General features: G+C 34.6%; 2 protein-coding genes and 1 long non-coding RNA gene across 3 annotated transcripts; 1 reads left to right on the forward strand and 2 right to left on the reverse strand.

Annotated features, from left to right (window-relative positions):
* Positions 1 to 7,600: 7,600 nt before the first annotated feature.
* Positions 7,601 to 38,093, reverse strand: Adck5 (aarF domain containing kinase 5). The gene is given in 14 exon segments (XM_076469429.1): positions 7,601 to 7,932; positions 9,824 to 9,991; positions 10,785 to 10,818; positions 10,821 to 10,961; positions 13,532 to 13,702; positions 17,273 to 17,354; positions 20,063 to 20,146; positions 21,417 to 21,548; positions 22,632 to 22,745; positions 23,018 to 23,158; positions 25,408 to 25,608; positions 34,517 to 34,580; positions 36,392 to 36,686; positions 37,963 to 38,093. Coding segments are annotated over 14 exon segments (1,821 nt in total). The 5' UTR covers positions 38,054 to 38,093; the 3' UTR covers positions 7,601 to 7,829.
* Positions 38,094 to 54,044: 15,951 nt separating this feature from the next.
* Positions 54,045 to 168,581, reverse strand: LOC143233303 (FH1/FH2 domain-containing protein 3-like). The gene is given in 25 exon segments (XM_076469430.1): positions 54,045 to 54,163; positions 55,899 to 56,063; positions 60,202 to 60,334; positions 61,366 to 61,499; positions 61,502 to 61,557; positions 61,777 to 61,851; positions 62,871 to 62,986; positions 66,002 to 66,163; positions 70,959 to 71,078; positions 72,512 to 72,697; positions 73,487 to 73,642; positions 75,531 to 76,687; positions 77,159 to 77,275; positions 82,130 to 82,206; positions 82,549 to 82,707; positions 85,341 to 85,408; positions 86,879 to 87,022; positions 88,397 to 88,491; positions 88,924 to 89,035; positions 91,584 to 91,678; positions 92,917 to 93,022; positions 96,630 to 96,697; positions 109,272 to 109,330; positions 146,114 to 146,235; positions 168,383 to 168,581. Coding segments are annotated over 25 exon segments (3,918 nt in total). The 5' UTR covers positions 168,551 to 168,581; the 3' UTR covers positions 54,045 to 54,095.
* Positions 168,582 to 201,434: 32,853 nt separating this feature from the next.
* Positions 201,435 to 242,890, forward strand: LOC143235088 (uncharacterized). The gene is made up of 3 exons (XR_013018915.1): positions 201,435 to 201,637; positions 241,804 to 241,926; positions 242,173 to 242,890. It is a non-coding gene; the product is annotated as an uncharacterized LOC143235088 (long non-coding RNA).
* Positions 242,891 to 288,358: the final 45,468 nt, after the last annotated feature.

The following is a 288,358-nucleotide window of genomic DNA, read 5'->3' on the forward strand; positions in this document are numbered from 1 at the left end:
AGCTGCCTTCCTTCTAAACTTACACTGCTAAATTACGGACGGCTAGCACAGATAGTCCTCGAGAAGCTTTGCGCGACGGGGATTCGAACCCGCGACTCTCGGATTATGAGTCCAACGCTTTAACCCACCTGGCCATGCCGGGCCTGATATTAATTAATTTGTTCCAGCGAAGAAAGATTCCTTTTAACTTCTTTTTCGTGTCAGTCAACATAACCCTTCGCCTGTAAGGTTGTTTCAATTTACTGTGAAATTCACAAAATAAGTTTTGTTAAACATTTCATTTTTAACTTTGTTGTTCTTGAAACGTGTAAAATATCACAATTATAAACATAAACAACCATTTATTTTATCTGATTTAATGGTTACTTCTATCATTTCTTGGATCCTTCTTATCAATAATGTTTTTGTTTTCCTGTTTTATCAGCAGTGCCCGGAAAAGGAAAACTTGCGTTATCTTTGTTTGCTTTCAGGTGGAAATGAAAGATATTGAATATTAACTTAAACGAAACTTACAAAAATAACGCAATGTAACTGACCTACCGAAATATAAAACATATCGTTCTGTTGAAAAGAAAGAGCAAAGAAATGTTCACAAAGATACAAAATTGGCCTTAATGAACATAATGTCATATCTAACTTCTTACATTAACGTGATAGTTTCTTTTCATGATTTATGCTTGACTGAAACTGGGTGTAACTCTATTCCAAATACATGATTGTTCTGTGAAAAATAATAAGAGATTAATATCTGTATAACCAAAGTGTTCAAACGTCGTAGAAACTTAGGACTGTTATCTGAGTTACTAGAACTGAATTCATTACCGATTAAAATATACAAATGCAGTACTGTGTCTGTGTGGATGCATGTGCGGTTCTACCTATTAAAGTGAATGTTACTTCCATATTAAATGTTTTACGAACTGTCTATATGAATGTATGTGTGGTACTACCAATTAAAGACGAATTGTCCTAATGATATCACTCTATTAATTGTTTCACAAACTGTATTTGTGGTACTATCTATTAAAGATGAGTTATACTAATGATATTACTCCATTAATTGTTTCACAAACTGTATTTGTGGTACTATCTATTAAAGATGAGTTATACTAATGATATTACTCCATTAATTGTTTCACAAACTGAATGTGTGGTACTATCTATTAAAGATGAGTTATACTAATGATGTTATTCCATTAATTGTGGGCCTGGCATGGCCAAGCGCGTAAGGCGTGCGACTCGTAATCCGAGGGTCGCGGGTTTGTGCCCGCGTCGCGCTAAACATGCTCGCCCTCCTAGCCGTGGGAGCGTATAATGTGACGGTCAATCCCACTATTCGTTGGTAAAAGAGTAGCCCAAGAGTTGGCGGTGGGTGGTGAAGACTAGCTGCCTTCCCTCTAGTCTTACACTGCTAAATTAGGGACGGCTAGCACAGATATCCGTCGAGTAGCTTTGTGCGAAATTCCAAAAAACAAACCATTAATTGTTTCACAAACTGTATATGTGGCACTATCTATTAAAGATGAGTTATACTAATGATATTACTCCATTAATAGTTTCACAAACTGTATGCGTGGTACTATCTATTAAAGATGAGTTATACTAATGATATTACTCCATTAATATATTTACAAACTGTGTGTGGTACTACCTATTAAAGAGGAGTTATACTAATGATATTACTCCATTAATTGTTTCACGAACTACATGTATGACACTACCCATTAAAGTTGAGTTACCCTAATAATAGTGTCTCATTAAATGTTTCACGAACTACATGTATGACACTACCCATTAAAGTTGAGTTACCCTAATAATAGTGTCTCATTAAATGTTTCATGAACTGTGTCTGTATGTATGTATTTGTTGTACTACCCATTAAAGGTGAGTTACCCAAATTATATTTCCCCACTAAATGAATGACTTAACGTTTCAAATCCACTAAACCAATTAAAAAACATAAACTGATCATTATAATCTACCACTTATAAAATTACGCATTACATCAATTTTCTTTTGTTATACCAATACAATTCTGCAAGTAATTCTGAGTTTAAAGTACTCTTTTAATTTCCAAAGATCCTTGCAAATCTTATGTATGTATTTGTTGTGGCCGTTTTTGTGTTTTTCTATATAAAAACCCACTTGAACATGAATTTTATTTGAATTTCGAGCAGAGTTACTCGAAAATTATTGTCACCAACCGTCCATACTTTAGCAGTGATTAGACGCAACCAACCGCCAAAATCTTGGGCTGCTCTTTTACCAACGAATAGTGGGAATGACAATCATATTATAACGCTCTCGAAGCTGAAACGGGGAGCATGTTCGATTGTTTGTTTGTTTTTAAATTTCGCACAAAGCTACTCGAGGGCTATCTATGCTAGCCGTCCCTAATTTAGCAGTATAAGACTAGAGGGAAGGCAACTAGTCATCACCACTCAACGCCAACTCTCGAGCTACTCTTTTACCAACGAATATTGGGATTGACCGTCACATTATAACGCCTCCACGGCTGAAAGGGCGAGCATGTTTGGCGCGACGGGGATGCGAACCCGCGACCCTCAGATTACAAGTCGCACGCCTTAACACGCTTGGCCATGCCAGGCCAGCATGTTCGATGAAGAGATTCGAACCCAAGACCCTCAGGGCGAGTCAAACGCTGTAATCACCAGAATTCTCAAACACGCGGCAATAAGGAGCATACCTATCTCCGTTATTGTCCCTCTATAATGAAAATAATTATTAAGAAAAACAATTCCTTTATCATACATTGTACATATCAATGCTTTAAATAACGATTTTAAAATTACTACATACCATTTTTACCTCAGACAAAACCTTATATTTAATAATTTAATTGAAAATTTATATATATTGAAATAAATTACAATATATCTGCCACATTAAATTACCTTACTTTCCATACTAAACGCTACAAGGTTTAAATATTTTATTTGTAGTGTAAAATAAGTCAATTCTAATACCTGTTTCCCAATGTACAAGATTTAAAATAGCCAATCTACAGATAATTGAGATTTGTTGTCTCGTGATGTAATTGGTACATTATAAGACTTCAATACCAGTAGAAATCGGTTATTTCTTCCCTATCACAAATACAGCTTAAAAGAAAATATGTCTTCCTCTTATCCATCTAGCTGCTTTACAAGTTATGTTATTCACTCGTGCTGTAAGGCTTCTATTTTTTCGTTGCACAACACGTCAATTTCATAGAATTGATATATTTATTACATTAGTTTAGCCTTTTTCTGCTGATAGAAACGGGAATAAATAATTTATGCATTGTTTCTTAACCCATTATTTTAGCTTTTGTTTAGTATGAAAGGTATTTAGATATTAACGATAAATCGTTGAAGTGAAGGTTTCCCTAATTGCTGCAGTGGCTTGTGGACAGTTCTACATGCCTGCAAGAATAAATTTGGGTTTCGATAACCCATTCTGTAGCTCCATGCTTAAAAACAAACAAAACCACCGACTGGCGTTTGTAAGAAACACAATAATTTATCAAGAATAATTCTTTCCTGCCAGACTTTAGATACAAAAACAATAACAAACTACTGTTTCCATACGTATTTGGTCGTGATTTATGCCGTTTTCTTACTCCAATGGCTTAGCGGTAACCTTGCGGGCTTAGAACGCTAAACATTTCGATTCGGTCTCTGCAGCTTTACATCAAGTGATGAATGAACAGATTTTCTCTGTTATTAACAAGATTTGTTAAAGCTGTATGGCAATGCGACTTCAATCACCAGTACTTATTTATGAGATTATTTTCGAAGTTATCTACTACAGCCTAAATTTAAAGTTGTTAGAACGGGTAGTGTATCATACAGAAGGGGATAAACATTTACACTTGTTACAAATCTTAGCAAAATCATATGTAATTTGGTGATTCGTGAGGTTTGCTTCAAACGGATTAGAGCGTACGTGGCGCCACCCAGAGGACCAGTTGTAAGTCCTCACGCTTATGACGCAAAAAAAAAAACGTTTCGATACTCGTGGTTTGGTTTGTTTGAAGTTACACGCACAGAGCTAACTGCTCACCACGGTTATCGAAACCCGGTTTATATTGTTGTAAGTCAGCAGAAATACTGCTCCGAGGGTGATAATTAGGGATCATATGTAAATTACAAGGCTGACGGTCAACTCTCATTATTCAGTAAGACAATAATAACCCTTGAAATGGCTGTGGGTAATTTTGGCTAGCTGCCTTTACTCTATTCTATCAGTTGAAACCTGAGGACAACCAGCAAAGACAACCCTTTTGTAGCCTTGGACGAATGTGTGGAAATAATGAAAGAAACATTTTAATCTTGTAACATCATACTTTGTATCAATGTTTTAACGAGTTCACCTTCAGTCTCACTGCTCATGAGTAAAGTGTAGCAATTTGTAATAAATAAATAAAGGTCCATACTTGTGGATGCTGCAATTTTAAAAATATGAATGTGGATGGAAAATGCAGTTGAAGCCTCAAACAGTAAATTGTGTTGTTGTCTACAGCCAGAGTTGGTGGTGGTGATGTTGACCAGTCTGGACTCTTATGTATCAGCAGTAAATCTGCAGGTTTACATTATGAAAAATCAGGTTTCGATATCCTTTGTGAGCAGAACCAGACAGTAAACCTTTTTATCTTTGGTTGTGTTTAACAACAAACAAATCTTCAACCATGTCTTGGAGATGAGTAGCCTGTGTAGCATTAAACTCAGGCTTTCTTTTTTAGCCCTACTATATTAATAATTTTATCATATTTAAAAATATATTTATATACAAACAGGTAGCAAAACATGTTGTTAGTATGTTTGACTGTTTCATGCCTTGTTTTCCACTAGAACTTTTGAAAATCTTTCACAAGGAGGAAAATATATTAACCTTGGAACTGGTGTTTTCTTTCTCATTATCTCCAGAAACCTTGAAGGCTTCCAGAGGTTAGAATTAGGGGTTTGATATCTGAACCAGATATACAAACATATAAGGTATATCGAATTATTCTTTTAAGTCACTTATTCCCAAAATATTTATTACATGAACACTTCCAAACATTCTGTGAACTTATGCATTAAATTGAAGATTAATGTGAAATATATTAATCACACTACAACTGCCACATTCAGGATTTTCACCAAATACCAGGTCTCACCACAGAGACTGGGATATAACAGAAATGATAGTAGTTCAGGTGCTATTTATGTCACCAGATTCAACAACTGTAATGGTGTAATGGTTAAGTGAAGTGTAAATTTATTATCTGTTTCATAAGTTATTTACAAATCTATGATATAAACATCCTCAGGTGTTTATATCTATGAAATGCATCTTAAGTGGAATTAACTTTTGTTTGACAACTATATAATTAAATTGCATAAAAGGCTTAGAATTACTTTTACATGCTTAAGTTCATCCTAAAGCGTTACTCTTTGTAGCTTGAGCAGTCTAAATTTTTGTTTATTTTTGTTTTGTTTTTTTAAATTTTGAGCAAAGCTACACGAGGACTACCTGCACTAGACGTCCCCAGTTACGCAGTGTGAGACCAGAGGGAAAGCAGCTAGTCATCACCACCAACTCTTCAGATAATATTTTACTAATGAATAGTGGGATTGACCATCACATTATAATGGCTCAAAGGGTGAGCATGTCTGGTGTGACAGGGATTTGAACCCGTAGCCCTCGGATTACAAGTCGAGTGCCTTAATCACCTTGCCATGCTGGGCCACAAACAGTCTAGGAAGTTCTGTTGTACCTATTGTTCAATGAAATAATTATTGTTAAGCACAAAGCTGCACAACAGGCTCTCTCCATGTTGTGCCCAGCAGGAAGGGGTTATAGAAACCCAATTTTTATCGGCCTATGCCTCCAGACTTATGACTGAGTTATTTGGGAGAGAGGGAGGGGGACATAACACCTAGCATTTGAAATTATTCTTTTACACCAGTTAATTTAAAAACAACAACTGTAGTCAGTGATAATGCTGGCAAACAGTATGTCAGTGTTTTATTCTTGGTGTTTTTATAATTCTGTTAGAACTCAGTACTATAACTCTGCTGGAAATTATACATCAAAAGTTCTAACCCCTCCTTCATCAAACCATTAATAGGGGTGGTACATAAGAGGTTTGAGAAGGTTTAGCCTTCACATATAAAAATAGTTTATCTCTAACTACTTGAGGGTTTTGTTTGTTTGTTTGTTTAGAATTAAGCACAATGCTACACAATGGGCTAGATGTCCTCTGCCAACCACGGGTATCAAAACCCCCTTTCTAGAGATGTGAGGTTGCAGACATACCATTGTGCCACTGGGGTATCCTACTCAAAGCAGATCCTCTCAAACACCCTTCATGGACAAAGAAACATCTTCTCCAAATGAAATGTTCCTAACAGAGCATTATTCTCAACCAACCCAAAAGTGTTATATACAGCATATGTGATTAAACAAACCACCCAAACTATAGACTCACACACACACTGCCCACAATCAGGAAGATAACCTTTCTTTAAAAAATATGTGTTGAAATGCAAAAATTAATTAATAAAAGGAGAAAATTCTATATTGAGATACATCATAATAAATGCACAAAACATTATAACATATCTCCTTTTGCAAGATTTCAATAATTTAGGTAGTAAAGAATGATATCAGCTCCAGTATTTTTCATTAATATTAATTAGAGAAAAAACAAAAAAGCATACTTTACCAAATAACCAATTGGTCTATTTTTTTTAGTTCACAGAACGTATTATTCATTTCATCTGATAAAAAATTTTTTCTAAGCCACAACTTAGATATTCAAACATATTTCTAAGTTTCAAAACTAAGATATAAAACTTACAAAATGTTTACAGGATATTTTTCAAAATAACAATGCCATCTGTAAAGTTCTTTCTATCGCAACTCTAATGACCCATCACCACATTCACATTTATTTTTTTCAACTTCAAATCATACGTTTACTACTGGTGAACAACAAGATCTATCTCAGAGGTCAAGTTGTAAACTATTGAAATGTGTCTATTCATAATTCTTAAAAGATACAGTTCTTGATTCATAATATGGAGTACTCAAGTGTCAATCACTTTGGTATACAAGTCTTCCCTACTACAAATAAATGTCCATTAATAGTTTCAGTTCTGTACAAACATAGACAATTATTGATAACACGATTAAGATACAAACTAGATTACTATTAAAATGTATCTATAGATATAATACTTAAAAGATACAGTTCTTAATTCATAATATGGAGTAGTCAAGTGTCAATCACTTTGGTATACAAGATTTCCCTATTACAAATAAATGTCCATTAATAGTTTCAGTTCTGTACAAACATAGACAACTATTGGTAACATGATTAAGATACAAACTAGATTACATTAATGATAACAAAAATCCGTTTCAAGTGAAGTGATGTACATATCTTCAACTCCCTTCCTGGACTAATATCCATCAAACATGTTCAGTCTGTTAAGAATGTCCAAATAAACTAGGGGAAGAGATCACCTTTAGCCACAACCTTCAGAACTATCCTTACAGTCTGTTACATTTCTGAATGCATAATTCATTAATCTTCAGACATTTGAAAACATTTTTTTTACAAAATTATATTTTTTGTCAGTTTATTAGCTGGAAAACTTGCATACTTCCAAAATTCTTTAATTCATGTGGAGTTAAAACTCCAGAAGTCCAGAGCCAATAGCTAAAAATTCTAATTTTTTAAATTTCACATAAAAAACATTTTGTTAAATAATAACATTATGGTCTTTATGTACAAATAAACCTTTGATTAAACTAAGGAAGAAAAAGATGGTCCACAATCATGTCATCATGTTTATCACTTCAGTAAGATCTGGTGCTCGTCCAATGAAGACCAGAAGCTGAAGATAGGACGTAAGAATCCATATTCTCAGTTTTTCTAGACTAAAGTAAAATAAAATTATTAACTGATCATTAAACTCAAAGAGGCAAAAATTCAAGATAAATGAGTATGTCCTAATTCATTTTAACTCCAGTAATTCTTTTGGGAAAAAAAAAGATATCCACAAGCCTTAACTTTCAGTTAATATATCTAGTTGTAGTTATTTAATATATCTAGTTGTAGTTATTTCACTAACAAGCAATGTAATAACTGTGACACTAATCAACCAATATACACTGAACATGCAATGAAGTTTTCGTTAAAATTAAAATCACAAAATTTTCAGCTAAACTTTCTTATACTGTTAAATTGGTAAACATTTTCTTATAACTTGTTAAGATTGAGTGTATTGCAACATATCTGTATGTAAATATTAGTGATTGCCAGTATTGTTGCAAACTAAAATTGATAACCTCACCTAACATTTATAAATTGATGCACATAGAGTGATAGTATATATTGTTGGTTTACTGCAGTTGGCATACTATAAACCTCGGAAGCTATAACTGTGATTAATGCTTCTTAATCTAAAAACTACAGATATCAGACCAGGAACATTTATAGATTTCAAACATTACAAAATTTTGAACTTCAGGAGAATACCGTAGGACATTAATATTTCTATGAAAATATTAGTTTGGTTATCATGAACTATTGGTGAAATATTCAGTTCTAGACCAGATACAAGACTCAATATTGTTTGCAAGTTTATGAAACTTTTGTATATAAATCATAATTTGTAATACACATTTTATAAATTGTATTATTGTTTCTATATTAATATATTTGTGTTAAGAAAGAAAAGAGTGTGTATTAATCTTGTTGGAAAATATCATAAATATGATAGCTCTTTACATTTAATTAACTTCCTAATTAAAATTAAATTCAGTTTCAGGCAATTTGAAATTGTAATATGTAACATAATAAATAGGAGGCTTGCCCAAGATAAATTATAATATGTAATACTGTAAACTGTAAAATAGTAATATTTTAAAATAATAATTCAAATCAATAGCATATTAATACAGTTTTCAATACTTTTACAAACATTGTTGATGTTGAAAAGTCTGACCTTTGTTTTTTTTAAAAACAGTCTAAATAAGAAACATCAAGGCATCTTAGTGAAACTTCCCTCACCAAAAAAATGAAAGAAAAAACTACACTCTACAGATTCACATGTATATTTTATGAATTAGTGTAAAAATGTAAAAATATCCTTTCTTCTAATAAAAGTTATCTTAAGTAAACAGTCCTTCAAATCTAAAAACCCAAAGTTGAAAAATATTTACAGCTAATCAAAAGAGAATACATCATATACTTGAGTGCTCTTTGAACAGAATGTCATAACAGCAAATTAAATTACATATAAAGGTCCAAGACATTTCACAACATGAGGTGTTGTGCTATGGAGGTCACAGATACCTCCCAAAAATCAAATATGCTTGAATAACAACAGAAAATAATGATTGGAATACTATTTTAAAACATGTCAGATATCCGATTTATTACATGGAGTAGTTTACTAGTTTCTATATAAATATCTAAAGATGTTTTATTTAATGTTTTAACACTCTTACGAAAAGTGGGGCCTAATAGGCCCCAGAGCAACTTGAAAGGTTATTAATATTAGGCTAATAATTTTGTATTTAAATAAAATTGCCTTTTAAATCCATTAATGAATGGATTAACGAGATTCCCACTGTCCCTATCTACTATCTAGTGAAACCACAGCCAGGGGAACGGGCTTGGAGAAATCAGGACTAGAAACGTCTTTTCGTAGGAGTGTTAACATGCACTATGTGAGTAGTAATCATCCAACAACACATGTCCACAACATGGTCAGAAATAATTTATCATTACATTAATCCCATACTTTAATAAAACTAAACGAACCTTAATTGCAAATCAAAATATAACTGATACTGCCATCCTCGAATTTTTTCCAGCAAACCTGCTCCTTCTCGTACAAAAGCCCCACGTGTTGCTCGACGAGCCATAAGGGTGTAACGATCAATCGGATTACCATGGCACTTGTTTATGGACCTTACAGTGTTAATGTTTCTAAAAAAATCATAAAAATGAGAAATAAGACAAAATGATGAGAAATACAATTATTGGTAGTGTAGTGTACTTATCACCTATATCCAGAATATTCTTAATACAAAAGCAAATTTACAGAAAAGAAAATATATCAACAATTGAAGTTTTTAATGTTTTAAGTTTTTTTAACACTTTAGTGTAAGTAATCCTCAACAAAATAAGTAAATTAAGTTGACTTCAAATGAATGAACCAAAATATTTTATAAAAACCTCAAACATACAGTCAATAAACTTAGATATGTTTCTACACATGATTCAAAACATAAATTGCTTACAACCATTTAAAATGCACAAAAAAAAATTATTACATCAAAAACTAGAGAAAAAAATAAAATATCTGAAAAGTGACACAAGTCCATTTTTTTGTCAGCTTACATTTATAAAAGCTCTCTCAGTTTTTAAATGAAAAAAAAACTTTTATAAGTAAGTATATACAGAAGGAATATGGAAACATTTGACTACAACATGAAGCGAAAGAATCACAAAACATATATTCATGTTTTTAAGTGATATAAATTCAGTTTATGGAGTGTTTCTTGTCTGGAATACACTGAATTTAAATGTCTGAATTTTTCCCAGAAATTTTTAACTTTAAATGCATATAATGAAAGGAGTGCTTTCTACTTTACTTTTTAAGCCTAACCAATTCAGGTTTACATTGTATAATATGGGCATACAGAAGTCTATTATTGGTCAATGTATACAAGAAAGTTTTGTCAGTCACATTTTAATTCTGTTCATATTTCAGTCCTACCTGAATACTAAAAGCATGGGGAATGGTAGACTTGAATAGTTGCCATAATATTATCAAAATGCTCCTGGGCCATCTGTTTCATGTAGTTAATATCACTGGCTGTTAACTTATTCGGGATTCTTAAGCTGTGTCGCTGGAGAGGTCTTTGCATCAAGATTTCACAAAACAGGTAGTAATCTATAGGAAAATTGTGTGTATACATAGACAACTTTCAAAACTTGTACTATTAAATGCACTTGCATTTTTATATAACAGAGCAAAAAAACTGCTTTTTTGCCAATACCTAGCTCTGTGTTAACAATTAATTAAATGGGTTGCTATACTCAAAACATTAGTTATCAGATTTCACATTGCCAACCATTGTTTTTATTTGTGTATCTAAAACTTTACAGAAATTGTAGAAAAGAACCTGACCTAAAGAAACTTTTTTATTTCAACTCAATTTAAATACTTTATTCTCATAAGTGTTCACTTAAATTGAAAAAACTGTTACAAGTTAAAACAAAAGGATAATGGATAAGAGTTAATGCAGTTTTGATAAGAATAATCTTAACGGTACTACTGAAGAAAAGGATTTCAGTGTTCTAGTTGATCAGTCTCTTAAGTTATCCAAACAACGTGCTGTTGCTAGTGGAAGAGAACATGGGATTTTGGGTTGTATCTATAGAAATATTAAATACAAAGTCTAAAATCACTACTAGGCCACACTTGAAGTACAATGTTCACTCTTGGGATCATTACCTTAAAAAGGATACTGAATTATTGGAGAAGGTTCAGAGAAAAGTAAAAACGATTATACCAGGATGGAAAGGTTGTTTCAAAAGGACAGATTAAGATATCTCAAATTTTCTTCTTAGATACGGTTTAAAATTAGTAAAGGTACTGACATTTTCTGTCTTTTTTTTTCTTGCTATATGGTGAGAATAATTAAGCAGGGTAAGAGTCATCTTCATCTAAGACAGTTTTAGTTTACTAGTAAGATGGTTGGTCTTTCACACAGGTTGCCTTCAAATGTGGTAAAGGCAGTTAGTTAATTTAAGAGAAGGCTTAAATAAATATTTGAATGACATGGACAGCCTTTTTTTCCTTCTTTTTCTTAAGTTTAGTTTATAGGATGAAGAAGTCCTTTGCTGATCTTGAATTTTTGGTTATATTAAAGTATTGATTATCTGATTTATTTAACCTGAATCTTTGTGCAAGTTTTCCTAATAGTGAGAAAAGTAAATTAATTTAAAAAAATAAAATAAATGATTTGCAGTATCTTTCTTGCATATAAATAGGTAGAAAATAATAAAATTATTTGATTTCCAGAATAGCTATTGAAATTAATCATTAAAGCTTACGATTCAAATATTTTTACTGAGACAATGCTGTTACATCATATGAATGAGCTGAATGGAACAAGAAAACCATATCATATTTTATTAAAGTTTATCCACTGTAAAATATTTATGTTACTGATACTCTATGTATGCTATAAAATAGCATAGTAAAATTAAAGTAGAACATTAAAAAAAATAACTTCTATTAATAATACAACTTACTGAGATTTTGTTTTGTAGAATGGTTTTAGAAACATGCAAATAAAGTACAATTTTAACCAGTAGAGTTAATTCAGATTTTAGCTTGTTATTTTATTAGCATGTTATGTACTGGACTTTCTGTCAAAAATACACAAATACAATATAATAGCATGTTATATATTTTACTTTTAACTAGATTACTTAAAGGTTAATAACCCATAATTTTTTTTTACATCAATTAGCAACTGTACCTCTATGTTTACAGGGTTATGAACTAGATTGTATTTAAATCTATCATCACTCACTTTATATAATAGTTATTAAAGTATAACATTACTTCACACATTACAACAGCATTATTATAAAACCTGTGAAATATCAATCATTTATTCAATACATTTTATTTTATCAAAAACTGTTTTTCAAACATTATCAATATTCCTTTCAAAAAGTCTAATAATTAAAAAGCTTAAAAAAATGATTCACTCTTTTTTCCCTAAAAATTTCAAGACCAACCAATATAGAAATTTTCTTAGTCATTATAGATAAAGAAACCACACCTATAAAATAAGGCCCACTCAAAGACAGACAAGCTCAATTTATGCAGTTTTCCCATTCAATTTATGTTTTCTAATAATGAAAAACTCTGATACAATATTTTTATTTTCTTACTTTGACAGATTTTTGTTTCTAGTAGTGTTAACTTATTTCAGTAATAAAACTCCAGTTTACAGCTTCACTTCTGAATATGTATTTTCAACGTTACTAAATTGGTCAGTAGCCTACCATGCAACACTGTAAAAAACATATCTACAGTAACTCTTCATTGGACTGAAAGATAAAAAAAATGTGGTATTTTTATTAGTTTTAATAGAAACAGATAAAGTGTTATCTAACAACTCACTTGTTGCAAGTTTACAAGCAACATGTCTCACTAAAATTCAGTTTTTCTTGGGGTACTTTTCTTTTGTCAGACCAAAAGGTGGTAACTGACTGTCATACTTATCAAAAATAAAGGTATCTATTTTGTTGCAAATACGACAAAATACAAAACCCAGTCTACAATACAGTCTCATAAACAAATACACCAAAATTGTTGATAACTACTATTATTACACAGCATTTATAAGTATTATTATACAGTTTTTTCAATAAAAAAATAATTTTAAACATGGAAATAAATAAATATTTGACATTTTAAAATGTTATTAACACAAATATTACCTTTCACCCCTAGCTCTTCACAACAGCTTTTCATTTCATCATGATTGTTCAGAACAATAGCTTTCCACAGTTTACACAAAGAAATACGATTTTTTTCTGACAAGTATTCGTACAATCCATGATCTAACAGCACGATTTGAGCTTTCCCATCTTTCCCTTTCCTGATAAATACTGAAAAACAAATCTCTATCAAATGTGTATTACTTCAAGGATTACATTTTTTTAATAATTCTAAAGTTAATTGAATACTGTTTTATCACTCAAAGCTTCATCTGTATACATCACCTTAAGCAGCTGTATTTATCTTGAGATATTAAACTTAAGTAAACAAAACATGAATTATTAGTTACTTAGTTGTACTATAGCTATATATTACAATAATTACTAAGCCTTTCAATGCACATATACGTTATAACCTTTACATCCACAGTCAGGCCAAAATAGTACCTGGCACATTACTAAGCCTTTCATGTATCTTATAACCTTTATACCCAATGCCACATGAAAAGAGCACCTGGAATATTTTTCTATGCCATAAATCATTACAAAACTACCAAAGCATATTTGTATTCCATTCAGTGATTGAAACAAATTAATGCAATCCAACTGAGTCAAACTGTCAAGCCAAAATGCAAGGTTAAGGGAACTTTAACTTACTGAAGTCCCATCTTTATAACAACAAAAATACTCAGTGAATTAAACTACATAAACTGTTACAAAACACACTTACACATACAAAATACATTAGCAATGAAATGTTTCCAATTACCATACATCATTAATACCAGTTAAATAATTAGAAATTAATTAATGTTTATTCCTTCCAAACATCATTACTTTGTACATAGAACTAAGTGAAACTAAATGAAAACAACACTGCCTGGTCTACTGCACTGTTTAGGCTGCTTATGTCTATCATACAAATGGCATTTGATCAGTATAGCTATATTACTATAATGCATAACATTTTTGTACTAAAAAGTAACACCAAGGTTTAACCCTGCTAGGTTAAAAACCTTTATGAAAGATACACCAAGAGACTTCTAAATAAATGAATTTGTACTGTGTATTACAAATAATGTAAGCATAAATCACCATCCTGAAAAATTCAATGATTTTTCCAGACTCAGTATGAACAACATACATCATAAATATTCTATGCCATGATAACTAACAGTTAATGAGAATCTCATGATGATACACCAACAATGAGGTAGAAAAATACCTATATAATTTACCAACTCCTTAAAAACTCCAACACTAAATTACATTTCACAGAAAATATAAACAAAAAATATTAATATAAATATTATTTTATTAAAATTAATAACCTTCAAACACATTTAATTGTAAAAAAACAAAACGACTACAACAATGCTAGCCCAGAGTTTGAGTTTCATTTTTGACTCTTTTAATATAACCGTTTCATTTGTTGATTTTTTTCACAGCAGAATGGTGATATTAAATTCTCAAATTCATCATGCATGATCCTGTTGTTTAGTTTCAAAAGAAGTTATTAAACAACCACTCAGAAAATTTGTTTCTATTTTCTGTTGAACCCCATTGGTACACTGCTGTTTTGTTTTACGTTTCAAAGATTCTATAATCATAGTCTTATCATTCCAAGGCATCTTTGGATGTACGTACATTAGAGTTGCAGTTATTAATTTATTTCTTAAATAGATTACCGTTATTGCATAGCTTTTGAACATTTTGATGACTGTATAAGTATTTTTGCAGCTAAGAAATCTTGAGAAAAAATAATAATTTGCATACATATTATTCTACTAACAATAGCATCATGAATAAGATGGTTTATTTGCCAATTAATACATAGTTTCTTTGCTGGTTTAGTCAATTATTGGAAATATTTTAAGAACTTGAGATCTGTGTTTTTACACAAAATCTGTTTGTATATAAAATATGAATTAACTTACAATTTAATAAAATAAAAGTTTGTTTTTGAATTTCACACAAAGCTGCATGAGGGCAAACTGCATTAGCCGTCCTTAATTTAGCATTATAAGATTAAAGGGAAGGCATTACCACCCACTGCCAACTCTTGGACTACTCTTTTATCATTGAATAGTAGGATTGACCATCACATTATAACACTCCCACAGATAAAAGGGTTGGCATGTTTGGTGTAATTGGAATTCAAACCTGTGACCCTCAGATTACTAGTCAAGCACCCTAACCACCTCCCCATGCTAGGCCCCAATACATTTGAATCGTGGGTTTGAAATTACACTGAAAATATTAAATATAAAATCCTGTTTACCAAGTAAAAATTGAAGGTGTAGGGTGGTCTCCATAACAACAAACATTTTTTAAGAACTAGAATAAAGAGAATCTTATAAATTAAACAAACAACAGGTGAAATGTTAAAGATAGTTTTTAGTTCTACTGATCCATTATTAAAGTATTATATTCATAATGCACAAAGGGATCTATTTTGCACATCAAATTAGTAACCTAAGGACAAGTATTAGAGAGAAAAGACAAAAACTTATTTCAAGTTTGTATACTACTTTGTTGATCTGTACATAAGGCAGTAACAAGTAAAATCAAATACCTGGCATTAAAATGAAACAATGTTTATTTCATTACAAACACAACTTTGATTGAGCCTTCCTCACATCAACCATGAAGTGCCTGTCTTGAGATCACACTGTAGTTTATATACACTTGTAGAGGGTACAGCTTAGACACTTTAATAAGGTATTTTCATCATTAGAAAATAAACAAACTACACACTTTATTTGGAACTTATATGCCCAAATAAATAATTAATATTTCTAAAATTCTCATTAAATCACAATAATACATCAATTTAAATGTATAACTATCAATGATTAAACAAGAACAGAAGGAAATTAAATAGGATATTATGTTGCTATTAGTCAAGCAATATAACTCTACCCTAGTCTTAGAATTCTACTTAATCTATTTTAAAATAATTCTTACTTTGTTTATTAACTCTAACATTAGAAGCCAAATTAATCAAGGATACCAACAGCTGTATATGTAACAAGATGTAAAAGGTATTTTCAACGTGACATTTTATATATATATATATTGTACCCTATAATCACAAAGTACTAATGATACTAGTTTGATTATAAAGATGGTGTGTTTTGAATTTAGTACAAAACTACATGAGGGATACTTGCACAAGGCATCACTAATTTTGAAGTGATAAGACTAGAGGGAAGACAGCTAGCCAAAACTACACATTGTTAAATCTTTGATCACTCTTTACCAACAAATAGCAGGACTGACCATGACATCATAATACCCTTACAGCTGAAAGGGGGAGCATATTCAAGGATGGGATTTAAACCCATACCTCTCAGATTGCAGGTGAAGCATCCTAAAAGACAAGTTCTGATGATGATTTACACAAATTAGTTTCATGGACACTTTTTTTTTGTTATTTTTTACAAATTTCATTTATTTGGAACCAATAAGGGTAGAAAATACCCAAGTTTTGTGGTCAGTGACCTTTGCCACAAACACTGAAATGTTGTCAACCCCTGGACTCCAAACAGACACAACCCATGGAAGATTCAATCTTCTTCCAATTCAGAACAAACGTGTGTGCTCTTCATCAAAACTGTCATCATATATAATCTTACTTTTGTAGTCTCTTCCAAGGGTTATACAACTGATTACAATAACCTATGAGAGAAAGCATAGTAAGAGGGAAAAAAAAACAAAGGGAAACTTTAAAAATCTCACCATTTCCTGGATGAGGATCTGCATGCACAAATCCAGTCGAAAAAATCTGTTCAGCAAATGTTAGAACCAGCTTTTCATCTACCTGTAATGTGAAAAGAAGTATAATTTTATCTGTTTTTCCTAATGAATCTAAATACATACACTGAAGAAAAAATACAAAATATTATTTCTATTTACACAACTCAGTGTTATTACTCCCATTAACTGTAATTTACAGATCAACAGAGTCTATACACTCTTAATTCCTTAATGAATAATGGCATGTTTCTTAGCACTGGTATGATTGTGTTGGCTTTTGTAAGAAATGTTACTTTCCAAATGAAGTTTTCACGTAACAGCAAACTTGAGGTATAGTTTATTATCACTGTTCTTGTGCTGTAGAAAATAATTCCCTGATTAATCCTTTGACTACATACTACACTGATGTATCATAGATCATGTTTTTTATAGTAATTTGTTACACTGATGTATGTAGTAGATCCAATAAATAAAGGAACATAACTGAATCATGCACATTGTGAATACAAGTGATACTTAACAAATCAATAAAATACAAAAATACTATTCTTGGCCATTTCTACCACATGAGTAAATAAACACAGTTACAATTTACCAAAAACAAGTTGCATTCATGTGAAATATGATCTGTTTTGAAACTGATGATATCACTGATATAAAAATAAATTATTCTGGGAAACAAGGTGAAGTTCCAAAGTCAAATTTAAGGGAAGATAACATAAGTGACATGATGTTGAGTGAAGAAAACTAGTGAAACCAAAACAGTTATTAGACCAAGGAAACAAGAACAATTTCGATTTTTTAGGATTGATGTCAAGAGGTCCAGTGCACAGCTAATACCATTCACATTGGTAGTCCAGGTTCTCAACTTTGACCTATTACATCTTAAACCAAACATGTTGAACAGTTAGCTGAACAACACTGAGAAGACAGTCTAGAAAAGTAGACAATACAAACCATCAACTGAAGATTATTGGTCTTCAGGACCCTTTTTATGCTACTCCAGTATTTAAAGAAATTATTTTCCTGGTGCATGTTACTTTCCAAGTGTCTGCATATGGATAACATCAACTAACTTAACATCAATGATGTTGCTGTCAACAAAAGGTAAAACTATTAATTGACCCATCTGTTTTAGAACTTGTAAGAAGTATGCACACTGTCCCAGAATATTTTCATTCACAAATCACTTGTGAAATGGAAAGTTGTATTACTTTAAAACAAGGTATCTTACTAAAGCATGCTAAATATCAAGTTCTTCATGTTATGTGGAAACAATAAATATGGATACAGATTCGAGATGTACACTGCTAACAAAATCATGAACCATCCATTGATAATGTTTTATTTATTACAGACAGTAGCTGTCTACATCATTTCTCTGCTTCTGAACAAATACATTGACAAATAATAACGACAGCTTTTTTCATGCACTTGAATAAACATGACACCCCAAAGTGTGGAACCATTCATACAATCAGGAGAAGATTTATTGAGTGAAGTTGAATAAAAAATATTAGAGTAAACATATCTGTATCTGTATGCTAACTATAATCTATAATGAAAACATAAAAACAGTCATCAGAACAATTAAGTGGAGAGGCCTAAGAACTGATATATTAGTAGCAATCGGTAACTTCAACTATTACAATTGTGTCTATTTTACTGGTTAGCATTTACATCCAATACCATGTTTCAAGAATAAGCAAGCAATGGCATATGATTTCAGTAATTACTAGATTCACTTAACAAAGCTAAACAATTTCATTTCATAGAAGCAGAAAATGGAGACAATGAGGATTTCCTGAAATTTTAAAATGATATTGTAGAATTATTAAATAAAGTAATGGATGCATGTGAAAAACTTGACAAAACTGACAGAGGGAAACATTTTATGGCAACACTAACTAATAAAGAGTATATAAACTAAAGCCACACAGGAAATGGATCTATTTCACAAAGGAAAACAAAAAAAAGGTACATACTACTGCTTAAGGTGCCTGTCCAAGCTAGGACCTTGTTATATTTCCTGTTTCAAACTTTACCACTGCAAGTTCAGATACTGGCAATAAGTCTGAATTTGTTACCCGTTCAATAAAAAATTAGTAACATATAGAAAGAAAAGCTATATTTCTTTGTGAAATATATGCTAAACTAAACATAGTACTTAATTGTAAAAACTAAGCTAAAATATTTGTTGACAAATGCACTTGTAGTCAAACTGTTAAAGTTTCTCTCATGATATTACTTATATCAGTAGTTATGTTCAATGAAGTGTCAACTATTACCCATTGTTTTAATACTGGACAATTAAAATCTTCTACAGAACTATAATAATTCATGACCAAAATTCTCCAAACATGTTCTGAACGTCAGAGTTACACATTTCACCAAAATGTAAATGCTAATACCTTAGCTACTTAAACCCAAGAAAACATTCCCAGTTCCTGGCCTGAAAATTTTGATTTACCCATTGAATGGTGACACCAAATGTTCAACAAGATGTTTCATGTGGGTACCCATGATGCTGAAGTGAAAATTGAAATGTTATAAAGTACAGTAATAATTATTAAGAAATCATGAAAATAATTACATGTTTGAAGAGTTAGTACAGCAATAAAATCTACCACAACCTAAAGTATTCTACAAAAAAAAATCAATACTGGCATGTTAATCAAACTATTACATAACACTCAATCAAGAACTGAGAAAGAACAGTCTAGCAAACCTCTTGATAAAATACGACAACACAAGCAAATAGCCAATACTTACATCTTTCAAACTTAAACCCATTTTGTGAATACCTTGAATGTCACTAACTTTAACACCATGGATGAATTCTATAGTGATGACCCTCTGAAACAAGGAAACTGAATGAATATAACATTTTTTTTAAGTTTTCAGTGTTAACTAAAGTACGAAATATAAATTTATGTTTTCAGTGTTAACTAAAGGATGAAAACCATTTTCAATGAGGATGACAAACAGCTTCCATATATGCTTTGGATTATGCCATTTTTAAGGGTGATGTTCAAAGACTCAAAAAAAGCACAAGCCCAAACATCAGGTAGAATAATAAAAAACAAAGACAAGATTTATCTGATGTTGTCTAATTTTCAGAGAAATATGAAAATAACATATGTCTAAAAAGAGTTCAATTCTTTATTACACCTACAAACAGTTTAAATGTAAAATATTTAAACCTTTTGGAAAACAGAAAATATCTGACACAAAATCTACCTGTAAAAACAAGTTTATACCTCTTAGTCAATTAGTATTTATTCAATATTTTAACTTAATGTTTTTCATATTTTTTAATCTTTGTTTCAACCTATGTTAAGCCATTTGACTTGCATTGTATCACTTCTTTGTTTAAACCATAAACTTAAAAAAAAATTAAAGTTTCCAGTATAAAAACACATTTAGAAACCTATATTTAATCATTTTCATGTTACAACTATTATATTTATTAATGTATATTAAAAATATTTCAAAATCTCTTAAAGCTAATACACACTGAATCAAATCATTAAACCGTAAACTTTAATCAAATTTTATTCTCAAATATTTACACAAAACTTAATTTTATTTTAAATGGTGTTTTTACAGTGAGAAACTCAATGAAACCAGTTAATGTGTTAACAATCCTTCAAGAACAGAAACAAGGATGTAAAAAACAGCAAAAATATATTTAAAAAACTGTAATGTTACATATTATAAAGTGATACAAGTATGAGGTGTCACAAATTTAGGAACATAACTCATTATTTAGTTATGTATTATAAAGTAATGATATGTCCCATATTTATTAATACAGGTTGTGATAATTAATTTAAATGACTGACCACTAAGAATATACCAAGTGAAATGGACCTAAAACCACAGATAAGTAAAAATAGAAAAATTTGAAACTTCCTCTTATAAATACACTAACTACTTTTTTGTTACATAACTTTCACATTATAGACAAAAATGTACATTATTTAAGTGTTAACAAAAACCCATAACTTAAACACTGATGATCATATCTTTAGTATAAAATATTTTAAAATCTTGAGCTAAGTACATAAAATAAAATTATTACAAAATCATAGTCACCTAAAACAAATGTATCAATTCAGCTTACCTTGCTACATTTATCCCACAAAACTCTGGGAACATATACAAATGAGAGATGATGTAGTTCAGCAGAACACCGTTTCATGTTATGCCCTTCATGGATGAAGTCTAATTCTTTTACAAGACTTTTCTTCAAGTACTAAAAAATTCATTAAATACAATATTAATGAGAAGTGTGTGATGCGTAGGCACGTCGCAAACTATGACAACAAGAAGTGTATAATACATAAATATGATACAAGCTATGAAAACAAGGATTGTACAATAAATACAAAATACAAACTATGACAAAATGGAGCATGTTTGTGTGTTATATATGTTAAAAACTATAATAACAATACATAAATATACTATGAAATGTTATTATCAATAAGCAAGTAAGACACAAACATACTACAGACTTACAACAATTAGCATGTAATAAATACACTTCACAATATAATTTACGACTACAATGGTTGAAGTTTCTTTCATATGAACATACAAAAATCATGGATAATTTCAGAATCTGTTTCTTGGAACCATGTTTACCTCTGTGAAAACATTCACTACTCTAGAGAAATGACCTTCTGTATACAATGAATATATTGTACATTTTAAAAGTTCACAGTGGACACTGTGAGGTAAATATAAAGAACTACTTTAATGGTGTACTATCAATTTCTTTTCTCAGGTTTAGTAACAATATTATTACTCTTAAATAAAGTCTGAGAACCTAAGTATATAATAGTTTTATTTTTTCAAAACAGTAAACTATAAACATTCATCAGATGTTTATTAAAACATTACTCTTCAGGAACAGGAACTGTATATACATGGACAACTTTATTGTAAAAATACTTTTTTAAGTGATTAAAATAGAGGTTTCAGCCCATAGGAGCAGGTCATCTTCAAACAATGTTGAACAATTATGAATTCAAAGATAAAGTTACTTTAGTTTTCTAATTATTATTAAATCACATATTACCTTAAGGTGCTCTGCTTCTATGGGCTTAAATTTCAGTTTTTGTTGCTTAAAAAAAGACATTTTTGTAGTAATGTTGTTCACCAAACAAAGTTAAATCACATAATTTGTACTTTTTCTTAATTACAAAAATGTTGTCAATAATCACATAATGCCAATTGAAATATTTTTTGGGAGTTTAATTTACATATAAAACAGCCTAAATGAATATAAAGACCTCTTGCTGTCCTTTAAGGTATATTATTAAAAAATACTCACATCCATAACCCATGTGAAATTAAAACTGGGATGCATGAGCCCAATAATTGCCAACAGAAACTCAATAGTTCTACAGTCTCCAGAGAATCTCTGTTGCAGGTCTATGTATTGAACCTATGGCACAATAAAATATTTTTATTTCATATTTTTAACACATGTAAATTTAATTCTATGTTAATCAGCAGATATTCATATAATCATACCTTATCTTAATACTTTTACACAGAGAAGAATGTACTGTACAAACATCTATCTATATAGACACACATATGCGAGATAGTGTGATATTTGCATATTCCTGATACAAGTGAACCAAATAATGCATTGTATCCTTTATTATTATTTTTTAATTTCATACATCAAAGCAATGAGTATTAAAAGCATACCTTCACTGCAACTTCGTCCCCTTCATATGTTACTGCTTTGTGAACTTGAGCTAAACTAGCAGCTGCCACTGGCTGTCTATCAAATTCAAGAAACATATTTTCAGGAAGCATCCCAAAATCTTCTAGAAATAGTTGATCAAGCTGTAATATCAAAACACTCAGTGTGACCTGTTATAAAACTAAAAACAGGCTCAAAATGAACAAAAGCACTAAAATGCTGCACAGGTCTCAAGATTAACAATCTCCTTACAAATTTACTTTGTAATGTGTAAAGTTATAAATGAATTCAACCTTTTCCTATAGACACATCTGCACCACAGTGTAGCTTAGTGTACATTTTAATGCAAGTTTTTTTTTTTTTTTTTTTTTTTACATTTGCAAGGTTTCTAGAAGGATTTAAGAATTATTAACGTCTCTACTATAATTTGCACTATTAATATGATTTATTTTGCAACTTTCAGTATTTTTAATGGTTTTTATTGTGATATGTTTCCATTGTGATCTTCAGAATTGATTTACTTCTAACTTGCTGGTTTTCATCAGTAATACGAGTTATACTGTTACCTACACTGCCAACAATATTTTTATTATACATTTTTAACAGTTAAGCACCTAATGGAAAATTAAGCATTATAAACAATATTTTATGAGAATGCTACCATTATTTAAATATCTTGTATGCTTAATACCTGATAGTCTTTTTGCATGAAAGTTAGGTTAACACAAACACTCTTCTTACCCTAAAAACCCATAATAGTAAGAATTCAATTGCAATTTCATAAATCTCAATAACTAGTCCATTATTGTTTGATAATTAATTTCAAAACAAATTCTGAAGTTTAATAACAATACTTAACAAAGTATGTTTCACTCCAAAAACAGTAGAACATACAAAACCAAGGATGTTAAACAAAAATATAAAGAAAAGTGACATTTTGTACAAAACCTACAGTATTTGAAATTTCTGCAACCCACAAATCAAATTTGGCTCTTACAGTATTGTCATTACTTGTTCTTTTATTCACACAACTGCAACTTTAGCAGTAAACTTTATATCTGTATTTGGAGAAAAGTTTAACAGTTCTTTTTTTTTTTATATATCTTAAGAAGTCATTATTAAACATTACTATCTGCTCAGTTAAAAAATATTTCACAAGAATTAAAAACCTTTCAATAATCTTGAAAAGAAAATATATAAACATAAAAATATTCCTAAATCCAACCTTTCATTGTGATGGCTTTACTGAGAATAAGGTTAAGTTACTATTAAGATACACATTAACAGAGTTGAAAAATTTCAGGCTAAATTCACAAATATCCTTATTTAATATCTTAATTTCTAACATAAAATTATAAAACAGTGCTATTCACTATTTATCTTGAACTTGCAAAATGGAAAGTGTTTCATGTATAATTTAAGTATTTTTTGTAAATTATACATGACGGAAACTTTTTCAGTTTTGAAAATTTTACAAATACACCTGTTAATGAAAACATTTTCCATTTTTCTCTGTTTTGAAAAGTTTGGAATATTATGAGGATATATTATTCACAACAAATTGAACTCGTACAAAATGTGCAGTGCTAACAAACATTAACAGAGTTTTCACATAAAAATGGTCACTGATTCCTTCTCACAAAGGTTTGTTTTAAATATTTACATTCCTATATTGTGTCAGTACAAATACTGAGGAATAGACTGTTCAAGACATTTACGTAAAAACCTTGCATTTCAAGCATTCTTCTGAGATTACTGATCATTATTCAAGGTGTGAAACACAAAAAAAATGCAGTATTCCAACAAATCTCTGAAACTGTTGAATCAGCCTGCATTTTGGACCATGTATCACTCGCTATAACAACTGTACATACATTTGTAGCAACCAAAATCAATTATAAGGCCTTTAATAAAAAGCTCTTTCATAAATATATATCTTTTGATATGTTAACTCTCAGCAAAAATATTTTAATTAGTTTTACTTTACAGTTCTTCTCTAAACATTTTATTTAATTTAATCAAGAAAATATCTTTTATAATTAATTTATTACAATTAATATATTTATAATCAATTTTAAACTATTTCTACAACACTTCCAACATTTGTAAAATATTATATCACATACATTCATTTCTCCTATCCTCAAAAACTTTTAATATTTTATTTTGAATTAATGAATATTAAGTTAAAAATTATAAAGAAATTTATTTATTTTACAGTACAAAGATAAGGAAGTCACTTCCAATAACAGATAGGAAATATTGCATGTAATATAATTTATTAACCTGCAACTTTAAAATATGGTTCATTTTGTTCATTATATAATTATACATGAAAATGTGCATTATTTTTTCACACACATCTCAGAACTGTTCAACCACTGAAACTTACCTCATTCTTTCTCCGTGTCAAAGCTTTGTCATGAAGAACAGAGAGGGTATCTATGTATTCTTGAGGCAAAATATGATTCATGGCAACCAGACCCTGACCTAACTTCACATACAAACCTCCATTCTTCACACAACCTTGTAATATATTCTCTGCTGCTCTCTGATGGCAAGACTTTATAATTTTCTCATATTCTTCAGAGTTCTAGTGAAAAATATCAAATTCTAATCTGTCAATTTAACTTAAATACTTTTTTGAGTTCTAAAACATCAGCAAAAGGAATGTTTTTCACCTGACAATGTCATTGACTTGAAACAAATAAAAATTGGTATTTGTTTTTCCAATAAAAGATTGATTTGTTCACTTTAAATGAGGGGTACCCAATTCAGAACTGCTTGCTCTGACAATAACAATTTATATAATTAAAAACATAAACACAAAAGCACACATTCTACTAAAACATTCTCATAACTTTTTGATTGTTGATTTAAAAACTAACAATAACTAAATTTATTAACAATACAATTCAAAAGCATCTCAGAACTGCTAAATAAACAAAAGGTTGCTTAAAATGTTAACTTTTAAAATTATATTTTTTTATTTACAGATTTAGAATTTCTTAGGTTTTATCATGCCACAAGGGCAATTGATAAAAATAAAACTAACTGTTCTTGTACATACACAACATTTGCATAATCCCTAAATAATAGCACAGGCACACAGTGTAGTATGTTAATAGCAGACTAAAATTAAACTAAATTATAATTGAATTGTTATACATACATCACATGTTAATTCTTGCCTGTGCTATAATGTAGATATGATGGCAAATGCCATTCTAACTGTAATATTTATTGTGCATCTATTATTGGCTGGTGATTCCTGTTTTGTCCTATTTTTAAGCTTTTCACACCCAGTCTACCATCTGGTTCCTTTGGACCCAATTTCAAGTTTATTGTATTGCTATTGTTCTGTATTTAATATTAAAATAATTGTGTTTCTTGATCTTTATTACTTAAAAGAGGCATTTTGATAGCCTAATTCTTAAAATACTGACAAATACATACACTTGATAAAGAAACAGTTCTGCACTTTACAATTTTGGTCCACTGGACCCAAAGGCTTATGGCAGGTATTAAACATATTTATAAGTCAACAATAAACTTCAAAATGCATATATGTATACATACATAACACACACAAAACTTTGTTCTAAGAAACAATTTAATATCAGAAAGCTATTACAAAACCTTTGAATATGCTGCTTCATATATAAATTAATCTATGTAAAAATTTATTCAGTACCAAACCAGTTACTGGTTTTATATCAGTATGTTATACGTAACACTTGCAACCAAAGTTGCATCAGCTTTCCAATGGCAAGTATAAAAGCAAATGAATGCTACACTGTTGCTCATAGCACTTGTAACCTGCATTGTGTTCACTTGTGGTCATTCTAAATTCTGAAAGCTTTGCCAGAATAAATCTATAACAACGAGCCAAGTGGCCACTGTTAAGAAATAAAATCCGAGGTTTCCTAGAAGAAGACAAATCAACTTTTGAAAACAGGGAAGTGAAAATGACAGTGAATCAGATGATGTGAAATAAATCACATCAGTGGTTGGTTGGTTGATTTAGTGTTTTATGGAACAAAGCAGCTAGGCTATCTGTACCAAACATCCAGTAAAAAGTTAAAAGTAAATTTAGTAAAATTCATAAAAAGAAATTAAGGTAAGACAAAATAAAGTTTAAAAAACATTAATAGCATTAAAACATACTAAGTGTTAATGTTTAATTAAACATTAAATGTTTACATTTAGTTTACAGAGGTAAGAGAAAAACTACAGTAATACAAGTTGTAAAGAACTTTCTGTAGCATAACTGTAATTATCATAACTCGCCAGGAAGACCAACAGGTAAGTACAGAAACCACCATCAGTCACCTGAAGTTGGCCTTTCCAGTCCTGGTTCTGAGTTATTTGACATTATGGCCAATTTAACAAAGGAAAGTAATAAAAGTTTTAAAAGACTTGTAGTAAAATTATAATAATAACTTACCAGGATGACTAACGAGTAGTTCAAATGGATAGCTTAAACAGAAGCGTTAGTCACCTGAAGTTGGCCTTTCAAGTCCTGGTTTTGAGTTATTTATGGTTACAGCTAGTTACTAATTTCAAATTGAACTAGATGAACTGTGATTTCTAAAAGGGAGCCACATTAAAAAAGTGTAAATGTACAAATTAAAAACTAAAAACATTACCAAGGTGGATATTGTCACCATCACCAATAACACTGTCTAACATTACAGACAAACTTGGGACAGAACATGTTTAAAATGGTGCCTTCATTGAAAGTCGTAACGATGACAAGAAAGCAAAATGTGGGTTATTGTGACCCAAGTGTTACACAAACTACACACTGGTGCATTAGTTCCAGATAAAAGAAAATGATGAGTTAAAAAACTATGACCAATGCGTAGTCTAGTTACAACAACTTCCTCTTTCCTATCCTTATGGAAGCAAGACAACCAAAGTCCAATATAGGGTTTTATTTGGAAAAGCTTGTTTTCGCATTGCTCACTCCAAGTCGACTGCCAGCTGGCACGAAGCCGAGCCTTGAATACAGGACCATAAGTCCATGTATGGAACAGGCACAGCAGTGATAGTGCCAGAGCAGATAGACTTAGCTGCAGTGTCAGCAAGCCCATTCTTGCAAATACCAATGTGGCCCTGTTCCAGAAAAACTGTACAGAAGTAGATGTTAGAGAAATAGGCCAGTCGGTTTTGAATATCGGCAAGAACAGGGTGTGAACCAACATAAACCAATTCCAGGGCCAGTATAGAACTGAGTCAGTATAAATAGTACAGTTTGAGTACTGCTTACCTTTTATGTGATTCACGGCAAAAGAAATGGCATACAATTCAGCAGTAAACACAGAAGCTGTAGAGGGGATTCTGCATGCAACCACTGAACCACAACAAACCATGGCAGAGCCCACAGAGTCACCTGATTTCAAACCATCTGTACAAATAGGAATGGAAGGATGGTTTGAAAGATGTGCATGGAAATAAGTGGAAGAACCAGTATTAAAAAGAGAAAGATTGTGATCAGAGAGCATATGCTCTACAGAGCAACTCCTCCCCTATCAATATCAGCACTTCCCCAGAGGAGATGATGTCCATTAAAGTCCCCCAGGAATAAAAAGGGAGACGACAACTGTTCAATAAAAACATCAAGATCTGATTGATCATTTGTCTCTCCAGGCAATAGGTAGAGAAAATAAACAGTGATGGTACATCCCAAGGAAACAGGGATGGCTACGACCTCCATGGGTGCATTGAGTGGCAAAGACAGGGTGGGTACATGCTGATCAACCAACAGTGCCATCCCTCCATGTGCTCATCCAACACACAGCCTGTCATTTCTGTACAAAGAAAACTGCCAAAAGGTGACTGTATCGGTAGGTTTCAGAAATGTTTCCTGTAAAGAAAGACATACAGGATGGTAGGAAGCAATCAGTGTTTTGATAACATCCAGATTAGAATGTAAACCTCGACAGTTCCATTGTATCAAGGTGGCCATTTTTATTTACGTGTAGGCAAATTGGGTGGAGAACCCTTCTGCTTATGACCACGTCTTTTTACCTTACTGTCCTTATTTGAGGGAGGTCTACTGACACCCATGGATCCTGCCCTGGGTTAATTGGGCAGGTATTTGCTGTTGGAAGGAGATTCCAATAACTGAGGATGTGAATGAATGATTGTTTTGCATCTTGGGGTGGGAGAAGAAGATGAAGAAGATGTATCCAAGGAAATGCTTGTACCTGGAACCAAAGGATGTGAATCTTGGGGTTTGTTGGAATGTATGTTAGGGACAGAGATAGGTGTACCTGGAACCAAAAAATGTGGATCTTGGGGTTTGTTGGAATGTATGTTAGGAACAGAGATAAGTGTACCTGGAACCAAAAAATGTGGATCTTGGGGTTTGTTGGAATGTATGTTAGGGACAGAGATAGGTGTTGAAGTTGATTCATCAACTTTTTTAACCATGCAAGTCAAAAGACTTTTCATTTGTTTGGAGAATGATTTTTTTGGAGGCACAGAGAGATCTGTCTGCATTCCCAACTCTAGTTGTGGAGCAAAGTGGAGCAGAATGCATCAAAGATGAGGTGGTGGACAGCAATTTTTGAGCCTCAGGATAAGTAATATTATGAATCATTTTCAAATACTGCACCTCTTTTTCTTCCAACCATTTAGAGCAAGAACAAAAGTAGGACGGGTGAGAGCCATTGCAACTGATGCAATGATGGTCTGTTTCACGCTTGTTGGCATCATGGTCCTTGCCACTGCAACAAGTACACATCAAGGAACCACGACATGACATCTTCGAGTGATTGAACCGCTGACACTGGAAACATCGGAGAGGGTTTGGAATGCATGGTCATACTCTGCAACTAAGATAACCTGCCTCGATAGTGGCAGGTGGACGTGGCGACATAAATGTGAGAATGATGACATTGGTCGGCACCATAATTCCATCTTTGCGAGTGGAGATACGCCTCACTGCAGAAACTCCTTGTGTGGAGAAACCAGCAAGAATCTCTGACTTGGGGATATGTTCTTCAAATTCCTCTCAACAATAACTCCTTGTGATGAATTCAAAGTAGCATGAGGTGTAACCTCAATAGGTATATGCCCAATTGCCTTTGAAGGATGCTTTTTGACTGACTTTAGAGAGCCAGTAAGTTCCTCTAGTCCCTTTTGAATAAGCAAAAGGAGACATTTGCCCTAAAGGTTTGACTGAAAGAGAATGTAATAAGAAAATGAGGTACAGGTGAAGATTGCTGCTCAGAATCAAGACTTGGTTGTTTGCCTATTGACTGTTTTTTTCACCATTAGTTTTTATTTGGGGGATTCATAATAATAAAAATGTTTTGGCACCCATTGACCCCATCCACCATGGAGCTCTATGAGGAGACACACTACAATGCCAAACAAGGACACTGTAGCAATACCAGGGTTTTGTGAGAACTATACCCAAACACCAGCATCAGATACAATGTCCCACCTACAGGAATTCAAGGCCAAAGTGGTGTGTGTTAAGGTTAGACCCCTCAACCACAAGGCCCTCTCCTCCCCTTCACAGGTCACCACACACGGCAAACACGTAGATGGATGTTTAGATCCCAAAAGAGGTAAGCTGAAAGAACAGGACTTTCTCTGGGACATCTCTTCACCACATAGAGGAATCCACACTGTGGGGGGAAGCACACTGAATACTATTATGTAATTAGTGTTTCAGTAATATAATGATAACTACAACTATGGGTACACGTGGGCTAGAAAATTTTATATATCATAAAACAAGCTGCCAGTGGTTTTACTGAAACTTCTCATCTCAAAAGTAAACGTTGTAGACTTACTCATATCTAATACAAATATACCTGACAACACCCATCTGGTTGGATCTTGAAATATAGTATTTATCAACTAAAAATATATAGAAAAAGTAATATGTTGACTTACCCTAGTAGAAGGCAAACAAAAATGTAGAAACACCACAGAAGGAAGATGGTATCTGCCTTAGGAGAACACAGCCGAGTGGTACAGATAATGTACTTGGGGTTGTTCACATTCTAGTCTGAATGGTCTCTTCCAATAGCCAGCAAAGATGAACAGCTAAAGACACAGTTAAAGGATGAAAAGAGTACAAAGAAAAATTGTGCACTTCCCACAGGCAAGTCAAAATATGCCAGCCATACGAGTTGATGAACCCTACATGCGAGTGCATTATACAGACATACCATGTGACATAGATGGAATCCTTGGAACAAATAAATGGGAATGATAAATATGTAAGGAGGTAGAACAATCCACACAACATCTCAGGGAATGAACTGGACAAGAAGTAAATCCAGAATCAAACAGGAGTGTAGGTGAGAAATGGAAGGTGAGAAAAGAGAAGGTCAAATCACCTGCCAAGACACTATCTAGGAAAGAAATGCTCAATCAGGATAGAAGATATCATAAGAGGAATGGTAAAGGATGTGAGAAACACCAATGGCAGAAATATCAGAATCATGATCACAAGCAAGGAAGAGGAGGAAGTGAAAAAGATGGTACAAGGAACAAAAAGCAATGGATTCAAATGGAGTACTGGGCAGAGAATGAAAAACAAAGGTGAGATCCAATACAGCAAAACAAAAATGGGTGTGGAGGACAGACAAAAGAATGAAAAAGGAGGGAAATGACAGGGAAGGATAAAGTTTTCTGGAAGCGGGGGAATTGGAAGGTTTTCGACAGAGTAGTCCTATAACTAGAAGCAGTTGATACAAACCAACCATGATCAAACAACCATGCAAAATGCTAGGAAAGATAAGGTATCAATGGACAAAAGGGGCAAAAGCAAAGGGTCCAAAATGTCTGAAGGTAAACTACTGTATCTGGTACACACACAAGGAGAAAAGTTAAATGAAGTTTGAATGGAAAAATGCTTCACAAGGGGTCCCTAAGTTGAGGCAAGGGACTAGACAAATGCTTCACATGAAGATGGAGTTTGATGACATCAGAATGAACTATGTCTAATTGCAGTTGTCAAAGGAAAGATTATGACAGAGGTGAGGTCAGGAGATGTTGCTATAGAAAGGGTTAAGGCCAGACCAGAGGAAACCACATTTGAGCAGGCAAATATAGAGCAAAGAGCAGAATATCACAAGGTCTGTTCCAGATAAGGGAAAAGACTCTAGGGAGGAGTTTGATCAGAGGGCAGACATATAAGTAAAGACTCCTCCAATTCTGGCTGAATGCATCTACTCCCAGAGCTGAAGGGTGCAGAACCAGAGACCAAAAGTAAGGAATTTTGGCATTCCACTGAGTGACAAACATATATATGCAGTTTTTCCAGTGAAGAACACACCCAACAACATAACCGGAATCACCTTGTGGTGATAATCAGATTGTGTTGAGATAAGCAATCAACCACCAGGAAAGTGACATGCTAAGATTGCCATAGAGGTTGAGAGATCAGTAAAGAAGATCCAGAGTCTGAAAACATAGAGATCTAGATTTGTTTTTTCCTTATTTGGCAATATGGTTGAAGACAACAGAATACTTGGAATGGAAAATAACCACCCACACTCTCAGGAGCAGAGGGAAATGCTACAGAGCCTGACAAGCTGCTCAAAATTCCAGAATGTCAAAAATGGACAATAGCCTCCTTGATGGTACCACTAACCAGAAATATCTTAAGAATCAGAAAAGCCTTCCCATCCAACTCATGAAGGAAGCATTGGTAAACAAATGAGACTCCAGATAAGGTGGAGGAATGGATATGCCTACCATGGACAATTATCTGTTAAGCCACCAAGCAAGGTTAGCCCTGATCTCAAGTGGAAAGGTAATAAGATAACCCAAGAGATCATAAAAGAAACTCCACTAGTCAAAAGGCTTAAACTGAAAAGAACATATGTGAGCCAGACTCAAGGGAATGAGAGCTTCCAATAAATCCCACATACCCAAGAGAAAGAGAATCCTTCATGCAGTGAGAAAAGGAGAAAGTAGGGCCATTGAGACTGACCATTCCACATCTCAGAGCCAAAGTGGAGAAGGCTGAGTCAGATGAAGATGGGAATTAACTAAAATCCCCAACAGAATAAGATACAGAATTCTCCAACTGGAACAGAATCCCTCACCCATTTAGCATCCTAAAGAAGTAAGCAGGAGTCCGTCATCAATGAAAAGGAGAGTCTGAAGACCGCTGAATGAAAATGATGAGCAAATGAGCATGCTAAAAAAAACACAACATGGAATCAAAGAAGGACCGAATGAAAAACATAACCCTTGCAGATGAACCAAATAATGATATGACACTAAAGTAGTTGTAATATGAAGACAGTCATCAATCATGATGATTTGATCATCCAGAGTCCTGGGGAAGGACTCCATGATCAAGTGAAGTGGTTCCAGATAAAAGTTCAACCAGGACAGGTCAGCAATAGGTCTCTAATATCATGCCTTTTGAAGAATAGCAATTAGATGGGAGTAAAATCCCAATGGAGTGTTTATCAACAGTTCAACAGCCCCTTTGTGCAGTAGGTCCTGAACAGACCAAGTCAGATGACTGGAAGAGATACAATCCCATGGAGAAAGGAAGATCTGGGAAGTGGACAGAGGATAGGGACAAATGTAAAGACAAAACCTTCAGATAGAACTCATAGAACCAATGGAACTATCATGAAGTATAGCTAAAAAGACACACTAAACATACTTTGAGAACGAACTCATTACTAACAGAACCTAGAAATCTGTAGAGTTTACAAAGTACACAAATATAACAAATTTGCCAAACTATGATATATGACAAAACAATAAGCAACACTTAAACTATAAAATCACTTAAAGTACTTATAAGATAAAAAGACACAAATATTGAACTTAAGTCCACTTAAAAGCCAATAAAGCAAAAGACATGAAAGTAAAACCTATCCTGAATAACGACAATTTTTTACTCAAATCTAATCCTAAATTAGATGCCACTAATAGTGAAGAAGAAGGAACTTATAACAAAAACAGTAAAAGGAAGTATAATTAATGAACCAACACACCCACAAACTTCTCAGAATTTATAATTACCCTAACAGTAACTATCATGCAAAAACCGTATACGTACCAAAAATTAAACAAACACAAAGCAATAAACTGAGATAAATTTGTGACCAAGCCAAATCAAAATTTTGTAGACACATGGAAAAGGAGTTAAAACATGTTCACATTTGAATACCAATCAAGAAAGTGAGGATTGTTCAAGAATAGTAGGGGGAGCTAGATGCACCAGCATAGATGGAAAAGTACAATTGGTGGAAAATACTCACATGATCAGCACGTTATCAAATAGTGCAAAAAGAATGAAATTATTTTAACAGTTCTCAGAGAGCAGATCATGATTGAGATAGCTTTAGATGAGAGGAGATAGTATTGTTTAGGGAAAAATTAATGTAGCACTAAACTATCCATGGTACTTATAGAATCTGCCTATTAAATATATAACTGTCTCATTTGAAAAAACACATCACTTAGAAGCAGACTCTGCTAAAAATTCCATATGATGAACAAACCTCCTCAAGTCCATAAAGATTCCACCAATAGTCCAGTGATATTTTCAGCCCAATATGTAGTGACCTAAAATGAAAAAAACATCAGTAAATTACAAAACGTGACCATCAAAATCACAAAGATGGAAGCACAAAAATAGGAAAAAATATGTAATAAGCTAATGAATAAACATATTACAATTCATAAAAATGCTCTACAAGATGATTATAAAAAAATTAGAGAATCAGTTGAGATATTTCCACGAAAATAATCAAAATTTGAGCTATTAATTTCACACGAAGTAGAATGTTTACCTTAAGCAAATATTCTAAGTAACATATTTTGCCCACATTATACGAGTGCAGTAATTAAAACAAGGTACACCACAGAAACATTTCAAGAATTACTAAGTAAAATAACACAAAAAACACATGCCTATTAAATTTCTCTACTAATGTTCTAGCTACTAACAGTCTTTTATATATATGTGGACTGTCAGCTACATACATATTAAAAGTTACATTATATAAAATTCCTTAACTAGATAATTTAAAGTACAGCATTACATTAAAACAGAAAGCTAAAATGGTAAAAACATCACAGTAAATTAGTATGTCCTTGTGATAAGTTTCACAATCCCTTATCTATTGACACATTTAAATTTCTTAAGCATTAAAATTTTCAAATTAATTACCTGAAAAAGAGTGAAACATTTGATGTGAATTATACTGTTTCAAGTAAACAAGTATGCAAATACATACAAAGAAAAGGACTTATTTACATATAATAAAACAATTTAACATTATTATCAGTCTTAAAACAAACTTCCAAGAAAATCATGACTTGTTTTACCTTCCATTTTCTCAAGTACATTCAGCAATTAAGTGTTTTAGGTTTTGTAACAGATCCACATAATAAATTAATAGGAATTATTCCTAATTCATTTTTAATAAATTATTAGTCTTACCAAATTAAACTAAAATGTATAATCTCCAAAACAAACAAGACATTTAAAGAAAGTGTGAACAGTAAACCTGCCCATAAGTAGTTAATTATTTTTAGACCTGTAACACTGATGACACCCCTGATTATATTTCACATAAGATTAAATACAAAAGCACAAAGATTGTTTTAAGTGTAACAATAATATTATTATATGAACCACTTCCTCTAAGTTTCTCTCACTATCATGTAAGTTGACACAAAATATTACATATGTAACTATATTGCTCCACAAGCATAAGTACATTACCAAAATTTATAACCACCATGTATGAAATGGAAGATAGTTTCAATTGTTTTAAGATTAAAACAGTTAAACCAATAAGTATGTGTACATTGTGTGCGTGCGTATGTGTGTGTCTGTACTCAAATTAGTGAAGAAAAAAAACTTGTTGAAAAGTGGACTAAAACTTAATCTCGAGTGTTCATAATGACATGCAATTGTTTTTTAGATTAGTTACTTATAAGTTAAACTAGCTTACATTACACTGCAATTTATTTCAGTTCTGTAACTAATTTTATTGAAAACTTCCTTGATTCATATGCTTTGTATTATAATTTGATTTCAGTATATTTTTATTATTACACCACTGTGTGTATATTGGTTTAGTATAAATGCATCTTAATTCACAAGCAAAATGTTAAATTTTATTTATGAAATTTTGAGAAGTGAACCTCACAACAACAAAAAATATAATATAGCTACAAAATATAAAATAATAATGAGACATTCTGGTGTAGATATTGTTATCTCAATATTGTCAGTGGTTAAAACAAATGTATCACTAAAGGCAAATGGAAAATAAAAACATGTCATATATAATACTGGCTGAAATCATACTAAACATCCAATGATAAAGATATTTTACTGCATTGTACATGCTTGAAAGGCTTACCTTAAGAACCTTCCAGCTCCTTCAAAAGTAATTCTAATGGTTTGTTTTTGTTTGGAGTCGAGAGATAGGTAACAAGTAGGAGCTCCAATAACAATGGTACCACCAGTGATACGCTTGAAAAACTTCCACAATACCGTTCTCCTGTTTTTAGCTATTGTTTCTATGTTGTTAAGGTTGCTATTGCTTAAATTATTCATCCATCTTTGTGATCCACTGAACTTAATAATTTTAGAATGATAACTCATTCCATCTAAAAATATCCTTCGTAGACACACGTAAGTCATTCTTACATTTGCTGTAACAAAAGTAAAAATGTAACTATTAAAAATTATTTAAACAAATATAATTTCCATTATAACATATATCACTATATGGTACATTTCTAAGATAAATAATAAAAAAGCAAAAAAACTGACTGTGCATTAAATGTGCAAATATTCTTGCAAATTTTAAATAAGTATGTTATCAAAAGCAATTCAATTTCTCTTTATAATCTTATCTTTCTTGCTGATTATCAAATCCAACTCAAACAATCAGATTTCTCTAGACATTTTAGAGTGACATACTGTGATAAAAATGGGAAACTAAGAATAATAATAGAATACCATTTTAAAATACTAAGCCAGTTTGCAAAGGTATGTTATATAAGCACCTATTCAAAATCTTTCTTTTCCACACTGCTTCCATATAAAGGTTTCTTTCTCATTCCTGAATGTTTGGTGACAATATTTTTAATTTCTATCCTACCTATTGTTTAGTTAAAACACATTGTGTAGACTTGTTCCAAAAATAAGTTTGAAAATTGTGTTGTAATACTTGCTCCAAAAGGTTAATGGTTCAACCCCCATTCAATCACACATGCTGTTACTCTCTTAAGTCTTCTTCTCTCGAACTTCACAAACACCAGTGAGAAGACTGCAATAGAGTTGCACATTTCTTAATTGAGTCTACAGCTTCTTACTACTGCATCATATTTTAACATATCTAATCAAGTTCTCCTGGCATGTATTAGAACAAGTAAAAAAAACAAAAATTTAGTGTTAACTGTACCACAACTGTTATTAGATGTCAAGTTAAAGCCATGCAGAAACTGCATACTTTACTAAATTTAATAATAAAACTTAGCATACTGAAATAGGTAGCCTAAGTGAGTGCAAATGGTGTATCATATACCCAAATATCAAACATTTTTCAATCGCATGCAGCCGAGTATAAAATATATTAGAAAATAAGAGACACAATTCATATGATTGATGTAAATCTGCATCATATCAAGAACAGTATTTAAGAAAGTTCATAACAGGAAGTATGAATGTTTTAGAATAATTTAATGAAAGGATAGTAATGACAAATGAAAGAGATTAAATCTGTTAAGGACTGGATATGTTACTCACTTTATTATATTTTCGATGTCCCTGAAAGTTGGTTAATGTTACTTCTTTTCAAGTGAGGCAATAAAAATCATATTCATACCAGCAGTGGCAAGTTTTTGAAAATTTGATAAAAGATGTTTTGCAAAGTCATTTAACAAAGTTTAAAATTAAATAAACTATGGGTAAATCTTGCCTTACTAATCTTTTGACATTCTTTGAAAAGGTTGCTCCTCACATAGATAAGGGTATGGGCATTTGGATTTGGTGTACGTAGATTTTCAGACAGCATTTGGCAAGATGCCACATCAGAAGACTTGTGTAAAAGTTCACTGTGGTTGTGAGGGATAAGTTAGTAAATTATATACAAGAAAACACAAGATCATTACATACAGAGTTATGTCAAAATGAATTAATGTTATGAGTGGTGCACCTCAGGGTTCACTTTGATTTACATAATTGATATATATGAGGGAGTCATCAATAAGTAACATTAATCTGCTGGGTGTTGCTGACTGTGAAGAGGATACTGCTGCATTACAGAAGGATTTATATCATTCAATTAGTTGGATGAACAAATGGTAGATGGGATTTAATTATAATAAATGCAAGGTATTGCATGCGAGATATCACAGTTTGAATTAGGGGTATAATTTTAATGTGAATAATCTTAACAATGTCATAGGAGAAAATGATCTTTGTGTTCTGATTCATAAGACATCCAAATAGTACACTGTTGCTAATAGCATAGAAAATAGGACTTTAAACAGGGGTGAAATTCGCAAAACAAATGTAGAGGTACTCAGCTGGGTGATGTGGACTTGATTTTGAAACAGAAAACCAAATATCTACAAGCAAACATAAAAACCACAAAGCAGCTCAAATATGTCCTGGTACTAGTACTGCCTTAAAAAATAGGTACCGGCAAAATTTCACCAGTTTAAGGTTGTATCAACAGAACCACTGAAAACAAATCTAGTGGGCTTATAATTTAATTGTACAGGCAATATCTGGTGAGCTGTAGTCAACCTTGGGTTGCTTGCCTTAGAAAGGACATTGAATTAGTAGGAAAGGATCCAGACAAAGACTACTGGGATGATACCTGGGACAGAAATGTTGTTTCTTATACAAAGATAGGTTAAAATCCCTGAAAGTGTTTTTTTTTTTTTTGATGAGATGATGGTTGGAATGGACTTGATTGAGGTCTTTAAGACTGTTAAGAGAACTGATAGTGTTGATGTATCTGTTTTTTCTTTTTGCGTTTAATGATGAGAATAGAAGAACTTAGGGAGACAAATATAAATTTTAGCAAGGTATGAGTTAACTTCCACTTAAAAAAAAGCTTTATTTTTCTAAGAAGATGAGTTTCCTTTGAAATGGTTGCCTTTAGATATGATATATAATTTAATCTAAGAAAAACTAAGGGAATGCTTAATAATTAACCCTTATCATTCAAAGATAAGGGTATTTTCATTTTAGTTTAGTATCTGAATGGGACAGCTTAGATGGAACAACAGGCATCTTGCTGTCTTTAAATTACATGTACTAGTTGGAGTACCCATACCATGGATGGAAGTTGTGTAAATTCGTGATTAATGAAAGGCTGTCTTAGAACATGAAAAGTTGTTTCCTTTATAATTTTTTAAAAAACCTAAAATGCCCATAAAAACAGCAAAACACAAAATGTGGAACTGTAAATCTGCACGTATCTCCTCGTGGACTAAACAAACCTCCATGTTAAAACTTGAAGATCAATCAACAAGGGTAAAGTTGTGGTACAAATCTCTGCATGAAAACCTCATTAAAAAAACAACATAAAATCCTAAATTGAAAATTTGTGTATTTTCCCATGGACTTATTAAACCTCCATACCAATTTTGGTGAAGATCCATCCACACTCTAAGTATTTACATGGGCATACAACAGATAGTACTATAACATTTATAAAGATGGCACGAGTGCATTAGAACTGCGTGCGTTGTATATTCATAATGTCACATCTGCACCCTAAAAATGGAGAAAAATAAAGTTCTCTGCAACAGGAAACAGAAATGAAATAGGAAAATCATGACCCCCAAATGCAAATCTATCAGTTCATCCCATAAGTAATGTTGTTTTTTGGGATACAAGTTTAATTGCAAATTTCTTGGCTAAATGAAGTTATTCTCAAAGACTTAAGTTATATGGGATGATCTGATAGCATTAAGCGTAAGCCAGTTTGTTTATTTACTAGTTTTTGTTTTACTTATTTTTAGAAGCCCCAATTATCATGGAGGTAACAGAGGAGCACATAAGGCATATTATGTTTTATGAGTTTAGAAAATGGAAAAGTGCTACCGAGTATTCAAATGGTGTATAGCAATGACATTTTGAATGTAAAGAAGTGTCAAAGATAGTTCGATACGTTTAGAACTGGTGACTGCTGTTTGACAGATGCATCTTACACTGGGCACTCTGTTGAGTTTGATAATGACCTGCTTCTAGCAACACTTTAGAAGGACTGTTCTGCAACTGTTGAAGAATTAGCCCAGCAACTCAATTCATCTCCTTCTACTGTCCATTGCAACAATTTAGTATAGTTTAAAAGTTAGTAAAATAAGTACAAGTTGTCAGCTGATAATCTGAGAGAACAGGTAGACATCTGCACACCTCTTCACTCTCATGAACTTCAAATTTTATTTTTAAACTGTCTAGTGACTGGAGATGAGAAATGTGTACTCTATCAAAATGTTAAGTGCTGCCAACCATGAGTTAGTGCAGGAAAACAAGCTACACCATAGCCAAAAGCAAACCTGCACCCTAGGAAGGTTTTGCTTAGTGTTTGGTGGAACAAAAGTGGAACAATACACTTCGAGTTGTTACAACCAAACCAGACAATCACTACTGAGAGATACTATCAGCAAATGAATCGACTGAAAACTGCAATAAAAAAAAAACAACAAAAAACGCCTGCTTTCATGAATCTGAAAGTTGTTGTTTTCCACCATGACAATGAATGTCCTCATGCCACTAGAATCACTTCCAGAAAAATTGAAGAGCTTAGCTGGGAAAAACTTCCCAATCTCCATCATTCTCCTGATTTTGCTCCTTCAGATTACCAACCTTTCAGAAGCTTGCAGCATCATCTAAATGATAAAGAATTTACTTCTATGTATGAGCTAAAAAATAGCCTTTGTACTTTTTTGTCTCAAAACCACTAGATTTTTATGACCATGTTATTGAAAATATTTTTAGACATTGGTAGACTGTTATTGAAAGTGATGAAAAATATATAACTGATTGAAGTTATTATTTAAGTTCTCTTTTCTCCCTTTAAATCTGTGTTACAAATGACATTACTCATGGGATGATCCCATACATGCACACAGGATAAATATTTTGTGAAGTTGGGACTGTACATTGCATAATAAAGTTTTTTTTGGTATCATATAAGTAAAAGTTCTATTATAGTATATATGCAATTGAAAGGCATGCAACTTGATTGAAAACAAGTCTCCATATGGTAAAATGATCTTACATATGCAGTGAAGATCCTGAAAGAATAAACTCACATAAGAAAATGTATAATACACATGTAGTGAGAGAGAGAGAGTGAGAATATATAGTTCCTATTTTCTATTCCTACATCATAAACCAAGTGTAGTCCTTCATTATAATAAAAAGAATGTCAACATTTATTAATTTACAATTTTTATACTCTCAAAAATTTCTAATGTGCAATATTCAATTCATTTAGTTTTTGGTAATGTTGGATGTATATTAGTAGATGGCAATATGGTGTCGAAATTTTTTTTTAAAGTCTGGCAATAAAAAAAACACTTAACACAGTAACTATTCACTGCTGCATTAAAGTTTCTGCTAACAAAATTTAGATTAGTACATCATATTTAGTATCATAGACAATCTAACTCCAAAAGAATACAAGAATGAATAGCTTGGAGAAAACATGATGATGAAATGACTGTCTTTCAATTTTGTGCAAAGCTATGAGAGCTATCTGCACTTGCTGTCCCTAATTTAACAGTGGAAGACCAGAAGAAAGACAACTAGTCATCACTACTCACTGTCAACTATTGGACTACACTTCCATCAACAAATAGTGAGATGTGAGATTGACCATAACATTATAACATCCCCATGGCTAAAAGGGCAAACATGTTTGATACAAAAGGGGAAGAAGTGATGAAATGAAACAATTTTATTTCTTGCTAGAAGAGGTCAAAGTTTACTGTTCATATAACTGTATTTCCTGTGTGTAATAACATCTGCTTGGGAAGTTGACTTCAGCAGTTGTAGTGTACAGCAGTTACAAGCATACAAGATTTTTAAAAATCTTTTTTTTTTCTTTGTTTGAGTTCTGTGAAAGTTTGGAAATTTAAAAGCAATTGCATATACAGAAATAGTTATTCTCTCCTGATGTGGCAAAAAGTGCAGACTTTAACTTGAAGTCCTGAAGTTTCATCTTTCAAACACACATGCAAGTAACTATACCTTCACTTTCGTTACTGGTGCCACTCAGTACATTGCCATGTCAGGTGTTATTCTTACGATATCTGGGTAATTAACTACTGTATGTTGGCATACATACAGGTGGTAAAGTTGTACTAGTAGTGGTATATAAAACCTATGCATTCATAATGTATAGTATACATTCAATGTATAGTTAGACTGTTCAATGTAGATTTCACCAATAATTATCTTATTCTGACATCTGCTTCTTGTACAAACTGAAAGAGTTCAGATATATTTCTGTATCTCAAAGTTTCTGATGATCCAGATAAAGATGGAGATATATTATTAATACACTTTTAGTACTTTTAGAGGACATTCTTCTTCAATGTTGAGGGAGTCGAGACTTACTGTAGTCAGAATTGTACAGGAGTTTAAGATGAATATAAATTATTTATACTTAAGGAGAATGTAGGTTTAAGTTTTTAATTTTCCCTAAGATAGATGTGCTAGGACAGCTGTGAAAGGCTAAAAGGTCTCTTGTTGTCTATAGGTTAAGTCACAACGATGACATATTAAGCAATTTCCCGATCATTATAAACCTCCCATGATATTAAGCTGGGTTCAGTTTGCAAATTAACCCATTTGCCTGTAAAATCTCCTGTTAAAGCAAGTATCTATATCAAATATCACACACTCTACTTTTCTGGCAACTTTAGTAATATCACTTTTCTTAAATGTTTAACTCATGGCTAGTGAGCATGTTTTTCCTGCAAGTCTTCTAGGAAGAAAATAAAGATTTATCAAATCCCTAAAAAGCTATCAGTGAAAGAGCTAAGTATTATCCTTGGGTTTCTTAACAGAGAAAGTTTAGTTATGAGAAAGAACATGTGTGTGTGTGTGTGTGTGTGTGTGTGTGTGTGTGTGTGTGTGTGTGTAATTCTGGTCAACCTTTTTACATCTTAAGTTTGGGTCATATTACAGAAGAGATACTGACATGAAAAAGCACCACTAATAATGCTCTGAGTAAGAAAACCATTTATGGTAAGTAACAGAAGAAAAAACAACAACTTTGTTACACTGATATCATGAACATAAAATTCTTTTGTTGTTTCTAGCACTTGAAGAAATATGTTGTACAGCTTTGTATTATTATTTGCACCATATCACAAAATATCAATATACAAGAACCGAAAGAAGAAATAGAAAAATTGTATGCATCTCAGGACTTAAGGAATTTAAACTATGAAAAGATGCTTGAATGTAATTTCACTTGGGTGTTGGAAAACTGTAGTTGCTTTCATCAACTGAAATATATACAATTATTAGGACTACAAACACACTTCAAAATGGCTGGATAGCAGCATGGTGTGATAAAAGTTGAAGTGAACAGACATGTGTAATATACCTAATGTATGACTTTTGTAATAAACTGATCTTACTTCTATTAAACAAGTACAAATTTACTTAAAATTCTGACACCCTTGATGTGAATGTGTGGCACATCCTTTCACTTTGTCAGCAAATTATGTATTTCATAACACTACATCTTTAAAAAAAATGTTTAGTTAACAGTTCTTTAATAGATTAAACACACACAGTTATCTGATGTTATTACGACTACAGTTATCAAAAATTGCATACTTTACTCCCGTTACATTTTATTATAGTTAATTTTATGAACTTCTGTATCAATAATTTGTTGACACACTAAGGGATGTGTACTACATTTGCACAGAGATTCACATCAAAACTTCTGTTAGACTACGGTTTCTCAATATTTTTGATATTAGAAAACACCTCACTGCCTCCCAAAGTTTTTGTAAATTGCTAAAAGGGAAGAACAACAAAAATTATTACAATTCTCATACTAAGATTCTTCAGTTTTTGTTAGGTTGATTTTTATGAAAATCCCAAAGTGGTTATGGCTGACCAGTACAGGCTTGTTGGTTGCAAAAAATTGTAGTAAATCACATCAGTTCTATAAACTTAGATGTTAACTTATTCTTAAACTACTGCTTTTGAATTTGAATTGTAAAACTTGTGAATTATTTTACTCAACAATGTAGTAGTTGCCGTTAGATTTACTGAAACTTTTCATGATAAATTTTGCAGTTATGAAAAAAAAATTTATCCCCAATGATTTGGTTGTAAGAATCAATTTAGATACAGAATGTTAACAAGTAATGTAATATATGTATATTTATTATTCAAAAGCCTTTACAGGTTAACATACAATTAATGTCATAAAACCAACTCATATTAAGAACAAAAAATAAAAATGACTTCAATAAAAAAATGAATTTTGCCAAAATTTATCAGTGCCAGTTGTTTTACACATTTTTTTCTCAGATGTACTATTACAAGTTAAAGAAAGTTTGCAATATTTTCACATGACCACAGTTAAAGTAAAGCAGTGTTTACTTTAAGAAACAACAGCTTTTAACATTTCTTGTGCAACATATAGCAATAAAACTACAATATTTTACTGGTGCAATGTTAAATATTTAAAACTGAGAAGGCAGTGGTAACCAACACACTTAACATAACAAAATTATATTTTCTTATGGATATTTTTTAACATAAAGCCTAAAAATAAGCCACTAAAGTAAGTTATGCAGAACTGAATTTATACAACCCATTTTTTCAGTTTCAGCTAGCTAAATTAGTCTATACTACAGTTAAACTGACATACACCTAATAAAAAAAAAATTCTGATGGAATGCATAAAGATTTGGTCAGCTAACACAGAAAATATATTTCACTGTTCTAATATAATACCGTATTATAAGCCCATGACAATACTTCAGTGTTATGAGCACTTGCAGAATAATAGTAACAGAAATATAGATTAATTCCTATCAACTGTCGTCTGACCTATTAGTATTACTTCACGTGCGATGACGAGAAACCCACTTGAAAGTAAAAATGTATTCTCAAGTCGGCTGGTATTGATATTAAAACTTCACTTAAAATAAAGTACAGAACAACGTTTCGACCTTTTAAGTCCCCGAAGGTGGTCCAAGAAGTTCGAAACATTGTTCTGTACTTTAATTTTGATTAAAGTTTTAATACCGATACCAGCCGTCTTCGGGATACAGTATTATTTCATATTGCAATACTAAATGTATATCATAATAGCAAAATACGTCCAACTGTTGCAGTATACACAATACTGTATAAATGAAAGCAAGATCAGCGAGTAACGCATCAACCAGCATTACTTACGAAATATAACCTTACTTATGACGTGTAACTTACATTTATAACAGCACAAGTTAAAATAAGTACCTCAATACTGCCTGTTATCCGTATTTTTTTGGTTTTCCTACCTTTTGGTTTAATATTTATGACAGAAGACAGTGTTGCTTTTCTTTTAATTAGCAATATAGTTCTAAAACAACATTATTTTATATAAACGAAATAACTGGTCGCATGGGAGAGAATTAGTCTTATAATAATAAAATTGCAGAACAAAAAAAAAAATCTTCAACCAAACGTTGTTGAATATTTTAACATCTTAAACTTGCTTGAATCACCTGATACGAAGTACAACATTTATATACGTAAAAGCACTATACTCTCTTATTACTTGTTGAAAATCAGTTGTAGTTGCTAACCGAAACATCTGTAACGCAACAGAAACTGCCGGTAACAGATGTCATGTGACTTGGTCAGAGAGCTAAATATAGGCGATCAATAGCTCAAGGTACTTCACTAAAATTAAGTAATTAATTAAACTAAACTAATGCAAGCTCTAGCAACTGAAACTGATAGAAAAACCTGACTGACACTTTACTTATTAAATTCTCATTCGTTATTGACTGTTCTTTTGCTTACTGAATGACTCACCTATATTTATAACTGATTATTGTTGTTTACATATTTTCCAAGCCTCTAATTTTTTTTGCTTCTTCTATTTCTATTTGGAATGTTGGTCTCTTATACCAACGAGGTTCAAGGTCACGCAAACCTCTTCCTTTTCTTGGTTTTCACGACATCAGTTTAAAATATTCAAGATTCTTATAAATATAGCCAATCTTAGCTTTATTCGCCCTCTCTCTAAATGTCATTGTGAGAATTCCAACGATTGTTTCTAGACAACGTAATAGTAATTTAGAAGCTGAATATTAAGTAACTTATCGTTTGTTGCTTGGTTTAATTCAACATTTGTCGCTTAAAAGGTGTCTTAATTGTCTGCTGTTTCAACTCCACTCAGAGTAAGTTTCATAATTCCCAAGGCAGCATTGACAAAAAGAACTTTCGTCTGATTTTCTTCCACGACTTCGAACTTAGACGAAAAATTACTGAAACAACGCGGAACATCAACTAGGCATGAAGCCATGGATCTGTCACTGATCTTACAGTTCAGTTTTGGTTCCAAAGGTTTCTTGAAGACCACGAAGGCCGTGGAAGGAAGCCATCCTTACATGAAAAAAATATTAAGGGAAGCAGTTGAGACAGACCCTCGCACAGCATGTGCGTGAGCTTGCAGAAAAGCTAGGCACAAGCATATCAAGTATTGTTAACCACCTGAGTGCGACTGGAAAGATGAGAAAGTTGGATAAGTGGGTTCTGCATGAGCTGACTGAAGATTGACAAAATCGGCGTTATGAGACCTGCTCTACGCTGCTGTTGCGAAACCGAAATAATACACTTCTTGAACAGATAGTGACATGCGATGAAAAGTGGATTCTGTACGACAATCGGAAACGATCTGCAAGATGACTTGATTACAAAACAGCCCCAAGGCATTTCCTAAAGCCAAAGTTTTACCAAAGAAAGGTCATGGTGACTGTATGGTGGACTGTGGCCAGCATCATTCATTACAACTTTTTTGAATCCAGGGTAAACAATCACATCGAAAAAATACTGTCAAGAATTGGCCGAAATGTATCGAACGTTGCGCGTGAAACAAACAGCTCTGGTCAATTGAATGGACCCTATTCTTCTTCATGACAATTCTCGTCCTCACATGTCAAGGATGACGCTCCAAAAATTAAACGAATTGGGAATCGAGGTTCAGCCTCATCCATCTTATCCCAAAGACTTTTCCCCTACAGATTTTCATTTTTTTCAAGCACTTTGACAACTTTTTGAACAATAAACACTTTCAAAACCAGGCAGCTGCAGAAGAAGCTTTCAGGGAGTTTATTGACCACAGAAACTCTGATTTATACAGCAGGCATAAACAGCATCGTTACACGTTGACAAAAGTGTGTTGAAGCAAATGGTGTTTACTTTGATTAAGGTACGTTTTACAACACTGGTTTATACTTTTCCGAACTTTGCAGTTCAAAAACGATATTTATTTCTGGATAACGCAATGCTCAAAAATATATATTATAACAATATCAACAGTTCTTGAAGACTGTTAGTTATACATATATATATATATAGCTATGTTCCTTAGGAATTTTGTTTAGTCATAAAATTTCTGTTTATAGAAGAATTAAAGATATTAACGTAACAAAGTACTTTTGGGACAACAATGGATCTATTGAAACATTTGTGCTGTCCTATCCTCTAAACTTAGCTAAGACTGGTGAATAAATTAATCTAAAAAAATCTCAAGTACAAACTGCATAATGAAAAGTGTAAATGCCAACTGAATACTGTATGTGAAAAGTAGTTGTTATTTTGTATTAAGCGCAAAAAGACATCTGTGTTCTGCCTATCACGAGTATATAAACCCGGTTTCAAATGGTACAAGTGCCCTTGGGAGTAGCGCATGGAAAGTAATATGATATCATTTACTTTTCTGTATTATTCTATTGCCAAGTGTTTTAAAAATACGTTTTTTTCTTCTTTTTTCTTGCAGCCACCGACGTTTGCATTTTTAGTAAAACATTTGTTTCTCTTTGTACTGACCATGTTTTACCATGTTGTGGAGAAGAGGATTCCTCTTCTCATTGTTAACGATGGGCACTGAAGGGAAAACTGAATAACAGCATCTTATGCTCTTGTATGTAAATATGACTAAATGGTAAAAAACAGACTTTATCAGACCAACTTTGTGTTGTTTGTGTTTTAATTTCGCACAAAGCTACTCAAGGGTTATCTGCGCTAGCCGTCCCTAATTTAGCAGTGTAAGACTAGAGGGAAGGCAGCTAGTCATCACCACCTATCGCCAACTCTTTTACCAACGAATAGTGGGATTGACCGTAACATTATAACGCCCCCACGGCTGAAAGGGCGAGCATGTTTGGTGTGACCGGGATTCGAACCCCCCAACCCTCATATTACGAGTAAACTTTGTTTTAAAGTCCTGTTAAAGTTGATTCCACAGAGATAAGACATCTGTCAAGCAGAATAGTATCATTGATACTGGTTAACAATATTGTTTATCAATAACTCAACATTTAAGACTTCTATTAATAAAAAAAACAGCTGTATGTGTGGAGAGCGAGAGGTATAAAATAACACAGAATTTAGGAACAACAGGGGACATATTGGTCTACCTCAGCTGTTCCATCCCTGAACTAAAGTAAATTTAAACTTTTAGATATTTAAAAAAAAAAAAAACTTACAGCCAGTTTCCCCTTATTATTCATATGGTTTTTAATTTTTCCTTTAAACTCGCTTAAATTTACTATTTCTACATCCAATTTATCAGATTCCCTCTAACTCTTTTCTTGTTTTTCAAGAGAAAACATCTTTAGAAATCTTAAGAGTGGCATATGAACGTTAGTGCAAACAGAGCAACACATTGATGGCCCTCAAAAGTAATACAGAAAAAAACTTATGAATATTTTTGCCTGCAGTTGATCAATATGAACGGGAACCATAAGAAATTTGCATATAGTAGTTTGAAATGTTAAATACGCCTCTTGATTTTAATATTTCCTTATATGACTGCCCATACATACACCATTCTAGTAACTCTTTCAAGCAATTCAATGTTCTTCCTGACGTGAAGACCATAAAGCTGAACACAATACTCCAAACGTGGTCTAACTAGTAACTTATACAGTTAAATTATAATCTCTTTAGAATTGTATTCAATATTTCTGCAGATACAACCTAAAATCGTGTTTGTCCTACCACAATCAATAACACACTGCTTGGATGACTTAAGAAATTGATCAACCATGACATTGTTAAGTGTATTCTCATACAAATTATACTTGTAATTTAAATTATGATAACCCATATGCATTATCTTGCATTCATTATAATTAAAATTCAACTGCTAAATGAACTAAATCTTTTTTTAAAGTATCAGCATCATTTTCATTACTAGAATCACCCAAAACCTTAATATCATACACAAATTTAAGTAATTTATTGACCGTGGTGAAGTAATTCGAGATACATTTTATTGACCATTCCTTAATCTATGTCACTGATGTAAATCAAAAAATGTGGAAGATAAGTTAAGTGAATTGTATAGAAGAGTGGCTGGATAACAGAAAGAAGAGAGTTGTTATAAATAAAGTTCAATCAAACTGGATTGAAACATGTAGATGTCCTAAGACTGAGCCCTCAGGTAGCAAACTTGTGACATTAAGCCAGTTTGATTGAACACCCATTTATAACAACCCTCTTCTTTCTTCCATCCAGCCACTCTTTTATACAATTCACTAACTTATCTTCCACACTTATAGAGATATAAGCCTTTTATCTGTTACCTTGTCAAATGCTTTCTGAAAATTGAGATGCATCAAACCTTTTTATACAACCAGTAGCTTTTCCAAAGAAGGGCAAGAGATTTGTAACCTCCTACAAAACCCTTGAGGAGATATTACCTGGCCCAGGAGCCTTGTTAATTTTTAAGCTTCCCATTTTTTTCTTAACAAGCTCAGATTTAATGCAATTATCTTGTTTCCATGTATCAACTATTTAAACCTTCATTAGTAAAAGTGGACAAAAATGTCCAATTTAATAATCCAGGTATTTTTATAATAATCAAATACAAGCCTTCCTCTATCATCTTTTAAAGGTCCTTCCCCATCCTAATGTTTTGTTTACCCTTAATATACTTAAAGAAGTGCTTACTGTTAATTTTTACATTTGTAGCCAACTGTCTTTCATACATCCTTTTTGATGTCTTAATTTCCCATTCGACTGACTTGTTAAATTAATTTGAGCTTGTTCACTGAGGTGGTGATTTAATTATAGTTTTGTGCTTTTGGGGAAGTAGCATATAAATCTTTTTGTGTTTCCTAGCAGAAAATGTATTGGCTTAGCTTTATGTAGGATATTACCCATTCGCATACTGTCAGGATATTGATAGTATATCTATAAGGGTAATGGTTCAGCTAGCAACAAGTTTGATTAAATTATTTTAAAGGGCACTTCCTAGTCCTTAACCAAACATGTAATACCAGAGTTGCATTGACTGAATGATTTATCAATGTATTCTCAAAATGGCTAGTATGGGTATGAAAGCTTAAATTAAAATAAAATACAGAACAATGTTTCAACCTTCTTAGGTCATCTTCAGGTTAACTACCAGGTTTTACTTCAAGTGGGTTTCTCATCATCATGGATTTATCAATATTATGCTGAGATATCATAAGTCAAAGGTGCAGAGTCTGTGAAGTAGCTTATGTTGTTGATAGGTACATCACTGGTGCCTTGCTAGTATGTTAACTCTTTAACTCAGATGCCAGATCACTTGCTGCAGTACAAATGGTTCTGTGTTTAAATCTATGCACATGAAAGATGACAAATTGAAAATTACAACAACTGTATTGATGTCCAAGGCCCAAACACATTTCAGGAAAGGTTTATTTGCAAAATATGACTTTCAGAGTAGCTATTTGATTCAGTCAGACCTCACTTCTGACCATTTGTGTTATAAGGATAGTCATGGATTGTAACTAGCAATATAATATCACAGAAACACATTAATTGTATTCAAAGTGAATAAATACTGCATCTAAAGCACACTCTAATTCAATACTTGTCTTGTTTAAATTGTTGTACAGTTTACTGGAATAGTTCATTTAAAGTTTTGCAACTTGTTCTACATTTCCTATTCTTGTAAATGTTAAGGCAAAACACTAATTTTAAATCTACACCAACTGCATCGTAAATTTGTATTAAACTGATTAATTTGACTGTATAACTCCACCCCAATCAGTAGTTCTAATAAGGTTTATTTTACAAAGACTCAAAATCTCCTATTCACAAAGAGGAATGTATTACATTTTATAGAAATCAAATGTTAATTAGAAGTAAGAGAAACACAAACATTTCAGCAAAAAAGGCTTTATATTTCATACAACTCATGAACCAGTGAGATTCAAGTTAACTGTGAGAAAACAAAAGATAAAGTACATTATTCACAAAATGAGAAAGTCCTACAGCATGAGAAAGGACTCCACACATACATTAAGAACACTGCTATAGTTATAACAACTGGCACTCATGTAAACACAATACGATGCTTAAAGCAGCATAGTTTAGGCTCCAGATTTTAAACTACCAGACATAACATGTTTGCAAGAGGCAAAAACAAAACATCTTGTAATTTTTGACATATTTTAATTCATGATTTTACCTAAAAAGGAGACTTTATATGAATTAAGTCAAATTACTTATACAGCATGTCCCAGCTAAATGGTACTAGTGTATAAGTAAAATGGGCCTTTAACCTATTTACCTTAATTCAGAAGTCCTTTTATAAATAAATATCATACACCAATCTTCTTGCATACTTCCACTGTTAAGCTATACTTCTTTTTTTACACAGTAACTGAGGTGTAAACAACCCCTTGACGTCATATGCAATCTAACATTTTGACAAGATACAATGTATACATTCACCTGTGTCTTTTGTTTTTGGATTAATATCCACCTATTCATTCATTTACTTTAAGAATTGTTGAGCATTTTGTTTATGTGTCTATAGAATCCACTCATTTATGCTGAAAGTAGCTACTCTAAGTCATTAATATTACATTAAAAATAAAAGGATACAATGAAAAGAAAAAAAAACATTTTTTTCACTTCATCAACATATGTATATTTTATATTACAAACATGTTTTACTAAAAAAAAAAAGACATTTTAGACAAGAAATTAACCATAAGCTGTACATTACATAAAATACATTATTATGGCATCAATAATTAGGAGGCTTCAACATTCATTGAAAATCCATTTTATTAAAACTAGAGAGAAAAATGATTTAATGTAGTAATTTTAAAAGATTTCAATCTTTTATTGTTGAAATATTCAATTATTTTGTACAAACCACTGACACAATAAGAACTTTCCGATCTGAAACCAACCTAAATATTTGACTAAATTCTAAGGTAATGTTTACTAGCTGTTAAATGTATAAAACAAACAACAAATGTACAGTGACTGGGAAAAAAAACTGCAGGTGTATAGCTTTATTTAATAAAACCTGACAGGTTTTAAAAAAACAAACAGATAGACAGTGGGGGTTGATAAAAACAGAATACAGAACAAACTGTTAGTTTATGCTAATTTATTTGTGTTAATCCATATTTCAACAGTACAATAACATTAGGTATTATAAAGCCAAAAATGTTTGAGTTAAACTACATCCACAGTCCTGGTACTTTCACAGTATTCTGACACAGTGTGTCTCAAACTGTGTACTGCAGAAGAACCTCAGGTATGTTGTGGAATTTTTGGAATTAAGTAATTTTTTTTAAGTAAATTTATTATCAATTCAATAAATTTTTGAAACTTAGAATTCTATTTATATTCTAGTTGATTCACAGCATAACAAGTAATTTCTACCTGTCTTAGAGAGTGCCACTGGGCCTGCCATAGGACTTGCATGTGCTGTAAAACTGCATTCTCAAGATGGCTGGTATGGGTATTAAAACTTTAATTAAAATAAATTAGAAAACAATGCTGTCAAAGTGAGTGTACTGCAAAACGTTTGGGGCATTAAAAGCATACCAGGAGCTGAAAACTTTTGGAAAGCACTGTTCTAATGATTCAAATAAGGTAAAAACATTCATATTTTAGCCCTAATAATGTCAGTAAAATAGGTCAATATTTGCAGTTGTTGTTGAAGGGTAGAAATTAAGAAAAATTCTAGCTGTTTAAGGTAATTCAAACCTCTTACATAACATATAGTCTCCTAGAACAGCATGTTACGTTATGTCAATTTTATGGCCATGATCAATTGTTTCATTTTTGTTGTTCAAGTACAGAGCTTCACATCTGCACAGTTTCCACTACATGGCTTAAACACCAATATTCAGCATTACAAACCCTAAGGTTTCGGCTGAACCACTGATAATAGGAGCAAAAAAAAGCTTGTAGCTTAAAAGTTTTAAAGGTGTGCCATACACCAAAATAGAGAATGAGTTGTTTTTCCCAAATTAAATCAACATATTATACAGGTTTCTTGACTATGTTAAAGTGACATAACTTGGAGCACTAAATATAAACATTTCAAATATGTTAAGTATAATTTACTTTAAAGTTAAGACCACATAACAAGTTTTGGAAGCTTTCATGCCACACTATTTAATCAAATAATTTCAAATATCTCTTCAAATTACAGTATTTATCTAAAACAAAAGTTATGACAGGAGTCACAATATACCACGTTATCACTTCCAAAAAGAAATTCAAACGTTTTCACATGTGACAATCACAGACTTTTTAAACATGTTAAAATGAGTGACAATTTTTAACATTCAGAACCAGCTGAAGAAGTTTTCATCATATAAAGCAATAACAACACATCAATTCGACTTTCCTTTGAACAAAGCATAGCATATTACAGAAAACTCTTAAATATCAAGTTTATCCGAGTGAAGGTCACTTAATGGTGACTTTACATCAATCTGCAACCAAATAAATGTACAGCTTAGATTTTTTTTAAATCTTCTTCATTTTGGTAGCAGATTCATCTTTAACAAGGGTGCATTTTTTTGTCTATATCTTTATGTAGCAACTAACATTCTTCTATCTTCCTCTGACAGTTCGAGTCCACCCTTCAACGTTCTTCTCACTGTGGTTAAAACAGACTAATATTAAGATGAGCTATTTGAAGGTTAAATGATTTAATGGTTATGATGTAAAAATACATCAAGTTAATTTCAGCATCTATTATTCTCTGTATTTATGATAAAGCTGCTTTACTAAATGTGTTTGATATCTTAAAACAAACAATGAGGGTTAAAATAAATGAAATAAATACTACCCACATTACTCTTTGTGTCAAGGTAAAAATAAATGGGACAAAACAACATCCTAACATATGTGACCAAAATCAAGATCAGATTTTAAAAAGAATCATGCTTTCATATAGAAAATACTGAAGTAAACATATTAAGAAAAATGTAGAAAAAGAATGTGCAGTTGACATGATTTTTAACACAATTTTTAGGGTTTTTTTAACACTTCACCAGCTTTTGGCACTTAACCCTATGTGCATAGATGAGAGTCAGAGCATTGAACAAGGTATTACATATTTTTTGTCAGCGTAATCAGCTATAAATTTCACTCTACAGGGCTTATTTAATGATGGTTCACAGTAGTGCAAAAACTGTAGATATAAACATTTCAGAGGTTTTAGAGGTTATACAGACTGTAAAACAAATAAAAGTAGTTATATTATTCACACATCAATCATCTTTCACCAATGGTGTCAGTATACAGAAGTAGCTTGAGGACAAATACTTTATGTAACACACGAGTGTTTGTTTATAGCAGTCTTGTACATTTTACTAAAAGCTTACCATACTTTATATAGATCAATACACTTAATAAATTTGGAAATATAATCAACATTCCTTCTCCATTACAAAGTTGGTCCAATGGACAGACCCTATACACATTCATTTAAATTGTACAAGAAAAGCTTGGGCATTGTCTTCTGACACACAGTTAATGATGCTTAATTATGGGCGATTGGTATTTTAGTGACTTAATTAGGTTGTCAATATTCAGGAATCACACGTTCTGTTCTGGAGAACTTACAACTGTCTGACTTCAAGTAGCATCAGGGCTTATCAGTTATGAATGGGAAGAGTATTCTTACAAGTGAAATGATTTGAAGGTATAACTTTATTGTTCATACACAAAATGTTATAGTTTCATGATGAAAGATTAGTCTTTGGATTATACTTAAACAATACACACGAGACAAGTAACTTTAAAATTATTTCAGTGTTAATGCTTTATACCTCAACATTGTTTGACTAAAGAATCCGTATGTTTATTGTTAAGCACAAAGCTATGCAAAGGGCTATCTGTGCTCTACTCACTACAAGTATTGAAACCTTGTTTCTAACATGGTAAGTCCACAGACATGCTGCTGTGCCACTGGGGGACAGGCTAAAGAAACAAGCCAACTTACTAAAACAAAAATCGGTTATAGCAATATCAATATACATGCTTTCTTTCAGATAACAGAAGTCAGCCACATTTTCACAAACTAAATCTTACTGTGATAAATATAACGAAACTACATAAGAGTTGTATATACAATAAAAAGCAATGGTACACAGTAAGACTGTTAAAAAAAAAACATGTCTAATGTATGTCGGTTTACAAAAATCTAACATGGCAAAATACCAACAATTTTACTATAACTGCTGTAAAACATTTTTCAAGAAGACAGATGGTACGTGAACAAAAACTGAATAAGTGAGACACAACCAGATTGCTCCTATCAATTACAAACTATATTAGATTTTGTTCATGTGAAGTTTTATATGCCCAAAATATGGCTAGACACTTACAGGACTTTCTGTCCCCATATCTTGCCTTCTTCCTAGCACGAGGTTCATTACGAGTTGACTGAGAAGTTGCAGTTTTGACCAGACTTTCAATAATCTCATCATTGGTGTCTGTCAGATTTTCATCACATGAAGGAGTACTATATCGCCCCAAACTTCCACCTGTTCCTATATACAGAGAGATTCATAATTTTAAAAGGTATTAAAGCAAAATATTGGCAATTCACTATTCTTCATCATGTATTAATAATTTCTATGCTTGTTAAAAATAATACCTTGAAAATATACCAGTTACATACTCAAAGAGAACAAACTACCATGTTGGAGTTTCAAAATAAGTTTTGAAATAGTCTTAATCAATAAGAAGCACATGTGTTGAATATTAATGCAGAGATCCCTGTAAATAACAACTAAATTAAACTAGAAATAAAACATTTATTTCCAAATAAAGTTTGGTTTGTTTTGAATTTCACACAAAGCTACACGAGGGCTACCTGCCCCTAATTTAGCAGTGTAAGACTAGAGGGAAGGGGGCTACCTGTCCCTAATTTAGCAGTGTAAGACTAGAGGGAAGGGGGCTACCTGTCCCTAATTTAGCAGTGTAAGACTAGAGGGAAGGGGGCTACCTGTCCCTAATTTAGCAGTGTAAGACTAGAGGGAAGGGGGCTACCTGTCCCTAATTTAGCAGTGTAAGACTAGAGGGAAGGGGGCTACCTGTCCCTAATTTAGCAGTGTAAGACTAGAGGGAAGGGGGCTACGTGCCCCTAATTTAGCAGTGTAAGACTAGGGGCTACGTGCCCCTAATTTAGCAGTGGAAGAGGGGGTCCCTAATTTAGCAGTGTAAGACTAGAGGAAAGGGCTACCTGTCCCTAATTTAGCAGTGTAAGACTAGAGGGAAGGGGGCTACCTGTCCCTAATTTAGCAGTGTAAGACTAGAGGGAAGGGGGCTACCTGTCCCTAATTTAGCAGTGTAAGACTAGAGGGAAGGGGACTACCTGTCCCTAATTTAGCAGTGTAAGACTAGAGGGAAGGGGACTACCTGTCCCTAATTTAGCAGTGTAAGACTAGAGGGAAGGGGACTACCTGTCCCTAATTTAGCAGTGTAAGACTAGAGGGAAGGGGACTACCTGTCCCTAATTTAGCAGTGTAAGACTAGAGGGAAGGGGCTACCTGTCCCTAATTTAGCAGTGTAAGACTAGAGGGAAGGGGCTACCTGTCCCTAATTTAGCAGTGTAAGACTAGAGGGGGGACTACCTGTCCCTAATTTAGCAGTGTAAGACTAGAGGGAAGGGGACTACCTGTCCCTAATTTAGCAGTGTAAGACTAGAGGAAGGGGACTACCTGTCCCTAATTTAGCAGTGTAAGACTAGAGGGAAGGGGACTACCTGTCCCTAATTTAGCAGTGTAAGACTAGAGGGAAGGGGACTACCTGTCCCTAATTTAGCAGTGTAAGACTAGAGGGAAGGTAGCTAGTCGTCATCAAATGTCGCCAACTATTGAACTAATCTTTTACCAATGAAGAGTGGATTGACCATCACATTATAATGCCCCATGGCTGAAAGACGAGCATGTTTGGTGTGACTGGGATCTGAACCTGCAACCCTTGGATTACGAGTTGAGCACCTTAATCACCTGGCCATGCTGGGCCCCAAACTGAGTTAAAAAACATTCAAATATCTATCTTCACTCTTGTATATATTAGGCTGAAAAAATTGGAAGAGACTTTTTTATATAAAACATCATTATAAGAATTTCTCATGTGCAGTAGTTAAGCTTTTAGAAACATAACTAATGTTCATTTATACTAATGTGGACAAGCAATATTAAGTTTTCAATAAAAAATATCATTTAGTTAATAATAATGAAATATTTGTTTTATACAGAAGTTGAATTAACTACATACAAATATACTTATCATTAAGGAGATAAAAAAAAGACAGTAGAAAAAAAATTAAAATTCTCAAACTTATAGAAAATGTGTCAATAAATGTACATATGACGTAAATAAAACTTGTATAAATTAAATGTTTTTTTTTCAACAACATCTTTACTGTAAAATAAGTGTTATTAAAAATATGTTTGTTTTTATTATAGCAAAGCCACATCAAGCTATCTGCTGTATCAATCGATGGGAACTGAGCCCCTGGTTTTAGCATATAAATCCAAAGATTTACTCTCTCCCCATTGGGTATTATAAGAAAGAAAAAAAAAGGCTATATAATCCACTGTAGGAGCCAGGCTTTCTTTAGTGTCCAATTTTGTGTCACCAGTTTTCTGGGACAAATGTGTTTGAGTACATACCACACATAAACATATAATAATTTCTAAATGATAGATGATGGACAGAGTTTTCCAAACTATATATATGTTGAGTTTGGTTTACCAGAAAAATGAAATACAAAGAAATAAACAATGGTGGGGTGTTAAAAGTAGCATAAAACTGGCTTCAAACCAACAACATAAGTTTGATTCAAGCTGTTATTCTGATTAATTAATAAACATTTATATTCTGAAAATATGTTATTAGCTGATTGTCCCATTAGTTTTCACATGTAAGAATATCCAAGATAACAAGATGCCATAATCATACATTCTTTTCTACAGTTGTTTATTTTGAAGACAGTAATTACAAATTTTTGAGAAAATAAAATATTTGTATCTAAAATAAATCCAGAAAGTATATAATTTGATTATGCCTGAAATATAGGGTAATAAGAGATATTTTTGGTATATTTATTTGGAAAGTGCAATTAAGTATTTTTTTTAAGCACGTGATCCCCTTTATACATATATCTAGGGTAGACACTCAGGTTATATTTTTATACACAATAGCTAACACATTTGTTGTTATCAGTAATTGAAAGGGTAAGAGTAAATTGTATTATCAAATAAAAATCAATCCATACAAAATTGCATGAACTCCTTCATATGTTTTTATTTACTTCAGAAGGGAATGTATTAAGTGCATAACGGTTTTCCTGCCACGTTTAGTTTCCACAATGTGCAGATGATTAGGGTTGGGTGGACTCAAAATGTATTATTCACAAGTTAACTTATTTTCCTGCAAGAAAAGTCCTTGGAAGTGGGATTCCATAACAGGTGTCTCTTTAACAGTATAGCTAACATTCAAATGGTGCAAGTGGTAGTAGTTTTATATTTAAATGACTGATAAATTATAAAGCTAAATCCATGAGCAATAATTATGGATCTACTTATAAAAACAGATAACACTTTGTAACAACATTTTTACTTTTTCTTGTTCCTGGTCAGAAAGTGTTTTTTCCCAATTGCTTATGCCTAAAATAAATGGAAAAGACCTATTTTTCTCTTCAAACTTTGCTTTTGTGACCTGGGAGTGTATAACGAAAACATGATGGAAGATTATATTGGAGGCTGATGCATGAAAATGATTTACATTACAGTAGCAAATATCAAAAAACTACTCACTTCTAAACATTTTTGTATAACTTTAGTATAAATACATGTAAATCTTGATTCATATGTTGTTTTATTCAGACCTTATGTAAATGAAAATGCACAAATTTGCCCATTTTTACATAAGAGAAAATAGGTTAATTTCTAAGTTTCATTATCCAGGTCACAAAAGCAAAGTTAGAAGGGAATAATGTCCATTTTCTGTACTTTTACAACATAAGCAATTAAGAAATAACACATACTATCCAGGAACAAAATTTGTGTTACATAGTGTAATTGGGGACATAGTGAGATGCATGTAAAGCAGTTCACAGAATTAATAAAGGAAATGACCAGTTTAATTCAACTTATTATATATGTTTTGTACTTTTTAGGTATAATGACACATTGTACTAAAAGCTATTGTTTATGATATGTGAAAGCAGTCTAATATAAAATAACTATTCTTATTAGCCTGCTGTAACTGTATTCACTGAAGAAAGGTAAAGGAGATTACATTAATTTCTACACCTTTGTAAAATATAGGGGTGGTATGCATTTCAATGATGGGTTTCACATTTATATTTCTAGAATAAATGGTAAACAAAGGTGGCAGCTGAAATATTATTACAAAAAAAAAAGTTAGTAGAAGGGGAAAAAAACCTTCTTATTATGTTTGCTCTTTGCCTTTTTATTCTAGGTTTAATATAATCTGGTAAAGTAGAACAAGTGAAAACCAGCAGTCATCTTCATCAAGTTGGAAAAATATGACAGATCGTAGATTGAATTTTAACACGTGTTTTTCACTAGTTACATTTTCAAAAACTGTATAAACCATACTTGTAACAGACATTTTAGAAAGCCTGGCCCCCTAAGTGGAAAACAGTGTTACCAGGATGGCCTTTTAGTCTCCATCTAGCTTCAGGTATAGTTCCCTTTTTCTGGTCTTCATTGTTTCTTCCATCTCCAAGCAACTGACGAAGTTCCTGGTCAGCCTGCTGCTCCTTTGTTTTAAACTTTTCCAACTATAAAGCAATCAATACTTGTTTTAACTGTGTATGATTATACTGAAAAAAATAATCTTTGTTTAAGTTATTGAAAGGAAAAATAATGACAACTAAACCAATATTATCAGAGCTCACATCAGTAGCATTTTAAAAGTATATCCTAATCAGTCAAGATTTTAAAAATATTCTTGTATTAGTAAATGAGTTAATCTAAAACTGTAAAAGATAATATATGTGCCAGCATCCACCTAAGTTTGACACATGGCTCATTATAAAAACATGGTACAGTTGTAATGTTTGATGACACACAATGGTACACAGATCATTACTAACACAGAAAATAAAGGTGTAATATGAGGGTTATTTTTCTTACATTTTATCATAAACACAAAAGTACTTAAAAACCCTAAAGATTACTCTGTTCAGCTCTATTTTTTTTTCTCTTCCTCAAATCTACAATTACTTCCCCCACAAGTCTGTAAGACAAGCACTTTTTGCTCATCAACTGCTACTCATCCAAAGTAAGATGTACGATCATAACTGTATACATTTTGTGTGTACTAATTTGTCCTTTGATTGGTACACTCATAACAAGCACAAATATACCTCTAAAATTTCATTTTAAAAGAGGAATGAAATCAATATAAATTTTGTTTGAGTGATAGTTACAGTACAAACATCTGTAAAAGAAAGTGTGATGATACATTTATGTCATACAGAGGAATAACCTCAGAGCCCAAAATGTTTTAAGTAGAAACAAGTTGCAAAATGGCAAACGTAACCTGCCTAACAGACATGAATTAAGCCACAATAGTTTAGACACCAAGATATAAAAGCATGTTTACTTTGTTACAATAAACCAATCACATATAAATGTGATATATTTGCTAATGTTTCCTTGAACAACTTAAGTGTATACATTGGTTTTTACTGCTAACTACAAATGAAAACCAATTACCCAGACATAATAAAACATGTCCAGTAATTTAATAAACACATACACACCGTATTATATACATACAACATAAACAAATAATAGTAATACTAACATCCATTATCATCTTGCCTCGAGTCTTGTTTCTCTCTCTATGACTGACTTTCTTTTCAATCTGCTGTAAGACTCTTTCTCTTGTTGTTCTGTACTCTAAAGCAAATTCACTGATAATTTTACAAAATTCTGGATTTTAGTATCCTGGATGACATGTGTAGAGCACCCAAGATATACCATCAAGCGATGAAACCTGAAACATCCAGATCACTGTTCATTTCTGTACATATGCATTTTCTACTTAAGAAAAATAAAGAATTTCATTTTTGCACATCGAATGTATTGTAAAAGAACTCTGAAGCATTATGTTAATAAAAATTTTTGATTTTCAGAAACTGATAAGGTTATCTAATGTTATTACAGCTGTAACTATAAACAATCTTGAAAATTAAAATGTCAACAGAATGATTACCTATTCACAACCCTTCTCTGAATAGTACCAAGAACTGTAATTCTCTCTGCACAGTCGGTCAGAAACTCTGACATTCTAAAAATGAAAACAAAATGTTTACATGACATCCTAGCTGAAATGTGTGTTATATTGTTTAGGAACATGAGAGAAAAGAAAATGGAAAGCACAATATTCGATTTCTTTTACCAAGAGTTTTCAAAGGTTCAACTCGTTAGAGTTGTCTGAATAACTTCTTTAAAAGTTACATCAGTAAATTACTTGACCACATTTTAAACCTAAGGTCTCAGACTTAAACTTGAGACTGTTAGCTTGAAAACATTTTTACACTTTTGTGAATTATAATTCAAAAGTCTCTGTCATTTACAGTCAAACTGTCCCATGTACTACAATGCACATGATACAACTACCCTTGCATAAAGAGAAACAACAAAAAACTAGTTAAACTAGGGTACAGGCAGAGTGGGAATGGTAAACTTTATTAAAGTAGGAAAGGCTATCAGAAAAATTGTAATTCACAAAACAGTTAACATACACAGATTATCAGACTTAATTTATTAATCTAGAGGGTCATTCAGTACACAGGACTGTTCACATTTGGCTCTCAAATAATACAAAAATGTGTCAGTATGTCTATTGCCATAAATGGACACAAATTATTTTTAGCAGAACAATGAAGAATGATATTCTACATAAATAATACTACCAAGTTTCATCATAATCTGATTATTTTTTACTGAATTATAGACCAAAAATAGGATGCAAAATCAGTCTCCATATTAACAAATAGGGATTCTGGATTTTTATGATACTGCTGTGACCTTGACCCTACAAAAGCACATCACTTTTTAATCTAGACCAAATTTATTCTGACTTTCATCCAAGATTTTGTTAACAAATTATCTATTACATTACATTACAGTTTCATAACATAATTAATTACATGTTTTATGAAATAGTGTAATTTATTACTCATCCTGAAATTATAATTAATCATTTATCTCATAGAAAAGTTGCCACAGCCATGTTATTTACTGTCCACAGTTTATCGAATAACATAGTAATTTATTTCTATCTGAAATGAAAAACAAAATTACTTGTCTCTCATAGGTGTTGAACCATCGTGTTTGGTAATAGCTTTTAAATATTCCCATGATGCCTTGCCTTCAGTTTCCAATTTTGTAAGATTTCTTGCAACATCACTGTAGTCCACCTGTAGGAATATAAAACCAGTGTTTGTTTAAAAAAAATCAACAAAAAAAATGTCTTGCATTTTTTACATAACTATTTAGGATACATACACATAAGATCTTCTGTAAATCAAGGATTTGTTACTGATCTGACATCACACATTTCGTTACAGCAGACATGTCTGGAGCTTTATAAAACTAAAGAAGCATTTCAACTTTTAACTTCCTTAAATCAACATAACAAACATGGGAGTGGAGTGGAAAGGTTCTTATCATTACAGATTTTCCTTAAACCTAAAGCTCATATCAAATTCTGCCAAACCAGATATATAAATACACACATGTGCATATATATGTCTGGTTTGTATGGTTAAGACAAAAACATACTGGACTATAGTTAAAATCAGGCTCGTATACAGATGAACAAACCATCAGAAGCTGACTGCAACAACTCTCACTCAAAAGTAATTCTGATAAGTGTTTCTTACCTGTAGGTATTCTGATGTTTGTAGAAACAATATCATTTATTTTTGGGTAAATAAATTAGTTATAATGTTCATTACATAATAATAAAGGATGAATTCTTCATAAGACATAACACTCATAAGAATTATGCCATTTACTTTTCAGTAAATAAGTTACCTGTAATATCCATTATCTAATAATATTAAAATGGCAATTTTTTCACAGAATCTAAAATGCATAAAAATTACTTTATTATATATATATATATAAACACAAAAATGTGTGCCTGTCTGTTTGTCCATTATCTAACTACTCCTAGGGCACTGGGCCAATATCAACAAAACCTTGTAGAATGATAGTTTTGAAAAAGAAGCATGTTATTGGGGGTTCACAACCTCCACCCCATTATTGATGTTAGTGAGCATTTATCATCTTTAACGTAAGTTAACGTTAACTAAATTCATAGATGGCACAACATTCCCACACCAAACACACGCATAGTGTGGTGGAAGGCACACAAATGTCTTATATATATCAAAGAGTGAACTGACACCTCCTATGGAAGAACGGTATGAACAAAAATGGCCTCCGCTGTACATAATACATAAATTCAGATGAAATTTATAATACGACAACCACCATAACACTGACATGAAGAGCCATTTCTTGAGCTCTACCCACTGTTTTTGATCCATGACCTTTGAATTTCATTTTGTAGGACACTTCTGCAGCCAGTGACCATTAAATACTTAAGGTTATGGAATGACATTAGGAAATGGGTAACAGAAAGTACCCTTACCACCACCACAATGCTAGCTACTACCTTTTTATGTAAGGTCAGTTGATTAATAATTTTACCTACAGATCAAACAGGATTCAGATTTATGAATCAAATGGAATTTACTTATTTCCTAATTTAATTTATATCAGCCAGCTGTATACAGACATATATTAACAAGTAACCACCACTGAACTCTTATTGTAAAATTTTATATGTACATATATTAATAAACAATAATCACTGGACCCTTACTGTAATATTTGATAGAGAGCTCTATTAACAAGCAATAATCACTGGACCCTTAATGTCATATCTTATACAGGCCTATATTAATAAACAATCATCACAGGCTCCTAACTGTCATATCTGATACAGACCTATATTAATAAACAATCATCATTGAACCGTTACTGTCATATCTGATAGACCTCTATTAACAAGCAATCATCACATGCCCCTTACTGTCATATCTGATAGAGACCTCTATTAACAATCAATCATCAAAGGACCCTTACTGTTATATTTGATACAGAACTATATTAACAAATAATCATCATTAGCTCCTTACTGTCATATCTGATCATGAATCCACACTATATTTCGTATTTCTACAGTTTAGGAAATGAAATAAAAGGAGAAAACTGAAACAGAGCTTCAAAAGAAAAATGTAGTAATAGGTGCTGTCTTTTATCACAATTTTTTATACTAAATAAAAAACAATTTAGTCAAAATTTAACGAAGGTATGTTGACTATATTTTTTTATTCTTTTAAAGTTTCACTCGATCAAACAAATCTTGGATTATTTAAACCCTGACATTAAAAAAATAAATTGCCTTTTTCTGATATCCAAATCAGCAGATTAGATAACCATTTCACAACATCAGTTTATAGTAAACAAAACACATACAGGCTTACATTAAATGTAACTTGTAACTCAGACTTCCTAACAGAGTATATCTGTTATAATTACTTTTCTTTTCATACTGAAGTCACCACCTTACAAAATATTAATACACAATGGTCATTTCCTTTTATGGTAATTTTATTCAAGCCCTGACATGTAAGTTCCTTTCTCACAGATCTTAATCCCCAAATAAACCATACACCATTGACAAATAGCCATTAAGATTATTTTGAGTAAGCAAAGTTTCATAGTGAATTCACAAATTTCAAGAACAGTTAAAATTTTTTATCCACAAGTTGATCTGCAAATGATATTTAAATAGCCATTAAGATCTAACTACCTATTATGTATCCTAATGTGTTTCAAGATTGTACATAAATATAAGTGTCATGGTTGCAGTGTCACTTACATCTGCAAAACTATACACCAGTTACACCTGCAAATATATGGAAGTAATAAGAACTGGTAACAAATTACCAAATTCACCAGACTCCACAATTCACAAACATACTGTAAACACCAACCACCATATATCAATTACAAATTTCAAAGTCATCTCACCTGGATAATCAAATATTGAACTTTTAATTAAAGAAAGTTTATCTGTTATAAATGAACTCCCAGTGTAAAATAATAACAAACCTTCACTGCAACTGAGTCTATTCTGTTCATTATTGTATCTTTTGTGTATTTGGATGTCTTTTAATTTGTTTCATCCTTTTATTCTGTATTTTAATTATTGTTTTTACAAAATATTTAAACTTTATAAATATTTGTAACTAATAACCTACCATGTTTAACATAGTTTACCGATTTTTTTTTATGTTGTTCATCAATAAAGTTCAACCTCCATTTAAGGAACCTGCTATTAGAATTAAAACAGTTACCTTAGATGCTCTGGAAACAGAACCCATTTCAGAGTGGAGATCAGTTGACTTAGGGTACTTCTCCATAACCATATGACACAGGTGGTGTAGCAGAGACTGCTTGTGTACTGTATCTTTGACTTCTGGAACCTTCGCTAAATATTCTATTTGAAATCCTTTGACCTAGGTTAAAAAAATAATTTAACTAAATTTTGTTACTCTGTCTTAGTACAAAACATCTTGAATATTGTTTATTTAAAATACAAATATGTTTAATAATATTATTTTAACTTGTGAAGAGAGAAATAAACCAAAATGAACAGAAAAAGCATTGCAAAAGTTATAATTTTCCTGTAGTGCAAATGTTTTTCTGCCAGGTAATTACGGCTTCTCACAAGATTAGTTATACTCATCCAGTGCTGTCCTCTATATGCAAACTTTATCTTTAAACATGCTACAAACCTTCTGCTCCTCCCATCAGAATTAAGCGATTCCAAGATGTCTCTCATGCAAATCATCACGTATCACTTCTCCACCGATAGAAGCATGGCATATTCATGTGATGCACATGACTCCCTCTATATGCTTCTACCTGATTGTCACTTTGAAGTTTGGCAGAAGATGTCAGCACCGAAGGAGAATGGGATAAGAGGAAAATACCTGTCAGAAATACATTTTCAGTTGGGGAAAACTGGATTTTCTGATACAGTACTTCACAAGATTAGCTAGAATCCTAGATTGATTGGGTGGAGGGAACAGTGGGATGGAATGACAGAATTACAAGATGGTCAGATCTGAAGATCTAATGATGGGAACTGCACCACTGTTGACCAGATATATATTCTTTGCCAATCTGTGAAGTGTATAGTAGATAAGGGTGGAAAAAGAGAGATGCATATCCAAGCAGCAGGGAAATGTAACAGGATAGTGATCCTAACCATGTAATCTAATCCCAAATAGCATAAAAGTAGGTAAATCAATGGATGTGCCCTTAGGTGTAGAGTGGCTAGGTAAGTAACTACATCCAAAATGCATGACACTGGGAATTGACATCCAAGCAGGTATAGGATAAGAATTATACTGGCTTCAACTCTAGTTCAAGATACTGGAGAGAATATGGAGCCACTCCAACCCAGAGCATAACACACATCTTAGCTTTGAAAAGTTGATCTGGGGACTGGATCTCCAGTATTGAAAAGGATGTCTATTAAATGTAAATCAATTTCCCAACAGTGAAATCAGGAAGGAGTATAAATAATGGAGGAAAGTAGACAAGCACAGATATGTGTGAGGACTTATATTGATTGGTTTTACCCTATATCCAAAACCCAGCCACAGGGTACTAATATCCATGTGGGGGTAAGATAAGGATTCCCAAATGAAGAGGTAAACTGCAATTTGATGTCTCACTTCTCAGTGATTGTATGATGCATTGTGGAGGATATCACATCATATATGCCCACAGAACTCCATCATCCTACTTTGCACTGAATGATTATAGACATCTTTGTGTGAAACCCATTCAAGAGGATGCATCCATGATCAACCATCCCAACTGCTTGGAACTGGAAAGGGCAAGGACTCTCAAACTCTACTAAATAAAAGGGGGTGAGAATGGTTTGGAGAGTCCAGTAGAACATTATCACCTGAGACAGTGCAATATAAGGCATGACAGAGATAGACAGTTATCTCCTGCTGCTTTACCCATGCAGACCATGGGCAGTATAGTTTGGAATGGACATTGTGATGTTATTCACATACAAGCAATCTTGTGGGACAACTTATATCAGCAGTGAGTATTTTGAAGACATGAAAGTTAAATCACAAAACAACATGGCTGCACAGTGTGAATTTCTAATTGAAGAATACCTGGTCAGGCACCACTTTTCATAGATTGGGATCTATGTAAAGAATAAAGGAAGCAAGGGCTCCTGAAAAATAGAAAATGTATAAATATAAACTTACCCAGTCAAATTCACACTGAAGCTTGAAAAACAGTAACAGGTGAAAAACAAAAACCCAACAATAAAGAAACTGCAATATGGTGTAAATAATGGGAGATGAATGCATTAGGTGTAGTTCACATGTCTGACTGTAGCAATTCCTCCAATGGCCAATAAAGATGAGACGATGGAAGTGCAACATCCACTGATTTTTGGGCTTTATCCAACCACTAAAGCAGACTGTTCAACAGAGTACGAGGAAGAGTAATGGGAGCTGCTAAGGGATCCTGAGCATTAATCACGAAGAGCTCACAGAAGGGATTGCATATGTGTGCATGACCACAGGGGACCAGTAACCTCATTAAAAACCACATCCCCAAATGACAAAACCTGGCAAGCAGAAAGTGAGCAAGATGAAAAGGCATGGTGTACTAACAATTCCATGGAACAAAGTGCACAGAGTAGGTAGTTGGGCCTAGCTGAAATGAGTGTCAAAAAAAGACATCCAAATGGGCAAAATATTTGATAGGTTGGAATAAAGACTTCTTCAATTTGATTAACCAGCCCACCTGAGCAGTCATGTGAGTGAGCTAATTAGTATGGTTAGACAATTTCAGTTTGGAATCAGCCAGAAGATGACAGTAGTCCATATAACAGTGGAATAGCAACTCCAGAGCATGAAGATGGTGAGCAAACACTCTGACAGCTCAACAGAAAATATAAGGGGTAGAAGCAAGCCCAAAGGGTAGGGTGCAAAACTGGTAAACTACCCCATAATGGATGAATCAAAAATAAGAATGGGACCTTGTGGAGATAGGGATGTGTACATACACATTGGCAAAGTTCATCTTGTTCATTTATAAGCCTGGAGAAATGCCTAATGTAGGGTGAGAAATGACTCCACGGCAAAACAGGACAGATGAGATAATCTAATGAGGCAGGTCAAATTCATGACAGGCCTCTCGTCTCCAGTTTCCTTAGGAACAATAGTCTGGAATTTTTTATAATATAAAAGGTTTGATGACTTGCTGAGATAATATTTCCTGAATTGCCTCCAACAGACACTGGCTGGTCATTGGATCCTGAGGCAATGGAAAGATATAGGTAAAGGAGACACAGGAGGTGGGGGAAAAAGCAGGATCACGATAAAGCTTGAAAAACCCAATGATCCTTAAAGAAAGGTTGCCATCAATGAAGAAAATTGACAAGTCAGCTCTCACCTGCCAGTGACTTGTGTCATTGAAGAAAACAATAAGACAAGGCACCCTGAAGAGGGACAGGTAATGTTTGGGAAACTGTAACAGGTGTCATATGTAGTTCTGATTGAGACAAACAAGCAATAAGATGGGAAAAGTTGGACTGTTGTTGCAGTGGTGCAACTAATGACTAAGGGCTCAGAGATTGTGTCAAATATATAATGCCACAAAAATAAGGCCATACATAAATCCTGAAGATAAAATTATGGTAAATGGATGCGAGTTAAGGTCTCATGACCTAAAAGGTTTCCACAACAAAGAAACCACTTATGTAAAGTCAGAGCTGAAAAAAAAAAGTCAGTGTGGAGGAAACAAGGAAGTGGATATCACTTGAAAACCCCTCAGGATTTCAGTGGAGAGCCTCATACAGAAGATAGATGATAAAAAAATATCATAAAAGAGTTGTGAGGGTGAGGAAAAGGTGGAAAAATTGGGTATGGATCAGACTGATAGGAGATTCAGGGACCACCTTCCAAACAGATAAAATAGAACCTACCAATTGTAGATCAAGTAAAGAACAGTCTGCTCATTGATATGCAAAACCCAAATGATCTAAAGCCATGGAGGAGACAGTGAGGCATGCTAATCCCATCTCTTAATTGTAAGGCAAAGTGGACAGTATGAATACCTGGTGAAGGGGAAAACCAGATAGGAATACAAAAATTGGTCATGTAGTTAGGAAGGCTGCATTAATAAGAAATAGGGGTCAAAGATAAAACATGCCACACATGAGAAGCACATACAAAAAAAATGTAGCAGGCCTAACTGATTACTTAGGAGGGGCATTAGAAGGTATGGCAAAATCAAAAGGAAGGAATAAGCAATCCAAGTCCTCATCAGCCTGAAGAGGCTCAGCACACTCACGAGGATGCGGGGTGAGGTCCAGAGATAGAGGGTGATCTTTGCAATGTTCTCCCTGCAAATAAATGCTAATAAATCTCACACCATGCCGTCCACATCTGGAGAGTCAACCAAAAAACAAAATCGTAAAAATAATGGAACTACAATAAACTTGGATAAATTAAAGTGAAGAAACAGTCTGAATAAACTAGTAAGTAATTTAAATAAAAACTACTTAATGACCATACTAAAGCTGAACATGAAACTTGAAGCAAACAAAGGCATGTCCAAGCATAAGCACTGCCAAATGACTGTTTGTGTGGTAGAGGTGAACAGAGAATGTCACATGTGTCATGCAAGTATGTCACACTCCTACCAGTGGTGAAGTGACCCAAGATGATTTGTATGAGAGACAAGAAAGCTTGTGGCATGCGTAAAGAAAAAGTTTGCATATAGAGGGCAGCATTAGACAAGAATATTTAATCTTGTGAAAGAAGGAAAGAACCATATCAGAAATAACCTGTGTGTATATCTACCATTTAAAAACATAAATAGATATAACTTGTCAATGGTTATAATGGTTTTAATGGTTATAACATACTGTTTATATTATAAAAAATAATAATGTATCACAAATGTTTAATTACAAAGCTTTACAATCAGTTGGTTATAAAAAAAATCAGTCACCAATCCTTATTTAATTAATTTTAGCAAAATAACTTAAAAGTCTTTCATAAAAACACTTTCACTTGATTGATAACTGAAATGTGTTTTCAATCACAGTTCTTAGAAAATTGACAATCCAAACATGAATACTTTCCACTTGTTTCAGGAAACTATTTTCAATACAGAATAAATGCAGTCAGGATACATTCTCTAAACTTTATACACTGTTTTCACTGTTAAATGTAAAAATATAGTGCTAATTAACATCCTTACCTCAACTCCATTGAGAAATTTTCCAATGGAAAGAAGTGTTGATAATACAATCTTAAACGTTTGGTTTGTTTCTATCTCAATCACTGCTTGTTTTAAGTCCATTAGTGGTTCTGCAACTTCCTAGATAAAATAAATTTACTTTATTTAGTGACTTTTATTGATGTGTGATTGTTCTCAGTGGTATGAAAGAACAGTTGTGACTGAAAACAGGTGTACTTTAGTTTGATGTATCATTTGAATCTTTTCTTTTTCAGAGGTTAACTGTTTGAGATTCAATTTCAAATAAACTGTTTTGTGAGTTGTAATACAATTAGTCTAAAGTTATCATAGCAGTAATTCGCTCAAAGGACAATCCATTCTTAATGTGTAAACATTTTTACTTCTAATGTTACAAGTGGACTTGTTGAATAGATGGAAGTAGTACTGGAAATTGAGTATTTAATGGTCTTGACTTTTAGTCCCAAATAATTTTTACCACAAATATTATTGGTTAGACTCCATAAAATCCATTCATTAAAGCTTTACCTTTCTTTTTGGTTCCTTTAGGTTTAAATATACTTTATCATGCTTGTTTTACTTGAAGGAAACACACTTAATACAATCAGTTACAAGAGTGAAAGAATGATTTACAATTAACCTTTCTCACATTTTTAAAACATTTTTTTACCAATGCTAACTTTGTTGTAAGGGTTGTTAGAAACTGAGTAGAAAATGCTACACAGGTTGGGTAGGAAGGGAGACAAAAGGGGAAAAAAAAATGGTTATGCCTAATGGGCCTCAGGATAGAAAAGGTTGCAAACCATTGTTTAAAGAAAGACAAAAATTAATACCTATCAATAATTAAAGTAAATTCAATGTGTTTATTCTAAAGACTGACAATGTCTCTACATAAGTAACTACAGTTTGTGAAACCACAAAATGAACATTTTTTACTTGTACATAGCATATTGTTTTCCATAGTGATAAAACTGGTTATGAATATTTTTATGTATAGTGTTATAATTGATGCTCTTGTCTACATCATCAACAGCATAACTACTTGTTGGTGTTTCTTTTCTACCTAATGAAAATAAAGACAGTTAAGGTTTAACTCTATTTTTTACTTCAGTCCACTATTCCATGTCTGACTGATTTTAAGAGAACAAAATTCCTAACTACTAACTGTAAACTAAACTTAAGTAAAGTCATGAGTCATTTAAAACACTGAAATTAATTAATTATTGTTAATAATCTTCTTAATGTTCTAAAAAAGGGAAACAAACACCATTAATAAGAGTCTGCCTCTTAATAAGATGTAGTTTGAAAATCTTATTGCTTCACTTTAATAGCTCTAACAAATGGAAAATTGTGTTCCTTTTATAAAAGGAAATAATCTACAATACCTAAAAAAACAGCACATATTACAAAAATATGAAACGCTATCTCTTTCATAAACATTTTCACAAATATTTTAGTTTCACTTTTACTGCATGCAGTTTCTGTGAATATCTATGTTTACTGGTTTTTATATTCCACACATAAAAGATAGAGAGAAATAAAACAACATTACTCACCCTTTCTGCAGTTTCATAATCAAGTCTAAAAGCCCACAATCTAAGCCTTGCTTCTAATTCACTGATTGAGGAAAGAGTTAGAAGGAACTGCTCAGCAGTACCTAGTGGCACATCTGTACTATTCATTTGAGCTTCTACAATTTTTTTCTTTTCATCTTCTGTAGGCATCATTGTTGACAGAATTTTCTACAAGTATATAGTAAATGCAGTGAAACTTGTTCAAAACAAAAATACTGACAACACTGAATCACATAAAATAGAAAACATGAACATTTTTCTGTACAAACAAGATAGCTGACTTCATCTGAGTCAGACTTAAATAGGCAGTAGCAACAGAAGATATATTTCAGGGATGTATAACTAAATAGTCTGACTAGTGGATTTGGTGTTTTTATAACTGATTAAAGAGTGTTCCAAGTTTTAGCTTAGAGGAACAAAGAATGAAATGCATGCAAGTGATAATTAACTATCACAATTAAGGTCGTGAATACATTTTACTCTTAATACTTACATCCATGTGTCATAACCAAATAGTAGTTTTAGTTATTCAAAAGGGTTACCTGTTTAGGCAAATAATGATCTGTATAAAATTACTGTTCACCTGCAATATTAATAACTGTATCACTTGATATGTCTATTTATTTTCTCTGTAAAAATTTTACTTTCTTGTGTGTGTTCTCAGATTTATAGTTTCATGTTGTTGACAGATTAAAGTGTATTGATGCTTGAAATAATATTTGGTTTAGCTTTAATATCTTTATCTTCACCAACACTTAGTTTTGGCTTTTAGTAAATGGCAAACCTGTGTGTGTACATACATTAAATTGTAGAAAAATTGTAAAATACAGAACATCTATTATTTTGTTACTATCTGCATGGTATTTAATATTTGTCTAAAATTATTATCTGCCTGTGACATATACACCAACTTTTACCATCAGTGAAACTTTGTCAGAAGTAGATCCAGACTCTTACCTCTATGCCTTCCCTATTCATAATGGTGCTATCCATCTTCAAGATAGCTGTCTTTATTGTCCTTGGTGGTGGTAGCTTAGTCATTCCTATGTTAATTGCATTTGACCTTTTCGGATCTAATACCACAATTTCGTTTTTCTTACCTTCTTGGTTTTTCTGTGTTCAACCAATTATTAATAAGCATAAAGTTTATAAACAAGACTTTTAACAAATTTTAATAATTTACTGTTTAGTCTAATGAGTCTTTTTGAATACCTTACTTCTATCAGAATTTTATAAAAATGTTTACAACACCTAACCTTTTAGTTATCTCAACTTCTTTCTGATAGTGTATGGATGTAACAAAAACCTTTATTATTTATAAAACATTTAAATTACGACATTTCTCAAATGCATGCCAATTTAACAATATCTTGATTAAAAGAAGAAACAAAACTTGGTTAAATAAGCATCTTTTTAGAATAACAACAGATGGCTATTCTTCGTATTTTCTGTATAATTACATCAAAGTTGGTGCTTAACATTTTAAATTCAATATTATTAATAAAATTCTATAGAACCAGCTGAAATATTTTGTTAATCTTAGTGTGATTTTATGAATCATCAGTTAATCATATGTTGTAAAGAACTTGATTTCAATGAGAAAAGACTGTACAAATCTATCCATTTGCTCGAAATCCATAATTTGACTGAAATTTGCCTAAACACAAAATATAAAATCTTCTTTCCTTCCCTTTATTTCACTAAACCTGTAATCTCATCGTTATTTTCAAACCAAATCTGAAACGTAATGGTTAAAATAGGGAAAAACACAGGTTAAAAATAACAAAACACATTACGCTAGCTATATTTGTTTATATATTTGTAGGAATTAATAAATTATCATTAAAAAAATTCATGAATACCTTTTTTAATGTTGTTATTTCTCAAGCTGGTATAATTAATATTACTGCTATGAGAAGACTGATTTGTTTTGTGGAAATTTACACATAAAGGATATTTGTGCAAATCATCCCTGACTTGAAAATGATATGCAGAAGGTAGCTAGTGAACACTTCAATTCTCAGGATACTTTAACTGAATTGTGACAGTTAATCGTTACTCTTATAACACATCCATGGACCCAGTGTGGAGCAAAATGTTGTGACAACAGGACAAACTGTGGACCTTGCATCCATGGTACAGAACACTAACTATTAGGCTACTCACAGCCCAGCAACAGAGCAGGGTTCATTTGTTACAAAATACTTTTTTGATGGTGATTAACAAATATGTATATAACAACGATAACAAATAAAACTGAAATAGTGTTCTGGGTTAGAAAGTTGTTTAGTAGAAATCATTAAAACATCTGCATCCAATATACTTACAATATTCCATCTAAAGTGTTAACAAATTAAAGTTTTTATTTTAGTTTAATGAGTATAATATCTTATATTTCAGCAGTATTAAAGGCTTACCTCCTAAACAGAAGGAATGTAGATCACATTAGAAATAAACCAAGCAGAGCAACAGCAGCAGGTATGGAAGAAAGAGAAAAAAATAAACAATCAGTGGAATTACAGCATTTAAAACATGCAGCATTCACATAAATGTTTTATATTTTAGGTTTTATTGGGTAAAACATTGATTAGAGTAAGTATAATACTTTATTAAAACACTGGGTATTTATAGCTTAGGCAGTAATTAATTAAACCTATTTCAAAACCATGTATTTTTTCGTTTATACCTCTGTAGTCAATTTAAAATTATTGTATTTCTTACAGAGGGTTTAGCTTTTTTAGTTTATTAAAATTAGCTTTATTTTCAATAAAATTATAGAACACAAAGCATATTGCTGAAGGAAAATAAACTTAATTCCTCTACTAGCAAAACAATTTCCTTAAAATAAGAACTCCTGAAACACACTGCAGTTTCAATATACAGTTAATGAATTTACGAGAATTTTAGAATGATACCAAGTCTTAACAACACAATTATAATATCAGAACAACAGTCATTCATTGATATGGTAGTTTTTAAAGCATACAAAACAAATTTTTACCCAATTAACGATCTCTTTTGCTCTGCTTTCAAAAAGATGTTCTAGTTTCTGTACATCTACTGCTGTAGGCTGAATTTCATCCCATATTGTCTTTTTACTTAAAAGTTTATTTGCTAACACAGGATCAGTTTTTACTTCTTTCCAGAAAAGCTTGACGGTTTTTTTATTTTTAGAGATAGTCTTTTGTTGTTCTTGTTTTTGAAGCTGTTGCCTTTGTTGCTGTGCTTGTCTAGACCACTGTGGGGGTGGATGTGCCTGAGAACTATTTTTAGTTTGTAGCACTGAATACTGTGGAGAGCCACTAACAGTTGTAGGTGGTAATGGAGGTGGATGAGAATTAGGTTGTGAAGATGAAACTGTACCGAACAGAGGTGGAGGGGGAGGTACAAAACCACTGCCAGGAGGTGGTGGTGGAGGTCGTTCACCATCTATAGATAAGTTTATGGTACTTTTTAAAATATCAATTTCATCTTCATCTTTCAGATCTGAAAAATCTAGATCATTGATTAAAAGTGGCCTATTGATTGTCTTGACTAATTGATCCCACTGAATTCCACTCTCCGATTTTCGAAGTTCCAGAACTGAAGAACTATTTTTCTGAGGAGTCGTGGAAGTAACTTGACTATCTGAGCGAGTACTAGCAGCAAGGCCTTCTTTTGCCCTGCTAATAATGCCACTCGAATCACCAAGTCTTGAGAAATGTTCAGACACGGGAGATCGAAGATTAGAATCTTGCCTTTCTCTGAATTTTTCTTGCATATCATGCACATTTCCTTCTTTGATTAACTGTGGCATCACGGGTCCTTCCTCTTTCCTCACAAAAGACAGGGGATGAGTAACTTCATTGATAAGAGAGGTAGAAGAAGAGATTTGTTGATTGACTGGTTTATTTTCCTCGTCCTGACTTTTTCCATACATCATTGAAAGCATCCACGACTTTTTATTCGTGTCACTCCTTATGTAAGGTGTAAACCCATGTTTCTCATGAGCAACATCACTGCAGCTGTTTTGTTTTACTGGCTGAAAAGGTGTCTGTGTATTTTCTTGCTTTGGACTTGGTTCTTCTTTAGAGCTAACTTGAGACAGCTGATGATTCTTCAGATTTTCATCCGCTATTTGATTCTCAAAGCGAAACTTTTGACGTTCTACTAAGGAGCCTTAAAAAACACAAAATCAATAATAAATAAATTTTCTTACATATCCACAGTTTCATCTTATGAGCTACATTTCCAGTAACCCTCCACCCCACCCAAAAAAAAAATATCATTAAAACCTGTTCAGAATTATCATAAATGATAATACTGTATGCAAGTCCATTATACTTTCATTAGAAACACTGTCAAAATACATGTAAAATTTAGTTAATACCACTCTTGTCACAAACAACTATTAACATAATCTAGCATAACCACAAACTATCAAGCAAGACTCCTCTGATATGCATAAAATACAAGATTCTGTGTTACGTCATTTGAAGAAAATTGCACATAACCTAATTTCATGGAGTTTTTTTAAGATTTTTTCTCAAAATAACATAACATACATAAATTTTTCAGGTATAGAAGTAGAAATAACACAGGAGTTAACCCTGCTTCTAACAGAGTCTATACTCTCTACTGAAGACGTACTACCTGTTTGTTGATAAACGACTCCTTTGCCATTTTCTTCTTGTTCTTTGATAAGGGTCCGATTGCGGACATCTCTTTCTCTTCGTTTTTTCAGTGCAGGAGTTATTCCATTTATATCTATAAAAGTAATAAAAATTAAAAGCACTAACACATTAAGTTTCCTAATGTTTCATATGTATATTTATGTTTTTGGTTTTTTAAATTTGAAACAAAAATATTTCAAATCAGAGCAACACAAAATATATGTAACTAGCACTGATACTTTGGTAACATTCACAGATAAAAAATGCCCTAAATAGTATTTCATTAGAGAATGTTTATGCCCTGATTCTGAAAATCTTTTTTCAGAGTAAAGCCCTAACATTAGGAACTTTTACCATTACCCACATACAGAAAATCCTCACCCTTCTTACAATTAAAACAAATAGTCCAGTAGTAAAAGCCAGTATGTTGTGTTGTGTAAGTGGAAAGTCTGAATCTGTCTTCCATCAAATTACTTTTTATAGATTTTGCAATAAAACTTTGTACAAAACTTATGAGCATGTCAAATAAAGCTTTATGCATATAAAAAATATTTTATTTGATGAAACTTTGTGTCTAGTCACCCAACAAAAACATCAGATGTTGAAAGAGATATTCAGATTCAGGAAATAAAAATGCAATTGGCAAAATATTATTCCACACAATTTTGGTGGGACAAATGCTGAGGTATCTGTGTCCAGATACCATGTGATTTTGAAATTTAAACTTATACGTTTTATTACTATCTGTATATACGTTTAAATTATGTAAAAGAATAATGCTTTATACTTTAATTAAAAAAGTAAATACTATATTTGTTACATTTTTAAGCTATGATACTATCAGCAAAAGTGATGGAAGCCATCCCAGTAATACAATACATTACACACAATTGTAGTTAACTATATATACAATACTATGTATGGAAATGAATTAATAATCTTTTAATTCAAATCAATCATCAAGTTTAATTTCTGAGAAACACTAAATGTTGCTTTTGTCAGTTATTACATAATTGTTTACAGCTTAGAAAAAGAAGCTGAAAGATTGTAATGATATTATAGTATCTAAAACCCTATCCTGTAACAAACCAATAAAAATTCACTTCTTTCAAAGAATGTAAAACAAAAACTAAAGAAATAAAACTGATAAATATTATAAATATGAAATGAATGAGTAAAAACAACTTTTTCAAAAACTGTTAGTCTATTTAATACTGATGTTTCAGAATCTGCTCCTCATAAGGACTGACAGGATCAAAAGTACAAAAAGAACATTTCCTGAACATCATCAATGATTAGAATTTTCAGAAATATTTTAGTCATTCTTCAATGTGCAAAAATTCTGACTTTTGAACAATGGTATTTTTTGGACATTATTTAGCGGACTAAAAATGTGTCCATCTTCTGGTATTGTTTAATTCTGCTATGTTAACTCTGAGGATTAAAACCCTGGAATTTAGTATTGTAAGCCTATAAACTTACTGCTGTCCCACCAGGGGACCCAGCTTTCTATATTAATTTGTTTTTGAATCCTAAAAACTTCAAATCACTAAAAATACAAAATCCTCTTTCTTCCTATTTGTTGACTGGATATTTATTTTACACAGATTATAAATTGAATTGTATCAGACTTGCATGCTTATTTAAAAAAAAAAAACTACTGAAGAAAATTAATATTGCAAAGTGTTTAATACACTGCATTTTAAAAAGAACTGCAATATTTAATATATATTTATTTTTAGTTTATTAGTAAATCAAGTAGTCCAGCAAAACTAAACTATTTGAAATGTGAATTTATCATTTATAAAAAAAAAAAAACACCCTCTCCTCTTGTGTTCTTTTGGAAGACATAACTCAATTTAAGTCTTGGTATGAATTCAAACATTACATTCAATATAAAGTTTTTCTTTTCTATCTAGTTTTCTAGTTTTAACGAAACACTCAAACATCATTTAGAATTTTTTAAATGCTAACTTCCAACAAGATTAAAACAGTGTTCTAATAAAGTGATTACACTATGTAACATGAATTTTGTTACTGGATAGTATGTATTATTTCTTAATTTCTTATGCTGTAAAAGTACAGAAAATTACCATTATTCCCTTCAAACTTTGCTTTGTAACCTGGATAATGAAATTTAAAAAATTAACCTATTTTCTATGTAAAAATGGGCAAATTTGCACATTTTCATTTACATAAGGTCTGAATAAAACAACATATGAATCAAGGTTTACATGTACTTATACTAAAGTTATACAAAAATGTATACAAGTAAGTAATTTTTCGAAATTTGTGACTGTAATGTAAATCACTTTCATGTATCAGCTCCCAAATATAGTCTCCCATCATGTTTTCATAATATGCTCCTTGGTAGTGGCATTCAAATTCCAGTATACCTTGGTGGAAGTGCTCGCCTTTCTCCTCTCAGTATGCTCCCATGCTCTCCTTGAATTTATCAAGATGAGCTTCAAAGATATGGACTTTCAGGGACATCCTGCAGCCCATTTTGCTGTAGTTCTTCAGAGCCTCAGACAGTTCCACACAATTTTTTGCCTTGTGATTGCCCAAGAGGCCCTGAATCACTGCAACAAAGCTGCCCTTAGCTTCTTGGGGAATTCTGTGCACTCCAGGATCTTCTTTATTTGTGGTCCAATGAAGACACCAACTTTGACCTTTGCCTCATACAGCTTAGGGAAGAAGTCTCGAAGATACTTGAAGGCTGCAGACTCCTCATCAAGAGCTGTGACAAATTGTTTCATAAGACCTAATTTTATGTATAATGGTGGGAACAACACCTTCTGGAGGTCCACTAGTAGCTCACACTTGACATTGTGCCTCCCCACAGAGAGCTAGGTCCATTGTGGCCAGTGCTTCCTGTTGTAGTGCTCTGCAGTGTCTTTGCTGTCCCAAAGGCAAATATAACAGGGAAACTTGGTAAGGCCTCCTTGGATAAGTCTGTGTGTTCACTTAGGCAGCTAGAACTAAACTGTAGTGGTGAGTGGTGAGCCCCCTACATATAACTATGGAAAATTCTCGAAAAATTCTAAAAGGTTCTTGAAAATTCTCATAAGTTCTACAACAGTCTAGAAAGTTCTTGTAAGTTCGAGAAAATTCTCTATCAGCTACTCAGCAGTGAATCTACCTGGAATGTTCTGGAAAATGGGTAAATTTGAAAATTTCATTACCCAGGTCACAAAAGTAAAGTTTAAAGAGAAAAACAGGTCTTTTCCATTTACTTTAGGCATAAGCAATTGGGAAATAACACTTTCTGCCCAGGAACAAGAAAAAAAAAAGTTACATAGTGTTATTCATTGTAAAATAATACATCTACATACTTTGGGTAATATTCTAAATAATTTAAAGTTTTAAAAATATTCTAATTTAGACACACACATATAATAGAAACTCTTCTTTGGTAACATATAAAATAGTATTTAAGATAGTTCCACTTATTTACTGAGCATTTATCACATCTGTACAAAAACTTTAACCCTGTTTAAAAAATATGATTTTTTCGTGCCTTGTCTTATTGTAATGCACTTTTGACCTATCACCAAAATTTCCATAGCAACAGGCTTTTGCTAAGGACAGAGATCAATGATAGACCATACATCAACTTTCCACAGACCCTATACTGAATATGGACGTAGGCTTTCAAAGCCATATTTAATTAAGTCCAATACATCAGAGGACTGGACAGTCTTGTTTCTTCAATCATTGATTTTTGAGGTGTGACTGAAAGTTTACAAATTTCTGGTTTGTGTATCTTCATCAATTTGAAGTCCTTGTTTGTCTAACTGTTGATGAAAACAGAAGATGGCTTTCTTTTAGGGTCAAAGTTTTGTTTTTCCTATAATCTTAGTTTTTACTTTGTGAATCGCAGCTATGCTATGAATTAAGCTTGGATAAAGGTCCACAGAATCTGCTGTCTTAAAATTATCTGTGATTTTTTTCTGCTTTTAGGGAGAATAATGAAGCCTCCATTTTCAAAATGAAGTGTAGTCCTTTTGACTATACATTGCTTAACAATCTCACTCTATGAACATTTATCCTAGAACAGGACTGTTGCATAACTAAAGGCATAGGTCAATCCATGGTAGCAATGCATGTGAATGCACATTAGAACAGGTATGTGTGAGAAATATCTGTTGATGATATTATGCAGAGATGCCAACTATTTCAAATGACTGAGCATAATGATTGTAGACAGAGCCCTTTCACAGTTTTAGTCCTTTTAGATTTGCCAGAAACAAGACAATCTGGTGAACGAGGCCTCTTTTTTTCCAACTTGTGAACAATCACATTGGTGTTTCTATGCTGCTTAGAAAACGAGAAATACCCATCTATGTGAGCGCTGATTGGCTGACAAGCACTGATGACATAACTATTGATTCCCCCACGTACCCAGTATGGAGAAGCACCACACTCAAACTATTGGTAGACGTCAGAGATATAAATATTTTTTATTATTTCAAGCACAAACATAATTATTGCAAGTAGCCATTTGGACTATGTCTTTTATTTATTATCAAAATTTACTTGTATCTAACTAGAAATTTTCTTTTCACCCCTTTCAAGCCCTGGGGGAACAATTTATCACTTTATTGTATAGACCTATACAATACATAATAATTTTGGAGTTGCGACAAGTCGTAATATTTGTCTGTATGAGCGTATAGTCGTAATGTATACACCAAAATCATAATGGTTGGCATCTCTGTATTATGGCTTCCATCTATAGTAACATGCATTCTGTTTTTAAGAAATTTAATTATCCATTTCCTTCAATAGGTCCATTTTATTTTTTGAAATTTATTACTGTTAATAAAAATTACGTTTATAAGTGATAGGATACTTAGATGATATAAATCAGTTAGGTACAAATATTTTTATATTTTACATTGAAGAGATTATTTTGCAAATTGTTTTACTATGCATGTATGTGTACCTGATTCATTTAGCTGCAGTAGTTCCAAGTCTGACGCACACTTATTCACAAACTCCTTGTTCTGGTTTTGCTCTCTACTGGAAACACATTTGAAAAAAAAAAAAAAAGGTGTATGAATACAGTGATTCTTATTTTTCTCAAAACATAAAATGATATACATGCATACAGATACCAAACAAGCAAATGGAATATTTTTTATTGTGAAAATTTTATTCAAATGTTTCATTTCATACGATATGACAAATAATAAAACTAACAAATCATATTTTAATTTTGAACATTACTTCATCAGTTCAAAAACAGCAGGAAATGAAAAAAAAAAAGTTTTTTTTTTATATAAGTATTTGGATATTAAGAACAATGGATACATTTTATTGGATACTAGCAAGCCAAAACAAAAACAGTTATGACAAACGCACTTTTTTTGCCATTGGTTGAATGATTCCTCAGGAGTTTTAGCAAGAGAAGGACTTTGGAGTTTGTACTGAGGAGGAGATAAATGGTTGCCAATAGAATGTCTTCGACTTTTTCTTCGATCATTGTCATCAGGATAAGATTTCCTGCTTCGTGGGACTTGCCTGTGGGGAAAAAAAATTACACACGTATATATATGAAATAAACAGGTAAAAATAATTACTTCTTATAAAAATTGTCTGAGAATTAAAGCAAAAGTGTAGAAATATATTTTTCTTCAAGTCCTGTTCAAATGTTTCAATTCTATCGTAAGCACATACCAAAAAATACTGGGCTGAAAGAAAGCTGAGACTGTACGTGCACCTCTTATTTATAACTAGTTTAGTTTTATGGAAAATATTCTACAGTCAGAAGAGAGAAGTATAAATTTTAAATATTAAATAAATTATTAACAAACAGTATAAAAATATAACACACTCAAGTTTTCATGGTATTGTAACTCAATAAATATAAGTTATATTTGAAAAATATATTCATTAAAAAGAAAATCTGCATAATAATTTTTACTTACATATTTAAAAGTACTAATTAATCTGTTAGTTTTTGATTTCCTAGTGTTGTTTATGATTTATTAAGAGATCACTAAAATACTTCAATCTTTGGGGTATGATATAAAATATTTGAAAATAACTACCTAAATAAAAACACGTTTTTACTAATTTTCATATTCGTAAAACACGTACGGGTAATAAAATTGGAATTATACATAACTAGTAGAATACCCAGTAATGATCAGGTAAAAATGTCTTTAAACGTCCCAAGATGCTTTGATTAAATCTACAGAGTAATTGTAATTTTTTTTTTTTTTGCAAAAAAAAAAAAAAAATCTTTACCTAAGTAAATATTTTGATTAAAATGAATGAACATTTTCAACAAAATAAAACTTTACACAAGCTATGCTAATAAAAACAAAACTGAGCACATTGTTCCTCCTTCTTGTGTATGCTTTGGATGACATTTCAAGTTTCCAAAACAAAAATTCTCTACCTTTATGTATCCTGACTTCTTTTGTGTGATTGAGCATTGTTTGCAGCTTATTTTGACTTTATCATTATTCCATTTAATGAAGAGCTGATTTATTCTCTTCTTGTTGCAACACAAAGTAAATGAAAATCTGTTTTTGTAAGGTCATCTCATGGCTGACTTTTATAAATTCATGAAAGAAGCAAATGATATGGCTGAAGCAAGCCTACTTATTTGAGAAAGTGTGACAGTATGTTCAAGAGAAACCACCAGCCTTTTCAGTTACGTGTACTTAAAGAGTAGACATGTATCTATAGAAGAAAACAAAAACAGGAGCCCAAATGAAGGCTTTACAAAATTGTAAACTCATTTTAACACACGACTGATCACAGGCAGAATGATTGAAAGAAGTCTTTACATAAAAAATAGACATTTTATGACACATTACCATCCCTTTCCAATATGAGACTACCTAGACATCCTTTTTTCCAAACATTGCTATAATGGTCACTTTGGCCTAAATTTGAAATCTCAAAAGAACATCTGCGGTCAAGGCCACACAGCCAACATTACTTTCCACACACAGTTATATTTGTACTCCAACTTTGGAGTTTGTACCTTTTAATTTGTGACCATCTATAAGGAACAAAACTACAGAGAACCACATTCTTGCAGGTAGATAGACAAAAAAAAGTGGACCCTTGAAAATGTTAATTTGTTATATCTTTTATTACACAACAGAAACAAATGTAAAACTATATGTTTCTAGAATGCACTCAATGAGATCTGTTTAAATATGATTTCAAATCTATTTTTCCATAGCTTTTGTAAATAACTGAACTTTTCATGATTTCAGTTACATTTTCTCATAAAAACTGTTGTGCACCTTTCTGTAGTTTCTTATTCCAGTTAGCCTACAAAATGATCAAGCATGTTTGTCTGCAACTGTGAAGTCATTAAAAAGACATCTTAGAAATAAGAGAATTGATGTAATGGAATGGCCAGGTTAATCACCTAATATCAATCTGATTGATAATTTATGGGCTGAGTTAAACCAATTAACAAAAGTGCAAACTAAGCATGGGAGATGAATTTCTTGAAGTACTCAAAGAAGGATGGTAGTCAATCACTGAGGAATATCTGCACAAACTCACTGAAAGCACGACACATTGATTTGAAACACTACTGAAATCCAAAGGAATGCCAACTAAATATTAAATCGTGAAACTGGTTTGTGTTATTTTTAGTTTTACTTTTAGACTTGGTTACTGCAGAGAAACTTGTTTGATCATTTTATAGGTACTTGTAATAAGAAGATCTAAAACACTACAGCAGGTGTACAACAGTTTTTATGATAAAATTTTATTAAGCTCATGAAAATTTCAGGTATTTACAAAAACCACCAGTGTTAAAATTAGGATTTGATATCATATTTAAAAAGATCTCACCAATTGCATTCTAAAAACATATAGGTTTACATATTCTGTTATCTAACAAAAGATATAACAAATTAACAACAATTGCAAGGGGACCACTTTTTTTCTGCCCCTGTATGTGTATATAAATTAAACAAGAAGTAGAATTCAGTCATAAAATATGCAAGCAATGGGACTAAAATATTTGAGTCACATGCAAAGGCATGAACAGAATCAGAACCAAGTAAGTATAATATGATGAAAACAGTAAGTAAAAGAACATTTTCACTGCAGCAGCTCGCTATATCATTTACACCAAACAGAGACGACAATTATACATGCCCTTCATTATTAAATACCTGATCAATCGTTGATCAACAGGCAGTGTTTTACCATTATACTCTCCATCTTCATGTCTCAAGACAGCCTGGAAAAAAACAAATAACAACTTAAATATGTGTGATATGAACTCCCACATATTGAACATTTTATATTCATACTAAGCTGTTATCTGTAATAAACATTCAATTGCTTTTTCGTATTTTGTGAGATAAGGAGCAGTAACTGTTGAAACATTTATGCTACCCTGTACTTTGCAATGTTCAATAATATATCTTAAACTTTTTAGTATAGTACTGCATTAATATTGAAAGATACAATGAAACTTATATTTACAACCTAAATGTTAACCATATTTTTCCCTTTTAAAATATGCGTTCCTTTATTTTTAAGAACCAACTTCTGAATTTTTGTTTTGTGTTATGCAAACAGCATTTGAATTGTTCAATCACAGTATGCTTGATAACAGACAGTACAGGATAATTTTATAAGTATGTTTCACAACAGTACAGGATAATTTTATGAGTATGTCTAACAACAGACAGTACAGGATACTTTTATGAGTATGTCTAACAACAGACAGTACAGGATAATTTTATGAGTATGTCTAACAACAGACAGTACAGGATACTTTTATGAGTATGTCTAACAACAGACAGTACAGGATACTTTTATGAGTATGTCTAACAACAGACAGTACAGGATACTTTTATGAGTATGTCTAACAACAGACAGTACAGGATACTTTTATGAGTATGTCTAACAACAGACAGTACAGGATACTTTTATGAGTATGTTTAACAACAGACAGTACAGGATACTTTTATGAGTATGTTTAACAACAGACAGTACAGGATACTTTTACAGAGTATGTCTATGAGTACAACAGACAGTACAGGATACTTTTATGAGTATAACAACAGACAGTACAGGATACTTTTATGAGTATGTCTAACAACAGACAGTACAGGATACTTTTATGAGTATGTCTAACAACAGACAGTACAGGATACTTTTATGAGTATGTTTAACAACAGACAGTACAGGATACTTTTATGAGTATGTTTAACAACAGACAGTACAGGATAATTTTATAAGAATGCTTGATAACAGACAGTACAGGATACTTTTATAAGAATGTTTAACAACAGACAGTACAGGATAATTTTATAAGAATGCTTGATAACAGACAGTACAGGATAATTTTATAAGTATGCTTGATAACAGACAGTACAGGATAATTCTATAAGTAATTTCCATGTTTATGATAATTATGTCCATGTTCAAGAATATACTTGCATCTTTCTTGTCATTTCACCTTTTGTTATATTACTTTATTCTGGTCATTTATTAAGACAGGTCCAACAGTTTATTAAAATTCTTATAGGTTTCACAGACAAACAACTGTATTCATGAGCAAAAGCTTTTAACACAGAATCAACTCTAAGTTGAGTTTCAACTAGCATTATAATTGCATATAAGCAACACGTTCTACATAATTATACTGGACATTATGCATTACAAGCAAATTTTTATGAAGATCTGAAATATGAGTTACCTCATATATCTGAAACTGTTGCAGCAAGTCTAAGTCTGTACCCTGTTTGGACATGTAATACTGTATCATTTTCTCCATACCTTGTTCTTCCAGTGAATCCACAATGTCATAATACGTGTCTTGGTCTGGAATTCCATTTAAAGTCTGTAAATATAATGCTACATAACATGAATATTTGAACAACTGTCAGTTAAACACACTTTACCTAAAATGTTCCATTATTGTCTAATTAATATTTTATAAAAATAGAAAGAAACTCATAATTAGTAAATATGCAATTTAAAACGGAAAAAACTAAAACGATCAATGACTTTGTCACTCTTTTCAAGTAAAGATATCCAATAAATAACTAAGATTGGAAATTCTAGTAAATCACATGAACACCATATTTACTGTATAGTAGAAATACAAATACAAAGATGTTTTCATTCTTTGACTTCTAACATTAAATACCATTGTAAAAGTATTATTCATACTGACAACACACCCCCTGACTCTCAGTTATTATGCTATGGTGTTGAATAGGTGGCTCTGCTTTAACTCAATATTGTAGTCCAACTGAATTCACAAGAATATGGTTAAAGATGTTTTTAATATTTATCCTTAACATAGTGGAATGAACATCATGAATCAGCCTTTTTTTCTCCAACACTGAGAGGCATAGACAAACAAAATGTGTTTAGAAAGCCAGAAAAGTTTACAAAATGAACATGCCCCATGTTATATATTTAACAACAATGAATATAAAACATCTACTGGACACCAAATGTTTGAGTGTGTGTGTGTTCTCTCATAATAAAGTCATATCAGGCTATCTGCCACGTCCAACAAGGGGAATCAAACCCCTGATCAGGACGTTCTAAATCTATAGACTTACCACTGTCTTAGAGGAGTATGCCCAAATGTTTGAAAATAAGGTAAACAGTAAGAGGTTAATAATACAGATATATGATACAAAAAATAAAACTATATCATCTGTGGAAGTTTTTAGTTTCTCTTGGTAAATTTAACCAGAAAGTTTTTGCATTAGTTGTAACAAATTTGGAAGTGATAGACTAGAGGTGAGACTAGTTAACTTTACTCACCACAAACTCTTGGGCTACTCTTTACCAATGAATAGTGAGACTGACTGCCACATTATAACAATCTAACAACTGAAAATGTGAGCAATGTAGTGACGAACTTCAAACTTGCAACGTGTAACTTGTGAGTCAAACACCCTAGCTATCAGAACACTCTACGAAAAGTGTTGTACTTCATTGAAAATTTAGATACTCAAAGTTAATATGATAGAAACAATTTGGAAATCCAACCAACAGCTCAGTTGAAATTATTTTCTCAATAATGTTTTGTGTTAGATACTGTTTGTTGTTAAAAAGATGAGGCATTATAACATTTATCTGTATATTACTCTTTTTCACTCTATTGTTATATTAGAATATGTATCTGCTGAACTTCAGCATTACTATTTAATGGTTAAACTATTCATTTTCTTTGGAATGAAAACAACTTCCTTACCTTATTAATAAGTGTCACAGCAAAAACTAGAAGCTCCATATCAGCTGACTCTCTCTCATTCAGTAAACTTATTATGTTTGACCAAGCTTTGGTGTCTATATTATATACAAACAAGTTACCCTTTTTACTTTACAGAGTTACAGATAAATATCTATAATTTGAATAACTCATTTTTGGAGAACAAAAGATTAACTGTCTTACACAACAACAGTAAAAACTGTACTTAGTATACTACTGATGTTTACCAAATGCTTAACATACAATATATGTTTAATGAATGTGTAAATACATTTAGAATAGTTGGTAGTAAGAATTTTATGTTTACTGACTTAACAAGCATGTACTGACAAAAATGAAATTGTGATTCTTTTAAAAACCATGTGATACCATTTTATTGTTTATACACACACACAAAAAAAAGACATTACAAGGTGGATAAATCACAAGACATTTTATTAATTTATTTGTACAAGTATGGGCAAATAACATGCTAAACAAAAGCTGTTTCAATAACATTAGTAACTTACTTTTCCCCCTATCCACTGTAGAAACAGCACTTAGGAGGAGTTGACTGTTCAACTCAGTGTACTCAACAAAAACTAACAGTAATTTTAAAGCAGTCTTCACCACGAGACGATACTACAGTCAAGAAAAATTAACTAGAATGTAAAACTTTTAAAATATTAAAAAGATTTAGACTCAATAGCTCACTGATACTTATATGTAATATAACATGCTTTTATTAATATAGAATACACTATTTCTTACACTGCATAGTCAATTAAACACAATAAGACAAGAAACAGTGAAAAAACTGTCCAACTAAACTATACTAGAGGGTGAAAATTATAATTTGGCAGCTTGATTGGGTTTATGTATATCTATTAACCAGATACAACTATAAAAAAATATCCTAATTTTATAAAATGTGTATAATATGTAAGAGAGAAGTTTACTACTACTAGAACTGAAATATATCACCCACGGTAGATCATTCTATTGGAAAAACAAAACAAATTTATTAGCTTTGATTTTTGTTCTGGACGTACAACATAATATTCAGGAATGTACAAGCTTAAGGAAATATTACTTTTATAAAAACAAAACATTAGTTACAAAGAAAAGTAAAAGAGTTGAGAAATAAACAAATTCCAAATGTTAAATATAACATGGTTCATGGTCTATAAATGATTATGAAAATACATGTTTATTGAAAATGAGAATAAAAAACACTCAATATTGCTCCTAATTTTGACAACAACCTATGTGGTCTATAAATGATTATGAAAATACATGTTTATTATAAATGAGAATAAAAAACACTCAATATTGCTCCTAATTTTGACAACAACCTATGTGGTCTATAAATGATTATGAAAATACATGTTTATTATAAATGAGAATAAAAAACACTCAATATTGCTCCTAATTTTGACAACAACCTATGTGGTCTATAAATGATTATGAAAACACGTTTATTGTATATGTGAATGAAAAAAACACTCAGTATTGCTCCTTAATTTTAAGCTTGGTTGTACTTAAGTTTGGTTGTACTTAAGTTTGTTTGTACTACTTATGGAAAACAAGTTTTGCTTGTTCTTAAATACAAAGTTGCACAATGGACTATCTGTGCTGTGCCCACTATGGGTATTGAAACCCAAGATTTAGCTTTATAAGTCCACAGACTTACCAAAGTTGCACAATGGACTATCTGTGCTGTGCCCACTATGGGTATTGAAACCCAAGATTTAGCTTTATAAGTCCACAGACTTACCAAAGTTGCACAATGGACTATCTGTGCTGTGCCCACTATGGGTATTGAAACCCAAGATTTAGCTTTATAAGTCCACAGACTTACCAAAGTTGCACAATGGACTATCTGTGCTGTGCCCACTATGGGTATTGAAACCCAAGATTTAGCTTTATAAGTCCACAGACTTACCAAAGTTGCACAATGGACTATCTGTGCTGTGCCCACTATGGGTATTGAAACCCAAGATTTAGCTTTATAAGTCCACAGACTTACCAAAGTTGCACAATGGACTATCTGTGCTGTGCCCACTATGGGTATTGAAACCCAAGATTTAGCTTTATAAGTCCACAGACTTACCAAAGTTGCACAATGGACTATCTGTGCTGTGCCCACTATGGGTATTGAAACCCAAGATTTAGCTTTATAAGTCCACAGACTTACCAAAGTTGCACAATGGACTATCTGTGCTGTGCCCACTATGGGTATTGAAACCCAAGATTTAGCTTTATAAGTCCACAGACTTACCACAGAGCCACTTGATACATGAATTTTGTCCACTGCTACAGATAGGTAGCTTGTTTGTTTGAGTGCAAAGCAGTGCACCTGGTTATTAATGCTTTGTCCACCACTCAGATTTGAGCCCTGGATTTTAGCACTGCAAATCCATAAACTCACTAGTGACACACCAGAGAACTAGGTAGTTTGAAAGACAGTTTTTACTTAAGATTAATATATGCAGATCAAGCCAAATTAATTGTAAAACTTGTAAATTTTGATACTATATCAAATTTATTAGTTTTATTGTTTAATTTATAAAAATCAAAATTAACTGCTGGTACTGTAGTTTATCAAAATAACGTTTTTATACATTAATAAAAATTTAACTTTTAAGCTTTAATCCATCAAATTATTAAGTTGAAACTGAATACTCTATTTTCATCGGATATTTTAATTTTCAGATGGCAGAGAGTTGTTAACAAATAAAAATACATGTAAAATGCTTATTCTAATTCTTAAATGTTCTGTGAACAAAATGTTCAGTTAATATACTCAATGTAAAAACTCTCCTTTTTTGTTTTAATGTATACACATTCACTGCTAACAAAGCAATGTTTTTATTGAAATTCAAGTGCAAACAATAAAATAAATGTCTAACTTAATTAGGAACTATTTTTTAGTTAGTATCATAATTCTTCTGGAAAACAGAAAGAGATGTGTACAACATCAGTGATAAAGATAGTGCATTACATAAACTGTGCAATGAAATTTTTATCAAATGTAATGATGTAAAACCTGTGAGTTTGCAGATTTACAATATTAAAATCCAGGGTTTGATATTCCTTATGGACAGAAGAGCACAAGTAGCCCATTGTATAATTTTGTACTGAGAAAAAAATAACATTAACATTACATAAAATGCTAAGCTTTTCATACCTTGGAGCTAATAAGTGAATACAGCCATTGAATCGTTTCACTGTGTTCAATAACTCCATTCATGCCATCTACATATAACATCACTTGGCCCAAAGCTGTGGAAAGAGAAGGAAATAACATCTTTTGCCTATTTTATATTTTGTTTAACAGAGGGCTTTACCTACTTCAATAAAAATTTCACTTGACAGAAAACAAGGAAGAAGTTTTGTTTGTTAATACCAGTTAGGTTCACTCAAAATTATACCAAACAAGAGTAAAATGAGGACTTCTTAGGTGTTTCAAGTTTAAACCTTAACCACAATCAAAGAAGGCCAGTTTTCAATCCTGATAGATATTTCTCAGTAAATATTTAGAATAAGCTTTCCTCATCACCTAAATTAATTATTCCTTGCTTGAGCAATATGCTAACATTCTGTCATTAAAGTTAACAAGTAGAGAGAGAACACTGATGAATAGAAATATATGAGCTTATAGTTTTTAATGCATTAACTGCTGTGATGCTTGGCACCCTCTGTGGCAAGTGTTTATAAGAGTTTTAGTACAATATTATTGTGTTTTCAATTTAAACAATGGTAATAATAAATCTAAAAGATGTAGTCTTGACATTTTTGGTTTTATTTATGACACGTGTATCCTCGAAGATAAACCTGTTAACTGACTAGATGGCACTGCATAAAGTTAAAAATTACATTTGAAATTCAACAACAAGAAGGAAACTCGGTCTTTGACTGTATTTATAGCAAAGTGTGCATTTGTCTTTTAAGCATGATTACTAATTCCCAAACAAATACTACCAGATTCTCATATCCTACTCCCCTGGCCTAGAGTGGCACAGATTAAAGCATGCGACTTTCAATCTGAGACAGACTGAAAACCTAATGCTGGACATGCACTTGCCCTTTTGGCTATTAGTAATATTGTAATGTGACAGTCAATCCCAGTACTTGTTGGTAAAGAGTAGCCCACAGATTAGCAACAAGTGCTGCCAGCCATTTGCTTTCCCTGTGGTTGACAGTTTCAAATTAGGAATGATGGCAGATAGCCATACACACAAAACAAAGAATCCCAACACTCAATTATTTCAAATCAATTGTAACTTTGTAATGTTGAAATTCTGAATTTTGTTAAACTTTTTATTGCAATTTGTTAAATCATTTTGCTTTTAAGTTGTTATTGTTAATTATTTCACTTATAGATTATTCCTTTAATAAATTTCTACAGATTTTCAGAAGTGAGTAACTTCTTTAACACTTCAGCTTGAATACTCTCAGATAACCTATACAATATATTCCATACAGATATCTGAAAGATTCATAAAAAATGTTATACGTACCTCTTAGAATATAATTTTGATAATTCTGATCTGCTTCTGATCCAACTTTAATAAGACAAGCCAAACCATCATTCCGTACAAATTCATGCACCAGGTCTTTATCATCCTAAACCAAGTGAAAGAAAAAATAGTAGTATCTAACAAAAAAAAATAATACAATGCCATCTTTTAACACACACACCCCAGGATAACATAATGTACAATAATTACTGATTTTGATAATAATAATTTTGATTAAGTATATCTTAAGAATCTACTGAATGAAACTTAAAATCAAAATATTTTCATCAGAAGGTAAGACATGAAAAATGTGACGTTATTGTTAAATAGGAGGCACTAATGCTTTTCATAACACTAAGATTGCATACTATCTGTGTTGTGTATCAAATTACCAGGTTTTTCAGTTGTGTAATATGGCCCGGCATGGCCAAGCGTGTTAAGGCGTGCAACTCGTAATCTGAGGGTCGCGGGTTCGCATCCCCGTCGCACCAAACATGCTAGCCCTTTCAGCCATGGGGGCGTTATAATGTGATGGTCAATCACACTGTTTGTTGGTAACAGAGTAGTCCCAAGAGTTAGCAGTAGGTGGTGATTACTAGCTGCCTTCCCTCTAGTCTTACACTTCTAAATTAGGGATGGCTAGCACAGATAGCCCTCGAGTAGCTTTGTGCGAAATTCAAAACAAACAAACAGTTGTGTACAAAATGTTTTCTTTCATGATAACTTCAGCAGAGATAATAACAGTATAAAATATCAAGTATTTAGACTTACACAAACATTACAGGAATAAGCTGACTCTGTTTGGGGCACACCACTTAGCATAACCATTGTTTGCTGATTTGATATTCAATCTTAAATGCTTAGGGCTTTTACAGCCTGGTTTGGCCATGAATGCACCAAAAGTGGTATGTGGAAAAGGAGTGTAGTTTGGATCACTTCTATCAGTTTCACTGTTATCAGGTGCGTATCATTTAGACCAGCATTGTGAATGATACAAATTATCAGGTGCGTATCATTTAGACCAGCATTGTGAATGATACAAATTATCAGGTGCGTATCATTTAGACCAGCATTGTGAATGATACAAATTATCAGGTGCGTATCATTTAGACCAGCATTGTGAATGATACAAATTATCAGGTGCGTATCATTTAGACCAGCATTGTGAATGATACAAATTATCAGGTGCGTATCATTTAGACCAGCATTGTGAATGATACAAATTATCAGGTGCGTATCATTTAGACCAGCATTGTGAATGATACAAATTATCAGGTGCGTATCATTTAGACCAGCATTGTGAATGATACAAATTATCAGGTGCGTATCATTTAGACCAGCATTGTGAATGATACAAATTATCAGGTGCGTATCATTTAGACCAGCATTGTGAATGATACAAATTATCAGGTGCATTATCATTTAGACCAGCATTGTGAATGATACAAATTATCAGGTGCGTATCATTTAGACCAGCATTGTGAATGATACAAATTATCAGGTCGCATATCATTTAGACCAGCATTGTGAATGATACAAATTATCAGGTATGTATCATTTAGACCAGCATTGTGAATGATACAAATTATCAGGTGCGTATCATTTAGACCAGCATTGTGAATGATACAAATTATCAGGTGCTTATCATTTAGACCAGCATTGTGAATGATACAAATTATCAGGTGCATTATCATTTAGACCAGCATTGTGAATGATACAAATTATCAGGTGCGTATCATTTAGACCAGCATTGTGAATGATACAAATTATCAGGTGCGTATCATTTAGACCAGCATTGTGAATGATACAAATGACATTATCTTTGGCAGAAGTTTTCATTTTAAAATTATCTTGTTATTTTAGTATCAGCTGATCCTGATATGAAACTTCTTCCTATGGCATATGAAACATTTGGATTTCTTTGGCATGATTGAATCAGTAAAAGTATTTAAGTTTGATTCTTATAAACCACTCAATAAGCAAAGTGACAAATACCATGTAGGTTCCACATCTATAAAGTGTCTAAGTTTCAGCAGATAATGTAATATTAAATGTAAAATCATGTGATTTGTTCTACGTGCACCTAACAATTCTACAGTCTTATAAATAACATTACTGTAGATTTCTTCACTGGTGTCATTTTACAAGTTTTGGGATGCAGTGCAGCAGCTAATAGAATTGCTCTGAGTTTTTCAAGTAAAACTTTCAACTCATAGCTCCATCACATCTTGAACAATGTTAACTCAGGAACTCAAACCCTTTTGAATGTTGTATTTAATCATGCCTGAGGTCTCATAGATTAAATTACTCTAATCCTGCCTAAAATAGTTGCAATATGAGGATAGACTGGTGAAGATCTTGATGAATAATAAAACTTAATCGAGTATACGCACACCCTACCTTTAGTATTGCTGGTGCACAAAAATATAGCTAATTAAAAGGGAAAAAAATACGGTCTCATAAATTTATTTACTGTATTTCTGTCTAAAACAATTTCTAGTGCCACATCTATTGAAGATTCCTTCTTGTGTGTCACAAAAGAAAAAAGTTTTTGGATACAAGTAAAAACAGTTTAATATAAACTGACTGAATTGATAGCTAAACAGATTGTGTATGTCTGATCATTTATAGGAGACTTAGCAGGATCTTTATTTTTCAGGTTACTGGAACCTGATCCTTATGAAATCATTCACCACCCAAGTACCACATAAAAAGAAAAATACAAGACAAAGATATGAAGTTGGAAGTGTAATTTATGACACAGCTAAACTTTATTTTTATGTGTGAAAAGTATACCAGAAAATCCATTTCACAATGTGCACATATGTTTTTGAGCTCATATCCAATGTTGAATTGAACCTCTGGCATTCTTCACTAAAATTTTACTTTTTTAAACAAATACTGAATGACTCCTAGCACAATATCCTGATTCCAAACCAGCAATACTACACATGGAAGTGGAGTAGATTCCACTCTTGGTTTATATTATCTTACTTGGTTTCCTAACCACTGAGATAACCAAATAAAATCACATCCTCAAATAATATTTACATGTAGCCCCTTACATCCATACACCTGTTCCATAATAGTTAAATCAACTTAATAAAATATTACACGTCATCACAAAAATATTCCATCCAGATAGAATTAATGTATAAGTAATTCTGCTAAGATCTTAAATTTCATAACTATAATTAGTATCCTTATTAATAAGTTCCCAATATTTTCATTTCCTCATGAATCTTTTAACACTTGTGTATTCAAGGTCTCTTATTTTGAAACAACTGATGTTTCAGTTCTCCAGAGAAAATAATGCACATTTTTAAATCAAGAACCAATTTCCAATACCCAACCATCTTCAACTCTTTCCATAAAGTTGAAATTTTTCTATATGTATTAAGTAATGGAGACTAAAAATAGAACAGACTAAATAAGGCTTCACCATCCTACACAAGGTTATTACCTTCTTACACATAACTTAAAATTTTATTTAAAATTAAACATTAGACCTTTTAACTTTCAGCACTTTTCATCATATTTAAACACTCGACTGAATATTTCGGGTTTAGTTTTATTGTAAATCAAGCCCACCTCTTTCATCACAATTCTCATCTCTTTTACATTTTACACATGCAATAAAACAAAAAGCTAGCTGCTTCAAATACCTTTTTACAGATTCAGTTTCTGAAATAACTCATAATTAAAAAGCTTACCTGAAAAATTTGTTTTAAAGAAAACAATGCTCTTCTAAGTTCTCGTCCTGAGCTGTTCAGTAGTTTCTCTAAAAGATTGCAGAAATGAATATTAAAACCCAATCTAACTTGTATGAATGAAATGCAATGAAGAACAAGTCCACAACATTTATCTTTGTCTCTCATACAAACAAACATACATACAAAATAAATTTCTGTTTCTTGATTACGAAAGGAAAAATTAGTCTTACTGAAAAGGAAAAGTGATGATTTACACTTGAACTGCAAAATACAAATTACAAGCAGCAGTTGGTCAAATTTCAATTCAATTGGTGTTGAAGAAATATACCATTGCCAAAACAATAAGTAATGTAATTTTGCATTTTTTTTATGTGAGGTCAATCAGAAATTCTGTTGAGTGTTAAATTGCGTAGCGTAATAAAAAATTGGCTAAAATTTAATATTAAAATGGGAATTTTGAGATACGTTGGAGACATTTTAACATTAAATTATGAGGCTTTACTTTGTAAATTTTCCTTTGCCTAGATGTTTTCTTCATTTTTCTGTTTGTATGGCACTTTATAGGCCTGCTGTCTAGGGTGACAATACGCTCAGAGAAAAAAATACCCTCCATTTGAAAACTTCATCACAAAATGCACATATATTTATTATATTAAATATGAAGCTTTGAAGGCTGCAGTAGAATTACACTAGAAATAAACATTCAAAGTAGATTATTTATTATTAGCTTAATTAAAGGTTCATCATGTAACAAATTGGTGAGTTTCAATGGCTAAAATTTTGAATATCCACAAAACAAAAATTCTAAAAACAGAAGGGCATATCAGAGAAATTCTGCTACCACTGATACAGAAGGCTTCTCCAGTACTGTCTGAAACTAGTAACTGAATACAGGTTTAAAATTCAATAAGTTACTCAGTTTTTATCAACAAAATGTGATCACCTTACTTCAGGTCTATATGCACCAGGCAAGCTTTACTTTAGTTTAATTAATCTTCTAGAATTCAGTGGTGCTCAAAACTCGTCGCGGGCCGGATTTGGCTAGCGACGAGTCGCCGAGTGGCCCGCGATGTCCAACGGAAAAGTCAAACAGAAAGTTCGCGGCTGCGCGAAGATTAAGCGTTATAGAAGAATATGCATTAGATTAGATACTGGATGGTTCCATATTTGTGTCGAGCAATAAAGAAAATTAAATAAGTAAATCTCATTAATGCATAGGTATTTAATGATTAGTGCAATGACGTAATATTTCCGTAAGTACGAAATCTCACGCGTTCCAATTGTTCTTCGAGATTTACTTACGAGCCCTATTTTGATATTATTTCGTAACAAAAAATGGCAGCTAATCGTAAAAGAAAAGTTGACGATGAAAACCGTCAGTTTCATGATGATTGGACTGCGCAATTCTTCTGTTTTGTTCAACAACAGAAGAACGTGATTTGTCTGCTGTGTCATTCGACAGTAGCAGTGGCGAAGGTATCCAATATAAAGCGTCATTATGAGTCAAAGCATAAATATTTCCACAACGTTGTCAGTGATGAACGAACAGCTCGAACTGAATCTCTGCAGCGGTCGCTGAATCACCAGCAGAACGTTTTTTCAAAGCAGTCAGCAGATTTAAGTGCAGCATGTGTGGTCAGTTACGATATTTCATTGATGATAGCGAAATCTGGCAGACTGTTCACTGATGGTGATTTTCTCAAGCAATGCATGATTACTGCATCAGAAAAGTTGTGTCCGGAAGCAGTTCGCAAGCTACAGACGTGGCTTTGAATCGTATGACAGTTCAACGAAGAATTTCACACCTCTCAGCAGACGTGACAAGGCAGCTTACAAATAAGGCAGCCAACTTTGTCTACTTCTCTTTGGCAGCAGATGAGCCGACTGATATCAGTTCAATAGCACAGCTACTAGTTTTTGTTCGTGGTGGGTCGTCATCGTTTGATATCACAGAGGAACTAATCAGCATGGGTTCCATGAAGGGTCACACAACTGGGTCTGTTCTATTCAAGGAGACAGTATGACTGTATAGTAATGTTTCATTGGATTTCACGAAACTGGTAAGTGTAACAACTGATGGAGCACCAGCCATGACCAGAGAAAGTAGCGGGCTGGTAGCACTCTTGATGAAGCATCGAGGAAAGCAGAGCAGACAGTTGGTGAAGTTGCACTGTATTATTCACTAACAGAACCTGTGCAGTAAAGAACTTGTTTTTCAGGCACTAATGGTATTAGTGACGAAAACCATTAATTTCATCAAATCACGAGGGCTCAATCACCGTCAGTTTTGAAGTCTCCTTAAAGAAACTGATTCGTACTATGGTGACCTTGCGTATCACTGTGAAGTACGCTAGCTGAGTCGAGGGAAAATGCTCAAAAGATTCTGGAAGTTGATTGATGAGGTGATAGAATTCCTCAGAAACAAGAACAAAGACACAAAAGTGATTTCCATGACTGATCCAGCATGGCAAGCTGATTTGACCTTTCTGGTCGACATGACACAACACTTGAATAATCTGAATTTGAAGTTGCACGGCAAAAATCAGCTTGTCTGTCAGCTTGCAATTCACGTCTCAGCTTTCAGGATAAAGTTGCAATTGTTCCAACAGCGAGTAGCATCAAGCAACTTCGTGCACTTTCCCACTTTTCAGTCATAGCTACAAAGAATCAGGACATTGACACACACGTTTATGTTGGGAAGTTAGATACCTTGATTCAATCCTTCAACTCACGGTTTCATGACTTTGACCAATGCAGATTGTTGACGAAACTTTTTGCTGGTCCATTCCTCTGTGTTAGTGGATGACTTGTCAGCAGAATATCAGCTCGAACTTACCGATCTCCAGGCATCTGATGAACTGCGTGCTATTTACCGAGAAAACAGTTTGCTTGACTTCTACAAAACGTTACCAGATACATTTGCTAATCCGAAAGAGAATGCACTTGTCCACACCAGCATGTTTGGCAGCACATACTGCTGCGAACAGGCTTTCTCGCATATGAAACTGAACAAAAACAACACTCGCAATCAGCTGACTGATGATCATCTGGAAGTAGTCTTGCGTCTTTCAACGTCAAACATCAAGTTGGACATTTCTGAGCTCGTAGATGACATGCAGCACCATCCATCGCACTGACTTTGTGACAGTTGATGTATCATAGCATTTCTTAGAATAATGTGCAAACTCTTTGATGTAATCGTTATTTGCGTGTTCTTAAATGTGATGTCCATCTTGTGAGAAACAACTGTGGGACGATTTTAATCTTCACTTTTTTGTGGCCCCCAACGGTTACAAGAAGTATATTTGTGGCCCCTGACTCAAAAAGTTTGTGCACCACTGTTCTAGATAGTAAGAATGACGAATAATACTCATAAAATGTTTGACATCATCAACTAAGAGAAGTTGCCATAAACTCTACTGTGTATGGCTCACCCAGCTGAGATATGTAGATTTAAATATTAGGCAGTACAAATTAATTTAAGCAGATAGTTGTTTTAATTCATTTCTATCAAGAAATTAAGGAAGGTGAGAGAAAAAAAAACAGTGCTGGATGAATGGAAAGAAACTGTATGTTAGGACAGTTAGTTAGGACAAAAATTATAATAAATTGTTAATCCATTGGTTTCAAGATTGAAAGGAAATGAATCTTGTACCAAAGAATTTTGGAAACAGTGGTAGATATGCTGGAAATGAATTTAATACAAGATTCCTTCTACTTTGATGAATGATCTGCCAGACATGAGCAGGAGCCTTCTGAAAAACCTATAAGATTAGTAAAAAATGAATATTTGTGAAGGGTTTTAAGGAAGAGATGAATGAATGGGCAATCAGTATTTAAGAGAAAGTTTTGATTTAAAAACAGACATCCCATACACTTAACACTCCTATACCTCCACCATCCCAAAATGGGTTGTGTTCACTTAGGCATAGCAGGATTACGAATGATCACAGCAACTGCTTAAAATCACCAAGGTCTTCATTACCAATTATATTTTATGGTTGCTGCTCAACACAACATATAAAAGGTATAAATTCTCGAAACTACGTTTATTTTTTCAACAGTATATTTTTATTGCAGACCATGAACGTATTTATGTGTATATATGATAAAGTTATTTTGTGGTTCTTTCATTTAATATTAATTTTTGTGTTAAAACTGTATGGTAGTGCATGCCTAATAGGTCCTGAAAATTTTCGAAAGTTTACAAAATCTGAGACGTTTTCAGAGGAGGGACAGGGTAAAACTTCCAGTTGTGTTTTCTGATTTAAAGAATAAAGGTGTCCAAATATTAAAAAATAACAAAAGTATTTAATTAATTAAAATTAGCATTTTAATATATTGGATTCGGTTGTTTTTCACGTGTCTCTGTTTATTCATCAAATCTCCTAATCCCCATGATAGAGAGGAAAGTCTGAAGACTTAGAACATTAAAAACTTGGTTTCAATACCTGTTTTTGGCACAGCACATATAACTCATTGCACAGATTTGCGCTTAATAAGGAACAATCCAAAATCAAACATAATAAACCTATAACCTTACAGCCCCCATACGACAATTTGATGCCCATTGATCGATTGCTATTAAGTCTTACATAGAACGACTGATATTAGAATTAAGCCTAACTTAAAACATGACAAATAATGACATCGACGTTACAAAGACACTAGACATCGTTCAGTCTTTCCTTCCATTAATTTTAGTTTGCAAATAACCATATATACGGTAAGCTAAAGTAGTAATTCACTTACATGGTAGCCAAACATCGATAATGTGAAAAACGTACACACACGGGTAGTTTAATATTTCGATTCCTTTGGGCCGGACTTAAAAGGATATATCTGAAAAAGACTCTTGGTGTAATGGACTTGAAGGTAACTGCCCAATCTGCCTTTTGGTTAAAACGGCCACACTCCGTAGCTTTATCTCAGTTGCATGGGCACGACACAGATAGCCCAATGTGTGCTTTTATGTTTAAGTACAAAAAATCTGCGACTTGTTTGAACTTATATTTTTTTTCAACAGATCTGAATCGTAGGTGATACGGGCTTGAAAAAAAGATAGATACAAATTACCTGATTCCTTTCCAAATGTTTTGACTTAGACGTCAAGAAACTTTAATTGTGAATTATAGAAGACTCGCTAACTTAGAAAATATCCTTATTTTTGCATAAAAGCACAAAAAAAAAGCTTACATCATCTATAAATATAGAAGCAACAAACATTTGACGGTGGAGCGTTTAACGGCATCAAGGATTGACGTCAGTGCTGTTTTTAGGGTCTGAAACGTCTGACCCTCAGTATATTCCAAGAACCAAAGGGTTTTGTTTGTTTTGGAAGTTCGCACAAAACTAAACGAGGGCTATCTACGTTAGCCGTCCCTAATTTAGCAGTGTAAGACTAGAGGGAAGGCAGCTAGTCATCACCACCCACCGCCAACTCTTGGACTACTCTTTTACCAACGAAAGTGGGATTGACCGTCAAATTATAACGCTCCCACGGCTGAAAGGGCGAGCATGTTTGGTGCCATGGGGATTCGAACCCGCGACCCTCAGATTACGAGTCGAACGCCTTAACCCACCTGACCATGCTAGGCCCGAACCAAGGGGATAGAGCTGCTGTTGTTTTGAATTAAGCACAAAGCTACACAATGGGCTATCTGTGCTCTGCCCATCACGGGTATCGAAACCCGGTTTTTAGCGTTGTAAGTCCGCAGACATACCGCTGAATCACTGGGGGGGCAGGAATAGAGCTAATATGGTTTATCGTATTAGTTAGTTTTTTCTTGGGTAAATTTAACTGTGAAGAACACGTCGTGCATATGTGATGAAAAGCATCTGTAGTGGTATGTAAGGGTGAGCTATTCTTGAATTTGAGAAATCAAAGTGTCTATAAATAACTATAATTATTATTTTGCGTTACGATAAATCAACTCGCTCAAAAAACCTGATACAAATTTTAATATTATTAACAACGAATATAAAGACAAACGTTTTTGTTGTTGTTTTCAGTGAAAAGCTTCACAATGAACTATCTGCGCTCTGTGCACCAAGGAGAATCGAACCTTGGGAATTATGCCTTGTAACTCTGAAGTCTTACTGCTGACTCACTAGGAGCATCTTCACTGATATATATATATATATATTATAATAGTTAAATATAACTTGATGGTTTTCGCGCCTGAGAGGCACATGAAGCCTGTATTTAATTCTAATTTCGTCCAAGATGAGAATGGCCACACCCGAAATTCTCTCTGGATGGAATGTCAGTTAGTCTATTTTAGCCACCCACCAGGTAACTGCTGCTATCCACCATACAGCTGAGTAGACTTTAGCAACTGAGGTGAAATTCCTTGCCCAATGGCACAACGACACGTCACGAATTAGCAACCTTTCGACTTCTAGTCTGAAGAACTAAACCATTGATCACGCTGCCCTTCTACTTTCATTTGTTGCTAAGCGCAAAGTTACACAATAAGCTATCTATGCTGTGTCAACCACGGGTATCAAAACCTGATTTTTAGCGTTATATGGCTGCAAACTTACTTTTATGCCAGTGGGATGCGCTCCAGTAGTTGAGAATAGTTAAAATGTCTGACATCCCGTTTTCATCTTTATGGCTAATATTCTTTCCGTGTGCAGAAATATTCGGTCAGATTTTAAAGTATGGATGCAGTCAACAAGTTTCAGCAAAAAAATTGATTCAAAATTACCCACAAAAAAAATTAATTAATAAAGTTTAACTGCCATTCGACATAATCTTTGTTTTGCTTGTTTTTGAATTTCGCGCAAAGCAACACGAGGACTATCTGCGCTAGCCGTCCCTAATTTAACAGTGTAAGATTAGAGGGAAGGCTACTACTCATCACCACCCACCGCCAACTCTTGGGCTACTCTTTTACCAACGAATAGTGGGATTGAGCGTCACGTTATAACGCCCCCACGGCTGGAGAAGCGAGCATGTTTGGTGTGACGGGGATTTGAACCCGCGACCCTTGGATTACGAGTCGAGTACCTTAACTACCTGGCTATGCCGTGTCTCTACATAACCTGCGGTGAGTTTTGCAACTGGAAAAGCTCAAGTTTCTTATATACTAACCAGTTCAAAAAATTCCACACAATCAAGAAGTTAACATCACTGCGTCGACTTATGAAGGCATTTTAAATAGAATGCTGCAAAAATGAAGTTTGAAGATTTTCCCCTCCATAGTAAATAAACTGTTAGCTCCCCCCCCTCTAGTACAGCGGTATATCTACGGATTTAAAACGCTAAAATCAGGGGTTCGATTCACCTCGGTGGGTTCAGCAGATAGCCCGATGTGGCTTTGCTATGAGAAAAAACAAACTAAGTTAGGAATTGTTATTTTTGCAAGAAATATATTTCACAAAAACAAAAAACTATTTTCAGATATTTATAGCCATCAATATCGCAGAAGCTTTGACTAGAAGTTTATATAGTGTTAGGTCTTGGTTTCTTTCAGAAGTATATCTTTATATGCGTACATTAGATCATCGTCTCACGTCTCTTACAGAGGGTGATCCGGAACATGTTGCTTCCCCTGGGGAAAAAACAACAAACAAACTTGCCTCTGTATATTTATCCTGCCTGAAGATGTTTTTGTTTTTATTATATTTTATTTTTCTTCACATCTCACTAGATAAAGTTTTGAACATTTTTTTACTTTTCAGTTTCTGTTTTGGAATGTTTTTTTCTTTTTCCTTGAACAAAAATTTGCACTTACTCATCAATTATCTATAACCATTATACTTTACAGTTTAAAATCATGCCTGAAGAGCCTATGTAACCCTCTGTTAGCTAGCCAGCCGTATGGGCTGAAATGAAATCGCATTTGGGGAAGGGGTGTGTGTCTTTTCTTATAATAACAAAGCCACATCAGGCTATCTGCTGAGTCCCACCCTTGATTTTAGCGTTGTAAATCCGTAAACATACAGCTGTACTAGCGAGGGACTTGGGGAAGGGAGATCACTGTCTGACCTCGGGTTATAATGTGAATAGAACCGGAAATATACACAAGTACTTACGATTTGTTTATTTTGTTGTGCTCCCTACCGGTATCGAGCTCTGTTAACATTATCAGCCTGTAAAAATGTATCCCAGAACGGCTGGTATGGGCATTAACACTTGTATTGATAAGCAGAAAACAACGTTTAGGTTAACCTGAAGATGTGATGTCGAGAAATCTCACTTGTAGAAGATTTCTTGTTCACGAAGAAGGTCGAAACGTTGTTCGCTCTTCTATGTAAAATATTTTCTCAACCCAAACGAGCCGTTTTTGCACATATAACCTGAAGATGATTTAGGAAATTGTTCTCCCCTTATCAATAAATGTGTTATTACCTATACAAGCCATTCTGGAATAAATGTGTTATTACCTATACAAGCCATTCTGGAATAAATGTGTTATTACCTATACAAGCCGTTCTGGAATAAATGTGTTATTACCTATACAAGCCGTTCTGGAATAAATGTGTTATTACCTATACAAGCCGTTCTGGAATAAATGTGTTATTACCTATACAAGCCGTTCTGGAATAAATGTGTTATTACCTATACAAGCCGTTCTGGAATAAATGTGTTATTACCTATACAAGCCGTTCTGGAATAAATGTGTTATTACCTATACAAGCCGTTCTGGAATAAATGTGTTATTACCTATACAAGCCGTTCTGGAATAAATGTGTTATTACCTATACAAGCCGTTCTGGAATAAATGTGTTCTGGAATAAATGTGTTATTACCTATACAAGCCGTTCTGGAATAAATGTGTTATTACCTATACAAGCCATTCTGGAATAAATGTGTTATTACCTATACAAGCCATTCTGGAATAAATTCTGGAATAAATGTGTTATTACCTATACAAGCCATTCTGGAATAAATGTGTTATTACCTATACAAGCCGTTCTGGAATAAATGTGTTATTACCTATACAAGCCATTCTGGAATAAATGTGTTATTACCTATACAAGCCATTCTGGAATAAATGTGTTATTACCTATACAAGCCATTCTGGAATAAATGTGTTATTACCTATACAAGCCATTCTGGAATAAATGTGTTATTACCTATACAAGCCATTCTGGAATAAATGTGTTATTACCTATACAAGCCGTTCTGGAATACTCAGTAATCAAAAGATAACGGGTAACAAATTAATTAACAAATTATTAAATGACTGAAGTAATTCTATTTCGCCAATTTAGTTTTTAACTAACTGATTAATTACGTGAATCACCCCCTGAATTACACGCTAACTGGTGTTTTTATAAAATACTTGTTTTCCCTGGCCCGGCATAGCCAGGTGATTAAGGCACTCGACTCGTAATCCGAGGGTTGCGGGTTCGAATCCCCCATAACTCCAAATATGCTCGCCCTTTCAGCCGTTGGGGCGTTATATTGTCATGGTCAATCCCACTATTCGTTGTAAAACAGTAGCCCAAGAGTTGGCGGTGGACGGTGATGACTAGCTGCCTTCCCCCTCGTCTTACACTGCTAAATTAGGGACGGCTAGCGCAGATACCCCTCGTATGGCTTTGCGCGAAATTCAAAACAAATTAAACAAAACTTGTTTTCCCCGTACCCCCGAATAATCGAAACATCACGTGAGGCTAACGCGAAAGATCTTAATGTCTTTTTAGCGCAGATAACCCTCGAGTAGCTCCGAGCGAAATTCAAAAACAATCTTAATATCTTGTCAAAAACAAAAAACGTCTAGTTACCAAACCATTTAAAATTAATACATTAAAAACATTGCCTAAAACACTACAAAAAACAAAACAAACAACTTTATACCACTGCTATCTTATATCAAATTATTGCTTCCACATTGTATTACTATCAGAACACTCATACAAAACCATTTATTCGTTAGAGAAAATAGATTTATTCTCTACATTGAGATTTACTACGTACATATACAACAGGTATAATAAAATGTATTTATAAACTATGGGATTACACGTAATACATTCTAAAAGTTATAATGTATGTTCTCAGTCCTTTTGTTTATAGCATTTTTTTCAAATAACTTACTTACCACAGAAAGATAACTGATGTTAGAGACATGGTTCTAAATATTAACTGTTTTAGAACATTGTTTCACCTCGTATTTTATAAACACTAGCCTTTACATTGACATTAATATGGTTGTGATTGAGTGTGTGTGTGTTTTCTTATAGGAGAACCACATTTAGCTATCTGCTAAGTCCACGGAGGGGAATCGAATCCCTGATTTTAGCGTTGGTTGTGGTTGAAACAAAAACTCAGAATCAATTAATTTTTCACAGTCAGCTAATGTTCGTGTGCGTTCCGTACATTGGGTCTTGTGGTGCATATATGTTTCTCTAAACTTCTAACAGTGAAAAATGTTCTTGATACTGAAAACGTACATAAAACAACTGCACTGATGAATAAATCTTTAGTCTTAAGCACTTAAATCTTTAGCAAGATTTATCTGTAAGCCTCAAAGCAAATAACAACCGCACGACGTGGAAAATACAGAAGAAATATCAGGAAAAAATCACTACATACATTTATACCGAAAACTTGTTTTATATATTACGTTAATTACTAAAATAATTTCTTCATGTTGGGTTCTTTTAGTCACTATGTTTAATAAAATGAAAAACGTAGCAAAATAGAATAAAATAGAACAAGTATTCTTAGAGATTTGTGTTCTTTTTTAACTAATAACACAGGCTGCGAATTTAAAGTTAAAAAAAAAAGTAGTTTTGGTTTTAATAACGCGTTTTTGATGATTAGGCTACGTAAATTTTGAAAATAATATTATTTTTTCTATCGCGAAAGAACTTTTTACAAATCAAATTTACAACGAATCTAACAGAATTTATTTGGGTCATTTACACAACCTTTTGTTGCCACAGCGACGAATAATAATATAAAGAGCATTTAAAAGAAAAAAAAATCAAAGAAATACCATCTAGACATGATACATCATGCGGCCTGTTAAACGTTTATATACTAGCGGTGTGTTTCTTGTGGGTCCTAGAGCGATTTATAACACTCTCACGTCGCGACTGGTTGTCAACATTTTAACATACCAAAATGTGACCCGATTTCAATGAAAATGATCCTTTTATGTAAATGTACATATGACGTTTTGTGAAAAATCTGTACACGACTGAGAAAAGTGGATATCATTTTTTAATTCAGCGGACAGGAATTACTACAGAACAAGTAAAGATTTTAAGACAATAAAAATCATCGAGGGCCTGTGTCATTCTTTCTTCAAAAAGATTAAACATTATTTAGTACCTGAAACTACTTCAATGGTGCCAGGCTTAATATAAAACAAGCACTGGAATACAAGAAATAGTGTTTTTCTAAACTTAAAAAACAAAAGCAGACAAGTTGCCAGTATTTGTTAATTAAAAGTTTAAAAAACAAACAAAACTACGGACATCTTATATCTTCAAAATATCAATTTTATAGAAACCGAAAAAAACCAACAACGACTTGATTCATGTTTCATTAATTTCCTAAACACGCCCGGCATGGCCAGGTGGGTTAAGGCGTTCGTTTCGTAATCCGAGGGTCGCGGGTTCGAATCCCCTTCGCATCAAACATGCTCGCTCTTTCAGTCGCGGGGGCGTTATAATGTTACGGTAAATGGTGATGACTTGTTGCCTTCCTTCTCGTCTTACACTGTTAAATTAGGGACGGCTAGCGCAGATAACCCTCCAGTAGCTTTGCGCGAAATTAAAAACAAACATTAACACGCCTTTAAAAATCTGCATTAAAGCTAACTTACATTAATTGCACGACGTACAACGAATCAGTAATTACGATAACTTTCCATATATCTTAACAGTAAATTTCTAAGTGCATTTAATATACTTAAATATTAATTTCTTCTATGCGTCACATAATGTGTAAAATGTCTAAGAAGTGACTTGTAATTTACTTAGTGTGACTGTGGCAACATACGACAGGTTCTCGTATTCAACACAAAATAACTTTAAACGCGGATGTTTTTTTACGATTTGGTTAAGAAAACAAATTTAAACGCTTCATGATACTCTAGACGCCGGTGATTTTTTAAACCTCTAATAATTTAGTTGAAAATAAAGTTAAATGTGTTGACACTTTAAATGCCTTTATCTTTCAAATATTAAAAATATATATATAAAAGAAGTACCTTTAGCAAGAGGAAATTATCAATAGGTTAGATACATTCATAATGTAATGAATCACTCAAAAATTAATATAACCTTGAGCGCATTCGCTAGATAAACTTTCCTTCTTCAAAGGGACCGGGTATGGGCTAACGTGCTGAATCCGGAAGTTCATTGTTTGAGGTCAGTTGCTGCAGGAATGCTACGCCTCACACTGGGTCTGTGGGTGGGCTGTGAGTGGTGATGAAAACGCACTATTTGATCAGATAAAAGCAGCCCAAGATTTGGCTGAAGATGTCGCTAGATTGATGCCTCATCTTCCGTTCAGTCCATCAGAAATAAACATCTACTCGCAGATAGTCGTTTGTGTAGCACAATGCAAACTTTATGAGACAAAGAAACAAACCTTTTTCTGGTCTAACTTCAGAAAAATAGTTCCTATAAAATAAACATACTTTATAGTAAAGGGTACATGTTTACACTTACCAATTATAGCGTGTACACGAACCGACAGCTGAGTTCTCAGGATGATAGCATTCTTCCGGCTGTAAAAATAATTTAGTATTTATGTGATACACTTTTTAATGAAGTTAAGGAAAGGCTTAAATTGTTAAGTGTACAGTGATTTTTAAGTAGTAAACCTTACTTAAAAACAATTACAATAGTTGCTTAATATTCACAACGTAGCTACATTAATATATTGAATTATGAAATTACTTTTATTTGTAAGTTTTCGACTCTCTTACTGGATCCTTCATCAGGCAGCAATGCACTGAGCGAAACAAAATTATAACATCCCCAAGCCTGAAAGGACGAGCATGTTTGGTTTGACGGGGATTCAAACCCACGTCCTTCGGATTACGAATTGAGTGCCTCAACCACCTGGCCCAAAGATTCGTTAAAAACACTCATAACAAAATACAACTATATTCACATTACACAAAAACGCATATGTCAAACTATAATTTTATTGTTAATCTTTAATAAGACGAAAGGCGGAAGACTTTCGAAACGTCGTCCTCTACACCTGTGTCTACACAACTGGCCATCCATTATACAAAGTTTCATCAAAATAAAAACGATTTTCTAGATTTACAGATTTACGTTTGTTTTTCTCTCCATAGCAAAATCACATCGAGCTATCTGCTGTGTCCACCTAGGGGAATTGAACTTCTGATTCTAGGAACGTAAAACCGAAGGCTTATTGCTGTCCCAGATGGGCTACAAATTTGCACTGAAACCAAATCCTAACTAATGGAGTTCATTTCAGTGAAACTTTTGTGAGAGTCTAAGTATGCGCATGTTTTCTTATAGCATAGTCACATCAGGCTATCTGCTGAGCCCACTTAGTGGAATCGAACCTCTGATTTTAGCGTTGTACTAGCAGGGGTCAATGAAAATTTGAAGTAAAAGGGTTAGTAAATTCAAGTCTGTATTTGTATTTGCCAAATGTCACCAAGTTGGTGGGATTTCACAAATTCATCCGTCGCCAAATATACCTTCATACCGATGACTCGGTAGTAGGTCTGTAGGCTTTTGACCCTCAAAGTTGGGTTTCGAAGATAGCCAGCCTATAATATAGCTTTGTACATAACAACAGGTAAATCAAGTAATCCAAAACAAGAGATTAGAGTTTGTATCTCGGTCCGGCATGTCCAAGTTGTTAAGGCACTCGTCTCGTAATCCGAGGATCACGGGTTCGAATACCCGTCGCACCAAACATGCTCGCCCTCTCAGCCGTGGTGGCGTTATAAAGTTACGGTCAATCCCACTATTCGTTGGTAAAAGAGTAGCGCAAGAGTTGGTGGTGGGTGGTGATGACTAGCTGCCTTCCCTCTAGCCTCATGCTGCTAAGTTAGGGACGGCTAGCGCAGGGAGCCCTCGTGTATCGCTGCGCAAAATTAAAAAACAAACATTTTGTTTATAAGATATTTTAACGTAACTTATTAATACACTGGCGCTGAGGAAAAATAATGAGAAGTTTATTTTGTTGTTATCCATCGTTAATTTTTCTAACACACCACACACCCACCATGTGAGCAATAAAGTCTTGTCTGCGTTTTAAGCGCAAAGTTGTTTTTTTTTTATTACGTGCGATTTGTCCACCACAAAGACCGAACCCATGACTTTAGTGTTATAAGCCTTTAATCTTACCACAGAACAACTAAGGAAAAGAAATTTTTAGAAATCTTTTACTGGAGAAGAAAATTAACTGGCACCTGTCTTGGAAAATATGGGAGAAGTTGTTGTTGTTGTTTTGAATTAAGCACAAAGCTACACAATGGGCTATCTGTGCTCTGCTCACCACGGGTATCGAAACCCGGTTTTTAGCGTTGTAAGTCCGCAGACATACCGCTGAGCCACTAGGGGCAATATGGAAGAAACACTGTGTAATATATTTAACCACTTGGTTTGTTTTTGAATTTCGCGAAAAGCTACAAGAGGAAAACCTGCGCTAACAGTTCTTAATTTAGCAGCGTAAGACTAGAGGGAAGGCAACTAGTCATCACCACCCAACGCCTACTCTTGGGCTACTCTTACCAACGAATAATGGGATTGACCGTCACATTATAACACCCCCACGGCAGAAAGAGTGAGAATGTTTGGTGTAACGGGGATTCGAACCCGTGACCCTCAGATTAGGAGTCGAGCGCCCTAACCACCTGGCCATAGTTTAAAAACTAACCTTTTTACGCAAAGAAACATTTACGATATGAAACGCATCATAGCAATTTCATCACTTTCTTACTGTAGAAAGTAGTTACAAATAGCTGTATATAATCAGAAACCGAAGAAGAGCATGTTGGGTTTATAACAGCACTTGTACGGAGTCAGCGAGTTGACGTTTCAGAGGTTTGCGCAACAACACTGACATGTTTGCATAGGTCCGCACTTTGTGAGGTTTCAGTTTGCACCGTCTGTGGAAACTTGTGGACATAATTATAAGTCATTCGTGTGCTAATCTGTATTCATGTCAAGTCGTAATGACTTCAGGCCTTGCTTGAAAAATATATGTCGAATATTTCGCGTTACTTAGTTTTACTCGATTTTAAGTCCTAGTTATATTAATAAGGCACTGGTAACTTGGTTTAATACCAGTCTGGAAGGTAGGTAACAGTCGAAAGAAAGTTACAATAACTTGGACGAAACTTCGTTGTTGATACGTGTAAGATGTTTGTAACGAAGATAACAGAAAAAGTCTAGAGGGGCGTCGAATGAATTGTCCATTTCCGTCACTGCTAAGCAACAAAATTGTTGCTATCTGTGCTTTGCCCACCACGGGTATCGAAATCCGGGTTTTAACGTTGTAAGTACGCAGACATACCGCTGATCCACTAAGGGGCTAGCAAAATTAAGAATGTACACATGTAAACATCCTACTCCGGATAAATGAATATCGTCGTAGAAAGATTACAATCACATGGTGGTTTGATCATATACACGAAAAGTCACTAAGAGACAGAAGTGGATGACATCCTTTATATGAAAGTTCAAGTTGTATAGATGTAGATACTATGGGAAAGGTCTAATAATAGAACAATTGGAGGATAAAGGCCTGGGTATAACAAAAGTAGCAGAATGAACAAAAGATCGAACTCAGTAAAGAGTATTCCTATCTCCCTTATGAAAGACTGAAGGCTTGAAAGGCCTGCTTAGTTAGATGTTCTAATAAACAACAAGAGTCCAATGGTGAACTATATTTGAATCTTACCCTTAAAAAGTCACTACTGATAAGGTGTATCTGCTTCTGTATATGGTCAGTTCCTTGGATAAATAAACCTGTAATTATATTTTATAATGTTTCTCGTGTTGGACAATTACTGAAATATCAGAAACTCTGGGTTTTCCGTTTTCAGCAATGAGAGTTGTCCCCTGAGGTTAGTGAGTGACGTGAAACTCTGGGAAGTCCTTGTAAAGCCTGAACTTGAATATAGTTCTAAACGAAGTTAGTTTTATTTCAGAATAGTTTCAGTTAGGCGGTCTAGATAACCGTGTCTTATGCTGCAACATAAAGTCGGCCATCGTCTGTGACAGTATCTATCTGTAATAGCAAAATTATCACGTTTTGTTAATGTTGTGACTGAAATAAGCGTTTTCTTTACGAATGAAACAACTACGTCTAATTACACTTTCTTCTGTTTTTGTGGTTTTAATTAACATATTTCTTACCTACGTTTTACCTGAAAACATCCCATAAACATATACATGTGTTTGTTTGTTTCTGAATTTCGCGCAAAGCTACATGAGGGTTGCGTCAGCCGTCCCTAATTTATCAGTGTAAGGCTAGAGGGAAGGCAGCTAGTCATCACCACCCACCACCAAATCTTGGGCTACTCTTTTACCAAGGAATAGTGGGATTGACCGTCACATTATAACGCCCCCCACGGCTGAAAGGCGAATATGTTTGGTGCAACAGGGATTCGAACCCACAACCCTCAGATTACGAGTTGAACGCCTTTACACACCTGGCCATACCGGGCCTTATATATATATATATATATTACCTTGAATATTTCTGGTTTTCACCTCACCAAGAAAGCACGAATTAAAAAAACAAAACAAAGCGGAAGGGATATCGCTTGTCAGACTGAGAAAACACCATAATCATTGCCTTAACTACTTAATTTGATTGAGATAAAGTTGGTATAACAGTACTATACAGTTTCAAAAGGTAATACATATCTATATACATGTATAAAACCTGCTTTTAGATAGAATAAACAAAATATATACGATAGTTTTTACTACAAGATGGCGATGTGTACAAGTAAGTCGTGGGACAGTTTACTCGGTGATGCAAACTCGTTTTGTTAAACATGTGTAAAGGTTTCTGATTGGTACGTATTTCACCGTATTTGTTGAACATTTCTGTCACGGAAAAGTGTGTCCGGCTGGATCTCACCCGTTTTTAATGCGATTATTCGCGCATGAATTGACCCTTGTAAATTTATTAACAGTTACTATTATAACTTATGTTTATAAGGCACGGCATGGCCAGATAGTTAAGGCATTCGGCTCGTAATCTGAGGGTCGCGGGTTCGAATCCCGTCACACCAAACATGCTCGCCCTTTCAGTCGCGGGGGCGTTATAATTCGACAGTCAATCCTACTTTTCGTTGGTAAAAGAGTAGCCCAAGAGTTGGGGGTGGGTGATGATGACTAGCTTTCTTACACTGCTAAATTAGGGACGGCTAGCAGCTTTGGGCGAAATTCAAAATAAACTTTATATATATATTTCACTATTCGAGTGCTTACTGGCATCGCTTGTTTGAAGAACTATTAGCTCAGTATATCGAGAATTATTTGTTTAACCCTTTCGCTGCCACGATTTTAGACAGGTAATTTTTCTTAGTACCAGTTTTTCCAATCTATTCGACGTGCTTTAAGTTGTGTGTGCGTTTGTAAGAGTGATTTGATTGATTGTTTGTTTGATTTTTCAATTTCGCGCTAAGCTACACGAAAGCTATCTGCGCTAGACGTCCCTAATTTAGCAGCGTAAGACTAGAGGGAAGACAGCTAGTCATCAACACTCACCTCCAACTCTTGGGCTACTCTTTTTACCAACAAATTGTGAGAACTGACCGTGACTTTGTAATGCCCCACGGCTGAAAGGACGAGCATGCTTGGTATGGCCGAAATTCGAACTCGTGACCCTCAGATTACGAGTCGAGCGCCTTAACTACCGGGCCATGCCGGCCCATGTAAGAGTGATAGTCAGACCTTTAGCCTGAACGGTTGGTGGTAGGAGGTTGACATGGGAAAATTTGGAATATCTGAAATACACATTATTTATGGTAGAAGGGACCGCGTGTGTCCTAGTAGTTAGCTTGTTGAAATTGTAAATTGAGGATTCATGGGTCAGGGCTCTTTGACGCAAAAAAAAAAACACACACAAAAAAACACTTAGTGTAAGACTGGCATTTCACGGTTGCTAAGGGTACCACCTGACAAGATAAAAGTTAATAATGCAAATATTTCCTTTGAGTTATTAAAAAAAACATTTTTTTTTCAAATGAAACTTTTATGAAAAAATCATACTCAACAGTTACTGTGAGGTCCATCAGTTCAAAATTAGTAATGGTTCCGCGCAGATAGCCTTTGGTGTAGGTATGCGCTAAAATTCTGAAATAAATAACCAAATCATGACATACACCCCTTCCAGTGGCTCAACAGTCAGTAATTCTTCAGAATTACGACACTCGAAATCGGGTGTCGAAACCTGTGGTAAACGAAACTTAACTGATCTGTTGCGTAGTTTTGCACCAAACATCAATCAAACCAAATGATGGCGGTACACAATTCACAGCATCACATCTGACAAGACCAAAACAAGGTTCACATGGTGTATCTCATACACGTGCTCTATGGAGGAACATATGTGCTTATCGCAGTTTTCTAAACAATAGGGGGCGGTGCAGTGATATTGGGGTGGGTTTGTTTGTTTGTTTTTGAATTTCGCACAAAACTACTCGAGGGCTATCTGCGCTAGCCGTCCCTAATTTAGCAGTGTAAGACTAGAGGGAAGGCAGCTAGTCATCACCATCCACCGCCAACTCTTGGGCTATTCTTTTACCAACGAATAGTGGGATTGACCGTCACTTTAAAACGCTCCCACGGCTGAGAGGGCGAGCATGTTTGGCGCGATGGGGATGCGAACCCGCGACCCTCAGATTACGAGTCGCACGCCTTAACACGCTTGGCCATGCCGGGCCTATTGGGGTGGGATATGTGCTTGTCAAAATTCTTTACCAGTGACATATACGTGCCCATCACAGTGCTTTTTTAGGGGGCGGTATGGTAGTGCTGTACAAGGGGGTATGCACATTTATTTATAGAAGTGATCTAGATAGACATGTCCACATGGTACTGAGGGAGTTGACCCCATTAGACTGACTAAGTTGACGTATCTTTAAAAAATACCCGTTAGATGGTTAGTTGTAAAGGTTACGACATTTTTTAATTATTTAGTTAATACGAAAATATAAACAAACTATTCCCTATTATTTTGATATACGATGTTTTTTTGTTGTTTATGCATGCGTTAGAAAGGGGTTGAAAGAGTGTATCTTAGCCCACAGATGTTTTCATTTTACTCGTGTAGTAGTTTTAGCTTAGCAGTCTGCGGTTTCAGCAAACACCGTTATGAAGAAGTAGCAGTTAGTGACATACACAGTATGTTCCTACAGTTGAAAAGTAATGATGCAGCTGACATAGAAACGGATATGTGACCTCTTGACAACTGAACGAGTACAGAAAATAAGATGAATAAAAACGTCGTTAAAAGTACACCAAATATTTCAGTCCCGATACTTGCTTCTTTTTTTCACGAGGAATTCCATATCGAATCAACAATATAACAAATGTATTTGTTTGTAGTTAAGCAGAAAGCCCCACAAGGAGCTAACTGTCTGTGTTGTGCTCACCACACGGGTATACAATTCTACCCACGTTTTAACGCTTTAAGTCCGGATATTTACTGCTGTGTAATTAATGAGAAAACTAAAAAACAGTTTTCTGCATTTTGAGTAAAACATTTATTGTAATCACATACCATCACTGCACGCTGAAGGCTCTCGCGAAATTCAACAAACAAACCCACTATTATAGAAAACGGCCCGTCATGACTCGTTAAGGCACTCGACTCGTAATCTGAGGGTAGCGGGTTTGAATTCTCGTCACACCAAACATGCTCGCTCTTTCAGCCGTGGGGACGTTATAATGTTACGGTCAATCCCACTATTCGTTGGTAAAAAAGTAGCCCAACAGTTGGCGATGGGTGGTAATGACTAGCTGCCTTCCCTCTCGTCTTACACTGCTAAATTAGAGACGGCTAGCGAAGATAGCCCTCGTGTAGCGCTGCGCGAAATTCAAAGCGGACAAATAAAAAAACAAACAAATCTAGAACATCGCAACTACAGAGATGGCACTAAGTCACGTTCATCATTACATACCTGTAAAATATGTTTTTAAACCTTCAATTTCCAATAATATTGTACGAACCATTCATTTTTTGAAAAACAATAACAAATAATTACTGGTCCATATTGTAGAACATGGCTTGTTAATACGATTTTTGTAGCTGGTTATAATAGAATTGGCCCGGCATGGCCAGGTGAGTTAAGGCGTTCGACTCGTAATCTGAGGGTCGCGGATTCGAATCCCGATCGCATCAAACATGCTTTTTCAGCCGTGGGGGAGTTATAATGAAACGGTCAATCCCACTACTCGTTGGTAAAAGAGTAGCCCACGAGTTGGTGGTGAGTGGTGATGACTAGCTGCCTTCCATCTAGTCTTACATTACTAAATTAGGGACGGCTAGCGCAGATAGCCCTCGAGTAGCTTTGCGCGAAATTAAAAACAAAACACAACAAAACAAACAAACACTAATATAATTAACAATGCCCATAGAAACGTAAGTTCTAATTATACACTTCTTGGATTGAAATATGTATATGCTAACAATGAACCAGTTGTTGCACTCATAAATTTGGTTTACAGTGAGAAACCAAAGCAGACATTCACAAATAATGCCATTTCATATATTGTTTAGTTTTTATCTGTTCCTTTCTTATTATTTTTTTATTGTGGTAATTATCTTCCTTTTTATGCTTACTTCATATAAAACGTTATTTTATAATTCAGTATTGAAATATTTGCTTAAAGTAAACAAGACGGTCTCAAACTACTCTTGACTTTCGCCTTTTTTGGGGATTCAAACCATTATCATTTCTGGTTTTCTGATTGAAATATCAAAGGGGACCGATCACAAAAGAATAGGTCCATCTCTTTCGATATCCCAGTTTAACCACTGTATGTAAGATAGGATGAATCATAAATCACCGAGATTTATCTTCCCCTAACCAAATGATTCGTAGGATATACCACCAGAGGGTACCACACGTGTGTTGATCTCAGGCAACAGGGGAGACGTTGATGTTGCTAGAGAAGATGACGTCTGTTGACACTGTGTGTAACTCTGACGTTGTCATATCTAGTGACATCATCAACTCCCCTATTACCTGAGGTCGACACACGTGTGGCGCTCTCTGGCGCTGTGTGCACTATTCTTGGGGCTGTTCTTGTTGTTTGGTGTAAATCCCGTTTCTGTTTGTATGAAGTCAAACACAAAGCTATACAATGGGCTATTTGTGCTCTCTACCACGGGTATCAAAACCCGGTTTCTAGAACTGTAACTCCGAAAACATTCTGCTGTGCCACTGGGGTGGTTATAACAGGATCCAATTTAATAATAGGCGTAAAGAAGAAGAAACATTCACATGTCCTAAAATTAATGTTGTTTTTCTATATTGCACAAAACTGTTACGACATTGTCAGAGTTTATTGTTACTTTACAAACCTGTCAAGAATACAAACTTGCCACTGTTTGAGTCCTATCTATTAAGCAGAAGGTTAATGTCTTCGGCCTCTCCTATCTTTTTAAATTTAAAGAACAAAAACAATGGAATATGAATGCTACAGATGCTACAGTAGGTCATTTTAAGAAAACTTTTTTTTTGTTTGTTTCAAGACATTATCGATATGGGACAGAACTTGTAGTGCCATGAACGTAGGTACTGCAACCTCTTTAGATAAATAAGTTGTCTTAATACATTTAATGTGGAAGGACGTGTACTTAGAGTAACACCACATGAAACTGATTACTTTTTAGAATATGCCAAATATTTTTACATTCAGATTGTAATGATTTGTTGAGATATGAATTCAGATAGTATTATCCTTTACACTTTATAGCAGTTGATAAAAAGGAAAATGGATTAAGTTAGGGTACCAGGACCATCCAGAAAAGAGACCTTAAACAAGACGTACTCTACCTGTGTTAAGAGAAGTGTGACAATTGTACAAAATAAGAATCCACGTATACTCAAGTCAATGGCAAAAGCATTCCACGTTTTCTAGGTAACATAATCAAGAAGTATTTGTGTTTATAAATGCAACATAAGTCTTTGTATGTACACAAACTGCTTTCACAACATACAGACTTAACAGCCACATACTTCAGGGTGTTGATCGTTGAAACGGCCATTTATGTTATTCCATGAGAAGAAATATGGATCAAAATGAGGATGCATCTTCTGTAGTGTTGAAATTGGGGTTGTAATTGTCTTTGTTATACCCTATATGGATTTATGGAAATCCATGAAAAAGGTGGAATGTTCTCTGAAATGGCAGCTTTACAGCAGAGCCTTTACAATAGAAAATATACTATGGAGATGTTGTTAAGATGCATGGTCGTCAGACAGAGAATGACTGGACGTGGTCACATGAACTATAACGATGTGGCAAAGCTCCAAAACCAGTTTAAAGTAACTTACTGAACATCTGTATCTTTTACGTCAAAACCACATTTTCCATTAGTTCTTGACAAGTGTTGCAAGCTTACTAAAATGTAGAATTAAGTTCAGACAACACTTCAGAAAACAGTCACTTGATGAATGAAAACTAAATAAGTACTAATGTGTTGATAAGGTTACATTAGGTTTATAAAATCAGTTTAAATTTACTAAGCAACCATACAGTGTGCATGAACAATTACATCTGCTGTAACCTCAGATTATTAGCTACCACCAGCTATTTTCTTACCGTTTATTGATTAATCACGACATACGGCTACGTGACAGCTGCGTGTATCCTATTCATTTGGTAATATCAATTACTCTATATGCACGTATATGCTCAAAAATCAGCGGTCAAGCAATTTACCATTGGCTTAAAAGTTTAATAGTTTGAATATAATACAGAGATGTGTGCAGCATTTTATAATAACAATGTGTCAGGGCCAGTAGTTCCCCTGGATCTATATCATTAACCTGTTGACTGCCAAGTATTTCAGCTGCTACGGCAACTCCGAGCCAAGTTCAAAATACAACTCTCATGCTTCTTCATTTTGTAATTTTTTTCGTGAAGTCATTTTGGATCGAGAGTGAAACAGTTTGTAAGTAGGTCAAATGCATGTATTGTGCTGACATCTAGCGTTGAAGTTAGGTATTATTGAGAACGAATTAACTCGTCCGTGACACTGTGTTACCGATCGGCTTGGACGAGTTATCCCGTCTACGGCACTGAACAGGCTAATCATCGACCATAACATCCTTGGTAGCTATAATTACTTACTATTGTCTGACACCGTAACCTATACTGTGGATACTGTATAACAGGCTTTTACGCAGGATGGCGTGGTTGATCTTATGCAGTACGTTTTTACAAGCTTTCATACAGTCTTAATTCTACTTGAATGTTAGATTTTAAGACCATAGTTAAAGAGAGACATAGGGCAAAGAAGTCTATTGAAGCACTTGACAGAAATACGATTGGAATGGAGTGCTGTAACTCCAATTCCTTTGATACTCTTTCCCATGTCTTTGAGTTCAAGATACACGTAAAAACTTTTGATTAGTCTTCGTTAGATTCAAATCCTTGTTTATTATTTAATTTCAAAGCCCTGAAAAAAATGGAATGTTCTTTGAAATGACAGCTTTACAGCGGAGAAAATGAGGTTCCAGGGTTCTACTTCGTAACCGTAGTCCTCATTTAACGAATTTCACAGTAGCTTGGGTTGGGATCTTATGTTATCCTAAACTGTTAACAATACTGACAGCTTCCTCCTTGAAATGTTTGATTCTTCGGTCTTACATCGTTTAATAATCTTGCTGTATAAATATTTATCTACAGAAAGGGTTTTAACTCTTCTTTATCTTTAAATCTATCAATGATGGAAGCGAATTGTTCTATTGTATGTCCGAGAATTTGTCAAGAACTATACATGTAGGTGTTAAAACTAAACATACGCCCCTTGGTTCCATTACTCGTAGCTATGGTAACACGCAACTTGTATTAGATATTAGAATATATATAACTCGTTTAAATCAAATGAAATTAACTCTCTTTATACGGTTTAAACTCTTAAAATATGGTACTATATTATCACCTCTAAAGTCTTAAGGCACCTTCTTCTTTGTTGTTTAGAAATTTAAAGTCGAATTATCTGCTCTAGCTTTATCCCTTCCTCTCCTTCTGTATGGGTCGTTTATTTATTTTTTGGTTTTCATTTTCCGAAAGGGAATGAAATTTCTTTTGGGGTACATGAAGAGCTTGGAAACTTAATATTTTAATATGATGGGTGATAAACTTCTCAGAAACAAAATACTGTCGATGTTTGAAACATGATATTAGAGAAAAAAAATTATAAATCATTTACCAGCATGTTTCAGACTGGCATACCATTATAAAGGTATGTTACAGATATGTCTTATCACGCCACTCATTTAGCTATAAACAATATAATCACGCAGGATTGCAACAAAAGGGTGATGGCCTTAAATCGTTATCTGTTATTGTACTTTGAAATAAAATCATTAAGTTTGTCCCCAGTGGCTCAACGCTAAAAACCGAGTTTTGATACCTGTAGTTTGCATATCACAATTAGTTCCTTCTGTGGCTTTGCGCTCAGAAACAAACAAACCGTTTGGTTTAATTTTTTAAAAGTAATATCTACGTGTGGCATTATTAAAAATCGGGAATTCACTGTACTAATTAGTATACAAAAAGAACGTTTACTTTTAGAATAAAGCCACGGTAGGCTATCTGCTGTGTTCAACACGGGGAATCGAAATCGAACCCCTGATTTTGGTACTGTATATAAAAAGCTTATACTGCCCAGTGCATAATATTTATACTCTAGTGACGACCAACAAATATCCTTAGATATAATCGAATGTAAATAATTTAGCTTCTGAAATATATTCAGTTCAACTAGGTTTCAAAACAGTTCTTCTAACCCTGGAGTTTGTAGCTTAATCTCAGGTCTAAATTGACCCTATAAGACACGTGTAGAAAAACAACAAGAAATCTAACAATGTAGCTTATACTTAAGGTCATACATACCCAATTATTTATTAACTTTTTCTTTTAATAGTTGATTGTGTTTGAAATCTGTAATTCGTGGCTTGTGAAACGTGTAATGAAATTCAAAGTCACTGACCATTCTGTGTGAAGAACATTGTGTTAAAACTATTACGTCGTCAATTAGGATATTAAAGAAACTACACCGAGATTACAAACAGTATTTACCAAAACAAAGAGCTTATACAAGTAATCACGACGAACTTCCACATTACAAGGTTCTATAACTTCCTCTCACACGTCTATGTTAATACAAGACACGAAACTGGGAAAGTGGGGGATCGTTGCACACCGACTTTCTACTTCGAAATACCGTTGTCAAACTCACGTGGATGCTGTTGTTGAGTCACATTTATCCAAGACAAGTTTGTGGCTTAGCTCAGAGCTACACAATAAGCTATATGTGCTGTTCCTACCGTGGGTTTCGAAACCCCGTTTTCAGCGTTATAAGCCTGCTGGTTTACCTTTGAGTCAGGGGGGAGATGAGATGCATGACTGATTGGGGAATATTAGGAGTTTGAAACTAGATACTTAACCCACATAAGGGTTTTAATTACCTCAATCTTACTCAGAGAAATGCTTAATAAGTAGACATGTTTATCATGAGAAACCCTCGTCGTGCTGCCTTAGCATTTGTCCACTAATGCTCATATCTTCACTGCCTGGACCACGTCGTTATCGCTTCATCTAAGTCAACACATTTTGTTCCAGTCATGTTTTTACGATTTGTGTCACTATTGGCAAATAATTTAAATGGCTTCATTCTATTCTTCAGATCTTGCAGAGTTGATGAACCAACGCCAAACGTTCCACACAATCGCTTCACCGACGCCCCACTGTCGGGTTTATTTAACAATTCAACGTTTTCCCCAACAGGTAATGACTTGTGTGTTTGTGTTTTGAATTGTACCACAATTTTCTGGCTACTGTAATTACCCACATGGACATGGTCTTGAAGGGGGTCGGAGCGAGTGCGCGAAATTAGCCCTGATCCTCTTGCAGTAATTATAACAACATTATTCAGGAACTTACGTCATACGCTGGACGGAGGAAGAGGTCAATTGTATCTGACCCTTTCAGGTCTTAAAATGACCAAATTCCGGTACTGAGAGAGGTTGGGGGACATGGTAAATGGGATATACTGTATAAGAACATGAATTTCTGATGCAAACGGAAACACCACTAGACATCTGGGAGTACGAATGTTTCGGAAATTGGGGGAAGATGGTGCCAGAAAAGGGATTACGGATCAGGAAGTCCCAACTATAAGAACCGTGTTATTTGAACACTTAGGAACAAGGGCGATATACTTAAATCAAGCCTAGACAATTATATGTACAATAACTTTTGGACCTAAATATCTTTTACGATCGGTTTACAAATTTTGAATTTTCATTGAAATTTGTAAAACCTCAGCAAACGGCCGCGAACCTAGGATTTTTCACAGTCAGAGCACACTAGACCACGCCCAGCCCTATTTGTCGTTTGTGTTTAGTTTTCTTATAAATTTAATCTAAAACTACCTTGTTACCAAAAGAAAGGATAAGACTGATATAAAGTATTTATTTACCATAAATGGTGACAACTCTCTCCAACTTCAACCTTCTTGTCCTCTCAGTTGCTTTTCTTGTTAAACCGTTGTATACGGGGATGTAATGACGTCATTCGTTAAGCCGTTGTAAAGGGAGATGTAACGAGGTGACTCGTGATGATGAGAAACCCACTTGAAGTAAAAATATATCTCAGGACGGTTACTATGGGTATTAACACTTTTATTAATAAAGCAGAGAACAACGGTCAGTTGCAAACTCTCTTTGTTAACCTGAAGATGACCTACGAAGGTCGAAACATTGTTCTCTGCTTTATTAGTAAGTGTTAATGCGCCCTGAGATACGCGATATGATGAGGTGTCTCAAAATAGCATCGAGATATAATTCTACTGATAAATTTTAAACAACGGTGTTTCCGCCAGTAAACTAGTCCTACACATAAGCTGTCTTATAGAATAACGTTGAGTTTAGCCTCGTGATTTCTAAACTTTAGATAACGGAACCACCGCCAGTACATTAGTTCTACACATAACCCGTCTTATAAAGAAACCACGTGGAGTTTAATCCACTAATTTCTAAACTTGAAATAGTGGAGTACCTGAAATCATCAAAGTTTCCGTTGAACCTTCATCCTTCAGATTAAAATAATTTTTGCAAGTAATAATAGCAAATTTAACGGGTTTTTGTTTTTTCCCCCCCTTTACATTGGGTTTACTCCACTGTTTGGAAAACACTGAATGAGTCTGTTCATGGAAAGCAGTATAAACAGACATAAACATAGAACACTATAATGGAAATACAACCATCCTCATTAGTTACAGCACACAGGTTTCTACGTAAATCGTAACTTGGTGTTTAGGGCACTCGACTCGCAATCTGAAGGTCGCATGTTCAAATCCCTGGCTTGAACATAATCGCCATCTCAGCCGCGGGGTTGTTAGAATGTACTGATCAATTCACTATTTGTTGGTAATGCATTGGCTGTGGAGGTGTCGTCTAGCTGCCTTTCCTCTAGTCTATCACTTATAAATTAGGGATAGTTAGCGAAGATAACCCTCGAGTAGCTTTGCGCAAAATTTCAAAAACAAATAAAATGTCTGTTTGTTTTTTATAATTAAGCACAATGCTACATAATGTGCTATCTATGTTATGCCCGCCACGGGTATCGAAACCCCGTTTTTAGCGGTGTGCGTCCGTAAACATACCTCTGTGCCACTGGAGAGCAACAAACAATCTACTGAGACCATATGATGTTCAACAAGAACGTGTGGATTTCATCCAAATCTTTCAACACAGAAGTTCTAAGGTACTTTATTGGTAAATAACAAGCTTTGTTTTTGACAACTGGTATGATGATCCGCGATCAGAAGGAAATTAACGGTACGTTTTGAGTGTGAAAACAAAATATTTAACGTCACTAATGAATATTTATTGTATAGGCGATCACTTCAGCCCCCCGCTAGTACAGCGGTATGTCTACGGATTTACAACGCTAAAATCAGGGGTTCGACTCCCCTCGGTGGGCTCAGCAGATAGCCCGATGTGGCTTTGCTATAACAAAACACACACACTCATCACGATCACTTCCATTTTCTATTACAATACAGCAAAATATTAATTCAAAGGAAATGACAAACAATGACGATTTGATAAATGTTCTGAATTACTGGCTTGGTTTGGAATGTTTAATATCCTGGCAAAGAATGCTGATATAGATGGGGAGCGCACTACGCCTGGAGAAACACCTTTCATATTTTACTGATTTCTCAGAAAGAAATAACAACATAAACCTAGCTGGTAAGAACAATGGCAATTATAACTTACCTTACATTTCTATTCGAGACTAAGTACTGCTCTACCCACTTTATTATATTTTGTGCAGAAGGGCAGTGAGTGTGCTACCTTGAGAGAGTGGGAACAAACGTCGCCAGTGTGCCCACCCGATTCCGTCACATATGAAAGCTAGGTTTTATAGTTTTACGTCTTTCTATTATTTAACCTCTTCTCAAAATCGTTTGCACAATGTGAACATATTGAAACGAGTAAAGTTTTTCTTTCCAATCACACGTCATAGTGTTGGGTTACAAGTTTGCTTCGGTGTGTGAATTGAACTATCCGGATGTGTCAGTAAGAAACAATAATTATTTCTTTGTTATTCTAAATTCAAAACTAATATATTACTGTAATTAACTCTGTCATTTCTTACAATTAGAATACTTAAAAATAAAGTTATTATGTTCACAAAGGAAACCTCTACGTGGAACTAAAATTAAAAGGTCGATGTCATATGTCTATTCACACCGAATAAGAGAACACAAGCTTATTTAGAGTGCACATTAAAACGGTAAATTTTTCATAATTGCCACAATATGAAACACCATATTAAACATGTTATATTCGTCACTATTTGTAAGTATGACTAATTAGCTCAAGAATATTATCAGAATATATACTGCATATTCTGTTCATTGTTAACAAGAGCTGCTCGTCACGTGGTATTGTTTCTTTTTCACGACAACAATGTTGGAATAATATGCACATGAGAAAATACTCGGGTTATTATCGTGTGAGAACAAACAACGTATACTCAATTTGTTACGCACATTATTATATTAAGATTCTGGCCGGACGCGAAACTTATGACCAACTATACTTTATCTTGTACTTTTAAACTACTAGCTTTATCCAAAGTCTAACTTGTGCGTGATTTATTCACTTAATTACCAGCAAGTTTTGTAAATTCGACTTAAAGTTGATAAATAAATCACACGTCAAAGGCGGCTTTATAATGAAATAAAAAAAAAACATTTTGGATTTTTAAGGTTCAAGTTTACCTCTGTATAAGAAGCTTGCTCTAACCAGAAGTTAGTATTTGTTCACCCTACCCCAAATGGGTGAATGTTAAGTTTATGGACTTAGAATGCTATAATCCTGTGTTAGGGTAGAATGAAGGTGGATAGTCAATTTTGGAGGTTTTAAGCTACGAAACAACGATAATATTAAATGTGTATATAGTTTCGATATCTTTAATTAAATTAACTGAATAGGTTATTAAAAGTATTAAAAGTTACATCATTCGAGTGCTCCATACTCTCTCAATGCATTTGACCTTTACATGCTACACGGACAGACAAATAACGCAATAGTTAAAGCGTCACCTGGTTTCACATCAAACTGCAATTACTTACTTGAACATAGGACCAAAATTTTACTTCAAGTAAATAAAGATGTTCGTGTACGTGTTAAAATATTTGAAAAAACAACAACAAAACAAAAAATAAAGTTCAGTTGGATAGCATGTCTTTGTGGCTGGTTTGAATTTCGTGTAAAGCTACACGAGGGCTATCTGCGCTAGCCGTCCCTAATTTTTGCAGTGCAAGGCTAGAGGGAAGGCAGCTAGTCATCACCACCCACTGCCAACTCCTGTATTACTCTTTTACAAACGAATAGTGGGATTGACTGAAACATAATATCGCCCCCGTGGCTTGAAAGGGCGAGCATGTTTGGTGCGACGGGGATTCGAACCCGCGACCCTCAGATTACGAGTCGAACGCCTTAACTCACCTGGCCATGCCGAGCTGGACATTCGTCACTATATAAACATACTATGAGAAACAAAACAACAAAAAGAGGTATTTATTTTCATCCAAATTGTCAAGGTTGGTAATGGTCACTAATTCTGGGTACTGTGTAGCTTTATGCCTAATTTCCAATAAACACTAATTCTGAAAGTTATTTTCTGACACAACGTGACGAACTCTAGATTTTTTTCTACAAGCGTGCACGAGCGTACGTTTTTTTGCATGCTCGCAAAAATGGCGAGAACGGTGAACAACTTTCAAGATAAACAGCGTTTTAGAAAAACGCGGCCTTTGTTAATCTGGCGCGTTTTTCTTGCAGCGTGTCTATATTGCATAGCCATTTTTCTTGTTTGCTTGTTCCATAAATTCGCACAAAACTGTACACAAGGGCCACGTGCATTAGCTGTCCCTAATTTTGATTTTATATACTAAACGAAAGACTGCTAGTCAATTGCACCCATCCAAAACTAGTGTACACTCATCGAATAGTAGGACTGACCGTCACTCTTATAACACACCAACAGCTTCAAAGTGCGGTACTCAATTTTGTGGCAATGGTTCTTAACCATAGACCTTCGGATTCACAGTGCGGCATGCTATGTACTGACCATGCCAGGTCTTTTACATTCCCTTCTTTAATTATTGCAGTGAAAGTTGGTAAACCCCATAGATGGTGTGAAACAGATTTTGTATTTCTACAAATGTTTAAGAACCATGTTATTATAGTAATATATTTTGGTTTGGTCCGCTTGTAGATTATGCTATAAAATCGAATTTTCTTAAACATGTACACGTTTATATCTAAATCAGTATTTTCTGGCACAGTTTTGACCCCTTCACTTTCTCATGTTCATGGTTAACTACATATAAAAATGCCACTGTTTTTACTTTAATGTTTTACATTTGCTGTTAAGTGCAAAAAATCACAATGGATTATTCATGTTGTCTCCACTGCAGGGATCAAACACCTGAATTTTAATATTATAATCTCTAAACCTTATCGTAGTTACACTCAGTAACAGAAAGACCAATTTGTGATAGCATCGATTACAGTGTTTAAAGCGTGGAGATCTCCACAGCTTTATAGAGGTACAAGATATTGGCACTATATATATATATATACATACATTGCTACAAAACACCCCACTCACACCTGTTTATTTTAGCACGAAACTACCTTTAGCATTAATGTTTCTTTTACTTCGATGTGGTTATGTTTTACATCAGGTAAAATACCACTCCCCCCCTCAAAATGCGTGCATACTTGTTTTTGTTTCTTTCTCAAACCACTTTCAGAACTGATTATTGTTTTTTTTTATGAATTTTAATATTTTTGAGTAGTTCTATTATATCAACTAGCAGAAGTAACTTATATTCAGAAAGGTATAATTACTAGTTCCTGCGATGTTCCCCGCTGGAACAGCAGTAAGCCTTTGGATTTACAAAGCTAAAATTAGGGGTTCAATTTTCCTCCATGGACACAGCAGATAGCCAAATGTGGCTTTGCTATAAGAAAAACACATATACACACAGTTCCAGAGGAAAGTTGTTGGGCCTGTAACCTTTTTTGAAATTATCCAGCAGTTCTACAACAAAGTACTTATTTACCTTACATTTAATAACGTTCACCATCTATAAGAAAAAGGTTTTATGGATATTTTGGTTTTAAAACGAGCTGTCACCATAGCATTACATCATAGAGTAGAATTTATTCAAGTATTTCTTTGTTTTTGTTGTTTTTGAATTAAGCATAAAACTAAACAATGGGCTATCTGTGCTCTGCCTACCACGGGTATCGAAAACGGGTTTTTAGCAGTGTGAGTCTGCAGACATTTCGCTGTGCCAGTGGGGGAGCATTTCTAAATATACGCAGTTATCAATGAAAGTGCCTTGCCTTTATGTTTCAACAGTAACAAGATTTTCACTAAAGGAAAACGTATTTTTTTCAAGTTTGTTTTTGAATATTATATTATATATTTGAAACTTGCTTCTTTTTTAATTTTTATTGGTTAAAAAATCTGAAACTTACTTTTTTCAAATTCTTATTGGCTAGACCAGGTGGTTAAGTCGTTCGACTCGTAATCTGGGGTCGCGGGTTCGAATCCCCGTCGCACCAAACATGCTCGCCCTTTCAGCCGTGGGGCGTTATAATGTGACGGTCAATCCCACTATTCGTTGGTAAAAAGAGTAGTTCAAGAGTTGGCGGTGGGTGGTGATGACTAGCTGCCATCCCTCTAGTCTTACACTGCAAAATTATAGACGGCTAGCGCAGATAGCCCTCGTGTCGCTTTGCGCGAAATTCAAAAACAAACAAAACAATCTTATTGGCTAAGTCTGAAACTTACTCCTTTTTGATAATTTTTAATGGTTAAATCTAAAACATCATTTCTGTGGAAATTTCGACAGTTTTACTTGTTGCTTAGCTATAAAAACATTGTCTATTTATGATTGGTGTGGCAGTTTCCGGGATTCCAGTTTTGACCGAATAAGCTCCATTAAGCTCGGATTTCACAGCGCCAGTGAATCGCAAGACTATGATCAGATTTCACGACCTTCTTTTAAGTTCGATTTTTATTTGTGTTTTTCTTATAGCAAATCCACATCAGGCTATATATTGTGTCCATCCAGGGACACTCGACCCCCTAATTTTAACGTTGTGAATCACTAGACGTACCGCTGTTCCAGCGGGGAACATTTGTATTTGAAGAAACCTTTGTTTGTTTCTTTGGAATTCAGCACAAAGCTCTACAATGGGGTATCTGTGCTCTGCCCATCACGGGTAACGAAACCGACTTCTAGTAGTGAGAGTCCGCAGACATGCCGCTGTGAAGAAACTTTTAATAACACTATATAACAAAGTTAACTTTTTCTTGTTTCCTGGGCAAAAGTATTATTTCCCAATTGCTTATGCCTAAAGTTAATGGAAAAGCCTTATTTTTTCTCTTTAAACTTTGCATTTGTGACCTGGGAGCGTATAACGAAAACATGATGGAAGACAACATTTGAGGGCTGATACGTAAAAGTGATTTAGATTAGTCGCAAATCTCGAAAAACTACTCACTTATAAACATTTTTTGTACAACTTTAGTATAAATGCATGAGCATCTTGATTCATATGGTTTTAATCAGACCTTATGTAAATGAAAATGTGCAAATTTTCCCGTTTTTACGTAGAAAATAGGTTAATTTCTAAATTTCATTATCCAGGTCACAAAGCAAAGTTTGAATGGAATAATAACAATTTTCTGTACTTTTATAGCATAAGCAATTAAGAAATAACAAATACTATCCAGGAATAAAATTTGTGTGACATAGTGTAAAAATAATAACCTATGTATATAAACATCAATATGTGCGCGCGCGTGTATAAACTCTGTGATCAATCAACACCAAACTTGATACGGTATTACAAGGAAATTCATGAGGGGGTTGAACCCCATCTAATTTCAGTGTGTCTTTCTTTTCAGTATTGGTACCTTTATATATATATATATATATTGCACTTTTAATGTTTATTATGTTAAAAAATAAAAATGTATGATTTCCTGTCTTCTCATACGAATGAGTTCTTATTTTATCTGACCACTGGACGGGTACTCCTGTTAAGTTCAATAATACTTACCAAGTCATACTTACTGACGAAATTAAAGATATGGAAGAAAGAATATTTAAAAACAAGTCACAAATAGATGAACATCAGAAAATATATATATATAAAACATCCAACACCGGGGGCACAAGTCAGAAGGCGGATCATTATGTCACGTGCCTTAGTTTTTAGGGGTACTGGCGGAAGTAAGACCCAAATTGCTTTGGGGGACGATGTGGGCTAGAGCACCCACATCTTTACAATTTTTCTCTGTGTGCAACCACATGTGAGAAGGTGGTTGATGACAAGAAAAATAAAAAATAAAAAAGCGGCAAGGAATAATACAGGGTGACCCGTAAGTCCCTACCCATCCATATGTTATTATGTCATATTCAATTACGCATGTATTATAAATTTGTTTCTTTTTTTTCAGAGAAACATGGTCAATGTAAGCCCATTTACACTTGAAGAGCGTATTGTGACAAGTACGTGGGTACATGAGCGCAAGAATACTGGTGACAGCACACAAATACACTGGATACATAAGATATATGGATGGGTAGGGACTTACGGGCCATCCTGTGGAATACATCAATGGGGGAGACAGCAACACTGTCCTTAAAGTTAGCATTCCAGCCTCCCCTCATCATATCATGTTTGTATATAAATATCAAGATGTTAAGATAACACTATACCAAGTCCATCCAATAAACATTAGTAATATAGATTCCACTCTCCACCCTTGTAATGTCTTCATTAACTAGACGGAAGAAGCTTCTGTAAGGAGACTAAACGTGCCAAGCAAGATCGTGGGAAAAAGAGCATGTTATACGTGTTAATAAAATCTTATTGCACATATGTAAAACATACCATTATGCGTCAGCAAAACAAGGTGTTGTTACAAAGAGGATGTGATAAAACTATTATTTTTTTTTATATTCACATACCTTGGGTTTTATCTCGTGGTGTTTCTACACTAAGTATCTTGTCACGATTTGTTTTACTGTTCTGACATTTTGCGCAAAGCCACCCGAGGGCTATCCGCGCTGGCTTTCCCTAATTTTAAAATTATAGATTAGCGGAAACGCAGCTAGTCGATAAATACTGTAAATTTAAACTACATGTTATCTAGACACGTTCCCTTGCTGAGTCCAAGCCGATCTTCCCCTGTGGGCAGGTAAGATCAAAGAAGGAATTTTGTTTCACATAAAAGGACAATTTGTTCATCAAGTTAACCTGTTTTTCGACACCAAAGTTTTATGAATTTTATTCCAAATGTGTTAAATTTGCTTAGCCTATTAATAGAAATTGACAGGCATGAGAAAATCTGATGCGATGCGCAAATTCAGCCTGGTTCTAGTGAAACCAAAATGCCTAATTATAAACGTTTAAGCGATGTACAGCTTCGTCCCAACGAAAAGAAAACAGAAACCTATTGGACTCGACAGTATTGTGATGAATATGTATGTTTTATTAATGGTGGTAGCAATAATGATTTGTCACTATGTGTTCTTTGTTGTTTAACATCATTAAATGAAAGTATGAAACTGAAACGCCACTTGGATACCAGACATCCAGAATACTCGAGATAGTCAATAATTTTTCATAAATAAGAAAAATAGAATAGTTTTTCCAAACAAATAATTTCACACACTTTTACCACGAGATCTTCCAATGAATACTTGGTTATGACCTCATATGAAATTTCAAAACTAATACCCGAGATAGATTACCGCATACTATTGATGACACGTTAATACTTCCTGCAGTAAAAATAATTACCTATATTAAAAATAACTCTCTTATACGTAGAGTTCACTGTAGTCAGTTTTTTTTTTTTTTTATTACAAGTGGATGAAAGCATGGACGTAGCAGATAATGACAGTTTAATGTGCTATGTAAACCATTTCCAACAAGAACAACGGCTGACGAAAATTTTAATTTAACCAATAATTTTACAATTCACAGTTGTATTAAATGGAACAAAATGTGTTGAACTGAGCAATGATGATGGTCGCTCAATGGCAGGTTTTCAAATAGTTTTCCAGATGATCCAAGCATTGGTACCAGACTGGGAAAGGGTGCATTGTAGCATTCACAGAAATGCGTTAACTGTGAAGAAAATACCCTTACTTTTGAGTTCGACTATGCAAGAATGTGTTACATTCATTAAATATATAAAATTTAGTTCGCTAAATTCTAGAATCTATACTGGTTTGTGCAAAGAATTAGGAAGTGAGCACGGGCATCTCCTATTACATTGTGAAGTTCGGTGGTTATCAAAAGACTCATAGAAATGAAGGATGAAGTTATCTTGTCTTTGAAGCAACATCTATCAGCAAAGGATGCAATATTTGAATTTAGAGACAGGTCTCATAATTTGCATTGGTTAATTAAGGTGGCCAATTTGTGTGACATTTTTTACTTCTTAAATGCGTTAAATCTAAATTTACAAGGTGCTAATATAAATATTTTTAAAGTCCAGGAAAGGATAGAAACAGCTAAAAAAATTAACTTGTGGGTACATCGAGTTGCGCAGAGATATAAGTTTTTCTACTTTAATATCCCCCCCCCAGTGGTACGGCGGTATGCCTGCAGACTTACAACGCTAAAAACCGGGTTTGGATACCCGTGATAGGCAGAGCACAGATAGCCCTTTGTGTAGCTTTGTGCTTAATTACGAACAACAACGACAACTTTAACAGAATTACAAAACCAAGATAAAGAAGGTAATATTCCAGATGAGAGTTCCTCATCAATCAAAAAGCATCTTTTGTGGCTAAAATCATGTTTGAAGGAATATTTTCCTCCAATTGACAGCAGTAAAATTTGGATCAGAAACCCTTTTACTGTTGATAAGGAACATGAGGAAGGATTACAACTCAGTAAATCAAAAACTGATTTTATTATGGAAGTGTCCTGTAACACTGCACTGAAGACCATTTTAGTCAAGGATAGTTAATTTTTGGCTGAGCTGTCGTGCTGAGTATCCAAATGTATCAGACAAATCAGTGAGATTTCTAATGCCCTTTGTCACGAATTATAAATACCAATCAGGCTTCTCAAAGTTAGTTTTCTTAAAAAGATAAGTACAGAAACAAATCAAAAGTCGAGCCAGATTTGAGGATAAGAGCGACTTCTTTTCTTACTGATTTAAAGTTGCTGTTTCATGAAAAAGCGCATCATCCTTCTCACTAGGTAAGTTATTTCTTAAAAGATCATTAATTAATATACAGTTAACATAAATATTAAATAACGATGAAGTATAATTTATTTTATTTATTTATTTTTACACAGTAGTACTATAAAACACTTGTATATTGTAGAATTGATGATAAATTGATATAGTTATTGCTTCCAGCTTGATGTTAAGACTTAGCCATGTCTTAGCGGGTTATCTGATTAGGTATTTCAGGAGACCAGGCCTCATGAAAAATTACTAAAATAAACCAGTCCCTGGCTGGAAAAGTTTGGGAAACGCTGCTCTAGTGCACTGGGTTCTTAAACTTTTTTCGTTATCGGATTACTTCGACGGGGCAAAATACTCCATAGACTACCTACTGGTCCAACTCCACCTGTCCTGTTTATTAGCCGCATCATATCGGCTCATAGATCTGAATTGTTGTTTCTTACTCTAGTACAAACTATTAGCTCATAACTCCATCACCTCTAAGCCAATTTAAGATGTAATTACACTGTTGAACTCAAACTCTTTCTGATGGATGTATTTGACAAAGCCTAAGGTCTCATATATTAATTTCTTCTAATCCTGTCTAAAAGACATTCAGTTTGAGGCTAGGCTGGAATATATCATGATGAGTAATAAATCTGGTATACAAGCGTCCCATGCACGCCAATGCAGTGCATAAAATTATAGTTAATAAAAAGGAAAATAAGTCTCATAGATTAATTTACTCTAACCCTTCCCAAAATAACTTCATTTTCATTTTTCCTCTACTGTGGCGTTGCCCGTCAGTAACTTTCATTTTGGATCAACCAGCGAAGGACCTTGTGGTGGATCCTCTAGGACCACACTTTGAGAAATATGGCTTTAGAGGTCTTCTTTAATTGGAATAAAAAAACACCCCTGAATAACTGCAGTTAAAAGTAGAATTCTTTTACCATACTTAAAACTTAAAATTGACAAATATGGATACCTTTCTCTGACGCAAAGTCAATAAACTCTACAAATACCGTCAGATGTTTCCAATACCTACGCAGAAGTTGCTGTTTTTTTGTTTTTTTTTATATGGGTTCACCAAGAAATGTTTTCTCTTGGGTTACTGTGAATAAACTAATACGAATAAAGTACATTTCGTGTTGACAGATCCTAAGAGAGATGAAAAATACAAAACGTATTTATATTTATCGGGGTCACCAGGTAGTTACAGCTTACTGCGATGGTTCCGATATCAGTGACATCGAGCAAATGTATACATCTCTGATTAGATATTAATGTTATTTTAAAACATTTATTATCGGATAAACAATGTACAGTTGCTACTGTTACAATGTTTCACTCATTGTAGTTGTTGTTTTGTTTGCTTGTTTTTGAATTTCGCACAAAGCTACTCGAGGGCTACCTGCGCCAGCCGTCCCTAATTTAGCAGTGTAAGACTAGAAGGAAGGCAGCTAGTCACCACCACCCACTGCCAACTCTTGGGTTACTCTTTTACCAACAAACAATTGGATTGACCGTACCTTTATAACGCCCCCACGGCTGGGAGGGCGAGCATGTTTGGTGCGACCAGAATTCGAACCCGCGACCCTCGAATTACGAGTCGAACGCCTTAACACACTTGGCCATGCGGAGCCAGTTGCTGTTGGTTTGGTTTTGGAATTTCGCACAAAGCTACTCGAGGGCTATCTGTGCTAGCCGTCCCTAATTTAGCAGTGTAAGACTAGAGGGAAGGCAGCTAGTCATCACCACCCACCGCCAACTCTTGGGCTACTCTTTTACCAACGAATAGTGGGATTGACCGTCACATTATAACGCCCCCACGGCTGGGAGGGCGAGCATGTTTGGCGCGACTCGGGCGCGAACCCGCGACCCTCGAATTACGAGTCGAACGCCTTAACACTCTTGGCCATGCGGAGCCATTTGTTGTTGGTAATGGTGACAGGTGAACGTAGCGAAGCGTTGTAAACACAGATATACTCTGTGTATCAGATAATGAATTAAGTTTAACAGAACATGGTAGTTCTTTGAATTATTTAAAATTTCCTGTTATTGAGGAAATACATTTTTCCAACCCTTTGTACAACAATTTACTTTTTGTAGTTAAATACAAAGGTTCACAACGGTCTATATAGCTGTGCCTACAACGGGTATCGAAATTATATTTCTTAACGTTATAACTCCACAAAAGTGTGCTAAGACACTCTGAGTCAACAATCTACAGTATATACACTATATAGGTTAATATGCGGTTGTAAAATCTCTATAGTATTCACTCCTAAGGACCTGTAAGATTTTTTTTTTTTTTTTTTTTTTTTTTTATAGACACTTATGCCAGTTACCTGCAGTGAAAAAGTTAGAAAACCCCTTGCCAAGAGCCCAAACAGTGCTAAAATAGTCAACATATCAACATTTTATCGACAGTTCAAATAAAGGAACAAATATGAATATATTTAAAAATCGAGCATGCGCTGAAGTTACACTTAACTTCTATACAGGTATATCTGTTTATTATTATTGTTAACTTAACCTTCAATTATGGTATAAACTGCAAATATGGTCGACATGCATTGCCACGTGGTTTAAAGGAAACAAGTTTCACATTTGCTTAGGGTGTTTCCAATAAGGAAAAGCTTCAGTTGACAAAGAGTTGTTTTTCTAGTTATGTTAATTAAGGCCAGAAACTTGACACTACACCAAGTTAAGAACAAAAGCAAAATAAAAATCCTGGGAGCAAAGACAAGGACACATAAATTAAATTTCGATAATAAACAGAATACTATCACTTGCTGTTGCTGTAATTGTCTAATTAGCGTTTGATATAGAATTTTTAGGCTTGAAGCACCATGATTCGTCAGTTTAATATATCGAAATTTTGGCCGAGTTCAAGGTTGACAACATAAACATAAGTGGTGTTATTTTGGTCTGTTTATGCCTGAAAAATGCTGCAGCATGTTTGTTTTTTTTTAATTTCGCGCAAAGCTACACGAGGGCTATCTGGGCTAGCCGTCCCTGATTTAGCAGTGTAAGACTAGAGGGAAGACAGTTAGTTATCACCACCCACCGCCAACTCTTGGGCTACTCTTTTACCAACGAATAGTGGAATTGACCGTAACATTATAATGCCCCCACTGCTGAAAGGGCGAGCATATTTGGTGCGACGGGGATTCGAACCCGCGACCCCAGATTACGAGTCGAACGACTTAACCCACCTGGCCATATAGGGCCTGCAGCATCTTGTAATTTATAAATATAAAATTACACAATGCATATTCTATACACTGTATGTATAAAGTAACTATTTAATACGTAATTTAAAGTTTTTCCAAACTCTAGTAAATTCACAATTACATTTTTCACAAATTATTTCCATCATCAGGTTAGTCATTAATAACAAAATAATGCAGCCAAGACGAGAAAAATCTACTGTGGTAAATAAAATGTTATGTAATTGTTTACTTAAATGAAAGTAATTTAGTCCTAACGTATAGTTGTGATTTATCTGTTTATTTTTATTTCACGCAGAACTAATCCAGGGCTATCTACGCCAGCCGTTCCTACTTTCAAAGTGATAGACTGAAAGGAGACAGCTAGTCAATACCAGCCACCACAAATTCTTAAGCGCGAATAATTAGATTGATCATTATATTATTACACCTTCGCAGCTGAAAGGACCACCCTACTGTTTTCGGTTATGGAATCTGAGCTCGCGGTCTTCAGGTTGCAAGACGATTACCCTAACCACTAAGGTATGTCAGGCCATTTGTGATTTAAATTTTCCGAGAGCGAATTTCTTTTTTAACAAAGAGAAAATCAGTTAAAACCAGAAAATTTTAGATCAAAAATATAAATTCCTGCACAAAATATTGTTACAGTCGAGAGACTTTTTAAACGAAACAACAAAAGATGTTAGTTTAAACACAATTTAACGGCATTTCATTCCACGCTGTTGAACTGGAGGGGCAACTTCTGAGGACAAACTTATCGGAACTTTCACGTCATCTAAAAATATACAATTTCAAACGTTATGTTAATACTGAATGTCCTTGTTCTTTCAGGAATCAAATGCACAATATAAGTTTAATTAAAAGGGTTTTCCTGGTAATATCACTGAGCTGTTTGAATTGTCTATATAGTCCATATAGCAGAAAAAAGAAATAAAATACGTGATTCTTATTGAAGATGAAATTAATTCTTGGTACACAATCACAATTATTCCGAATATATAATTACATAAAATCACATCTGAGACGCATTTGCCACAATTATAGCTTCCGAGGCTTATGGTAAACGAATTGTAGCAAACTTGACGTCGATTTATAAACTTTAAGCACCGTTCTTGAAAGTTCAGTTGGCTCAACTGATTGTTGAATCTAACGCTTTACAGAGTGGCCCGTAAGTCCCTACCCATCCATATATTTTATGTATCCAGTGTATCTGTGTGCTGTTCCTCATTCTCGCTGCATAATATTACGCACAATACGCTCTTCAATTGTAAATGGGTTTACGTCGGCCATATTTCTCTGAAAAAAGAGAAACAAGTTTATAATACATGCGTAATTGAATATAATATAATAACATATGGATGGGTAGGGTCTTACGGGCCACCCTGTAGAATCTTCTACAGAATAACTGGAACCTTCGCAATACACATTTAACAATATAAGTTACATACATTTCTAGATATATATTTAACTAAAATAAATTTAAATTAGTAACTCTTAAGAAACATTTCAGAGGGCGTTTAAATATTTACATTTCCATCCTGTTGTTAATGACAAGTGAATACAGAATCAGAACTCCCCACCATCAACATATACCCTTATTATCATGTGAACCGACTGTTATGCGATATACCGTTTACCATTACTACCACATTTTTCTTTCTTTAACATGGGGGCAGAATGTATTAGAATTTGAAGAGGGGCTTATTTCCTATTTTAACTGATATCATTGAATTCAACACCGAAAGAGCGACGTACCATAACAGTTATACTCACTTCGCTATTTGGTCAAAACTTTGGGGTTACTGGTTTCATATAAATTTAAATATGCAAACATTTTTCTACATCATTTTCACTGCACGTGTATAGATATAGTGAAATAATACTTTTTGTGTTATAACTAAACTTTTAAATGTGTAACACGTTTAATGGTTCGGTTTCTTAGATGTTCGCACATAATAATTACATTATAGAACATGATTGATCTGAATGTTCGATTGCTTCAATGTACACACCCAAGTTACATTACAGAACATTTGATATTCTGAAAGCACAGGTAACACAGTACAATTTACGTGGAAAATACCGGTACACGTTAAAAAAGAAAGTTTGTTTGTTTGTTTTTGAATTTCGCGCAAAGCTACTCGAGGGCTATCTGTGCTAGTCGTCCATAATTTAGCAGTGTTAGATTATAGAGAGAAGGCAGGTAATCATCGTCACCCACCGCCAACTCTTGGGATGCTCTTTTACCAACGAAGAGTAGGACGGACCGTCACATTCTAATGCCTCCACGGCTGAAAGGGCAAGCATGTTTGGTGTGACGGGGATTCAAACTCACAACCCTCGAATTACGAGTCGAGTGCCTCAACCACCTGGCCATGCCGGGACAGAAAAAAACAAAGTACGGCTTTGTGTCAAACACAATAAAAACAGTACATTTCTAGCGGTCACAGAATACTGATAAAAACTAGAATACATGTTCTATATTACAAGGATAAATGTGTGTTTTTGTGTTTTTCTTATAGCAAAGCCATATCAGGCTATCTGCTCAGCCCACCGAGAGGAATCGAACCCCTGATTTTAGCGTTGTAAATCCGGAAACATACCGCTGTACTAGCGGGGGGCACAAGGATAAATAATAACTATTGCTGTTTGTATCCTTTATGCAGTGTTAACTACTAAACGAAGTACACAATATCTCACTCGACTTCTAAGTTGATAGGAATTAAAAGTTTGTGTTCTCTGTTCCAGGTATTCCAGAAACTTAATTATGCCATCATTGCTACTTGATGAAGAACGTAAAAGATGAAATTAGTGTATATATTATATATATTGCTTCTGACATGATTATCAGGTAACACTAAATATTTTCTAATTTTGACGCTAGAGGGTCGAACTAGAAAGCTTTAAATACGCTTGCTTATAAAGTTGTTATGCAATGACCTTAATGTGGTAGACAGTTACCACATGGTAGCATTTATTTTAGTCAATCATATGGTAAACTTAAAACAAAAAACAAGTACACACTATGGTACGAGGCTGTAAATAAAAATATCATCAGAACTTTCTATCCAGATACCCTGGGCTGGTAGGTCTTTCTTCTCCACAGTTGTATTCTGCGCTGAATAATTCCCATTGTGCTAACGCTTGGATGTAGCCCATGCGTATTAAAGATTTATATAAACAATGTGGACCTACAACGATGGCGTACAAACACACACACCCAATGGACAAGGCTGTAAATAAAAAGGTCATCAGAACTTTCTATCCAGATACCCTGGGCTAGTAGGTCTTTGTTCTCCACAGTTGTGTTCTGCGCTGAATAATTTCCATTGTTCTAACGCTTGGATGTAGCCCATGCGTATTAAAAATTTATATAAACACTGTGGACCTACAACAATGACGTATAAATTAAATCAAGGCCGAGGGAACAGTTTTTAAAGACGGCATATTTCTTTAAGTTGCAACGCGTTTGCAGTTTCATTTGAAACCTCCCACAAACTTGAGGCAGTGTTATTCGAAAGTAATAAATATATTAACACACAGAGCTTTGCCAAAACTTATACATGTATTAGAATTTCGTAATAATTCTGGGAATAAAAAAAGAAAAATATTTTGATGGTTAGCTTTGATAATGGGATCTTTTTTTTATAATGTAATTATGTATACATATACGTGTTCAGGGTTCCACTAACTTCATACAGATTTAACGCATCGAAAATAAAATTTAAAACAATAATAGGACAAAGATATGGCTTAGTGCACATAAAAAATACTATTAAACTTTCTTGTTTTCAACTGTAACATTTTTATAATTCCCACACTGATAACATCAAGCTTTTCGAAAAAACAAAGACACGTTTCAGAAATTAGACGTATAATAACAATCGTTTTTGTAAATTTTCATCTACTAATTATACCGCTTTTACTGATTTGCTTTGATGAGCGATACATTCATCCATGTCATATAATCGTAGAAATAACTCAAAGTTTTTGTTTGTTTGTTTTTAAATCTAATTAGGGCGTTGGCACGCATTTATCAAGTATACACCACTGCTTTGTCCATTACAAAATTTGCATACCTAACAGCAGGTAGCATGATCGACGTTGTCATGATATTAAAATAACAAAAAAATTGAAAATACTGTATAGGTTTTTTATATTATTAGAAAATGTAGAAAAAATTGGGGTATCATTGAATTACACATGAAAAACTAAAATAAATACTGAGTGTTCCAGCCATTTGACTTTCTTAGAATGAACAAAGTGTTTATGCTCATGAAGTATATGTATAGACATAATACTTTCAAAACTTTTGGTGTCGGGATCGAAACCCTTCGCCTTAATATCAGAGGGAGAGTTATAATGTGATAGTCATGAAGTTTGATGACGACTTGAACTGGTAAAAGAAAAAAGAAGAGGTTTTGTTACAAACAACAAACCTACAACGTTTGGTCATCCATCATCAGGTACAAACAGTTTAAATGGACACAGAAATATATCTTCGTTATAAATTGATTGGCTGTTTGGCGTTTTATGGTTCGAAGCATATACAGCATGGAACAAAGACGTTCGTTGGTAAAGGGTTATTCAAGTGTTGGTGATGAGTTTTAACAACTAGCTCCTCGTCACACCAAACGTGCTTTCAGCCGTGGGGGCGTTATAATGTGACAGTCAATCCCATTATTCGTTGGTAAAAGAGTAGCCCAAGAGTTGGCGGTGGGTGAAAATGACTAGCTGCCTTCCCTCTAGTCTTACACTGCTAAATTATGGACAGTTAGCACAGATAGCCCTCGTATAGCTTTGCGCGAATTTCAAAAACGAACAACTAGCTGCCGGATGTATAGCTTTTTTCTTTCTTTTATTTTTATTATTTTATTTTACTTTTCCGATAAATATATATGGAAAAAGGGAATATATATAAGTGGAAAAAACACTAATGGAAATATAAAAAATGGAATAGAAGTAAAAAAATAAAAAATGAATAAAAGGTAAAAAAAAAAAAAGGGAAAATCAAGACAATACATGGAAATTGCCCTGAAAAGAGCCGGAGTTCTGTAGGATACTCTGGCCCAAAAGCACTACAAAAACAACAAATTCTTACTAGTAGCTGACATGAAAGCTAGGGATGGAGGAAGAGGTTTTATGCAGCTGACCCTCCTGGGTCATATAAGAAATAAATATACCCAAATACCTACAAAGAAATGCGAAGCGAAGCTGTATAGCCTATAACTTTAAACCTCAGGGCCCCGCATGGCCAAGCGTAATCTGACTCGTAATCTGAGGGTCGCGGGTTCGCATCCCAGTCGCGCCAAACATGCTCGCTTTTCGTTGGTAAAAGAGTAGCCCAAGAGTTGGTGGTGGGTGGTGATGACTAGCTGCCTTCTCTATAGTCTTACACTGGTAAGTTAGGGACGGCTAGCACAGACAGCCCTCGAGTAGCTTTGTGCGAAATTCAAAAACAAACAAACAAACTTAAACCTCAGAATGTCTAGCGCAAATAGTGTTTGGCTTTTAGCTCGTTCCCCAATGGCTCAACGATATATCTGCGGAGTTACAACGCTAAAAACCGGGTTTCGATACCCGTGGTGGGCAGAGTAAAGATAGCCCATTGTGTAGCTCTGTGCCTAATTCAAAACAACAGCTTTCAGCTAAATCTAACAAACAATAACCTCTAATCTGCACACCCCCAGTTACCACTTCTGTGTAAAAGAAATCAGTCTTCATAACCTATTATTATCAAGTTATTATTTTATTTATTTATTATTTGCTAAATATTGCGTTGCTAAAATTAAAACATCTATTTGGTTAAAATACAGTGCTTTTGTGACATCAACAACAAAGGTATTTTGAGGAATTGGCTGCTTAGAAACATAAAAAATATTAAAATATATATGCGAATTTATTGAACGAGATATGTTAAACTATTTAGTAGTTGTTTAAGTAGTTTAAACTTCCATCACCTCACTGGTTGAAATGTAAGGAAGAAAGTAATCGATGCCCTTACATTTGCACTCTGCGATAGTTACACTTCAACGTGTAAATGAATAAAATATTCGTAGAAAATAATATTTTTTGAGAAATATGATGGTAGAATCTAATCAATACATTGAGAAATAAATGTGTAGTACTTTATTTTTGTGTGTTCAAATACTAAAAGAAAACAACAACATAACAGCATCGACAAATAATGACATATCCAAGTGGCAACAAAGTTCACTAAATTTCCAGTTGTACAGCTTTATATTTACTTTGCTCGCTTAAGTACCACAAAATGCTTAAAGCTGTGCACGAAAAAGGTTTAATGTCAGTTTGATTCTGAAATAATATTATCAGACGTTTTTAACAATACAATTTTATAATGATGTCACACACCTTTATCGGTTATAAATCTGGTTTTAGGCCTAGAAAAGAAAAGCTTTGTTTTCGGTTATCCAACCGACCCTAAAGTTTTTCAACGCTTCCCTAATAATAATAATAATAATATAAAAAACATCTCCCAAGCAACTCTAATGTAAAACTCCCTTCGATTAATTTTTTTTCCATTAAATTATTGCACCAACCTGGTGCTATATCACGCAAGGTGAAGGTCATGAGAAACAATGTTTCTGATTCATTAATTGGTGAGGGTGTCAAAGATGTTAAAGCAATTGCAGCTGAGCTTTCCTTCACATAATGTTAAATTTTCATCATATCAGCTGGAATATTAGCCGTTGTCTTTAACAAATGCCATTTCCCTGAAAAACGTTAGCGTCACAGTTTACTGGAACAGTCAAAGTCGTGTTCGAATTATACCATCATAAACTAAATTCTAGTGAATATGGGCAAATATCAACACATGTTGATCTAGCACAAGTGCCAATGGACACTGGTATAGACCAATTGTAGACACATTCACTGTCAAATCAATTGAATTTTACTGTAGGCCAAAACCAAAATGCATCGTGGAAGATGAAAGTATATGAAGATCAAAGGATATCGTAACAATATCAAATCAGCCAAGTACTCCATCTCCATATTCTATTTTAGAGGACGTAAAAATGTAAAAATGCGAAGAAATGCTTACCTACCTCTTTTTATTCAGCGTGTAATAGGAAACAAAGAATTTTAGGCTTTGTAACAAAACAAACGTAGGCTTAAGAAACGTTGCAAGAGAATATAATCCCATCAGAACAAATAGAAAACAATACACTTGGCATATTTTTGAATATTGAAGTCCAGTGATGTCTTCCTTGCAACGCAACATATTCATTAATGTTCATTATTAAACTATAAATAACATGAGCCTTAACGTATAAAAGTTCCTGCCGCAACACCGCCAAATTCTCAGTAACATAACACAACCTTGTGCTGCCCTCTTGTTTAATTGGTTCTGAATCCAATAGTATTTTCACTTACACGCGTTAGAAAAAAAAATAAAATAAAAAGTTAAACTTGCACACTCTTGGATTTGATGTTGTAAATCACTGTTTTATCTGAAATCAAGGCATACAATTTATTCACTAAAGATCAAGCATCTGTCAGAAGTGTGCTTATAGTGTCCGATATAAAGAACAAGATTAATTTGTCTTGCAATATGTGACATTAGATAGTTTGGAAGTAGGTTTTGGCAAATAAATTCTAGCCTGTAGTAATTTGATAAATCATAAGTTTAATATGATGGATCAGAAGTTTAGTCTGTGCTCCTATAACTATGGTGCTTTTTCTTTTTTCCTATCAAAGTAAATACCAGAAAGATTTTCAACGCTGGTCTCAAGGATGTATTTATATTTTATAATATTAATTTTTATCCACGATTTTATTTAAATGGAAATTAGTCTCAACTGTTGTGTAAGACACTTGTTGAGGGATATGTAATATTCAAAATTCATAGAACAATAAAATGACTTTCTGTAATAACCCAATTGGCGTTTAGAAATATTTAAGCATTTCACGGTGTGACAAGCCATAATGTAAACATGCTGCTAAATTTCCACAAGACACAAATATGTGATGTATAAGTATATTTTACATTTTCTACAAAACACATAATATATATACATGCGAACACTTTTACAATTTTTTTGTACGACTCAACAAATGACATGTAAATATGATTTGAACATACCATAACACATATAAATGACATGCACTAATATTTTTTTAAAAATTCCGAAAGTTATTTATTAATATCTACATTTCAAATAAGGACTGTCTAGGAAAGTTTGTGAATGTGTAGAAGTTAAAACCGTTAAGAAAAGCAAGAGACACACAAAAAAAACTGCAACCTAAACAGAATATAAAAAGAACGAAGATACTAAAGAAAAACATAGAGAATGCTCAATAGCCGCAACATTTGAAATGCATTAAGGGAGGATTAGAGTAAATTAATCTGCGAAACCTTATTTTTCCTCCCCTTTTTATTAGCTATATTTTTGTGATCCAGCAATACTAAGCGTGGGGCGTGCGTGTAGTCGATTCACTTTTATTACTCGTCAGAATCTCTACCGCCCTATCCTTAGATTGAAATTAATTAATCTATGAGACTTTGGGTGTAGTCAAATACACATCAATCAAGAGGGTTTGACCTCCTGAGTCCAAAACAGATCTCAAACAGCTCCAGAGATGGCTGAGCTATGAGCTGAAAGTTTGTAGTTCGAAAAAGGAAAAAATCTCAGATCATTCTATGAGACAACGTGCCGCGGCTAATTACCATACCTATACGGGTGTTAACGTTTTTGTTTGTGTGTTATTGTTGATGATGCTTTGAAAAATATAAAGTAAACGGAACATATTAAACTTTTACACCAAACATCTGTTGCAGGGATTCTATAAATATTGTGTCGAATTGTCAATAAGAATACCCGCAAAATTATACTGTCTCGTGAAGCCTTATTACTTTTATGTTTTCACGATTTTCAGGTAGGCATGTTGTATGTCAAATGTTGTACGATATTTTGCTTGCATTTTGATATCCCTTTTAACCAATAAACAAAATTACTTGAATTATAAATCACAGTTTTTATGTTATATGGAAATATGAGCTTTATCCAATTACTGTTTATTTTAACTTAAGTTCGGGAAGTGCTTGTTAAGCACAAGATGGAATAAAAGTCGTTACGCTGGCAAACTGGGATAAATTTAACTACGAAACGTGTCAAACTGCGACACAAAACAACGAGAGGACTTATATGTCAACACTTAACGTACGTTGGGCGTATGATTTATCACGAGCAAGTTTGAATGTAACAAACAGAGCAATGTTTCAAGAAGTGGAGCTACTTTTTAAAGCGGGTGAATACTTACTTGTCTGAAAATCCCTCAAATTCTTCGGTCTGTTCGTCTATGGTTGATTCTAAATCCAAGTAGTTTCCATAATCTCCCTCGGAGGTGTTATATTTATAAATCTGCAGGGTACAGTCATCCAGCTGGAAAATATAAGTTAAAATAAAGTTTAGAAATAAAAGATGTAAAAACGAACACTTACAACATGGAAAAGAAAAGGCAGTTTGCAAGCAAGATATCAAACACAAAGGACATGTTAATTAATAACTAAAGATGTCAGTCAGAACAAACAAAATACAAAGGCTTTACTTTATATTAAGGCATATAATATACACATAACAGTTGAATGATGACTTAGATAGTTTATTTTAACCACTATGTGTCTATAGCTTACAAACAGAACGGCCGGCGTCAATCACACATAGGGTTGTTCGGATACAAATGTTTACTGACTTGTTTTCCAAGATTGTTTATTTGTTTCTGAATGTTTGCGCAAAACTCCACAAAGGTTATCTGCGCTACTCGTCTCTCATTTCGCAGTGTAAGACTAGAAGATTTGTTTGTTTGGAAATTTCGCACAAAGCTACTCGAGGGCTATCTGTGCTAGCCGTCCCTAATTTAGCAGTGTAAAACTAGAGGGAAGGCAGCTAGTCATCACCACCCACCGCCAACTCTTGGGCTACTCTTTACCAACGAATAGTGGGATTGACCGTCACATTATACACCTCCACGGCTGGGAGGGCGAGCATGTTTAGCGCGACGCGGGCGCGAACCCGCGACCCTCGGATTACGAGTCGCACGCCTTACGCGCTAGGCCATGCCGGGCCAAAGACTAGAAGAAAGGCAGCTACTCATCACTACCCACCGCCAACTCTTGGGCTACTCTTTTTACCAACGAACAATGTGATTGACCCTCATATAATAACACTCCCTCGGCTGAAAAGACGAGGATGTTTGGTGTGACAGGGATTCGAACCTGCGAACTGCAAATTGCGATTAGATTACCCTAACCACCTGGCCATGCCGGGCAACTTTTATCTCAGATGGGCTGGATGTGGCCTAATAACTTCATAAAAGATGTTTTGGTTTTGATAACATATTTTGAAAGTAATATTCATTTTTGCGTAATACGTTTTTACAAATCGGGGACACAATAACTCTTGTTTAGATCAAATTTACCACAAATATAACAGAATATATTTGGGCTATCTTGTTAATATACCGACGAATAAATAATATTAGGAAAAAATGATCCAACTGCATCTACAAATGTGATTAAGGTAGTTTTTCACCCTTTCTTACCTGCATTAGATCCGTAAAAATTCAAAGTTACAAATTACAAACATGAAAACTTCGTAACTAAATCAGAATAATAGTTGATTGTACAAAGATGTTGTGTGATGAATAACGTCATGGAACTGAATGAAGGGTCATGAACCTTTGTGCTTCCACGCAGATGACCTTCTCGAAGTAGTAATATGGAAAAAAAGGAGTGGCATAGCGATAGGTAAGGGGGGCAAAGTATGTTTAACTAGGGCGAATCAGAGAATGGAGAATGAGTAGTAGGTGAACTTGGAGGATTGGGTGGCACAAGGGATGTGTTTAACGTGATATTCACGATGAAGGTCAGTGGCAGGCTTATTGTATTACATTTAATACTTCACCCTAGTTTAAGTAGATCACGCAGAAGTTAATAACAGGGGTTCGATTCTCTTCGGTGGACTTACCAGATAGCCTAATGTGGCTTTGTTATAAGGAACACACACACACAATTTTTTATGTATATATATATATATATATATACACAAGATAATTTAGTTATACGTTTATTTTTCAACAAAACGATCTACAACAACATAACAAAGGGAAAGCTAGAACACTGGTTTCTTTCTCTGTTTGAAAACGTCGCGCAAAAACGCATAAATGCCCTAACATCCTTTAATTTTGAAGTGATAGACTACAGGGAAAGCAGCTAATCAACACCTCTCTCTGCCAGTTTGTGGACAACTTTTTAACCAACGAATTGCGAGATTAATCGCCTATTATAATACTTCCACAGCTGTAAAGGCAAGAATGTTCGGTGACGGCATTCGAACCGGAGACTCGCAGGTTGCCAGTCGAGTGCTCTAATCACCATGTCATTCTAGGCCTCATACAGTTTAAAAACCAAACAGTTTTTTATTTTTTTAAATTTCGCTCATAGCTCAACGGGAGCTATCTGCGCTAGCCGTCCCTAATTTAGCAATGTAAGAGTAGAGGGAAGGCAGCTAGTCATCAATACCCACCGTCAACTCTTGAGCTATTCTTTTACCAACGAATAGTGGAATTGACCGTAACATTATAACGCCCCCGGGGCTGAAAGGACGAGTATGTTTGGTGTGACGGGGATTCGAAACCGCGACCCTCGGATTATGAGTCGAGTGTCTTAACCACCTGGCCATGCCGTGCCTTTAAACAAAAGAAACGTGACTGCATTTTAAACTTACAACACCAATTCAAGTAAAAACATAAAAAACTCATATCAAAGACTCGTGTATAAAAAAAAATATAAACTGTTAGTAAACTTCCGCAGAAAGCTACACGAGGACTAACTGCGCTTGTCGTTGAATTTTGAGATAACATACTAGAAGAAAGGCGACTATTAAACCCCTCACCCTTCGTCGATTCTTTGATTACTCTTTACTAACGAATAATAGGATTAACTGAAACGTTATATTGCTCCTATGGCTATTTTCATGCAAAGTAATTCTTATTTTATGTAATAAAATCATCCGATAAATATTATTTAAGTTCTCATTTATTACTATGTACTTTTAGTTTCAGTTGTTCTATCATAATTAACAAGAGTCCCACATAGCTAAGTGGATAAGGCACTCGACTCGTAATCCGAGCGTTGCGGGTTCGAATCTACGTAACACCAAACATGATCGCCCTTTCAACCGTGGTGGCGTTATAAGTGACGGTCAATCTGGTGGTCAGTTTTGAAACCTTTACAATATCTTAATTTTCTAGCGTTCACAGGTATTTTGAAGTAACAGCCAATTTGAACATTATGATTGTAATATAATGTCACGATCTTAAGTGAGAAAACGTGTAAAAGGTCATGAAAAACATATGAACTAAAAAAGTAATAAAAGTAAGAAAGTCAGTACTCAATTTTTCACAAATTTCCTAAATCCGAATAAACTTGTGAATGTCCATCAGCATGGCCAGGTGGTTAGAGCGCTCGACTCGCAAAATATGAGGGTTGCGGATTTGAATTGCCGTCACACCAAACATGTTCGCCCTCTCAATCGTGAGGGCGATGTAACGTTGTAATCAATCCCACTATTTGTTGGTAAAAGAGTAGCCCAAGATTTGGTGGTGGGTGGTGATGACCAGCTGATTTCCCTCTAGTCTTACACTACCTAATTAGGGAAGATAGTCCTCTTGTAACTTTGCGCGAAATTAAAAAACAAACAAACAAAGCTTCCATCAGCCATTCCATTTTGTAATTCACTTCTAAGAACTAAATGATGTTCTTAATAAATCGAAACAAGTGATCGTCCATGCACGCTGTCTCTCAGACGACTTTCATGCAGATATAAAAACAAAGGTGGATTTAACGGTTAGCAGCTGGGCGAGCTAAAGCTGACCGGGCTCCAAAATGCTTTGGTTTCATATATAATATTGGTATAAATAAAGCGCCCCCTTTTTTTTTCAGCCAATTAGGCATTTAGGCTTATCCCTGCCCTTGTGTAAAATAAAACTTGATGAGTAAAGTTTTAATTTGTTTCAGCGCGTCTAACATATACAATTTCATTTCGAACAGCGGCTTGATAGGTAACTTATAAAGGATCTCAGTTTCTCGTTATTTACCTTCGTAATTATAAGTCACACAAACAAACATGTCTCTGGTCGTGAGCCTCACCGATTCTCATTCATGAAGCTGATTATCAAATAAACAGCAATACATGTAGTTGTCGTGAAATTGACAAGCCGTGAAACTGGCTTGTATTGTTGTATAGATGAGTATTATACAGTATTTTAGTAAATAATGATGATACTTCACTTCGGATACGAATAACAAATAGGTAACTTTGGAAACACAATCTATTATTGTAGCCTATAACTATGTTTCAAAATGATTTTTTCACAATATTCTGAGTAGAATATGAATAGATATTAGAAAGTTTTGTTTTACTTGTTTTAAAGACAGCGTGGGCTGTCTGCTATGTCTACCACGAGAAAATAGCATTTGTATTTAGTAACATCAGCTAGTTGGTTTAAGTTTGTGATACACATCCTGGGAAGTATTTAATTGAGGTCGAGTTTAATTTTCTGAAGTTGCTTGGAAAACAGACTGTTAAAAAAAAAACAAAAAAACAGCTAACAACACAACATGGATTTGTCAATAACCCCGAAAACGTAGGATTATTAAACAATTAAGTTTACAAGATGTACATAAATACCTATTGTCTTTCGTGAACACTTAAGCTAATATACTAATAGTGGACACGTTTAGATTTTGTTGTTTTTATCCTAGATTCCAAGGAATTATGTTGTTCCATATCGTTACGTAAATTCGTAAAGAAACTAGACTAACCAGGGTGTACCGCGGCCTGAACTTGCTCGCGAGCAGTATAAAGCAAACAATCCTTGGAAACTGGTTTAATTTAACCTAGATGGAAGAATGTAGCTGCGCGAAAACTTGCATTACATGGATGTTTTATTTTTTCTAATCGTTACCAAGAGTATTGTAACGTACTGATATCATTAGGAAGTGATGTGCAGTCCGAGACAAAACACACATCAATCTAGCCAGAAGATCCTCGTTTCTATGGAATCAACTTTTAAACTATGTTTACATATTCTGGCCCCATATATGTATGTGTATACAATTGTCACCCTCAAGACTTATTACTCCACATGGTTACAATTTAATCCTCCAATGAGGAATGACCAGGTGGTTAGGGCGTTCGACTCGGAATCTGCGAATCGTAGGTTCGAATCCCGTGACCGAACATGCTCCTCCGTGCAGCCATGAGGGCGTAATAATGTGACAGTCAATCCCACTAATACGTTGGTAAAAGAGTAGACTAAGAGTTGGCGGTAGGTGGTGATGACTAGCTGCCTTCCCTCTAGTCTTACACTGATAAATTAGGGACTACTAACGCAGATAGCCCTCGTGTAGCTTTGCGCGAAATTCAAAAACAAACAAACACGTACATATTTATAGGATGCTTTCAGGTAAAACGTAGATAAGAAATATGTTAATTAAAACCACAATAACAGAAGAAACAGTAATTAGACGTAGTTGTTTCATTCGTAAAGAAAACGCTTATTTCAGTCACAACATTAACAAAACGTGATAATTTTGCTATTACAGATAGATACGGTCACAGACGATGGCCGACTTTATGTTGCAGCATAAGACACGGTTATCTAGACCGCCTAACTTAAACTATTCTGAAATAAAACTAACTTCGTTTGGAACTATATTCAAGTTCAGGCTTTACAAGGACTTCCCAGAGTTCCACGTTACTCACTCACCTCAGGGGACAACTCTCATTGCTGAAAACGGAAAACCCAGAGTTTCTGACATTTCAGTAACTGTCCAACACGACAAACATTATAACATATAATTACAGGTCTATTTATCCAAGGAACTGACCACATACAGAAGCAGATACACCTTATCAGTAGTGACTTCTTAAGGATAAGATTCAAGTATAATTCACCATTGGACTCTTGTTGTTTATTAGAACATCTAACTAAGCAGGCCTTTCAAGCCTTCAGTCTTTAATAAGGGAGATAGGAAGACTCTTTACTGAGTTCGATCTTTTGTTCATTCTGCTACTTTTGTTATATCCAGGCCTTTATCCTCCAATTGTTCTATTATTAGACCTTTCCCATAGTATCTACATCTATACAACTTGAACTTTCATATAAAGGATGTCATCCACTTCTATCTCTTAGTGACTTTTCGTGTATATGATCAAACCACCATGTGATTGTAATCTTTCTAATGCGATATTCATTTACCCAGAGTGGGATGTTTACATGTGTACATCCTTAACAATTTTGCTAGTCCCCTAGTGAATTGAATAGGAATTAAACTCACTGGAGAGTCTTAACTTTGGAAGAAAGAAAACAAAAGATATAAATAGCAAACTGTAACAGTTTTATAATCCCAACCGAACATGCTCGACCTATAGGACGTTGGGCTAATAAAAGAATGTGACGCTCAATCCTGCTATTTAATGGTAAACGAGTATCCCAAGAACTGGTTTGGTTGTGGTTTGTTTAGAATTTCGCGCAAAGTTACACGAGAACTATCTGCGCTAGCCATCCCTAATTTTGCAGTGAAAGACTAAAGAGAAGGCAGCTAGTTACCACCACCAACAGCAAACTCCTGGATCACTCTTTTACCGACGAATAGTGGGATTGACCAAACATTATAACGCCCCCACGGCTGAAACTGCGAGCATGTTTGGTGCGATGGGTATTCGAACCCCCAACCCTCTGATTACGAGTCGAGTGCCTTATCCACCTGGTCATGCCGAGTCCCCAAGAATTGATGGCGAGTGCTACTGTCTACTGCCTTTCCCCCTTGTCAACAGTTCAAAATAAAGAACGTCGACACACAGTCTTAATAGTTATATGATAACCAAGAAACACACAAATTATAATTCTATCAAAGCAACCAAATCAATTAAAACTAAAAATATTTATGTGATTAAATTATGAGCAAAAAGTCCAAGGCTGGCAGTGGCCAATAGGTTAGCGTGTTTTACAGTGAATCCCTGTGTTATTGCTACGCTCTAATCTTTGATGCTGTAAATGCATCATAAGAGCATCTGGAAGATCCAACTAATCGATAAGGGTAAGAGATGGATGCGATTGATTAGTTGGTTTTTCTCTAGTATACAAGTTCGGGATGATGAATGGATATAGGTTTGTTTTGTTTCGAATTTTGCGCAAAGCTACACGAGGGCTTTCTGCGCTAGCCGTCCCTAATTTAGCAGTGTAAGACTAGAGGGAAGGCAGCTAGTCATCACCACCAACCGCCAACTCATGAGCTACGTTTTTTACCAACGAACAGTGGGATTGACTGTCACATTATAATGCTCCCATGGTTGAAAGGGCGAACATGTTTGGTGCGACGGGTATTCGAACGCACGACCCACAGATTGTAAGTCTAGTGCCTTAACCATCTGGCCATGCCGGGCCCTGGATATAGGTACACAGCCCTTCTGTAGCTTCTATCAGAACGAAACCAACCAACCAAAACCCCCTTACTATTATTTTTTCAAGGTCAGTTGTCTGACTCTAATTACATGGACTTCACGTCATGACATGTTCATGACCTTCTTAATGTTCCTTCACATTTCTATTTAATTATTTTTGTATAAGGAAACAACACAATAAAAATAATGTCAGAAAATTGCTGAGAAATGTTAATGTGCGAACCAAATCGAATCATGTTATATGTACATGATATGCAATACGCAAAGGTTGATAAACTATTGAAGTTAATGACGTTAAAGATTATATGATAATTATGGTAAGTTACTGAAACGTTAATTCTAAATACTTGAAACATTGTTTGGAACAATAACAAAGACCATAATGATATCAATTAATACGACCTTCAAAAAACCAACAAATATTTATTATTATTCGTTATATATTAATACATTACTTACTGACTCACCTGGAAGTACGTATATATACAGATATAACGAGAGCACCTTTAATTCTCACTGATTATACGAAGTCCAAAGCTGTTAGGAATGTATATCTAATGAAACACCGAAACAGTGTTAGCACGTGAGAAAAGAAGCATTGTCTGTTAATGTCACGTATTACGTCAATTAGACAGGATGTATTGTTACACCTATGATGTTAGTTTAAGATTCATTATACATGTCATAAGACATTGTTATTAAGCCTATTATAGTTTTCAACATCATATTCTTTATCTAGCCCCTTTGGAATTTTCAAAAATTAGAAGGGTGTATAATACTATTATTCTAATTCTTGAAAAGCTTTTAAGGACTAAATAACCATTGTAGTGTTCAAAATTATAATTGGCCTAACGCTAATGTCTCGTGACAAGCATAATCATAGTCCAGTATACAAATGTTATAATAACTTAGAATTTTTAACCTTAACGTTATGCCCCATTATACACATGAAGGTTAAGAGGTCAGGTCAGACACAACGAAGATTTAACTATAGCTGTTGAACTGCTGACCAAACAATAGAGAGCCAACTAGCCGCTCTCCTGGCCATAACAGCTCTATGCATTTCTTTTAAATAAATAAAGGAATTAATTGTCACTTTGATCACACACCAATAGCTCAGGCACGGAACTCTTCGATCACAGACTGACACGCTAACCACTGTAGTTAAGAACCTTTGTTGTTTCATATTAGAAATGGATTTTTCTAGAAGTACGTTTTTTTTTTTTTTTTTTTGGAACAAGTTTTCAAATGTAAAAATAGGTGTCATGACAGTAGAGTGAAAATATTAGCTTAAAGTATACGTGTTTTGGAACTAATGTGTTTGAGCAATATGGCAGCGAACCCTATTGAGCAGGCAATATCAAACGTCAAACCGACTATAAGGAAACACCTCGCATCATAACTTTACTGGTTATTACCTGTACGACTACAACGAAGATCAAATACAACAATACTACGTAAAGGGTTTTACTTGTAAGACAACTTGTATGGCTTTGTTCTTATGACTATACCATGTTTTGTCATACACTTTTCTGCCACTTTAATCACACTATTAGTCGGTCAAAAATTCCAGCTATTTGATTAAACTCCAATAAATATATTTTGCGAAACATACAGTTGTGTCGACTGCTTGAAAGAAAAGAAAGATAAGGGGAATCTTAAAGAAAGTTTCAAGATTGTCTGGGGAATCGATAGGCTAAAGACACTTGATTTCTTTGTGCTCTGTAGATAACTCGATTGGATTGGTTTGAATTTCACGTAAAGTTACACGAGAACTATCTGCGATAGCCGTCCCTTATTTAGCGGTGGAAGTTTGTTTGTTTGGAATTAAGCACAAAGATATACAATGGGCTATCTGTGGTCTGCCCATCAGCATCAACAAATTTCCACCAAAAACTGTAGAAAAATTATACACACACACCTAGTTAAAAAACAGAAAAACAGAATCAACAACAATCAATCTGAAGAAACAACAAACTATAAAACGTTATACTGCTGCATACCATATGTTCCCGATATCAGCAAAAAAATAACCAACAATTAGAAAAAACTTGCAACAAAACACAACATTCCAGTAAACACCAAATTTATTCAAAAACAAGGTACAAAACTAAAGTCCATACTATGTAAAAACGACACTGACAAACACAACACCAGCATAATTTATAAAATACAATGCAACGAATGTCACGACTTTTATATTGGAGAAACAAGCAGAAAAATGGAAAACAGATTCAATGAACACACAAAAAATACCTTCACATGTTTTTGAACACTGCAAATCAAATAAACACAAAATAACCATAGGAAACACCTAGATACTAAGTAGGGATACAAATATAAACAAACACACATTCAAAGGGGCCAAGCACGGCCCGGTGGTTAAGGCACTCGACTCGTAATCCGACAGTCACGGGTTCGAATCCCCGTTGCACCAAACATGCTCGCTCTTTCATCCGTGGGGCGTTATAATGTGACAGTCAATCCCACTATTCGTTGGTAAAAGAGTAGTCTAAGAGTTGGGGGGAGTGGGTGGTGATGACTAGCTGCCTTCCCTCTAGTCTTACATTTGCTAAATCAAGGAAGGCTAGCGCAGATAGCCCTCGTGTAGCTTTGTGCGAAATTCAAAAACAAACAAACAAAATCTTCCTCAACATTTTACTTCCAAGCTGTGAATCACAATATACACCATGATCAGGGCATGAAACATGATCTTGGGCAGATCTTGGCGAAGTGGCGTGTCATATATTGAACAACAATTAAAAAGGTTTAGTGAAATAAAAACATGGATCTTTTATATATTTAAAGTAATTTTGGTGGATGTTAATCTAAGCCATTTTTAAGACGATGTTTGTTAATATCAGGACAATGTTCTTGTTTTTCTAATAATTGTTAGTGTATATAGGTACTAGCGCTTGTGAAAAGGATATTTGAATGTTTCTTGATACAGTTTGGTAGCGTGCCATCATTGGTTGAGAGACTATTCGAATAAACCACGACTCAACCGAAGTGCAAATCTGGTTGAAAGATGTCATGAATAACACAAACGCCCTTCTAGTTGCTGTAGTTACTCTCGAAGAGCTACTCTCGCCTTCAGGCCAGATAATACGTGTTCGACATGGCTTGAGAAGGACAAGGCCAAAATATAAGGCCAACAAGAAATGGTCTAAAGAGAAACACAAACAAGAACAACAACAAGGAAAACATGTTGCTAAGACATTTCCTCTGACTAGTAGAAGCGCAGACCAAAAAGTAATAAAAACACCTCTAAAGAATGCTTTATCTGTTCCAGTCCTCGGAAAGTCTAGCTACAAATAGTTGGCAATTTTCCAATATTGGTTTAGAAAAAAATATATTGTAAAAAAAAAAAAAGACCTCAAGACGTGATAAAATAATGACGAAATGTTTAAATACTGTAAAACACATGTCTGTAACAAAAACTTTATTATTATTACTTGCTAAGTTTCGCGTAGAAGCCCTTCGTCAGGCGGTATAAAACGTGTACGTGGAAAAAAGATTTTCTGTTAAAAATGCGTGTTTTAACATTTTTCCAATGTTCCAATATTCACACATTGAAGAATAAGACAGTGATGAGACGTCATTCAACTTCCGGTTTAGCATACGTAAAGGTATGAAGATGTTGCGAACTAGCAGAATTTATTGCAAGCGAAACATATGGATCTCCTGGCCTCTCAACTAATGATTGATTAAGCTGTGACTTTAAATCTAGGCTTCTGATAGTAGCTTTTAACTGTTCCAGTTCAACGTCAATTACGGGATCTGATCGGATAATTTATCGGTACACAACTCTCAAATCAGAAGTGGGGTCGAAAGTAATTTTATATTTCTCAGATCCCCCGTTCCCTAAAACTAAACACCTGCTAAAGAAGAACAGAAAGAAAACTACTACAGTAAAACTAACAATTAAGGTATTTCACGAGAAAGACCTTTTCCAGGACCGAGGTTTTGAGGTGAGATGTGCATTCCCACGCCCCAAGTTCATTCTATCTAGTGGCTTAAAAATTATAAACTTTTTCTTAAAAAATCGTATCTTTTTTTTAATCGCTAGGAAGAGTCGACACAATCTTTACTCCTCCAACCCCGCAAAGGGAGTGGAGCTGGAACCAGAGAGTCATTGATTGGACATGTTTCATTATTGACTTACAATGTTTTCTGCAGAGAAATGTTGCATTCCAAAGTGCTTGTTAAAAGTAAAATAATATTTTAATTATCAAGTAATAGATTGTTCGTTTTATGAGTTACGCGCAAAGCTACACGAGGGCTATCTACGAAAGCCGTCCCTAATTTAGCAGTGTAAGACTAGAGGGAAGGCAGCTAGTCAGCACCAAATACCGCCAACTCTTGGGCTACTCTTTTACTGACGAATAGTGGGATTGACCGTAACATTATAACGCTAAAAGGATTAGTATGTTTGGTGCACGGGGATTCGAACCGCGACCCTCAGATTACGAGTCGAGCGCCTTAACCACCTGGCCATGCCGAGCCCACCAAATAATGGAATATGTTTTGGTTTTTAACAATTACCGGCTTTACAGTTTACTTACAAAATCAAAAATAATTAATTCAAGCAGCTAACTGATTATCTTTCAGTTTCCGGTTTCTCTGTGGTTCCGATGAAGATTATTTCACTTCAATCTTAACCCAAACTCTTTTCTTCTAGAGAGTGTGTATCTAATCCTGTATTCTGATTTAATCTCTCCGTGGCTAAGCTTTAAATCTTTGGGCTTATAACACTACAAACCGTGTTTCTGATGCAAACATATTCAGGTTTTGGCCTCCCTGGAATGTCATGTGGAGTTCAAGCGATCGTGTAAGACATTTACTTTTTTTCCGTGTATATACACCAGACACGTTACACTTTAGGCTACTGTAGGCAAATATACCAACATCGCTATCCCCAAATTTGAACTATTGACTAGAGGGAAGACAGTAAACCAGAAGCACTCTACTACCAATCACACACGATAAGAAATTGACTATCATTCTTATAACGCATTCACATCTTAAAGTGCGATGAATATTTTGTTATGGCGCAGATTCGAACTCTGATCGCGGGCTCCAAAATCTGGAGCTCAAATACAAGGACAACCTGCGCCCCAACCTAAGGCTAACTAAATTTGTTTCAGTACAAATCGCCGATTTGTTATATGTCTTTAAAGATCTCTGATGATTATAGCCTCATTGTTTAACCAGTGTTAATAACAATATTTTAATTTTCTTTTTCCACAGTATGTTTGACATTCTACTACAACTACTTTATCATTTCATCTCTTGGTGGGTAAACGATAACTTAAAGCGCTAAAATCCAGGGCTCGGTTTTACGAAGCGAACGTAGCGTAGATAATCCATTTTAAGCTTTGCGCTATAAAAAAAAAAAAAAAAAAAAAAGCAGCTACGTTGGGCTATCTGTTGTGTTTAACACGAGGAATCTAACTTTAACATTCCACTGTTCGACCGGGTAACATAAACTTTTCTAAACAAGCAATAACAGTAATAATGTAAATAAAAAAATGGTTTTATTTACTTTTAAATAAAACTGAACAAACAAACAATGCCAGAATTATATAATGTCTGTGAAGTATTCATTTTACAAAATAACGTTTTGAAACCTAAAATAACCCGTTTACCGAACGTCCAGTAAGGAGGATTAGGGTAAGGTCACGAAATCAAACTTCATCACCGTTTACAGAGCACCAAAATAAAATTACAACAGTGAAGGTTATACCGTCTTGACCCTATCCTCCTCAACGAATCAAGGTGCCTACCTACCTGTATAGGAGGAAATATTATAAAATCCACCTGTAGTTTCAACGTGACACTCATTAATAGCGATACCTATATTTCTGGGAATGTCTTATGACTTGAGTCATATTTTTATTCCACTTTCATTAATGCTGTATGTAGCACAGGCAAGTGTTTTTTTCTTTCATAAGATATTTTGCTCTACTCATGTGACCCCTTTCAGTCGCTCAGCAGTAAGTTTGAAGTCTTAGAACGCTCAAAATCGAGTTTCGATACACGTCGCTGGTGAAATACAGTTTATCCAAATAAACTAAATTTACGCTTCTGAACTGATGTGAGTAACAATTCTCAGAAGGTAACAACAGAATGACAACAACTGTAAGTAGAAGATAACAAACAGAACTTAAAACAACAACAAGATGTCGCGAACTAAATAAGACGAATGAAAACTGTCAGAAATAAAAATTACGATTTATTTTTATTAAGGTAATGTGTAAGTAATACCAACATAAGGGTGGAAGTGGCATAGCGGTATGTCTGCGGACATAAAAACCGGGTTTTGATATTTGTGGTGGACAGAACAAAGACAAACCATTGTGCAGCTTTGTGATTAATTAAAAAAAAACAACAATAACAACCTCTCCAATTATTTAACAAAATCTATGTGATTAAAAAGAAACAGTATGAAAACAACAGCAAATCAGTCAAAGATTCTTTTAAAAAGTGAGACTCAGGTGGTGAATCTGGAATTGCCAATGGTGGACATTGTGGTTATTCTTTAGTATAATATAAAAATGTTACCAGAATGGACGTCATGATCATGAGTGATGTGCAGCCATGTCGAAAATACATTTCCTTGGAACATATGGCTGCGGACTTACAACGTTAATAATCAGGTTTCGATACCCGTGGTGAGCAGAGCACAGACGGCCCATTGTATAGTTTTGTGATTCACTTCAAACAAACAGACAGGCACGACGTGTCTGAGACAACGCCTATTACTCATCTTAATGGTTGCCTAATATCACAAAGTACGTTCAGAAATTCGAGTGATTTTGCTTACAATGAAACTGGACCGTCACGAGGTAATCTCTCTTAAAATAAATATTCGTCTTTAAACTCTAGCACAACGAATAATGGAACGGGATTCTCTGTAATCAAACGTAAGTTTATCTTCACACATCCACCAAAATAATAATTAATCTTCCATTTCACAAAGACCACAATTTACCTCGAATAATTTGTAGGAACCACAAAATAACAACAACAACGAAAAAACAACACAATGTTTGACGAACTACAGTGGGTTTATTCACAATAAAAGGTAATATCTGCTAGTATACCGTAGGGTCCCCAAAAGTGTTTTGTTTTAAGATTAAATAAGAAGAAAATTGAAATTAACATATTTTACTTTTTTTTTTTTTTTTTTATTTCTTGGTTTTGACGTAGCCTACAGAGTGCATTTCGTTATTCATGGTACAGGCATATTTTACTAATGTCACTAGAGTAAATATTTCATCGTTAAGTATCCCTTACGTGACGTCATATAGTGTCTACTGACTGACTGATAGACAACAGTGACTCTGTAGACGGCTTTTCTCTCCCTTTTGGGAGAAATGTCAAGAAACAACCGATAAATGTAGCCTATAAATGCCATCAGGGTAACAGGAATATTTTATATATATATATATCCATAAATATGAAAAGCTCTGATTGTGTCCTTAGATTTTACACATTAAAGTAACAATTGCGTTTAAGTAAAGAAATCCTACTTGTTAGGATATTTATCTTTAAACGAGAACAAGGTGAGTGTTAGGGCTTACTAATCAAGTAACTCATAGCCTTCAGAATTTTCATTCGAGATATACATGAATTCAGACACCTTTTTAGTGAAATAATTACGTAATCTTTCTTAATCGCTTTAACTCAGAGTCACAGCGTACTGAAACATCGGATTTATTAAAAAAAGCCTCAGAATAAAACTCAACATGCTGTGTACGTTTTGTTTTCTATGTCTTGTAGCGAACAAGCTGGCTTATAACCGAACAAACAGTATCCTTGTTAGTGGGAGCACGCTTATAACCGAACAAACAGTATCCTTGTTAGTGGGAGCACGCTTATAACTGAACAAACAGTATCCTTGTTAGTGGGAGCACCATTTCACAGGAGGAGCAGGGGTGCGAAAACAAAAGTGACCTCTCGTAGCCCCCGATTTCAACTGGGGCTCCTATGATAAGGCATAACGTGCATATATATATATATATATATTAATTCAGCCTGACTAGAACTGTTCCACAGAAACTGTCATCCAATCCCCAGAACGACGTTCCCTCTTATTGGTCTATACAGCTATACAGGTTCTCATGTTGTACTGAGAACATCTAATGCTATCTAACAGTTCATTCCTCTTTTATTACTATTATTTTATTTTCATATACTAGGGGGCGTTTCAAGTAACTTTATACCGTTTATGAAACAAAGATATGTGTATAGCATGTTCTTTTGTAGTTTATTTTTTGTGTCACATTTCAACTCCAGCGTAGTGACGTTTATGCGGATAACCTCTTCTCACCATTTAATTTAAAATTATCAGATGTGGTGTAATAATCGTAGGTTTTTTTAGGCTCAAACCAAGAGAGCTCCTACTTAAATGTTACAACGAAGAGCAAGCGTCATTACATTTCACTGTAACCTTCATATAACATGTGTTATGTATGGGTTTAAGATTGTTCACAAGATATTCAGTTTGTCTGGACAACGACCTTTCCATGGCTGCCAACACAGATCGAAAGCTTTCTCGAGTGCTGCTTCTTTACAAGATAATATGGACTCTTTTTCCTCTTCAACGCTAACTAGCCTGTCCTCATGTACAGCGTCGACGCTTTTGTAACCAGGAAAACCATGTCTGCCTAATATGATGTGATATCAAAACTTGCGAACTGTCACGTAGTATCCTCAAATTATGTTTAACAACTAAGCTTCACGACGGCATATTACATTTCACGAAGACGTTAAAAACTGACAGGTGTAACAACAACAAGAGGGAATCCTCAATAGTTACGGCATTTGAAATTATTTAGGTAAGATTAGGGTTAATTAATTTATGAGGATTTTCCTCCCTTTTTATTTGCTATATTTTTGTGCATCAACAATACCAAGCGTGGGGCGCACGTGTACACGATTAAATTTTATTACTCATCAGGATCTCTACCAATCCACCCTTAAATTGAAATTTTAAGGACCAGAGTAAACCAGTCGTATGACGTGGTCAAATGTAACAATCAAAAGGATTTGACATCCCGAGTCCAAAACGGTAATTATATCTTAAAGCAGTCAAAAACTGACAAGACTGTGAGCTAAAAGTTTGTACTTGAAAAACCCAGAACCACTCTATGAGCCGGTATGACACGGCAACTGAAAACACAGTTAAACCTAACTAAAGCACCGAGATTTTCCTTCTTCAGGGGTAATTTGAAATTAAAAAAAAAAGAGAGAAAATAATAGCAACAAGTCTCATTAAGTTAAGGTGGATTATTTATCGACAATATGTAGTTTTCGGCTACAACAGTATTATTCGATAAAGCCTGCAATGATCTGGTGATTAAGGTTCTTGACTCGTAATCTGCGAGTTGTGGGTTCGAGTCCCACCCCTGAACATGCTTTTTTTCAGCCCTGGGGCGTTATAAAGTTACAGTCAATCCCACGTTTAGTTGGTAAAAGAGTAGTCTCCGAGTTGGCGGTGGGTGGTGTTAACTGTCTTCCCTCTAATCTGTCACTTTTAAATTGGGGACGGGTACTGTAGATATCCCTCAAGAAACAGTGAAAAAATTACCAATCAACCATTTGTTGATAACACGAAATGGCAATTTTGAAATACTACAGGTTTCAGTTTTGTTCTGCGACGTAATGACGGATGACGTAAAGGACACAATCACGTGCAGAGTAGTTTTCACGTGAAGTACACGTCACCTGTCTTGTATATTATATACGCTACAAACATTTGAGCAGGTGGGATTTCTATCGTTAGCAAACCCAAACAACACCCAGGAAATGGTAACACTCGGGTAAAATTTTAACCTCACACAAATTTTAGCGACTACGTAACATTCCGATTCCAGGTTTTTCCGTAACTTCTTACGAACACGTCTATAAACTAGTTTTTCACCATTAACTCCGACCCAGAGATGATGTTGCCAAGTAACGCAGTAAGACACCACATTATTGTAACTTCTGCAGTAGCTGTCACCATCTCAAATGTCATAAGATCTCGGTAGACTGTGGAAAACAAATAAAATATTAACTAAAGTAAGTCATATGTTACGGAAGCATAGGTAAATTAAAGTTGTAGTAGCGTGATCAAACAGATGGGTATAGATAACATATACTTTAACGTGTTCGCCTGATTCATTCTTTAATTCCATACACCTACGAACATGTTCGTGTGGCTACACGCACAACCTGAAGCGATATTTCTGTTTGTATCTACCGAATAGCAAATAACGACTAGATTACACTTAAAACGAGCGAGATTTAAACGACCTTATGTGTATCACAGTCCCATAATATTGTTTGACTTTTATGAATCTAACTTATACCTTACGATGACCCGATGCTATGGATTAAAACTCAATGATAATTTAAATTAGGTGAAAGTTGCTGTTATTGTTGTTTCAAATAAATTTCCACAATATACTTTGAGAAGACCAATGTGAGTGAGGGTGAACACAGGTGGAGCACTGTATGCCTTCATTACTTGAGAATTACATTATGCAGGCAAATTTTGTAAAGTAGACACACGTATAAACAATAAATATTTAGAAAAGTATATATATTTTTATGTATACAAACTAAAAATGCATACGTAGAAAGGTGTATATACACACACACACACATATATGTAGAAACTAAACAATAAATAACTAGAAATTCTACATCTATTGCCACTCTTTATTTTTTATTAGAGATTGGTGAATGGAGATTAAGACTGATAAAAGGTGTATCCCCCTCAATGTGGGTCCTACATCTACATTCACCTCCAAAATCTAGGGTACATTTTATGATCTCACTTTGTAACTTGTACCCTGGGATTTATTCAGTTAATGCAGCGTATTTTGTTTAATTTGTTTTTGTTTCGGCTTGTTTATTGAGTTATAACAAACTAATACGTATACATATATATTCAAAATTAAAATGTTTTTCAATTTTTCAAAGTCAGATGCGCCATTACTTAATTTTAAAGATGGGGTTAATTTTTTTACAGTATTAATTTAGGAATGCTTGTATTACAAAAATCGTTTTTCACGCGTTCTTATTTGTGATATTTATTAAGACTTTTCGAATTCCCGTCGCACTAAACATGCTCGCCCTTTCAGCCGTGGGCGCGTTATAATGCGACGGTCAATCCCACTATTCTTTGGTAAAAGAGTAGCCCAAGAGTTGGCGGTGGGTGGTGATGACTAGCTGCCTTCCATCTGATCTTACATTGTTAAATTAGTGACTGCTAGCGCAGATAGCCCTCGAGTAGCTTTGTGCGAAATTCAAAAAACAAACAAATTATTAAGTCTTTTGGGATGACACCGTACAACTCCCTGTGAATAAGCGGTAACTTCACGGGTTTATAACGCTAAAAATAAAGGATTCGATTCCTCACAGACACTATAACTCGGATAGCTCAATGTGGTTTTGCTCTAGAAGAAAGTGGCGCTCTACACAATAGACTATTTACGCTCCATCCACCAAGAGGATTTAAAACCTGGATTTTAGGGTTGTGTGTCCATAAATTTACCGCTGTCACAGTGAGGGACTCATACACTGTACCTGCTGGCGTATAAGACGACCCCCTAATTTTCAAGTTAAAGTGTAGGTTTCAGACTATACTCGCTATATAATATTTCCCCCACTCGAATCATGAATTTGACTAGGGGAAATGACCAATATTTCCTATAATTTCAAAAATTGTGTTCTGCTTTCGACAACAACCTTTCAAATATTAAATAAAAGCATGATTCTTCGGGAAATTCTTTTATCTTTATCCAAAAAAATTCCCGCCAAAAAGTGCACTATTATCAAAGGCAGTTTATTTCCTAACTCAATGAACAGTAATGTTATCAAATTCCCCCTAGTTCATTACTGGTCCTAAATACAAGGTCAGGTTCGATCGAATATAATATTCACCGAACTCTTCAGTAGAGTTCTTTTGGGTTTATTCCATCACAGATACATTGAAAACCAGACCCAATATCCAATTGTATCAAACACACCAATATAAACTACCGTACACCACGGGACTGAAGGTTCACACTTCATACCTGGTGCATAAGACGACCAGTTTTGAGGGAATTTTTAAGCTTCAAATGTTGTCTTATACGTCAGCATATACGATATACAGGAATCCAAATGCTTACACGTTTGATTTACACGCAATTTTACCTATAACATAACTAAAGAGTCAACTTACTATGAGAGATACATATATACTTTTTACCATGCATGATGCTAGAAAAACACGTAGGTTAAAGAAGTCTTGATACAAATGAAATAGAAACACTTGGAGATGACCTACGAAGGGCGAAACGTTGTTCTGTACTTTAATTAAAGTTTTAATACCCATATCAGATATCTTGAGAATACATTTTTTGCTTCAAGCGAGTTTCTATTTAAATTTATATTTACCATCAAATATTATCAAATTGAAATAATTATACAGCGTATCTCTGCGAATCTTTCATACGTGGAATAATGAAGTAAGTTTAGTATTTTCTGGAAGTCGGTAAAGTTAAGTTTTCTATCTTTCACAAACAGTATTTTTTTTAGCATTAAGAACGCCCGGATCAATTTTAAAAAAATGTCTCCCCCTTTGTGACTCAGCGTGAAATCTTCATGCTTATAACTTTACAAGCTGGGTTTCGATACTCGTGGTGGTAACAGGGCAAATAGCCCATTGTGTATTTTTGTTTGTTGTTCGGTACCCGAATAGCTAAATTCGTATGAACACATACTTGTCGATGTTGTTGGTCAGATATTTTATTTTAATCTTTGTATTTGTTATTTCTTTTATCCACCGTTTAAACAGTTTCCTTCTTTGTGTTTGAAATAAACCGTAATAGACCCTATAATAACAATTTGTCTCCAAGAAACGAGCTTAGACATTGCTAAACGAACTACAAAATGTGAACGTGTTCGGAAATACACGTTCACATGTGTCTTGCGAAACGCTGAACTGCACAATGGGCTATCGTTACTGTGCCAACCACGGGTATCGAAACTCAGTTTTTAGAGTTATAAGTGTTGAGACATTGGGGATTGGTTGGGGTGGTGGAGGTAGAAATAGGAGTCGGACCAATCAGAATGTAGCACTTCATCCTGAACTTGATACGTTCTTCACCAAACTTTTATGCTTCAGACTTGAGAAAGGCCCGGCATGGCCAGGTGGTTAAGGCACTCGACTTGTAATCCGAGGAGCGCGGGTTCGAATCCCCGTTACACCAAATATGCTCGCCCCTTTCAGCCGTGGGGGCGTTATAATGTGACGGTCAATCCCGCTATTCGTTGGTAAAAGAGTAGCTCAAGAGTTGGTGGTGGGTGGTGATGACTAGCTGCTTTCCCTTTAGTCTTACACTACTAAATTAGGGACGGTTAGCGCAGATAGCCTTCGTGTAGCTTTGCGCGAAATTCAAACCAAACCAAACCAGATTTGAGAATGTTCTTAAAAAATATTCTCTATGAACTTGAATGAATAATTTTAAGCAACAAATTCCAACCTATGTGTGTGTTAAAACTGATATAAAAGACAGAGTACACATTCACACACACCTATATTTATATATAAAGAGAAATCATGATAAAACTCGGAATATTGAAATAAGCAACATGCCCGCTTTAATGTGAAGATATGTCTCGAAACAGAACACGTATGATTTCATAGTAATGTGCTTGTTTTAAACGATGACATGCACGAGACTGAAACATGCTAATATCACGTGCTCGAAAGTCACCAACGATTAACAACAAAAAAAGTAGACAATGGTACACGGAAACTTTCTGTGGATAATATCGTATTTACATCAATACCCAACAACCAGAGGAAGTAGACAATGGTACACGGAAACTTTCTGTAGATAATATCGTATTTACATCAATACCCAACAACCAGAGGAAGTAGACAATGGTACACGGAAACTTTCTGTGGATAATATCGTATTTACATCAATACCCAACAACCAGAGGAAGTAGACAATGGTACACGGAAACTTTCTGTAGATAATATCGTATTTACATCAATACCCAACAACCAGAGGAAGTAGACAATGGTACACGGAAACTTTCTGTGGATAATATCGTGTTTACATTAATACCAAACAACCAGAGGAAGTAGACAATGGTACACGGAAACTTTCTGTAGATAATATCGTATTTACATCAATACCCAACAACCAGAGGAAGTAGACAATGGTACACGGAAACTTTCTGTGGATAATATCGTGTTTACATTAATACCAAACAACCAGAGGAAGTAGACAATGGTACACGGAAACTTTCTGTGGATAATATCGTGTTTACATTAATACCAAACAACCAGAGGAAGTAGACAATGGTACACGGAAACTTTCTGTAGATAATATCGTATTTACATCAATACCCAACAACCAGAGGAAGTAGACAATGGTACACGGAAACTTTCTGTGGATAATATCGTATTTACATCAATACCCAACAACCAGAGGAAGTAGACAATGGTACACGGAAACTTTCTGTAGATAATATCGTGTTTCCATCGATACCGAACAACTAGAGAATGTAGACAATGGTGCACGGAATCTGTCTGTAGATAATATCGTGTTTCCAGTAGACAATGGTACACGGAAACTTTCTGTAGATAATATCGTATTTACATCAATACCCAACAACCAGAGGAAGTAGACAATGGTACACGGAAACTTTCTGTGGGTAATATTGTTCTTACATCCAGCAGGATGTATTAATATTTATGATATTATTCTTAGCGACTACCCTAACCGATTAGTACCGAAACAATACATTAACGAACACACAATTTCAGTTTGTTATTAGTGTTGTAGGAGTCTTTTCTTTTAATTTGTTTACACAATTATGGGGTCACATGTATTACGACGGTTTGTGGCTTTTCGACTTACACCAATTTATCTGGCGGCTTAAAGAAGAAAAAATAACGCTTTGTGTTTAGTATTTGAAGAGTTCTTTAGGTTATCCATTTGGAACAAAACACGCATTCTCACGCATGGAAAAGTAAAGGTACCTAATATAATGAAGGCTTACTTACCTTATGTGGGGCTTGTAATATCCGATGGACTGCGGTAATCTGATTAACGAGGGGAATATTTACATTAAACGAGTAATGAGGCGGTCTGGCGGGCTCTGGAAAGTTTGTAGCGGCTGTGAATGGATCGATATCATTGAGATACTGCACCCTGCATGTCAGACAAGCCATTTCTAAGGCACTATTTGTAAAACTGTCTCAAGGCTCGTTCCACATGCGGGACAGCCAGTGACGACTAACTAAAGCATGCGCAGTGAAGACTTTGCACAGTATCTCCCACCTGTCCTGGCATTCACCTACCTAGCGTTTGTGTTCCACTCGCCACAGCAGGAGACACGGGAGGAGGGGGGGAGTCGAATAGAGGTGAAGAACTTTTCGAGAAAACAATGACATGTACGTGTGGGTCAAAGGTCAATGGTTACACTTTTCGAATGTAAAGTGGTTTCTTTGAGGGAGAAAAAAAAAGACCGATTTGAATTTGAATATTTGATTATATTGATTACATTAAACGTAAATAATCTGTCTCAAATGTCTACATAATTGTTGCATAAAAAAAAGATATTTATTTTGTTTTATAGAGTCACGTTTTACCTGGAAAAGAAAATACATTAGGACACGTAAGAATGTTTCTTAAACAAGTATCTGTAAAGAAATGAAAGCAAAGTAGAAAAATAATAATTGTTGTTTGCTTAATAAAATCTGTGGAAGTTTATCTCAATCGGTGAAGCCTGATGTAAAACGATTTTAATTATAGAGGAAAAGGTGAGAAAGAGTAGCTTGAAAACCTAATATATCTAATATACCTAAAAGAAACTTCAGTCTATTTATATAATAAGAAAAACACGTAAAGTGTGTATTTTTAAGGGTGGGCATGTTTTACCTAAAATTTAGCATAGAGAACTTTTAAACTGACCCATAAGCTGCGATACCCATTACATTGACCGCGAACAAGGTTAGATTTTACACTCTAGGACAGGAGCGTGCACAAGGGGAAAATACTCCCCGACCCTTAAATAACTCGACGTTTACGAGCTCAAGTCATTTGGGTGGATCTAATGCTCTTTATATATATTTATATACGTATAATATGTGGGTATTTAATATTCTCCCACTAACAGCAGATAAATCTACATTTTGTACTCACGGACATACTTTACGTGCATTAAAATATATCAGTTTTTATAGGTTTACGCGAAATGGTTATCGTTTTAATGACGCCATATACCTAAAGAGTAAGAAAATATATAGAAACAAAAACAATTCATATACGTTTCACATTTTTTTTTGTTGGTTATGTATGTTTATGCAACGGAATAACACTTATAGTGTTGTTTTGTTTTAATGCGTGTGTGCAGAATACTTGCATGGTAAGCGTTTTAAAGCACTTTACACATTTGTAATACACATTTTAAAAAACAATTTACACACACAACATGTAAATTATAACCTGTACACGTAAAGAGATCGAAATCGTTCAGTAAGGAACAAAAATATGTTTGTTTGTTATTAAGTGCAAAGCTGCACCTTAGAGTAAATAACAACTCTAGGGCTATCCGTGCTCTGACCATCTGAGTCTTCTTTGTGACGTTGTGAGCTCGCAGTCTTGGTGCTGAGCCACAGGAGATGACAAAAAAAAAAAAAATATATAATGTTTTTACTTTGACAGCTTAAAACTACCAGATATCATTTATAATATTAAACTAATTTCAATTTGCGTCTTTTTTGTGCCTTATTACTTGTATAAGGTTTAGTGTGTACCTTAGCAGGAAGTTCATCTTGTAGTTGGCCCGGCATGGCCAGGTGGGTTAAGGCGTTCGACTCGTAATCTGAGGGTCGCGGGTTCAAATCCCGGTAGCACCAAACATGCTCGCCCCTTCAGTCGTGAGGGCGTTATAATGTGACGGTCAATCTCCCTATTCGTTGGTAAAAGAGTAGCCCAAGAGTTGGCGGTGGGTGGTCATGATTAGCTGCCTTACCTCTAGTCTTACACTGCTAAATTAGGGACGGCTAGCACAGATAGCCCTCGAGTAGCTTTGTGCGAAATTCAAAAACCAAAAAACATCATCTTGTTGTAACAGTGAAACGTTATAAACCTTTGTTACTATAAATACGGTTTATCATGTTTGTCTCCCTGTAATATAAGAAAACTTGTGACTCGGGAAAAAGACATTGATTTATCTTGTATCATTTATTGTGTATTTTAATCCAGTAATCACAACATTTTAACAGGATGAAAATAGGTGGACAGTTGGCCCTATGTGGCTCAGTGGTAAGTCTGAGGGCTCATAATGTTGAAATCTGGGTAAGTACATGAAATATCTCTTCATATAATAATGTTTGTTTGTTATTTTTTTCAGTGGAAATTGTGTTAATTGCGCTTTCTCTATTGTGTATTGTTTGTTTTAAATTTCGCTAGCCGTCCCTCATTTAGCAGTAAAAGACTAGAGGGAAGACAGCTAGTCAACACCATCCGCCGCCAACTTTTCGGCTACTCTTTTGCCAACGAATAGTCATATTAGTTGTTACATTATAACGCCTCCCCCGTCTGATAGGGCGAGCATGTTAGATGGGACGGGGATTCGAACCCACGACCCTCAGATTACGAGTAAAGTGAACTAACCTCCTGGTCATGTCTACTGTAAAGTAACAAACTCTCGATTTTAACTTTCTAAGTTCTCATTCTTTACCTACGAACCACAAAGAGGACTTTTAATAATGTAACAAACTGGTATGTTTTATGAAAGTAGTACTATATTTAGACCCGGCATGGCCAGTTGAGTTAAGGTGTGCGACTCGTAATCCGGGGTTCGCATCCCCGTCGCACGAAACATGCTCCCCACTTCAGCCGTGGTGGCGTTATAATGTGACGGTCAATCCCACTATTCGTTGGTAAAAGAGTAGCCCAAGAGTTGGCGGTGAGTGGTGATGACTAGCTGCTTTCCCTCTAGTCTTACACTGCTAAATTAGGGACGGCTTGCGCAGATAGCCCTTGAGTAGCTTTGCGCGAAACTAAAAAAGCAAAGAATTGTTTGTTGGAATTTCGCACAAAGCTACTCGAGGGCTATCTGTGCTAGCCGTCCCTAATTTTGCAGTGTAAGACTAGAGGGAAGGCAGCTAGTCATCACCACCCACCGCCAACTCTTGGGCTACTCTTTTACCAACGAATAGTGGGATTGACCGTACCATTATAACGCCCCCACGGCTGGGAGGGCGAGCATGTTTGGTGTGAAGGGGATTCGAACCCGCGACCCTCGGATTACGAATCGCACGCCTTACGCGCTAGGCCATTGTAGTCCAAAAGCAAAGAAACAAACAAGTCATATATTTAATAATCATAATAGGTACCATTACATGTGAGTAAATCTTCATAAATAACTTGTGTATCGACTTAATGAAAAACTTCTGGTTTTACAAATTTATCAGCTGTTGAAAAAAATGTACTTTATCGGGGAATCGACATAATAACTGAGAATCACTAGATGAAATAAAATAAAGTTAAAGGAAAAATTTTAGCTTAAAGTTTTTGCACATGAAACTGAGTTTGGTTTTGGTTTCTTTAAGTATTGGAAAACAGACAAATAAACCCGCATTTCAAAACGACGATACACTCGACTGATTACATAAAAATCTCTCCTGATGTTTCTGGTGGTGGAAAATTAAAATTACAAAGATTTCTTTTAGAGGTTATCGTCGATTGGTCATTTAATCTTATTGTATGCATGCTCCTGCTTGTATAGGGTCATACGGATTAAACGCTTGAAAAACAATGACTTACTACAGAAGAAGGGTTAGTAAGTATGAATACACGGATGAATGCATGTGAAAGTTATAGCATATAATTCACGATTGACGGTATAAAAAAGTTGAAAAAAATGGTTATTCAAAATGACACCAGGGTGAAATGCGTCTCTTGATCTGTCTGTTTGCTGTGCAGCACAAAGCTGAATTTCTGCTCTGTTCAGCAATAGTATCGAGATCCAATTAGAGATATAAGCCCAATGACCTTGCGTCAAACCAAATGAGGGGCAATATATTTATATATACATGAACGTCTCTCCACCAAATAACGGTATCATGATATATAGAGATATATCTGAAGTCTAAATACTGCAAAAAATATATTTACCATAGCGCTTTATTTCTTTAAAAAATGATTACTTAATACACTGATAGTTAGGCCTAAAAGAAAACGGAAATTCCGTACCATAAGATACTCTAATGAAACCACATTACGGACCGTTTGTTTTCCTTAATGTCCTTGTGATGTGGTCAAATTCCTTTGTATTTCAGGTCGTGCTTTCGTTGTGCTTCGTTTAGTTTTTCAGTGGCTGAAAATTCCTTAGGTCTTAGGCCTTGCTTACAGGCTTGCATAAATAAATGAATAATTCCAATTACATGTACATTACGTTTCGTTTTTGTTGGAAGTCTGCTGCTTTCATTAAAGGTCGTTTGACAATTTTATGTTTTATATAAAAAACAATAACAAGAACAAAAAAGTCTCGTGAAATAAGGTCTTCATTAACTCATGTAAAACATTAACAAGACTTCTATTAATTAGTGTTATTTAATCTATAAAATGGCGGGTTCAGAGTTTCTTACAATAGGTCTCAAAGGTGGATGGCTTAACCTCCTCCCAGTAGAAGACAATTACATTCCTCGATGTCAGTATAGTGAAACAACTATGAATTTAAAAGGAACTTGTCCTTGTTTTCATAACCAACTAAACTAGAAATACGCATGCAAGATTGGAGCAAAAATGACACGTTTACCCAAGAGTGGTCAATGAAAGTATCTCAATCCTTGTTGGTGTTCGTAACGAAAATGGTCATGAAATTTACCTCGTGTTACCTGCTTCATAAAACAAATACTCCCCAAAAATCTTCGACTTTATGTGTCAGCATAAATGTCAAATTTTTAATAACTTGTTATGATAAGTATTATTGTGCTTAGGTTAACATGAAGTTTCTTTGTGACACTAAGGGAGTACACAACCTACTTAGCTAACAATAGCACGCTGTTGTTAAAGTATCAAGTGAGCAAACAACAGGGCGTTAGTGTTACAAAACACGTTAACACATTTATTAAACCAAACGTCAGTTAAACGTTTGCTGTTCAGCCCAAAGCTACACAATGAACTATCTGAGCTCTGCCAACTGTAGGTATTGAAACCCAATTTTTAACATTATAAGCCTATGGGTTTAGTGTTGAGTCATTATTGGACAACGTCAATTAAAAATGGAATGAATAAATTGTAACACTGTTATGAACACTAAACCCAACTTCCTACTTTCTTATGAAAAACAAAACAAAAAACAAAGAAATCTAGGAACAAGAGTACAAACCACAGATTTCGAATAATCAGAAGTGAAGTGTAATGTTTCTAAGTGTAGATCCCAAACTAACATTTTAAGACGCTCAACATTCTAGTGAAGTTATAAAGTAATAACAATAACCTTTGTTGATTTTCAGGTATTTTAAAATATTTCGATCAATGTTATCAAAAACATTATTACTTGAACTTTATAATAAAATCTATTCTAATATAATATCGTCTGTTTACTCCATTGGCAAGTCTGAAGACTCACAACGATACCCCCGCTAGTACAGCAGTAAGTCTACGGATTTGCAACGCTAAAATCAGGGGTTCGATTCCCTCGGTGGGCTCAGCAAATAGCCCAAGGTAGCTTTGCTATAAGAAAACACACATTCACGACGATAAAAAGTTGAGGTTCCATACACGTTGTGGGTAGTCCTCCTATAGCTCATTGTAGAGTTTTTGAGCTTAGCTACAAACAAATCTAATTTTCAATAGAAACTTCGAATAGTGCAATATTCAGTTATGTGAAACATTATAATTGCACAATGTAAATGAATTTTGAAAATTTATGTTTCTATGTTAATAAATAATTAATCCGCCATGTTTACATTGTTTAATAACTAGGAAAATCACTATAAAAATATTGTGGAGAGTATATGTTGCTAAGCTTCGTAAACTGTAACCCGAACAGCTTAGTTTAAAACCTTTAAACCTTATTTTTTACATACATTTATTTGTTTTGCTATATTTCTGTGAATACAATGGAACTGCATGTCTGTCTATTAGATGTTTATGCATATTTGTTATATGTACGTGGTTGTGTGTTCTTCACTTTGTTCTTATTTAATTTAGAAGAAATTTTTTCCGAGTAAAATCCTAAAACATAGGAACATGTTAAAAAAAACGTTATTTATTAGAATGGTTCTATACCCGTTAATTTTATTTATACCAAGTTAACATCAGTTGGAGGACATTTTGGTGGAAGTATTAAACAGTTCGCGCCATCTATTGACATACATTTTAATAGAAGTTTTAATCTTATGCAGGAGTTGTTACACGACTTAATAGAGCTCTGGGGTTCGGATTGGCGAGCCATTTTCCAATACAGTGATATAGGGAGGAGTTGCAAAATGGAGGGGGGGTCTTAATTATACAATGCAGATTTCACGACTAGGGATTGTCAAAGGGAGACTGGGGAGATGTTCCCCAGAAAATGAATAAAATAATATAAATATCCCAAAATACTAATGCGTTATAAGCATGAATAGTAGGTGACAGAGTGCTGCTGACTGCCCTCTGGTCAACGTTATGGCCAGGGCAAATACCTTAGAATATTTGTCATAAATACAAATAAAATTATATATATTATTGCGTTATGTATCTGGGGTATAATAAATAAATAATAATAATTTATGAATATACGGGCTATCTACAAAATCAACATATAATTGGTTTCAAAGTGTTTTAGTTTTTTCTTCTAAGAGGATTTAATAAGAAATTGCCTTCATCTTGAGTGAGCTGCACTTTAAGCTTGGATAGTTAAGGTTATTTTATATTAATTTACCATTTAGATTTTATGCTCAAGTGTATGTAGTTCTAGAACAAGCAAGATAAAATATGGAGGGCTACATCATATGAATAAGAAAACCCTGGGCTACTCCTAGTCTGCCCATTATCAAGGGAACTCAATTGCCCGCAGAAGATCATTCAAGCACGATGAGGAATGTGTTTTAAAGATTACTGGACCTAGATCTGAAGATGGATTTTGAGTTTTCGACTCCTCTCGAGATCTCGAGGATGATTGTTTGAAACTGTGTCCATACCCTCCATTGATACGTTAATGGAACAAAGCTTCGCTTTTCCTAACGTATACGAACTCCCTTTGATGTAGCTATAAAAGTAATTGGGGGTAATGGATGTGTTTGATCGGTAGATTGGAACCCCTGTGAATCGTGGGGGGGGGTCATTGAATCCTTGTGGACGGACACTTTATGCTATCCGTTTTTGTTTTTATGAGCACAAACCAGCACAATGGACTGTATTCGTTATGTTCACCGCGAGAGATTAAACCCTGGATTTCAGTGTTATAAGCCTGTAAGCTGACTGCTTAATACCTGTTAATCTGTGCGATATCCAGAAGAAGATTAGCTGTCGAGTGATATAAAATACAACTATCTTGACACATCTTTTGAATATAAAATACAACTACCTTAACACTTTTTTTGAATATAAAATACAACTATCTTAACACTTGTTTTGAATATAAAATACAACTATCTTAACACTTGTTTTGAATACAAAATATAACTATCTTAACACTTTTTTTGAATATAAAATACAACTATCTTAACACTTTTTTGAATATAAAATACAACTATCTTAACACTTTTTTTGAATATAAAATACAACTATCTTAACACTTTTTTGAATATAAAATACAACTATCTTAACACTTTTTTGAATATAAAATACAACTATTTTAACACTTGTTTTGAATATAAAATACAACTATCTTAGCACACCTTTTGAATATAAAATACAACTATATCAACATATCTTTTTAATATAAAATACAATTATCTTAACACATCTTTTTAATATAAAATACAATTATCTTAACACATCTTTTGAATATAAAATACCACTAGACAATACAATTATATTAATCATTTTTAAAAACCGAAAGTAATTCTTAACTTCAAATTTCAAGCACATTAGTTTTATCCGGTGAATAATTAACAGTTTGTTATGAAAACCTTTAAACGAATTAGTGTTAATAATAATATCATACGTATCTATTAAAAGTTGGTGAAAAATGGCTACTATTGCCTGCCTCTTCATTAAAGACATGGGTGGTCAGAAATCTGTTTAACATGAAGATGCATAAGGATGATAAAATTGAGACATTCTCTCCAGTAATTAAAATTCAACAACAATTTATACAACGTACATAAAATGAAAGCTTCCTACCTCCAACACCTTCCAAGGTACAACACCTCAAGCTAAACAGGTTTTTGATCACCTGTGTCTGTAAGGGAAATCGAAGTTCCCTGGTGACCATTTTTACTACCAGACCATAACACGAGAATGAATACCAAACACTAATGTTTCTTTATCCATTCCACAGGTGAAGGACAATACCATCCAGGCCGACGATAACCCCCAGTCCAAGATAGCCAACAAGTACAACAAATTCACCCAGGCCCCTCAGGAAAAAACAACTCTTCTTGCGACCCAAGCAGTACAGACCCACGTTCCGACGAAGCGTCCGAGTCCACCAAAACCCAGACTTGTGTTCTCAAGAAGTCTAGGAAAACTCAAACCGACAAACAACCTGCAGAGGAACCTTCGGACAGTTACAGAACTTTCCTTCATGTTCTGGCCCCACTCATTTGTAAGCCCTACACCGAGCCCAACCAACAGTCAGGCTGAGTTTCCTACACCTACACCCAGAGGACGACAACTCAGTCTTCCAGCTTGATTTCAGTCAGACTTTCTCACCTCTTTCTTAAATTTTCTCTTCAATATATTTGTTGTTAGCCTTCTGTGTACCAACCATGCTTTCCCTTTCCTACAGCCTTCATAGGGCACGATCAGGGTATTTTATTAGGCGCTCTAAGCGGCCGTGAAAGTGGGTTTTATTGGGGTGCTCCCTCCAATAGCAGAATTTCTTACCTTGTATCGTTGGAATTTATGATCCTTGCCCTGAAGACGTGTCTTTTCATGTCAAGTTAACGTTAAAACTAATGTTACAACCAACATTTCTTCATGTCAAGTTAACGTTAAAGCTAATGTTACAACCAACATTTCAGCAATGTTTAAATTTGTCTCGTTTTCGTTCAATATATCTTGAGTTGTAAATCTTCAGTCCATGGAAGTTGTTGCTTCACCACAGCCTCAGTCTTTAAAGTTTTCCAAGAAATGCCCAGCCAATCACTAAGATACCACTGTCAAATCTCCGTCTCTACCGTCCGTCTTGAATCACAACCTTTCCTCCAAAACTTTTTTCATGTTAACATTAATCCACACTAAACCTACCCCAAGTAATTCGATATCTATTACACTCATCAAGTAACACCATTATTTCTTCATATTAGTACCATATGGGTGGGACTGAAGAAAAGCTAAAGTTTCTGAGCGCCCCTAATTATCTCGCAAGCCACATTATACCAAAACTAAATAAATAGATAAATAGAACATTCGGATGTGTCGAACTTATGTTCTCTAGTTTCCTACTCAGTTTGTTCCGTTTAATGTATACGTGTTTTTCAGTTCATTAGTTATTAAAACAATATTTTATCTTACCTTGAGTTTGATGGTTTGCCCATTTAGAATGAGTGGTTGACAATCTCTTATTGCTTCTGAATCTGTTTCTTCGATGAATTTGTTAAGCTTTGTATTCATAGCTTTATTATCTCGAATTTTAACAGCACTGGAGTCGATTTCTTCCGTAGATGAATCTAACTGGGGCTGATAAGCCTTGGATTCGTAAACTCTCACTGCAGATGGTTCAACTTCTTCAAGTGAATTAGTTTTTTTTTCTTTGGACGAATTGTCACTGTTTCCCGTCTTCTCGTCTCGTTTTTCCAGTTTCTGCTTTTTAGTTATATGACTTGTTTTCAATAATTTCATTTCTTTTTCATTAAAATGGTCAGCTTCAAACAAAGATTTGGAACTAGTGGGTTCACGTGGTGGCACAAAGTTCCTCAACGAGAAAGATGTTCCAAGCACTTCATCAATATCTTGACATTGTCCAATAAACAAGGACAACTTTTTTCGAGCTTCATTTTTGAGATTTTCTTCCTTTTCTAAATTACCATCCTTACATTCATTGACTTCCCTTTCTTCTTCTGATATTGGCAAAGATTTATTAATGAAATTCTCGCGCTTAAAATTATTTTCAAACTCTTCAAATGTTTTTAGTTCTTCACCTGTGACATCCCTTAGAAAACAATCAATATCTCTGCATCCACTTATAAACTTTGGCAACATTCGATTTACACCATTATTTGGAATCTTTTCGATGGTTGTATTGCCTTTATGTCTCTTTACACCTGCCGTTTCTTCTTGAGACGAACTCTCTTCTTCAATGGATTGTATGGTGGACGAAGGAAATTCATTATGCCTTTCAACTCCTGGAATCCCAGAGTCTTTGTGATACAAGTCTTTAACATCACTAACAGTTTTCAAATCGCCTGCTTCGACTTTCTCGATTGCGTGTTCCTGAATCGTACAAGGGATTTCTACTTCCTTGTAAGAGTAAAATGACTTATCATGCTGTAATTTTTGGGGGGATTTTTTTTGATCTGATATTGGAGAGAAGCTTCTAGAAGTTCTAGTATCTATGGAAGTTTTCCTTTTTGTTTTTGTCGGACTTCGCTTCTCGTCAGTTTGAGAGCCATCTTCACCTGATGAAGCAGTTAAGACATGATTATTTAGTAGGTCAGTAGAAGGACTTCTTGATTTGTCGTTTATCTTAACTTCTAACACGTCCTCTCGAAATCCTTCCATTATAGAAGGTTTGCTTTTCGAGGATTCACAATCACGTCTTGATTCGTTTCTTTTAACTTCACTCGTTGAAGTGCTATGAGCGACAATAAGATTGTTTCTTGAATTAGAACTATAAATACTTTTATTTTCCTTTATATAACCAGAAGAAATCCCTTGTTGTCTGCTGTCGTCTTCATTGTATTTCTGTTTACGATCAGAATCAAAACTGATGATTGTTTCTGACCTTTGAAAATCTTTATTCAAGTTCCATTCCTTTGGAGTTTCATTGTCTAAGTGAGCTTTGCCAATCGATATTTCATGTTTATCTAACAGATCTTTGTGAATTTGTATTTCATGTTTGTCCAAGTGAATTTTTTCAATTGGCATTTCATGTTTATTCATGTGATTTTTGTCATTTGGCATTTCATGTTTATTCATGTGATTTTTGTCAGTTGGTATTTCACATTTAGCTAAGTGATCTCTGTCATTTGGCATTTCATGTTTATTCATGTGATTTTTGTCAGTTGGTATTTCACGTTTATCAAAGTGATCTTTGTCAGTTGGTATTTCACATTTAGCTAAGTGATCTCTGTCATTTGATATTTCATGTTTATTCATGTGATTTTTGTCAGTTGGTATTTCACGTTTATCAAAGTGATCTTTGCCAGTTGGTATTTCACATTTAGCTAAGTGATCTCTGTCATTTGGCATTTCATGTTTATCTAAGTGATCTCTGTCAGTTGGTATTTTATGTTTATCTAAGTGATCTCTGTCAGTTGGTATTTCACATTTAGCTAAGTGATCTTTGTCAGTTGGTATTTCATGTTTATCTAAGTGATCTCTGTCATTTGGTATTTCACATTTAGCTAAGTGATCTTTGTCAGTTGGTATTTCATGTTTATCTAAGTGATCTTTGTCATTTGGTATTTTATGTTCATCTAACTGATCTCTTTCATTTGGTATTTCATGTTTATTCATGTGATCTTTGTCATTTGGTATTTCACATTTATCTAAGTGATCTTTGTCGGTTGATATTTCACGAGAAAGAGGTGTATTATTTTCCACATTCGATGTATTAATAGTCACATGATCACAAAATGTCGTTGTTTGAACATACGAAAGAGGGCTCTTTTCATGTTTTTCTTCTTCCGAACTTCTACGTGAGTATCTTAGCGTGCTGATGGATGAAGGCCTATAGCAACGATATGAAGAAGTGGTATATTTGTTGTAATATCTGTCAAAATATTGCGAAGATGGTCCTGTTGCCAAATATTTATGATGTCTAGTGGTGATGGAAGGTGGAACAGGTAGGTCATGTGGATTAATCTGTTGTCCAAACGATAGTTTATTCACGGGAACTGACGTTTTATCTGTCGACTTTTTCATCTTTGCAGGAGCAGATATACTGTTAGAATTACTTTCATCAGATTTCTTTTCAATTGATGGCGATGTGGCTCGGCATTGTACAAACTCATCTTCATTGGACAAGGATTCTTCTTTCAATTCAGAATTCGGCACGAAACTTGCAGCAACATTTACATCTTTAGGTTCTGACTCTGATTTGGTCAAAACGGAGTTTCTGTTATTTCTAGATGTAGGTGAAATATTGTCGTTTTTCTTTGTAAGACTCTGATCCAGATCCTTACTGCTCTGTCTGGAGTAAGAAAAGCCCTCGTTACACTTGTTCCCCGCATAATTTCGTGTTGAACTATCTCTGCTGCTTGTTCGAGAATAGCTTGGTCGTGATTCAACTATGTTGTTTGACCTGGAGTAACCAGATATGGGGTATTCATGACTGCTAGTTTTCAAGTAAGGGATGTAAGGCTTAGTGCTTATAAGATTGCTTATACCGGTGTTGGTGGAATATACATTTCTAACAAAGTTAGATTCTTCTCTGTCCAATTTTCGGTAAAACGGATCATATGTCTGAATTGCCGAGGGTGAACAAAAGTATCTATCTGTTACTACATTACCGTATGGACCGTGTGCTTGACCAGCGCTAGAATAGCCAGTTTTCGCATAGTTAGACAGACATCCTATTACACCACGGTCGGACATGTAGCCCGAGAGTCCATAATCTGAAGCACAACCAGACCTATTACACTCTATTTTGCATCCGCATTTGTAACCAGATCTGTATCCAGAACCAGTTGTTCTGTAATCAGAATTATAGCAGGAACAAATATGAACACAGCACTTTCCATTGTCACACGACGAATATGAATCGTTAGCTTTTCCACAGCGAGTACAGGCAGCTGGAAGAACTGCTGGTCCACAGTACTTGCTGTAAGTTGGGACCTACAGGAATAATATTTAGATTATTTAATAAAACACCAATAAACAGTTATTATAGTAACACTGACTGTAATACAACTGAGAAATACTAACGAATCCAATACAAACATAAAAGTGGGAAGAATAACAAACAAAAGCAGCTGGTCAACTTGGTACAACTGTGTACAACTTGAGTTAAAAATATGTCAACCACACCCGATGACATGTTATATTTGTTTCACGTCATAATTACTGAGATAGCAGCCATTTAAATATGAAGAACTACCTGGTAATCACATCTTATTATAAATATGAAGAGTTACCTGGTAATCACATCCTAATTTCCGTGTTAAATACTTCTGGAATGGTGACAGAAACAAGTTATTCATATTTAATAACAAATACAAAAACATACACACACACACATATATGAATATAACAGCTCGCATGGTGATAAATAAAGTTTCTGCATCACATTTCATTATGGCAACTTGTGCGATAGCAAAAGCTATGCCATTACAATTTATGTTTCTGGAACAAACCTTTCCTATATACTTCTTGTGGTTTTCTTTACTTAAGTCTTATAATAATGTACTATTTCGCAGAATCCGCCGTAAAATGAAATTGTCTGCGTGTTATAAAACACCCCTAGCGACATTTTCCTCGTGATTTAATATAATCTTTATATGTTTAGGAAGTGAAGTCCTCCAAAAACTTTGAGTTATGAATGATTGAAAGTAATTTGTAAAGTTAACGATTTTATCAGTATTTGAACAGCTGGTGAACTCTTAAATTTGTTAATAATGTATTATGGCTATGGTTGAGAAAAATTTCATCTTATATTAGTTTTGTATGCGTGTTTTAAATATATATATATATATATATACATATATATCTTTTATATACAACATACCTTGCTTTTTCCCACTTTACTCTTGTCATAAGTTGCGCTACCTGGTCTCTGGAAGAGAAGGGAAAATACAGCGTTAGACATGAAAATTAAAATGTAAGTTCCAATATGTGTGTGTGTGTTTTCTTATACCAAAGCCACATTAGGCAATCTGCCGAGTCCGTCGAGGGGAATCGAACCGCTGATTTTAGCGTTGTAAATCCGTAGACTTACCGCTGCACCAGCTGGTTACAAGTTCGAGTCCCCTACTCTTTAGAAACTTACACTAGTTTTTCAGTAATATTGATAGACAATATCAAATCTCAAGAAATTACTAAGATATAAATACTGTGTTGGAAATGCCTCCGATACATTGTAGTGGCACAGTGGTATGTCTGCGACCTTATACTACTAGAAACCGGGTCTCGATCCCCGTGGTTAGCAGGGCGCAGATTGCCCTTTGTGTAGCTTTGTGCATAAAAACAAAAAAAAAAAACTTTATCGTAAACGTTATTTTGTTATCGACCCACAACATAACTTTATTTGACATTGGATAATTATTACAACGAATTAATTAACAATTATTTCTGAATTTCTTAAAACTCGTATTAAGTCCATGCCACCCTGATGTTTAATTTAATGTCCTATATGATACATCTTCATTGATTTAATGGAACTTGTATATCAATTATATTAGAAGTTCAAGGTTATTGTCTGTATACGAGCCTACCAGGAAATGTAATAGATTTGAAATATTTATCCATGGCCTAGCGCGTTAAGGCGTGCGCTTCGTAATCTGGGGTTCGCGGGTTCGCATCCTCGTCGCACGAAACATGCTCGCCCTCCCAGCATTGGGGGCGTTATAATGTGACGGTCAATCCCACTATTCGTTGGTAAAAAAGTAGCCCAAGAGTTGGCGGTGGGTGGTGATGACTAGCTGCCTTCCCTCTAGTCTTACACTGCTAAATTAGGGACGGCTAGCACAGATATCCCTCGAGTAGCTTTGTGCGAAATTCCAAAAACAAAATGAAATATTTATCTTTTTCTAGGCCGGAAGAGGGAGCCAAAATAACTGTAGGTTCAAATAAGTATATAATTACAAAAAACTTCAAGTTTAGCAGGTTATAAAATATATATATAAATATTTAATGTTAAAATAAAAGTTTTAGTTTAATATTATATTTTAAAGTTCAAGTTTGTAATTAAGCACAGAACTACATTAGAGGTTATTTATGCTCTGACCACCAGGGGTATCGAAACACGAAGTATAGTATTTTCTGTCCGCAAACTTTCCGCCGCGCCACTTGTTGGTCTCAAGTTTCAAAGGAAGTGAAGATGAATGAGTACAGTTATTTTTAAAGTAACGAAATACCGCACAAACTCTCGTAAAAGACGAGATATCAATGGAAAACAAGCAATAAAATTCCAACAGCGAACATTATACTTCGTAGTAAATTGATAACGTGTTTTTTTTTTTTTTTTAAGGGGTGAGTGGGTGTAAACTAATTAAATTTTCAACATTGTAGGAGTTATCTAGTTGATTATCTAACTGGTACAGTGCAGCGATAAAATCTTACGAGCAACAACACAAACAGAATTTCAACATATGCTATGTTCAGTCACGCTTGTCGTGTCAAATCACCTCACCTGTAACAGTCTGAATAATACACATAATCTGTTTGTTTGTTTTTGAACTTCGCGCAAAGCTACTCGAGAGCTATCTGCCACCGCCAACTCTTGGGCTACTCATTTACCAACGAATAGTAGGATTGACCGTCACATTATAACTCCCCCATGGCTGTAAGGGCGAGCATGTTTGGTGCGACCGGGATTCGAACTCGCGACCCTCGGATTTTAATGTAAATATTCTTCATCGTGTGTGTGTGTGTGCGTTTTCTTGTAGCAACGCCACATCAGGTTATCTGCTGAGTCCACCGAGGGGAATCGAACCCTTGAATTTAGCGTTGTAAATTCGCAGACTTACCCACCAGTCAAAGGATAAAAGGATACAAGATTTCTGACCTCATTGATTTTAAATTGGGGAGATCGACGAGTTCTCATAATGGGCAGAAACGTAGATATCCCATTCATTATTCCCCCTTGCTTCAACGACAACCTGAAACATAAATTCATTTTCCGAAAACAGATTGCTTAGATGCATTAAATATTCGGAGTTTAAAGATAATTTTTAATATACGTGTTTAAGTTAAGTTTATTTGATTGGCGCTTGAGGAAAATAAAACCCGTAAAATTTGCACATTTGTTATTTCAATTTAGCAAGGCCCCGGCATGGCCATATGGGTAAGACACTCTACTCGTAATCGGAGAGTCGCGGGTTCAAATCCCCGTCACACCATACGTGCTCGCCCTTTCAGCTGCGGGGCCGTTATAATGTTACAGTAAATCCCACTATTCGTTGATAAAAGAGTAGCCCAAGAATTGGCGGTGGGTGGCGATGACTAGCTGCCTTCCCTCTAGTCTTACACTACTAAATTAGGGACGGCTAGCGCAGATAGCCCTCGTGTAAACTCAAAACAAACCAAACCAATCAATTTAGCATCAAAGTGTTAAAATCTCACATTTTTTTCAGAGAAGAAACTTATGCTGTGACATCTCGTTTATATCGAAGTTGGAATTTGGAAAGTTTTACGAAGAGATTTTTCTCAAACAATTAAATATAACCCTAACAAGTCAGTAAGGTTCAACGTCTTCCGTTGTACGACGCTCTCCGTTGTCTCAATTTCTTTTTCTTTTCTTTTTGGCAAGTTAAGACAGGATTATCAAATTTAGCTCGTTTCTTCTCCCATTTTAACCCCTTCGTGTTTCCAGAAAGTTCTTTTTTTTTGTTAGTGTCATGATATCCTTTTAAATGGTAGAAATCTTAGTACACTGGAAGTTTCCTAATGTCAGCTTATATCTCTGTTTGCAGGGGTGAATAACCTTTAAAATTTTTCAAAAATGTTTTCTTTAACTCGAAAAAGTTACACTTTCTTCAGATAAAAATCTTTTTTTCGAATTACAATTTAGCGTTCCTAATAATGTATTAAACAAATTGTTTGTTTGTTTTTTGAATTTTGCTACACGAGGGCTATCTGCGCTAGCTGTCCTTAATTTTGCAGCGTAAGTCTAGAGGGAAGGCAGCTAGTCACCACCACCCACTGCCAACTCTTGGGCTACTCTTTTACCAACAAACAATTGGATTGACCGTACCTTTATAACGCCCCCACGGCTGAAAGGGCGAGCATGTTTGGTGTACGGGGATTTCAACCCGCGACCCTTGGATTACGAGTCGAGTACCTTAACTACCTGGCCATGCCGAGCCTTAAAACAAATTATCTACAGAATTTAACAAATGCTGGCCTGGCATGGCCAGGTGGGTTAAGGCGTTCGACTTGTACTCTGAGAGTCGCGGGTTCGAATCCCCGTCACACCAAACGTGCTCGTCTTTTCACCTGTGGGGGCACTATATTATTACGGTTAATCCCCCTATTCGTTGGTGAAAGAGTAGCACAAGAGTTGGCGGTGAGTGGTAATGACTACGTGCCCTCCATGTAGTCTTACACAGCTAAATTAGGGATGGCTAGCGCAGATAGCCCTCGTATTGCTTTGCGCGAAATTCAAAAACCAACAAACAAACAAACAAATGCTGAGCAGTCGATGATGGATTTTTCATTCAAATGATGAAACGTTCTGTAAAATAGCTTAAATCAGAAACTTATAAATATTTTGAAACACTATATAAAAACCCATGTTCATAAGTTTCAAACATTTTAAAACTAACCTCCAACTATACAGAAATCATAAGATAATGTGTAATCTTAAAAATTAATTTATCGTAAAAAAATCAATCTTTATTTAATCTGAATTTCTCCCAAAGCTATACGAGGGCTATCTGCTCTAGCCGTCGCTAATTTAGTAGTGCAAGACCAGAGGGAAGGCACCTAGTCATCGCCACTCACCGCCAACTCTTGGGCTACACGTTTACCTACGAGTAGTGGGATTAACCATAGCATAAGAACATCCCTACGGCTAAAATGGCAAGCATGTTTGGTGCGACCGGAATTCGAGCTCACGACCCTCGGATTACGAGTTGATCTCCCTAACTAGCTTGTCATGCTTGGCTGAAAAAATATTTAATAGAAGCACAATATTAGTTCTATGTTGTAGCGTCACCTATCTTCTATTATTGAAAGCATTCGAAGTCAATTGCCAGGTTCTCTTGTTTTGTATATTTTTGGCACCAGGGCCAAGAGACAAAAAAAATTAGTACATTTCTAGAGTTGGCAAATTAACCATTAACCTTAAAAGAAGTAAAAGGAAGCAGGAAGAGAGAGGTAAGATCGTTTGTGAACTAAATTGCCTCTAAGAATGTGCTTCTAAGGGTAACCCCGCGGCTGTTTTAAAACATTAAAACAGCAACAACAAAGACATTAGGTTACTGCTAATTACTATCTTAATAAAAAAAAATTAAAGTACGTTTTACCGCCGGCTATAAATATTTGTAAAATGTTTTCATTATAGTATAGTAAACAATAAATAAATAAAGAGAAAAATGAAACGTTATATATAATAGATTAGAATACAGATAATATAAAAATGTAAAATAAATTTCTCTGTAGACTATGCAAAAAAATAATTGCTAAAACCAAACTCCATGTGTGTTAAATCGTTTCAATTAAGTTACATAAACGAATAAATGATCTTTGCTATTACTAATTTATTAAGATCTACAAGCATTGTTGTCACCCGGTGGTACAGCGATAATCCTATGGCTTTACAACGCTAAAATCAGGGGTTCGATTTTCCCTCGGTGGACTCCCAGATAGGTGTGTGTTTTCTTATAGTAAAACCACATCGGACTATCTACTAAGTAGACCGAGGGGAATCGAACTCCTGGTTTTAGAGTTGTAAATCCGTAGACTTACTGCCGTACTAGCACGGAGTCTCCCCGATCGCTTGGTGTAACTTTGCTATAAGAAAACACAACGTACTCAACGACCATTGTTCGATATGGATAATGATTTCATTTCATCCACACCAATGGTAATTAAATGGTAAGTTTCACAGTTTACAACGCTAAAATTCGGGTTTCGACAACTGTTATGGATAGAGCACAGACAGCTCATTGTACAGGTTTGTGCTTAGTTACGAACAAAGGAAACTTTTTCACATTGTGCTTGCTGGTTCAACGGTAAGGTTGTTTGTAACTAAGTCCTATGCCATACAATGGGTTTATCTGTGCTCTGTCCGCCACCGGTATCGAAACCTGGTTTCTAGCGTTGTAAGTCCGCATACGTGCCACTGGGGAGGTAATTCGATTCCCGCAACGTCAACTGTGTAGCTTTTCATCTGATAAAAAGCTGTTTACCCTTTTTACAAAAAAAGCTATGAAAATAATACCCATAATTTCTAGACAACAATAACAAAATGTATCACTTCTATTTCGGGAGTAAAAACATTCTGGGTTTTCTTTTGCTCTAACTTCATCAACAAACCTTTTAAATCCATCAGTATGCATTGAAAAATTCAATTTTGGTAGTTAGATATCTGTCTCAGGTTCGAATCCTATCGCAGAACATGTTTACTCTTTCAGTTTATTAAGGTGTTATTATGTGGTATGATGGTTACTCGACTTTTCTTTGGTAAAGATCAGCCCAAGAATTGGCGGTGGGTAGTGTTGAGTATCTCGTATGTGGCGGTTGATGGCAAAGTTCGTTTGCAAAGAGTAGTCCAAGAACTGACCGCGGGTGGTGTCTTCTAGACTACGATTTAAAAATTGGGGACAACTAGCGCAGACAGCTCTCGACTAGTTTTACGCGAAATTTATCAATAACAACAGCAAAATACAGATTAAAACAAAAAACTCTTCATGTACCACACTGAGAAAAATAAAAGTAACATGTTAAAGTTTATTCACTCACATCAATAGAATACAATTCTTCAAATGAAACTAGACCATTCTTTTCCACTATAAATAAAATTAAAGTGGTGTTATTCATCTTACTCAGATGAGAGTGAATAAATAAAAATGGATAGTTTGTTTTTAAATCGTATTTGCTCTCAACACATACCAGTGAAGTTTCAAGCAGCGCAATATAAGTGCATATTAATAAAAAATAAACTTTTAAATTTAACACATTACAAAATTAAATTCTAAAATTTAAAACAGGCGTAGCTGCCACAAACGAAACTCTAAATTATAAAAATTAAAACAGACGGAGCTGTCATGTACGAAACTAAATTCTAAAATATGAAAAAGATGGATCTGCCACTTACGAAACTAAACTTTTAAATTTAAAACAGATGGAGTTGCCAGGTGTCTGTTTGATTTTCATCATTGTTCCCTGTTTGTTTTTTTCTGAATTTCGCGCAAAGCTACACGAGAGTTATCTGCGCTAGCCGTCCCTAATTTAGCAGTGTAAAACTAGAAGGAAAGCAGCTAGTCATCACCATCCACCGCCAACTCTTGGGCTGCTCTTTTACTTTATAACGCCCCACGAGTGAAAAGAGAAGCATGTTTGGCGCGACGGAGATGCGAACCCGCGACCCTCGGATTACGAGTTGCACGCCTTAACCCACCTGGCCATGCCGGGTCAAACTTTTGAAATGCCAACTTCAACATAAATAGGATGCCGCAGTGCAGATATTTTCTCATCAAAATGCAGGAAGCTGGTTTAGTGCAAAATTACACAATGAGCTATCTGCACTCCGTTCACCGTGAAGAATCGAGTTCCAGATTTTAGCGTTGTAAGTCCGTAAACATATCGCTGGTCCCTTGTAGTCTTAAGATTGTTTGTTTGTTTATTTGGGGAATTTCGCACAAAGCTACTCGAGGGCTATCTGTGCTAGCCGTCCCTAATTTAGCAGTGTAAGAATATCGGGAAGGCAGCTAGTCATCACCACCCACCGCCAACTCTTGGGCTACTCTTTTACCAACGAATAGTGGGATTGACCGTCACATTATACACCCCCACGGCTGGGAGGGCGAGCATGTTTAGCGCGACGCGGGCGCGAACCCGCGACCCTCGGATTAAGTCTTAAGATAACACACACACATACATACACTCATGTTTATCTTTTAATAAATTACTTGATTATTATTTTCTCTTTTCAGAAAACGTACAGAGCAAATTGTTACGGAAGTGAGAGTACAGATTTCTTGGCGGGTATAAGATAGATGGGCGCCATGATTAGTGTTTGCCGCTATTATTGTAACCGCAACACCTAAAAATTGACAACGCTTGCCTTTTTCACTTATAACAGAGAGAAAACTGGTCATTGTACTTTGCAATTAAAACGCATATGTGTAATGTATTATTCTTCTGGACCTACAAAGTTATTTTCGGTGAAAAGAACTCCATATGTACACACGAGAAGAGCTACTGAAGGATAACATGGGGAAAGCAGAAACTCTCCAGAAAGCAAAAAAAAAAAAAAAAAGGAATTATTTCCGGGAAGTGTTTTCTGTTTGAAAAATATATTGAAAATAAATAATGGAACACACATTTACCTTATATCTAACCATAGCTATTCTATGTTTTTCCATTACAACTGTGTTTTGGTACAGTAATTTAACATAAAAGCACACATTTTGTTTCCACAAGTTTCCTCCAATGTCTTCTTTGTAGATGCTACTGACGAGCACATGACCGTAAAGTATTCCACACCAATTTATTTCATGAATGGGGAGTGGAAGCTTACAAACAGAGCCCCATTAAAAGTATTTGATATTGAATATTTCATGAATACATCTCCAAACTCAGGAAATAAGTTAGCTTTCATCACTGATTTACTGGAACTAATACTAAATAAGGACCGAGTAAAAAGATGTGACATTTGATTATCTCTTTGATCCACATGCACCAGAAGTACTTCGTAGACTTCAACACGCACGTGAGATCCTTGCTAATGTTGACAAATGTGACGTTACCGAGTTAGTAAAAACTGGAAAAGGGGTTAAAAGAAGTCATTTGAAAACTGAAGAGATTCAAGTTATAGGACGAAACTGCTAGATAATCTGAAGCATTTTATCTTAAGCACTTGGTGAACCTCTTGTCTCTGATTGATTGGCCAACAAGAATACCCCAGAAATTCACAGCAACATTACACGTGCAGGCCAAGAAATGGCCCGTCCCTATAACTTTACCCCGAAGACTCTGACAATTGAATATTTGTTAACTGTGAGCACTTTCCACAGTCTGTCTCTGGATAACAAACCTGTGATCATATTTTATTCAGACGTAGATGTTACATTATGTTACCGTTTCCGCTGTGCTGCCTTGAACGTGGAGACACGTGGTTTAACAATGTAGGAAGACAACGACAGTTAATTCCTATAGATGATATAGTGGATAATCCTCGCACTGTGCTACATTGTCAGTTGCTAACTCTAGATGGATTTTTTAAATGAGTTTTTACGACCACAAGCAGTATATATGTTAAGCATAACATATAAGAAAGCATTTTACGGCTGAGAAGCTAATCTTAAACCATTTTGGACTGCACTCATCTATAGTTGCCGGTTGATGTTTGGAAACAGTCAAATTTTTTATTGGTTTGTTCTATAGTTAGAGGTTATCTTACTTAGATTCTCTCCATTATAAATTATTCACGAAAGAGAATGTGGATAGATTTACCATCTGTTGGCTCTCAACACACGAAAGGAACCAGTTACACATGGTTAAATTTTGTTATGCTTGTTGAATACCACTGGCTATGGATTTCTCTAGACCAATCGTGACGTAAGAGTCTTCTCGATTGTTCTAGAACCTAAACGTAACAAACATGTAAATACAAAACGTTAATTGTGGCAATAATAATTTGATTTAAGCAACCGTCTTTGTTTTCTTCTCTATTTGTAAAAAAACAACAACTTTCAATGATAGAAAAAAAAAATATTTTGTAAATCTGCTTAGAGCTGAATTATGGAAAATCTGTTATTAAAACCAAAACATTTTTTAAAAAGTTTAAATTTGCAGGCCTGTGTTATCAGTGCTACGTATGGTTGCTGTTTGTTGAATTTCTCGTAAGGATGCTAAAGCAGCTGGAGGGTTGGATGCTCCAAATGTCCCTAATCTTGAAATGATAGACTAGATGTAAGCCGAATCTGACTTTACCTTCATACCACACTCACGACCCCAAAATGCAGAAGATGATTTCTTTCACGTGGCGCAAACCATGGATTTCAGGATCCGTAGCATGGCATGCATAACTACACTGCACAACAAAGGTTTTGCTTGTTGAACACTGTTGGGTGTTCCTTATAGATTTTTGGCTGCTGATTACAAAAATCACATCCAAATTTGCCCATCACGTACCGTTTCATCGAAATCTTGGTTTCACCAGGACATTGCTACAATGGAAAAAAGATTTCAGGACAACTGCAATCCGTCAATGCTTGCTGACTACTGTTGGACACTGCAACGTGATGCACCGGACATTGAATACAAACGAAAATCAGGAGCAAAACACTTTTAATTATGTTGAACTTAATAGTGTATTAGAAACCGTAAATGCAATTAAATACGTTATTGCCGGTAAACAGTTAACTGTCTATTTCTCAGAGTTCCTACGTGATGAAGCAAAACCAAAACTATATTTGTGCATACCCACCAGGTGTCTGTCACAATCAGCAAACACTTTTCAGGAAGCAAAACTTTTCAAAAAAATTGTGCAGTGATATTTATTGGCCGTGCTAGGCATGTATATAAAGATGGAGGCCTGGCATGGCCAGGTGGGTTAAGGCGTTCGACTCGTAATTTGAGGGTCGCGGGTTCGAATCCCCATCACACCAAATATGCTCGCCCTTTCAGCCGTGGGAGCGTTATAATGTTTTGGTCAATCACTCACGAATACAGTTTGGCTTTATATACATAGCCGTCTTTAATTTTGAACTGATAGACTTGTAATTAAGTCTAAATTTCATAGTTTCATTTTGTTGTTTTAGTGATAATTTAGAAACTTTGTGCCCAGTAATAAAAAAGACATTTTTTTCTATATATATATAAACATAAGCACCGAACTTGGTAAACAATATACATAGTGAAGATATGTGTCAAAAAGTAACTGTTGTTGAAGATATAAATTGTGGAAGTTGTTAAATGATTGCTAATGATATGCAAAAAATGTCCACAATTACAGTTTGAAAACGTTCATATTGAAAATATTTCTAATTAATAAAATCGTCAGAAATTAATTACAGGCTTAAGTAAGATGGAACAATATTTCGCTTAGAATTAAGAATTATATATACGCACACAAGATGGCGCATTCATTTAAGACCAACTTGTAAACAGTTTCGTATTCGTTCTTCTTCTGGCTCAAACTTTAACACTTTCTTGTATTTTGGATATCTTTGTGTTGGTTTCTTATTTCTGGAACCTTTAAGATTTACTGCAGTAATTTGTGCAAATTAATGATGAATTAATATTTTCGATAATGACTGTGTGTCATTTTCAACGAGTGAACGAGTTAATTTTAACTGTAAGTTTTAATGCAATTTGCACAGATATTTCTCAGTTATACTACTGTTTAAGTTCAGGAGAGATATGTAGAAGGAGAAAACGTATTGCTTTTAAACCATGGTTCGAACGATTGACACCAACGTGTAAGTTATCACGTGGTTAACAAAACTATAAGTAATATAACGCACTCTTTACAAACAAACCACGCAGTTACCAAGAGAGCAACTGGTAAAATGTAATTCTCATCAACCAATGGCTAAGCCTCTATTTTATAAGAGTTGGAAATGTCTTTTGTGATTCACATTGACTTTCCAATCAGAACGCTAATGGCTTAAGTTCTCAAGAGGCGGAACTTCATTCCGGACCGTTCCGTCCCATTTAACCTGTTTTTATAACATAACTTTTAGGGTTAACGACTATACAAGTAAGAGATGCTCACAAGAAAAAATTATTAGAACATCTACAGTAGAAATAAAATAAATAATTTCACCGTATAATAAGTACGAATATTCATTTTCCCGCATAGTCTTTAGAAGTTGACAAATTACTACGACACAGAGTTGTCTAGGACAGACGAGCTACGAGTTATACATGCAGGAAGTATTTAGGATGTGTTGACAGCAATTTATTTGTAGCTGCAGACAATGGCAGTGTGCCTAATATTGAGGATGCAATAGTCAAGCACACATTATTAACGTAATCACTGTTGTTACTTCTCTGAACTATGTTTTATTAAGTACAGCAACTACAGACATTATAAGCTTTGACGAGAATATGGGTTGAACTTGTAGTGAATTTCTTGCTTCAAGATTAACCCCTGTCCAAAAACTGATAATTTAAGATGGTTGAATTTTCTGTTAACTACAAATTTATTAGTATTTTCATACGTCAGTTAGCGTGAGAAAAGAATAAAAATGGACTTCAGAAAATGCAGAAACCTGTAATGAGTGAAGGTTAAATAGCACTTGTGACTATTTTATAACTTGAATTGAGTGATAGGTTAAATAGCACCTATGACCATTTTACAACTTGAATTTAAATAAAGCGTTTCCTTAGTAACATATTTTAACATCCTGGTGAAACATTTTCGTCGGCCTGGCATGGCCAAGTGTGTTAAGGCATTCGACTCGTAAATCGAATCCCGCTCGCACCAAATATGTTCACCCTTTCAGCCGTGGGGGCGTTATAAAGTAACGGTCAATCCCACTATTCGTTTGTAAAAGAGTAGCCCAAGAGTGGGCGGTGGGTGGTGATGACTAGCTGCCTTTCCTTTAGTCGTACTCTGCTAAATTAGGGACGGCTGGCGCAGATAGCTCTCGAGTAGCTTTGCGCGAAATTCAAAAACAAACAAAAACATTCATGTCAACGTTACTTTTGTTGAAGTAAACAGGGCACGTGCACAGTATACAAAGTATACAAATTAAGGTTAATTTATGTGTCGTGACCTAGACCCCAATTTGTACGAGATAAAAAAATGAATGAAAATTATACAGCCATCTGTTTGAAGTAATGTAAAATTGAATTGTTGATTATTTTATTACATGTTGTAATTACGCTACTTCTGATAAATTTCATCTTAGTTGTTATTGTTTGAAGTTGTTCGTACTTTAAGAGATACAAAATTGTAACATTTTTATTTTTATTATTTCGAAATAAGAGAAACCACACTTTTATTCTTTTGATTACGTTTTCATTAGACTAAGTTTAAAATTCAGGTTTCTATTATTTATTTAACAGATCATCATGAGGTTGTAAAGAATTTACAAAAATAATCGACGGCCGCGTTATCAAGCTAAACAGAGCAATGCATTCCTCAGTGTAAGTTAGATATTTAATATGTTTACTTAAAACTGTAAAAATGGATGTTAAGTTGGATACATATAAATACTGGTTACACATCTTTTACTTGTAGAGTACATGAACTAGAACAAAAATGGGTCGAAAATAATTGTTACTTTGCTTTCTTACAGCAAAACTATATCGAGCTATCTGGTGTGTCCTCCAAGGGGAACCAAACACCTGGTTGTAGCGTTGTAAATCTGTAGACTTACCGTTGTTTCAGCGAGGAACAGGTAAAAAATAAACAAACACTGAAACCCAACATACACTAGTCTACAACCAATACTGATATACAACACACTCAGGTCTAAAACAAACACTGAAACCCAACATACACTTGTCTGAAAGAATTATCAGATAAAACCAGAAATACGAACTAAAATACACGCCATTGCAAGACAGCACATACAAAGCAAAACCAAATTGAAAATTTGGTCTAAATCAGGTATTTGAAATACAAAACTGAATCATTACAAACATTCAATTAGAGCAAATACTGTAGTAACATTAACCCAAAATATAAAATAATACTAATTAAGTCCGTTTTGAATATATCCAGTCTGTACGTTGGTCGAGAGTTATTGTGTCCAAGTCCAAGATTTGTCATTGGTGTTTTATTTTTTTCTTTTGAAAGCTAGTGTATTATATACTTTCGAACAATGACTTGCTCTCTGATGAAAGTAAGACGCAACTATAATGCATATAACAATTATATTTAATAGTAATTATAGTTTAGATTGTTTCAGAATTAATAAACGTGTGACACAAGTGCTGTACTTATGCGTATCTGTGGTTCACAATTTTTCTTTCTATGCATATGATGTATATCATAATGTGTAGAAAAAGAAGAACGTGGGTTCACATTTTTATTACCCATTCTATAATATAGTTTGTTACCCATTTTATAATATAGTTTGTTACCCATTCTATAATATAGTTTCTTACCCATTCTATAATGTAGTTTGTTACCCATCATTCTATAATATAGTTTGTTACCCATTCTATAATGTAGTTTGTTACCCATTCTATAATGCTGTTTGTTACCCATTCTATAATGTAGTTTGTTACCCATTCTATAATATAGTTTGTTACCCATTCTATAATGTAGTTTGTTACCCATTCTATAATATAGTTCGTTACCCATTCTATAATATAGTTTGTTATCCATTCTATAATATAGTTTGTTACTTATTCTATAAGATAGTTTGTTACTTATTCTATAATATAGTTCGTTACCCATTCTATAATATAGTTTGTTATCCATTCTATAATATAGTTCGTTACCCATTCTATAATATAGTTTACTATCCATTCTATAATGCTGTTTGTTACTTATTCTATAAGATAGTTTGTTACTCATTATATAATATAGTTTGTTACCCATTCTATAATATAGTTTGTTACCCATTCTATAATGTAGTTTGTTACCCATCATTCTATATTGTAGTTTGTTACCCGTTCTATAATATAGTTTGTTACCCATTCTATAATGCTGTTTGTTACCCATTCTATAATGTAGTTTGTTACCCATTCTATAATGCTGTTTGTTACCCATTCTATAATGTAGTTTGTTACCCATTCTATAATATAGTTTGTTACCCATTATATAATGTAGTTTGTTACCCATTCTATAATATAGTTCGTTACCCATTCTATAATATAGTTTGTTATCCATTCTATAATATAGTTTGTTACTTATTCTATAAGATAGTTTGTTACTTATTCTATAAGATAGTTTGTTACTTATTCTATAATATAGTTCGTTACCCATTCTATAATATAGTTTGTTATCCATTCTATAATATAGTTCGTTACCCATTCTATAATATAGTTTGCTATCCATTCTATAATGCTGTTTGTTACTTATTCTATAAGATAGTTTGTTACCCATTATATAATATAGTTTGTTACCCATTCTATAATATAGTTTGTTACCCATTCTATAATATAGTTTGTTACCTATTCTATAATGTAGTTTGTTACCCATTCTATAATATAATGTGTTAGCCATTCTATAATATAGTTTGTTACCCATTCTATAATATAGTTTGTTACCTTTTCTATAATATAGTTTGTTACCCATTCTATAATATAATGTGTTAGCCATTCTATAATGTAGTTTGGTTATATAAAATTAAAACGTAGTTTGTTGGCACTGAACCTCTCTCTCTTTCTCTCACGATCGTGAAAAGTTTACATCATAAAAAAACTACCATTTTTTAAAGTTCAAAAACAATGTAAGCCTCTCGTTTTATAAGCTAAGACTTTCTTGCCATCACTTGTATTTGCTAATCAATTGAATTACAACGCTAAAATTCGGGGCCCGATTCCTTGCAGTAGATAGAACATAATGAACTTGTTGTTTAAGGTTTGCTGAAAATATATTTTTAGCAAATTGAAGTAGTTCTGAAAATTGTACGTTCAGACATTTCTAAAACTTGTTATATTAAGTTTACGAAATACTTAGAAACGTGTATACATTTTCGAAAGTGTCACGGAAAAGTTATAAAGAAGTGATGTAGCTGAGAGATGTTTGTTTGTTTTGGAATTTCGCACAAAGCAACTCGAGGGCTATCTGTGCTAGCCGTCCCTAATTTAGCAGTGTAAGACTAGAGGGAAGGCAGCTAGTCATCACCACCCACCGCCAGCTCTATTTTATCAACGAATAGTGGGATTGACCGTCACATTATAACGCCCCCACGGCTGGGAGGGCGAGCATGTTTTGGCGCGACTCGGGCGCGAACCCGCGACCCTCAGATTACGAAGCGCACGCCTTAACGCGCTAGGCCATGCCAGGCCCAGCTGGGAGGTGAGCTACAACTTTGTGTTAGATTTGTATTTTATTTGAAAGTCTAGTTAAATTAAACGTAACCTAAGAAGAGTGTTTATAAATTCCTGCTGTATCCCGATGGTACAGCGGTAAGCGTACAGATTTACAACATTAAAATCAGTGGTTCGATTCCCCTCGGTAAACACAGCAGATAGCCCGATGTGGCTTTGCTATAAGAAAATCACCCCCCACTCCTGCTCAACGTAAGTGTTACGTTTACAGCTGTGGCCTTAATATTCTCCACAGTGAAATAGCAATAAATCTTTAGGGTTACAATGCTACAAATTGTGTTTAAGCACCTGTGGTGGGTAGAGGTTATACGTATAGCTTTGCCATTAACAATAACCTTGCTAATATTTGTCTTTGTTTATTATACGATTTTGATTCCATGAATAGATGTTATCCGAAACAAAGAATTTCGTAGAACATTTCAATTTGTTTTATTACTTATTGTATTCATTTATTTTAGAGCATTCTTTTTGCATCTGTTAAAATTATGAATTAGATTGTTTGAAAAATCAAATAACACCGAAATTTTCGATTATTTTCATTCTTTTACTGCTTTTTTGTTTGATTATTTGTTTAATACAAAACCACAATGGGCCAACTGCTGTGTCTACTGTGAGGAATCGAACGCTGGATTTTAAGATTGTAAGCCCGCAAATATACAGCAGTCCCATCTGAGGAACGTTTTATAGCAACCATTGGTATAAACACATGTCGACTTTCTAAATACAATTCTTATGTGCATGGTTTCTTGGAAGAAAATCCACTTTTAATAATTCCGAGAAACAAGCAAGCTTCGAAGTATCTCCAACGGATGACACTTAACAAAAAGTTCGTTGTCCTGGATGTTTAAAGTAAAGTTGTTTTTTTAACTCGATAACTGTATACACTAATCTTTACTAGTGTACTTCGGTTTTCAATAGTTATGTAAACAGCTTCCAGTAAATACTATGAACAGTTTACAGATATTTATATCCTTACATAGAAAAAAGTACCAATCGTATAAAAGTCAAATGTCACAGACAATCGTTTAACTCAGTGACTGATAATTTATTACTATCGTTACGATAAGAACAAGATAAAACAGCATAAGATCATTTGTGTGTTATACGAAATGTAACACTAATGAAATTTTATAGAAAGGAAAAATTAGAAACTTACATCGGTGCTGCAATGAGGCATCTCAGTTACTAGAAACACTTAGAGTGACGTTAATATTTCAGACAGGAACGTCCTGCTTTCTTTCGGTTTCACACGTTGCAATTAGTGTCTCGTCCAGCTTCTGTGAATCGTACGTTGCAGACGATACCACGTTGAAAACGGTTTGGCGAAGTCACAGAAGGTATCGTTATGTTCATCTGATGGGACCACCGTGTATTATGTCAATAAGAAGATAGAACGAGGCATGTCTTTGTGGAGAACCGAAGACGAACTAGCTAACGTAATCAAAAGGATTTGGCAAAGGTTATCTTGCTGAGACTGCAAGTCCTTGCTCCTCAGACTTTCCCACTAATTTTAGACCTGGGGATTTTCTGTGTATAGCTGCATCTGCTCGTGAGTAACTGAACCAAACGCAAGAAAAACTCATCAATTAGTCTCCGACGCACTGTGAGGTTGGACTAGCCATTTCGTAAGCACAGTTCAATCAACTATTTCATAAACACGGTCTGCAGTTCAAACAACCATTTCGTAAACACAAACTATAGTTTAATTCCAGCTTCTTCAGGTCATTAAGGGTCTTCCGCCTCTTTCATAAACCATAGCGTCATGTAAAAACAAACAAGCAAAAATATTAGTATTTTTGCTAACTGTATCGTTGTCTTAACTTTAGATGGGGTCAAACGCACTATTAAAGATAGTAAAAATCATCTTGTTAATATTACTCGACTTTTAGACTAAAATAAATAAATAAAGATTTACAATAGTTATCCTGAATTTATTCTAATATTTTATTAAGACGAAAACGGTAAAATTAATTACTTTTACAGTTTTATGGGTAAATATTAACAGACGAAAGTCAAACTTGTAAACCTTTAGTGAGGAAGCTGAGATTGGCAGGATGCCAACTGATGACAAAAGAATAATAATTAGGACGGCCATCATCAATCGATGCTGCAACCCACAACATTCCCGCTGTTTAAGGGTTAAAACAAAGCCACATTGGGCCATCTGTTGTGTCGGGGAATCTAACCTCGGATTTTAGCGTGTTAAGTCCTTAAACTTACTGTTGTGTCACCTGGAGACGAAACAAGAAAGAGTTTGGTGCTGAGCTGATAGAGCCAGGTGAGAGTGCGAATGTATGGAGATTGAGATGTCTTGATGCCTGTCAGCTTTTTATAAAGATCACTGTCCCTTGAAGGTTAAATCTGACGGTCGCGGCTTCGAATCCCAGTCGCCCTTTGAACCGTGGGGGCGTTATAATGTTACTGTCAATCCCACAGTTCGTTGGTAAAAGAATAGCCCGAGAGTTGGCGGCGAGTGGTGATGACTAGCTGCCTTCCCTCTAGTCTTACACTGCTAAATTAGGAACGGCTAGCGCAGACAGCCATCGTGTAGCTATCAAACAAAAACAAACACTATAGTTTTATCATTTTCACATTTCGGAAGCTTTGTTGATAAAGGTTTTTGCACAGAAGTTGTAACAGTGATGATTACAATATGTAAATAAAGCTAGAAAGCCTGTTTTTAGAATAAAAAAGAAAAACAAAGTGGATACTTAATTAAAATGCATTAACTCTTAATTACATGAAGAAAACTAATTTAAATAGCTAATTGGATGACAGTTTACTGGAGTTTATCATGCAGTTTGTTGATTATAAATGCTACAAAAATGTTTATTGTAATCAACATAAATTTATTTCTTTGGAACAATGCTGTAATTTTTGGTTGCAGGCTACTATTTTGAAATGATTAATATTTCGATTGTTATACTGCCCTTTGATTTTCAATTAAGTGAAAATTTCGTTCGAGGGCCCTAACAGAAGTGATATTTTAGGGTTAGCCCACTGTTTTAGGGCATAAGTCAAATAAACAAATATACAAAACAAAGACAGCTGTAAAAGTAAATATGGGCAACATAGCAACAACTCAGTAGATGACATTGCATGTAAAGTGATAAAAGCAAGAATTTCTTTTGTTTATGTAACTGCCCAAAGTTGGTAAGGATCCTGGAGGAGAAGGGGGTTTATAATGGTACAGTCAATCTCACTTGTCGTTGGTGAAGATTAACCTAAGAATTGACAGTGGTGGTGTTAACTAACTGTGCCCTCTTTAGTATATCAATTTTAAATTATGGACACTTAGTGCAAATAGTCCTCGAATAGCTTTGCGTGAAATTCAACAAACAGGACAAAGTTATAAGATTAAACCAATTGCACGTGCGGAATATTTTGACCCTCGTGTAATAATTATAATAATATTCTCCAGAAATCAGTTACTATCTACCAGGAGGGTAGAAAGAGGTCAAATGCACCTGACCTTTCCTTTACTATACGGTTGATTATAATTATCTCTAGAAGATCGAATTTAGCGCCACAAGCCGACAGTCTAAAAAATCTCTGTGCCTAAAAGTTATGATAAAAAGCACGTATAGAAAAACGGATGTGTTTCTTTCTTTACTTTTTTCTGTTTGAGATTCAAAATTAGATGCGTGTAAAAATAGAATTTTACTTTACGTGATTTTTATCATAAACTTGGGTTTCTAACGCTTCCCTAGTTTCGGAGTTTAAATCCTATCTTTTGGAATATTGTACTGCATGTATAAATAGTGTTCCAGAACAAGTCGTCCAGTCTCTTTTTTCCACTAAAAAAAAAAAAAAAGTTGCGGCCAATTCTGTAAATTTTTTTCTAAATTAAATCGTCTAAAAGTTAAAGAGGGCGTAGCGTTATAATCTTAGTAAATACGAGACAGATTTGTAATATACTGTTGGCTGTGTCTTCCTATTTGAATTTAGACGTTATGTAGTGTTTGCTGCAGAGAAGGAGAGAGAGAGTTTTTTTTTTTTTTGCATGAGGTAATGATGATATGTGATGTATACAAACTTTCCAAGAATCTAGAATTAACGTGACGTTTCGAATTTCCTTGAGATTTCGGAAACCACGTTACAGTCCTATGAACGAACAACGAGTGAGCTGATGAATTAGTCAGCTGGTGAGTAAGTTGATTAGTGACTTAGCTAGTTAGTTAGTAAGTTTGCTCATTGCTACATATGTATATAAATTTGAGTTTGTGGCATAAATATGAGAGGAGATTTAAGCACAATGTTGAGCTTTATTTGTGAATTAGGCCTATTATTTGGTCATCGTTAGTTGTGTGTCTATACAAGTTATAAAACTTGAACTTAAGTAAATAAATAGCCCTTCCTTCATTACAAGAGATGAAATTTACATTAATTTTCCCGAATAATCAAAATCATTCTGCCCAACAATAGAAATTGTTACAACAATGCAAACAGTATACACTGGCTAGTTGAAAGGTGTATATTTATTTTCACTTGCAACAAAACTATTCAATGGATTATCTGCCGTCTGTAATTCTAAGCTGAAGACTGGAGTGCAGATAGCTAGTTAACAGAACTCGTTGCTAACTCTTGTTTGACCAAATAGGAGGAACTGAACGTCACTCTTATAACGTGAAAACAACTTCAAGTTGTAGAGGGCTATTTATTATTGCTTTTCTCTGTAGCAGGACGCGAAACACAGGCTTTTAAATCCACAATTAAACACTTTAACTAATGTGGGTTCTTTGTTTTCAACTTACACTAACCCAGAATACATTAGTCGATAACCTCACTGAAAGGTTATTCCACCATTTCGAAATTTCGAAAATTCTGTTTAACAGGGTACAGAACATTAATAACTCAAACAATTACTTTTATAGTAACGTGGCAGACGTCATTGCTTAGCGCCGAGGGAGTCGAACCATGAATTTTAGTGTTATTATCAGTAGAGGATATTTATTGTAAGTCTTTATGTCAATTAAGTTGAAACAAACTAATAAATGTTGTTACGCCATAATATTAGATTTACCAAATTATTAATAGTTTAAGCTACTGATAAAATATACCATGTCATAAGCCAAAAATATACCATGTCATAAGCCCTCTCGTTTAATTATAAACGTTATAAGTACTGTGATTTTAATATAAATAATTCCTTATTAGCTTTACAAGAAAGGCTAGGTGTCTAACAGTATAACTAAACCAGACATTGATAATTTTCAATGCCTGTTATCTTAAGAGAAAAACTACATTATGCTGATGTAAGTGTTTACAAAGACAGATGTTTTATTACAGTTCTGAAAATTAATAATTTTACGATTTCAACAATGGATTGTCAAATAACTTTTTTTTCTTGAATGTTGTTTCTTTGCCAACGCTACAGACGTGTATAGCTCTTACCTCTCTCTCCCGGTATCTCAGCGGTAAGTCTGAGGGCTTACAACGCTAAAAATTGGGTTTCCTTACTCGTGGTGAGTACGTCGCAAATAGTCAACTGTGTAGCTTTGCGCCAAGCAGCAAGTGACAATGGAAATGTAATGTATTTTAACAAATATTGCTGTTTGTTTGTCATATAGCGAGACAATTTGCTCAAGAAACTCTTCACGTTAAAACTATTAGTGTAATGGACAATTGCTGTATTAAAATCAGATCTACGATTAACGATAATAATATTGCAAGGTAAAAGATAAATCGATTTTTCTTTAGATTTATTTGAAGGACAACTTAAGCGAACATGGACTAAGTAGCCAGGTCAAAGATCACTTGATTTCTGATATAGCCATCCCTAAGTTTTTGAATTTCTAACTAGAGGAAAGAGAGTCGGTCAGCCACACCTGCTTCCACAAAGGCTTTGTCTGATATTATAGAAATAAGAGAATTGACTGCCACAATTATGACCGACCAACAACTATAATTGTAGAACGTCCACAGAGACATCGCTGTGCGAACCTTGGACCTTCTGATCTGCATAGGAACAATAAACTTGATTATGCCAGTCTTTCTTGCTGATGATGATACCTTACTATATAAAGATGAAAATAAAAAAACTTCCAAGTGTAAATACATTAACCAATATGATCATGGTAGGTTCAAACCACACCAGTTTCCATTAGAATTACAATCACGTGTTGATAAAGAAGCCATATTTCAATTGAACTAGATGCACATCATTATAAATAATTCTAAAGATACAGCTCCAGATTTGGATGATGTAAGGATCTTACAGAAATCACCTGTTGAAGATGAAGTAACTGGCCAACGGGAAGCATCTCTGAGATATGGACTGGTGCTTTTGTTTAATTCTCACTCAAACCCTCGAAGTGTCGTTCTATTCTTGAAAGCCATCAAATAAATATCCTACAAAATATCCTAGGTAAAAATCTCGGAGAAAGATGTGGCTAGAATGAACCTCTGTTACCACCATCATTTAATAGAAGAGAATTCTGGTGCTGCCGAATCCACAGCTGATGCATGGTGGGAAGGTTTGGAAGTAGACCAAAACATTTTGGCAGTGAGTTTTGATTGGATGGTACCTACAATACATTCCAGTTATTTCCATTCTTACCAACAAACTACGTAGACTAGATATCAGTGTAACACGTGTAAGATAGGTCAGAGATGAACAAACTACCAGAAGATGCACCATGACGTATGGAAGCTGATAATCAGACTGGACCATCACCCAAATATCTCTCTTAAGGATCATCACATTTACCAATGTTCTTCAAGACCTACAACATTGATTTCTTTTACCTGGTGTAACATGGCAGTTTGAAACTGTTCTTTTTTGCAAAACAGCCATTGTGTTGAAAGTTTTGTTTGTTTTTTGAAATTCGCGCAAGGCTACTCGAGGGCTATCTGGGCTAGCCGTCCCTAATTTAGCAGCGTAAGACTAGAGGGACGGCAACTAGTCATCACCACCCACCGCCAACTCTTGGGCTACTCTTTGCCAACGAATAATGGGATTGACCGTCACATTATAACGCCCCCACGACTGAAAGGACGAGCATGTTTGGCGCGACGGGTTTTGAAAGTAAATATGCTTTGGTGTTTGTAACAGAAAAGTGAGACTTTGAAAACCCGTAAACCTACTTCAGAATGTTCGAAATTATTTTTAAAGACAAAGTTAGTTTTTTTTTTACTCTCAAACATCACCCAGTTCAGTGTTGTGGCTATTACAGTTAGAGTGATATAGACGCAGATTTATTGCTCGTTATACTGGTAAAATATTCTCTAATATACTTTAAAACACTATTGCTAACAATTTATTTCATGCAACATATCTCAACGTTAACTTTACAGAACATTCTTACACGAAGTTCATACGTTGTACGTTTATGAATCATACAAAGAATCACGCTCACTCCGTCAAACAGATACGTGCTATTCAAATAAGTCGGAAATGCTACCAAAAACACATTGCAGCTTTCTGATATTTTGTTTTTACGTAGAGAAAGTTGTTGGTTTTAACTAGGTTGTACGATTATTAAATGTTTTAAATTTATATTATTTTAAGTCTTTTGGTTGATTGGCTCTTGTTGAGCAAGGCTAAACAAAGAGCTATTTCTACTTTGCCCGCCGCGAGATCGAAACTCGGTTTTACCCTCACAAGCTTGCACGTATACTGCTGAATCACTGAGAGGCTAGTTCACGTCGGCTTTGTTTACTCACACGAGATTTCACGTTAACATGAACAAACATTTCACAGACCTGAAACGTTTGAAGTTTTAACAGAAGATTGAATACCGAACATTGGAATGGTACATTTGCAGAGCCACGTAAACAGCGGAAGTAGCTCGTCAATAGCCCCCTAGTGGGACAACGGTAAGTTTACGAACTTACAATGCTAAAAATCGGTGTCTGATTTCTTGCAATGGACACAGTCCAATGTGATTTTGTTTCTAAACTTCTCTTTCAGAGATTTAAATGTAATTTATATTTTTGTCAAAATATAAAAATATTTAGATGTTTTTAACAAGCTATCATAATTTACCTAGTATATGTTTTAGATTTTTTATGGTAGTTTTTAGATACGAGTAGTATCATAATTATCGTGTTTAACATCCAGGATAACATTAAATGTTGACTGTCGGCACCCTGCAAAACTATTATAAAATCTTCTACACTTCCAGAATCTTGTTCGTCACCGCGTGGTTCATGTTATAAATATTTTCGTTTAGAAAGATACAAAATTGAAACTACACGTTTGAATAAAAGGTTGATTGATCGGTATTTATTTATAATTGAAAATAATTAACTTTGAAATAAAGAGGAACGTTACCACTGTTATAAGCCTTATAATAACTGTAAAATAAAGCAAAATATAACACAGTTATTAAATTGAAGATTGTTAGATTCCTGTCGATAGATGCCACTAGTAGAACTCAGAAGAATGAATATATCAACTTTAAAATATGACATTAAGTGAATATTTACCGTATAAGTGTTATAATACGGGTATTCCTACAAGGATAAATTGCTTACAATCAGCTGCTGAATTTTTCTCAGAGCTATTCGAAATAAATGTGATCGATTACAGTGAAGGCACCTAGTTAACACTACGCACCGCCGATTCTAGGGTTACACTTTACGAACGAAAAGTGGGATTGACTTCACGTTATTCCATCTAAAAGGGCGAACGTGTTCGAATCTGACAATCCACAGATTCTGATTTGAGCGCCTTACTCATGAGGATAAAGCATCAGTTACAAAGCGTTTCAAACAGTAGCAGTTGAAACTGTTCTTAAGGGACCAGGTGGTTAAGACACTGGACTAGTTATCCAAGGGTCGCGGCTTCGAATCCCCGTCACACCAAACATGCTCGCCTTTTTCAACCGTGGGGGCGTTATAATGTAACGGTCAATTCCACTATTCGTTGGTAAAAGAGTAGCCCAAGAGTTGGCGATGGGTGGTGATGACTAGCTGCCTTCCCTTTAGTCTTACACTGCTAAATTAGGGACTGCTAGCATAAATAGTTCTCGTGTAGCTTTGTGCGAAATTCGAAACAAACCAAACAAATCGTCTTTGAGAATTTCGCGTAGCCCGGGCGTGGCCCATAAGTTGGGGTCCATTATTAGCATCCAGTTACCGCAGAATTAAAAATGCGCTCCGCACTCTGAGGCTGTAGATGTGTTATAAGGATGATTGGCCAATCCCAGTACAGGGTTAGACAAAAGTAACCTAACAGATGGCGGTTTGTGTTATTAACTATCCGCGTTCCCTGTAATTTAGTTTATTGTGTAGCTTTATATGAAATTCCTGGTTACTTGCTTTCAGATATTTGTGTGTAATATGTTGATTTGTGCTGTTGTTTTTGTGTTTCACAGCATCGCATTAAGGAATGTATCTATAGAAATGCAATAACAGACTAAATTTGATGATTTAAGATAAATATTAGAATTCCTCTCTCTCTATATATATATACATATACACATTTCCTAAGAACTTGATTATTGAAAGGCCCGACGTTTATGTTAATTTCAATGTTTTCATTTCGTTGGGGCCCGGCATGGCCAAGTGTGTTAAGGCGTTCGACTCGTAATCCGAGGGTTGCGGGCTCGAATCCCTGTTGCAATAAACATGCTCGCCCTTTCAGCCGTGGGGGCGTTATAATGTTACGAGCAATTCCATTATTCGTTGGTAAAAGAGTAACCCAGGAGTTGGTGGTTGGTGGTGATAACTAGCTGTCTTCCCTCTAGTTTTACACTGTTAAATTAGGGACGGCTAGCGCAGATAGTCCACGTGTAGCTTTGCGCGAAATTTAAACCACTTCTTTGTTACGCTGAACTTTATGTATCTTTGTACGGTTTCGTCGTCATGTACTGAAAATTGTATGAAGTAATAGAAGCATCATGAAGGACAAATTAATATTTATGTTAATTGAACAAATATGATTATTTTGATTTAGCAGATGCACTGGAAAACTATTTGTAACATTTTAGAAGATGTGATTGGTTATATTACTTAAAATGCAATGTACGACATTTTACATATGTATCACCCAATAAACAGTAAAATTAATATGTAAAAATATGGTTAGGCATGGCCAGGTGGCTAGGACACATGACTTCCCTTCACACCAAAGATATTCGCTCTTTCAGCCGTGGGAGCGTTAAAATTCTTCGGTAAATTCCATTATTCGTTGGTAAAAGAGCAGCCCAAGAGTTGGCGATGGGTGGTGATGACTAGCTAGCTGCTTTTCCTCTAGTCTTACACTGTTAAATTAGTGACGGCTAGCGCAGATAGCCCTCGTGTGGCTTTGCGTGAAATTCAACAAACAAACAAACGTTATACGTGACTAGTTTTTATTGCATACTTTACACTATAATTCAGTTCACGTCAGATAAAACTAAAAGCTTCCAGAACATTCTCAAACAATATAATGCCAATGAATGACTGCGAATCTCAGATCAGTTTATGATAAACTGTTTATATGTATATCAGGTGTTAATTAATAGGCTCCAAATCTTTCGTTGAAGTTACTTTGAGAATTCATTAAAACAAATATATATTTTTAAATGTTTGTTTTGTTACAATATGTGACAAAAATTAATGCATCTAAACAATTTTGAAATAACAACAAACAAACAAGTAAAAATATAAAAGATGTTTTATTCTGAACTAGTTCTGTGTATAAAAGGAAGACATGCACTTGGATATTTGTATATTTAAAGGAGTAATTTTTTGGTTTTTGATCACCTCTTCAGTGGCTCAGCGGTAAGACTGAAGGATTATAGCACTAAAAACCGGATTTTGATACCTGTGCTGAGCATAAAACCAATAGCCTCTTGTGCAGCTTTAGGCTTAACAAACAGACCTTTGCATTATTTTATTATCAGATTTTTCTTTGGTAAGATAATTTGAACTATTCCTTACGATAGAAATGTTCTGACGTTTACTGGAGACAGAAGTGTATTCACTGATGTTTAAAGCGAAGCTTCTACGATTCGACATAAACATATTCAGTGGGCAATTTTATTAAGATAAAATATATTTTTATTTGTGTTGTGCTTAGCAGTAGAATGTTTAGAAATTATAAGCGTTCCACAGTTAAAAACAAATGAAACACTGGCCATTATATAACTTTTTTTGCCAGGCCGGCTTTATTACCCGACCCACTGAAGACTGAATAATGTTCTACTAAATTGGAAACTTAGTAGTCAGTGCTTATTTCAGAAGTTGAAAAGCATTTTTTATATTTTCTTAACTAGAAATTAAACTTCTGCCTTTGTTGTATATTTTTGTTTCGTTTCAACTACAAAATAATTTATTCATGGGATTTATGAGATTAGTCTTATTGGTGTATGACAAACACTGATTCCAATTAATACTGTATATTAATGATATATGAAGCATTCAACCGTCACATACTTGAAGTGATAGGTAAACGAAATGAGTATTCGTTTTAGTATATATGAAGAAATGCTGTTAAAATCGACAAATATCGCACTTATAGATTTCTCTGCAATCAGAATATTAAAATAGGCGCAGGAAAACTGCTGTGTTCACATACTAGATGGATTATGAAAAACATGCAGGGACATATGGTGTGCTTTGAACGTTACAAATTAACGACGATGGGTGCTGCAATGGAAAGTACATTGCAGATCTGTTGCAAAAATGCGAAATTGCCCGATAGAAGATGAATGTTTGGTGTTTTAAGCTTTCAAACAATCGATTATCCGATAATGAGATGCGTTTTAAACAAAAGCACGAAAATATCTAGAATCTGTTTACTTATGTGTGGATAAAACTAATTGAAAGTACGACGTATTTCTGCATGTGTGGATAAAAGTAATAGAAAATACGATGCATTTTTTACGCTTGAATAAATCTAATCAAGAATGTCATGTATTTCTGACTGTAAAACCCACATATATTTACTCTTACATTTGTTTCTCATTATATTAGTTCGACTAACTGTTCATGGTTTTATTTAATTTTTAAGACGTACTTCTACTTTCAAAACAAAGAAATTAGTTCATGAACTAATCAAAACACATGCACACGCACGCACACGTAAACAACAGTAATTTAATTTATGTTCATGAATGATTTCAGAAACTTTTCACTCTCAACAAACTAATGTAAACTGTTTTGTTTATCTTTACTTTATGACTTTATGTTCCAACTAACTTTATAAGGGTAAAAAATTATTGTTCTGAATGTATTATAATTCTTGAGTGATGAAGTATTAGGCCTTTATTTATTTACTTTTTTAAATACAAAATGAAAAGCATAACACAGTGATTTTCAACCAGAGGTGCGAGATAGTGTTCCAGGGGATGCGAGGTAACATTTCATATTTTTTTGTTTATATTAAGGGTACTGTCATATATATTCAAAAAATTACTGTGAGGTGGTGCGAGAACGTATTAAATGTTTTTAGGGGTGCGAGGCATAGAAAAGATTGGGAACCACTGGCATAACACTTTAAATAGTTATTAAAAACAGGGACTTGCGTTGGTTTGGTTTGTTTTGAATTTCGCGCAAAACTACTCGAGGGTTATCTGCGCTAGCCGTCCCTAATTTAGCAGCGTAAGACTAGAGGGAAGGCAGCTAGTCATTATCATTCACCGCTAACTCTTGGACTACTCTTTTACCAACGAATAGTTGGACTGACTGTCACATTATAATGTCCCCACGGCGGAAAGAGCAAGCATGTTTGGTGTGACGGGGATTCGAACCCACGACACTCACATTACGAGCTGAACGCCTTAACCCACCTGGGTATGTTGGGCCTGGGACAAATTTATAGAAAAAATATTTATAGGAAATGTAGGCTTACACCTCAAGCATTTTATGATAGAAATTTAACCGATCAGAAGAAATCCGGTTTTTGTTTCCAACTCGTTCTTTTGCATGAAGAAAATATCTGGTGGTTACTTTGATTTAGATTGGTGTATCATCCCTGCAGAACTCTATTAATGACTGTAATATTCACCAAATTGTCATCAGTGTTAAAAAAAATGTAATTTAACCTAAAGCTCCAGAATATAAATAAGTCAACGCTTCACAGAAAGTTTTTATGAGGTTTTTCATCACAGTTTGGATGAGAACAAAACTCAATTCGTTTTTCCCTCAGTTAATGGAGATAATAAATTCCCTTCTTATTTACAGAACAGTATTTCTCAGTAAAGTATTGACTACGTGAATGTTACATTTATATATATTAAAAGAAAAATATTTTGTGTAATGTTATAGTTTGTTTTTCATTTTAGAATTCCATTTTCTATCCTTCGTTTCTATGGACTCGCTATATGTTCTAGTAATTACACAGAATTCAGGAAAAAATCTAAATTTTTTACGGAAACCGATAAATACATGAGAATCTTTGAATTACATTCAGGTAAATACATACTTTTTAATCATTGTTATTTTTTACCATTATAGCAGATAGATGAGTTTTAAGTACCGTGAAAGCAACTTAGAAATTTCCTTTTTAAAATTCAGTAAAAATAAAATAGTTCTATTATCATAGGTACAACAATGAATTTAGAATTATTTGTTACCGAAATATTGAAACAGACTTATAAGTGTTTGATCATGCTTACAAATGTGGGCCAAGAAATAGATTATATATTTCCATTTAAGACAAAGCTATACATTAGGCTGTCTGTGCTATGTTCATCACGGGTATCGAAGTCCGGTTTTCAGAGTTGTAAGTCTCTAAAATTACCGCTGTGATATTGGGGGACAAAGCTGCTAGGGTTATTTGTCGCTGACCCTAATACTGACTTATTGTTCGTTTTGTATATCATAATTTTCACGCTCGTCTAACAATACTTTATCCAGCGGATCGTATCACTTAAAGTCTTATTAACAGAAATATAATGATAATACCAAACCAACATGAGCATAGAAACGAAAATATAGAAATCATGATTATCAGTTAGAAGATATTTAGGTTACAATGGCTATCAAATACAGTACGTAGGTTACTATGGTTATCAGTTCAAGGGAAAAGAACACTGTCGCAATATTGCTTGTAGGACAAATTACGTATTTTAACCCTATTTATAGGTAGGAAAATTGCCTCATCGTTGGTGATGTAACGTGTCACCCGCTGGTACAGCAGTAATTTTACGGATTTACAACGCTAAAATCAGGGGTTCGATTCCCCTCGATGGACACAATAGATAGTCCTATGTGGCTTTGTTATAAGAAAACACACACGCGCAGAATAAAAACAGTATTTTAACAAGCGTAGATTTGTTTTACATCAAAGACGACACGCCAGCCCTGTTTATGGCTAAAAATCAGTCTCTCGGTCGTTTGAGCACCATCTTAATTCTGCTCAGAGATACCTAACTCTTTTTTAAAACAGGTAACAATTCCCTCTTGATTAGAATAATCTTGGAAAGTTTGAAAACAAGATAGGTCGTTCGTATTTTAATTTGATTCCCGCGTCTTATTTACTCTTAAGAGAAAATCGACAACCTGTTTACAGCTTCAAATCAGTATCGAAGATCTCAGAAGTGAGCTTTGCGTGTCTGCTGCACTCTTCAGCTATAGCTAATTCGAAATAAATAACGGAGAAATGTAATATTGTGCACACGGTTTTGTAATAAGAATTTTTTTGATCTATCCAAAAGTGAGGCAGTCAACGGAAATTAAAATTTTGTTCTCATTTCCTTAGTAATGGAAAATAGAATAGAATAGAATATATGCTAGTAAATACATACAGAGAAGCTGAACCTAAAAATATACCTTGTTTTTTTATTTCAAGTGTATTAAGAATCAATAGACATTCAAGTAAAGAATTAGTGAAGACTCGCCTGTGATTTTGTTTTATACTTGAAGGCACTGTATGATCAGGTGGTTAAGGCACTCGACTCGTAATCTGAGGGTTGCGGGTTCGAATCCCCCTCCCACCAAAAATGCTTCGCCTTTCAGGCGTGGGGGCGTTATAATGTGACAGTCAATCCCACTATTCGTTGGTAAAAGAATAGCCCAAGGGTTGGCGGTAGGTGGTAATGGCTTCTCTCTAGTTGCCTTCTCTCTTGTCTTATATTGGTAAATTAAGGTTTGCCTTCGAATTTTGCCCAAAGCTACGCGAGGGCTATCTGCACAAACCATTTCTAATTTAGCAGTGTAAAACTAGATGGAAGGCAGCTAGTCGTCATCACCCACCGCCAACTCTTGGGCTACTCTTGCACCAACAAATAGTGGGATTGACCGTAACATTATAAAGTCTCCACGGCTGAAAGGGCGAGCATGTTTGGTGTGACGGGGATTCGAACCCGCGACCCTCGGATTACGAGTCGAACGCCTTAACACGCTTGGCCATGCCGGGCCAAATGTACTTGACTTTTTGTATGAGCGCTTGCATGTTTTCTTATAGCAAGGCCATATCAGGCTATCTGTTATACCTATCGAAAGGAACCGAACTCTTGAATCTAGCGTTTTAAATTCGAAGACTTTCACCGGGGTCGACTTTTTGAGATAGCTCTTTCATCGTGACTTATACAATGATGCAACATTGTTGTTTGCTGTTTAAATCAGTATCTGCCATCTTAAAATCACTAAAAAATAAAAAAAACTTTGGAACAAGATGTGTTTCCGTATGCTTTGTGTTTAAGTCAAAGCTACATAATGGCTATCTGCTCTCTGTTTCATCACCGTTGTTGGTTTTCTGGCTATCTGCGCTCTGTTTCACCAACAGTTGTTGGTTTTGCTCGTTATTAATAATTTTGTGTTGATAGATAGTAAATGTACTCTAAAATATGTTTTATTCAATCATTGAACATCGATCAAAGCGCACGCACTTAGGGCACTCATTTGTAAGCTAGAGGGCTTTTAACGATGGATTTTCGGGGCTCGATTCTCCGCAACTAGGCCTATCGAAGACTCCAGTACCAGAGTTTAAAGTGTATATTAGATATACAGTTAAACAACATACGGCAAAATGTATGTACCTTTTATTTCGTTGAGTTTTGTGTTCATTACGAGTTTAAATAGAAAGAGGAAAAATTCACTTTGATATAAAGAACAATTTCAATTTGGTAGACTTTCGCTTTAAATTTAAAAGACACAAATATTCAACCAGTTAAATGAGCCAATTGCAATCTTCCACAAAGCGGAGTTTGTAATTAGTATTTAATGAGGCCATTAGTGATTTAATCAAAAAAGAATGGAAACATGATTTAACATTGTCCTCTATACATTGTTTGCTTTCTTAAATGGTACATTCAGCTGGGATATTATAATAAAGAAAAACCTTGAAGGAACGTAAAAGCAAATTTATAATACTGTTCTAATTATTCAATTAAATGATGCAAATAATACAAAGTAGTATGTCATAGGTGTCGCTCCAAACGCTGTACTATATAAAATAGTACTCATTTCTTATTGGTTTGATTGGCGACGACAACTTTTACGTGCCTTGAATTTCCCGTTGTCTATGCGAATAGAAGTTTAATATTCCTTATCTAAACTCGTTGAATTTGGCTATGAAATACGTTACTGAAAAATTTAAATAAATTTAATATTATTTTTTCGTGATTTTTACTTTTTAAATGTAGAAGAGATTATCTAATTTTCGATTCATTTTTTTAACAGACCTTATTTTTGAAAATTAGCTGTTGTACTTTTTAGTTAAGTTAGGTATTTATTCTATTTCAAACTGTCTTCAAGAGTCACTGTGAAGGTAGCTAATTGTGTGTAGATTTCAATGAAAACGTTTTACAGGTACAAAATTTGAGAGTTTTTATTTCCAATGTCTTGCTGAAGAAAAAGACAACCAAACTCAGATTCTGATGTAAATCTCGTCACTTTAAGTTACTTGTTGATACATGTATGAATACATGCGCGTTTGGTATTTTAGCGTAATGGGCTAACTTCACTCTGTTCGCCAGATTGAATCGAACCCTGAATGAAGCGTTGTAACTTTTTAACCTTACCCCGGCCCCCCGAGACCTCCTAGTGACTGAGCAATAAATTCATTTTCGACGATATAATTCAAGTTTCGATACACGTTGTGGGCAGAGCACAGATAGCCCATCGAAGCTTTGCGCTTAACAATAACAAAATCAAACCCATCCGGAGACATTTTGAGCATACTAATTGAGTGTGTGTTTGTGGATATAAGCGTTAATGTATGATATATGTACTTGAGCACGCACATCTATTAATACTCATGTATCTCAGTGTACCGTTGCGTGTAGTAACAATTATGTCTTGAACTTGCTGTGGAAGTATTATTTAAATCAGAATGATTTTATTTAGTTGTACACATGAAACGAATTATTCGAGTGTCAAAGTTTTGTTTTTTCAAACTCTGTCACTTCTAGCGACATATCGTAAAATATCTGTAATTAGCAGGATGCTCATTATAATATGTCAGAAGCTACAATATTACAAAAATATACATTGTATTTAAGAATCCAAACAAATCACGCTTGTGAACGAAATTAAACAAAATTTAAGTTTTAAAAATATTAGAAAGGTTCTGAAGGTTCTTAAAAGAGTTGTAAAATAATTAGTATTCAATCAGGAGTTGTGAAAGGCTGAATATAAAAGGTAAACTTATTGATACGACAATAACTAATGGTTAAGAAGTGGTTCATGCTTATGTTATAGTTTGAGCGTTTAAACGATCATTAACCAAGTTATATTATCTATCAATGTCACATCGTATTTATTAATAATTACGAATTTACAAAAAACACAGAAAGTCACATGTGGAATTACCTATAAATGTCAGAACTTATTCATTGATAATGAAGGTATTACAAAAACACAGGAAGTCACACGTGGAACTGACATATGGTACTGATTGATAATTAAGGCATTACAAAAACACAGGAAGCCACACGTGGAACTGTCAGATGGTACTTATTGATAATTAAGATATTACAAAAACACAGGAATTGACACGTGGAATTACCTCTTAATGTTAGAACTTTCTAACTGATAATTAAGACTTTACAAAAACACAGAAAGACACATGTGGAAAGCGAAAGTTTGAAGATAATATATTATAGCCTCTAGCGATGCAAGGAATGAGCTGAACATGGATAAATGCAATAAAGTTTGAGTAAAACTTTGGCAAAAGTTAATTCGTGTACATAATCGATTTATACGTGAACAAATTCATTATGTGTCGGTAAACGTTCGCAAAACTACACACACACACACCGACATATAACCATTCTCGTGCAAACAGCATATATATGCACGAGCATCGTATATGCATGTTCATACCGCACAACATACTTCCCGATGACTCGTGAATGTAACCATGGTAATTTGAGCCTCGCTTCTACTGGCTACGTCTCAATAACAGCGTCTCACGTTACTGTACAACAATCCGCGAGCTGATAAATTCGACCCTTTCGGCATCACGTAACACATAATTACAAACTAAAACTTTTCAAGTGCAATTCATCTAACCTAGATCAATATTCGCGCTGCCCACTAACCGTAAATTAACAAATATTCTAACAAACCCAATATTAAAACACATTCATGTGCACCAAAAGCTGGTGAAGTACAAGGAAATGATGACTTCTCCACTCCAGCTCATCTGTTACATTGACCAGTGTTACACTGTTCAAGGATGATTCTATTTCATACACACGTGTGCTGCTACACCGTATTTTTGTTCAAGTGTTCTCCACAAGATTCCAACAGAGCTGCTTGTAAAAAGAAAGATTGCAAAGTCTTCTCGGCCCACAGATTCGTTTTATTAGGTTGATCGAATAATAATGACGGGTTTTTTTTTATTAACGTTTGAGTCATTTATAGGGATAAGAAAACAGTCTTTTTTACGACTTTATATATTCCAAACTAAACTTTCTTCTATTTACTAGTGCTTTTATTCTTTTCACAAACTTTATTTTTACAAGATTTCAGATCCTTACAAATAATGATGAAAAAAGTTGCGCAACATTTTTTTTGCATGAATTCAAACTTGGTCATAATATATCACAAACAGCTTACAATATCAACCAAGCATGGGGCGTAGGAACCACCTCTGAACGTGTAGTACAGCGTTGGTTCAAACATTTTTGTAATAGCGATGTGAGTGAAGAAAAGGGCAGAGGGCGTCCTTCTGCTGTTGAAAACGACCAATTGGTACCATTAGTGTAAAAAAACCCGCACCAAACTATTCGAGAAATGGCACAAGAATTGGTTGTTGGCATTTTCACAATTTCGGACCATCTCGAGCAAATTGAAAAAGTGAGAAAACTCTAAAAGTGGGTTCTACACTATCTTAGTGACAATAAGAAATATCGTCGGTTTGAACTGTGCTTTATGCTAATTTTGCGCAACAGAAATGACCAATTTCTTGATCGATTTGTCACCTGCGACGAAAAGTGAATCCTTTACGTCAACAGAAAACGATCTGTGCAATGGCTCAACCGTGACAAAACACTTTCCAAAGTTTCATCAAGAGAAGATTATGGTCACTGTATGGTGGTCTGCAGCTGGTATTATACATAACATCTTGGTCAATCAGGGCCAGAATATCACTGTGGAGGTTTACTGTCAAGACTTGGAAGTAATGCGAAGAAAGTTGCGCAAAAATGCCAACATTAGCCAGTAAAAGGGGACCAATTTTGTTTCATAATGATGCTCAGCCACACATTTCTCAAGTGATACTCCAGAAGCTCAACGAATTGGGCAACGAAACATTGCCTTATTCTCCTTACTCCCCAGGCCTGTCGTCTACCTACTAGTACTTCTTTAAAGCACTTGGAAAACTTTGTACAACTATTGACAGGACAAAAGATTGAACAACAGAGTGGCAGTAGAGAATAACAAAAAGGATTTTTGAGTTCTAGGACTTCAAAGTTTTATTGCTATGGCAAAAATAATCTTGTTTCTCGTTGGCAAAAGTGTGTAGATTCATTAGTTTCCTATTTTAATTAATAAAGTTCCTTTTGTTTTTTTCATTTCTTAGTACAGTTAAAATTTAAAATCCGTCATTATTTTGCGAACAACCTTCTAATTTCTGGCACTCGTTTCTCTTAATGCTAATAAGACCAGTTGTTTTAGCTGTACAATGCTCAAATGGCTAGCTATCACGCAATATATTGCGTACATCAGTAGCATACTGAAGGTTTTCATACAAAGACTTATCAACGTAATGTACCCCCGGAATAATTTTATTTAAAAAAATACGGAGTACAGATTTACTCATCCTATTTGTAGATGAAAAAGAAAAGGAATAAAGGTACCAAAATCGAGAGAAGGAAAGCATGCAACCTGTACATTGTTAACGTTGAACCTTTGCGCATGCACTAGCTGTCATGCTATTTAACATAGCATGACTTGCGCGGTTTTACTAACAGATGGCGGCGACATACGTCACTTCAGAACACAGGTTACTGCTGGAAGTATAAGCTCAGGCATACAGAATTCGGGTTGTGTGACATGATAAGAATAGACATTGAGAACTCTCGCAGCACAAGATTAAATACTGTCACAGTACAAAGAAACACACAAAAAACAAACAGCAAAACAATAGTAACAATAGTAATAAACAGCAGATAGCTAGATGTGGCTTTGCTATAAGACAAATACACAAACATACACAATAGTAATAAACATAAAATACACATCACAGTGTATAATATTATTGCTACATTTTTGTCCTCCTGGTTCAGTGGCGATTCTGAAAGCTTATAACCCAAAAAATCGGGTTTCGATAAATGTGGTGGGCAAAGCAAAGATAACCCACTGAGTAGCTTTGGGCTGAATGACAAACAAATGAATAAAATTCTATTAATGCTTTCTTGTGTGACAGCCAGATAAGTATTGTCTTTGTTTTCTTAAGACCCACAATGGTCTTATCATCCGGTTCTTAGTCTAATCAGTGCACACGAGGCCCTTCAGTGACAAATAACTTTAACTTATCATCATGTTTATTGCGTTAATGTATGCCGCATGATTAGCACAGTTTGAAGGATTGAACTAATGGAGAATGAGATAAAAATCAGTGCAGCCGGACGTTTGTAGGAGAGGTACGCAACAAACAGTTGTACCTGGTCCTCATGCTCGAATGTTTGTTCTTTCACTGATTTGTTTTGGCTTCAATGGATATCATCTAAATTCATTAACAAATTATTACATGTATCACTCCAGTTATTTAAGTGTACGTACTTCCTTTGAGAACCGTACAATACTGGGAACAATGTCTCCCAACCAACCAGCTAACTGTTGCAATGTTGTATTACAGTACGTTCTGTTGGAATCAACAACTTGTACACGTATAAGGTTGATCGTCTGTATTGCTAGTTCTGCTATAACCACCAACACCTTAGCACAACTTGTAAAACAACTGCTTATGGAAATCAGTTCCTTGCTGAATATAAAACTCTGTGGGTGCTTCAAATCATGTTATCCGAAGATTAACTGAAACGTTAACAACAGTCTGAGATAAGGTATGAAACTTGAATAAACTTCGGTCCTGTTGGTGAAGTAATAGAATATCAAATTACCTGGGGGCCTGGCATGGCCTAGCGCGTTAAGGCGTGAGCTTCGTAATCTGAGGGTCGCGGTTTCGCGCCCGAGTCGCGCCAAACATGCTCGCCCTCCCAGCCGTGGGGGCGTTATAATGTGACGGTCAATCCCACTATTCGTTGGTAAAAGAGTAGCCCAAGAGTTGGCGGTGGGTGGTGATGACTAGCTGCCTTCCCTCTAGTCTTACACTGCTAAATTAGGGACGGCTAGCACAGATAGCCCTCGAGTAGCTTTGTGCGAAATTCCAAAAAAACCAAACCAAATCAATTACCTGATAGAAACTCAGTAATATTTAGTCGATCTTCTGCAGCAGAAAACCGACAAACTCTTAGCCAGAATAATTAAAACACTCGAACAATTGGACACTTTGTTGCGAAACTGTCAAAAGTTTCCAAATAGACACTACGTATATAATCAGGTCCTCCTCAGAAGTGTAAAACAGAAAGAGTGAAAAATCATATATTCCAAAGCAATTACTCACGAACTAGTTAATTAAGCTACTAAACATAAAGAGTTGTGTGTGTGTTTCATATAGCAAAGCCACATTGGGCTATCTGCTAAGTTCACCGAGGGGAATCGAACCCCCTGATTTTAGCGTCGTAACTCCGAAGACTTACCACTGTACCAGCGGGTAATTACATAAAGAGGACTCTGCCATCTGCATACTTTCTGATTTCCCAACACTTCATCCTTGTTCAAGATATAATCACTGTCCTTAGTGTGTTTCCTTTCATATATATATATATATATAGATTATTAGATATCTCTGGCTGCTATATCATATAGTTGAGCCAAAATAACAGTTTTCCCCACTGGATGATATGACTTACGTGATCTTTAAGTTTAGTAGATTAACTAGTAGCATTTTGTCATGTGATTAATATGTGTTTTTTTGGTGTATCTGGTTTGCACTTATTTTATTTTACATTCCTGATTGTACACCAAAGCATGTATTTATATACACAGCTACAGTTTTTTCCTGATGTGGCCATCTTTACTTTCGTGTAGATCACATGTTTATGCACATGAATGTGGCCAAAATAACTTTTTCTTCTCATTCTCATAAGTGAAAGAAGCCTACTGTAGTCCTACGTTCTTACACCATGTTAAATGTGACAGGTAAATTCGCTATTCAGTTCAAACAACTGCAAAAACAAAACAAAAGCCCTTGAGGTGTATGCTGGCTGGCTGCCTTCGTACTGGGCGGTAGTCCAAAATTTGTGTTGATTATATCTGAATCCTAAAGGAACTCTAACCTGGCCATTGAACCCACTCACGAATAAGGTACCGACCGTTAACGTTGAAAATTAAAGTTCTAATTCCCCCAAAACGCTCACCAGAGACACATTAAGCATTACGAGGTTTATTCAGACAAGTTTAGATATGGTAATGTTCCTAAACCATAGTATACTGTAAACTTAATTCGATTTACTAGCAAATTAGCATAACCTTTCCTTCTTTTTCTTAACTTGCCTGTCAGCAATACGAGATTTACGACTTAAATAAAATACGCCTCTCTGTGTGTGACGTATAATTATTGTTGGTCGATCGTAATATCAGAAGAATGGTACTTTTGATGAAAAAAAGCATTAGATGAGAAAATGGACATCCCATGTTCATCTCGGTATCGACATTCCATTCTCAATGAAAATGTTTTTAGATATAGCTTGTTTTTTTTAATTTCGTGCAAAGCTACACGAGGGCTATCTGCGCCAGCCGTCCCTAATTTAGTAGTGTAAGACTAGAGGGAATGCAGCTAATCATCACCCCCCACCAACTTTTGGGCTACTCGTTTTACCAACGAATAGTGGGATTAACCATAACATTATAACGTTCCCACGGCTGAAAGGGCGATCATGTTTGGTGCGACTGGGATTCGAACCCACGACCCTCGGATTACGAGTCGAACGCCTTAACACGCTTGGCTATGCTGGGCCGTTTAGACATAGCACATGAAGTTTGGAAAAGCTAACGAACGGTTGTTAGAAAGAATATTAGAGATATAAGTAAATACTGTCAAGAGACACTTTCGAAACTTTCATAAATAAAACTTATTATTCTCAAATCAAAAACAACGTATTACAGCTTTAATTGAAATGTTATTTACTTCACTTAAAGTAATAAATGTATTTCTAACGTGTTATTATTATTACCGTGAAAAGTGTTGATTTTTGGTTTTGTTTCACATGTTTGTTATGTGTTTAAGATTGGAGACTGTTTAGAAATTAAACACAAGAATCTGAGTCTTAACCGTTGACGTCTTAGACTTTGCTTTCTGATGCTCAAACACTAAATTGTATGCACAACTGCACGCTTCAAACAAGATATATTTAACCAAAATGTTTTCAAATAATGATCCACTATTTACTTAAAGGGTCCAACTGTAGAAACAGTATATTTGTATTCGTACTTGCGATTGAGATTTGTGTTTATGAATAAATTAGATTCTTAAAAAGAGTTAACTTTCTATACAACTTGAAGATGCCAACATTCGCGGGCGAATCAGTAGCTTGTTAACGTCACGCGATCTCAATATGACCAAATCTGACACCAGAAAAGTAAAAAAACAAACACACTATTTATATCTCTACTTGGAACATGCAAGAATCTTTGTTTCAAATTATATGTATTTTGGTTGTTATAAACATGAATTCCATTCCCCTCGGTGGACTCAACAGATCGCCTAATGTGGTGTTGCTATAAGAAAACACACAAACACGCACACATAAACATGAATAGCTCACGGAAATCTCTCTTTGAGCAGAAGACGAATTTGTGTTGAGACCAGTAAAAATGTATCTTTGTATCAAGTCCCACATAAATACGCCAAAATACAGTAAAATAATTGTTTAAAAAAACAAACAATGCTATACCATTTTGTGGCTCCAAACATTCTGTAGTTTCCCGCTGGTGTAGCGGCAAGGCTACGTATTTACAACGCTAAAATCGGGGGTTCGATTCCCATCGGTGAACTCAGCACATAGCCCTAAGTGCCTTTGCTATAAGGGAAACACATACAAATACCCTATAATTACTAGAAATAGAAAAGGCTAATATTTTGGTTTGTAAATGTGTGGGATCTATAGAAATGCATCTTTGTACCAAATGCTATGCAAACTGGTAAAAATATGGCCAACTAATTGGACAAACCTCTCAAATTATAAATTTCATGAATGAGCCCCGATTCCCTTGAAATGGGTAAATCCAATGTTCTTGTATGTAAGTTTGTATTCGCCACAGTTTTTACCTTCGTTGTTGTAAATATGACGGAACAATACCTCAAAATATAATTATTGCGGTTTTTGAAATTTGACTTCATAACATCCTTTAAAAGGTGCAAAGAAGAAAGATTTCTAAGCGTAGTGGATCAAGGTATAACCCTAATAAGCTTTAAGTCAATACATCGAGAAATGAAGGTTTAGTTTGGTTTGTTTTGAATTTCGAGCAAAGCTACACGAGGACTACCTACGCTAGCAGTCCCTATTTAGCAGTGTAAGACTAGATGCAAAGCAGCTAGTCATCACCACCCACCGCCAACTCTTGGGCTACGTTTTTACCAACGAATAGTGGGATTGACCGCACTTTATAACGCCCATACGACTGAAAGGACGAGCATATTTGGTGTGATGGGGATTGAAATCCGCGACCCTATAACTGCGAGTCGATCCCTTGAAACACCTGGCCATGCCGTGCCTGGCTTGTTGTTTTTAATGACCATAAGTACGGTTTTGGAGTGATTGTCGAATTGTTTTCGATGACCATAAGTACGGTTTTGGAGTGATTGTCGAATTGTTTTCGATGACCATAAGTACGGTTTTGGGGTAATTATCGAACCGCATTGTCCAACCTGACAAAAGGTGGCAGTGGATCGTGTTGACTAGTTGTTTGGAATAGAGAAGAGAAAACAATAGCAAAATAGTATGTCTCTCAAACATGGTTGGTAATATTCTCTATAATGTTTAACAGAATCAGATTAATCGTTTCAGTATTTAATTTCAAAAGTAAAGTTAAATGTGAAGGGAAAAAATCAAAGATAGAAAGTCATTTTTTTTCTGTAAAGCAGTTCGATATTTTCTAATATAATACTAGAGAAAAAACAAAAATGCATTGCAGAGAGACTTAAGATTCGTAAAAACAAACTTTAACGACTTCTTGACAGAAAAATAACAAAATAAAGAAAAACTAGCTTTCGTCAAAATAAACTTGAATATATTGCAGTAATTCAATAAAACTATTAAAAAAAACACATTAAAGATGTTTCTATATTTAAAATAAATGTTTTGTTTCAGTACAATCATTTTTCTTCGTATCTTCTATTTGATTGTTCGTTTTTGAATTTCGCGCAAAGCTACACGAGGGCTATCTGCGCTAGCCGTCCCTAATATAGCAGTGTAAGACTAGAGGGAAAACAGCTGGTCATCACCATCAACCGCCAACTGTTGGGCTACTCTTTTACCAACGAATAGTGGAATTTACCGTAACATTATACGCCCCCACGGCTGAAAAGGCGAGCATGTTTGGCGCGACGGGGATCCGAACCCGCGACCCTCATATTACGAGTCGAAAGCCTTAACCCACCTGGCGATGCCGGGCCTTTTTATTTGATTATAAACATTATATACTTTTCAGATTTTACAAAAGCCCGATATATGCCACAGAAAAATTAACAACATATTATTTGAACTTTTGATGATAAAAGTTTTTATACTCCAAAATATATACGTAATATACCATAAAAACTATAATAAATCACGTATTTAATATTTTTTCAGAAATAATCAGTCTTCAATTCTTTCTGAACTTTTTCGATATGATAATTCTAGGTGACCTAGAGGTGAATTATTTAGAGCAGTAGAATATTGTTTTAAGGTTAACAAACTCGATTCTCTGGTGGAGTACTTCTTGTGGTACCCTCTGTATTTAAATTCTTCTTGAAGTGTTTGATAAAGTTATAATGTGTTAGTGAGTTGGCCGAAACAGTAATCTACGTTAACATGATAAATTACTAAGTCTATTTTTAACTGCATATGTTTGTGAACGCAAACACCACTATAACTGGCTAATCTGAGTTTTCCTTTGCAATATGTAGGTTGAAGTGTTGTTTAACTAGCTTAGTATTTAAACACTATACTGTTTGAACACAACACTGTTTAAACATTAAACTATTTACATATATAAACACAACACTGTTTAAACATTAAGCTATTTAAATCTATAAACACAACACTGTTTAAACATTAAGCTGTTTAAATATATAAACACAACACTGTTTAAACATTAAGCTATTTAAATATATAAACACAACACTGTTTAAACATTAAGCTGTTTAAATATATAAACACAACACTGTTTAAACATTAAGCTATTTAAATATATAAACATAACACTGTTTAAACATTAAGCTATTTAAATATATAAACACAACACTGTTTAAACATTAAACTATTTAAATATATAAACACAACACTGTTTAAACAGTAAGCTATTTAAATACATATAAACTAAACACTGTTTAAACACTAAGCAATTTAGGTATATATAAATACAACAATGTTTAAACACTAACTGTTTAAATATATACGAAAATAATAAAAATTTAGGCGATAATTTTTTAGAAAAAACAAATAATTGTGATGTACAAAAATGAGTTAACATTTCGCCTTTGCGGTTCTATCAGGGTTAATAGTAGGAAATCATTGAAATGAAGGTTTAAACAACTTCGAATAATTGTGTGGCATACAATTAGAATATTTTTAACAATTACAAGACACTTCTTTCCTCTTGACATTTTAAAGGTACTATTGTTGGTCTGAAATACCTAATTTGCATATACAGCTCAAGTCAGGCCAATTTCTTCCATCATAAGCTGAATACAATATAGTTAGAATTACAGGAAATTTGTACAATAAATATGTGAAGAACGAAGGCCTGCTATCGCACAATTTATAAATAATTTCATCATTCAAGGATTACATATCATTATAAAAGTGTACATATATTTGTTACAATGATATGTGATTCAACCTAACTTAGCATTGATTAAAGGTGTTATAATTTGTTTGTTTTTGAATTTTGCGCGAAGCTACACGAGGGCTATCTGCGCTAGCCGTCCCTAATTTAGCAGTGTAAGACTAGAGTGAAGGCAGCTAGTCATCACCACCCACCACCAACTCTTGGGATGCTCTTTTACCACCGAATAGTGGGACTGACCATCACATAATAACACCTCCACAGGTGAAAGAGCAAGCATGTTTAGATTCGAACCCGTGACCCTCAGATTACGAATCCAACGTCCTAACTACCTGGTCATGTTGGACATGCTATTATGAAAAAGATACGGCAAACAAAATAATATATCTATTTAAATACAAAAGTTGTTCAACACAAAGAATGTTTCGTCTTTTTTCGTCTTTTCTGTAATGAAATAATAGATAACCGTTCGTAACAATGTTCGCTTTGAAGTGTAAGCTAAAAACATTTAATATTCAAAACGAGTAGAAATTGCATTTCTCTGAGGGTAGGGTGAGAAGAATTAGAATGAGAATATAATTTGGATTCGAGACGATATTTGAACAAGTTGGGGAAGGCTGTGCGATAACACCAATAACGTTATAGTATAAAATAAGTAAAATATCTAACTTAATTATTTTATTCGTATGAACGAACTGATCGGATTATATAAAACAAACAAAAACTCTTTTGTCTCACAAAGAAATACCACTCAAAAAATAAAAAAAGCCAAATGATAATGAAGCCTGTGATGTACATGGGAAAATTAAATTAGTCTTTCTTTTAAAAAGTGGAATATCGATTCGTACGAAACAATATTTTGATCCATTGTTTACTTTGAGCTCTTCTTAACTTAACAGATTGCATTATTCATTTAAAAATTGTTAACAATGTCCAGCATCAGGAGAAAAGCATTACTTAATAACTTAGCTTATGGTTGTTTCATGTTTATCATACGTAATTGATTCACTACATAAACAAACCATATATTTATACAACCGTTCTTAATTTCAAAGTAGAAGGGAATTAATGAATGATTTTAAGGCACATTTTAAATATTTCCACTATATTCGTTTTACCTTCAGCACACCAACACAGGTTCACCTTATTTAACATATTAAAATACTTAATAATACTTTAAGTAGTAATTGGAGTAACTTTCAATGAAAACATGTTTCAATACACTAGAAAAACGTTTTTAAACAACTGGGTTGTTCACTACGTTTATTTCCCACTTAAAAACAAGAAATATCTTAACAACGACGGATTGTATACCACATGTAGCTTATACGGGAATCCAAAAATTGTTTTATAAGGCCGAGTTGCCCACTACTTGTAACTTTCACTACAAACCAAGAAATATGTTTTTAGTAGCAGTGAAAATTCTCAAAGATTAAAATATTAAGTTTGAAACTTTATGAAAAATATCTTCACGATTTGAGTTCGAAGAAGGTACTAAGTTGCCCATATAGACATTTGTTCTTTGACTGAACACCTGAAGTGGCTTAATGTTCGGTCTGTAAATCTGAGGGTTCACGATTTTTGGCCCATTTACGTAAAAATGCGTTCTGACCTAAACCAAGGCAGGCAACCAACAACATCTGACACCTAAAGGACTTTGTCCGGAATTTTTTTTTTTAATCGAATAGCGGGACGAATTTGTCACTATTTTCATGTAATACATTTTGAAAGTGCCAATATATTCCGCGGCATTACAGCTCAAACGTGAAACGTTTCGCTTGTGAGATTATCATTTGTGGTTATTGCTGAATTATAAAAATTATATATTATGCTATTTATTATAGAAATAAATTCGCGCATTATGTAATATGATGTGTATATTTTATTAAGTTAAGCGTGAAATAGTGTAGCTGGTGAAAAGGTTGCAGCAAAATACTATCTTAATATCTATTTGAACTGAATTCAGGCTCATACTTTCCTTTAGTTTCTGAATTTTTATTATGCATATGATGATAAAACCAGTAAAGCCTAAGCTGCATACCTAGAGACACTATGAGCATGTTCCAAGAATGTAGGAGAATAGACTGCCAAGACAAGCAGTTGACTGGAGGGCAACTAGAAGAAGCCATAGAGAGATACTGGACATAGAACTATTGAGAGGGATGTTGGCTGGATATCAACTAGAAGAAGTCATATAAAAAGATACTTGATATAGAACTACAGAGAGGGATGTTGGCTGGATATCAATTAGTAGAAGTCATGGAGAAAGATACCTAACATGGAACTATAGAGAGGGATGTTGGCTGGAGATCAATTAGAAGAAGTCATAGGGAAAGTTACTTAATACAGAACTATAGAGAGGGATATTGGCTGGAGGTCAACTAAAAGAAGACATAGAGAAAGATACTTAGAATAGAATTATAGAGAGGGATATTGGCTGGAGGTCAACTAAAAGAAGACATAGAGAAAAATACTTAGCATGGAACAATATAGAAGGATATGAGAAATAAAGCCCTAGAGAGAATGGAGGTTGAGAATTTGGCAGACAATAAAAAGCAGTGGAGAGCTTTCAATACTGTCCTATGGATCTGGAAAGGTCTGATACGGATGATAAGATGCAGGATATTTGTAAGTGCTTCTACATGGTTCTATAAATTTGACAAGAAGAATAAGCACATTTTATTACTGCAAAGAAACTTTAGTTTTACAGGCTGTTACCAGGATTGCGATATTAAATATTTGCAAAAATTCTTAACTTACTTTAACAGGATGATCACTTTTTCAAGTGTGAGGTAATACGCGTATGGTTGATGTTGTGTTACTTTGAAACGTGCCAAGGTTTCACACTCTTGCCATCGTAAACTAAACAGCTTAGTTTACAGTGATTCTTACAGTCTTTAATATACAATAAATCCATATTGGATATTATTATGTTTATCTCATATGCTACTTACAAACAAGAGTGATGCATATGTTCCATTTAAATATCTTCTATTGCTGAAGAAACATTTTATCTTTTATCTACTGTTTATAGTGACATTACGTAGAGAGAATAGAGATTGAGAATTTGGCAGACAATGAAAAGCAGTGGAGAGCTTTCAATACTGTCCTATGGATCTGGAAAGGTCTCTAGTTTTGCCCTCCTTATCTTATCCAATGGGATGACCGATGACATAGGTAGTACTTGCACTTTTAGAGGAATGACACAATCAATTTTGTGCATATAACACAATAATACCTCAATTTAGAATAGAGATATCTCGAAGATACACATATAATTTAAACCTCTCTTTCAGCAATCAAAGAAGTGTTGTCCCACTGAGAACACGTCTTTTGACTTGTCCTATTTGATAAATAAAGAATGACCTTTCTTTGTTTAACTTTGTGCACTGTTTCTGTACTCTAACTCAGTTTATTCAAAGTTTTAATTTTATATCAGATAGTCCTGATAGTTTCTACTGTTATTTCTATCAGAATAACGTAAAAGTTAATTTTGATGTAAAAAAACGAAAGGATTAATGCAAAACAAAATTATATGCGCTATATTTATTGCAATTTAAACGAATGTGACACTTAACGATCTATAATAAATGCATCTTATGTATAATATTGTTACTTGACATCCTCACAATTTTGGAGATAAAATTTAAAACGTCATCATACATTCTTATCTATTCTATTAAGTAAAGTGTTCATTATTTAAGCCACTAACCAAATTCATCCTAATTACGGATATTGAAAACCCGTTCATCAGTTATTGTATTTATTGGTGAATCTTTTTAAGAGTTCTCTATTTTTCTTCTTTTTTCACAATTTGTTGCATCTAGAATGATTTAAATATCATTGTTTATCTAAATCTTTCCTACCTAAACAAGAGTGTTAAATAATTCACAAAAGTGAATAACCATAGAAGCTTAGAATATTTTATTAAAAACAACAACAATACAATAATATATGAAATCACGAAGATCCTGTTTGATTACTGTTAAGCTCAAAACTAAGCAATGGGTTCTATGTGCTGTATACATCATGGATGTCGATTTCCGATTATTAGCCTTCAGCCTTTCTGCTGATGCACTGGTGGGCTTAAGAATAGAATATAAATGTTAATTTTTTATAATATATTTTAAGAATTCCCTTGCGCACATCTCCGTTCGCCACTTCAGTAGCGACTCTTCTGTATTTCTTAGAAACATATAAAACTATAAAATAATCTTATTTGTCTGAAAATCTCGAGAAATATAACACAATTTATTTTTATTCTTTCTACTTTCACAGATAATAGAATGCTATTTTGATGTTCTTCCTACATAAAAGACTGACAGAATATACGCTACAGACTACTTATCTATGGGCACTTTTGAAAGGATTGAAACGACAGTGTGACATTCTTTTTTAAACTAAATGTATTTATTTTTAAATTTTTTGAGGTACTTTTATGGTACGATCGTAAGCATTGTAAAACGTATAAGTAAAATTAATATAAAAAGGACTGACTTTATAGGTTATTTACTTATTCTGTTTTAAAGTTTGTATTATACGCCCCGAATTTCATAAAGCAATAAACGTTCAGGGATCATTTCTTTTGCAGTTTCGAAATATGGAACGAAATGTGTCATGAAAGTTTATTACAGAGAAAATGCTTAACGCTCACATTATACGACGCAAGCCGTCCTTGTAGCGATGAAATATGTTCTTAACAGTGGTATTTGATTGTTCTGTTTTCCATTAAGTTTTTATTATTATATAAGGATACTCTAGAATATTCGATTTTTTCTCCCTTTTATTAATTTCTTCGGCCCAAGAGGAAACAGAACTGTGTTATTCCAAAATTTCCATATTCATATTCACAGGTGAACCTTATTGATATTAGGCCTGGTATGGCCAAATGGTTAAGGCGCTTGACTCGTAAGCTGAGGGTCGCAGGATCGAATCACCATCATACCAAACATACTAGCCATTTCAGCCGTGGGGGCGTTATGATGTGTCGGTCAATACCATTATTCGTTGGTAAAAGAGCAACCCAAGAGTTGGCGTGGGTGGTAATGACTAGCTGCCTTCCCTCTAGTCTTACACTGCTAAATTAGGGACGACTAGCGCAAATAATCCTCGTGTAGTTTTGCGCGAAATTCAAAACGAATAAAACCAAACTTATTGATGTTATATATACATATGTTGCATTACTGTTCTCGGTCCAATCTCTCAACGTAGTGTCACATACATTCACTAGTACCATGCAGATACTTTTGAACATCTGTGTAAGTGAAAAGTTAGAATTATTTAGAAGTAAGTAGAGGATCATTATGACGTACTACGAATACATTGTTTTAATTGTCCGTTCTTTGTTTCAATTAGGATTAAAAAAAAATCAGGCAAAGCTACAGGAGGGTTATCTGCTCTAGTCGCCCCTAATTTAGCAGAGTAAGACTAGAGGGAAGGGAGGTAGTTATCACCACCCACCGCCAATTCTTTGTATACTCTTTTACCAACGAATAGTGGGACTAACCGCCACATTATAACGCCTCCACGGCTGAAAGAGCGAGAATTTTTGTGTGATGTGGATTCGAACCCGCGACCCTCAGATTACGAGTCAAGTACCTTAACTACCTGCCTATGCCGGGTAGCAATTAGAACGGATATTCGATCAATGAAATCTAAGAGCTCGTTATACAAGTTTCTGAATTTTCAAAGTATTGATAATTGATTTATTCTATCATACGAGCAAGATCCACCTTTTATTTTGATCGTAAATGATAAAACATTTCGGTCAAAATATTAACGATTTTATTATCAGTGCAAAATATTATTAATAAAATTACTACGTATGTAAATGTAACATGCACGACAGAACGAGAGCAGAATAATTTTATAATTAAATTTACAGAAAATACTTTAAATGGTTTAGAAAATTATACACAAAACTTCTCCAATGACTGTTTTATACGTAATTAGATACTTTTTAGTGTTTTCTATTAGTAACATCGCTATGACATGTCGCGTGTTCGAATCCCCGTCACATCAAACATGCTCGTCGTTTCAGTCCTGGAGGCGTTATAATGTGACGGTTAATCCCACTGTTCGTTGATAAAAGAGTAGTCCAAGAGTTAGCGGTGGATGATGATGACTAGCTACCTTCCCTCTAGTTCTACACTGCTAAATTAGCGACGGCTAGCGTAGATAGAACTCGTGTAGCTTTGCGCGAAAATCAAAACAAACATTTTTTTTTCTAAGTGTCGTTCTTATCTTTGATTTTTGTTACCAAAGATTGTTCCTTTGTGATTTATGTGTATTAACATTTTTTTTATTGACAAACTCAGTCACAGTTCAAACACGAAGATATGAGGTTATTTAAACATCCGATAAACGGGTCCTATTTGCTAGCCCACACTCTCTTGATCGGTAATTCAACGATAAGTCGGATGGCTTATAACTCTATAACTTGGATTTGGATACGTGCAGAGTTCAAATTACAGATATTCCATTTTGTGCTTAACAGAGAAACAACCTTCACGAGCTGCTTTGTGGGGAGTCTGAGGGCATCGGAATTCACCACACTTGTCCAGAGCAAGCTTCTTTGGATTGCCTCGGTGGTTTGGCGAAGCTGTCGGATGAGTTAGAAGTCCACCAGTTTACTTATTGTTAATTATCTTTCGGGAATCAATTTACAATACATGTAAATAAGGATCCTTTATTTCGAGAAAATGGAAGTATAGGTAGCAGTGTGATTAATTAACAAACTATGCCTTGAAAACTCAAGCTACAACAAGTTAAAAGCTACTTAGAGTAAAACTGATTAAAACTAGTATTCTCGACAGGTCCTAGGTTATTACAAAAAGTGTTCGTGATGCAAGCTAACATCTCAAAGAAGGTAATTATTAACAAAAGAGAGCCATTAAAACAAAATAGTGGTCGTTAAAAGTTTTTCTTGTTGATTGGGTTCGCTTGGATTATTTGATAAAATTAAGACTTGCGTGTTTAATGATAATGACAGCGTCTTATTTCTCCAACTACGATTTCTGCAATTTGTAGAAGTTGCAAAGAACTAATATAGGCTTAGCTTCACAAATAAATAATGCTTCAATAGAGCTTCAACCTAACAATTCTCTCAGACGGCTCGGTACTTCTAGAGTCTCTGTTCCTTCGATAAAACACAAATTCATTAATCATGAAATCGAATTAAAAGAAAAACTGTCTCGCAAACTCAATCGATCAAATGCTGTAACAGACTCACCAACCAATCAACAATCAATCTACTCTAGCGTAATTCACGATTTTATATCGCACAAGTAGTTTCCTAAACTTTCAAAAAAAGAAAATCCAGACGTTGAGCTACGTCAAAAACTCCATTAGCTAACATTACTACAAACGTCTAAATCGAACAAAACTACTACAATACCATCTCTTTAACAATTTTCCTTCCACAAACAGCAAATAATGATATTATAAAAATAATGTCAACGTGACTGTGATGTTAAATTATCCATTAAAGTATGAATAAACGTTTAATGTGTTTTAAACAAGGTTAATTCTTGCAAGAATTTCGGAAAGAGTTGCTAGCATTAGGCTTAACATACTTAACCAATCAATCGTTTAAACCTGTTACAATGAAGTAAAACGAGTTTTGTTGTATAAATAATTTAAGGCTAGAGGGTCGACTTTCGTATAGTTGTTTCACGAAGCATAAAGAATCATGAACATATATTTGTCACTTGTATTTTTTTTCTCTCTCACATTAGTACTTATATCAACATATGAGATCTTACAGATATTTACTCAGTGGCCCGGCATGGCCAGGTGATTAAGGTACTTCACTCGTAATCTGAGGGTCGCGGGTTCGAATCCCCGTAACACCAAACATGCTCGCCCTTACAGCTGTGGGGGCGGTATAATGTAATTGTCAATCCCGCTATTCATTAGTAAAACAGTAGCTCAAGAGTTGGCAGTGGGTGGTGATGACTAGCTGCCTTCCCTCTAGTCTTACACTGCTAAATTAGGGACGGCTAGCGCAAATAGCTCTCGTGTAGCCTTGCGCGAAATTCAAAACAAACCAAACAGAAATAAAGTAGGCAGCTGAATTTGCTGCGCGTAGTGGAGCAAAACGAAAGTGAAACGGTCTCACGCAGATTCGACGTATAAGAAGTATTTGATATGTTTTTGTATTTGGGCGAGAAAAACAAAATAACGGAGATCACTGTACAAGGCTGCAGATCGCTCATAGCCACCACGCACTGTCATATCTATCAATTACTGGCACCCCAGGTGAGCACTGACGACACGGGGTAATCGGCTAATACAAGTAGAACTCGATTTCCGCCCAGGATCCACCTTCTGACATCATGTGAGTCAACTTTGAGTGTTAACTAAAGGATAACTAGGTCGTGATGACCTGCTGCTCGTGGCTTATGATGCCTCTTGATATAATTCAATATCAAAGAAATGTGAACATTTTAGGGTTAAATATCGATTCCTGTATTTTAGTGTACGTCTTATCCGACAATGTTTTTATCATCCCAGTGCGCTTTACTTGTACATCATTTTCTCTTCTTTTATCTGTCAACTATATTTTTAACTATATTTAGGTTGTACTTATATCTGTCAACCATATTTAAGTTGTACTTATTCCTATCAGAGATTGATTTATAGTAGACTGTTGTTTTTGCTAGAAAAAGTAAATTTAGAAGTAGGTTTTGCTTCTTACTTTCAGTATTACGCTCTTCCTTCGCCTCTGTTGTTTTATTCATTCTCCATCACACCTCTCGGTCTTTTATCTTTCCTTGAATTCGTACATTTTACATTCCTTTCTCGAACCTACGTCAAACATGCCCTTATTTTCTGATCTTTTACATCTGTATTCCATATCTCGAATTATAACGTTTGATAACTGCAGAAAGCCAATTAGTCTTCATACTAGCTGAATTTGAAAAGTCAGCCGTTATACCAGCTCACTCTAATTGTTCTAATGACTCAGAGTGCTTTTATTCCCTAATCCCTTGGAGACTGATCAAAGTATGACCGATTTCTCAACCTCAACTTATCCTGTTTACGTTTAACTTAATAACAGTGTATAATACACGCTAAACTATTTCTAATTGCGTAGTCTTAAATATTTCTCACTCTCTTCTGATTGATTAATTAGACTAACTCTAGTCGTAAAGTCTTTAAGTTTAACACACGAGACTTAAATGATAAAAAAAATTACAGATTGGTTTCTTCACAGGTTTCTTTTTCTTCAGTTTGTTTTATCTCATTTGATAACCTTTTAGTCAAAGCCTTTTTAATAATTTGTTTTTGGCATTTTAATGTGACTTAATATCCTATACTAACTCATGTTGCATCAGTTTGTGAGTTTATTTCTTTGTACACGAACTTCTCTCACATTTTTGGACATAGCAAGGCCAAACTTGGCAAACCTACCAGGGGTTGTCCTTATCTATATGACGTAGTCCTCTTATCAAGGGGAACTGAAAGGGACTCGGATGTTCATCGAAACATATGAGTAGTTTTTAAGAGCCGTGGAAATCAAATTTGGTATCAGATTTTGATGCTTCAGGCCATATTCAGGATAACTGAGCACTAAGTTTGAAATTGTGTTCCTACCCCATTCACAAACTAGCGAGATCAAACGTGGCCCTCGTGCCCATGGAGGGGGTGTTATAATAGGGCTTGCTTTCGGATATTGATTCCCTTATGGTAGTTATGAAAGTAATTATGGATAATGGAGAAGTTTGATTGGCTTTGTTTTGTTTTGAATCTCGTGCAGGGCTACACGAGAGTTATTTGTGCTAGCCGTCCCTAAGTGAACAGTGTAAAACAATAGGGAAGGCAGCTAGTCATCACCACTTACTGCCAACTCTTGGGCTACTCTTTTACCAACGAATATAGGATTGACCGTCACATTATAACGCCTCCACGGCTGTAAAGGCGAGCATGTTTGGTGCGACAGGGATTTGAACCCGCGACCCTCAGATTACGAGTCGAACGCCTTAACTCACCAAGCCATGCCTTTAAGCACTGGAAATCAAATAAACACAACATAACCGCAGAAAACTCAACATACTAAGTAAGGAAGCAAACACAAACAAACGCCAAATAAAAAAATCCCGACTTTTACAAGAACTCAAATCAAAACTGAACCAATTCCAAGGAACACCTTTATACCTATATTAATTAATAACCTAAAATTATCTACAACGCCCCCTACGATTTCGTATCCGTTTACAATGTCTTCTCTAAGACATGTGCTCAGAAACGGTCAGTCTGAAACTATCTTTGTTAACCTAAAGATGACCTAAGAAGGTACTTTATTTTAATCAAAGTTTTAACACCTATACCACCCGTCTTGAGAATACAGTTTGTCGTTTTATGTTAGCATTTAGTTCTGTTTAACACATTTTGTAGGGGCGGATTTTGCGAGTTTCAAGATACAAATGTTAGGGTGGTTTCATTTCCACTCTTATGAGTTTTAAGAATAGCTGTCATTCTACAACTATCAGCAGACAGGGAAAGGCAGTAGGAGATGAGGCAAAGTAAATGTTAGCACCCGACTCCATATCATTAATTGATTTTCCATTATGGTTGGCTAGTTTATCATCAGAATTTGAATATTGTATGGTAGATGGGATATTCTCAACACACGTGCTTCCTATTACCACGGTCATTATCCGTTATGACATCAAGTTGACAACTAGAAATGACAATGGCAAAGCTTATTTTATGGATATTCATACTGTCTCGAAATTGAAATCTCATAAGAATGAGACCAGAGTTTTTGTATGACACGAATGAAAAATATTATATTCCAATTTTCTTCAAACTCAGATGAAATCTTTCTCGTGTATACATTACAGTAAAACTGATGTAGGTTCTTTATCATTGACAATATCAAACTGAGTTATAAAAATATATGTAGTTGTCGAGAAAATATTTGATTAAAATAGAGTTTGTTTTAAATTAAAACTACAACATTTATTTTCAAGTTATACGCGGGCACGGCATGGCCATGTGGCTAAGGCACTTGACTCGTAACTCGCGGGTTCGAATCACCGTCACACCAAACATATTCACCATTTCAGTCGTGGGGGCTTTATAATTGTGATGGTCAATCCCACGATTCGTTGGTAAAAGAGTATATAAAAAGTTTGGCGGTGGGTGGTGATGACTAGCTGCCTTCCCTCTAGTCCTACACTACTAAATTAGGAACGGTTAACGCAGATAGCCCTCGTGTAGCTTTGCGCGAAATTAAAAAAAACAAACACTTGCGCTATTTCCATACAATATTTCACTCTAAACTTACAATAGTAACTATATTTTGAAGAGATTTTGACGATTGTTACGTATTTCCTAGAATGATACACAATATTGAAACGGCGTTTTGCTTTACATAAACACATCAAACAACTTCAGTTATGGCATGTATAGGTCGTATTACTACGAAAAACTTTGAGAAAAAATTTTAATGTAGAGTAAATATTCATTTCTGAACAAAAATGATTTTGTCTTTTTTTTAAATACTTTTAATCTTTCTTACTGAATTTCGTCTCCTACTTTATCAAAGCTAACGACGAATTGTTTTCCCACTGAATTTCGTCTCCTACTTTATCAAAGCTAACGAAGAGTTGTTTTCCCACTGAATTTCGTCTCCTACTTTATCAAAGCTAACGACGAGTTGTTTTCTTACTGAATCTCGTCTCCTACTTTATCAAAGCTAACGACGAGTTGTTTTCTTGCTGAATCTCGTCTCCTACTTTATCAAAGCTAACGACGAGTTGTTTTCTTACTGAATCTCGTCTCCTACTTTATAAAAGCTAACGACGAATTGTTTTCCCACTAAATTTCGTCTCCTACTTTATCAAAGCTAACGACGAGTTGTTTTCCCACTGAATTTCGTCTCCGACTTTATCAAAGCTAACGACGAGTTGTTTTCTTACTGAATCTCGTTTCCTACTTTATCAAAGCTAACGACGAGTTGTTTTCTTACTGAATCTCGTCTCATACTTTATCAAAGCTAACCACGTGTTGTTGGTTTCTTACTGAATCTCGTCTCCTACTTTATCAAAGCTAACGACGAGTTGTTTTCTTACTGAATCTCGTCTCCTACTTTATCAAAGCTAACTATAAGTTTGTATACTTTTAGTGAGGTTTTTTCTCTCTCTGTAAGTGTATACATTTCTTTAAGTCATTGCTGTGTTTTCTTTGCTTCTTTTGGTGCTATTTCCATGTTTCTTATATAGTACGTGTGCAATTGTTTTGGACTTCTTTGGTGTAAAAATTAACTTTCAAATGGTCAATCACCTTGGAAACGAGTGAATATTTAAAACGAGCCCAGATAGCCCTCGAGTAGCTTTGCGCGAAATTCAAAACACAAACAAACAAAAAATCTGCTTTACTTTACTTATTTTGATGTATAAAAATTAGGACTTATGGCACAAAAGATAAAGTATAACAATCAAATATCTTGCCAAAAGCCATACAGAGTAATTTCTGTTACAAATGTCTCCATCGTAAGGCTGTCATGTCTAAAGCACACCTCTCTACTTTGTTAGCTTTTCATAATCCATAAAGTGTATGAAAATACAATTTTCACAACACCCTTTTCAACAGTCTGGTGACACAGACACCAGAACACTGTGTTTTTAGCAGTAGGTCTTCCTATGAAATAGTATAAAACCTATTTTAATTTCAAGCTGCTTGTGGAATCCAATGATTGGATAGATACTCCATGGAGATTCTTGTTGATAATGGTAAATACTGTTGCGTGGGGCATGTTAACAGCTATTGTGACTGGCCTTTGCGTTCGTGTATTTTCATTTGTTACTTTCATAGTTTGCTTACTACGGCTAGAGTACGACTTTTTGCGTGTGTGCTTCTGGATGGTCCACCTCTACCAAGTTGATACATATTTTTCTATTTTCCAATACCGTTGAGAACGAGGATAATCATTTTAGAAATTCTAAATCCGGGACTTGAATACATCTTTATGATTTCAGTGTATGAAAATGTTGTTTTAGAAAGGAATATTACATAGTCTTCCTCAAAACGATCAGTTTTTGAGAGTATCACACTACCTAAGAAATGCCAAAAATGTCAAATTGTATTTCTAATACATTCTGTTCCACCAGAACTTTATACTGTGACTTGCATATTTGCATATTGACAATCGTTTAGTATAACGTATTAATCCTTTAGTACGAGGTTATATTCCATTTATATACAAAAACACGAGAATAGCCAATAGCACATCAAAAGTATTTTAAACCATCAAATAACGTGCAGTTGAGACCGATATTAAAGTGAATCAACTGATAAGTAATATTGATTGAAAGCTAAGCGTTAAGTGGGGGTGCACAAAACGCAGTAAACTTTGCATCACAGATGTTCTATGGGTTGTGCATTGAGTGCAAAACACATATCTGTATTTAACTGGTGAACAAAACATAGCACCTAGTTTTCTGTTTACTCCAATATGGCGCACAAATTTTTTGTAGCAATGTACTATAAAAACTCAAATAATGTATTATACTTATTCTCAGAAATACTGACTTGTTTATGTACCATTTGCTCTGAATTGATTCATATATTTTATATCATATTCAAATAATTTTGTGTCTGTGTTTGTTACAACACTCAATGTAAAGAACTAATCAAATAATTTATGTGAGATAATGAATTTTTTTTCTTAAAATAGGTAGTAAAAACCTAGCAGTAATTAGTGGTATTAATTACAGTACTGACGGTGTGTTTTGTTTTTACATTGCTTTGAATAACTATTAGAACTGTTATAATCTTGAAATTCATGAACTCTACACACTTTAGAGGAATAATAGTTAAAAAAACCCGATAGGGTTCGACATGATTTCCATTTTACGGTCGTACTTATGGATTCTATTAGTAATATTACGGTGGTTTATATGGAGTCCATTAATAATCTTACATTGGTCCATATGGACTTCATCGATAATTATACGGCAGTAGATATGGAAACCGACAGCAATCTAAGGGTTAATTTTAATAACGTAATAGGCAGATAATATTAAAAAACAGATTTGACTATTCAAATGTAAAGGTAAATTATTTAAAGAGAGTTTTTCCTTCTGAACGTCATGTAAATTGCTCGATTTCTTATGACGAAATTCAAACAGTTTGAAAACATTTTCATCCATGCAGGAATCTCAGACACAGAATTGAAACATAAGCTCCATAATCGGATTTCTGTACTCGTGGTCGGCAAAGCTTAGATAGCTCATTCTTTATTTCTGTGGTCTACAACATAACAAATAATGAAATAATCGATACAAATGTCCAACTTTACTTAGCGATCTTTAAGTACAATTGCTGTACAAACTCTAAGCTTCATACTGAAAGACGTCCATTTTAGAGAAAAAATAATGGTTTCTAGAAGAGCCACCACTACGTATTGAAGGTCAATATGGTCATTAAGGCTCTGTTGAGATATCGAAAAAAAAGAAATGTAAAAGGTTCACTGCTAAATCAGGGGCGAGTTGCGCAGATAGCCCTCCTCTAGCTATGCGCAAAGTTCAAAACAAACAAACCAATATGCTACATTCACCACTCAGAAAACATTAGTTAGTGACCTACCTATACTATACTTTAGTGGTAAGTATTACATTTAAGCCTAATTGTTTTTCACTGAAATATTAATATATTTCAAAAAAAAAGTAGGGGTGAACTGGGGCTAACTTTTACCAATGTTATTATAGTCAGGTATAATAATATATTTATTTGACATTTTTCTGAAATCGGACAAAATATTCAAGACAGTCGTTAAATTATTAATTAAGCGCACTCTATTACGCACATACTGCGAACCTTAACCAATGTATTATTTTCAATCAATACAGAGTGTAAGCAAAACAATTTAAATGTTTTTCATTTCTCTCTTAGCAATGCAAAAATAAAATCGATGTTTATTGTCTGCATACAAGCTAAACTACAAATGTTCACATCATCTTTCTAAGTCTACAGTAACAAGAAGGAAAAACAGTTTTGAGAGAAATAAGAGCAATGAAAGACGTATGTAAAAGTTGTATTAGAATGCAGACAAACAAAAGACTCATTAATTTTAATCTAAGCTACATATAACAATCAAATCCTCCCGATGCCTCCTGTCATTAAACATTCACTCGTTCCCAAGGTGACTGACCATTTGGACGTTACTTTCTACACCAAAGAAACAATTACATGTCAGAAAAGTGTAAATAGCACCAAAAGAAGCAAAGAAAACACAGCAGTGACTTAAAGAAATGTATACAGAGAGAGAAACAAACCTCGTTAAAAATATACAAACTTATAGTTAGCTTTGATAAAGTAGGAGACGAGATTCAGTAAGAAAACAACTCGTAGTTAGCTTTGATAAAGTAGGAGACGAAATTCAGTGGGAAAACAACTCGTCGTTAGCTTTGATAAACTAGGAGACGAAATTCAGTAAGAAAACAACTCGTCGTTAGCTTTGATAAAGTAGGAGACGAGATTCAGTAAGAAAACAATTCGTCGTTAGCTTTGATAAAGTAGGAGACGAGATTCAGTAAGAAAACAACTCGTCGTTAGCTTTTATAAAGTAGGAGACGAGATTCAGTAAGAAAACAACTCGTCGTTAGCTTTGATAAAGTAGGAGACGAGATTCAGCAAGAAAACAACTCGTCGTTAGCTTTGATAAAGTATGAGACGAGATTCAGTGAGAAAACAACTCGTCGTTAGCTTTGATAAAGTAGGAGACGAGATTCAGTAAGAAACTTTGTTTTGTTTGTTTTGGAATTTCGGGCAAAGCCACACGAAGGCTATCTGTGCTAGCCGTCCCTAATTTAGAGGGAAGGCAGCTAATCATCACCACCCACCGCCAACTCTTGGGCTACTCTTTTATCAACGAATAGTGGGATTGACCGTAACATTATACGCCCCCACGGCTGGGAGAGCGAGCATGTTTAGCGCGACGCGGGTGCGAACCCACGACCCTCGGATTACGAGTCGCACGCCTTACGCGCTTGGCCATGCCGGGCCTCAGTAAGAAAGATTAAAAGTATTAAAAAAAAAGACAAAATCATTATTTTTCAGAAATGAATATTTACTCTCCATTAAAATTTTTTCTCAAAGGTTTTCGGAGTAATACGCCCAAAGATGCCACAACTGACGGTGTTTGATGTGTTTATGTGAAGCGAAACGCCGTTTCAGTATTGTGTATCTTTGTAAGAAATACATAACAATACTCAAAACCCTGCAAAATATAGTTAATATTGTAGGGATAGAGTGAAATATTGTATGGAAATATCGTAAGAGTTTGTATTTTTTAATTTCACGCAAAGCTACACGAGGGCTATCTGCGCTAGCCGTTCCTAATTTAGCAAAGACTAGAGGGAAGGTAGCTAATAATTACTACTTACTGCCAACTATTGGGCTACTATGCTACCAACGGATAGTGGGACTGACCGTCACAAAATACGCTCCCACGAATGAAAGGGTGAGTACGTTTGGTGTGACAGAGATTCGAACTTGCTATCCTCAGATTAGGAGTCGAGCGTCCCAAACCAATTAGCCATGCCGAGCACGATAGTAAATGGAAGAGTTGGTGTTTGAAATGTTCTTTGTTTGTTTGTTGAATTTCACACAAATCTACTCGAAGGCTATCGTTACTAGCCGACCATAATTCTGGAGTAACAGACGCACGGTGGACGTTTCTGCGATGTTATTTGTTTTTACACTCATATTAGCCACCATAAAACTATAATACGTATTCTCTAGGTTATCTTGATTTACCTATTACTAAAGAAATGATTGTAAAATGTCCTAGGTTATAATTAATAATATTTGTTGTTTGTCATAAGACAATCATGCTTGTCTTATTTTATTCTTTAAACATTACCTTCAGTTCCTTAGAGTATTTTCCGAGAAGAAAAGTGGATTTTTAAACCACTATATCTAAGGTCGACGACGCATTTCGGTCAAATCCATAGATCATCAGACTGGCTGGAATACAACAAACCTCGTATATGTGGGTATATTATTTGCATAAGAAATGTATTGGTAAAGCGGGAATGTAATCAGTAATGTTAGTCGCATAAAAACATAATGGTAGTAGGTGAGGTATTTATATAAGCTAACATAATTGATTATAATCATACCTTGAAAGTAAAAGATTTTCATACGATGGAAATAGTTTTTAGGTTTATTTACTGTGCGACATTTGCTGTCAAAGATACTCGACTGTTATCTGTAATAACCATTTCTAATTTTTTAGCTGATGGACTAGAATGAAGGTAACTAGTCGATAACACCTATCGCTAACTCCAGAGATAGTGTAATGGAAAAGTGGGATTTGGCAGTCACGCTTGTAATGCATCCATCAGAAGTCCGGTGTGTAAAGCGGGCTTTTGTGATGAGAAAGGGACGCGAGCCATGATCCCTCGGATTTCAAGTCCAGAAAGATAACCATCAGTCCCTATCAGTAACTGGAAATTTCCTAGTTTTTAATTGTACAAAATAGAAAAAAGTGAAATTTGCTTGTATTTCAGTGTACTTTTAATTTTCTGTTCAAATAATCCTTTTATAACAGTTAAACATTAATTCCCAATGCCTGTGTTCATAGAAGGAACATCATTTTGTCGTAAACATATATTCCTGTATATAACAATAGGTTTAAGGACTTACAACGCTGAAATATTAGGTTTGATTCCTCGCGGGGGACACAGCAGATAAACCAATGTGGATTTGCTCTGAAAGAAAAAAAAACGCGTACAGTTTAATGTGTATTTGCTTTTAACATCTTTTTTCTCATATTTTTGAATGTGCAAAGCTGTTTTTATCGTATTGTTGTACTGTATTATTTAATCATTCCTGTGTTACTCTGCAAAGCTGTTTTTATCGTATTGTTGTACTGTATTATTTAATCATTCCTGTGTTACTCTGCAAAGCTGTTTTTATCGTACTGTTGTACTGTATTATTTAATCATTCCTGTGTTACTGTACAAAGCTGTTTTTATCGTATTGTTGTACTGTATTATTTAATCATTCCTGTGTTACTCCGCAAAGCTGTTTTATCAAAATTGTTGTACTGTATTATTTAATCATTCCTGTGTTACTCTGCAAAGCTGTTTTTATCGTATTGTTGTACTGTATTATTTAATCATTCCTGTGTTACTCTGCAAATCTGTTTTTATCGTACTGTTGTACTGTATTATTTAATCATTCCTGTGTTACCGTTCATAATTATTAATGTTATATTTGTTTGAAGGTATCTTCAACCATCTTCAGTTGTTGCTAGTTTTTCTATAGGAAGAAAAAGCGCGCTTTATCTCGTGATGAATTGTTTTTTAAGGCGATCCCTTCATAACTATAACAGTTTAGCTTTCTCACTGACGCGTACACTTATTTCCTTCACCTGCAGATACGACAGTAAGTAATGCCTGACTGGACCCGTTTTTGTTTTAATGTTGTGAGTTTTACAGCTTGCAATAAAATTATTTCGAGACCGACGTTCATATTCGGTTGATTAGTTTCTACCAGATTCATTTCGTTGCACCTTCCATCAAGGAACCAAGTTCTTGTATAAAACTTCCTCCAAGGTATTCAGTTCTTTATTGAAAACGGTTTATGCGGATAACGGTTTTGGCATGTAAAGTTTTTTCTCAAAATTGTTTAGGTGCATTATTTTTGTCACATGTTGGAACAAAACTAACATTCAAAAATATATATTTGTTTTTAATGAATTCTCAAAGTAACTTCAACGAAAGATTTGGAGCCTATTAATTAACACCTGATATACATATAAACAGTTTATCATAAACTGATCTGAGATTCGCAGTCATTCATTGGCATTATATTGTTTGAGAATGTTCTGGAAGCTTTTAGTTTTATCTGACGTGAACTGAATTACAGTGTAAAGTATGCAATAAAACTAGTCACGTATAACGTTTGTTTGTTTGTTGAATTTCACGCAAAGCCACACGAGGGCTATCTGCGCTAGCCGTCATTAATTTAACAGTGTAAGACTAAAGGGAAGGCAGCTAGTTATCACCATCCAACGCCAATTTTTAGTCTACTCTTTTACCAACGAATAGTGGGATTAACTGTCACAATTATAACGCTCCCACGGCTGAAAGGGCAAGCATATTTGGAGTTATGGGCGATTCGAACCCGTGACCCTCGTATAACGTCAAAATTAATGCTGTAGTTTTAATTTAGAAACCAACTGTATTTGAATCCGATATTTCCTCTAGAACAACATATGATTTCTAATTAAGTTCAATATTCTCCATGACAAAGAACCTACATCCGTTTTGCTGATGGACTAGAGGGAAGGTAATTAGCCGATAACGCCTGTCGCCAACTCTTGAGATAGTCTAATGGTAATGCGGTATTTGGCAGTCACTCTTATAATGCATTTACTTGATCTCCGGAGTGTAGAGCGATTTTATGTCTCTGACCTAGACGTTTAGCCCATTTTGTAAGGATCTCTGACCTACACGATTAACCTATTGTATGAATAAAGGTGAGTAACACACACACAACATTGTTTAAAACAACAAATAACAAGGTTATGCGAATCATAAAGAGTAAAGTGTAATAGCTGGGCTGATTAATAATTCATCATTTACCCAGAATTCTTTAGTGGGGACGTAAATACATATTTACCTATTTATGTTGAGAAGCGACAAAACACAAGTCCTCACACATAATGCAGTTAAAGCGTTTATATAACTGTCGTATTTTATTTAAACAAGTTATAACATATTAATCTCTCGTATCATTACCGTTTGTAATAAATAATGAAGGCTACATTTGATTTAATGCCTGCGTAGGTTATCATTCCGGAATAATCTTAGCCCAAGGCTGAACTCAGTGTCAATTCTACCCACACATACGAGGGAGACTGATGCAGCAACGGTGTAATTTAATATGCAACGCAAGCATTTGGTGATAACAGAACCGGCTCCCAAACGCACCGCGCGTCGTCTCGCGTTCATACAAAAATGAACTTTGTAACGGTGCGCGTAGAAACTAGAATATTCAACATAGGCTCGAAAATGTTTTGGATAAGATTACTTGATAAAATGTTTAGTCTTCTAGGTCCATGCTTTCACGATAAGGAGTTAGAGTGGCGGTCTTGGTTTTCAATACTTAAATTTCGTTTCCCAGTAAACGTATGACGTTCGATAACAACCCATTCTGTACCAACTTTTTTTAATCTTTTTAGTATAAGTTCAGCGATGACGTTCTACGTGTGAGGATATCAGTTTAATATGACCTAGTTTGAAAATATTAACACCGTGTAAACAACAATTTATCAACGAGAGCTGAGTCTGCGTGACGTTCTTTTGAAAATTTGCATGCAATTAAAAATATTCCAAATAAAGACAAAGTTACTTTTAAAGAAGCGTTTAATCGCTATATTTAATCAGGTTTTAACAGAATTTTGCTGTATTATGGGATTACAGTAGTCAAGTGCTTTCTCTATATTTATTTGAACAATTTAGGTTTTATGATTCTAACTTAAAAGAGAGAAAAAATCATTTTCCCACTAACAGTTTCATCAATTTCAATGCAGTTTCAATAAATGTTTGTTTAGTTACGTTTGTTTCCGACTTTATGAGAAGTGGTTTATTTTCCAGTGAAATAGATTTTACTGTCTGACAAACATGTGAGGGGAATTTAAAAAAAATCAATTAATTTTCTTTCATTTGCTTTTTTATTATTTGCAGGTCGAATCCCCATCTCATCAAACATGCTTGCCCTTTCAGTTGTGGTGGCGTTATAATCTAAAGGTTAATCTTACTATCTGTTGGTAAAAGAATATCTCAAGAGTTGGCGGTGTGTGGTGTTTACCTGCTAAATTAAGAATGAGTAGCGTAGATAACCCTGGTGTAGATTTGCGCGAAATTCAAACAAAAACACAGTACACTGAAACAAGCCACATTAGACAAATGAAATCAAATACTCTACTAATGAACTACATGATTCACCTACGTAATATAAAAAATAAATGTCATGACATTGCCATAGCTGCTATTAGTGCGAGACCAACTGTATTAACCAATGAATGCGTGACTTTGTCGGCAGACAAATTAAAAATATATTGAAAGAAAGAGGTTCGAATTTGACAAAATATCGTAGAGTTTTTCAAATATGGATAGAGTGATTTAATTTTAAATTTTACGTCGTAAATCACCACAAAAATAACAGTAATATAAACATATTCATGTAACTCACCGTCCCCCGCTGGTACGTTACATTATATTTGTAAAAACTCTTTCCTTAAAATTATTGCGTGTGTGTGTTTTTGTGTAGTTATTATGCAATGAAATATATTATGCTTTTTATTATACCAAAATTTAATGACATGAAATTTCTAATTTTTGAATCAGTTTTTACTTATGTTTGTTACAAACAAGTAGTAAATACATCAGTATTGCGCACAACCAGTTGAAAAAGTAAAAATCGTAAGTTCCCCCCGTGGCTCAGCGGTAACATTGCAGGCTGATATTATTAATAAAGCTCAATCCTGGCAGGGGGTACAACAAGACAAACAAATCGTAAGTACTTGTGTATATTTCCGGTTCTAATAACATAAAAACCCGAGATCAGACACTAATCTCCCTTCCCCAAGACCCCTACTGGCACAGCGGTAGCTCTACGGATTTACAATGCTAAAATCATGGGTTTGATTCCCTTCGGTGGACTCCGCAGATAGCCCGATGTGGCTTGCTGTAAGAAAACATACACACATATAACTTAACAACTAGCGGAGTGTAATCAGTTGAAATCTGCGCCAATGATTTCTAAAATAACTTTAACTCCATGTATGAAATGATTCGAGAAAAAATAGTTGTAAATTTTTTTATGGTTAGTTTCTTTAACAATTAGTGTGTGGGTGTATAGTATACACTTATAGTATAGTATAGCTGCTACATCGTGCTATTTGCTGAGTCCACCGATGGGAATCTAAGTTAAAAATATGTGTACAGTAAACTTTTGTGAATTTATCTTAGAATATTATTTTAATATATTTCTGTGTGTGTTTTACTTATAGCAAATTCACATCGGGTTATTTGATGAGTCTACCGAATGGAATTGAACTCTGATTTTAGCGTTGTAAATATGTAGACTTACACACATTATGTTAATATTTTGTAGTTAGTCATAAATACAAATTTATCACACTTCAGGTGTTTGTTTGCACACTTCTTAGTATATTTTAAATATATTAAATATATTTCCTTGTTTTTTTACTGAACATTTACAACGATCTCCAGGCCTTAACTTCCAATAATTTCCATGGGCACAACACAGATAACCCACTGTGTAGCATTGCGCTTAGCAACAAACAAACAAATCCTAAAATGGGCCCACTTCCGATACATTACAAATTTTATTCCTTCAGTGAAAATATGTTTGTTTGTTTTGTTTGTGGAATTTCGCACAAAGCTACTCGAGGGCTATCTGTGCTAGCCGTCCCTAATTTAGTAGTGTAAGACTGGAGGGAAGGCAGCTAGTCATCACCACCCACCGCCAACTCTTGGGGTACTCTTTTACCAACGAATAGTGGGATTGACCGTCACATTATACGCCCCCACGGCTGGGAGGGCGAGCATGTTTAGCGCGACTCGAGCGCGAACCCGCGACCCACGGATTACGAGTCGCACGCCTTACGCGCTTGGCCATGCAGTGAAAATATGAAAACATCTATTCAACCAATGAAAAGATAGCTTTATTTGTTGATAGTCGACTATGACGTTTACCTGCACGTGTGGAGCATGATGAAAGCTAATATTAAGAATGCTTTCTTGAGAGAAAGACCAGGAAGTTTTACAGTTGTGACAGTGGCGCTGCTGATGGCTACAAGTATCAGAACGAAATATTTTACGCTAACGAATAATGTTAACATGCCACAAGCAGTCCAACCAGCAGAGGATATCTTGAAACTATTGAATACAGCTAATCAGTGGATGGGATATAGAACATAATAAATTACGTTCGAGTGTTTCTTATGTATAGACCTGACATGAACTGTTGGTTAGGGACTCGACTCGCGCTCTTCGGGTTCGAATCCTATCACCGAAGACACGCCCTTTCATTTATGAGAGCGTTGATTCCACTATGGTTTGGTAGAAGTCCGAGAGATGGTGTTGTCTAGTTGACTCCCTTATAGTCTGTTACTTCAAAATTAGAAACGGCCAACGGTAGTTCTCGAGTTGCCTTGGATGAATTTCAAACCGAACCAAATTTTCTCGTGGAAAATTAATTAAGACATACGACAGTGAGCCAAGCGCAGCTTAATGGTCAGCTTGCCAAGCCGTGAATTTGAGGTTCCGTCTCCTTGCAGACAAAAAGAGAAAAAAAAAAAAGACTGCGGTCTTTTTGCGATGACTTTATCGGGATCTGGAAGGGTCAGGTTTCATATTCCACCTCATCCTTCCCACTTATGGCACTGTTCTCCTTGGATATGGTGAAAGAGCTGGATGGCTTTGACCATGATGGCCACACTCTTTGCGTGGATGATATACAGTTTGTGTTTTAAAAGAGACCTATCGAGTAGGCACGTTGGCTTCCGGAAGAGTCATGGCATCGGAGCTGTGGAATTTCAGGTCAGTCTTGAAATCCTGTGAAATTTCTATCACGAGTCTCTGAAAGGGGAATTTGCGTATGAGCAGTTCAGTGATGTTTTTCCACTCTTGGATTTTCTTGCAGTTTGCTTTGTACGTCCCGTACTTAAGCTTTTCAATCAGTTCTGTCATCTGTACATCGCGCGACTTCTGTGTTGAGAAACAATCATGGCGCGACGACTTTATCGTTGCTTCTAGTTTGTTTTTGTTTTGAATTTCGCGCAAAGCTATACGAGGGCTATCTGTCCTCAATTTAATAGTGTAAGGCTGGAGGCAAGGCAGCTAGTCATCATCACCACAGCCAACTCTTGAAATACTCTTTTACCAACGAATAGTGGGATTTACCGTCACATTGTAACGCCCCCATGGCTGAAAAGGCGAAAATGTTTGGTGTGACGGAGAGTACGTGTTGAGCGCCCTAACCACCTAGCCATGCTGGGCCTTATTTCTTTTCAAGCACAAAGCTCAATGAACTGTGCGCTTTGAAGTTGTGGCTGTGTTTCAAGAGTTGATGATTTAAAAATAGTAGCCCAAATGTTAGGAGGTGTATGTTTGTTTACTTGGTTTTTTCTCTTAAGTCTATAATTTCAAAACTAAAGAACGTTAGCGCACATAGATCTTGTGCAGTTTTAAGCAAAATTCATCAAACAACAACCCGCACAATACAGTGAGGTGTTGATAACTTACACTGTATCCAACCAATCAGACACTGCCAAACCAGAATAGTGGCTAAAAGTAAAGGTTATGACTGCCATAGCATTCCCGGTCATGAATACACCGTGACTGAAGACAGAAAATGACATGTGACAAATACATAAAAATGTTTTGGTTGATGAAAATTACTCCAAGCGATAAATGGAAGTAACATTTTACGTTTCAAAAGGAACTTGTTCAGTTGATGATAGGAGAAGTGGAGGTAAAAAACTAAACCTTTAAAAAAGAGATCTTACCAATGACATAACACTAAGTTAAAGAATGAATGTTATGTTAGTTCAAAGTGGCATAATGAATATAAAGCTACTCGCAGATCTCTGTATAGAAAAGATAAAAACCCGAAAGGCTCAAATGGGCAGTTGGTGAATCCTGATTGTTGGCTGGCACAATTAAAATTTGATTTATGGTGTCATCTCACAGACACAAAACCTCTTGAGCAGGTGTTCATCTCCCAGGAAGACAATCATCCCAAACATGCAGCAAATATAGGGAAAAGAGGTCTATTAAACACTCGCAACCATTGCTTGAACTGCATATTGTCCCGATCTGAATATTATTAATGGCTTTACGTGCCTATATGGAATCTATGAAGGGTAAGTAGCAATCATACAGCTTGACTACGTTCTGGGGATACTTGGAACAATGTTGAACAACAATAGGATACTTGGAACAATATTGAACAACAATACATTGATAAACTTATGGTAGCAAATGAACACTGATAACACTATGTAACAAAATTTGTACTTTTTCTTGTTTCTGGGCAGAAAGTGTTATTTCCAAATTGCTTATGCCTAAAGTAAATAGAAAAGACCTGTTTTTCTCTTCAAACTTTGCTTTTGTGACCTGGGTAATGAAATTTTCAAATTTACCTATTTTCCAGAACATTACAGATAGATTCAATGCTGAGTAGCTGATAGAGAATTTTCCCGATCGTACAAACATTTTCAAGAACTTTCTAGAACGTTGTAGAACTTACGAGGATTTTCAAGAACTTTCTAGAACGTTGTAGAACTTACGAGGATTTTCAAGAACTTTCTAGAATGTTGTAGAACTTACGAGGATTTTCAAGAACTTTCTAGAATGTTGTAGAACTTACGAGGATTTTCAAGAACTTTTTAGAATTTTCTAGAACTTTCCATAGTAATATATACACAGGAGCTCACCACTCACCACTTCAGTTTAGTTCTAGCTGCCTAAGTGAACACATAGACCTATCCAAGGAGGCTTTACCAAGTTTCCCTGTTATTTTTGCCTTTGGGACAGCAGAGACACTGCAGCACACTACAATAGGAAGCACTGGCCACAATGGACCGAGTTCTCTGTGGGGAGGCATAATGACAAGTGTGAGCTACTAGTGGACCTCCAGAAGGTGTTGTTCCCACCATTGTACATGAAATTGGGTCTTATGACACAATTTGTCACAGCTGTTGATAAGGAGTCTGCAGCTTTCAAGTATCTTTGTTGGACCACGAATAAAGAAGATCCTGGAGTGCACAGAATTCCCCAAGAAACTCAGGGCAGTTTTGTTGCGGTGATTCGGGGCTTCTTGGGCTATCACAAGGTTGAAAATTATGTGGAACTGGTTGAGGTTCTGGTGAAGACCTGCGGAAAAATGGGCTGCAGGATGTCCCTGAAAGTCCATATCCTTGACGCTCACCTTGATAAATTCAAAAAAGACATGGGAGCATACTCAGAGAGTCAAGGCGAGCGCTTCCACCAAGATATAGTGGACTTTGAACGCTGCTACCAAGGAGCGTATAAGAAAACATGATGGAAGACTATATTTGGGGGCTGATACGTAAAAGTGATTTAGATTACAGTCGCAAATCTCAAAAACCTACTCACTTCTAAACATTTTTGTATAACTTTAGTATAAATACATGTAAATTTTGATTCATATGTTGTTTTATTCAAACCTTATGTGATTGAAAATGTGCAAATTTGCCCGTTTTTACATAGAAAATAGGTTAATTTCTAAATTTCAGTATGCAGGTCACAAAAGGAAAGTTTGAAGAGAATAATGTCCATTTTCTGTACTTTTACAACATAAGCAATTAATAAATAACAAATACTATCCAGGAACAAAATTTGTGTTACATAGTGTAATAAACTGACCATTCGTTCACTGGTTTTGACTTTTGTGTGTATTTGTACAACTATTTTCAGTACTGTATTCGTGTGTTACTTGTTAATTTTTGTATTGTGAGTGTTTCAATGTGCTTTTATTAACTTTATTATTAAAAATAATTTTAAATATGGGTTCTCTTCCTAATGTGTTTTTATTTACAATGTAATTATGATAATCAGTTTATAAGTTTCATTTCTTTGATGAATTTCGCTTCAATCTACTCGAGAAGCATCTGCGTTCGCTTTCGCTAACTTAGAAGTAACAGAAGACACCTTGTCAATACCACCCACCGCCAACTCTTGGGCTACTCTTTGCTCTTAGGATATAAGCTCCCATGGTTCAAAAGATGCGATCCTACAATTTCCAGATTGCGAGTCAAGTTCTCCAACAACCACGCCATGTCAGACCGATTATATATTATTTGAGTGATATATTTTTATACACTCATTTCTGAATGACGGTTATTGAGTTAATATATAGAGAAAGTAAAATGCTAGCGTAATCTGCAACCGAAACTATAATGTTTTAATAGCATGTATGTGCAACGCTTAACCTCATTTATGAGGTTTTATGAAATGTACAGAAAATAGGATTTAAGGTTTTAAGAGCTGTATGTAAGAAGATCCAACATCTTTATTGTAGCGGCCTGAAGAATGCTGGTATTGAATACCACATCAGGTGATCGCTGGTGAGGAGTACTAGAAATTACCTTATGGGAGAAAAAAACAAGATAAGTTATCCGGTTCGGCAGTGAAAGAACCAATATAACAAAACCTTCAGGAACGAAATACTGGATGGTTTCTAGGGAGAACAAAACAAAACCTTTCTTTATATCAGTCAGAAAATTCCATACCCATGAAAGTGAAAGCTTGGGTTTCTCATGTTTCGGTTATCATTCTCATTAGATGTGAATGGCAACTTGAGCTAATGATTCCTATGTAAGTGAATGCAACATTCTTTTGCCTAATAGTTGGATCCTGGAAGTTCATGCCGATGACTCAGAAGCCAAACAACAACAACAAAGTTCAGCATCATCATATTGCAATAGAGATTGATGGTTGTATTCCAAGGCAATAAAATAATTATAGTGTGTCCATGTGAGACGTATAGAAGATAGTTAACCGCCAACAATGTTTCTATAGGAAAATAAAAACATTGTTTGGCCGTGTAACGATCAGCTTACAGAAAAGAAAAAAAAGTTTATAGACTGATAATGTGGTATTAGAGACAATGTTAACGTCATATTGTTTTAGATTCTACAGTTTTATAACTATGAGTTTATTCTATGTTAATTTTAAATGCCTCTGTTGTTCTAAATTTCATCAACCAGCAAATATATATTATTCAGTCTTGTATTTCTTTTAAACATGCCACACACACATATGAACTTTAATTTAAACATTCTTCGGACGATAAAAGAGCTGTCTATGAAAATTAGATTTCCGAGGAACATATGGAGAGCAAATGAGATCAAACATCCTAAAAAAAATTTTTTATTTATATAGAACTCTCAGACAGATTTATTGGAAGATAAAATGAAATCATTGTTACTTTTGTTAAGGAACATAAAGTTATTTTTTGTCACATTTGTTTTTAATTTTATATCACTGGAGACTTCGAATCTAATTTGAAAAGTAACCGTGGTTAGGAGAGCAACTACAAAAAAAACAACAACAATAAAAACCTGTTGTATATTCGTTAGTAACATGTATAATAACCTAACTCTAATTACTAATTGCAAACTGTTGTCTTATAAAAATATAATTTTATATAGAAATTTATAAATAGTTCTTTAACGTTTCGGTAATTTTACGGACTTACAACGCTAAAACCCGAGGTTCGATTCTTTGCAGTATACAACATAAGATGGTCCAATGTGGATTTTCTCTGCAACAAGGGAACCACTCAGCTTCAGTGTTCAGATAAGTCCAGATATTGTCGATTCCTGTGTTGATAGTTACTTGAATTCGAAATAAAAGTGTAACTTATAAATATGCTGTTAAATAACTCTGAGAATAATGGGAGTAATTACAAATATTGTCAAACTTCCTTGTTGTTTGCTTATAAACACAATTAACACTTTAGGAGCTTAAATTATCTCAATTTTCCTCCGAATCTTAAAATACTTGGATAATGATGTTATGATTTATAAATAAATAAATGTATTTTAACTGCTACAAAATTACTTAAAAATAAAATTTTACTTCATAAAGATTTCATAATTCACAATTTAAAACGTTAGGTCTAAGGGGATTAAATACCATTTAGATAATTAGAATATTCTAATAAATATATACATCAATTATAATAAGATTAAGAGTGTGTTTTTGTCACTAGCTCTTCTTAGATCGCTGTTCGCTTCGATTTCTAAGAGGTTTGTTTTTTGTTCTTGAATATTGCGCAAAACTACTCGAGGGCTATCTGTGCTAGCCGTCCCTAATTTAGTAGTGTAGGACTAGAGGGAAGGCAGCTAGTCATCACCACCCACTGCCAACTCTTGGGCTACTTTTTTACCAATGAATAGTGGGATTGACCGAAACATTATAACGCCCCCACGGCTGAAAGGACGAGCATGTTTAGCGCGACGGGGATGCGAACCCACAACCCTTAGATTACGAGTCGCACGCCTTAACACGCTTGGCCTTGCCGAGCCTAAGACTAGACGGAAGGCAGTTAGTCATAACCGCCCACTGCCAATATTTGAGCTACTGTTTTACTAATGAATAGTGAGATTGAGCATCACATTATAACGCATTTACGACTGATAAAGCGAGCATGTTTTGTGCGACTGGGATTCGAATCCGGGACCCTCAAATTGCGAGTCGAGCGTCCTAACCATCTGGCGATGCCGGCCAATAATAAAAGTACTCAGCTAGCCCTGATGAAGTCGCAGTGGTAAAAATGTTGGGTAAAAAAAAGGGTTTATTATTATTATCTAAAATTATTTTTATTTTCTAATTTTACAGTCCAAATGTCCAAATTTCTGTATTAACTACAAAAAATTTTTGAAAAAAAGGTTTGTTTATTTTAGCGCAAAGCTACACAATAAGGTACCTGCAGCAAGGGAAATCGAATCCTGGATTTTAAAATTGTAATTTCTTAAGCTTATATTTGACCCACCAGGGATGGGGCGAATACAAGATATCAACAATCGAATACACACACAAAAAAAAATGCAAAGATAAAATGCTAAGATAAAGCAGCAAATGATAAAATGCTATGATAAAACAGTAAATGATAAAATACTAAGATAAAACAGCAGATGAAAAAATGCTATGATAAAACAGCAGATGATAAAATGCTAAGATAAAATAGCATATGATAAAATGCTATGATAAAACAGCAGATGATAAACTACTAATATAAAACAGAAGATGGTAAAATGTTAAGATAAAACAGCAAACAAAAATAATGAGATAAAACAGCATATGATAAAATGCTATGATAAAACAACACATGATAAAATGCTAAGAGAAAACAGCAGATGAGAAATGCTATGATAAAACAGCAGATGATAAAATGCCATGATAAAACAGCAGATGATAGAAAGCTGTGATAAAACAGGATATGATAAAATGCTAAGACAAAACAGCAAATTATAAAATGCTAAGATAACACAGCATATCATAAAATGCTATGATAAAACAACAGATGATAAAATGATATGATAAAACAACGTATGATAAAAAGCTGAGATAAAACAGCATATGAAAAAATGCTATGATAAAACAGCAGATGAGAAATGCTATGATAAAACAGCAGATGATAAAATGCTATGATAAAACAGCAGATGATAGAAAGCTGTGATAAAACAGCAGATGATAAAATGCTAAGATAAAACAGCAGATGAAAATATGTTATGATAGAACAGCAGATGATAAAATGGTATGATAAAACAACGTATGATAAAATGCTAAGATGGAAAAGAGCATATAATAAAATGCTGAGATAAAACAGCAGACAAAAATGCTGAGATAAAACAGAATATGTTAAAATGCTGTGATAAAAAGCTAAAATAAAACAGCAACGAAAAAATACTAAGATAAAACAGCATATGACAAAATGCTATGATAATACAGCAGATGATAAAATAATATGATAAAACAGCATATGATAAAATACTAAGACAAAACACGATATGGTAAAATGCTAAGATAAAACAGCAGATGAAAAATGCTATGATAAAACAGCAGATGATAAAATGCTATGATAAAACAGTAAATGATAAAATGCTATGATAAAACAGCAGATGATAAAATGCTAAGATAAAACAGCATATGATAAAATGCTAAGATAAAACAGCAGATGAAAATATGTTATGATAGAACAGCAGATGATAAAATGGTATGATAAAACAACGTATGATAAAATGGTATGATAAAACAACGTATGATAAAATGCTAAGATAAAACAGGATATAATAAAATGCTAAGATCAAACAGCAGACGATAAAATGATAAGATAAAACAGCAGACAAAAATGCTGAGATAAAACAGCAGACAAAAATTCTGAGATAAAACAGAAGATGTTAAAATGCTATGATAAAAAGCTAAGATAAAACAGCAACGAAAAAATACTAAGATAAAACAGCATATGATAAAATGCTATGATAAAACAACACATTATAAAATGGTAAGATAAAACAGCAGATGATACAATGCTAAGATAAAACAGCATATAATAAAATGCTAAGATATAACAGCAGATGAAAAATTCTAACATAAAAGAGCATATAATAAAATGCTATGATAATACAGCAGATGTTAAAATAATATGATAAAACAGCATATAATAAATTGCTAAGATAAAACAGGATATAATAAAATGCTAAGATCAAACAGCAGACGATAAAATGATAAGATAAAACAGCATATGATAAAATGTTATGATAAAATAGCAGAGGATAAAATGCTAAAATAAAACAACCTATGATAAAATGCTAAAATAAAACAGCCTATGATAAAATGCTATGATAAAATAGCAGATAATAAAATGATATGATAAAACAGCATATAATAAAATGCTATGATAATACAGCAGATGATAAAATAAAATGATAAAACAGCATATGATAAAATGCTATGATAAAACAGCAGATGATAAAATGCTATGATAAAAATGATATAATAAAATATTAATATAAAAGAGCAGACGAGAAAATGCTAAGATGAAACAGCATATGAAAAAATGCTATGATAAAAACAACATCTAATACAATGCTAAGAAAAAACAGCAGACGATAAAATGCAATGATAAAATAGCAGATGATAAAATGATATGATAAAACAACCGATGATAAAATGATGTGATTAAACAGTAGATGATAAAATGCTATGATAAAACAGCAGATGATAGAAAGCTGTGATAAAACAGCATATGATAAAATGCTAAGATAAAACAGCAGATGAAAATATGTTATGATAGAACAGCAGATGATAAAATGGTATGATAAAACAACGTATGATAAAATGCTAAAGCAAAAAAGCATATAATAAAATGCTGAGATAAAACAGCAGACAAAAATGCTGAGATAAAACAGAATATGATAAAATGCTATGACAAAAAAGCTAAAATGAAACAAAATAATACTAAGATAAAACAGCATATGATAAAATGCTATGATAAAACAGCAGATGATAAAATGCTATGATAAAACAGCAGATGATAAAATGCTATGACAAAACAGCAGATGATAAAATAATATGATGAAACAGCATATGATAAAATGCTATAAAAATAGCAGATGATAAAATGCTAGGATAAAACAACATATGATAAAATGCTAAGATAAAACAGGAGATGATAAAATGCTGTGATAAAACAGCAGATGATAAAATGCTAACATAAAACAGCATTAGATAAAACGCTAAAAGAAAACAACAGATGAAAAATGCTATGATAAAACAGCAGATGATAAAATGCTAAGATAAAACAGCAAATGATAAAATGCAATGATAAATCAAAATATAATAAAATGCTAAGGTAAAACAGCAAGCGAAAAAATGATATGATAAAATGCTAAGATAAAACAGCATATGATAAAACAAAAGATGATAAAATGCTAAGATAAAACAGCATATGTTAAATGCTGAGATAAAACAGCATATGTTAAATGCTAAGATAAAACAGCAGTTGATAAAATTCTAAGATAAAATAGCAGATGATAAAATGCTAAGATAAAAGAGCATATAATAAATGCTAAGATAAAACAATATGATAAAATGCTATGATAAAACAACATATGATAAAATGTTAAGATAAAACAGGAGATGATAAAATGCAAGAATAAAACAGCTTATGATATAATGCTAAGATAAAACAGGAGATGATTAAAATGCAAGAATAAAACAGCTTATGATATAATGCTAAGATAAAAAAAAATGATAAAATACGATGATAAAACAGCATATGATAAAATGCTATGACAAAACATCAGATGATAAAATAATATGATGAAACAGCATATGATAAGATGCTAATATAAAACAGGAGACGATAAAATGCTAAGATAAAACAGCAGACGAAGAAATGCTGAGATAAAACAGCAGATGATAAAATAATATGATAAGACAGCCTCTGATAAAATGCTATGATAAAATAGCAGATGATAAAATGCTAAGATAAAACAGGATATAATAAAATGCTATGACAAAACAGCATGTAATAAAATGCTATAATAATACAGCAGATGATAAAATAATATGATAAGACAGCCTCTGATAAAATGCTATGATAAAATAGGAGATGATAAAATGCTAGGATAAAACAGGATATAATAAAATGCTATGACAAAACAGCAGATGATAAAATAATATGATGAAACAGCATATGATAAAATGCTATGATAAAATAGCAGATGATAAAATGCTAAGATAAAACAGCATATGATAAAGTGCTAAGATAAAACAGATGATGATGAAATGCTAAGATAAAAGAGCAGATGATAGAATTCTAAGAGAAAACAGCATATGATAAAATGCTATCATAAAACAGCAGATGATAAAATAATATGATAAAATGCTATGATAAAACAACATATGATAGAATGTTAAGATAAAACAGGAGATGATAAAATGCTAAAATAAAACAGCCTATGATAAAATAGTAGATGATAAAATGATATGATAAAACAACAGATGATAAAATGCTGTGATAAAACAGCAAATGATAAAATGCTAAGATAAAACAGCCTATGATAAAATGCTATGATAAAATAGTAGATGATAAAATGATATGATAAAACAACAGATGATAAAATGCTGTGATAAAACAGCAAATGATAAAATGCTAAGATAAAACAGCAGACAAAGAAATGCTGAGATAAAAACAGCATATGATAAAATGCTATGATGAAAGAGGAGATGATAAAATTCTAAGATAAAACAAAAGATGACAAGATCTAAATTTTTTTATTTTATGCAGGAAACGTTTTAGAAACAGAAAACAAAATTTGAACAAATAATAACATTTCAATACTAGTGCAGCGGTAAGTCTACGGATTTAGAACGCTAAAATCATCGTTTGGATTACCCTAGGTGGGCTGAACAGATAACCCCATGTGGCTTTGATATAAGAAAACACACGTATTTCAATACTCTTATTTTACCAAATGCGAAAACAAGATTTCTGAAATAACACAGATTTATAAATATTATAATATAGATTTATAAATATTATAACACAGATTTATAAATATTATAACATAGACTTATAAATATTATAACACAGATTTATAAATATTATAACATAGATTTATAAACATTATAACAGTCGATTTTTCTTTACGAACGTTAGTCTATCAATTGTTTTGCCAGTGAGGGTTTTGTTTTCCTGTGGTATACAAACGTTCAACTGGAACAGAGGATATTGGAACACTTAGGTAACTTCTGACCATTAGAAATAGGGTTTGAAGGATTTTTTTTTCATGGATCTTCCAATATTCTACATGGTTGTTTTCTTCAGGAATGTAAGGACCATTGAGGTAGATGTTGATATTTTTATCCTTTGAAGATGAGGTGTTTGGTTTTTGGAGGTAGCAAAGAAACATAATAACCTGCTTCTTTTGCGAGATTTTGACAGTTTTTACTTAGATCCATGATTGTAGGATTATTTCTTGATACATTTTCTTTCCTTTCTTTCTGCGGAAGCATTCTATTGGATTTATAGACCAGAGATCTAGTGAAACATCAGTCAAGTTTAAATCTGGGACCCAATGCTGCAGCCAAGCAGAAGACACTTATGTCTTCTACTGAGTCAGCTGGATATGAACGGATTTCTTCATTGTGGAGAAATCGAAATTATATCTGGAGTCAGTGCTGTCTGTCTCAGTCATTACCCCATAAACGCATGGCACTACATAACTGGAGTAACAATGACCCTGGGTGAAATATGTTGCCTTTTCAAACGAGTAGGTATTGTCACTACATCTGCAAGCACAGTTCGATCATGAAAAGTAAGTTTTGATGTAACAGTGTCTAGATTATCAAACTTCTCCCAGGGAAACTTCAACAGCAACTTAATCTTCTTATGTTATATCGTGTTTGTGTTACCAATTAAACTCTGACCTCTTCCACAAGTAAATAAATCAGTTGCTTGTGTTGGCTTTCAATGTAGGACACGCTAGCCGATGCTTTCGAAAACGTCCTGAGCAGTTGTACAACTTCTCTAATGTCATCCCTGATCACAAACGTGGGTCATATTCAAGAAGAACTTGGGATAAATAGATTCAAATTCTTCGAAATGTTCATACTCTGAGCCACTATCTGAAGATAAGCTATCATTACCTCTCACGCTAGGTGGTGTTTATGGTTCAAATCCAGGTAAGAAGAAAGCTGTGTTCATGTTGTAAGTGTTATCAGATGCCATATATGATATCTTGTTGTGGTTGATAAATAGAGTTATTATTTTATTATATTGGGCAGCAATGTTATGACAGGCGTGACGCTTCTTGAAACAATGACATGCCAGCATGACATTTTGCATTTTCTAGTCAATTATGAAAAGACCAGCGACTCCAGGAAAACTGCATTTATCTGCTACTCCAGATATCTACAGTGACATTTGATGTCGGAACAAGTTTCAGTACAATGATGAACTACTCCAGATATCTACAGTGACATTTGATGTCGGAACAAGTTTCAGTACAATGATGAACTACTCCAGATATCTACAGTGACATTTGATGTCGGAACAAGTTTCAGTACAATGATGAACTACTCCAGATATCTACAGTGACATTTGATGTCGGAACAAGTTTCAGTACAATGATGAATTTGTTGGACTTGGAGCTGGTCTGTCAGTTACGTGTAGACACTCTAGTGTTGAAGCGACTCTGTCAGTTACGTATAGACACTCTAGTGTTGAAGAGGGTTTGTCAGTTACGTATAAACACTTTAATGTTGAAGCAAGTTTGTTAGTTACGTATAAACACTTTAATGTTGAAGCAAGTTTGTCAGTTACGTATAAACACTCTAGTGTTGAAGTGGGTCTGTTAGTTACGTATAGACACTTCAGTGTTGAATCGTGTTTTCCAGTTACATATAGACATTCTAGTGTTGAATCGTGTTTGGTTGTTACATAGAGACATTCTAATGTTGAATCGTGTTTGCCAGTTACGTGTAGGCACTCTGATGTTGAATCGTGTTTGTCAGTTACGTATAGACACTCTGGTGTTGAAGCGGGCTTACCAGTTACATATAGACACTCTGGTGTTGAAGTGGGTTTGTCAGTTACATATAGACACTCTGGTGTTGAAGTGGGTTTGCTAGTTACATATAGACACTCTAGTGTTGAATCGGGTGAATAGCGACAATGTTTTCTTAAATTACTTCCATTAAAACAAAAAAGAAAAGTTAACAGAACACTGAAGTAAATCAGTTTAACATATTGTTTTGTATTTACTCTAACCTAAATTTAAAAGTGACTGTTGTTGTCCTCTTAATGCAAAGAAACTCACTATGCTTTCCGTCTACCACATGGAATCGACCAATGAATTTTTGTGTTGTAAGTTGCAGACTTACTGCTGACTTCTCAGGGTTTTATTTTTTTAAGATTTGAAAAATCACCTTTTTTATAGCCACATTCAGGTTTTTAATCCAAACCGCACCACATCACAGAAGGAATGAAGATATCAAGTTTTTAACCGTATATCCATAACTTTTCTCTATGGTAAATATATACCTTTAAATAAACAGTAAAATTAATTATTAATCTTCAGCTTTATTGTGTTTTTGATAACCTGATTATGAACTTATTCACAAGGAACTTTACAAATCTAATAAACAGAAACACAGTCTAACGTTTTGTGAAGTAATCCAGAATATTCAACTCAAAATAAGAAAGAGAAATCAAACTAAAATAAAAATCTTAGGCAGAGAGCTACACAACGAGCTATCTGGGTTGTGCCCACTATGGGTATCAAAACCCGGTTTCTAGCAGTATAAGTCCGCATACGCACTGCTGTGCCACTAGAGGGAGCACAAACCTGAGACCAAATTATCATTACGTATAGACACTCAATAAAGGATGCTTTCTCATTAACTAAAGGAATATAGGTAGTTTGATTAATTAGTCATTAGTAATTGGTTCGTGGAAGTTTCATCATATGAAGAGAAGTTTAAATTAAATGGGAAATACACACGTTTATTTCATCACATACCAGATGATTACAGCCAGCCAGTGAGCTATTGAATTGAATTGTTATAATGTAATTTGATAGCTTAAGCCTAAATACGTGACTATTGAAACTGTTTATCGAGTGAGGTTTCTGGTTTTAATTGATCAAAGTATGTTTAAGCTCAATAAATTAAAGAGACAAGTTTCATGCTTTTAAGTATATTAATATATTTTAAAACACTTGACAATTAGAATAACTGCACAAAAAATAACCGCTGATGGGACTAGTCTACGAAATTACAATTCCAAAATACGAGATTCGATTCCCACGGAGAACACAGCAAACAGCTCAATGTAACTTTGCTCACAAACAAACAAGAACACAAAATGTTTCGACGTTATAATTTATCTTGTGTTGTAGAAGTGTGTAGGCACCTTAATACACTTGTTCCATGTTATTGCCTCCCAGTTGCACAGTTGTATATCTGCGGGCTTACAGCGCTAGAAACCGAGTTTCGTTATTCGTGGTGGATAGAACACAGATAGCCATTGTGCAGCTTCGTGATTAATTACAAAACAAGTCCATATTATTATGACAATACGCAAGTTAATTGAATTACGTCATACTGTTGTATAGTTAAGATATATTCACAATATTCGTTCCCTTTCTTACATACGTACTATTAAACTAACACGAAACTTAGTTATAAAAGTTAAGTGAAAGATTGCAATCAAACAACAACAGCATAACAACTACCATAATGTAAATAGCACTAAATAAACTGTGTGAAAATTACTACAATCTATATGGGTGAAAAAGTGTAAGTTAAAGTCTAGAACTGTCAACAGAAACACGTGTTTAACAGTTACACTTTACTCGTGATCTGGGAACTAACGTGTCAAAAATCAATGTCATTTTCTTCACTGTTGTAGTTTAAAATTTTAAAGGACATTTGTTATTTCATTAAATTATTTAATGAAATATTTTAAAATTTAGTACAGTAAATACTACAACATGAATGGGAGCATGGGTGGAGGGATGTTTATTTGTTTTTAAATTTCGTTAGCCGTCCCTAATTTTGCAGTGTAAGACTAGAGGGAAGGCAGCTAGTGTTCACTACCCACCATCAACTCTTGGGCTACTCTGTTACTAACGAATACTGGGATCGACCGTTACATTATAACGCCTCCACGGCTGAAAGGGCGAGTAGGTTTGATGTGATGGAATTTGAACTCGCGACCCTGAAATTACGAGTCGAGTGCCTCAACCACCTACCTGGCCATGTGGGGTCACATGGGGGGTTATGATTAAACAAAGGGGACACGGGTAGTAAGAGTATCTGGTCATTGTTTAGTTGGAAGTTAACTTACCATTTTCAGTATCGATTTTTGTCTTAGTTGTTAGGGAAACTTAATGTTGGAAATTGTATTGTAAATCTAATGTTGATAATTAACATCCGGAAAAAAACACGGTAGAAAGTATTACTGTTTATTTTCTGCCTTGTAAGTTAGCTTATTGTTTTTTATATCTGAAAAAAAAGGGGGGGGGACGTTTCCACAACTAGATGTAATCACAGATTCTACAGATGTTTTAAAATGGTTTTCAAACCAGTTCGATAATGCAGGTTACTTTTTGTTTGTATGTTTTTGAATTTCGCGCGAAACTACACGAGGGTTATCTGCGCTAGCCGTCCCTAATTTAGCAGTGTAAGACTAGAGGGAAGGTAGCTAGTCATCACCACCCATCGCCAACTCTTGGGCTACTCTTTTACCAACGAAGAATGGGATTGACCAGACCGTTATAACGCCCCAACGGCTGAAAAAGCGAGCATGTTTGGTTTGACGGGGATGCGAACCCGCAACCCTCAGATTACGAGTCGAGTGCCTCAACCCGCCCGGCCATTCCGGGCCGTGGATAGCTGGACATCAGGACTTATCGCCAACTTTAGAGTTACTTCGATCGAATTGTGGGTTCGAGTCATCATTTCTGTAAGATATCCACATCCCAAAAATACAAAGCATCATTTTGCAATGATGAGTTGCGAACTATCAACTCTCTTATACAAGGTCTTGGCATGTTAATCACCAGGCCACCCCGTGATTAATTTTCTGAGATGACTCTCAATGAGTCAGCGGTAACTTTACGGACTTAAACGATAAAATCAGGAACTTGATTCCACGCGAGGGCCATAGTGGATGGATAATTCAATATAGCTTTGCACTAGAAACAAAACAACCAAATCAACTGAAACACGTCGAGATTTTGTAACTCAACTATAAATCTTCAGTGAATATCAAATTAATGCCTCCATTTTCAGTTTTAACTTACGTTTATTTAGCATTAGAACTGAGAACTGAGAATATCTTTCAAAGATAACATTATAACAGAATGTTTAACGATGTTGGAGACACTTTATGTAACATTAAAATCGTAGTTTGTTATTATCTTATGACTGTGGTTACTGTCCTACTCTCATAGTGAAGTTTAGTTGATTAAAAAATTTCATTATGTTTTTGTTTGCTTGTTGTTAAACCCAAAACTAGACAATTTGTGCTGTAGAAACCACGGGTATCGAAACACGGTTTCTAGGGTTACAGGCCAGCAGACTTAACTTCCGCTGTAGTTATGCAAAATATGGATAAAAAATGTTCGACGTAGTATTTACCACGAACAAAAAAATGTATTTCTCGTACTTCGTTCCGTAACTCAAGTTTTGTAATCAGTGGCTGAAAGGATGGTCGTTTGTGTTCTATACTTTTTGTTTTCTTGATGCAAGTTAGAGTGAGATTAATTATGAGCATCGTTAATCGACTAGCTCAAGAATAACGTTAATTCTACTTTGAGTCAGTGTTATTTCTCAACTGTTCGTTTATCGAGATCCTATTCTCTTGAGAGCGATTAAAGTAGATGTCAGCTACTTGCTATAAATTACACTGATAAATATTTTACCAGAGTGACGCTACGATTGAACACTGGAACAATTCTATGGGATATTATTACAGTTCGACAATGGAGTGCGAAACATTTCTTTGGGATATTGTTACAGTTCGACAATGGAGTGAGAAACATTTCTTTGGGATATTGTTACAGCTCGACAATGGAGTGAGGAACATTTCTATGGGATATTATTACAGCTCGACAATGGAGTGAGGAACATTTCTATGGGATATTGTTGCAGCTCGACAATGGAGTGAGTTACATTTCTATGGGATATTGTTACAGCTCGACAATGGAGTGAGGAACATTTCTATGAGATATTGTTGCAGCTCGACAATGGAGTGAGGAACATTTCTATGGGATATTGTTGCAGGTTGACAATGGAGTGAGCAACATTTCTATGGGATATTATTACAGCTCGACAATGGAGTGAGGAACATTTCTATGAAATACAGAAAAAGTGAAATAAATAATCAAACAGCATTTACTCTGAAAGACTAGTTAAACTTTGGTATCTGATGTAAAAATTATGTTGTTAAACTTGGCTTTAATATTCAAAAGTGAAGCAGAAAAATCCGATGAAATTAAAAACAAAAAGTACGCGCACACACAAAATACAAGTGTTTGTGTGGCAGTACGCGCACACACAAAATAGAAGTGTTTGTGTGGCAGTCGTGAACTTTTAATTGTTTTAAGATTTCAAGACCGAAAACCAATTAGTAATAAAATGATTTTTAATAATAAATAATAAATATTATATTTAAGGGTTTGTTTTGTTTTGTAAGGAATGAAAAATTTACGTATCTTCAGAGAAGGAATGATTTAGAAAGTCATCTGTAGATGACACTAGTTACCTATGTACAATAGAGACTGAAATTTAATATTTAATAATACACAAATCAATATTTCAAATTCTCACTGAAAGATGAAAAAAATCACTGTAGCCGTTATTTTGAAAGACCAGAAGAGTAACTTGTGAAAACATACTTTATACACTAGTGGTATTCATGATGATGAATTATATCTGAAAAGGTTTATCGTTTTAACATATTTGACACTCTGATACCAGTTAAGTCTTTTTTGTTACGCGAGTCAGTCAAGTGAAAAACTTTTCCACATTGTGATTAGTCAAAGTGACAATTATTGGCCAGTAAAAAATTATTTATAGAATTATTCAGAGTCAAAAGAAGTGAACTAATCAATACATTATTAGCAGTTTAATTGAAATCAATCCCGGTTTCCGTGATTTTGCCACTACAAATAAAACGGCTTTAATTTAGCTTATAGGCGTCACAGAGCTAAATACTTGATATATTTAGAATTTTCGTTAATTATTTGTTTGTTTCCATGATCAACTTTGTATGTTCATGCTGAATGTTATTATTTATTTGATTAAACTTCTTTCTTTTTTGTTAAATTTCGCGCAAAGCTACACGAGGGCTATATGCGCTCGCCGTCCATAATTTAGCAGTGTAAGATCAAAGGGAAGGCAGCTAGTCATCACCACCCACCGCCAATTCTTTGTATACTCTTTTACCAACGAATAGGGGGATTGACTATTGCAATTATAATGCCCTTATCCCTGAAAGGGGGAGCATGTTTGGGACGACGGGATTGGAACCCGCGACCCTCAGATTACGAGTCAAACGCCTTAACCCGCCTGGCCATGCAGGGCAACCTGAAGTTCTTAGAATAAATGGTAGTAAAGTTTTAACACGATGAAACATTAGATTTTATTTGTTGAAATTTCCATCGTATGGTGCTTAATAAAGGCTTAATCAAGTTCAACTTGTAATCTGAGGATCGCGGGTTCGAATCTCAGTCACACCAAATATGCTCGCTCTATCAGCCGTGGGAGCGTTATAATGTGACGGTCAATCCCACTATTCGTTGGTAAAAGAGTAGCCCAAGAGTTAGCGGTGGGTGGTGATGACTAGCTGCCTTCCTTCTACTCTTACACTGCTAAATTAGAGACGGCTGTCGGCGATAGCCACCGTGTAACTTTGCGCGAAATTAAAAAAAAACAAACAAACTTCAGGTTATGGGAAAATCATCTGAAACGTTCACGTATTTATTTAACGTAGTATAGAATTCTGTATTGCACACGTCTCTTTAGATACACTACTTATAAATATTGTTTATTAGTACTACGGTAGAGACAAATGCTGTAAAGACGACACGTTTCAATAGATTTTTATGTTTCGTGAAGATGTCACGAGAACACGCTTGTAATCAACATTATTTATTGCTCAATTTATTCATCGTATCTTTAGAATGTACTGATATAAACGAAGAAGCGCTCACGCCAGAAACTGTGTGACAAATATTTATTGACCAAAACGTAATTTATTTCTAAGATTAAGCAAGTTTGTTTATTTTGAATTTCGCGCAAAGTTACACGATGGAAAGAAGCTAGTCATCACCACTCACCACCAACTCTTGGGCTATTCTTCTACCAAAGTTTGGTCGGATTGACTGTCACAATTGTAACGCTCCGACGGCTGAAAGAGGGAGCATGTTTGGTGTGAAGGGGATACGAACCCGCGACACTCCGATTACGAGTCGAGTGCCTTAATTACCTGGGCATGACGAAATAATATAATATTCTAAAAGAGAATTAGTAATTTACTTTTAGCATCACGCAGTTCGTAACGGAATAATATGACAATGTGAAAAATAGTAATTTATTTTTAGCATCAAGCAGTTAGTAACGCAATAATATAACAATGTAAAAAAGAATATTAGTTACTAACGCAATAACATAACAATGTAAAAAAAGAATAGTAATTTATTTATAGCATCAAGCAATTAATAATGCAGTAATATAACAATGTAAAAAAGAATATTAGTTAGTAACGCAATAACATAACAATGTAGAAAAGAATAGTAATTTATTTTTAGCATCAAGCAATTAATAATGCAGTAATATAACAATGTAAAAAAGAATAGCAATTTACTTTAGTATTAAGCAGTTAGTAACGCAATAACATAACAATATAAAAAGAATAGTAATTTATTTCTAGCATCAACCAGTTTGTAACGCAATAATATAACAATGTAAAAAGAGTAGTAATTTATTTTTAGCACAAAGCAGTTAGTAACGGAATAATATAACAATATCAAACAGAGCTAATATTTCATGGTAAGAAAGATCTGTGTAAAACACGGTTGTATTATAGGATATATTCTTGCAAAATCTCCAAAACAAAGTAAAGACCTTTATGGCGTAAAACATAGAAGCTGGAAAAGTTGGTAATAAGTTTAATGTTACATCATGAACTAAAGAACAAATCACGTTTATCTAGTCTGTCAGCAGATAAACTCAATATTTAGTAAGTTATTTTTCCCCTACAAACGGGCGCTAGACTAGCAGTTTGTTGGACGTGGGTTTGAATCTCGTCACTGAGCAACTTGTAAGGGTTTCACAAATCCGACAACGGCAGCTTATTATTTTAAAGCTTCACCAAGCGAAATAGAATAATTTTATAGTAGATGAAGAATCAAAATAAATACTCCAAAAACCAGAGAAATACTTTTAATCAAACTAATTGAAACAAAGGGGATGAAACTTGAATTATATTTAATGATAAAGCAAAATATGAATGTAATAAAATGGAGTAACGGGTTTGGTATAATACACGAGTTTGTTTGTTTGTTTGTTTTGAATTTCGCGCAAAGCTACTCGAGGACTATCTGCTCTAGCCGTCCCTAATTTAGCAGTGTAAAACTAGAGGGAAGGCAGCTAGTCATCACCATCCACTGCTAACTCCTTGGCTACTCTTTTACCAACGAATAATGGGATTGACCTTCATATTAAAAGGCTCCCACAGCTGAAAGGGTGAGTATGTTTGGTGTGCCTTAACCACCTGGCCATCCCAGGCCTCACGAGTTTGTCTACACATTTGCACCCGTCAAGTATTTGCACTATAACTTTTGACACAGAGATTGTATCTTAACAACATTTGGAAGATGTTTATTAAATGTTACAAGTATTATGCATGCAAAAATCAGGTTTCGTAATGAAACATTTTTTACCAAAGATGTGTTTATGAAAATAAGAGTCTGTTTCGTTACTAGTCTGAGTGCAAAGTGACTTCATGTTATGATGAAAAAACTATTCATCATCTCGAAAAAACAAATATTATTTGAGTAATATATAAGACCTCCTAAATACATTTCGAACATTTGCTAAACTTCATGTTTTATGGTATTTTCTGTACTATGTCTATGTGTGGTCTGTCAATTAACCAACCTCGTAACCATCATAAAAAAATTAGGAAATAAACATAAATTATGTATATCATTACGGCTGGTATGGGTATTAACACTTTTACCAAAATAAAGCAGAGAACAACGTTTCGACTTTCTCAGGTCATCTTCAGGAAGATGAAGGCCTATACTGGTTGTTTTTTTAAATTTTCGCGCAAAGTTACACAAGAGCTATCTGCGCTAGCCGTCCCTAATTTAGCAGTTCAACAGTAGAGAGAAGGCAGCTGGTAAACACCACCCACTGCTAACTCTTAAGCTACTCTTTTTACCAACGAAGAGTGGGATTAACCGCCACATTATAACGCCCCTACGGCTGACAGGCCAGTTTGTTTGGTATAATGAGGGTTCGATTCCGCAAGTTTCAGATTACGACTCGAGTGCCTTAACAACCTGGTCATGCCGGGTCGTCATTAGTTAAGGACGAATGAACAGTTTTAATTATGATGTTTCTGGTATTACTATCATGTTTGGCTGTTGAGAGAATGTTAAACTGGAGAGAGAAATCTGATGTCCCGTTTCTGTATTGTATTGATAGATAGTGGAGTTGAGAGGGTGTGTAACATTTCTTACTGCTTGTACAGCTGTGCCCAAGCCTTCAAATGCTAGTACTTTAAAGTCACGTTTAGTTTTACTAACATAGGAGATTAACAGTCTCCGAAAGTGTATTATTAGACGAGATGTGAACAAACTATTTTTGTGGCGCGGGAAACAAAAATAGTTTGAATCTGTGTCTCTAAAATACGTCTTGGAGCTACAACAAAAATACGAAATTACATTTTAACAAAAGCACAAAGAGTATCACGTACATATTGGGTTGAGGAATAATTCGTGAGCGTTTTTTCAAGTTAAAAAAATATATTCATAAATGAAAAGCTTTCGCAAAATATTTCATGTCATTTGGTAGATAATTTTTTGCTCTAATAGATGGTGTGTTTGATTTTCATATGTCTTTAATTTTTGATTTCATTTTCAGCTCATTAAATGGAATGTCAAGTGGACAAAATCGAGCATTTTCGACACCATCTGCTTTTCGCATTTAATTTCTTGCAATTTCGTTTAAAACAATGCATACTATATACCTAGGTATTACATGAAATAAAGTATCATAATAAATGTTTTGGGTGTAATGTGTTCATGCATTGAAGTATTGTATAGTCTTGCATGTAATGCTTGAATGAAATTATTTAAAAACGCTCACGAATTATTCCTCAACCTCATAGTTTTCTACGTTAATATTCTGATGTTTGTTCATCTACATGTTTAGAGAAAAGTTAGGCCGAAATTAACTTTTACGTAACCTGTTTGTTTGTTTTGAAATTTCGCACAAAGCTACTCGAGGGCTATTTGTGCTAGCCGTCTCTAATTTAGCAGTGTAAGACTAGAGGGAAGGCAGCTAGTCATCACCACCCACCGCCAATTCTTGGGCTACTCTTTTACCAACGAAAAGTGGGATTGACCGTCACATTATAACGCCCACACGGCTGGGAGGGCGAGCATATTTGGCGCGATTCGGGCGTGAACCCGCGACCTTCAGATAACGAAGCGCACGCCTTAACGCGCTTGGCCATGCCAGGCCCTTTACCTATACATTTAAGTCATACACGAGAAGTATTAATCAAATCATATCTTCCAGTTAACTATAGTAAATAGGCCTAAACTAAAAGACCACTTAATGCTAGGTTAACTTACTTTTAGATACATAATTAGCTTTATTTTTAAAAAAGGGTATTTATATGTGAAAAAGAATCCTTTGTGCAACATATGTGATACTTCGTGTAAATTTGAGCGATGAATATACCCAGTACATAAACATAGCTGAAAAGCATGAGAGCGTGTCGCCCATTGTTGGTTTTAGCAGAATCTATGTTTATCACATCTATACAGAAATAAAATTGTAAAGACGCAATCACTTAAAGGCCAGTGTTTAAAATGCAAATGAAGAAGGAAGCTAAAGGTTCGAAGTTTGCCTTACTCTTTCATAGGTAAAACTTTACCTATAAATAACAAGTCGAAAATAGCGGTCACCTTGTGGGATCTATACACCATCAAGTTAATTTTATAGGAAGCAATTTTTTTCTTATTAAAGGGAAACGAAACATTTAGTAAGTTACAAATTTAAATGTTCTTGTAAGTGTTTAATGCACGATTACTTGGTTTAAAACAAGAAAGAATATCACAGTAACACCATATAATGTGATACCATTCTATGGTATCATACAATTTGCATAAATCTGTGGTGGGCAAAACACAACTTGTCCATTGTGTAGTTTTGCACTTAACAAGAAACAAACAAACCAAACCAATAAACACCCTGTTTTAAATAGGGCATGCAAAATATAAGGAAACCAAAATCCACATCACCCACGGTCCTATAGAAACCAAATCCTACATAACTGACGGTGCTTCACTCAGTTCAAAGTTTCGTGACATTTCCAAAACAATCGTTGTTAAATATAATTGGTTCAATAGAAAAGTTAGTGTGTTATCACAGTGGTACGACAGAAAAAAGTCCGTATATTTAACATCAAGTACCTTTTTCTTAAAACGTTTGTATCCTAAAAACATTAAGCTATTAGTGATGACATCATTCGGAATTATGTCATTACACAGTAACAAAACGTTGAAGATATATGATGATGAAAATCCATAAAAAGCATAGAATGTCAGCGTTAGTTTTTATAATAACATATCATAAACGTATTTGAAGGCTCACTCATCGATCAAAGTAATCAAACTTACAAGAACTATCAACCTAATAGCCCCTATACCTAAGCCACATCAATCATAATTAATGAAGCATACAAGGCCTATCGGTCTATTAATCTATGTAATTAATTTTTATTAGCGCTTGTAGCCTTTAAACCGAAACTCCATAGATTCTAATGCTCGTGTCAAGCCAAACAAATCCTTGTAATTCATGTAACTTTCCCTACTAGTCTTACGTATCCAAGCTATCTGTGATTCTAATCCACATATTTGATCCATTGGTTACCAATTTATTATCATCAGCATTTCTTTTATGAGGCTGTGTTAAATCAAACTGTCCAAAACAAAATATAACACTACTCTATATAATTAAATAGTCAAATACACATTAATACCCAACATCAATAATGCTAGTCTTTTAAGTTCTCGAATTAACACGTATCAGTGATTTTTTTAGCTCTAACACTTTTGAACTGAGTTTACGTACAATAATAATAAAACCTTTTTTACCGCCGCTTTCAATTGCTTTAGGTTTCAATTATTGTCCCTAAAACGTTGAATCTATATACGCAATTATTTTCTATTCTCTGAGCAAAAGCTAACAACTCAAATAAACCTCTTGGACCACTTTATTCTTGGTCAACCTGCTTTCTGCATCACTAATCTCTAAGAATTATTTCCACCGTACTATGTTAGAGTGAAACCCCTAAGATGCGAGATTCTTACCTGAAGTTCTTTAAAGTTGACAAGACACTTTTACTCTGTATAATATTTTTACTTTGTTGTGAAAAACTGTCCAAACCTACGTAACTTGAGATGAATCTTCCATAACAATAGGTTATCATATAGAACGTGAAAGTAGAGATCTTAACACTTATTACAGGGGGAGAAGTATACGAAACTCTGTTCTAAGCAGGTTTTTGTAGTATTCTGGTTTGTATTTCTGGTAAAGCATTGAGTGCGAATTTCCTTAATCTTTCAAACATTGTTCTTAACTGCGCGAGATAAATGCGTTTTACTTTGTTTTACTACGGCAATGTTCCACAGTAATCGATGTTACGAGAAACGCGTGGCTCAATGGCCATTTTACTAAAGTCTTCGAGCAAATATGTTTCATACGTAGAGGGTAAAGAATGGCATACTATATGGTAATAAATCAAACCATTAATCACAGTTAGAGTTATTAATAAAATTCTACATAAACACTCATAATGTATTGTACCTTCAATCTTCCAGTTACATGAGAGCTTTAGAAACTGCAATAACATATATCTTTTCCAAGATGGCTATTTTAGATGTTCAATATTAACGTAATTAACGTCAAACTGGTGGTTTTTGGTTCGAGAACCATGCCCAACACGTGCAATGTGACTACTCCTATAAAATCACGAATCACGATTAACATGCTGTGACGTTTTCAAAGGAAGCTGATAATTTTTTTTGAGATCTCACGCACATAGCTAGATAATGGGATATCCATGTTAGGCACTTTAGTGGGTTTTAAAGCCCGATTTTTAGCGTTATAAACTTTCAGACTTACCGTTGACAAGAGGTATTTTGACCTGTTTCGGTTATTACAACAGAACTATGACGTGTTTATTTATACACCCTTCCCAAGTGATATGCCTGTGGACTCGTGGTGGGCAGAGATCAGATAGCTCATTGTTTGTGCTTAATTACAAACAAGTCGAAAACAAAAATTATTTATACACCAGGAAACATGAATCCTCTCAGTCGTGGCCCATACTTCTGTGTTATCTTGAAGAGAATCGTTTAATTAACATGCATTTCTATTTCCTAGGTGTTTGTAGAGTAAGTGGTTTCAGTATAAATTAAACTTTATCATGGGTTTCTTCATTATAGGAGAGAATAACAGCACGTTCTGATACTTTTTCGTGTTGTTTTAACTGTCCCATTGCATAGGCAAGACATCTCGAGTGGTCATCATTGTTATCATTAAATATAAAAACAACGTTGCCCACAGTTTTATTAAGTATCATAAAAGGTTCCACAATCTATTCGTCCAACTCTGGTTTTATCAAGTGTTATTAAGCCAAGACAATTATTGTTCTAGGCCCGGCATGGCGAAGCGTGTTAAGGCGTCCGACTTATAATCAGAGGGTTGGGGGTTCGCATCCCCGTCGCACCAAACATGCTCGCCCTTTCAACCGTGGCGACATTATAATGTGACAGTCAATCCCACTATTTCTTAGTAAAAGAGTAGCCCAAGAGTTGGCGGTTGGTGGTGATGACAAGCTGACTTCCCTCTAGTCTTACACTGCTAAATTAGGAACGGCTAGCACAGATAGCCCTCGAGTAGCTTTCTGCGAAATTCAAATACAACTGTTTGTTTTTGAATTTCTCGAAAAGCTTCACGAGAGAGATCTGCGCTAGCCGTCTCTAATTTTGCAGCGTAGGACTAGAGATAAGGCAGCTAGTTATCACGAACCACCACTAGTTAGATTGATTGTCATGTCATAACGCTCCCATAATTGAAAAGGTGAGCATATTTTGGTGGAACGAGGGATTCGAACCAGCAATCCTCAGATGGCGAGTCGAACGCACTAACCACCTGGCCATACCAGGCGACTTACAGTTGTACTTGGCTGACTTACAACTGTATTTAACTGACTTGCAACTGTGCCTAATTCATTTATAGCTGTACTTAACTGAGTTAATTTCTGCGCATAAGCCAGGATTATTCTGAATGTTTTTTTTTTTAATGCCATATAGGAGATATGACGTCGAAATACTGGGATGACTACAGTTCACACAATTATAAATGTGCGAATAGAAGGTTTGCACTTTACAGCAAAATCTTCTACACAAAATATAATGATTTTGGATTAAAGGTTAATGCTGTATATCTTCACTTGATAATCTAATCACCTCGATGTGTTAGTAATAAATAAACGTCATATAAATGTGAGAGCTGTTTTTAGTTACTGGCTTCGATTTGACATATTTTTAAAACCTAATTCTTTATATGCGCAACTTAGTACTGGGTCAGACATGGCCTAGAGCTAACGTTTTAAAATGTGATTCACGGTTCGCGTTCCATTTACCGCAAAATTGCAATTTGCATTTGAGGCAGTTAAAGTAACGAATAACTCCTCTTGTCTGATTAGAATAGTCTGAAAGTTGGTGGTGAGTGCTGCTGTCTGACTATATAATCGAAATTAAAGAAGGCTAACATAACCAGTTTATGTGTTATCGTTTTGCAGGACTATAAAAACAAACAAACAAATGTTAATTGATGCTAAACTTCGCTTATGGTAAGGAAATACTTAGCAAGAACCTCATAGTAGTCAGTGTTTGGTACTAGAGACAACCAGCATAATGACCAGCTTTTACGATCTCAACCTTATGTAAAATTTGAGTTATAATTTATAATTTTTTTTTCTATCAAATTTCTCTTTCTTACTTTGCTGTGGATATCTAAATAGAAATTAGAATTTCAGATTTACTTCTGCTTGCAAGAAGTCATTATTTGGGGAACTTTCGCTCAATGCCAGACTAAACTTAGGTTTTTAAAATACAGGTCCGGTAAAACTTTTCTCCAGTAACTTATGTAAAGGAGCCGAAGTTAATCTTTTATTTCTTTGAATCTAAAGTAGCGTGCTCTTCAAACATTTGTGATTCACATAAAGAAAATTAAAGCAACACGGATGACGTAATGAAATTTACTGCTTATTTTCCTAGTTCCTCGCATTCTGGTTTTATTTTCTTCTATTTTATTTTACCATGACGTCATTGATTCACGCAGATAGCTCTCGTGTAGCTTTGCGCGAAATTCAAAAACAAACAGACATGTCTGTACACTAGCGGTCTTTCTAAGTTATTCTATTATGTTAGATAAGTGAAATAGAACAATGTTTCAGTCAAATGAATAGTATGTTGATATTTCTAATAAGTCAACCCAGGATTGAATCTTGGCTCTTAAATTCTCAAAATGTACAAGAATTTTCCTGAAGACGCAGAAAATAAACTAATTAGTATTTGGTAATAACTCATCATAATAAAAGTAATTAATAATAATGAAGTAGTTGATCGTATATTCCATTAACAATAAGAATGATTGATATTTGATCACCACAGCTTTACTGTGAGCGTTTCATGATACCAGTAAATCAATCTGACGTGTCAAAATTCGGTAACCAGCGAAGCGGTCTTGACGTTAATAAAACGTTTACTACGATAATGACGGTAAGGCTTAACTACAAACTAAATAGTAATTAGCGCCTAATTATAAAAAAAAAGGTTCGTAAATAATTACACTCAAGTGATCTCCTACTCTTATTATCTGTGATAACTCGAATAATTTTTCACGTTGTCAACCTGTGAAGCAAAGATTAGACTTACAAATTAATAGTTTTTGAAATTTATTTACAATGTTCGTTTTATATGAAATAAAATAAATTCAATATAGACCCAAAGTACGGTTATTAAACATGTTAGAAACACAATATTTTAAAAATACACAGAAAAGGATGCAGGGCTCAGAATTTCTCTTGTTGGCTATGAAAACTTTACGAAAATTAGGTACTTATGTTGGTCGCAGTTCAGAACGTAGGTAGTCACCAAAGCAGTAGCAATAGGGAAGATTGAAATGGTTGTAAAACTGTCAAAACGTGAACAAATGAACAAAGAAATCCTTTGAGTTGTAACCAAGAATCTCAGGAAGTTTCACGTTAATCAGAGATCGGAAAATTAAAAAAAAAAAAGTTTCATTACGGACAGACAAACAGACAGACACAAGTCGTTTTATAGTATAGACTCTGTACGTATCAAAACCTTTTTATGCAATGAGCCAGGCATATTCTATGCTGCAGACAAACATGTCAGAAAAATATATTATTTAACTTTCCCGGTTTTCTAAGTGTTTGAAGTTAAGCACAAAGCCACACAATGGGCTACAAGTGCTTTGCCCACCACGGACGTTGTAATTCTGTAGATTGTGCTTTTCCCATCACAACGCTGCGTCATTGAGAGCTACCTAAAAGTACTGTTGATTCTATAATTTAAAAAAATCTGACCATTCTGCCAATAAATATATCACTTGAAGTGTTTCGTGGACGTACCGAAGCGTTTTGACACCTTTAAAAAACTTGAGAGTATAATTTTCTTAAACTAATGTGCCGATTAGATGTCTATATTAAGTTTATTTCTTCCCTTTTGTAATATGAGTTCACGTATTTCTCAAAGTTACCATCGTCTCAAGCTTGAATGATTTACCTGTATAATTAACTGTTGTCATCGTGAACAATTTTATATTCCTAGAAATTTTGGTTCCCTTGCCGAAATAATAACTTCTTATGTAATTAATTCCCCGTTAGGTTTCCAGACTTACAACACTAAAATGTAAGATTCGATTCTCCACGGTAGATAACCCACTATGAAGCTTTTCGCTAAAACCTCGACAACAGCGTCTTATGGAAGTAAATTTTCCTTATTTGCTAATTTTTCTCCATTGATAAGTTTCCTTCATTTCAATTCTAAAATTCGAGGTTCGATTTCCCAGGGTGGACAGAGGGCGCACGTCCTATTATGTAACTTTTCGCTAAAAACCCAACAATATCTTATTTAAGTAAATTTTTTCTACCCTGCTAAGTTCTGTAAACTTCAATGATAAACTTCGAGGTTCGATTCTCTACAGTGGACTAAGTGCATTAGCCTATTATGTATCTTTCCTCTAAAGATCTAATTTTAACAATAACATTTAAGTAAAACTTCTTTGGTTGCCAGTCTTCATACAGTTAATAATATTTCTTGAATGTGGTAAGTAAGATATATCAAATTATGTTAATTCGATAACTTTTTCTGACACTCGTGTCTGTTTAAATTCCAATTAATGTTTGACTTATTTTTGAATCGAATTATGCAAAATCTTGGACTAAAACCTTTGTCGTATGTTTCACATAAATAAAAATACGGATCATCAGTTGTGGCACAGAGCTTAGAATGCTTAAGTTCGGAGTTCGGGTCACATACTAGTCACCGTCTACCTTTGCACTAAGACAAAAACAAACGCGCCAGGCCAATGGTCAGGTGGTTAAGGCACTCGACTCGTAATCCGAGGGTCGCAGATTCGAAACCCCTTCACACCAAACATGCTCGCCCTTCCAGCTATGGGGGAATAAAAACATAGCGGTAAATCCCATTATTCGTTGGTAAGAGAGTAGGCCAAGAGTCGGCGGTGGGTGATGATGACTAGCTGCCTTCCCTTAATTTTACACTGCAAAATTAGAAACGTCTGTCTCTCGCGTAGGTTTGCGCGAAATTCAAACAAAGCAAATCAAAAACAAATATTCTTAACTATATTACAACGCTTATTATCACATTAGAAAGGGTTGCAATTTGTGCATGTTTGTAACTGTTAGTGTATGTTGTAACTATTAGTGATTGAAAATTTGGCATACGGTTTCACTTACAAAAGTTGTAACGGTTTTAAAACGAGACTCAAAACCCTGAAGAAGATTAGCGAACTATTCGAAAGCGCTCGAGTTTTGGGTCTCAGTTGAAAACCGTTACTATTAGTGTATATTGTTATTTAGATATAGACTTCGTATCCGTGGTAGTCTAGAAATATTCATACAACGGGAGTTTGTTTTGTTTGTTTGTTTGTTTTTTTGAATTTCGCACAAAGCTACTCGAGGGCTATCTGTGCTAGCCGTCCCTAATTTAGCAGTGTAAGACTAGAGGGAAGGCAGCTAGTCATGACCACCCACCGCCAACTCTTGGGCTACTCTTTTACCAACGAATAGTGGGATTGATCGTAATATTATAACGCCCCTCGGCTGAAAGGGCGAGCATGTTTGGCGCAACGAGGATGCGAACCCGCGACCCTCAGATTACGAGTCGTACGCCTTAACACGCTTGGCCATGCCGGGCCGCAACGGGAGTTAAAGTACCCCCTTCTCCTCACGTGCATAAATGTGGTTTATAGTACCCGGAATATCAACCAATGAAATACCTATTTTGATCAGCGAAAACACAGAAGTTTCAGCTTATATTATGACAGGAGGGTAGTCCTGGTAATAATAATCACTTTTTAATGACGTGTATCCCATGATGCACTGTTGCGTGTGATGGATAAGTCTGAATACTTTGCCTTTAAAAAAAAAAACTCTCCGAATTAAAGTCAGATTCACGTATGTCAGTCGTTTTTGAGATTAATAATTTATTAATCTGGAAATTGTGCCTTCATTTCAGTCATGGCTATCTTCGACTATCACTATTTACACCCTCTACTTTCGTCTTCCAACTTCCGGTTCTCGTCTTCCTTCTTGAGTCGTTTCTAACCACGGTGCCGCACCTATCAATTACATTATGTTATCCAAAAACCGGTTTTCAAATAAATTAATTCCTAAGTACACAATTTTGCTTGATCTTAGCCTTAAACCTTTCGCCCCCGCTTCCAAGTTTGATCATTTTCCGTGAGCTGTGCGAAGAGAAACTTAAATTTCTGATTGGCTCAAAATATTCGCTGAGCTCTTTCGTTAGTTTACAGTCAGCTAGTTGAAGTTTAGGCGTAACGTAAAATGGAGATTATATACCTTGAAAGCGGAAATTATTATTTAATTTAGAATAACTTGTTTAGGTATAAATATATCTTAACCTGGAGGCTAACACGCTGAAGAAATAAAACAAAACCTCTATAACCTGAGCGCTTTCGAGAGGTGGACATTTTTTTTTTCAAGGCCAAACTTAAACCAAATTTTTTTTATATCATAAACGCTAAATAAATGTGTGGCTATTGGAAATACAACTTAAAATAATTCTACAATTCACGTGAACTCCGAAAATATTCATCTGATAATAATGTTATCATTTATTTACCCTGTATGCAATCTCTGAAAATATTAAAATATCAGTATTATTTACTTACTGGCAGAGTCAAATTGTCCTACTACGACGTATTTAGATTTGTAGTAGTTTGTTTGTTTGTTTTTGGAATTTCGCACAAAGCTACTCGAGGGCTATCTGTGCTAGCCGTCCCTAATTTAGCAGTGTAAGACTAGAGGGAAGGCAGCTAGTCATCACCACCCACCGCCAACTCTTGGGCTACTCTTTTACCAACGAATAGTGGGGTTGACCGTCACATTATAACGCCCCCACGGCTGGGAGGGCGAGCATGTTTGGCGCGACTCGGGCGCGAACCCGCGACCCTCAAATTACGAAGCGCACGCCTTAACGCGCTAGGGCATGCCAGGCCTAGATTTGTAGTAGACTGTTCACATTTAATGAAGTTTCAAAGAAATCGTAACTTTTGAACCAAAGTAAGAAGATTTAATATAAGTCATTTAAACATAGCAGAAGTGTCTTCGTCGTTAATAACTTGTAATTTTTCTCAAAATTTTAAATTTTAAAATTTCTTCAGTCACAATCGTATAAATGAAACTTCCATGCTACCGTTTTTTTACATATTTAACTCTCCAACTCTTATGTATAAACAAGATTAGGCTGGTTTCATGTTCATAAGCGTCAGTCTCAATAAGGATCGCTCAGTCATCATTCTATAACCTCACCTTTTTATATGCAAAAACGGCTCGTTTGGGCTGAGAAAACACTTTACATAGAAGAGCGAACAACGTTTCGACCTTCTTCGGTCATCGTCAGGTTCATGTAAAGTGTTTTCTCAGCCCAAACGAGCCGTTTTGCATATAAATTTCTCAACAAGTGGGTTTCTCGTCATCACTGATTATAACCTCACCTGTCCTTTATCCCAAACCGGGACTCGGCCCGGCATTTCCTGTTGGTTAGGTTCTCGAATCGCAATCTGAGGATCGCGCTCTCGAACTGACGTCACACGAAATATGCGACATATCCTGGTCGCATTTAATCATAATTTCAGATCCGCCTTTCGTGTTGTTGAATACTTAACCAATACTCACCTTTCGTGTTGTTGGATACTTAAACTATATCCACCTTTCGTGCTGTTGATATTTAGCTAATACCCATCTTTCATGCTGTTGGAAAGTTAAACAATATCCACCTTTCGTGCTGTTGAATACTTAACCAATACCCGCCTTTCGTGTTGTTGGATACTTAAACTATACCCACCTTTCGTGTTGTTAGATACATAAATTTACACTGAGGTAAATTTCCCCATTAAACTTGGACGAAACGTCTTCCAATAGATCTTTCATCTTAGTTTGGTTGGTAATAGATATTAAGCCATAGCTGTTGAAAAGTATTTAAGGTATGAACGAGTCATTTCCTTTTGGATAAGTTACTTATTTATTTATTATAAACTTAAAACAACAGAAAGAGATATATCATTTTCCTACCTTAAAACGTAGCACTTAAATTCGCAAAGATCTATTATTTTCTTTTCTAAACAGACATGTAATTATATGAAAATAACTGAGGAAACATGAGTATCTAAAACATCAATTTGTTAACATCTCAGAAGAAAATAATATCAAAGTTTCAAACCGACAAAAGTATTACATCAGAACATCCCAAAGTATAGGTTACTGACTCTGATACGAGCGGCAATTAAAGTTTATTAAATATGAAAGAAAGAAACAAAATTATTCAGAAAAATACGTTTTGTGGAAAAATTACACAATTAGTTATAATTACTCAAAGGCCAAGGCCAACTGGAACAATACAAAAGATACAGAAAAATACGTTTTGTGAAAAAATTACACAATTAATTATAGCCACACCAAGGCCAAGCTCAATCGAAACAGTATCTTTCATGGCTTCTCACAGGAAAAGAAATCAAAGTAATGTAAGACAGAACAAACACATCGGTGCTTGTAGATAAAATTACTTTAATGCATAGACTAACTTCAGGTTTACTCACTGGTCGTTCTATGGATGACCAGTTCATCACGTACAGTCACTGCCCCAATCAGGGTCAAGGGGATTTGGAATATTGTATTTCCTTTCAAGTGTTCTTCTGCAAATGATTGCCTTTTGATCTAATCTTCTGGTATATTGATGAAATGAATCATTTTGTGGTATCTTAATTTGATCCGGAGATGGCTCAAGCCAATGTAGTCTGTGCTTTGGATGACTAACACGGTTTTGTTTTTATTTTGTCTCTTCGGAGCGAATATACACAGTAATTTCAACGAATCATGAATTTTTGACCCAGGTGGAAGCGCAGTCTTCGTCAGAACAATTAGAAAAGCATTACATGTATAGTGTTTTAAATTATCTCTTACTTATCACAGTGGCCAGGTGGTTAAGGCACTCGACTCGTAATCCGAGAGTCGCGCGTTCGAATCCCCGTCACACCAAACATGCTCGTCCTTTCAGCCGTAGGGACGTTATAATGTGACGGTCGTTCCCACTATTCGTTGGTAAAAGAGTAGCCCAAAAGTTGGCGGTGGGTGGTGATGACTAGCTGCCTTCTCTCTAGTCTTACACTGCAAAATTAGGAACGGCTAGCACAGATAGCCCTCGTGTAGCTTTGCGCAAAATTCAAAACAAGAAACTTAAAAGTATTGTTTAAAAAAACACAACTTAAAATGTTATTCTACGATCTAAAACTTTGATAGACGTCAGATAACTGTCAATACCACTTTTCTTTAGTAAATAACTTAGCCCAAGAGCAAGTGGTTGATGGTTTCGACTATCTACCTTTTCTTTAATTTATCACTTCTAAACCAGAGACGTCTGGTATATATAGCCATCAGGCAGCCTTTCGAGGATTTCTAAAAAGCAAACAAACTGAAATATTCAGCGCACGAACTGTTTACTTTGTTAAAAATAAATGTGATATACATCGAACCATTATTTCGATATGTCCTTGTACAATGTTACTAATGGTGGATAAAATTCCTTGAAATCGCTAGAATTGAGTGACAAATGGTGAATTGAATGATAGAGGAGCTTTATATTTATTTTAAATTATATCACAAGCGTTTTGTTTACCGATGGAAACTATATTTTCTCATAAGATTAACTGTTTTATTAACACGAAAATTACTTTAAAATTTACGTTAGGGTTTTTGAGTTCCACATCCATTCAGATTTTGGACACGCTATGACAGGAGCATTTTTTTTTATTTCGCGCAAAGCTACTCGAGGGCTAGCTGCGCTAGCCGTCCCTAATTTAGCAGTGTAAGACTAGAGAGAAGGCAGCTAGTCATCACCACCCACCGCCAACTCTTGGACTACTCTTTTACCAACGAAGAGTGGGATTGATCGTCACGTTATAACGCCCCCACGGGTGAAAGGGTGGGCATGTTTGGTGCGATCGGGATTCGAACCCGTGACCCTCGGATTACGAGTCAAACGCCTTAACACGCTTGGCTATGCCGAGCCTTGACAGGAGTAGACGAATGTATTCTTCTTGGTGAACACAGTATAATTATTTGGAAATTCTCATATTAACGTTTCCTTTGCCATACACTTATCGTACAAGAAAAGCATATTTGGACATTTTAAAACTATTTTTTTCTTCTTACGAACGAGTGATTCTTTGGTTGGCAATTTGCCAATATGTTTGTCTTTTGTGTCACAGTTTCTTCGTCTCATCGACAGGGGTTCAGTTTTCCTCGGTGGAGTTAGCAGATGTCCCGATGTGGCTTTGCTATAAGAAAAACATATACACTCGTCTCATTGATATAAATTATTAATTGTTGTTCTTTATCGACAATTGTCCTTAAAATTGATAAGAGGATGGAAATTAAGATCACATAATTGCACTTGATCATTTCAAAAGAATGATCAGATAAATTAAGCTTTTGTTTGGGAACTTTAAGTTAATCTGGAATTATCTGAGTGATTCGAATCATCAAGGAACGAAAGTTTTGCTTCATTCAACCAACCTTGGGATCGATGGTTCTGGAAAGACGTCCAAAATTCATTTTGAATTTTGAGACAGCAAAACCAGAGAGATGGAATGACATGGTTTTAAGTTATATGATAACTCTTAGCAGATAAACAACCCTGCTACGTCAATGCCCTTATTTGAAAAGCTTCAAGAAAAAGAAAACTGATTATTTGAAAAGAAGACTTTATCCGACTATTAGCTTTGTTTTTCTTTCGAAATGTCCAGCACCCCATGCATTATTCTTTCAAAGCTTCTTGCTCGCTATAAACTTTCATGAGACCATTTTCAAGAACCATTACCAGAAATCACACCAGAGCTAATCGTAATCCTTTGGAACCGATTGTGTTGATACGTTTTCCTATCACTGTTATGTTCTGTTATACTTACTTGTCATTCTTGTCTCCAGTTTATGTCCAAAATTCCTTAAACCTATGTTAGCAGTTCCCGCGGTACGTTCCACTGTTTAATATCACTCAAAAGCAAATAGCCTTTTTTATCGAGTTAGAAACATGGGTTTTCTTGATTGCCTGATTATATGTAATACAAAACAATACTCACTTACCACGTTTATCTTGACGTTATAGAATCGATTCTTCCTTAGAGATAGACTTTTGCAGCATTCGGACGTAAGTTTAACAAGTTGACGGTCTCTGAAGGATATGTTGGAAGAAGTCTAGTATAATTCACTCAATCATTTGTAAGTCATGGATATTATGTGCATTAAGAGTCTAGACGGATTTACTGGTAGCACGAAAGAACGACAACTAGTTCCAGAACACGAATGTAAAAGTACAAATTTATTTTACTGATAGATGTACGGCACTCGCAGGTAGTATTGGTAAGTCTAACAGTAAAACAAGATGAACAAGATGAATGACAATAACACGTAGTTGGTAATGTGCATACTCTCAAACTAAGTTATTTTCTCGTAAATATGTTTTTTTGTTTTTGAATGTCGCACAAAGCTACACGAGGGCTATCTGCGCTCGCCTTTCCTAATTTAGCAGTGTAAGACTAGAGAGAAGGCAGCTAGTCATCACTACCCACCGCCAGCTCTTGGACTACGCTTTTACCAACGAATAGTGGGATTGACCGTCATATTATAACGCTCCCACTGCTGAAAGGGCGAGCATGTTTGGCGCGACTCGGGCGCGAACCCGCGACCCTCAAATTACGAAGCGCACGCCTTAACGCGCTAGGGCATGCCAGGCCTAGATTTGTAGTAGACTGTTCATATTTAATGAAGTTTCAAAGAAATCGTAACTTTTGAACCAAAGTAAGAAGATTTAATATAAGTCATTTAAACATAGCAGAAGTGTCTTCGTCGTTAATAACTTGTAATTTTTCTCAAAATTTTAAATTTTAAAATTTCCTCAGTCACAATCGTATAAATGAAACTTCCATGCTACCGTTTTTTTACATATTTAACTCTCCAACTCTTATGTATAAACAAGATTAGGCTGGTTTCATGTTCATAAGCGTCAGTCTCAATAAGGATCGCTCAGTCATCATTCTATAACCTCACCTTTTTTATATGCAAAAACGGCTCGTTTGGGCTGAGAGAAAACACTTTACATAGAAGAGCGAACAACGTTTCGACCTTCTTCGGTCATCGTCAGGTTCATGTAAAGTGTTTTCTCAGCCCAAACGAGCCGTTTTTGCATATAAATTTCTCAACAAGTGGGTTTCTCGTCATCACTGATTATAACCTCACCTGTCCTTTACCCTCCCAAACCGGGACTCGGCCCGGCATTTCCTGTTGGTTAGGGTTCTCGAATCGCAATCTGAGGATCGCGCTCTCGAACTGACGTCACACGAAATATGCGACATATCCTGGTCGCATTTAATCATAATTTCAGATCAACCGCGTTCAATTAAGTTATTAACAATTTGTTATCAAATTAAACTACCTACACAGACCAGAACTAAACATTAATCGTGTAATTAATATAGATAATTTAAATTACCGGTTTAACTAGCAGTATGTTATAGCTTAATAGAAACTGCAATTATCAGAATGCAGTGGTTAATTAATTCGGTTCTCTCGCTGTTGTCGACATTTTCGGCCGTAATCCGTAGTATGCCATTTTAGAATATTGTTAACCCTAAATCTATATACTAAGTTAACAATGCAAAACATCCTCATCAAATAAAGTAAATGAATAAATGAAAAGACAAAAAGCAGTTTGCTTCGAGCATTATAACTAAATCTCTGTCCCCTTAAAAAAAATAACAACACTAAAATATCTCGATATTCAATATTGTTTATCGGTTTATTCTTAAGTGTATTTTATTTTAATATATTAGAGTTCTATCCAAATTTAACCTCAAATTGATCATGAAATTAATTTAATATTCCACCTTACTAGTGTTTCAAGCTATCACCGTATTTACTTTCATAATTCACTTAAACTTTCAACGTTGTACTTTAAATGCCGGAAGCTAGCGAAATATTGGAAAAACAATAGGCCTAAAATTGTTATTGACAACAAGTTAACTACAGATATTTTTCCCCACATCCCTTTTAATTTGGAAAACAAAAATGCAATTAACTTGTTCTTTTAATTATTTTTAGGCTTACTGCAAAGTTATTTTATTATAGTTGTAGGAGTTACTGTACAGAATTGTACTGTAAGAACGTTCCTAGCAGTATACTGTAGTTACTAATGTAAATGATATTTACTGACATTATCTGTGCTTCTATTTTTTGTCATATAAAAGTTGTCGGCCCAGCATGGCTAGGTGGTTAAGGCACTCGGCTCGTAATCCGAGGGTCGCGGGTTTGAATCTGCGTCACACCAAACAGGCTCGCCCTTTCAGCCGTGAGGGCGTTATTATGTGATGGTCAGTCTCACTATTCGTTGGTAAAAAAGTAGCCCAATAGTTGGCGGTGGGCGGTGATGACTAGCTAACTTCCCTCTAGTCTTACACTACTAAATTAGGGACGGCTAGCTCAGATAGCCCTCGAATAGCTTTGCACGAAATTTAAAACAAACATATAAAAGTTTAAGACAATTTCCAGTACAACGCCATAAAAATTAATTAAGAAATATATTAGCTACCGCTAAGCACAATATGTCATTAACGCCTGGAGCACAAACAACGCACTATTTGGAAGGTACTCAATTTCACGTTACAGTGGGCGGTGTTACTTATGCCCCTTAATTATATCAAGATGGTTCGCGAAAATTGTATGGCGGGTTATACGCTTAGCGTGAATACATTCTAGTTTATTGAACAATACTCCTTGTTGGGCTCGTAATTCAGCCTTCCTCAGGCTCTTATGTCCACCCTGTGCGTTTGAAACACTGTCAAATCATTTACATGCAATAAAACTCGTAGTGTAATTCATTTTACCAAACAAAATATTTCAATTAATTCCAATTACGTCATTCCGTTTGATTTAATTAGGATTTGAAAACTTGATCCTAATCTGATAAATTAACTATTGAATTTACTTCAGCCTACAAATCCTCTATGGTCTAATTCACAATGGTTTTATACACATGTAAAGACAAATCACTTTATCACTATATTACACCTGTACCTTCTTCGGTTAGCCAATTTATAGGAAATCAACAAAATTTAAACAAGGAAAATTTGTGATACACGTTACCTTTCTTTGTTGTTAAACACAAAGTTACACAACAGTTCGTTTGCTCTGTGCGCACCCTAGGTATCGAAACCTGGATTTTAAGTGTGTGAGCGCTCAGACTTACCGCTGAGACAATGTGTGAAGGGAGGTTTCTTTCTAAGTAACTATGTCTCTCATAAACTCGGTTTTTCTTTTTTTCTTTTACATTGAAAAATATAACACAACTTACTTTTTTGATGTAAATCCAACCAGAGATTAAATAATGTGTCTGTGTTTTCTTATAGCAAAACCACATCGGGCTATCTGCTGAGCCCACCGAGAGGAATTGAACTCCTGATTTTAGTGATGTAAATCCGTAGACATACGGCTGTATTAGCGGGGGTGCAGTATTAAATGATATTATACTTTAAAAAAATCATCGACTTCTATAAGTTCCCGAACATTTTGTGTTCGTTTATTGACAACTTATAAATTTCACTTTGTTTCAGACTTCCTTATTTATATGTGTATGTTAACTTTTCCACGAATACATTTTTAAGACTGTTTCCTTGGTTTCGCAATATTCTGTTTCTACCTTTGCAATAATGTCTTGCGCTTCGGTCTCCGAGTCTTAAGATGTTAATATTATTTTATGTACAAGTTAAATGTAAACATGAAGAAACTTTAACTTACAGCCTAAAACGTTTACTCTTTGTAAAACCTATTCCTTCATAATCAATTTATTGTTATTAATGGTTCACTTTCTTAGAAGAGAAACATTCTTTTTTAATGTATTTCAGTTTATTTTGAAGAATAAATTGGTATAAACATTTGTTAATGTCACATAGCTCAGCCCCCAGTGGCACAGCGCTATATATGTAGATTTATAGTACTAAGAACCAGGTCTCTATACCCGTAATGGGCAAAGCACAGACAGCCCTTTGTGCTTAATAACAAACAATAACAACAACAACAACAGCTGATGGCTTAAATGAAAAGTGAAGAAGTGTGAGTCAGACTTGGAACTACTGCAGCTAAATGAATCAGGTACACATACACACATAGTAAAACAATTTGCAAAATAA

Source organism: Tachypleus tridentatus, chromosome 12 (genome assembly GCF_004210375.1).
Source record: "Tachypleus tridentatus isolate NWPU-2018 chromosome 12, ASM421037v1, whole genome shotgun sequence".
Lineage (NCBI taxonomy): Eukaryota > Metazoa > Arthropoda > Merostomata > Xiphosura > Limulidae > Tachypleus > Tachypleus tridentatus.